At 29.2% G+C, this 219,392-nt stretch overlaps 7 protein-coding genes and 1 long non-coding RNA gene across 16 annotated transcripts; 2 read left to right on the top strand and 6 right to left on the bottom strand.

Annotated features, from left to right (window-relative positions):
• Nucleotides 1–15,645: 15,645 nt before the first annotated feature.
• On the top strand, nucleotides 15,646–30,227 carry Unc50 (Unc50 RNA binding protein). 3 transcript variants are annotated; one of them, XM_087157359.1, is made up of 8 exons: nucleotides 15,646–15,851; nucleotides 17,474–17,680; nucleotides 19,503–19,528; nucleotides 19,974–20,039; nucleotides 21,029–21,149; nucleotides 27,542–27,681; nucleotides 29,682–29,774; nucleotides 29,861–30,227. In XM_087157359.1, the coding sequence occupies exons 2-8, from the start codon at nucleotides 17,475–17,477 to the stop codon at nucleotides 29,995–29,997; spliced, it is 789 nt and encodes a 262-aa protein (XP_087013485.1). In that variant the 5' UTR covers nucleotides 15,646–15,851; nucleotide 17,474; the 3' UTR covers nucleotides 29,998–30,227. The 3 variants fall into 3 exon arrangements, with proteins under 3 accessions (XP_087013485.1, XP_087013486.1, XP_087013484.1); XM_087157360.1 differs by having other exon boundaries at nucleotides 15,713–17,201; XM_087157358.1 differs by lacking the exon at nucleotides 15,646–15,851 and adding an exon at nucleotides 17,022–17,187.
• Nucleotides 30,228–35,410: 5,183 nt separating this feature from the next.
• LOC107446895 (transcription termination factor 4, mitochondrial) lies at nucleotides 35,411–36,634 on the bottom strand. Its single transcript, XM_016061676.5, has one exon. It carries the CDS (start codon nucleotides 36,244–36,246, stop codon nucleotides 35,497–35,499), a length of 750 nt encoding a protein of 249 aa, XP_015917162.3. The 5' UTR covers nucleotides 36,247–36,634; the 3' UTR covers nucleotides 35,411–35,496.
• A 19,089-nt stretch (nucleotides 36,635–55,723) lies between these two features.
• On the bottom strand, nucleotides 55,724–67,898 carry LOC147815768 (uncharacterized). 2 transcript variants are annotated; one of them, XM_087157354.1, is made up of 6 exons: nucleotides 67,801–67,898; nucleotides 62,681–62,827; nucleotides 61,222–61,321; nucleotides 59,714–61,063; nucleotides 57,369–57,543; nucleotides 55,724–56,980 (listed from the first exon to the last, which is right to left on the bottom strand). In XM_087157354.1, exons 2-6 carry the CDS (start codon nucleotides 62,819–62,821, stop codon nucleotides 56,977–56,979), a joined length of 1,770 nt encoding a protein of 589 aa, XP_087013480.1. In that variant the 5' UTR covers nucleotides 62,822–62,827; nucleotides 67,801–67,898; the 3' UTR covers nucleotides 55,724–56,976. The 2 variants fall into 2 exon arrangements, with proteins under 2 accessions (XP_087013480.1, XP_087013481.1); XM_087157355.1 differs by having other exon boundaries at nucleotides 61,157–61,321; nucleotides 67,801–67,844.
• Nucleotides 67,899–69,607: 1,709 nt separating this feature from the next.
• LOC107446893 (major facilitator superfamily domain-containing protein 6-A) lies at nucleotides 69,608–86,155 on the bottom strand. Of its 2 annotated transcripts, XM_087157357.1 has the most exons (6): nucleotides 85,551–86,155; nucleotides 81,898–81,989; nucleotides 77,000–77,099; nucleotides 72,088–73,419; nucleotides 70,842–71,006; nucleotides 69,608–69,732 (listed from the first exon to the last, which is right to left on the bottom strand). In XM_087157357.1, exons 3-6 carry the CDS (start codon nucleotides 77,079–77,081, stop codon nucleotides 69,689–69,691), a joined length of 1,623 nt encoding a protein of 540 aa, XP_087013483.1. In that variant the 5' UTR covers nucleotides 77,082–77,099; nucleotides 81,898–81,989; nucleotides 85,551–86,155; the 3' UTR covers nucleotides 69,608–69,688. The 2 variants fall into 2 exon arrangements, with proteins under 2 accessions (XP_087013483.1, XP_087013482.1); XM_087157356.1 differs by lacking the exon at nucleotides 81,898–81,989 and having other exon boundaries at nucleotides 85,551–85,917.
• Nucleotides 86,156–90,982: 4,827 nt separating this feature from the next.
• LOC139424999 (uncharacterized) lies at nucleotides 90,983–145,566 on the top strand. The gene is made up of 3 exons (XR_011636150.2): nucleotides 90,983–92,482; nucleotides 118,386–118,516; nucleotides 145,442–145,566. It is a non-coding gene; the product is annotated as an uncharacterized LOC139424999 (long non-coding RNA).
• Nucleotides 91,795–107,080, bottom strand: LOC107446890 (major facilitator superfamily domain-containing protein 6-A). Its single transcript, XM_016061670.4, has 5 exons — nucleotides 106,777–107,080; nucleotides 102,621–102,720; nucleotides 99,461–100,789; nucleotides 94,660–94,824; nucleotides 91,795–93,710 (listed from the first exon to the last, which is right to left on the bottom strand). The coding sequence occupies exons 1-5, from the start codon at nucleotides 106,804–106,806 to the stop codon at nucleotides 93,682–93,684; spliced, it is 1,653 nt and encodes a 550-aa protein (XP_015917156.1). The 5' UTR covers nucleotides 106,807–107,080; the 3' UTR covers nucleotides 91,795–93,681.
• LOC107446889 (major facilitator superfamily domain-containing protein 6) lies at nucleotides 124,072–155,272 on the bottom strand. 5 transcript variants are annotated; one of them, XM_087157349.1, is made up of 6 exons: nucleotides 155,146–155,272; nucleotides 137,268–137,515; nucleotides 135,775–135,874; nucleotides 133,817–135,193; nucleotides 132,640–132,804; nucleotides 124,072–124,290 (listed from the first exon to the last, which is right to left on the bottom strand). In XM_087157349.1, the coding sequence occupies exons 2-6, from the start codon at nucleotides 137,394–137,396 to the stop codon at nucleotides 124,223–124,225; spliced, it is 1,839 nt and encodes a 612-aa protein (XP_087013475.1). In that variant the 5' UTR covers nucleotides 137,397–137,515; nucleotides 155,146–155,272; the 3' UTR covers nucleotides 124,072–124,222. The 5 variants fall into 5 exon arrangements, with proteins under 5 accessions (XP_087013475.1, XP_087013477.1, XP_087013474.1 ...); XM_087157351.1 differs by lacking the exon at nucleotides 155,146–155,272 and adding an exon at nucleotides 153,710–153,791; XM_087157348.1 differs by lacking the exon at nucleotides 155,146–155,272 and adding an exon at nucleotides 151,556–151,847.
• Nucleotides 155,273–166,820: 11,548 nt separating this feature from the next.
• On the bottom strand, nucleotides 166,821–211,363 carry LOC107446892 (major facilitator superfamily domain-containing protein 6). Its single transcript, XM_016061672.4, has 5 exons — nucleotides 211,219–211,363; nucleotides 176,135–176,224; nucleotides 172,892–174,427; nucleotides 171,392–171,547; nucleotides 166,821–168,093 (listed from the first exon to the last, which is right to left on the bottom strand). The coding sequence occupies exons 2-5, from the start codon at nucleotides 176,199–176,201 to the stop codon at nucleotides 167,957–167,959; spliced, it is 1,896 nt and encodes a 631-aa protein (XP_015917158.1). The 5' UTR covers nucleotides 176,202–176,224; nucleotides 211,219–211,363; the 3' UTR covers nucleotides 166,821–167,956.
• Between the last annotated feature and the right edge of the window lie 8,029 nt (nucleotides 211,364–219,392).

Here is a 219,392-nt window from a genome sequence, read left to right as displayed (position 1 = left end):
CTCGTTCGATTTTTCACATGTTATTATAATAGTGTATTAAAAATATCAAGATTTAGAAGGAAAGAAAAATATGGAAATAACATGTAGATTGACGATAAAATTGGCAGAAATAAAAAACATCAAAGCATAAATAAAATGCCTGATTCGGAAATCGCAAGTCGTAATACCGGATTAAAAATATTAAGATTTTTCGAAACCCTGTGGAAAAGCGTAGCAATAACTGATTAAAAAAAAATGATATAAATATTTCTAAATTTAGCAAAAAACATGTCGAGCTTTCTTTTAAAAAGTACAAAAACTACTTCGAAAATTGTATGCTTCAGACTTTCTAAATTTTTAAGGTATTCAAATAAAACTTTTTTCATTATTATCCAAATACAATACAATACAAAATTATGAAAAAAAATTTTTTTTTAATTTTTTTAGCTCATGATCATGCGCAAAAAAAGCCGTATAAAAGTACGATAAAGTACATCGAGCCGTATAAAAGTACATTAAATACTTTATATCTTGCGCAGAATACTTATATCTTTCAAAATCTACGAGTTTCTTTACATTGTAAAAAAATTCCAATGAATTAGATTCTTCTATCAAAATTGAAGAGTTTAACCCATGAAGTACACAATTCTATCCACTTTAAAAGGAGACTCAACAATGCAGTTACAAGAAATAAGAGTTTGTTGACAGAACTCCTACATATTTTTCGGTTATAAGAAAGATAGAAGCAAAATATTTCCGCCAAAATAGGTTTCAAAAATATTCCTCCATTCCTAAAAATTAAATTAAAACTAATGTTTTATTAGGTCAATCGACTGATGGTTATAATTGTGTCTTTCATGCGTAAATTTTAACTTGAAGTTGTGCACTTGTTTAAAAAAAATAAAGTAATCCCTCTTAAAAAAGTGTCCTCTACTCCTACTGAAAAGATTTTGAAATCTTGTACAATAATGGAATATGATTCTTAAAACTATAGAATGTAAAGTTTAAATAGGCCTTTCAGGTTATATCATTAAATTTAGTAAAACTATTTCTCAGGCATTGGGTTTTAACTCTAATAAGAAGATACATATTTTTTTCTGTTTATTTACAAATATTTTTCAGATGTGTTTTGGATGTTCCTCCTTTAAAAAAAAAAAGAGATACCATCTTGTTTTCGGTTGTATAAGAAAGGATATCAAACATTTTTCTTTTTTAAATTTAATAAACCACATTAAAGAAGGAACGTTACAATGCTACTCATTAAAGACGTCTCCAGAGTAACAGAATGACGGTTCCTTGGCCACCACAATATACCAGAATATATTTTTGTTTGCCAAGGACGGTTCATATAGAAATCGCAGGTATGCGTCTCATACAACAACGCCCCCTATAGTTCATTGCGATCGCGAATTGGCAACGGTCTGGGAAACATCCCGTAGATTAATTTACCTTAATATAAAAGGAAAATAAAGTTTCCTTTTTAATAAAAATAACTTCAACGTTGACAAAAAAAGTTATTTTTTTCTTCTAAAATAGTCAATTTTACTAAACTTTGTTTTTGCCAATGTCTAACTTACAGAGGGGGCGAAAAACATTTTTATAGCGAAGAACATTCCCATGTTACAACTCGAGTTTGGGTACTCCTTACAGAGATGTATAAAAAGCACCCTTATGAAAATTTAAGGTATATTTAAGGTTGATTTGAGGTATTTTTGAGGTATTAAGGTTGTTTTGAGGTATATTTGAGGTATATTTAAGGTTGCAGAGAAAACAGAAATAAAAATTATACCTCGTAAAGGTTGTAATTAAGGTGTACGAGGTTGATTTATATATACTTCAGCTTGTTTTGAGGTTGTTTAAAATTCACTTCAAATCATCCAGACTGATAAGGTGATTTTTAAGGTATACCAGGTTTATTTTCTTACATTTGTAACAAAAGAGGTATTTTTGAGGAGTAGAATTTTTTACCTTATTTCAACTAAAAAGAGTGAGATATTTATTGAGGTATATGAAGTCATTTTATTTATACCTAAGCTTATTTTGAGGTTGTTTTAAATTCACTTCAAATCAACCAGACTGATAAGGTGATTTTTAAGGTATATCAAGTTGATTTTCTGATACTTGTAATAAAAGAGGTATTTTTGAGGTATAAAAAATTGACCTTATTTCAACTAACGAGAGTGAGATATTTATTGAGGTATATGAAGTCCTTTTATTTATACCTAAGCTTATTTTGAGGTTGTTTAAAATTCACTTCATATCAACCAGAATCATGAGGCAGTTTTTAAGGTTCACCAGGTTGTTTTTTTTACACTTGTAACAAAAGAGGTATTTACGAGGTATAAAAAATATAATTTTTTTCAACTAAAGAGAGTGAGGTCTTTATTGAGATGTATGAAGTCATTTTATTTATACCTAAGGTTGTTTTAAGGTTGTTTAAAGTACACTTCATATCAACTAGCTCACTTCCCAGAGTTCCGTGCTAGCCGGCAAATGGCGTGTGTGTTTACAATCGAAAGTTTCTTTAAAATTCGGTAAGTGTGCTTGACATTTATTAATTTAGCTTTGTCACTTTTAATCAAATATGCTTCAATTTTCAAACTTAAATTTCATTATTTTTGTTTTAAAGACGCGTCCTGATCTTACATTATTTAAGTCGGAGGATATTCTTTGAGGCTATTGTTGTAGGCTTAGCAATAAGACAGATCAATCTAAATATTTCTCGTCGCTGTTTAGGGTAACGTTACTGGTGAATCGTTACAGCAGGTTACGCACAGTATATTTTATTGTTTGTAATTTATTCAAATATAACTATTCTTTTTGTTTTGCTTAAATGTATATGTTTTAACGTAGCAGTATGCAAGCTGATTGAGTAAAAGGTTCATAATTTCTCTTATAAATAAATCACTGAAAATTGAAAGTTAACAGTTTTTATGTATTGCAGGTAATAAAACAAATAAATAATACTATTGTAAGGAACGAAATGCATATTTGTTGCCTTCAACAAAAATCTAACATACATATTTAACTAATAAAATAAACATATACAATAAAAATTGCAATCAGGGTAAATACATCACACAAAAATTTTAATATTTCTTCAAAAGTTGCATTTTCATAAAAATATATATTTACAAACATGAAGAAAAAAAACAATCCTGTTTTTGGAAGTAAATATTCATTTTTTTAAATTAATGTTTACTATTAACAGGTGATTCTAAGGTAGGAAACAAGTTTACCATATCAAATCAACAAATTTCATAAAAAAATATATGAGAATTCCTAATAAAATCTGAAATTTTTTTTAATAAAAATATATGTAATATGAGATAAGATTCAAGCTAATTTTAGTGAACTAATTTTTTAACCCCCCTCACAAATTAATAAAGCAAACTTCATAAATTTTCATAATCTGAAAAATATTTTGTTTTTAAACTCCAGAAATGATGAGAAATTGGAAATTCTAACATTATCGCAGAGAAAGAAAAGAATTTTTTTTATTTTTAAATGTGCAGAGTAAATAAAAATATAACGCTAATAAATAAAGAATTTTGAAAATTAAATTCTAATAACATTAAATTATGTAAGGATCACAGAAAACTACAATATCAATGAAAAAAAATCAGAACCGAATAATTTCGGTAATAATAAGTGATTGATATTAACAGCGATTACATTATATATAAGCGGGGATTACTGAACTTACATATACATTGCCTCTAGAGAGAAAAAAGTTATTCTAATTCTAGATTGTTCACCACATTAGCAAAATAAATTTTTCCAGTGTCATCGCACTGGATGGAAATACAAACAGAAGATATATTTGTCACAGGAATTAAGTTAAAGTTGCCAGAATTAGTTACTTGTGTAATATGGCTTAGTTCAACATTAAAATTAAGATTAAGAGAACGCATCTTTTCACCAGAAATCATTTCTTCAATAACACCATAATAATTCCAGCAACAGCATATTGAATTCTGACAAGTACAAGTTACTAAAATTTTTACGAAGAAATTAATGCAGCCTAGTTTAAGTTTACTTGCCCTTTTATACATAAGCTTGGTTTAGTTGAGTATCTTAAAAGTATTTGTATGTGTATCACCTATTAAATAATATCTGAAGTTAGTTAGCAAAAAGGCAACTATAGGTGAAGGAAAACTGGCATCCACTTAAAAAATTCTCATGCAAAATTCAAACTTTTTGTCCGTTTAGTCCACTAAGGCAACGCCCCGCTCTTCCGTGCCACAGGTCCTGGGTTCGATCCTTGGGCCGGGCAAGGTTGACTCAGCCTTTCATCCCTTCAGTGGGTCGATAAATGAGTACCAAGCATGCTTGGGAACTAAACACTGGGGGTTCCGCGTTCGGCTGACCACCTAACCGGAACATCTGCTCCTGCATCCCAGAGCCCAAGGTCAAGAAAACTGAAATGGGCACAGTAGACCTTGACCCTCTATGGGCTGTCGCGCCACTGTGTTTAGTTTTATTTTAGTTTTTAGTCCGCTAAGGCAAAATCTTGAATATTATTCTAGATCAACATGATGCAGTTTAATATTTTGGAATGATTTTCAATTTATTTTTAATAAGACTCGTGAAGACTCGTAAAGAGACTAAAAGAACATGAAAACTTTTTGTATAAATAGTGTGCTCTAATAAAATAGTTTTTATCTTTAATCCACAAAGAATATTGTATAAAACAAATTTACTGAGACAGCTATTCCAAAAAAATAATTTTATTATTTCAATTAAATATTAAAATCATTTTGGTGAACCTATACTTAATCTGCCTATATTGTAGTTAAAAAAGTTTAAAAGTATTATTGACTCTGGATTTTTGTTGTCAACATTAGTAACTTATCAAAGTTATATAAATATATATTTCAATTTCCTTCAATTTCTTAAAAAAAAATCTCATCTGAAAATTTCCAAATGAAACTTGCTATGCAACTTTTATATAACTTGATTTTACTCAACTTGAACATGCAACTTTTACAGAGCTGCTCCGTAAATGGCATCCAGAATTTCAAGGTTTGAATAAGGCTGTCAATAATACGTGCTCTGCAGCTAGGAGGAAGTGGAGACTAGTAACTGGAGAGCCTTCCCCTGGGAGTAACTCTAAATATACACCAAAAAGAAAAAAGACAAGTAAATTATTCTCCTTTGATTCAATGAAATCTTTTCACCTAAAAAATTACTGATAAAGTTTGCATGATCTTTGATTTTTGAAAACATTATTTTATAGCATTATCTTAAATTATTCTCTCAGGCAAGTAAACATATAAACTTAATGTTGCTTTTATTTCGATGGGGCATGAAAAACACAAAACATTGATGTTCTACATTCTTTTATTAAAAGATGATTTATTCTTGATCACATTAAATAAAAGGTTGAAAATGACCTTTTGTTTTTAAAAACCTTACGTGATAGACAATTATTTTCGGAATCAGCAGCATTGAGAATTGGTTTTAGTACAATTTCTTTTGCGAAATTGGACTAAAAATTTAAACAAGCAGGCCAGTGTAATTGAATTTATTCAAAATTTGCTGAGAAAAAAATTTAAATATCTGTAACAATCCATAATTAAAAATGGTCGGTTGAATTATTGGAAAATTAAGAATTTCAATAAGCGTGTTATTTTTACAGCAGTTTTTATATGCATCTTATAGAAAAATTAGCTTTTTTAAGTGATATGTTTAAACAGTCAAAATAAAGAATTGAAATATACTGGGAGGAGAGTTTTGCAGGTCATTATTATTATTCTTATTCATCTGCTGTTACTAAAGAAACCATTTATTTATTCAAAATTGAATAGAAATAATAATAAAAGGTGATTTATGCAACGAAATAAGCTTTAAAATATTATTCTAATCTTTTAAAATTTGTCATTATCAATGTAAATATGACTCTCGCTAATTCAAATTTTTTATTTATAGGTTCCAATGCTCCAAATAACGTAAGCACGGCAAACTTGCAGAAGAAGCAGAGTAATTGTCAAGAATTTTGATTTCTTGAACGAAAAATTAATTTTTTTTTTGTTAATAAAAGTTTTTATTTGTAAGCTGGCTAAATTATTTAAATTTGCTGTTATTTCGCTTTTACAAAAAATTAGCGCCTTTAACATCTGTTCTATATAAATGAGTTCCCACATTTTTCTGAAACAAATGTATCCTCTTTTCACGATAGTTTAATTGAAATTATTAAAATTACAGAAACATTTGAAATGTTCTTTTAAGGTTTATGAGTCAGCATACTTAACATTATTCAACTCTACATGTTAATTCAAGATTAATAAATTTTATGAACTATTTAATTGCAAATTAGCACAAGGTTCACAAACTATAAATTAAAGGCGTTAAGTGAAAATTCCTATTCTGAATTGTGTGATGAAGAATACATTCCAATGGGTTGTATTTCAAAATTAAAGGAAGATATATTCTTTGCATTGCATTTTACTTTTCTTCACACAATGCATGGAAATCAGTCGAAAATTCTTTCGAAAGAAAGATTCATCCGTATTCCGCCTATGTGTTTAGAAAATAGTTTCTTAGCATCAGGATTAGCAGTGAAAATTAAGACAGACCGTAAAAAGTTAATAAGTAATTACCACCTAATGTGTAACATTAAAAACTCCATCAGAGTGATAAATACCTCTACAAGTGAAAAGATATATATTTTAGGTTAAAAATTAGCAGTCTAAGGAGAAATATTTTAATTATATTTAATTACCAGCATTAGCATAAAAAAATATAACCTGAAGGGAAAAATGGCATATTTTAGTTTGATTAAAAAAATTTCCTTTACAAGCATAAAAACCTATATTTGAGGTGAAAAATAATACACCTTACTTTAGTAGAAAATCACCTTTCCAACTATCAAAAATTACACCTGAGGTAGATTTGAAATAACCTGAAGAGTAAAATGATATGCCTCAGGTTGAAAAATATATACCTCTACAAGCATAAAATTAGATACCTGAGGTTGAAAAATAATTACCTGAGGTCGAACAACATACACCTGAGGTTGATTTATAATAACCTGAAGTGTAAAATGACACACCTTAGGTTGTTGAATAAATACTTCCACAAGTGTAAAAAAATATATTTCAAGCTGATAAGTAATAACCTAAGGTCGAAGAAAATACACCTAAGGTTGATTTGAAATAACCTGAAGTGTAAAATGACACACCATACGTTGAAAAATATATATCTCTACAAACATAAAATTAGATACCTGAGGTTGAAAAATAATTACCTGAAGTGGAACAAAATACACCTGAGGTTGATTTATAATAACCTGAAGTGTAAAATGACACACTTTAGGTTGTTGAATAAATACTTCCACAAGTGTAAATAAATATACTTCAAGCTGATAAGTAATAACCTAAGGTTGAAAATGAAACACTTTAAAGTAGTAAATATCTACCTCTCCCCAGATGTAAAATTAAACACCTCAAGTTGAAACATATATACCTCTGGAGGTATATATTAAGGTATATTTAAGGTTGGTTTTGAGGTATTCATTTGCACCCTTTTCAACCTCAACGACGTCTTTAAATAACAACCTCCTTTATACCTTTAAAATATACCTTGTTTATACCTCATTTATACCTCGATTTTTTCATAAGGGCAGGCAAAAGTCTTATTACGAATATGAAGTAAGCGGCATTTTGAGTGGTCAAGTGATAATCAAATCAGTTGGCGTGAATCGAAACGGTGACCTCTCGAGTCCACTTTGAAATTTTCGGCGCGCACATGCATTGAATCTTATACAGCGAATTGCGATCGCGAATTTCGCGATCGCAACGCTCGAGTACGCCGTCTAGCGGGAGCCTGTAAATATCGGACATTAATTTATCACGTTTTCATTTAGTTCCATCAAAGTCATTGACTGAATCAGACGCCATTTTTTAGCAGCAAATAAGAAACAAAATTTCCCTAAGGAAAAGGCCGAAGAACTTGAAAAAAATCTCCAGAATATTAGTAAATCTTTCAGGAACAGAACACGCCAAACATTTGAAGAAAAATTCGTCAATAATTTTTAATTTCTATTATCAACAAACTTGCAACTGATGACTTCCGATTTCGGATACTGTTACAGATGTGTGTATTAAGGTAAAATGCATTTCTTCTGTCTTCAATTCATTACGAATTAAAGTGAAGTCAACATTGCTTTCGTCATTCCAGTGAATAAATATGAGTTCAGAACATACAGAATTGTAATAGTTATAGCATATTCTTCTTCGTTATAGAATAGTATATAGTTCTGTATCCATATAATTCGGAAAACAACAATAAAAAATTATCCAAGTTACTTGAAATAGTGCCATTTGTGCTGATTCTTAATTAATTTAAATCGTTTTCTTGGTAAGTTTTTTTTAATTTTGAAAGAAAAAGTTCAACTAGAATTCAGCTATTCTGTTTTTAGCTACATATTCAAATTCATATCAATTATAAAATTTTGCTGTGTAGTATGTTATCTAAAAGTAATGAAGGTATAAACTATGTATCTATTATTTGAGAATAAAGTTTTCAAACAAGGAACTTATCATTTTGGAATTCTCCGGGAATCATAAATCAGGTAAGTGCAATGATTTTTACAATAAAAAATTTGCTTGTAAATATTTTTTTTTCATTTGATGATGGTTCTCTACAGAATGGTTTTTTACGTCTGATTAAGAACTATAAGAATAATAAAAAAAGAAACAATATGAAAGTTTTTATTTCAATGTCAATAATTCTTAAAATCGTTTTTTTTATCCTAAGAATTCTTTATTTTCCGTTTTTTAGTTTATAATTTTTTGATAAAAATTGTTCTCAAAATACTTTTGAAGAACTAAATGGTATAACATTATGTGTTTATGTATACTTCTTGTATATTCCAATGTTTGAAATAATATGATTCAGAAAAGTATGGAATAAAAATTCGGTACTTACGACGTATTAACGCCACCGCCGCTACAGATTTGGCGGTTTTTAAGTGCCGCCAATCTACACTTAAAATTTTTGCGACAGTTCATAAAATAAAACACTTTATTTGAAATCAAAATAGTTAATTGGATTTCGGTGGAAAATGAGCCGATATAGAGTTTAGCATAGATTCAAAACAATCATATCGCCATATGAACTCTGATGAATAAGATTCCAAATGAAATAACATTTCCAAAACGTACGTTTGCCAAGATAAAGTTTTATATTGTGGGAATTGGTACATTTTCGTTTTTTCGGTAAAATATTTCCCTCCTGAAAAAATAAAATTGCATCTTGTTTTGTTTTTGGCAAATCCCAAAGACGAATATTCGTAGCACTAAAAATGGCGACAAAAAAGAATTGTTTTTTTGTTTTTGTTTCGTCAGCATTCTTTATTTTACGTTTCTTAGTTTCTAAATAATGATTTTTATTGAAACTTGAAATTTTTTGATAAAAATTGTTGTCAAAAAACGTTGTTTACAAAATTAAATTTCATAAAATTATGAGACTTATGTATACTTTTTGTTCATTTTAATTTTTGAACTAATATGATTCTTAAAACTATAGAATGTAAAGTTTAAATGGGCCTTTCATGTTATATCATTAAATTTAGTAATACTATTTCTCGGGCATTAGGTTTTAACTCTTATAAGAATATACATATTTTTTTCTGTTAATGTACAAATATTTTTCCGATGTGTTTTGGATATTCCTTCTCTAATAAAAAGAGATACCATTTTGTTTTCGGTTGTACAAGAAAGAAGATCAAGCATTTTTCTTTTTTAAATTTAATAAGCCACATTAAAGAAGGAACGTTGCAATGCTACACGCTACATTAACGACGTTTTCAGAGTAACTGAATGACGGTTCATATGGAAATCGCAGGCAAAGATTGTATAAGTGTAAAGATGGGAAACTCGCGAAAGTCGTAACAAAATTTGGCACAATGCCAGCGATTCGTGTACGGCGGAGAAGTTTGTCTCCAGGGGCGCAGTGCAGCGCATGCGCAATATCATCCTTTGTTTTGGAAGGAGAGTTTGGAGAGAGAAGCACATGAGAAATCAATCAATGGCGGACGTTAATTTGACAATTATCCCTCACAAGTAAGTGCGCTTTGTATAACCTATCTTCTGTTGATTTTTTTCTCCTTGTTTTCATTTTTCATAAAGATTGTAATCCTCTTTTTTTCTTTCAATATTTTTCAGTGATTCCTCTGTGCGCAAAGCAAAGAATTATGATAGATGTGCTTACTGCAATGTAAATAGAGTTTGTTATCCAAATTTGAAATTGTTTCGCTTTCCTCAAAATATCGAAATGTAAGTAAATAGTTAAGCATTTTCGAAGATTTTGGTAAATTATTATTCAATGATTGATTATATGAACCTATTAGATAAGACTGACGTAGAATCGTAACTAAATGTGTGACTAATTTATAGTGTCCGACTTTAATTTAATTTCATTTGGTTTTTAAATTCTGTATAATTCCATAAGTGCGTTTATCTTTTTTGGTCGGAATTAAATATTTACAAATGAAATTTATGTGTATAACTAAGTAAAAATTTAAATGTTTTTCAAGAAATGTGAAAACGATCTATAAATCTGACATTTTAAATTTTTGAAAGTTCATTACGTACATGAAATTATTTAAATAGTGTTAAGTGTAAAAAGTGTTAATTTTTATTCGTATAATATTTATAGAGTGGTTTATAGTAGATATATATATTTTATTTATCTGTTAGCTCTAAATGTCCAGTAAACAGTACCATCTTTACTTATAGGCACACAGGGCAGTGCCCGGGGACCCCATTTTCTCAGGGGGCCCTAGAGAATCGTACTTTTTTGAAAAATAGCATTAAAAAGAATTTAAGACTAAAAACATTACCTTATATATTTTAAAAAAATTTTTTTATAGAGTATGAATTTTTTTTCTACAAATGGTGATTGCTTATCAAACACCAATAATTGGAGTAGTTTATCACCAAGAAAACTTAAAAAGTCAACCGAAAACTATTTTTCTTATTTTATTATATGAGGATTACAACTGGTTAGCGTATCAATTTTTTTTTAAACTATGCATAGTTTAAAAGTACTTTATTTGAGTTTTTGTGGTAATCAAAATTAGTTAAAATTATTGCATTATACAGTCGCTGGCCAAATTATTAGACGCACTATAAGATTATATGTAAAATCTTAATTACTCAGGTGATACTACACAGCTTTATTGTATTTACGCTACTGAAACCGGTTTGTACTTGTTTACGTTTGTGTATCAATTGGTTAAATTCGGCGATATGTAATACAAATTCGACAAAATGTAATAAAAATACAGATTATTTATTGTATCAGGTACTATATTATAATAATTAGGTCAAATTAATAGACGCGCTGTAGTTTTTTAATAATGACATGATTTGCACGAGTTTACATACTATACTTTTATAATTAAACATACGCGTTAATTTATTAATATAATGTATTTAATTATAAAAGTATTAATATACATGTTAATACTTTTATAATTAAACATACAAATGGATTTTTATTCAGGAGCTTTTTCATTCACCTCCTATTTGTATTTATTTTTAACGTATTTCATTTCATTGTTAACCAACTGATACACTAACGTAAAGAAGTGGAAACCGGTTTCAGCTACGTAAAAACAATAAAGCTGTATAGTATTACCTGATAATTATAATTCTACATAGAATCTTAAAGTGTGTCTAATAATTTGGCCAGGCACTGTATCTTAAAAATGATTTATTTTTTGTATGTGAAGTTTTTTAGTTTGTTTTTAAGAATTATGACACATTATAGGTCTAAAATATTTTTGTGCCCTGGGCCCCTGCATGCTATGAAGATGATACTGCCAGTAAAACATAAATTTAATTGATTTTGTTATTTAATCACCCAATGAATTGTTTTGTTATTAAATTTCCTTTCTAAATATTTTCCTTAAACACTGCCTACTTTTTTAAAACTATTTAATAAAATATTAATACTTAAGAAAAATAATACATATAATTTATTAATGCCATACATTTTAAGTTCTGTTCTCGAATTAGACAGCATTCTTACGTCATATTAGCACTTTAATCTTACTGTGTGATTTTTTTTCAATATTAGGTGCAAGAAATGATTAGAGGCCAGCAGAATTGTATCGTTACTGAATGTTGATACTGACAGACTGACTACACAACAGATGTAGATTGTGTTCAAGACATTCTAAAATTAAAGATTATGTATCAAAAATAATGCAGACTTGTTCCTAGTGCAGTTCCGATGAACCAATATTGCATCCTTTTAATTTTATGTTAATTTATTTCATAAACTTGCTCAAATATTTATTTATTGTATAAAATGTATACAATTTTATTTGGGTAATTTTTATTTTATTGAAAAGTATATTCTTAAAATACATAACCAAAAAGAATATTTTTAGATAGTTTAATAAAGATAAAAAAAATACTGCAACAAGTGTCTTGTTTATTTTTTTAAAACTCTAAGTATATATATAATTGAAAATTTTTATTTATATATAGCACATTTCTTATACATATACACACAGGAAAAATTAACAAAGCGAAAAACTTTTTTTTTTCAAGGGGAAATAAGTTTTACTCAATTTTTTAAAGTTTTAATGAATTTTTATTTTTTAATATAAATTACTTTAGTTAAATAAATATTTACTACTTTAAAATAAATTATAATCCTGCTAAATTTGTGAACTGAAAAAAATTTAAAAGCAAAATCGAATCCGATAATAATTAACGGAGAAAATATGAGTGCATTGGGTGAAAATCAAATGATCTGCGCCCGTTCTTCAATCGCTCTTGATGGTGGCTTTCCTGCATTACACCTTCAGCGCCCAAGTTGGGGGAAAGATCCTTACGACTTAACATTGATAGTATAGGAAGTTTCCCTTCTTTACGCGAAGCGTATAAGTTCTTTGTCGCAGGTAAGCGTCTCATACAACAACGCCCCCTATAGTTCGTTGCGATCGCGAATTGAGAACCGCTACTGAAAAATTAATTTCTTCCAGATTAAATAGTTCATTAAAATTCGTTGGCAATGGCTTTTCCTATGATGATGTTTATTGACATTCTGAGAAAACTTTTGCTTATTAAATGATAAATAATGTAATTTTGGATTCAAAAACTTTTGTGCGGGTTACAGAGTGTTGTTTTCCTAGAAATCTGTTCAATAAATTAGCGAATCTCTGTTAAAAACTTGGGACACTCTGTTTTTACACTCTCTTTTCAGGTCTGAATTTAATTCAATTTGATCGTTGATTCGTAAATTTGATCTGTTTTATAGCGAAATGTTTGCATCACGTTACAATGTTCACAAAACGTTTCTTGTTCACAAGAATTAAATTTTTATCAATTCATTTTCGGTATTAGTATATCGTGTTTTTCATTATCAAATGCAACAGTCTATCTGACTAATGTATTATTTCCAGATGGATATTAGAAATTCTATCATAATTCTCTTTCAAATTCATGATTGACGCACCAACGCAAACATTGTTACCAATTTTAGTTCTCTGTATTTAGTTGATAATCAATTAAATAAATTTTAATTCACATAAGTCGTGTAATTACAAGAATATGCAACTTTTGTTTTTATCATAACTGTTTAAGAAATTGTACATAATGTTGTGTTTTTTACTACATGATTTGTATCTGTTAAACAAACTTTAAAATATTTTTTTTCTCTATAATTTGGGGACATTCTCACATCATTTACAATCACTAAGCTGCCAAATATATTTTAAACTTGCAATTTAAAAAAAAATTCTAGAGGTTTGTTTGGAGGTGGCTAATGAGTTATACTCTTTGTGTGGTCCCCTTCTGTGATGGATTTTTTAATATCTCAATTGTTGCTGCCTGGGAGTTGTCATGACTTGGCAATATTTCTGATGCAGTTTCATTTTGAAATTTAAAGTAAATATTGTTAAGCATAATAATTTAAATAATTTTCCTGAAGGACTTAAAATTTGAACAGTGAGTTTACTTAAAACAGTAAGCTTAACAAATGTTTTATTTTAAAATTTACTTCGCCATGTTACATGTTGTATAAATGCCATTGATAGCCAAATATAGTGATGTAAAATTTAGCTCTCATCATTAACAAGCTTTCACGTAACAGCTTTTTAAAAGTTATTTATTTTATTCCCAATGCCACCTGGGTTGACATTTTGTCAAGGCTTCGTTCTCTGTCAGGGGCACCATATTAAGTGAGCCAACATTGCTCCCACAGTGAGGACAGATAGTACCAGATTTCACAGAGAATGAAAGGACATCCATGCCTTGTCCGGGATTTCAGACCCTTTCTGATGCTAGGCGAGTACATCCAGTGTTTAGTTCCCAAACTTGCTCGGTTCTCATTTTATCAACCCTCTGAAGGGATGAAAGACTAGTCAACATTGCCCAGCCCCTAGGATCGAACCAAGGACCTGTGCCACGGCAACACGAAGCGCTATGAAGATGCTATGAAGCTATGAAGATGATACTGCCAGTAAAACATAAATTTAATTGATTTTGTTATTTAATCACCCAATGAATTGTTTTGTTATTAAATTTCCTTTCTAAATATTTTCCTTAAACACTGCCTACTTTTTTAAAACTATTTAATAAAATATTAATACTTAAGAAAAATAATACATATAATTTATTAATGCCATACATTTTAAGTTCTGTTCTCGAATTAGACAGCATTCTTACGTCATATTAGCACTTTAATCTTACTGTGTGATTTTTTTTCAATATTAGGTGCAAGAAATGATTAGAGGCCAGCAGAATTGTATCGTTACTGAATGTTGATACTGACAGACTGACTACACAACAGATGTAGATTGTGTTCAAGACATTCTAAAATTAAAGATTATGTATCAAAAATAATGCAGACTTGTTCCTAGTGCAGTTCCGATGAACCAATATTGCATCTTTTTAATTTTATGTTAATTTATTTCATAAACTTGCTCAAATATTTATTTATTGTATAAAATGTATACAATTTTATTTGGGTAATTTTTATTTTATTGAAAAGTATATTCTTAAAATACATAACCAAAAAGAATATTTTTAGATAGTTTAATAAAGATAAAAAAAATACTGCAACAAGTGTCTTGTTTATTTTTTTAAAACTCTAAGTATATATATAATTGAAAATTTTTATTTATATATAGCACATTTCTTATACATATACACACAGGAAAAATTAACAAAGCGAAAAACTTTTTTTTTTCAAGGGGAAATAAGTTTTACTCAATTTTTTAAAGTTTTAATGAATTTTTATTTTTTAATATAAATTACTTTAGTTAAATAAATATTTACTACTTTAAAATAAATTATAATCCTGCTAAATTTGTGAACTGAAAAAAATTTAAAAGCAAAATCGAATCCGATAATAATTAACGGAGAAAATATGAGTGCATTGGGTGAAAATCAAATGATCTGCGCCCGTTCTTCAATCGCTCTTGATGGTGGCTTTCCTGCATTACACCTTCAGCGCCCAAGTTGGGGGAAAGATCCTTACGACTTAACATTGATAGTATAGGAAGTTTCCCTTCTTTACGCGAAGCGTATAAGTTCTTTGTCGCAGGTAAGCGTCTCATACAACAACGCCCCCTATAGTTCGTTGCGATCGCGAATTGAGAACCGCTACTGAAAAATTAATTTCTTCCAGATTAAATAGTTCATTAAAATTCGTTGGCAATGGCTTTTCCTATGATGATGTTTATTGACATTCTGAGAAAACTTTTGCTTATTAAATGATAAATAATGTAATTTTGGATTCGAAAACTTTTGTGCGGGTTACAGAGTGTTGTTTTCCTAGAAATCTGTTCAATAAATTAGCGAATCTCTGTTAAAAACTTGGGACACTCTGTTTTTACACTCTCTTTTCAGGTCTGAATTTAATTCAATTTGATCGTTGATTCGTAAATTTGATCTGTTTTATAGCGAAATGTTTGCATCACGTTACAATGTTCACAAAACGTTTCTTGTTCACAAGAATTAAATTTTTATCAATTCATTTTCGGTATTAGTATATCGTGTTTTTCATTATCAAATGCAACAGTCTATCTGACTAATGTATTATTTCCAGATGGATATTAGAAATTCTATCATAATTCTCTTTCAAATTCATGATTGACGCACCAACGCAAACATTGTTACCAATTTTAGTTCTCTGTATTTAGTTGATAATCAATTAAATAAATTTTAATTCACATAAGTCGTGTAATTACAAGAATATGCAACTTTTGTTTTTATCATAACTGTTTAAGAAATTGTACATAATGTTGTGTTTTTTACTACATGATTTGTATCTGTTAAACAAACTTTAAAATATTTTTTTTCTCTATAATTTGGGGACATTCTCACATCATTTACAATCACTAAGCTGCCAAATATATTTTAAACTTGCAATTTAAAAAAAAATTCTAGAGGTTTGTTTGGAGGTGGCTAATGAGTTATACTCTTTGTGTGGTCCCCTTCTGTGATGGATTTTTTAATATCTCAATTGTTGCTGCCTGGGAGTTGTCATGACTTGGCAATATTTCTGATGCAGTTTCATTTTGAAATTTAAAGTAAATATTGTTAAGCATAATAATTTAAATAATTTTCCTGAAGGACTTAAAATTTGAACAGTGAGTTTACTTAAAACAGTAAGCTTAACAAATGTTTTATTTTAAAATTTACTTCGCCATGTTACATGTTGTATAAATGCCATTGATAGCCAAATATAGTGATGTAAAATTTAGCTCTCATCATTAACAAGCTTTCACGTAACAGCTTTTTAAAAGTTATTTATTTTATTCCCAATGCCACCTGGGTTGACATTTTGTCAAGGCTTCGTTCTCTGTCAGGGGCACCATATTAAGTGAGCCAACATTGCTCCCACAGTGAGGACAGATAGTACCAGATTTCACAGAGAATGAAAGGACATCCATGCCTTGTCCGGGATTTCAGACCCTTTCTGATGCTAGGCGAGTACATCCAGTGTTTAGTTCCCAAACTTGCTCGGTTCTCATTTTATCAACCCTCTGAAGGGATGAAAGACTAGTCAACATTGCCCAGCCCCTAGGATCGAACCAAGGACCTGTGCCACGGCAACACGAAGCGCTACCACTCAGCCACCGAGCAATCAAAGGACTTATACAATGCTTAAAAAAATTATTGTCACAGATTACGGCTGTCTTTTTTTCCAAGTCTTAGTGACCTTCATCCAAGTCTTCATAAAGTAAGGAAACCATTGTAGGTGATTTAAAAATATTCTTGTGAAGAAGTTTGTGCATTGAATGCCTAATCATGATACTTTTTTCAATTAAATGCATTAAAATTTGAAGTTTTTTATTGTTAAAATTATTTATTTCCCTTTTGAAGTAGGCTCATTTCCATTTACTTTGAATTATCGAGACAAAACTATTGGTATAATTGCTTACAAAATATTTTGTACCAAAAAACTGTTTTAAGATTTAAGAATTCGGTGAGTTTTTCAAAGTTATAATTGGATTTTATTTTTCTAGGATGTCGAATCATTCGGAAAGATCCTATTCTTTCAATACAAGTGGTAGCAGTTCTCCTTTGCCTTCTCCTATTCCAGCTTATCGGGGAGGAAAGACAGCACTAGCTAAGAGATCGAAATTTTTACGACGTTTAATTTATTTCAAACACATGGACTTCGAATTTGCTTTGTGGCAAATGTTAAGTTTGTTCGTTTCTCCTCAGAAAGTGTAAGAAAACTTTCTCATATTCTTATTAAAAATGTAGCTAAATGTAACATATGATGTAAATATGTAAAACAAAATAACGTAAGAAAGAGTGTGTGGGCTTTTTAAAATAACAACTTTTTTAAGATTATAAATCAAGAAATTTAAGAATCAATCTACCAGTTAATGTTGATTTATATATGAATACTTCAAACATTTAAGCTCACTTAGGAGTTTTTCAAAGGGATGTAATCTTTGAAAGTATTTTAATTAGATATTATTATTTCGCAACATCAATTTTTAAAAAATTTATATGTAACAGTAATAGGACAGTAATAATATGTAATTTTTTTGGATTTTTAATTGCTTTAATTTAACTAAATTATGGCTTGATTAGACCGCTTCGCAATATTGTGACAAATTTTACAATCTGATGGTCTAGTAGCTGGAAATCTTTTATCACTTATTATTTTCAGCATTTACATGCATATTTCAGTGTTAAGGTACTAACTCCATTAAAATGAAAATGTTGGATGGATTATATAGATCAGCAGTTTCATTATGGTGTTCTGTAGAACCTTGTGGTTAAAAGCTCTAACTTTCTGAACCTTAGGGATTCTGAAAGTTAGGACTTAACCAGTTTCGATTTTCGAAACTTTGTATTAAATTTAAATCCAGTTAATTATGAAATTATTTAATTAAAATGCTTGTTAATGCAGAGAATTCAAACAATGTTTTTTTCTAATTACAATATAATCAATGAATTACGAAAAGGATATGTAAAATTGCATTAGTATTTTGCATTGATTAAAATTAACCAAAATCAACGATACAGTACATTATATGTTTCTCTAACCATGATTAGAAAATAAGCACAAGTGATTTTTCAACCATGAATAAATTCATTTTCTTTCTATAAAGTCTCCCTATATCAGACCATTTGGAAATTCAATATTTCTTGCAATAACTATGAGATATTGTATATTTCGCAGACTAAGAGAGTCCAAAAAATAAATAATAAAAATAGATAAAAAAATAAACAAAAATAAAGGAAAAAGGTTCTTTGAATATTTGATTGCTACATATTCTTGGGACTTAAAGCATAGTTTTGAAGTTGACAATTTGGAGATTATTTTTTAACTCTAATTGCCATCTTGAAAATGATTTTTTGGAATAAAGATGGGCAATATTGTTAATGAAAAATTTATTCTCAATTTTCATCTATAACCTGGAAAAACTTGTTTTATTAATTTTGTTTCTAACATATGCTTTTGTCTCATTTCCCCCTTCCCTTGGCTCTCATCTCACCCTTTTCCATTTTGTTGTGCCTTTGTTTTTTAGTTCTTCCTTGGATGAATTTTTCTCTAACTTATTCTTCTAACATTTTTCTTCCATTGCCGTTTTTATATGCCAGATCAAAAAAAGCTTATTCTCTTCTAAGTACATAGTTGTTTTATTCTGTACTTGATGTCTTAAGAAACGTTAATGAATATTCAAATAAAGTTAACAATTTTATTTCTGTAACTGTATGCAAGCAGATATGATAAAGAGCTTTAACTGAGATTTTATATTTTTACCAGAAGCCATTTATGTGACAGTGTGATCAGTTTTATTTTATTTTTGAGTTGAGTATTATATTATAGGAATATATAAGATTAAGTATGGCTTTTAGTCAAAAATATTTGTTTTTTGTACCAAATTTAACGTTCAATTTTTTTTCCTTTTTAAAGAATGCTTATTATTATTATTTTTTTTTTTTAATTTTCAATTTATTCTTGTCTTGCATATTTTTATGTATTAAATATTTGATGTTTATGTTTTTATATTTTTGTTCTTTCCCTTTTAGGTACAGAAATTTTCAATATAGAAAACGTAAGTATTTTCTATCTTTTGATAAATATTTTGTTTAATTTTGCAGACTGTCAATTTATTATTTTTGTATTTTATAATTTAGTGATATGCTTTCTTATTCATTGTCAATCAAAGTATTTATCGGATTATTCTTTTTATTAATAGGCTAGTTACTTATTAAGTAAAGCTTTTCTCATAAGATTGATCCAGTCTTAGTAGTAAGACCCCATTTTTAATTTTAATGAAGAAATGCAATTTCGAATTTTATTACTATCTTAAGTGAGGCATTTTAAGACTTGATATTTAAAATAAACTTTTAATCGACACAATTGACCATAAGTCTGATATTTTATTTGGTTAATTATCTCAAGGTGTTAATGTGTTTGTTTTGGTTTACAAATTTTCATAAAGTTGATTTTTATGTGTGATGTTATTCAAATATATCAATAAATATTTCTTCTTTCAGAAACGAAAAATCAGTTTGCAAGAGATGATCCTGCTTTCTTAGTATTACTAAGTTTTTGGCTGATAGGTATGAATCAGCTTTAATTTTTATACTTTAAGATTTCTTCTGATTTTTTAAAATTATGTATACCAATATACAAAAAGCAAACAAATATGGATATTAATTTAAAAAATATTAATCACATTGTAAATGTTATTAGGAAACTATGAAAAGGCTGTCGTTTTCTTTAAAGTGTAAAATGTGATAATTATTATATACCTTATTTGTGTTTTGTTGCATAATAAGTGATAATTGTTGTTCAGTAAAAGGAAATATGTCATTTATGCAACAATTATTTATTTCTCAAAACTATAAATGATATTTTGAAAAAAGTGGAGAGAGTACTGTTAAGAAACTTTTGCATTTAGGAGTTAGGTCACTATTAGAATAAAAACTAAGTTGTTTTTAAGAGTTTTTCAGAAAGTTTTTTGGGGAATTTTTCTCAAAGAATTCCTCAGTATTCTTTATAATAAAAAAGTTATGCAAAAATTGAAACTATCATTATGTTAAAAAATATAATTTTAAATTTGCAGTTAAAATTTAAAGTCAATTACTTGAATTCTACCGAAGTTATGAATTTTTTTTCCTTGCTGATGAAGGCTATAAATTGATAATATATTGGTCTCAAGCTCAATGGTCATTCTCAAGCTTGTTGCAATGTTTTGTTTCATTTTTCTCATGCAGTTATGTATGGCCAGTATTCATGTATAAATGGCCAGTATTCACAACAACTGGGTTTTTGCAATATACTGATTACAAACTATTGTCATACTGCTTTATTATTGAACTTGCAATTAAAAAAAGATGTTTTTATATATTCCTCACAGTGTGTAAAATTAAACACAGAATACCTCAATGACTTTTGATCTGCTGATTGATTTCTTTGTCAACAGTGAATAAAAATTAATCTAATTTAAAATATTATTTCAAAAATGTATTTTATAATGGTTTTATAAAATATATTTATCAATTGATAAATATGTTCATCTAAAATGTATCAATTAATTTTTTTCTAGTGTCTTCCATTGGTTTTGCTATTGTATTGCAGCTTAATTTTTTAAGATTCTTGAAATTCCTCTCATGGGTAATTTTCATAGATTGCATTGCTGTAGGAATAATTATATGTACTATACTCTGGTGAGTAGTTAAAATTTTTTCTAATATTTCATTTTTGAACTTTAATTACTAGTCTTGTTTTAAGTTAGTGTTAATTAGTTAAATAATTATATCAAGTTTCTTGTTTAATATTCAGTTTCAAGCAGAAAATCTTGTTTTTAAACTTGACTTTGTGGCATTCTAAAAGTAGAATTAATAAAATTTTTATAAATGTTTATTATATTGCTTATCATCTAGCAGAGTTGCCTTGCCGCAGGGCAAACCTGGAAAATACATGGAATTTAAAAATCATCTAAAAAAAACTGGGGAAAATGCAGGGAATATCAATTTTCCCTTATAAAATGGGGAAATGCAAGAATTTTTTTTTCTTTCAAAGCGCTATCAGTAGGATATTTAAAGGTAGTTCAGCTATAATGTGCTTTATTTAGTTTTTTATTTATTTTAAGTTTGTTGAACTGTTTTTCTAGTAATCAAAACTAGTATAGTTATCCTAATATAGCTCACAAGTAAGATAAGTCATTGTGTAGATCCTATCAACATTACAGGAAAAACACTTGGTATTTTTTTCCCTCCAGATTTAAGTGGCAACCCTGTCTAGTTTTCTGAAGTATAATGTAATCAAAATGTTTCCAGGCATTTTATTACCTGTGTGCATTACTACTCATAAAACTCCCAATAAATATAAAGAAGGTGACAAAATTACACTTAGTAATAAAGTATATTTAATTTATTGGATTATACTTTTTCATTACTTATACTTTTTATCAAAAGGGATAAGGCTTTTTAATTGATATTCCTTGGAAACTATTCAATATATTTTTTTTACTATATTCATAGAATGCATAATTTTACATTTTGTAAATTGTTTATTTTTTAAAATTCAAAAAAAAAAGTTTCTCTCATTATTTAAATCATAAAAATTAATAGCTATTAAACTTTATTTTTCATTATAATAAACAAATTTATAAAATTTTATTTATCTATATTTTTTATTAATTTTCTTGTTTATCTAAGAGAAAAAAGAAACATTAAAAAAGTACAATTTTTTTTCACTTTTTTAGGCTAAATTATTGAGACCAAAATTTTCTGAGTATGGTTGTTAGATATTTAAAGGGTTTCAATACGTATTGAAGAAAAAGTATATTTATTTAGAAAAGAAATGTTTTTTTCTTTTCCCACTTCAGTTTCTTAGCAATTAATGTTTAACACTAATTATTATAATAGCTTAAGAGAACTCTTCAAGCCTTAACATTACAATGTAAATAAACATTTGAATCAAAATTTATTATTTTAGACTTTATTCAGGGTGGCCACTCAAAATAGATTTCAAATTTCCCTGATTTTTCCAGGTTTTCCAGGTAAAAATCTTAAAATTTCCAGGTTTGCGTTTTTTTCTTTTTTTCTTATGAAGTGTAGGATGTGTACAAGAAAAGTGTCTGTATTATAAAATATCTTATTCAAAATGTCATTTTTTTAAACATATCTTGAAAAAAAAAATTTTTTTTACAAGATATTTTTTTATTATTTTTTGATGTTCTGGCACAACATTAATTTTTAAAAAATTAAGACGTGAAGAAAATATGTTTAGCTTGCAGAATATATTGTTTTTATTGAACAATTTTAAATGTTTTTATTGAATTTAATGTGTTACTTTAAGTAGTATTTGCTCAAAGTGTACCTACAAAATGACAAAATCAGAATGACCAATAAAACCTTGGATAAGTATTGTTTAATATATTTTCATTAAGGAAAAGAAAACCGTTTCAGGTGATTATATATCAATAATTTTTAATAATTACAGTGGCTCCCAAAAGTGCTCATTTCCTTATAACTTATATTGAAATAGGAAATAAAAATTCAATAATTAAAATGAATATTTCACAATGGGTATTTGATAATAAGATGTATAATCTATTCTTAGCAAAACTGCACGGAATATTTTAAAAACAAAGCAAAAGTTAATTTTTTAATCAAATAGTAACAAAAATATTACCCCACGAAAGTCATCGTACATTTAAATGTTTTGGATCTCAGAATTAAAATTAGCGTCAATTGCTTTTTTTATTTAATTATTTTTCATTTAATTTTTTATTTCTTTATTAGCAATTTAGTATCAAACCTATAGCAAAATTATATTTTAATTTTTGCTTGCTAACTCCGTAATATTTTATTTTATCATTTAAAAATGACTTGTGGTCGTAATAAAATAGACCAAATTTGATTATTTGTCTTCATAAGAGGCAAATCAGTAATGAATATGTTAAAGTAGTTTACTGTATTCAATTGAACTGTGCAATATGTGATAAAATGCTTAAAAGAAGGACTTCATATCAGAGATTAAAATTATAAATTTTGTGGAAAAATTCATAAATTTGCAATTGAGTGTTGTAAAAGTTTCTGTAAAAATTTTTAAAAAATATTCTGCACGAATTTCACCTGAAAAAAAAAAAAACTAGTTACACGTATTTTCAACCTTTAAAAGCTATTGTAGTAGCTAAAGGAAACTCCACTAAATGTTAATTTAACGAAAAATTAGATTTACTAATAGACTGAGTTTTTTCTTTAAAAGTGTATGATGACTTTTGTGGGATAAAGTTTTTGTCACATTTTGATGATTGATTCCTTAAAAATAAACTTTTCCTTTGTTTTTAAAATATTTCATATTGTCATTTAAAATATTTCAGTTTTGTTAAGATTAGAACACATTTTTTATCATTAAATATACATTCTAAAACATTCATTTTAATTAATGGAAAGTCTTATTTCATTGAAAGTCATAAGTGTATCAACACTTTTGTGACTCACTTCACTGTAATTACATTTCAATATAAAGCTGTACTGTATACTGCATTCTACTGTATTTCATCTTACCAGTGCTTTTTATAAAATTCACTGATCATATTTTCCTTAAACCAATACCTCAAGTCAAATTTTTAAATAATGGTATTTTGAAATAGCATTTTTATTTTAAGAGATTCAGTATAAAAAAATAAATGTCAGAAATGTAAAATTGTCTAATTTTTAGTTCTATACTCTATAGAAGGAACAAAATAGATAAAATTCCTTAAAATTCATACTTTTTTGATTTTTTTTCTTATTTGAAATTAAAACATTTAAAGAATTCCAGTATAAACACACAGTTTTTTAGTTTAGCATAGTTAATTGTTTTTGTTTGAACAACTGGAATCTTGTACAGTGCAGAACTAAAACACCAAGTTTCGTTTTCTTTCTCCTGACTAAACACATATGAATAAAAAAAATTATATTTTATGTATATACATCATTTAATATGTTTCCTATATATTCCTTAGTCATTGTCAGCTTTTTTAGGTAAAAAGAGGAATAGTTTTGAAATATCATCTCTGGAATGCAAGCAACATTTACGAACTTTCGATATTGTGATAACTATACAATTCGAATTTTGAATCAAATAACTAATATTTACCAACAAAACCGTAAAATTTGATATTAATATATAGTTAGTTCTAAAAAAAACTTTTTTCAAAATAAAAATATACTATAAAAGGTTAAAATGAAATAGAAAAAATTAGCATTAATGCAAGAATTGTAACAATTTGTCGACAAACATTGCTGTTAGTGATGGGGGGAAATTCGCGATTGGTTGGTTTGCTGAGAAAAAATAATTTACAGATTTCTTTGAATGAGAGTTCAAAAGCTTTCAGAAAAAGAGTGCAATATAAAATCTATTATTATTAAATTATAACCAACTAATTTTTAGAGAATTCAATAAAGTTAAAAATACAAAAACATTTTGACTCATTTTGTCAAAATAGAAAAAAATTACCACTCTCAATTGCGAACAAACTTGAATCATTGTGTGAACACGGACAGAATTTAAAAACCGAATCCTAACCCCATCTTCCACATCCTCTCCTAAATTGCACAGTCTGCATAGAGATCAAAGACATTTGCTTAGCAACCATGGGAGAATTTTATGTTATATGTATTCTAGTTTAACAGGGTTATAATGGAGCAAATTTTGATGAAAGCAAAGTAAGTTGATGATATTTTAACTGTTTGGAGATAGATTTCCGTCTAAAAAATGTGGGTATAATGGATGAAACAATTTAAATTAAGAAAATTAGCAAATAATTTAAATTAGTGAAATTAAAAAATTATATAAGGAAAAATTTCCAGCTTTTCTTTAAAATTTCCAGGTTTTCCAGGTTTTTATCCATATTTCCCTGATTTTTCCAGGTTTTTTCCAGTATAAAAAAAATTCCCTGATAATTCCAGGTTTTCCAGGTGGGTGGCCACCCTGTTATTGATGCAATTATGTAGCTTAAAACTTTAATTAATGATTTGTGTTGAGCTAAACTTGTTATCCACAAAAGAAAATGTCTAAGTAACAAAATGTGCTAAGAAAGAGTTGCCGAGGCTTATATCTCTATTTTTGGACAATTTAGTACATGTATAAATTTAAATAAGTTAATATTGTATCTTCGATGAAAGTTATATCTTTATTGTCAATTTGATTAGGGTGAGAGTAATTTTTCTTCAGTAGTCTTTTTCTCCTAATGTTTTTTTATATTGATATTTGATGTGGAATTAGGAAAATTTTTAAAAATTATTATAAAATAAATGTATTAAAAAAAAATTGAGGTTATGTTTTTAAAGACGTTTTGCTACTTTTTTCCCCTCTGATCTTTCAAAATTCTGTTACTTATAATTATACAATGGAATGATTTAACTACCATCAAACACTTCATTGTTAAATAATCAGTAATTGTCTGATGAAGAAAATTTTTTAATGTCAAATGTATTTGTAAAAATATTTATTAAATCAGCTGTTGGCTGTTGTATGAGGAGCTGGTGTTGCTCTGAGATCATCTAGATTATCATGGTGAATTTCTTTGAAACACCCTGGCTGAATTATTACAAACTACAGGCATTCCTGTCTGTGCAGATATCAGAAATATCAGCATGAAGAAAATTCCATATAGAGTTCATTTCTAATCCAACCACTTTCTTCAGTCCTTTTATCTTTTCTAAGGTTTTTTTTTTTTTATTAATGACAATGTTACATTGATTTAGATTTTTAATGCTTCGCTAGTTTTATTCTAATATACAGGATGTAAAAAAAAGTTTTAAAAGTGTGAAATATCTTGAGAAATATACATCAGATCAAAAAATTAAACTAGATACATTCAATAATTTTTAAAAGCTATCCAATGTTATCAAATTCTATCATTCACCCCGTCCCCCCACGCAAAGGTGGGGTCACTTAAATATGAACCCGTATTATATTTTTCAGATTCGCATTATTCACCAGAAAAAATGTAACTATATTTAAGTTACAGGTTTATGCATTTTGCTCCCAAGATGGCATTGTAACCAAGAAAATTAAAAAGGTTACAAATTGTTTAAAATGGTGGTAACTCAAGACCCATCAGGTTGAAAAAAAAATTAGAAAAAAATTTTTTTGGCATTATTTCAATAAATAAATAAAATAAAAAATAAATTAAAACATCTATTAAATTTTTTCAATATTTTTATTTTCATATTTTTAATCTATCCTTTTTGTCTTCATTGAGCTATATATATATATATATATACATGTATATATATATCAGGGGTCTGTCCAGACATTTTGTGAAAGGTCTGTTTTTCGTGAAATTGTGAAAAAATTACTCATATTCTTTCAACCAGGGTCCGCTTTTATGAATTTGTGCAAATAGGATCCGTTATTGCAAAAAAAAAATTTTTTCAAGGAGTTTTTAAATTGTATAGACATACAAGATTATGCTCAACACTGTAAAATTGTAATTAAAAAAATTTAATTTTAAAAAATAAACAACAATTGCTCCTTCTAAATTAGAGATGCACCATACAAATATTTGGTATTTAGCCTATATTGCTGAACGCAGAATATAAATTTCGGACGCATAATGGAAGAATCGTCTGTCGAAGACAAAACTTAATTCGTTTACATCCCTCTTTCTTGTTTTCTGCCCTGGAAAGGGTTTATTCGATTAACAAAATAATAATGAAGATAAACAAATTTGTGAAGGGTCCGTTTTTAAGTTAAAATATTTTGTGAAGGGTCCGTTTTTAAGTTAAAATATTTTGTGAAGGGTCCGTTTTTATGAAAAGATATTTTGTGAAGGGTCCGTTAACGGACCCAAATTTCTTCTAAACAGACCCCTGTATATATATATATATACCCAACTTAGCTATCCACTTATTTATTTTGGAGAAATAGTGAGTTTAAAGAGATTCCTCTGTTATGGAGTAAACAAAAACAATTAGATGAATGTTAAGTTTAATATAGGGATTAAAATTCCCAGTAGTCTTGTAATGATATTATTAAATTAATTATATGTTACATAATACTATCTTAGTATAATATTTACTAACTTAGTATAATACTATAATATTTATTTATTTTTTAGGTTCATATCTAATAGATATTTGCGTAAGCCTGTGTGCAAGGATCAGGATGTTGAATGGGCCTATGCATTTGATGTTCATCTTAATGCTTTTTTTCCTCTTCTAATAATTTTGCACATTTTCCAATTATTTTTTTATCATCGTAAGTATCAGATTGACACAGTGTATCTCAATTGTTGCAAAGTTTACGTTAAAAAATTCTGGGATAATTAATTGAATAAGGAAAAAAAAATTATAAAAATTGGTTGAAAAAAAAAAAAAAAAAAAAAACACTTTCTAAAATATATTTTAGGAATACTTTTTTTTTTTGTGTAGATTTGGTAGAGTTTTGGAAACAAGTTAGATTTTTAAATACTATGTTGCATATAAACCATGTTGCATTTAACTATAATTTATTTTTAAAAAATTTATATTTTATTTTAAATTATTGTTCAAAAATTCTTTTTAAAAGTTAATAATTTAACCAAGTTGTTTTTTATAAATATGCATAGTTTAGTATTTTTGATTGATCATAAAAAGTTATTTTTTTTATTACAAAATTTTTTTTTAATTCAGTTAAGTATTTTAAATATTATTATTATAATTTTAATTTTACGGTATGTTGTAGAAATAAAACAATTTATTTTTTAAAAATAATCTAGAAAATTAAGTTATTCAGTGTAAGTGAATATAAAGAGTAGAGTTCGATTTTTTTTTTTTATATGAATAGTTACATATCATGTCTAGTTAAGTTGGCTGTGTAAAACCTTAAGTAATTTTTTGAGTTTTTGTTGTAAAGATTGTAACATTGTTTTTCTCCTTCAGTATATCTAGATGAAACTATTCACATTGCAGGAGAAAAATTTTTTTTAAGTTTTTCTCCTTACAAAATGTAGAACAAAATAAATAAATAAAAATTTAAATATGTTTCTAGCATGTAATAATTTTATTTATTCTAAGTGAAAAATATATCCATAGCCAACAAGCAAAGAATTATTTTGCATAAAATTATTGTTAAGTTAAAGTGTTGATAATGAAATTTTGTTTTTTAGATGTAATGTGGAATTCATGTAAATATTTATTTTGTAAAATATTAAAAAAAAACATTAAAAGTATGTATTATATATAATGTTTAAATTTCCAATTTAGTAATGCTAATGTTATTTTTAAGATATCTAAATTGAATGAAAATTTGTTTTGCCAATATTTTTGATTAATTCTTTTTTTCCCTAATTATAAATAAATTTTACTAGTGGGCTCCACCCGTTGCTTCCTATTCCCTAAAGATTGCAGAGCAATCCTTGGAGGTTGATGATAAGATTGTTAACATGATTTACTCGTTGCTAAATTAAACTCCTTTGTTTCTTAGAGTGAAATCTGAAGAATCAATTACTAAGATCTTTAAAACGAATTCCTCTTTAAAAAATTGAAATCTTTAGTCAATAAGTTATCGAAATTAGAAAATTTAAATGAAATAAATGACACACAATAATAAAACTTGTGAAGAATAATATTTTAATTAAATTAACTGTAGTAAGTAGTAATTGACAGTCATTTTTCGCAATATCAAATTTTTTTTTAATATTATACTTGTATAGTGTTACGTATCATATTGTATTGATTTACATTTTATAAATAATAGTTCTATGAAAGACAAATGAGTTTTGTCATTCCTTCAGAACTACAAAAAAGGACCTCAGAAATACGGCTGAAATGACCGAATTTAAGGCTAATTTTAGTTTCACAAAATTATGGATAGATGTTTCACCAACATTATGATTAGATAAAAACAGAAAGTTTGACTTAGAGAGGTCAGCTTTTTACCCACAGATGGAGAGATTTCTTTTATTCACTTCAAGGAAGAGGTTTCTCTACACTTTTTCGTTTATATATATATATATATATATATATATATATATATATAGTTTGAAATAAATAAGAATTGAAACACTTTTTTTTTATAGTTTACTTTTAATGCTCTAAAATCTATTACTTTTACTTTTTTGCCTTTATGTGGTCATTTACCTTAAATGTGGATTTCAAAATAGCTTAAAAGTATTTATTTGTGATAATCAAGTAATTTATATTATATAGATTGTAGAGTTTTTTTAAATTACTATTAAATTAACTTAATCATTAAACAACATATATTATCTCTTTCAGTTTTAATCAGTCGAGGCTGGGTATTTGTTGGAAACACTCTGTGGTTAATAGCTATTGGATATTATATATACATCACATTTCTTGGATACAGTGGTAATAATCTTAAACAATTAAAAAAAAAAATCTACTTTTAACCATATCAGTGATATACTTTAACTTTTTTTTTTCTATTCTTTCAGCTTTGCCTATATTAGAAAATACACAAGTTCTTCTGTATCCCCTACTAGTATTATTTATGCTGTACATACTTTTCCTAATCATAAATTATAATATTTGTTTACATGTTATGAATTTTTATGAGTATCGTGTACTATGAGTTTGAAGAACAACTAGAATTATGTAAAAATGTGTAAATACTATCATTTTTCTGTTTTTGATAAAATATATAAGTGTGTGTTTATATATATATATATGCATTCACTGTCACAACTGCAATAAAATATTTAATATTTATGCATCTTAGTGGAAATTACACATTACGAAATATTATGTGTGACTTTTGTTGTACGTTAAATAATTGTTAATAAAGGATTATTTATATTTTTAGTTGTTCATTTTATCATTTATCCAATGCTAGGTAATTGTTAAAGTGCAGTTATTTTGAAATAGTTAAGGGAATTTTTAATTATTCCTAAAAAGATGATTTGTAAAAGTTAATATGAAAAATATTTTTAACACATATTTATTTATAGTTTTTTTTTAAAGTTTTAATATTTCTTTATTACTTTATAAGGGTTAAAAGAATTTTAAACTTCCTTTTGTATGCAATGAGATAGAAAACTCAAAGTTGAGTTTGGTTTAAGAAAATTATGTGCACCACTGACCAGTGTTATTCACATGTTTAAATTTATGAACTGGATTTTTTTCCAATTGAAATGTGATACTTATACTATTATGATAAATATTTTGAATCCATCCATCCATTGTCTTATTCTTTAAAAATAAGTGTTGCATTAAAGAAGAAAGCATTTTAAGGAGAATTTTATGCATTTGTATTTAAGAGCTACAACTGTTTTTTAGTCCTACTCCATGAGAAATAAAAATGATTTGAGTAGGGAAAAACTCATTAAATTGCTTACTCTTAAAAAAAGCTATTATTATTTTCATTTTAAATTTAAAAAAAAAAAAAAAAATTATTGCAACTCCATCTTTTTTTATTCCTACAAATTAATTGACAAAAAAATAAAATCATTGTTATTTTCATTCAAAGCCCTCATGAAATTGTGAAAACCCACTTAGTGAGTTAGATATCAAATGAAAAAAAAAATTTAGACCAGAAAACAATAAAAAAAATTGATCAATTTCTAAACTATTTTCTTCAAACATTTCTCAATTATTTATATACCCAAACTACATAAAACCAAATGGATATAATTAAAATGTATTTATTAAACAGATTATTTTACTTACAATTAATGGAAAACTATATTTTAAAACTTTTATGTCACTTCCATTCTTGTTTAATAATTTATTATTACATATCAGTCTATATTATATAAACATCCACTCAATAATAATTAGGATATATCTCCCTATCATCATTTTACTGGATAAAACCTTCAATTATCAATGTAATCAGACCTTAATATACTTATTATTGTACAAAAAATATTTCCAACCTAAAACAATAATTTGAAAAATTGATGATTTAAAACACTGATTTTTTTTAAACAATAAAATGATTTGCCAACCATGCAATTGTTAGAATTTTTCAAACTATTAAATGATTCCCACAAATCTAGATCAGATTATGATACACAGTGTTGGATATTAGCAAAAATACAAACCTGTGATTAAAAGTTAAGCTATATCTGGTGATGGAATATTCTTTATAATATAGAAAATATTGACATTGAATGCATGTTTGAAAGTTTATGAGCTATAATTCAAGGTTACATTCAGTTTATCCATTATAAGACCATACCTCAGCTTTATTGTCCTCAGCATTAGGATATTTAAGGTTGGTGAAATTTTTAAGTTAACAATATAATGTCTACTAACAGGAGTTGTTAGGAGGATATCTGGTGTTCTCTAAACACACCCTTTTTCGTCTCCTTTCTTTTGTTTGATTAACTTGTTCCTTTTAACTTATTGGTCATTCCTTTTTTTATAATCTCTTTGTTTTCATTCTGTTTCCATACTAAAGAAGGTTGTTCATTATAAAATAGAAACTATAGTACTAAGTGATGTCTGATTTTGAAGCAAATTTTGTGTTCTTTTTACATTGTTTAACTTTATGCATATGCAGTACAAAGCTAACCCTTTCTTTAATTAGTTTTCTTGCCGTTGAAATCTCGCATTCTATGAAGTGAGATCGAAGAAAAAAGATAAAAAATGTAACCTAATATAAATATGATTATTATAAAATCAGAGTTTTCCTTAGGAATGAAAAAGGCCAAGACGCTTCCTCTCCGAAAAGAGTACTTCTGAGTTTTAAAAGGGCACTTACTTAACATCGTAAATATTTAACAAAATGTGCAATATTATTTAATGAATGAATTTTATGCTCAACAATTTTTTAATTATTTTCTCATACTATTTTATGAATATATTTCAAATCATAATTTTCTTTCATTATCAAAATAAGAGAAAAATTTGTAGTTTATAAAAATAATTAAAGGCATGCTAAAAGGCAATCTCTTTTTTTTTCTCCCTCCAAAAACCCTAAACTAGCAAAAAATGTTTAATTGATAAACAATTTGAAAGCTTTTTTCTATAATTTAAACTAAAAATTATTAGAAAGTATACATTTAAAAATTCTGTTTTTTAAATTTTTAAAAGAGGTATTTATTTAAAAAATTAGTTTTAAAATTACTTAAAAAATTTATTAATAACTTCCCCCCCCCCCTGCCGAAAATAGATACTTATATAAATTTAACCAGTTAAAAATATTCCTAACAAATTAAATGTTTGTAATAGTAATCAGAATTAAACCTATAAACAAGGATAATTTTTCCAGTGTGTAATTATTATTTAAAAACAATGAATAAATTTTTTTAAAAGTGAATCTGAATAAAAAGGCATAGTTTTTAAGGGATGGCGGCGTACTTTTATAAAAAGGGCAAAGATTGTGCATTTATTGGGATCAAAGGGCAAGCAGGGAGGGTCACCTTTCAGAAGTCGCTTTAAGAAAACACTGTTGCAATATTGATTACAATGTAATTAATTATATTATTTAGGATACTTTTAGCAAATTAAATTAAGCAATGAAAATTTATGTACCAATTCAAATATTTTTTTCAAAAAATATCAGTCATTATTAAATAAATTTTAAAATAATAAAGTTATTAAAAGGGCTTTTAAATAAAATTACATAAGTATAAGTGAAGAATAAGTTTAAAAAGCATGTGCATCATGTAAAAATTTTATTTTTGTTAAATAAACATAGGAGTTGTCACCAAAACGTTACTAATAATATGAGTAATGCTAAATTAATTAAATGTTAGTAATTAAATCAGGGCTGCCAACTGCTGCACTTTCTACAAAATATTTTATAAAACTGGTTAACAATTGAAAACTAAAACTTGAAATGGATTAGCTATTTTTGAAATCCCCTTAAATGGTTATCACTATATAGCTCGAACAAAATGGTATTTTGTATAAACTTTCAAACAATTTATATGCAGCTATAGGCAACATTACTTTAAATCAAATTTACTAAACCAAGAACTATACATTTAAACATAAATTTTGTTATTCCTGGGGAAAAAAGTGCCCACAAAGTGGAGCAGTTTGGCATATTAGATTAAATGTTTGGAAATAAATCAGCAAAAATAATCTTTTTTATATTATAAAAGTTTAAAGATTTGATTAATCTCTGAAACAGTTTACTTACAACATTTATTTGAGATAAGATGTGAGATATATATTTTTTTAAATTTAACAAAATCAGCTTTAATAAGATAACAAAAAATTCACTGTTTTAAGAAGAAGAAAAAAAAAAATTTTACAAAAATTTTCTATTTTATACAAATAAGACTAGCAGTTCTCACTTAGTAACTTAGCAATAAATATTTGTTAGAACAAAAAAAAAAAAAAAAAAAGTTTCTTTTTAATTATTTTAATAAAAAAATTTTTTGAATCCACTAAATTTGATTTTATGTGAACTAGGAGATTAGAGAACAAATGTATTAAGTTAAATGATAAGTGTTCAGATAAAGATAAGTAATGCTCAATATAAAATTTTTAGATTAAAATAAAAAATGTCTATGCTTACATACACTAGGTCATAAAAAAATCAGTAATTTGGTTAGTTAATTTCAAAACTGCTGGTTTGCTAAGCTTTACAGAGTGATACATCGGTATGATGTGAATAAAATTGCTTATACATTAAGAAGGATCTTATGAAAAAAAATTTTGGCACATTTATTGAAATTAAAGTTCAAGTGAACTATCATAGTGAAGAAATGGGTTTCAATCCACAGTGGCATCCACCTAGTTTTAGAGCGATAGGTATCAGATTGTCTGGAAAGTAGAGGTGGCCAGCGTACAATTTTGACCCCTGTACTACATTCATGTCATTATTCAAGATATTGTGGAGCCTTAACTTATATAATCTCCCTTGCTCACAACTAGAGTGAGTGAGAAATATGGAGTAGCTAGCATTCGCCTTTTTCTGTGAAGCCTTTTCTACACTCTAGTACCCATTTTACTTATATTTGAACATTCTGCCATTAGTATATTCGCACCATTGTTTTGAAGGATAAATTCAAATATTAATATCATGGGAATGTCCTGTGTGGCCTAAAATTGTTAAAATAAAATCTGAAGATAACTTGGATGCATTGGTAAAATAAAAAATTAATTTGCTGTAGTGAGAGTTTTTTTTTTCCCGCTGTTATTGTATGAGCAACTTAAAACAAAATTTTATGTTACAAGTAAGAAAATAATTTTTTCAAAAAATATTTATAATATTTTAAAACAGATTTTCTTTAAGTCTAAATTTTGATAAAACTATTAGCACTTCTAAAATTTAGGTGTTTGCAAATGTCTTTTATGACAATAAAAACATTCAATAAAATGGAACACAAATAAATATTTGAAAGGACAAGTTTTTAAAAATATTTTTATGTATTTTATTGAGATTTTAATTTTTATTAAGTTATTGAGTAACTGTGAAAATAAGAATTAATGTATTCATATATGAGATTGAAGTTCTCTAAGAAAAATTGTGATCTGTGTTCCTCATATATATATTTTTTTTAATTAATAAAATATTTCGAATAGTTTATTGTTTTCAATGATATGAAAATATATTATAAAACTAAGACACAATTATTTAAAATCCCTGTTTTTAATTTTGCTTAAATTATCACTTATTGAAAAGTTTAGTTTTTTATTTATAGTTGAAAGTATACTATTACTTTTTAAAAAAAATTTATATTCTAAAAGTACTAATTTTTAAAATTACTTGCCTTCGCAAAATTTTTAACAAAACCTTTAACAATAAAAAAAAATTTCATTTTAAAAATTAAATAAAAATTAATTATAATCATCCAGTAAAAAAATTTAATTAGTTTATCAACTAGACATTTTTACTAAATATTTTCAAAAGACGCTATTCAAGAACTGTATTGTGTTCAATAATAAACATTTTAAATAGCATTTTGCAAAAATATTTTAAACATTAACAATATTATTCAATTTGTTAAGCAAAAATGGTTGAATAATGAACTTAAACTGAAAACTTAATGCATTCTTAACTACTTGAGCTTACGACTGACTAAATATAATTTTCTATATAAATTTATTGCATTCAATACTGTCCATGAAATGTAACACAGAACTTCACATGAATATAAGGATCCCATTAAACTTAGACATCTTCATCTGAATCTTCTTCATCCAATTGCTTTTGCTGCTGTTCAAATTTATAAGCATTTCTAAATGCATCAAATTCTTCTTTCGACAAACCAGAAAGTTTTAGAAAAGTTTGAACATTCCGACTAAATATTTTATTTAAAGGAGCAGTCTTGGCTTGAACAACTCTCTTTTTCATTCTATAAAACCCAGTACGCAACATAAAATCATGCCTGATTTTAATATAATCAAGATCAAATTGCATGGCTTCTGTTTTCACAATGCTACTTTGCTCAACACCCATAAAATATACAATGTATTCAACTTTTTCTTTTATATCATCAAAGTCATCTAAAAATATTTCTGGACATGTTACTAATAGTTTATCAATATCCTTTTGTGTAAATATTGTCATTAGCTCTTTAATTCTGCTGTCTATGTAAGCAGGATTTAATGTTAAAAGTTCTGGGCATCTTGTAAGAGCAGTGCAAAGTTTTTTTTTATCTACTTGAAGCATCTGCCATCTCAGAATGTTCGACATAAGATCTTCTTTACCGTAACTAAGAATTAAATGTGGCGATTTCAATATATATGCCACTTGTCCATAATTAAAGCCAAAAGATGAAAGGATATCGTTTATTTTAATGGTCTTTTTATCATTTAAAAAACTTTCGGAGTGTTTTGTTCTGTTAAAGTTAGTTCGGGTGATAATTTTAAGCATCGGTAAAAATACTGGTCTAGCTAAGACGGCGTGTTTGAGAAGCATTTCTGAGCTTTTATCAAAAAGCAATAAAGTAGAACTATAATTTTCAGGAAATGATATTCACATCATGGTAAGTAATAGTATTTTTTATAGAACAGATCACTGAATGGCATTGCTGAGTGGAAAATGTAAATAAACAGTGGCTCACTTCATTTCTATTCATTTTCAACTTCACCACATTTGGCGTTCTATTTCTGTCTCATCAAAATTTTTTTGTAAAACTCGCTGGCAATTTTTTTCTCAGCTTTTAAATGACAAAGTTAAAACTAAGAAGAATAATTCCAAACAATTTCCTTTAGGGAGCATTCTCACTGCATGTAATTGCCTAATCATTAGCAGAAAAAGAGATCCTGGTTCGTGAGTTTTATGCGGGAAAATGTATTTCAGCAATCAGAGTTGGTGTATGGAAATGCGTGTAACACATAAAACTAGAATGACCCTTGATGTCATAACTGCGCGTTAAATTTTTTTTTCACCCACAGCCCACAGGATCGCTGCGATCACTGCGAACATTTTTCAAAGGAAAAAAAAAGAAAAGAAAACGACTGGTTCACACTCTTTAGTTTAAAATTTAATGTATTTCGCGAACGCAACGACCTATAGGACTGCTAGCAGAACAACACGCATTGCAGATTTCTTCAGTGTAGCATAGTAACGTTCCTTCCTTATTGTGTCTTATTAAATTTTAAAAAGAAAATTGTTTGATATTCTTTCTTATGAAAGCGAACACAAAGTAAAATTGCTCTTTTTTTTTAAAAAAAAAAGGAATATGTATCTTCTTAGAGTTAAAACCTAATGCCTGCGAAATTACTCTATTAAAATTTTATGATCTGATATGAAAGGTCCATTTAAACTTTATATTTTATACTTTTCTGAATCACATGACTTCAAACTTTAAAATATGCAAATAGTATTCGCGATCGCAACGAACTATAGGGGGCGTTGTTGTATGAGACGCATTCAGTTACTCGAGAGACGTCGTTAATGTAGCATTGCAAGGTTCCTTCTTTATTGTGGCTAATTAAATTTGATATTCTTTCTTATGCAAACGAAAACAAAATGGTATCTCTTTTTATTAGAGAAGGAATATCCAAAACACATCGGAAAAATATTTGTACATTAACAGAAAAAAATATGTATATTCTTATAAGAGTTAAAACCTAATGCCCGAGAAATAGTTTTACTAAATTTAATGATATAACATGAAAGGCCCATTTAAACTTCACATTCTATAGTTTTAAGAATCATATTACTTCAAAAATTAAAATGAGCAGAAAGTATATATAAACCTTATAATTTTATGAAATTTAATTTTGTAAACAAAGTTTTTTGACAACAATTTTTATCAAAAAATTTCAAGTTTGAATAAAAATCATTATTTAGAAACTAAGAAACGTAAAATGAAGAATGCTGACGAAACAAAAACAAAAAAACAATTCTTTTTTGTCGCCATTTTTAGTGCTACAAAAATTCGTCTTTGGGATTTGCCAAAAACAAAACAAGATGCAATTGTATTTTTTAAGGAGGGAAATATTTTACCGAAAAAACGAAAATGTACCAATTCCCACAACATAAAACTTTATCTTGGTAAACGTACGTTTTGGAAATGTTATTTCATTTGGAATCTTATTTATCAGAGTTCATATGGCGATATGATTGTTTTGAATCTTTGCTAAACTCTATATCGGCTCATTTTCCACCGAAATCCGATTGACTATTTTGATTTTAAATAAAGTGTTTTATTTTATGAACTGTCGCAAAAATTTTAAGTGTAGATTAGCGGCACTTAAAAACCGCCAAATCTGTAGCGGTGGTGGCGTTAATAAGTACCGAATTTTTATTCCATACTTTTCTGAATCATATTACTTCAAACATTGGAATATACAAGAAGTATACATAAACACATAATGTTATACCCTTTAATTTTTCAAAAAAAGTATTTTGAGAACAATTTTAATCAAAAAATTATAAACTAAAAAACGGAAAATAAAGAATTCTTATGATAAAAAAACGATTTCAAAAATTCTTTACATTGAAATAAAAGCTTTCATATTGTTTCTTTTTTTATTATTCTTATAGTTCTTAATCAGACGTAAAAAACCATTCTGTAGAGAATAATCATCAAATGAAAAAAAAATATTTACAGGCAAATTTTTTATTGTAAAAATCATTGCACTGTGGTGATATTTATTAACATCTTGTTTTAACTGTAACTGTGCTTGATTTTCAATTGTTTTACTATTTATGTTTATAAGTATGTAGTCCTCAGCGGCTAGCCTAATTTTGCTAATTAAAGCTTTATTAAGTTATTATGTCTGCCTAAATTGATTATCACAACAATTTAATTAGCAAAATTATATTCTGATAAATGTGAGTACTGGTATTCATCGTCATGGAAAACTTTCTGAAACCGGAACGTTTCGACTTCGACCCCACGTGTGCTAACGCTGAAAATAAGTGGCTACATTGGAAGAAAACTTTCGAAAACTTTTTGTCAAAGGTGCCTAATCTTGCTGAAGATAATAAACTCCCACTCCTAATTAATTATGTATCAGCAAATGTTTTCCAGTCAATAAGTGAAGCCACCAGCTACTCGGCCGCTATCTCTGTTTTGGATGCACTCTACGTAGTAAAGAGGAATGAAATTTTCGCTCGTCATTGCTTGGCCTCAAGAAACCAACTATCTAATGAAACTGTTAACGAATTTCTTCAAGTTTTAAAGCAACTAAGTAAAAACTGTAACTTCACACAAGTCTCGGCTGAAACTTATAAAAATGAGTATATACGTGATGCTTTCATTAGAGGGTTGCGGAATACCCGCATTAGAGAGCGTCTGCTCGAAAATACAACAATCACTTTAGACAATGCAGTCAACCAAGCCTGTGCTCTTGAACTGGCTGAAGCTCATTCTGCTTCATATCTCACTAACTCACAACCTATGCCTTCTGCTGCACTAGACTGTACTGATGATGCTTTTGAAAAAGAAACCCTTGCAGCAATTCCTCGTGGATCATGTTTTTTCTGTGGTAATAGTGATAATCATATACGAAATAACTGTCCGGCTAGAAACAGTGTTTGTCATTCGTGTGGAAAAAAAGGTCACTATCAACGTGTGTGTAGAGCGAAAACTCGGCATAAAATAAATACTACTGCCTCTGCTCCTCTAATTGCTTCTGTGTCGCCAGCCCCTGGTTGTCTCCAAAAATCCCTCACATTTGTTACAGTAAATAGTGTAAAATTGGTTGCTCTAATAGACACTGGGAGTTCACTCAGTTTCTTAAACTATAAACATGTTGAGAAATGCAATCTTCAACTGAAGTCATACTCTGGAACTATCACTATGGCCAACTCTGCTGTTACCTCAAGTGTGGTTGGGCGTGCAACTGTAACTCTTGACCTTCTAGATCACAAGTATGAACAGATTGAAGTACTGGTTATGAAGAATTTATGTGCTGACTTTCTGATTGGTCATGACATTCTTAAACTCCATTCCTCCTTAGTCATCAATTTTGACGGCAGCAAGTCCCCCCTCCAAATTTGCTCATTAGCTGTTGCTAAAATTCAACCTGTATCATTGTTTTCTAACCTGACGCCTGATTGCAAACCAGTGCAAACTAAGTCAAGACGTCTCCCTCTAGAAGATCAATGGTTTATTACCTCAGAGATACAAAAACTCATTGAAGAAGAGGTCATCGAGCCCAGCAACTCTCCTTGGAGAGCACAAGCTTTTGTGGTGAAAGGTGAAAACAAAAAATCTAGGATGGTCATCGATTACTCTCAAACAATCAACAGATTTACAATGTTAGATGCTTATCCTCTACCTAAAATTGAGGAACTCATATCTAAGGTTGCTACTTACCAAGTGTTTAGTAAAATAGACTTAAGAAATGCATATCATCAGCTCCCGATTTTGGATTCTGAAAAACACATGACTGCTTTTGAGGCAGACGGAAAGCTTTTTCAGTTTAAACGTGTCCCTTTTGGAGTTACCAATGGTGTGGCATGCTTTCAAAGAACAATTGATAAAATTGTACAAGAAGAAGGTCTTACAGATACCTACCCTTACTTAGATGATGTGACTGTTTGTGGTACAAACCAACAGGAACATGATGAAAATCTTGCAAGGTTCAAATCTGCTGCAATCAAGTTTAATCTTACACTAAATGAAGAAAAATGTAACTACTCTTCTCAATCTATATCCCTACTTGGTTACATAATTGAGAATAAAAATATTAAACCTGATCCAGAACGTCTGAAGCCACTCTTAAGTCTACCTGTCCCTAAAGATACTGCTTCATTGCAACGTGCTCTGGGAATGTTCGCCCATCATGGAAGGTGGATCCCTTCTTTCTCAAAAAAAATTCGTCCCCTCTTGGCTTGCAACTCTTTTCCTTTATCTCAGGAAGCTACCACAGCCTTCCAGTCAGTAAAAGATGATGTAGCCAATGCATCTCTTGCTGCAATAGAAAATGACATTCCATTTCGTGTAGAAACTGATGCTTCTGACTTTGCCATTGGGGCAACATTGAGCCAAGCTGGTCGCCCTATAGCCTTTTTTTCACGTACCCTAAATCAATCAGAGCAAAGACATTCATCTATTGAAAAAGAAGCATATGCCATAGTGGAATCTCTGAAGTATTGGCGGCATTACCTTATAGGGAGACACTTTGAGGTGTTTACCGACCAACGCTCAGTCTCTTTTATGTTTAATCAACAACACAATAGCAAAATAAAAAATGAGAAGATACTGCGATGGCGTCTTGAGCTTGCCTGCTTCAAATTTGATATTGTCTACCGCCCAGGAAGCAAGAATTCGACTGCTGATGCTTTGTCCAGAGTGTCCGCATCTATTGTCCCTCAGGTTTCTGACCTTAAAGACCTCCACTTTTCTCTTTGTCACCCAGGTGTTACCAGAATGTTCCACTGGATCCGTTCTAAAAATTTACCATACTCAATCACTGATGTGAGAGCTACTGTCAACAATTGCCACATCTGCAGAGAACTGAAACCAAAATTTATCAAAAACTCTGGAGTCCTCATCAAAGCAACCTCAGCGTTTGAAAGACTCAACTTAGATTTTAAAGGCCCCTTACCATCCTCTTCTAAACATCGATTTCTTTTGACAATTGTTGATGAATACTCCAGATTCCCATTTGCTTTTCCGTGCTTCGATATCTCAACTTCAACTGTCATCTCCTGCTTGCAGACTCTCTTCTATCTTTTTGGAATGCCTGCATATATCCACTCAGACAGGGGCACTTCTTTCATGTCTCACGAACTAAAATCATACCTGACAGCTCAAGGAATTGCTACCAGCCGAACAACAGCCTATAATCCAGCGGGTAATGGCCAGGTTGAGAGATACAATGGCATAATTTGGAAAACTATTGAGCTGGCTCTTAAATCTGAAGGGCTTCCAACAAATCAATGGCAAGCCATGCTACAACCTGCTCTCCACTCGATTAGATCATTACTGTGTACTGCCACTAATGAGACCCCTCATGAAAGAATGTTTGCACATCCGAGACGCTCACACACTGGCTGCTCTCTACCTACATGGCTCACCATTCCTGGCCCAATTCTAATGAAAAACCACAATCGTAGTAATAAGTATCAGCCCATGGTTCAAGAAGTGGAGCTGTTGGAGGCTAATCCGGGATATGCTCATGTCAGGTTACCTGACGGCAGGGAAACTACTGTTAATGTCCGTCACCTGGCTCCTAGAGGGTTACTTCCTGAAAAGGCCCTTGATGCAGATATGCTAGCAACCCCTCTACTAAAAACCCCACTTGCTGACAGCTCCCACGAGGCTACTGATGATCAACTTTTGGAATCCTCACTTGATGAGACCTGTTCTTCGGAAAACACTGACTCATTTTTGAGACCAAAACAGGAAGAGACTTTGCCTCCTACTACATCCAGAATACGAAGACCACCTGCTTATCTTTCAGACTTTGTTACTGACTGATTCAAGTCACTCCCTGAACTCTTAAAATAGCTCGGGGTGAATGTGGTGATATTTATTAACATCTTGTTTTAACTGTAACTGTGCTTGATTTTCAATTGTTTTACTATTTATGTTTATAAGTATGTAGTCCTCAGCGGCTAGCCTAATTTTGCTAATTAAAGCTTTATTAAGTTATTATGTCTGCCTAAATTGATTATCACAATTACCTGATTTATAATTCCCGGAGAATTCCAAAATGATAAGTTCCTTGTTTGAAAACTTTATTCTCAAATAATAGATACATAGTTTATCCCTTCATTACTTTTAGATAACATACTACACAGCAAAATTTTATAATAGATATGAATTTAAATATGTAGCTAAAAACAGAATAGCTGAATTCTAGTTGAACTTATTCTTTCAAAACTAAAAAATACTTACCAAGAAAGCGATTAAAATTAATTAAGAATCAGCACAAATGGCACTACAGTGGCAGTCAAAAGTATTCGTACACTTAAATTACTAACTTCAAAAGTGAATAAAAATTGAAATTGCGTAAAAATTAATTGAAATTTTCAAAAAATCTTAATGTTTTTCAAGTTGTTGCATGAATGATTTGAATTTTTAAGAGGAAATTTTTAAATTTGGTCATAAAGATCTTCTCGATAGAGTGAGAATTTGAATCTCACCACTAAACCTCGTGCTTCAAAAGTATTCGTACATCCACATTTCAAGTTGTAAAATAATAAAATTAAGACAATTTGTGCGCCAAATATCGTTTGTGGGAATATATTTGGCGAGATTTTATATTATTCTTACTTTTACCGCTTTATCTGTTTCATTCTTATGTTTACTAGCCTTGAAACTCGCATTTTTTGTTGTCAATCCTACAGCTTTAAATTGAGATGGCTCGGGAGGGAAAAGAAACTTCTCTCGCTGAAAGAAAACTGATAATGAAACTACATAATAACTCTTTAAGAAAGATATCACTTGCTATTGGAAGACCTCGATCTACAGTGCAGAGTGTTATAGATCGACATTGCCAACGCAATACTGTTGAAAATATTCCACGAAGTGGACTCCCAAAAATTCTCAGCATTAAGCACAGACGCTTACTCGTAAGATTGATTAAGAAAAATCCAAAATTTAGTGCCCCGGCAGTAAAAGCAGAACTCCTCAAACAGGGAATTTCGATCTCGGTAAGTACTACACGCCGCACTTTTAACGATTCAGGATTCCATGGTCGAGTATCTCCAAAAAAGTTTTTTGTGGCGGAAGTTAATAGAAAGAAACGAATGTCTTTCACCAAACAGCATGTTAATAAAAATCCTGATTTCTGGAACAGGGTTATATTCTCGGATGAGAGCAAGTTTAACGTGTTTGGATCTGATGGCAGACAAATTGTGTGGCGTAAAAAGAATACAGAGCTACAACCAAAAAATTTGAGTGCGACAGTAAAGCATGGCGGTGGTAACATTCTAGTTTGGGGATGTATGAGCGCACATGGAGTGGGTAAATTGCACATCATTGATGGGATTATGGATCACAAAAAGTACATTGACATTCTAAAAAGTAATTTAAATTCTAGCGCTTCACAAATGGGTCTTCAAACTAACTATATATTTCAACAAGACAACGACCCTAAGCATACAGCTTATAATGCTAAGCTCTGGGTATTATATAACACTCCCGAAAGACTCAACACACCTCCACAATCACCAGACATGAATCCTATTGAGCATTTGTGGAGTATTTTAGACGACAAAATCAAAAATCGAGGAGTAAAAAATAAAAATCAGCTGAAAACCGCCATATTGGAAGAATGGGCATCAATTACGCCAGATATTACAAAGTTGGTAGATTCAATGCCAAGTCGAATGAAAGCAATAATTAAGGCGAAAGGGTATCCTTCTAAGTATTAAACTGTGATATACTATATAATTTTAGGGAAATTTCTTAAGTGTACGAATACTTTTGACACAAAAGTTTTGATAATTAATTTCTATTTTTGATATTTTTTTTCTGTAATTGTTTTACAAGAAAACTTCTTTTGATTAAATTGCTCAAAAATAAAGGATACAAGGCCTGGTATCTGTGTTTAATGACGTAGTATAATTAAAATACTATAAAGCAATGAGCACTTCAAAATTCATTGTACGAATACTTTTGACTGCCACTGTATTTCAAGTAACTTGGATAATTTTTTATTGTTGTTTTCCGAATTATATGGATACAGAAATATATACTATTCTATAACGAAGAAGAATATGTTATAACTATTACAATTCTGTATGTTCTGAATTCATATTTATTCATTGGAATGACGAAAGCAATGTTGACTTCACTTTAATTCGTAATGAATTGAAGACAGAAGAAATGCATTTTACCTTAATACACACATCTGTAACAGTATCCGAAATCGGAAGTCATCAGTTGCAAGTTTGTTGATAATAGAAGTTATAAATTATTGAAGAATTTTTCTTCAAATGTTTGGCGTGTTCTGTTCCTGAAAGATTTACTAATATTCTGGAGATTTTTTTCAAGTTCTTCGGCCTTTTCCTTAGGGAAATTTTGTTTCTTATTTGCTGCTAAAAAATGGCGTCTGATTCTGTCAGTGATTTCGATGGAACTGAATGAAAACGTGATAAATTAATGTCTGATATTTACAGGCTCCCGCTAGACGGCGTACTCGAGCGTTGCGATCGCGAATACAGAAACACATATTGTTACAGCACTTAATTTTGCAAAAAACGTTTTTTGACAATAATCTCTATCAAAAAATTTAAACTTCCAATAAAAAAAATTCTTTATAAGATAAAAAAAAAAGTAGAAAAAAGAATAAAATAAACTCAGTGGTGCGACAGCCCATAGAGGTCCAAGTCCTACTGTGCACATCTCAGTTTTCTTGACCTTGAGCTCTGGGGTGGAGGAGCAGATGTTCCGATTAGGTGGTCAGCCGAACGCGGAAACCCCAGTGAGAGTTCTCAAGCATACTTCGTACTCATTTATTGACCCACTAAAGGGATGAAAGGCTGAGTCAACTTTGCCCGATCCGAAGATCAAACCCAGGATCTGTGGCACGAGAGCGCGAAGTCACCGTGCTTAAGATAAATATATATATATATATATATATATATATATATTGTAAGATTTCAATTCCGTAAGATTATTAACTCTTCATTTTAATAAACAGAGACAGAAATAATTTATAACACTTATGGAGTTAAGCGCGCCTATCTTGGCGAGTGGGGGCCATTTTTGGGAGAGGAGATGTGGAGTTGGTTCGAAGAAGTTGAAATGATAACACGGACTTTGAACGTTCTCTCGCTCGAGATTTTTGATATGTTATTTCATGTGTTGAATATGTGGGTGTGTGTATTTGTTTGTGTTGTGGAAACGAAGAGTTTGAATAAATAATAGTTTCCAACCTGGACTATTTATTTGTGCCACACATTACAGACAAGTATATTTATTGGAGGTTCTACCGAGATCGGGAGAAAGAAGGTATGTGTTCTCAATTGTTTCACATCCCAGGCCATAATATTTTTCATGAATATTGAAATATTTTCGAATAATTTTTCCAACCTGGAAAAAAAAATTAACACACCAGTGTTGCAGAGAAGGGAATGTATTGTGAATGTGTTTTTTTCATGAATATTGAAATATTTTCGAATAATTTTTCCAACCTGGAAAAAAAAAATTAACACACCAGTGTTGCAGAGAAGGGAATGTATTGTGAATGTTTATTTTTCATAAATATTGAAATATTTTCGAATAAATTTTCCAACCTGGAAAAAAAATTTAACACGCCCGTGTTACAAAAAAGGGAATGTATTGTGAATACATGTGTATTGTGAATGTTGATATTACATGCATATTGATTAAGTTTAAGTTATTCTTATCATAAGATTTTATAATATCTTGGTATTCTCAACTTGAGAATTTTTGTTTTTATATGGTATTTGTTCTGATATTGTATTTTACTGAAGATAGTGATTTTCATTGATATAAAGGGAATGTGGATTTGAATTGTTTATATGTAGAAAGAAAATGATTAAGAACGTCAGTTCTAAACCTATTCGTTTGATATTGATTTAGATGAAATATTTTAACGAAATCTGGTTTTCATCTAGTGTAGATTTATTTTATTGATAGTAGGCTCACATTTGTGCAGCAGAGATGTATATAAATAGTTATGTAAAGCTATATAATTCAGTTTGAGTGCTTTTAATTGTTCTTAAGCGAAACTCATTTTAGAATTAAGAAAACGAAATATAGACTCTTTGATGCGTCAGCCTTGTTGGCGCCAGCAGAAATATATGAGAATTCGTTTTTGTTTTTTCTTTTCCTCTATTCAGTTGAGAGGGGGAGGAAAGGAGACTGTTTATGTTAAGAGTAGCCGATTGGCGAAGTGAGTTATTTATGTAGTAGAATTGAATTCATTTTTATAGTTGTAAAGGAAAAGAGCATTAATTTCTTTTTATAGAATTTAATATTAAGTTGTGATATTTTTTTTCTTTCTCTCTTACGTTCAAGTGGAGAGATAAATGATCTATTTCCTCTTATTTTTGTAAACCAATTATAGTGGTAGTTATTAGAATTTTTAAGTCTTACTTTTTGAATTATTTACTTGATTTATTATTGTTATAGTAAGATCTACTTATACATTTGTAAAATGTCTTTTTTAAGTAAGGCTAAAAAGTGTGATCTGTTTGTGATCGCGGAAGAATTGGGAGTAGAGGTTTCGGAGGACCTTAAAATAATTGGTTTAAAACAAAAGATAGTTAGTAGTGAAAACTATGAGGAAGAATTTGTTAAAAATTTATGTGAAAGTACGATAAATACTAGGATTGAAAAAGAAAGGTTAGACAAGGAAGAGAGAGATCGGGAATTTGAATTAAAGAAACAGGAAAAAGATCGGGAATTCGAATTAGTGAAACAGGAGAAGGACAGAGAATTCGAATTAGAAATAAAACGGTTTGAACTCGAATGTCTTAAAACAAAACAGGATACCAATGTTTCTACATCAGTTGTAGATTCTACTTTTAGTCAAAATTTTCAAAAGCTTATGCCAAAATTTAACATAAAAACAGATGATATAAGTTTATTTCTTGAACTGTTTGAGAGACAGGTTAAGGTGTTAAAAATTCCTGCAGACAGGTGGGTGTCATATCTTATCGGTACACTACCGACAGAAATAAATAATTTAATTGCTCGAGAGTCAGAGGAATTAACTCGTGAGTATCCAAATGTTAAATCTTTGTTACTAACAAGATTTAAATTAAGTGCCGAAAAATTTAGGCAATTGTTAGTAAAATCACAAAAGAATCCCGATTCAACGTGGTATGATTTCTATCACGAATTAAGCACTTATCAGGATGGGTGGCTTGCAGGCCTTAAAATTGAAACTTTTCAAGAGCTCAAAGACTTAATGTTTGTAGATCAGATTAAAAGAAGGGTTCCGATTGAATTTAAAGAGCATTTTCTTGAAGAATGGGCCTCTATAAAGTCGCCTAAAGAATTTGTAACAAAGATTGAGGAATTTGAGGATGCTAGGAAAACCATTAATGGGAAATCTAAACCTGGCGACCCTAGAAACAAAACTATGTATAAGTCCAATAGAAATAATAATTTCGGGGATTATAAATACAAAGATAAAAATTTCTCTTGGAGGAAAAATAATGAAACGCGTAGTTCTGCAAGTAAACCAGATATTTCTTTTGACCAAAAAAGGAAGTTAAGATGTTATGAATGTGGTTCTATGGAACATCTCCGGCCACAATGTCCTAACCTTAGAATTCCGAAATCTGAGGCAAATAGGATCGAAACAAGATCAGATAAAAACTTATTAGATCCGTATACTTTTGAAGGTAAAATAAATGGATTTAAGATGCCCATTCTCAGGGATACAGGAGCAACTGTTGATGTTGTTTGTCAGAAATATGTCAGTAGGGATAGAATGACAGGAGAACACGTTTGGGTTAAACATATTTTTGATAACCATATGACATGTTTACCTGTCGCTAAAATTGATGTAGAGTGTAATTTAGGCATGATAACAACTAAAGCTGTAGTTGTCGGAAATGACTTAGATCAGGGACGTTATCTTTTATGAAACGAAACTGCGTCTCTTTTTAAACAATCTGGGGAAAATGGTGGTTCAAAAATTGAAACTGTAAATGCTGTTATTACAAGGTCTCATAATCAACAGATTAAAAATCAGGAGAATTCAGTCGACAAGGAGTTAGACGTCGAAAAGGAAATCGTTGAGTTTGAAGAGAGTGAGATAGGGACTGATTCACAGGATATGGACGTTTTACCTCAGTTAGATAAAAATGACTCGTCTCTAGATGTTATTAAAATAGACTTTAGTACTTTTATTGAAGAACAGAAAGAAAGCAAAGAGTTAGTACCATTCTTTGAGTTAACTGAAAATGAGGATAATCAAACTGACGAGGAGAATACAGTAGTACAATACGTTTTTGAGTTAATAAATCGCTTAAAACGAAGCCAGGATTTAGCTAAAGAAAAAATGGAAGAAACTAGGTACAAAAGGAAAAATTGGTACGATCGTAATGCTGTTAAAAGGGAATTTCAGGAGGGTGACTCAGTGCTTGTCTTTACCGTAAATCGACCTCATAAATTAGCTCCTCAATGGAAAGGACCAGGTCGAATTGAAAAAAAGTTATCAGAGACCAATTATGTGGTTAATTTTGAGGGTAAACAGGAACAAAATAAAGTTTATCACATTAACATGCTAAAGTCTTATTGTAAAAGACCTGAACTAGTTAATATAGTAGATCTTACGAAGAATGAGTCCTTTGAGTCTGAAATTGATGCAGACTTCCCTTACATGTTATCCGATCCTAATGTGTATGATTTTAACGAAATAGTTGAATCAAATAATTTAAATGCAAGGTTAAATGAGGAACAAATCAACCAATTAAAAAACTTGTTAGTTAAGTATCGTAAAATGTTCTCAAATATTCCAGGGAAAACGCATTTAGTTGAGCATGATATTGAATTAATTAGTGATAAAAGAATTCAACAAAAACCCTATAGAGTGACACATCGTCAAAATGATTTGCTTAAAGCGGAAATTGAGAAAATGTTAAAGTATAATATTATAGAACCAGGCGATTCTGATTATATATCCCCAATGATCTTAGTTGAAACTCCGGGTAAGGAACCTAGGCCCTGTATAGATTATCGTAAATTGAATGAAATAACGCTAACTAAATTTTATCCTATTCCGAACATTGAACAGCGAGTAGAAACTGTAGCAGCTGCCAAATATATCAGTTTAATTGATTTAACCAAAGGATATTGGCAAATTCCGTTGAGCAGTAGTGCTCAGAAAAAAGCCGCTTTTGCCACAATGTTTGGAACTTATAGACCTTTGCGTATGCCGTTCGGGCTCAAAAATGCCCCATATCACTTTAGTAAGATGATTAGTGAAATTTTAAAAGGGTGTGAGGATTTCGCAATTCCTTATCTTGATGACATTGCGATATTTTCGCAAACTTGGGAAGAGCACTTGCAACATTTACAAGAGGTTTTAAAGCGAATAAAGAATGCTAACTTGACTATAAAACCAACTAAGTGTAAATTTGTGCAAGAGGAAGTAAAATATCTTGGGCATGTTGTTGGTAAGGGAAAACGTTCACCCGCGGAACTTAAAGTGAAAACTATTCAAAATTTTCCTATACCCACTTGTAAAACAGAAATTAGGGCTTTCTTAGGTTTGGCTGGGTATTACCGTCAATACATTCCTATGTTTTCGGTGATAACTGCGCCACTCACGGAACTGTTAAAGGGTAAAAATAAAAAAGGGAAAGTTGTGTGGAATGAGGAATGCACTCAAGCATTTAATTCCTTAAAGGACAAACTTGCGAATAAGCCTATTTTACATGCGCCAGATTTTTCAAAACCATTTATTTTGCAAACAGATTCGTCAGATTTAGGATATGGGATTATCTTAGCTCAAAAAGATGATGAGGGAAATGAACATCCGATTTTGTACTTAAGCAAAAAATTCACATCAGCTGAGCAAAAATATTCCACGACCGAAAAGGAATGCGCTGCAATCTTATACGGTGTTAAAAAGCTGAAGGGATATATTGATGGGCAAACAGAATTTTGTATCCAAACAGATCACAATCCTCTTGTTTGGCTGAAAAAGAATGCCGGACAAAATCCGCGACTTCTTCGCTGGTCTTTGGCATTGCAATCGTATAATTATAAGATAGAGCATAAAAAAGGAAAGGATAACTCTAACGTTGACTGTTTAAGTCGAAATCCTTTATACAAGGATTGATAAGGAATATTATTTTTCTTATTTGTTTACATTCATTCTAAATTATGTTTTATATTGTTTAATATTCATATTAACATGTTTTGTATTCATATTTAATTGTTTTGTATTTATAATCAAATGTTTTGCATAGATTTCTGTATTTAACTAAATTGTTTTATGTAGTAAGTGCATGTACATAAATGTTGAAAATTTTTGTTAGCAAGATTTCATATGCATATTATATTTATATCCTTCTATATTCTACAAACTCTTGAACTTATAGCTATATATCAATATGAAGAACTAAACGTCCCTTAGATGGTAAAATTTTATCTTATGGCCTGGTGATGATGAGAGAACTCCCTACCTTACTTCACCAAAGGGAAAGTTTTTCTTCCTTTGCTTTCCCCTATGTATCGGGAAAGGCAAAGTCTGGTGGTTGGAGGAGTTTGTAAGATTTCAATTCCGTAAGATTATTAACTCTTCATTTTAATAAACAGAGACAGAAATAATTTATAACACTTATGGAGTTAAGCGCGCCTATCTTGGCGAGTGGGGGCCATTTTTGGGAGAGGAGATGTGGAGTTGGTTCGAAGAAGTTGAAATGATAACACGGACTTTGAACGTTCTCTCGCTCGAGATTTTTGATATGTTATTTCATGTGTTGAATATGTGTGTGTGTGTATTTGTTTGTGTTGTGGAAACGAAGAGTTTGAATAAATAATAGTTTCCAACCTGGACTATTTATTTGTGCCACACATTACAATATATATATATATATATATATATATATATATATATATATATATATATATATATATATATATATATATGGGTGATTCTCACAAAAACAGTCATTTTCATGTCCCCAGTATATTTTATGTTTGTTTTACAACTTACGAAAAAAATTTTTTCAGGGAAAGTGTCCTTCAGAATGCAAGCTAACAAAAGAATAAAAATAAAATGATCAATTTTTATTTTTTATTAATTTTAGGTAATAAAAATATACCAATATGTCATTCCCTCACTTGTCCCCACTGCTGATTTAAAAAAAGAAAAAAATTGTTTCTGAAATAAAAATTTTTTTTTTACAAATTTGTGTTTTTTATTTGAGAATATTGAAATATAGAATTCAGAAAATAAATTTTAAATTTAATTTCTGATAAAAATATTAACACAGCACTATTTTAAACTTTGTCCCCAGTGTTTCGCGTCATTCCCTCACAACAATGTTCTTATCACCTGCAATCATCTTAGAATAAAAATATTTTAATAAAAACTTCAGAAGTTAACAACTGGCATCATAGAACAAAATTGCAGCATGTTTCCATCTTCAACTTAAAGAAGCTTTGCTGTGGAATAAATTTGAATGAATCAAACCAGGTAAAATTTTTTACATTTGTCATTCCCTCATGTCGTTTTTTAGAGTAAAATAAAATACAACTTCATCGAGAAAGTGGATAATTATATGTTGCTTTCTTGTATGAATATAATTGTATGTGATTGACTTCAGAAATTAATAAAGCCTAACTGTTGTTTTTAAATTTTCTTGAATTCGTCATTCCCTCACTAGTGTATAAAGTGAGGGAATGACGCTGAAGTGAGGGAATGATTCAAGATGAGTATATTATTAAGTTTTTTTTTGTTCAATCGTGCCAGCCAATTTTATTTCCCAAACCTGTAAAAACTATTAAATATATAAGACTAAATTATAATAAATATTAGATATACTTAGTATGTTATCCTTTTTAAACTTTAGGTAGATGTAACTTAGATAAAAACATGTATTAAAATAAAATATCATTCCCTCACTAATAGTGTCAGTCCCTCACTTTTTAAATAGTGAAAATAATTAATTTACTTATTAATTAATTTGAAAAATAAATTAATAAATTGATTTATTAAACTAATTAATTTATTTATTAAATTAATTAATTAATTATTAATCATTGAAAATTAATAATTATAAATTAATTATTTAAAAAATTAATTAATTTAAATATTAAGTATAATTTATAGGATATATACTTTCTTTATAATGCCATTACATATTTCTATTAATATAGAAAGTTTCAGAGCTTTTTATTCACTTTACTTTTTTGGGATTTTATGAACTGAAAAATGACAGTTTTCGTGAGAATGACCCATATATATATATATATATATATATATATATATATATATATATATATATATATATATATATATATATATATATATATATATATATATATATACAAAAAAAAAACTATTCTAAAAATCCCTTATATTGAAATAAAAAAATTTCATATATTTTTTTTTAAAGTTTTAAAGTTCTTAATCAGACGTAGAAAATCATTCTGTATCGAGTTATCATCAAATTAGACAAAAATTATTTACAAGTAAATTTCTTGAAAATTTTATTCTCAAATAATATGTACATAGAATATCTATTCATTTATTTAAGATGACATACCACACAATAAAATTTGATAATTGTAAGATCTCGATATGAATTTCCATAACTTAAGAGCTTATTTAACTTAAAAACAGAATAGTGAATTCTAGTTGAAATTAAGCATTCAAAATTAAAATATACTTGCCCAGAAAGCGATAAAAAGTTATATTAAATCAACACAAATGATATTATTTCAAGTAATTTGGATGATTCTTTATTGTTGTTCTCCGTATTAAATTAATACAGAACTATATACTATTCTATAAAGAAGAAGAATATTCTATATCTATTACAGTTCTTCACGTTCTGAAATCGCATTTATTCATTGGAATGAAGTAAGCAATGTTAACCAATATCAGTGAAGTAGGCCTTTAATTTATAATGAATTGAAGACAAAATAAATGTATTTTACCTTAATACACACATCTTTATCAGTATGCGATCACGAAATCGGAATTATCGGTTGCAAGTTTGTTGATAATGGAAAGGGAAAAATTATTGAGAAATTATTCTTCAAATGTTGGACGCGTTCTGTATCCGAATGATTATCAATCTTCTGGGTGTCTGGGTCGTTTTTTAGTTTTTCAGGGTGAGGGAAATTTTGCTTCCTATTTGTTGTTAAAAAAAAGGGGGTTCTTATCTACCAATGATTCAGATAGAACTAAACAAAAACTTGCCTGAAAATATTGTCCCCGTTAGAGGGCGTATTCAAGCGTTGCGATCGCGAATAGTCATATTTTTGTTTCCTGCTGTCACGCGTCGATTTAAAGCAAATTTTTTTCTTCATTAATTTAAAAAGCGATTTAATTTTTTAATTATTAAAATTATTAATTATTTAATTATTAAAAATTAATTGAAATTATTGAAAATTATGAATTATTAATAAAAATTACTATTTTGGAATTATGGTTTTATTTATGCACTTTGCCACAGTGTGTAAAGGTAATGAAAGTTACAGCAGTAATCAAGATTTTAAGTTTTTTAATTGTTCTGCGATTGTGCTCTGACATTTTGCTTCTGAATATGAAATTATTAATATTTTAAAAATGCTATTTATTAAAAATTTTGCAAATATTTTACTTTAAATATAAAATACTAACTTATTTACAGAAATTTGAATAATTTTAAAAATAGGATTGGTAAAAAGATAATGCTAAAAAAAAGGTTAAGAAACTTTCCTGGGTGATGTACGCTAATTGTCTTGAGACAGAGGTAAAATTACTGAATTCGTATGATTCTGAATAACTTACTGAGTTACTGATTCACGTTCATACATTTTATACAATACATTTACAAGCAATACATTTTCTGTTGTAGCCCCTGATCACTATTGTCATGGCTCTTTTTACCGTAAACGTAGACAGCTTGAATTTTAAATTACAAGAAATGCATTTAAAGGCCGCCTTTTCATCACGCGACACGATACCGACAAAATAAACCCGATTCTCACCTGAGGATACCGGGTCTAGAAAAATACATTGTAGATGCATATGCCTTTTAACACTCACCGATACGCTATCATTTATGTCTGCTTCGACACAACCAAATCGTTTATGAAAATGACGTGTCCATTAAGTACCCACGTTTATGAAAATGACGTGTCCATTAAGTACCCACGTATCCCACGAAATAGAAACAATATTTTTTTTCCCTTTTGTATTTGCTTTTACTCATTTGTCTCATATTTTACTAAGCAAAACAGTCCCAGTTGCAATTAACTCGTAATTGTTCATTTTTGAACTTAGAAACTGGTACTAAAAAAAAAAAAAGAATTTAATTACTCATAATCATATATGGCAACGTTACTTTTAAAAAGTAACGAGTAAAAGTACAAGTATTTTTAAAAAAAGTAACGAGTAAAAAGTAAAAAGTTCTTATTTTAAAAAGTAACGAGTAAAAAGTACAAGTTAAAGTACAAGTACTAAACAAAAAAAGTAACGATTTAAAAGTACATTTCTAGGAAATCGAAAATTCAAAGTTACCTAAAATTTCATTGAATAATATTCTTATGTTCTTTAATGTTTTTGCAAAATTGTTGTTATTTATTTAATTATCTTTAATTTTGAAAGTTATGGATATTAATTTATTTTTAAATTCGCAAGAATATTATAATATAATTTTATAATGTAATCGTATAATATAATTTTAAAATCAAATATAATTTTAATATCAAACTTTTTATGGATTTGCACGAAAAAGAAATTTTATTTATTGACTTTAATTTTTAGTTTATTATTTTTATTTAATTAAATTACCATTGATTTAAAATTGTTTTACTCTTTAGAAACGCGTTTTAAAAACACAAACATAAACAAAGCAAACAGATAGCTTTGTGATCTTTGAGCTAGTAAAAAATAATTGAATGTGTAGTATAAGTTGAAATAGAAGGTATTTAAACACGAAGTTAGCTGTGAATGCATATATATTGCATTAACATTTTTTTTTTTTTTTTTTTAAGAAAGTTTACCGAGTTTTAGAAAAAAGTAACGATTTCATTCGATATTTCCGTTACAAATACTTTTACTTTTTCCCTAAAAAAGTAACGAAAGTACAAGTAAAAGTACTAAATTAAAAAAGTAATGAAGTACAAGTAAAAGTACGTACTTTTTACTTGTACCGGCGGTACAAGTAACGAAAGTAAAAGTACTGCCATGTATGCTCATAATTTATTATTCAATTTGCTTAAAATTGTTCTTTAAATTTCTGATAAGGCCAAAATTAATGTAAAAATACATAATATGTTGTCAGAAAGGTTATTGTTTACAAGTTTTTCCATTTATAAAAGCGACGACGAAAATTACTACGAGTAAAACTTCTTTATTTTCAACTTTTACTCTTCAATTATTCTCGTTTCATAAACATAGGTGGAAATACTACAAAAGATTGTGTTTCTTTATAAATAGTATAGAATAAATATAGTTTGTCTATAAAACAAACTCCCCTCACCCCTAATTTTAAGGCCGTTTGTTGCTATGGGAAACACGAATTAGTGCCTTTTAGAGTGAAGCTTCTCTCATACCCGGATTCCCTTTCTTTCGCCGCCCCAAGACGAAACCTGTTTTAAATATTGACTCAACTTGAAATAGTTAAACTTTGTAACCATAGTCGCCGACACTGCTCCAGATGAATAACGGGGGAAGTTCTTTCCATTGACAGTATGTCGTGAAAAATTGTTAAGAAAATCATTTTATTTTATTCAACTATCTAAAACTCTTCACATAAGGTTTTAATTATGACATTGTTTAAAAAATCACAATTCACATTCATTGATCAGCAGTACTTTCTTTTTTTTTGCGGCTTAAGAAAAAGGCATCAGGCAAATGCAAAAAGAGTCTGCCGTACCATTGTGTCGTCGTATAATGTATGAAAAAGTGCTCAGCTAAAAGTACCATTCAAGCATTGATTTCGGAATTCCTTTTATGTGTTATGGATGAAGTTAGTTTATTAGAATTTCGGAATTCCTTTTATGTGTTATGGTTGAAGCTAGTTAGGAGATAGAGGATTATAAGTAAAATCTACATATGGCTTTGATAGTGCCTTCAAAATAAAACTGAAACTTTTTTAATTTCTGAACATTCGATTTTATTGGGACTATAGACTGATGAAAACTGTTTTGTTTGACACTTTAGCCATTTCTTTTTAAGTGTTATTGTTTTCCATTAAAACTTTGTTTTTGTCATTAAATCGAATATTTTTCTTTTGAATGAATCAAATCAATTTGGAAACACGACCAATTTGGGAACATGAACTTTGGTAATGAGAAACCTTCGTTACTTTTAATTTGTTTTAAAATCCCCGTAACATGTTTTTACTAGAAATATTTTTAAAAAACCATTAAAACGGGATAAATTGTTGCAAAGGATTGTCTCCACTTCTCCAAAAGCTGAAGGATACTTAGTCTCTGATGCCAAGGGATGAAATGGTAATAAATAAAACCAACACTGAATTTATGTAAGAATGAAATATTTAGTCAAAATCAGTGTATCTCTCTTTTTTTTTCAATTGATGAAACAAAGAGACATCCATAATCTTTTTCAATACAAAATCGTATCGTCACCTGAAATAATAAAATAACAATAAGAATAGTTATAATGATGAGCACAATCAGGGCTTGGTGCAATGTAATGATAAGCCACATTTTCCAATTAACCAGCTGAGAAGTTTTTAGTGAAAACACATTATTTCCAAGAAGACAATAAAATATTACCGTGTGTGTTATCCAATAGAAACTTCGGAAACATTGAAACTGGAAATAACACAATTGATGTTCGGAATTCGGATGAAATGATGCTCTTAATTGATGTTCGGAATTCGAATGATGTTCGGAATTGATGTTCCGGATGGAAATAATACAATTGATGACCTTAAACATTGCCTTTGCAAAAGTGTGGCTTATTATTATACTGTCCCAAGCTTTTCAAGCATTACTTATTAAGGTTTATTACTTGTCTGATGTATTCAGCTTAAATTTTCTGGAAGAACCAGCAGAGTGTCTTACATAGAGATAAATACTGTACAAGATAGCGGATGTAAGACAAATGATGGCTATCAATCTGAAAGCTGCTCTCCCGCCAAAGGAATCCATAACTAAGCCTCCAATTAAACTGGCTGTAGTTTTACCTTAAAAAATGAATTAAATTAAGTTAAAAAGAAGGCCACCTGCTTTCTTATCATCATCATAATCATTTATTTATTATTTTTAAAATTAACATTATAAAACAGTCTAACTACGAGTTATACAGAAAAACTGGTATACAAACGGCATAAAAGATGAAAACTCATTTACAAATTTATGCAATATGAACTCAAAATTCATGCTAACATATTTACAGTGAGGAGGAGAGTGTGCGAGATATATGTTTAAATTAACATTATATAACAGACTAACTACGAGTTATACAGAAAAACTGGTATACAAACGGCATAAAAGATGAAAACTCATTTACAAATTTATGCAATATGAATTCAAAATTCATGCTAACATATTTACAGTGAGGAGGAGAGTGTGCGAGATATATGTTTAAATTAACATTATATAACAGACTAACTACGAGTTATACGGAAAAGCTAATATACAAACGGCATAAAAGATGAAAACTCATTTACAAATTTATGCAATATGAATTCAAAATTCATGCTAACATATTTACAGTGAGGAGGAAAGTGTGCGAGATATATGTTTAAATTAACATTATATAACAGACTAACTACGAGTTATACAGAAAAACTGGTATACAAACGGCATAAAAGATGAAAACTCATTTACAAATTTATGTAATATGAATTCAAATTTCATGCTAACATATTTACAGTGAGGAGGAGAGTGTGCGAGAGATATATTTGTTGGCTGCCGGCAGGATTCGAACCAAGGACCGCTGTGGTAGTATTCGGATGCTCTAACTTTTTCTTTTAAATTAAGATAATGGTTTGGTTGTCTTCACAACAAATGAGTTATAGGCCCAATGAGATACACACAATGGATTTTATTTTTTCCCCCAATGATTTAATACTACATTTTAAAAATATTACTAAATATTTTGTTTAGTCAAAACTTAAATTGAACTGATGAGATTTGCAATAAAATGCATAAGTAAATGAAAATAAAGAAAATGGAAAAGAAGTAGCTATTTTTGAATATTTTCACTCATTTTGTCGATTTATTTGTTAAAATTTCTAACTACATATTTCATTACAAGATTATTTTCTTTTTCAACTTCATCTCTTTCTGAAGAATAATAAATAGATTTAGAAACTTGATAAATTAAAAGGGAATTGGGAAATTAATCTCAAGAAACTAAAGCGGTAAGAAATCACCTGATAAACTTCATTCGCTTCATACATTTATAAATAGGAAATAATAGTCGACATGTTTTACGAACTTCAAAAGTGAACGATTATTTTTAGAGTGCTTGAAGTACGTCGACTGTTATTTCCTATTTGTATATTTTTGAAACGAACGAAGTTTTCAATTTGGTAAAAGTGGAAACGAAAAAAAAAATATGTAGATTTTTATTCAATTACTTTTGTTTTGTTTGTGATGGGCAATTTTGATTTTTTTTATCACTTAATTTGTATTTAGATTCATGAAGTTATTTTTCCCCAATTAAATCCACAGAACGGAATTCGATCAGAATTTGTTTTCTTCTTTTTCAAAAAAGAAAGTAAAATTAAAATGTTCTAAATTTAAAATGCATCGAAACAGAGGGAGCAGACAATTTTTTTAAAAATAAATTATTACTAATTTATTTTCATTTGTTTTTATACCACCTCGCAGTAAATTGAATTAAAAAATTTTGCCTTCGAATTCTGACACTGATCGCTACGCGGCCCGACCTACAAAGCAATGCCAATCAGTATCTTAATCAATAATTTAACTTTTTGAACTGTTGTTTCAGTTTAAACTCAATTGAATAAGATAAAATTTAACTTAATATGATAAAAAATAAGATTAATTAGTTCAATATGATAAAATTCATCTGATCTCAAGATAATAAAACTTTTGAACTGTTATCATCATGTGTAGGCATTTGAACGTTGAGCGCATTTAATGAACATTTTATCGTTTTTAAATTTGTATTTTTCGGGCCATAGCTCAACTTTCTGCTTGCAACATATTTGTTGATTTGACATTAAAACATATTTCATCAGTTTCACAATGTGCCAATCATTTTCATGCAATTTTCAAATTTGTATTTGATATAAATTTTTTCTTATATGCAAAATATTATCAATGAGACATTTGTTTTTTAAATGTCGATTCTTCATTAATATACAGATAAATACCACTTACCAAAACTAAAATGCAAAGCTCCAGCCACAGCAACAACGGTTGCTCTCGTTCCGTCAAGTGCAAGTTCATGACTATGTTGCACAACAGCAACCCATAACAGGTAATATGTAAAGCCTCCAAAAGCTTCTAAAAACAGAGAGGTCCATGGATTTAGAATAAAAGAATAGCCTGCAGTTTTCATGGCGTAGCTGATGAAGGCAATGACGATCAAATGGGATGAACCAACCCTTTTAATCCACCAATTAGATGAAATTAGAAATGGCAATCCATACAAGGCACTTATAGATGGAATAAGACCAAGTAGAAGACTCGATGCATTTAACTCTTCCAAATACCAAAACAAGTATATTTTTGTAAAATTCCAAGCCGTGCCAAGGAACAGAACTACAGCAGCCAGCGACAGAATATCTGCCTTTTTCAGAAGACTAAAAGTTTGTTTCAGCATATTTTTACTCGGAGGAGTAATACATTCTCTAAGCTTATAAAGAAAAATTAAAACTAAAATTAATAATCCAATAAAAAAGTATAAAGCTGCTACGTAGTTTTTTCCACCATTTTCTTTAGTTGTTACGTTTACAATCACGCCCGCGAGTGGCGATATAAACATGTTGCCAGAAATGGCAAAAAAACGTTCGTGTCCAAATGATTTATCATATTCTTTAACCAGAGACATAGCTATGACATCAAAGCAGCGAAAAACATTCGAATATGTGGTTAGAAATAAAACATATGTCACGATATAGCCTGCGAGTAAAAAACTGTTAAATTGTTGTATTTCACAATCATCTCCTGTACAAGAGATTTGGCAGCAGGAACTTTCCATGTTTGAGCAAGTAAAATTGATAACTGATTTTGTAAGCATTGCTTGAAGATCAAAGTAACAGCTATTATTAAATTGTAAATTTATGGTTTCATTGTTAGTTGGTAATATTAGTTTACGATTCTTTTTAAGTACTTCCAAGCATGGTAAACCAGATGAATTGTAATTTTGGTCTGTAACTTTAGGGCAAGTTACAAAGCATTCCTGTAACTTGAGTTTGCAGTGATCTAGCTTTATCGGACGATAATCCCCTGCGACAGAACAATTAATGTTGATTTGTTGAGATGTGCACGAGGTATTATCAATCATTGACGGCATTAAAATCAGAGAAGTTATCAAAACAATCACAATTAAAATGTTCGTAACAAGAACTGGTTTTGATTTCCCTAATTTATCAGCTATAATTCCTGTTATAATAGTACCAATAATTTGAACAATCGGGCCAATAGTGTTCATCCATGAAAACTGGGACAGGGTGACGCCACGTTGTTTCAGTAGCACTGTGATAAATGCTACAATGAAAGAACCAGCTAAAAAAAGATAGAAAAATAAAAGGCTATGTTATGTGTCGTACAAATTGCATTTTTCAAATGTCTGAATCACAATAATAAAATCTCAATTACTTTTAATTGGTAGAATCAATTCTCATGTATGGGAATTTTATAGATATAAAAAGAAGCAAACATACCTCCGAACCAACAAAATTGAGCTAATTTTAAAGGAATCAATGGCTTGAAAATACATACTTTATGATTTTTATAAAAGTATATTGTAAAGGTTTCGTCTTTCTGAAAGAAAAAAAAAATTTTTTTTTTAAATAATTTTTGCATTTATGTAATTTTTTCCTATAAGTCATATTACTTTCATAGGAGTTTTAACCTTTTATATTAATTGAGAGATTTTAATGGTTTATAGAACTTTTTGATGTTTTAGAATATTTCGTATTTTCCAGCTTTTAGTGAATAAAAGTTTAATGTTTAAAGCTTAAGAAAAATTAATGCGTTTTGATCTTAATTTTATATGAGGTATGCAAATAATAGTTTTAAAAAAATGAGGAATTTTATATATCTATATCTATCTATCTATCTATCTATCTATCTATCTATCTATCTATCTATCTATCTATCTATCTATATATATATATATATATATATATATATATATATATATATATATATATATATATATATATATATATATATATATATATATATATATATATATATATATATATATATATAACTTGTGCTTCTCAATGCCACCGTGTGGGTATATCTGAGTAAAAGACGCGGCAAATGTGATTGCTGCGTCTGCTGTTTCACTTATGTTCTCGCCATCCTTTGTTAATCTAATATATACAATCGCTTAAAGCTCCTTATAGCCCATTACTTTGAGCATTTCATACCTTTTAAATTTAAAACAAGATAGCTAAGGTTAAAGCAAAACGGAGCTATATCCCATTTCGAGTAACCTCAATGTGTCCCACATTGCTCTGCAAGCAGCCATACAAGCAACTTAGGCCTAATTAACAAATTGCTTTTAATAAAGCTCTAATCTTTCTTTCAGTTTGTTGAGGAAAAACATTCTTTTTAGCATGTGTAGAATGTCGCGTTAGTGTGTGTCTGTATGCAAATCTAATAATTAAATTATCCATACAATACGCTCACCTTAGATCAGGGCATTAAAAAAGTAATAAATCTTGAGAGCTTGTTTGTCTGTGACTCCTCAAGCAATATTCCATTTAGAAATGAACACCAGAAACGTTATAAGCAATTTACAGTAATGATTTACAGATTGCAGTAATCTTTAGCTAGGATTATCGAAAATTTCATTTTGCAGACCCTTTCCTTCAAATAGCAGTAGAAACTTCATAATCGTAAGAACAACACTGAAGTCCATTACTGTCCATTACAGTAAGTAGCTCAGAAGCTTTTATAGTATAAATTAAGAAAATGGTTAATTTTTCGTGATAAATCTTTTATTGTTATGAATATTAAAATGCTTATGTAAATGTTATGTTTGTTTTAATAATGTTATTTTAATGTTTATTTTAATAAATGTAATGTTATGTTTTATGATGCATATTAACTTTTAGTTAAAGCACTCAAATAAGTAATGTTTAAAATATTAAAATAAAAAGTATTTACTTTGTTATTTTTATTATTTATTGCAGGAAACTTCGGAGAATCTGGAGAATCTGTATAATAAAATGACTTTTTTATATCAGTCGTCAGAGTGTATATCCTATTTTCATCAGTTTCAGTTGAAGACTTTTCATTATCATGCATTTCACCCTGAAAAATGAAATTAATTTGAAATATGAAGCAGATCTAGTATTTGATATTTTGCTATTTATTGGCTTTTTGTTACATTTTTTTTTGATAAAATATCTTCAAGAAAATTTATCATGCATTTTTATATTTTCATTTAAATTTTGATACTCGGAAATATTTTCTAAAAATTTAGTGATTAATATTTGCTTGCAAAATAAAGTTAACCTGACAATTTCGGGTTCATTAATCAAGTGAGAGATTAGGTATGCAAAACATTTGATAATTAAAACATAAGAAGCTAACATGAATTAACATAGCCATTTGAGAAAAAAAAATTACAATATGCATATTAATACTGGGTAAAATTTGCAAATATTCTCGCATTAAATTGTTGAAGAATGACATTTTTAAAACTTAAAAGTTATGAAGAAAGAATTAATTTTAAAAAACAGGAATTCTTCAAATGAAATTTGTTTTCATAAATTTATATATAAAACAAATAGATAAAAAAATAACGTAAGTAATTGTACCCAATGTGAAAATTTGAATGCAATCTATATATATATTTCTCTTACACGGCACCAAACACGGCACAACTTTATGTTGGCCTGTCAAGAGTCAAGTCATTTGACGCCTTTCAGTAATTGCTCCAAGATGCCAAATCTATAATTGTGTTTTCAAAGTAATTCTAAATGCTTAGTGTTAATTTCTTAGAGCTTTGTACAAAAAAATGTTTTTTGGAAAAAATTTTATTGCTTATTTTGTTCTAAAATGTTATGTACTTTATCACAAATGTTAATTAATATAGAAATTGATGCTGATCACCAAAAAATATTTCATTTGGCGATAAAACAAATTTTTGTGTTCTTGAAAATGAAAGACTTTTTGAGGGTTTGAGGGTTATTATCTCACAAGGAAAAGTTAGGGTTTAAAGTTTATATTTTTAAATTATAATTTTTTTTCTAAAACTTTCAGAATTTCTAGCATTATCTAATTTATTATACACATTTAATTGAATTTAGGTGAGTAACTGCAATATTTGATAATTTATTTTGCTAATATGTTTCTCATTTAGATAATATTTTGATTTTTTCACCATGTACAATCTAAATAGCTAATATACTTTTTTAAAAGCCAATAAGAACATTGATAGAATTCTTCTACATAAGTACAATACTACGTCTTTGATGATAATATACTATGTCTTTGTGCTAGAACATTGTGTTCCTTGGCGGGCGAGCGCAGCGAGCCATAACCACATAGGATTGCGTAGCAATTCTCGGGGGTTGGCGAGCGTCAGCGAGCAGGGGGCGGAGCCTCCTAGTAAAATATAAATGATTTATTTATTTATTAATGCTAGCGTAACAACAGAGGTTTGTAAATATGCTGTTATGAATTTCTGTCTGACCAACAGAGGGCGCTGCATTTTTTACAAATTATGATTATGTATCACTTGTATAGCAGTCAACGAATCAGTATGGAATGGAAGGCTACACTATAAAAATTCAGGATCAAATTACGGCAAAAAGTACCGGTACTCAGGATGCCTGCACTTTTTACCGTAAAATCAATTTATTTTTACTGACACATGTTATTAAAAAATCTGATATACAGTAATTATGTAATATAATTACGTAAATATGTAACGTAATGCATATTTACGTAAATAAGTAATTTTTATAGAAATATTTACCGTAAAATCACTGAATCACTCCATTAAAAAAATATTACAGTAAAAATTACGGTATAATATTTCACACACACACAAAAAAAAGTATTTCACGGTACATCAGATCATTTTCCGAGTAACATGCTCCTATAAAAATGGATTTTAAGGTTTAAAAAGTACCGGTACCCTGAGTGCTGGTACTTTATACCGTAATTTGAACCAGTATTTTTACACTGTAGGCAAGCATAATAATATTTAACGATTATATCTCATTATAATTGTCTGTTTTATTGTCTATATTTATTAAATTTAATTGCTATTAAATTGTGGCCTTTTTAAACATAGCACCATTCTTCACTGAATAATTTTGCAATGCATGCTTTTTCAAATTATACTGTAAATCTGTTTATAAGGTTGAAGTTGTAGTGAATATGTTGTAAAGAATAGCAATTGAACAATATGTATTGTACAATTTGTAGTGTTAATGTTGTAGGGAAGTTAAAGTTACATTTAATTGATGTTGCAAATTTTTTTAAGTTGAGTATTGTAGATAAAATGCTTGCTTTACTGTATTTTCTTCTAAAACATTTAAGACTTCAAACAAATAAATAACTATTAGTAACAATTTTTTAAAAAATACTGCATGAATTCTACAAGAAATCAAATTTGTAAATAATATAGAATTAATGCGTTAAAATTTAACAATAACTAGAGCATTAAAAATTTTAAGAAATATTTCATTTTCAAAAAGGTTACATGTTAAAGAGGCATTTCATATGCATATTTTAAAGGCAAAACTCATTGTTACAAGAAATTATAACATTCAAAGTTTTTGAGAAACATGGCAATTTAGAAATAAAAAATTACTTTCAGATAGACAAGTTATCCTAGGTTTTCGAGTAAAATTCATACACTATCAAAAATTCCAGTATAAAGTACCAGCACTCTTTGTGCATCATCTGTAAACTCTACTTTTACCGTAAAATCCGTTTTTAACGTAAAATATTATACCGTAATTTTTACAGTATTTATTTGCTTAGAGTGACTCAATAATTTTACGGTTATAATTACTGCTAAAACTGCAATATATCAGATTTTTGTACCGTAGCATGTTCCTTAAAAATTCACTTTATGTAAAAAATACTGGCATCCTGAGTGCTGGTACTCATCATGTTAATTTATGTAGGTATAAGCATTGCAAGACAATCGTAGAAGACCGAGGTTATATGAAATGTTTTGTACACAATTATTGGAATCAGGAAAATAATAAAGAAAAATCCCACATTATCTTATCCCGTTAATGCCAAACCATAAGAAGTGGTCTACGTATAAGAAAAAGGCCCATATGAAAAAAAGTGCCAGTACATGGGACATTTTGAAAAACTTGTACATATTATGCCCCATTACTTAAAGTAATTTTAATTATTGAAATAAAATTACAAATAGCATTTCTAAGCATTCAAATTAATTTACTATGTGTTTTTAATAAAAGAAATTAGTTCTTTAAGAATAACGTTTAATACATTTTTACTACGTCAAGTGCAGCTAAATGGTTTCTAGAACCGTAAAGGTAAAAAATGTTCTTTACCGTAAACTTTACGGTTAATCGGATGGCCAGACTGCTGCCGGTTATTTTACCATAATTTAAGAATGGAAATTCAAACAGTGTACCTTTCCTGACTATTTATATCTATCTGACCATATTATATCAACCATTTATTAAGTTTTACTTCCCTAAATAATTTAATAAAAAAGCAATTTTATAGATTTTCTGAGTAAATTTAACTAGAGTGTAAGTCTTTTACTGTTTCAGTTAACTTTATTTTATTTTATTTTAATTAAACACTTTTTTTTTATTTGAACACTTTGTTCAAATCAAAGAGTGCACTGCTGTTTTACATTTATGGACAAGAAAATTCTAATTTCAGCTGTAATTTTTATAAATAGTAATTCGAATATTTAGTTTTTAAAGAAAATAGTGTCTCCTTTTGAAAATGACACATATATATGTTTATACTAAGTAGATATTTCTTTCTGTCACTTATCCCTTTAGATTTAAAATAGCAATGTGCTTCAACTTCAGATCCAAGTATAACTTTATATAATTAATACATTAGAACAGACAAAACCTTATAGATTCTGTAAAATAAATCGTAAACTAGAACATTTAAAAAAAACAATGTTTTTTCTTATAATTTTTTTTTGAAGAAAAAGAAATATATTTTTAAAAGGTTGATAGACAAAAATGGATTAGACAATTTATGATATTAGATATAAGAGAAATATTTGAATCATATTACATAAAAATCAAACTTTATAATGACTTTACGCTTGTGTGTTAACAGTAAAAAATATTTTATGATATTATAATAAATAATAAAATATAAATAATATATAAAAAAATTTTTACTGCTTTTTACTGTAAAATTTTTTTATTTCTACTCAAATTGTAAAAGGAATAAATTTTTATTTAAAACATAACATCAAATGCAAAAGTCACATTAAAAAAATACTTAGTTCGAAATGTACAATTTAACATAAAAGTTTATTGATTTCGACGAAAAAATAAAGTTTTATTGATTCATCTAATGATAAAAGTCGTATTTAAAATAATTGAATATGTTTTTTTCCCTTTAAAACAGAGAAAACTCATTGTTAATAATATAGAGTAATAAATTAACTGAATTATTGAAAAATGGTAATTTTATATGTTAGATTAATAATTACCCAACAAGATAATATTTTTATTGCAAAATTATATTCACAACAAGCTTATTTCATGCAAGTGCGAATTAAACGAAGTAATAAATTAATTTATACCGAATTTTTAGTATCACGTCAAGCGTGAAAGGCTAATACCATAAAAAAACGCTTAATAACAATTATTGGAATATTTTATATATGAGAAAAAAAAGTCTGTTTTCTTAAGAAAAATAGATTAACAATCAAAACAAGTCATAGCTATTAAAATTATCGGTAATTTTAACAAAAGTTTAACTTTTTAGCAGTTTAACATTATGCATTATAAGTAAAATTCATTAAAAGTAAGAAAAATCTTATATTAAAATTTGATACAAAAATTCATTTTTTGAAAACAAACTTCATCAATTATAACGTAACATCCAATGCAAAACCCATGCTAAAAATTACATGATTCAAAATATTTAGTTTTATAAAAGTTTTATTGCTTTAGAACATTATCATTATTATAATTTTGTTCATCGAGTGATCTAAAATATATAAGTTGCATTTTCAAAACTGATATTTTTTTTATAAAATAAAGTAAAATATTAAAATATAATAAAAGAGAATATTAATTTTATACCCTATTCCAAAATCTACGACTGCTTTCAACTTCCGCATATGAACATCTGCTCTTTCTGCTCTACGTATGCAAACAATCGAAAGAGGAAGACAATAGTTTGTGTTCGTAAATAATGTGAACGAAATCTAAATATTCTATTCATAATAATAGAATTGTGTGGAATAATGACTGCGAATTCAAAACATTGCAACATCATGTTAAATATAATTATTTAAAAGTATTAATATGATACAAAAAGTTATGTAATCCATTAAGCAAGGAGCTGTTAAAGAGATGTGGAAAGTGCTTTAATTTTTTATTTCGCGCTTTAATTGCTTTTTTGTGTGGTGTTTTTATGGAACATCAAAACAAATGTCGAAGTAAAGTTTTGTTTGACAATGAATGACATGTCGAAATGTTATGGTACAATCGTTTACATAAAACATTCTGTTGTTAATATTTGTATTTTGTATTATATACTTCTTTATTATTGTTTTAATAGCACAAATATCTCTTGGAGACATTGAGGGAAAGATATTTCGATTTTTTATCAATACGTTTTATTTAACCTTAAATTTATATAAAAAATATATCTATATACATAAAAATAATTTATGTAAAAAACAAGTTTTTATGAAAAAAAAATATGTTTATATAAAGTGATTAATAAAAATAACTTATTTGTATATATTTTTTTTTATTTAATTAGTTTCAGCTTTCACAAATCTTAATTTGACTTGCAATCTCAATCACAAAATTTTAATTTGACTAGAAGTCATTGTTATGTCGTAAGTGATCTGCTAGTTTCGGGCCAATTTTTTTTCTTCTGTTTGTTTTTGATATCTTATTTCATAGCGCTAATCTCAGAAATGTTTCAATGAAAATACGAGATGCATAGCTCTTTTCAGCAAAAAGAAAAAAGTTATTAGAATCCATTACTAATCAAAATCCTTAGTTTTTATTGACTGTTTCATGAAAGTCGATTATGCTCTTAATAATTTTAAGCACTGTACAGATAGCTCAAAAATCATAAAAGTTCTACCCAGGGGCAACCTCTTTAGTACCCTATTCTCGAAAGAGGTAAAAAATTGCATTACCTCGCTCATATGGTTTCGACTAAAGCAAAAAGGAGATAAATTGGAATATTGCTGTCTAGACAAATGAGGGATTTTTTCCAAAGTTATTCTTTATTGTGAATGGAATAAAAATAAGCATGATAGATAATAGTTAAAAAGTTATAATTCTTTTATGTTCAAAAAGTGATATGTTTGACTTGTTCGATACAGACATTTGATATTTCTATTTAGGCAAATTAGGGATAGTTTTCTATTCATTATTTTACCCTAAATCAAGTGAAATAAACCTATGATCCAACTACCAATTAGGATATTTTACGTCCGCACTGTGGTTGGTATGAGCCGGAGGCAGAATTCGTATAAACCAGCCACCGCTGGAATTCGAACCTGGATCTTCTATCCCCTGAGTCACCGTGGCACAGACAGAAAGTTTCTCTTCGCAACAATTTCGTAATCTTGCAATCTCTCTTCTACTCTATAAATATTTAAGTTCTTAACTCTGTCCAATCTTTTTATTTCTTGTTATAAGGATGGTACTTCGCAGTTGGGGGATTTTTCACTGTTTAAAATACTTATGTCTTTTGAATATCAAGTTACGACCAAATTTTAATTGACTATTTTGAAGAAAAGAAAGTATTGAAAAAGAAACAGTTTTTTTCGCAACATGAACAGAAATTTCATAAAAAAGGATTTACATGACAAGATCAATAATATTACACGCCCTTCCGATGGCAGTCTTAAAACAATTTAAATTAAAAGTATTTGAATAGTTTATTTCGAATAGTTGTGTACAAGTTCTTATAGTCTGTATATCGTTTATGATCAACTTTGCTTCAGATGATAGCATTTGGTTCAAAGTTCCTGTCTTCATATTTATCTGAAAAAAATTAAAAAAAGAAAATACTTTAAAAATTACAAAAAAATGTTACGTTTATAATTTTTATAAATATAATGAGCCCTAGAAAATTTATGCAAAAATATATGATATATATTACGCAATGTTTAGGCATCAAAACCTTTAATTTAAAAGTTTCCGTTTTAAATTATTTCGTTGTCTCTAAAAAACTTTTATTTTTCCTTCTCTTTTTTCAAGGGAATTATTTTTTGTTCAAGGATTATCCAAAAAAGCCACGTGAATAACAATTATTTAATAAAAAAAAAAAAAAAAAAAAAAAAAAATTGGTAACTGGTATTAAAAATGAGTTTTTATTTATTCATTTATTTTTTCGAAAGCAGAAATATTCAGCGGGTAAGTAGGAGCGAGGTGGGCTAAAATAGACGTATTGAATAGCTTTTCTATTTATAGGTCAAATTTCTTTTTTGAGATATTGTTGATTGGCAACACTGATGCACAGAACGCAAAAAAAGACTACTTTGAATAACTTTCGATCTAATAATCGGATCTATAACCTAATTGTAATGGTTCGAGGTGATCTGAAATATGCTAATTAACTAGAGCTGACAACGTTCCAAAATAAGACGCAACAACGTACTTTCTCTAAATAAACACACCTTTTACTTATGCTGGATTAGACCAAAGTATAGAGAGTAGCTTGGAAATATGAATTGTAAGATATGACATTTCTTTGAATCATTTTAAAGAACATAATTTTATCTGGCAAAATACAAAAAATGAGTGAAATCGGTCGAATAGTTCCTGAGAAATCGAACTTCAAGTGTACGACTTTGTTTTAATTAAGAGTTCTTGGAAATTAAATTCAGTGGGACTGATTTCGTCTTTTGTTATCAAATACGCAGGCTTTAGATGAATGAATCCCTTTTTCTCTCTTTTCTATATCATTGAATGGTCATGATTTAAAATCAATTTTAATCATAAGGTCTGCTATCAGTTTACTTTAACTGTAACTTCTCTGCTTAATATAAAGAATAATCATTATGTAACGGGAGTGCTTTCCAGGGTTAATGACTAGCTACCGATTCAAATGAGAGTTCTTAACTTTTAAATAGCAGCGTAAGTTTATTTACCTTTCTGTGATAAAGTAAACCTCTTTAGATACACATGCCTTGAATAGAGATAAATTGAGTAGCAGATGGCGCAAACGAAACAGATTCCAGCGATGACACGGAAAGCAACTGGTCCACCATGCTTGTTCATCACCACTCCAGCAATCAAGCTTCCCGAAGTCTTACCTGGAATGGAAAATTCAAAATCGTACACTGGTTAAGAATTCCAAATTTTGAACTGAGTTCTAACGATATTGCAATACACAAAATTGGCGAAGGTTGATTTATTTAAGCAGAAATTTATAAAAATGTAACAAATTCGCCATCTGCTTCATTTTTTGAAGCGTAAAACAGTAAGATTTCAATGAAAATTTAGCATAATAGTGAATAATAAATTCGAAGCTTGAAGAAAAAGGTTTCGGGGTTGTTTAGAAAAATCTAGAAAATTGGCATGTTCTAATGCTGCCAAATGGCGATGCGTTAGCTATCCGTGGTTCTAATTGGCGATTAATTTAGAATTTTGGATGGAAAGGTAAAACAAAAATGGAAAGGTAAAAATATAACGAGTGAGAAAGGATCGTTAGAGTAGAGGTACTTGATTAAATAAGTTCTATATGTATATATATTATTTAAAAATAGTTAATGTTTTGACACAACAGTTGTAAAATTTTGAAAAATTTGAAAATATATTGATTTTTACAATACAAAATGATTTCTTTTAATTAATTATTTGTTAAATATCATTTTTCACACATTGTATTCCAGTTTTAAGAACAATACCAAAAAGTATAAATATACTCGTAAATTTTGAACAGATGAAGAAGTTTTCATTTTAAATTCATTCTGAAGTTTTCATTGTAAATGTATGCGACTCATGTCCTGTGATTTGCGCATTATTACATAGGAAAAAGGTGAGTGATATTTTATAATATTAATAGTTATAGTAGATTTCAAGCTGTTATTTTTATTAAGACCCGATGACGAAAAGACATAAAGGAAACCATTAATATGCTTTTAGCTCATTATCTTAAATAGAATTTAGTCAGTTAATTCAGTTTAAAAGCTAGGTATTTATGACTAAATAACTTGAAATATTAATTAAGAGCATATTATTAAGAGTGAAAGATGAAAATTATCTGCATACTGTACTTATGGGAAATCTATATATTACAAGGCAATTAAGAAAATATTTGCTCTATAGCAGGGTATGAAATTGTTGAATTGAAATTCTAATACATTATTGGAAATTTTACATAGTTATAGTTACCTATGTGATAATGAATAGATCCAGCACTGGCTATTACAGTGGCTACCAGCCCTTCAGGAGCTAATTCATGACTTCTTAGGACTACAGCAACCCACAAGAGATGGTAAGTTACAATATTACACGCTTCTAATGCTAATGATATCCAAGTGTTTACTAAAAATGAATACCCAAGTGCATAGATGATATATCCTAGAAGGCCCAGCACAAAGAAGTTTGTTGTTCCAATTTTTCTCATCCACCAATCAGAAGTTAGAAGAAAGGGTAAGCCGTATAAAGCACTTATAGCGGGTATTAGCCCTATAAGAATAGTTGGTGCTTGCATTTCTTCTAAATACCAAAATAAAAACTTTTTAGTAAATGTCCAGCATGTCCCAAGAACAAATACTACCAAAGCGAAGGTTAGTACGTCTGGGTTTTTCAACAGAATTAACGCTTTTTTCATCATTTGTTTTCCTGGTGGTTTGATACGAACATCCAATTTATAAACAACAAGAAGAGCAAATATATTCAAGGCAATAAAAAAGTATAAAGCAGTGGCATAGTTTTTCTCTTCTTCGAGAGTAGTGGTGATTTTGACTAGATACCCTGCTATCGGTGATATAATCATATTGCCAGCTATTGAAAAGAAACGTTCTTTTCCGTAATTGGAATCATGCTCGGTTACCAAATACATTGCTGTAACATCCAAAATGCGGTACGAGTTTGAATATACCACCATCAAACATACATAAAACATCATTGCTACTTTGCTTAATATACTTCTTTGGTTTTCATCGTAGCAAATTTTGGAGGATTTTACCTCACACTCAACATTACAATTCACGTCGTTTAAATTGCACTGACACATCGATAAATTACTAAAAGCGCAAATATTAGTGATTTGAATAGTTTCGTTCGCTTGGTATTCCAGAAAAAGTGGTGAAATATCCGAAGATTTAGCCATTTTGTTGCGTTCTCTGCACGTGTTTGTAAAATTAGTTAAACAGTTAGTGTTACACGCATTCATTCCTTTCAATGTTTCTCCGCAGTTTGAATTAGTAGCATTTGAAAGTTGCAGAAGAGAATCGCATTCGATATTTAAAGTTCGATCTTCGCAGTCGGTGTGTTTTGGTCGAGGCACTGAAAGAATGCAAGCAACCATAGCAATAGTAAGTACTAGATTAGCTACTAGTACTGGCTTCGAGCGTCCTATTTTGTCTGCTACGATTCCAGATAGCAAAGTTCCACCAACTTGAAAGATTGGTCCTACAAAATAGGAAGTAGACAATTCGGTAAGTGTCACACCACGTTGCTTGAAATAGACTGTTATAAAGGGTGTAAGAAATGATCCGGCTGAAATGAGAAAATAGTAATTAGTAACTTTTAATAACTTCAAATTCTAATATTATTTTTCATCATTTTCTATTCTTAGGATTTAACATTTCCTTGAAGTTGATAAAGCAACACAATTTTTTTTATTATTATTATTTTTTTTATTTGACTTCGAACATTCGACAATATATTCTTAAATACTTAAAATTTATGTTATGACAATGAGCATCACATATGCAATTAATTCGAATAATTTTTAATTGGTGTTTTTCAAATAATATTAGTAGACCGTATAATATTTTCAATGAAGCAAATAAAGAAAACTAGAACTGTGTAAAATGTTCCATGTGTAAGTGTTCCATAATGTTGAATTAAAATATTGAGACTGTAATATTTATTAATCATTATTTCTTAGTGTAATTTCCAAATTAAGAGTTTCAAAACTTAAAGCAGTGTTTTATTATAAAGTAATCCAATATTACTACATTATTATGCTATATTTATAATAAACGTATTTAAAAGCATACGCAATTTATTAATTGTTTTACAATCATTAAACAGTTAAAAATTTACTTTGCATTTTGAAATGAATAAATGTTTCTAATTTTAATAGAATTTTTCCTTGCAGATAAGATATTTAAATTTTAATTTTTTATAATTTATTTCCTTTTATTTGCATTTGGTTTAGTGCAGAGAAAATTTTATTTCCTTTAAACCCTAGAAACAGCATTTGTTTTTGAATTAACTTTTTTTCAAGATTCAAAAATTACATAACAAGGATGTCATTCCAGAGCATCATTTCGGCTGTCATTTTTATTTGCGAATTTTAAACATCTTAGTTGCAACACTTAGCCTCTTACAAAAGGTGCATTCGATGCTATTCATTAATCCCCGGTGGCTCAGGGGATACAACGTTCGCCACCCAATGACGTGACGCTGGTTCGAATTTCAGATGCCACTAGTTGATACAAATTCTGCTCCCGACTCGCACCAACCGCAGTACTGAAGGGAAATATCCTCAGTGGTAGACGGATCGTGGATTAGAATCCCCTTACCATCGGGCTAAATGTGGAAGATTTTCATACTTTTCCTCTCCATGTAACGCAAATGCAGGTTAGTTCCATCGAAAAATCCTCCACGAAAGTTAGTTCGTCCAAATATTTAATCCGTGGTCTTCTGGATTGGGTATAAAATTACAAGGCTAAGGAGTTGAACATTGACAGTTGTAAACTTAGAATTGGGTCGACTGTTCAACACCGGTTATAAAATAAAATACTATTCCTTTAGAAACAGATTCAATATATAAATTATTTCATGTAATTTTTTTCACACAGAAAAACAAAATGAAAATTTCTTTTTTTCCACATCAATATATCTTCCACAAGCATAAATCCGTCAAAATGGAATTGTCAAAAGATAATAATTTGATATAGTAGGATTACACTGAGTACTCTGTAAAAGGGGCGTACGCAAGGGAGGGGTTTAGGGGTTTAAACACCCCCCTTGAGCTCAGACAAAATGGCAAAAATAGAAATTTTAGTAGAAATTAAGCGGGCTATTATTTTTTAAGACTATATATTTTTATTTGCCTTATGCCTACTTTTTTTTCTCACGGTATTTCTCACTGAAAAAGCATTTACTATAATAGAGTTGTACTTTTGAAACCAAATTCGCGAGATACTGTTACGTGCTATTTCCTTTCTGTCCTGCCAGTCGCGATAGTTTTCGAGATAGGCAGTCATTCGCGAGGTCTTTACGCGATGATTCTGGAATCCTAGACGTTCTGTCGTGTTTGAGACAATTCGAGAATTTTGAAGATGCGGTGAAAAATTATATAAAAGGGGGAACGGAGTACAGTGGAGTTAGTTAGTCAGACTAAGAGTTATCACTGCCGCTTGTCTTTCGGAGCTCGTCGCTAAATCTGTTTCGTTTTGTCTTAACAAAAAGTTAATTCAATCGCCGAACCCGTCGTCGCCACTATTTTGACTAGTGAAGAAATCAATAACAATACCATTGGAGATACTGTGCTCGTTGAAGTTATTTATTCCCGCTCGAAACTTTGAGATCGTAGCATAGCGGATATTTCTATGCCAATAAATATATGTATATATTTGCTGTTCTTGGATCTTTAGGTTGCCAAAACGCAAGAATTTAACAATTTTTAATCATTCTGAAAAAAAAATCACGACCTGAAGTGAGTGATGTAACAGCATCTGGTACCAATGTAAGTTTTTCTATTGAACAGAAATGTTATACTTCCGTTGAAGAAAACGTTTCTAGCATAACAAAATCTGATGAATGTGAAAGTGGCCCTCAAAGTGTTACTTCCCACCCATATGACATTGGACTTTTTTCAGAAGATATTACATGCGAGAAGATATTACACTATGTTCTTAAACTTAAAAAATCAAATCAAGATTTAACTACACAATGCTGTCTAAATAAAAGTCAAAATTGTTAGCTGTCTAAATTAGGGAAATAATAGTGCTTTATTACATACTCGAATTTCTTTTAGTAATTTCAGAAAATTATGAACTCCCCCCTTGAAAAAATTCTGCGTACGCCACTGCTCTGTAATATTTGTGGAATTTCAATATTAGATTTCAAGTTATTCTAAGAAATAGGGTGAATCAAGTATGTTTGTAAGGAGTTCAATATTTTATTGAAACGAAACCAATGTTGTTGTTGTTGTCTTGTCCAGTAGTGCAAGGAAAATTAAATTTGTCCAAAAGTATCTAAAACAGCTTTGGCCTCATCAATAATCTCTATGGAATAGAGGAGTGTTGAGCAGAGGAGCTCACTCGGTGGAGCCTGTAACCCCTAGAGGGAGCGCCCCCCGGTGGCGGATCGGTGAATGCCTCCATTGGTTTCCTTTGAGTGGTAGAAAGGAAATAAAATACCTTCCGTGGACCAACAGGCAGAAGTCCAACTTCTTAGGAAGCTCTGGCAATCCTCTTCCATGAGTAGTAGTGCAATTGAAACCAATATTTAAAGGAAAAGCCGATCGGCCTGTGTAGGGGCCAGAAAACTGGCCTTGCATCAGAAAGGTTCTGGGTTCGAATCCCAGGCAAGGCATGGATGTTTTTTCCTTCTCTCTACTATCTGTCCTTACTATGAGAGCAAAGTTGGCCCCCCTAATATGGTGTCCCTGAAAGAGTGGCCAACAAATTTGCCCTTTAGATGCGTGTATGAAGAAAGGTCATTCTCCAGGTGGGCATTGGAGAGAAAAAATATTTAAGTGAAAAATATACAAACCAATCAATGTTAGTTTAATAAGAACAAAGGAGGATATGAAATGATCTAAAACCAGTTTGTCCTGGGATGGAACATTAGACTGATCTTAACGAAGGGAGAAAAAAATCAAACTGCTTAAATAAAACCGCTTTTTGATACCTTTGTTACTGATTTTAATCCCTCATTCGTTATTCCGGATCCCAATAATTGCTCCCCTTATTTTGTGACCCCTTATATGCATAGACTATGCTTTACTTTATTATCTACAATGAGTTTCAAAAATACATCTTAATGGCGGTTATTACGGAACACCTGCATACAATACTATTTGCATACGTATTAAAATTTATTACTAGAATTGTTTTACCTCCATAATAACAGAATAGTACTATCTTCAAGGGAATGAGTGGTTTTTTCACTGATATCTTGTATCCCTTGCAGAAACTCATGGTATATTCGAGATTATCCTGTAACAAAAATACTTATTAATCTACAATAATTAGAGGAAAAGTTGGTGTGAGGGTGAATCAATCTGTGTGTCTGTAATTGTTTTTTCCTAGGGTCCTTAAATTTGGACAGCAATTTTTGTTCTCTACCCTAAAAATCTTTCAAAATTGAGTTATGTACAGTACGTAAAAAAACTAAACTGACTCTTCAGAATAACTTTTGATCGGGTGCAAAAGTCGATTTTTTAAAATTCGGTATGCTAGGAGCTATTCATCCGATTTCCCTCAAATTTTGTATTTTTCCAAGTAAAATTACATACTTTATAATGATGTAAAATATTTTTCGACTATTATTTAATAAAACATAAAAAATATTTGTTAAAAGTTATTTTTTTTATGTAACTATCCTTGGATAAATGTGTTTTATAATTGCTTGCAGAAATTTTTCAATTTGCTTCAAAAGTTCTCGAGATATGACAAAATACGCAAAAAATTAAACTAAAAATAAGGGGTTCAAATTTTGAATCACTCTCCTGAAGTATTGGGATCATAGTTCCCAGCAGGGCTCGAAAAAACTCAGAAATTTTACCCGTCCCCGAGGACGGCTTGTCCAACAATGTACCCGTCCTCCTTTGAAACTAACCCGTCGCTTCTAAATAAATAAAAATATAATTTTCTCTTATTTATTACAAACATTTATATAAATTGCACAATGAATTAGTAGTTACTAGGATTACATTATACAGTAATAAAAGAAATACTAGGTTACTAATAGTAATGAAAAAATTTATTTCTTTTATGAAATAATTTATTTCTTTTATGAAATAATTTAAATGACAAAGGTCAAGTTTTCTGGAATGTCAATTTTTTCGGGGGTACTGCGTTTTTTAAATGAATCAAATATGACGTTTGCCAGTTCCACAATCAAGTCAATGATTTACTGAGGTTTCTGCACAGAAATCTGAAAGGGGTTTTCCATTTAGATAAATGTTCATAATTGCGTTTAACGCTTCTTGTTTAAGACCAGTACGTGATGTGTTTTTTTATAAGTTCATTGCTGAGAAGCCCCTTTCAACCGCGCAGTACTCTCAGACAGAGAAAACATCAGTTCCATATCAGAGTCATCTTAGAAGTGAGGCGCTAGACTCTTGTAAGATAACAAAAATTTAAAATTTATCACGAACATTAACGGGAAAATGGCCGTCCGCGCGGACGTCGGATTCGAGAGATTCGTTGTCCGCGGGGAATTTTTGAAAGTCGAGGACGGGCGGACGAGCTGTTTTTCGAGCACTGGTTCCCAGATTGCGGCTACCCCTATATTTTAGGATCAGAATTCTGAATCTGACAAAAAAAAGGTATGTTTATCCAAAGAGATTACGTTTTTGTGTTTGATTTCGTAACTTAAAATATCACCTGCACTAATTAATTAGCATATTTGAGGTCAGCCCTAAAAACATTAAGATTAAGTCCTAAAACGGGAAAATCCGATAATTAGATCAAAAGCTATTCAGAGAGGTCCATTTGGCTCACTATACTAAGTTATGTAGGCCAATTCATTCGCCAAAATTGTAGTAAATAAGAATTATTGTAATTTGTCTGTGATCATTAGCATAATTTTTTATGCCATATGATGCCGAGTACAATTTATATAAATATAGATTATCGTGATTTGTCATTAGCATCATTTTTGGTGCCATATGATGCCGAGTACAATTTATATAAATATAGATTATCGTGATTTGTCATTAGCATAATTTTTGATGCCATATGATGCCGAGTACAATTTATATAAATAGTCTGTGATCATTAGCATCATTTTTGGTGTCATATGATGCTAAGTACAATTTATATAAGTGTAGATTATCGTGATTTGCCTGTGATCTTTAGCATCAAAAATGGTGCTATATGTGCTGAGTACAATTTATGGTGAGTTGAAAACTCTTTTAATTTTTGAACTCTTCAAAATAAGAGTTAATTGTTATACCTCAGTAAAAGAAAAAATTAATTAAGGGAAAATTGAATAATTTTTTACTGTTTTGATACATGCCTTTTAGTTTTGAGTGTATGATTGCGTATTGTAAGTTGATAGTGATTCAAAAAAAATTTTTTTACTCCATGCGAAGAACAGCTACTTAGATAGTAATAAATAAGCATTATCTTTGAGTAGGTTTTGTTATTCAGATGGAACGTTTTATTTAGCACTAGGAGGCTTCGCCCCCTGCTCGCTGGCGCTCGCCAACCCCGAAACTGCTTTCGCAGTTCATTGCGGATTGCTTCGCAATCCGATGCTCGCTTTGCTCGCTCATCGGATGCGTTCTTAACGTCTAGCTTTTGTATACTTTTTTGAACACTGAAGTTCCGAAAACTTTTCACTGTAGAAAATTCTAAACCTGTGCATTTCAATATTAATTTGAAATTGCAAACAGTTCGCATATTTTTCTTAATCACACTATTCTAAATTTCAGTTGTTGAGAAAAGCAACTGTTGTAAGTTTTGTTTTAAAGTCTTTCCCACCACAGGGCTAAAACCATGTGTTGTAAAACAATATGAAATAGTACTGAACGCCGGATGTAAAGCATCGGCTTCGATGAAAATAATTTTGTGAGAATTTTTTTCATAATTCGGTGAGAATTCACCCGATTAGACATATGATGCTCACCACGTGCTCTTGCGCGCCGAAGCCTATCAATTAAAGCGTATTAGCGTTTTATATAACATGGATTAGCCATATGATGCTCACTACGTGCTCTTGCGCGCCGAATCCAATCAATTAAAAATGAAAACTGTTGCCAGCGCGAGAAAAGAAATATCATCGGTTTTATTGATACATACGTACGTATTAGCGTTTTATATAATACTAGGAGGCTTCGCCCCTTGCTCGCTGGCGCATGCCAACCCCCGGAACTGCTTTCGCAGTACATTTCGGATTGCTTCGCAATCCGATGCTCGCTTTGCTCGCTCATTAGAAACGATCTTAACGTCTAGCTTTTGTATCCTTTTTTGAACACAGAAGTTCCGAAAACTTTTCACTGTAGAACATTCTAAACCTGTGCATTTCAATATTAATTTGAAATTGCAAACAGTTCACATATTTTTCTTAATCACACTATTCTAAATTTCAGTTGTTGAGAAAAGTAACTGTTGTAAGTTTTGTTTTAAAGTCTTTCCCACCAGAGGGCTAAAACCATGTGTTGTAAAACAATATGAAATAGTACTGAAAGCCGGATGTAAAGCATCGGCTTCGATGAAGATAATTTTGTGAGAATTTTTTTGATAATTCTGTGAGAATTCACCCGATTAGACATATAGTGCTCACTACGTGCTCTTGCGCGCCGAAGCCTATCAATTTAAACGTATTAGCGTTTTATATAATATAGATTAGCCATATGATGCTCACTACGTGTTCTTGCTCGCCGAAGCATATCAATCAAAAATGAAAACTGTTGCCAACGCTAGAAAGGAAATATCATCGGTTTTATTGATACATACATACGTATTAGCGTCTTATATAATATAGATAGATTATTTTTACCTTTATTTAGACAAGAGCACTTTTTGAAAACCTCTGTTCCATTTTACTTGTACTTAAAAAAATGATATAGCATAATTAATCAATATAAAAAGGGCAAAAAGTCAATAAAAAGGAGCAAAATTAAACTATTTGTTTGTTTTATAACTAAAAAATTCAGTTGCCGTCGTTATATTTAAATAAGCATTTTAATAGAGTTAAATTGACTTGTATTAGAGAAAGTGCGCAAAATAAAAAACGGACCACCCTAAATTTTTGATCTAATGATTATTTTTGATCTTTACGATCTAGGACTCAATCTTAATGGTTAGAGGGGTTGACCTCAAATATGCTAATTAATTATTACAGACGATATTTTATGTTACGAAATTAGACACAAAAACGTACTTTCTCTGGAGAAAAAAAAACATGCCTATTTTTCGACAGATTCGGATTTCTAACCCTCAAAACATAGGGGGTCGACGCAATCTCGAAAATATGATCCAAGTAGTTTGGTCAGAAGAGCGATCCAAAGTTTGGACCTCTTAATGTTAATTTTACTTTTTGCTTAATTCGCTATATCTCAAGAAATTTTTAAACGAAATAAAAAATTTACACACAATTATAAATTTTGTTTTGCCACAGATAATTCCATGCAAAAAATAATTTTTAGTGAGTATTTATTTTTTTATTATATTATTTAATAATAGTCGAAATTTTTTTCAATAGTAAGGTATACAATTTTTTCATCATTTTAAAGAATGTATTTTTACATGGCAAAATACAGAATTTTAGCAAAATTGGTCGAACAGTTCTTGAGAAATCTTAAAAATACGACTTTTTCGAAAGATGATTTCTCAGAAATCATATGACCGATTTCACTGAAATTTTGTATTTTGTCGTTTGAAATTACATTCTTTAGAATGATATAAAAAACTGCATAACTTACAATTCAAGGGTTTTTCGACTATTATTAAATAAAATTGTAAAGCTGATAAATATTCACTGAAATTGGTTTTTGCATGGAATTATTTGTGGCTAAACGGTTTTTATAATTGTGTGCAAAATGTTTTTCAATTCGCTCAAAATTTTCGCGAGCTATGGCGAAATACGCAAAAAGTAAAATTGACATAAAGGGGTCCAAACTTTGGAAAGCTCTCCTGACCTAACTGTTGGGACCATATTTCCCAGATTGTGGCTACCTCCTATATTTTGGATGTCAGAAATCCGAATCCGTCAAAAAAAAGGTATGTTTATTCAGAGAAAGTATGTTTTTGTATTTGATTTCATAACTTAAAATATCGTCTGCACTAATTAATATGCATATTTAAGGTTTGAGTTTTTTGTCAATTCGTCTTCCCTTGTTCTCTTTTTCAGACGGCTCATAACTCAAAATGAATATTCTAAAAGGAAATTCATTGCTGGAATTATTTTGCCTCCATAATAGCAAAATAGTACAATACACCATGTAAAATAGTAAATAGTAAAATACACAATGTGAAGCATTAATGATCAAACTACTGTTAAAAGTACTGGTGGCAGGTATAGATACTTTTTACTGTAAAATCCATTTTTTACCGAAACATGTTACGGAACAAAAAATCGAATAAACCGTAATTTTTAGAATAATTTTACAACAATTATCGAGCAGTGGTGGCTCAGAGGATAGAGCGTTCACCTTCCAATGAGTTGAACCGGGTTCGAGTCCTAGAAATAGTTGGTCGATACGAATTTCGCACTCGGCTCGCACCGACCACAGTGCTGACGTAAATTTTCCTCAGTGGTGGATGAATCATGGATTAGAGTCCTCATGCCGTTAGACTAACCGTGGTAGGTTTTCGGGGGTTCTCCTCTCCATGTAACGCAAATAAGGGTTAGTTCAATCAAAAAGTCTTCCACGAAGGCAAATTTCTACCAATACTCGACCCAGAAGTTCCCTTGTCTTATGGATTGAGTTCAAAATTACAAGGCTACGGAGTTGAACATTAGTAGTCGTAAACCCAAAAAATTGGGTCACTTGTTCTCAACGACGTTTATAAAATAAAATAATAACTATCGTAAAATCACTGGATTACTCTAATTAAATGAACATTACAGTAAAAATTACGGCAATACATTTTAAGATGGTTTTAACGGAGGATGCACCCATTTTATATCGCACTTTATGTCAATATTTCGTACCGTAATTTGATTCGGAATTTTTTAAAGTGTACTTCAAATTAGTAATTATACTATTTTTAGTAATAATACTATCTTAAGTGAAATTCTTTGGGTATAAATTACTCGCGTAATTAAGTGTATAAATTAATGTATTTTAATTGACAATGCATATTTTATAATTTTAATAATAGTATATGATAACTAATAACTATTATTAATAATTACTTAATAATTATTGTATAATTTTAATTGACAATGCATATTTTATTGATAAAAGAATACGAAAAGAGATATTAAAATACGTATAAAATCTGTTGTAAATATAAATACCAACAGTCTTATAAATTGGCAGATATGCATAACTGTACAGATAAAGTTTAATTATTTATACTTTACTTTACTTTACTTTATTTATACTTAAACTTTAATTATAAAAGTGGTACTAATTAAGTTAACAATTAAATTATAAACTTATTTAAAAAAACATCTTGATAGCAAATAAAACATATTAACTAAAATAGAACACAGCTAGTTTGAAAAAAAAAAAAACGCATCTTTGTCTCGTATCTACGAGATCTTCAATAAGCACTTTTAAAAAATTCGTACTATATCTTATTTGTGTTTATAAAGTGGAAAAAATTAAGCTAACAACTAAATTATAAGCTATTAACTGAATAAAAAAGAACATAGCGATAAGAAATAAAACATATTGACTAAAATACCACTCTGCTGGTTTGGAAAAAACTGTATTTTTGTCTCGTACCTGTGATCTTCGTATTATGTTTTATTTGTGTCTGTAAAAGTGGTATAAATTAAGCTAATAGCTAAATTAATAAGCATTCACTTAATCAAAAATAGAACATTGTTTGTAAGGAAGACAAAACGCATTTTTGTCTGTGTGAGCATTTATGATTATCTGTGTGATCATTAAATTGAAACTACTATGCTATGAAAAAGTAGTAAAACACTTTCTTACCGTGAATTCCAACAAACATTTGGTCTTTATAGCACAGTTTGTTTACTTTTTTAAACTGCTGATTCAAATGTTGGTAAAGAATTTATAATTAATTAATGAAAGAAAATCCAATAAATGATTCCATTATTTTTTTAAGCGTGTAAACGATTAATATAATATCTATCAGTGTTGCTTAATTTAAATATATTTATAAATAAGCAGCGTTATCCATAAATATAAACATCTGCATTCAAAAATTTCTTTGCAAATGCAAGTGAAAATTTTAATTTCACTTGCATTTTAATAAGCATTTAGTTTTATATTTTTAATGCTTATTTTCATGTTCAATCAATTAGCAGAGTATTCAAAGTAGAGTCATTATTTATTCATTACTGGATTGAAAAATATATTTTGTTATTTTGAGTTAATATTGAAAGTAAAAATCTGGCTTGAGTTTGCAGATATTTTATGAGATTAAATTAAAATTTCCAAGCATTCTTTTAGATTCTTTTTAACAATCAATTTCGAGAATTTTTGCTCTACTACAAAATAATTTTCCAGCTAATTGGTAAAAACTTATTTACGAGTTTTGTACTATTTCAAGAATTCTACTTATGTGAGTTTTATAATTGCTGAAATTTCTTACTCAACTCTATTTAGTATGCAATTATGGGAATAGTTTTCAACAATTTTTTCTCAAATAGTCAAAATGAGGACGAATGATGATAATAAAATAATGAAAAAAAGGATGAAAAATATGCTACATAACATAAAATTTTTATCTTATTGATTAATGATATCACCTTGAGTCAAAATAAGTGCTTTTTTTATTTGTTATAGTGCAATTTTCTTATTATTTATTTATTTATTATTATTTATTTATCAGTTATTATTATTAAAAATATAATGCTGCAATTATTTCTTTTCTTTCTTACTTAAATTTCATTCTTTGGGTTTAATGACACAAATATAGATTAGTATTTAATAAATACAACATTAGATAAAAATGATAATTGTGATAAAATTTCCAGTTATAATAGAGTAAAATAAAGAAATTAAAAACTATGTTTCTCAACTGGGAAAAAAAAGAGAGAATACATAGTAAAAAAAAAAAGTAGAACGCGTTTCAACTATAGCACTGAGCTTTAATTAAATATTAAGCACTTTAGTTAGCAATTGCTATCAGCAATGAATTTAACTTCACTGCATTAATTATGCGTGTAAAGATCAATATCTCATAGAAACTAACATTGCAAACCAATACAGAGATTCAATACAATATAAACCAATACATTGTAAATCAATACTTCAAAACACTTCAGTTAGCAGGAAAGTGGTCGAAATTTAGACAGGCAAGAAATCCCTTTTCATAATTAATTAAAAAACTATGCTTTTCAACTGGACTAACTAAAATTTAAGAAATACATAACGAAATTAAAAAAGAAGCATGCATTTCAACTATAGCTCAGAGCTTTATCTGAAATCTGAACACTCTAGAGCACTCTCGCAGAAATATTGTAACTTTGCACTGCCATCAGGCACGGAGTTTCAGTACAGTTTCGAGAGCTCTAGCTAATTTTAAATTAGTCGAACCAAATGAAATTACAACATATGAAAACATGTTCAGTTAATATTTATAATAATCATCGTGATACTAAATTGGAAAATATTTTAACCACGGTCAAGGCATGGATGTGTCATGATTTTTTGACCTTTTTATAAAATCAAAAATTTTGCTAAAATTTTCTTGCTGGAGTTTTTGATTTACATACGTACTTTGGAATTTTAAAAATACAATAAATGAATGAATAAATAAATAAATGAATAGATAAATAAATAAATAAAGTACCATTTTCATTTTCATTGACTTCATACGGAGAAGATGCCGTCACAAACCCGGAAAACCCATTTGAATTTCTTTATATAATGAATCATAAAAGCTAAATATTTTTGGATCCAAACGCATCCCTAATTGTCAAAAAGTTCGCTTTGATCCAAACACATTACCACTAAATGATAATAGTATTATCTTCACATTTTTTAAAAATTACTTCGGAAAAATGGTTTAATCAATCGAAAAATTATTGTTTTTTCAATATTACATAAAACTGAAACTAAAACTTAACATTTTGAATGATCATCACTGTTTCAAACAAATAACTTTAAAAGCAAATGAACGTTTAGTTAGTTCTAGTTTCGGAAACAAGTTTTTGTCCATCAGAAAAAAAATACATCTGTATAAACAGTTATTTCATTTACGTAATAGAAAAAAAAATCGAAGTGAGAACTTAATATATTAGTAGTCTGAACACTTATACCTTGAAGGACATTAATATTATAGAGACAGTAATGACAGTCTAGCATTTAAAATGTTCTTTTTTGCACATTACTTCTGATCAGCATTACATAACAGATCTTAGGAAGGCCCGTAGTTTGCGTAAATGAATTGAAGATAATTGAATAAATAAATTCAACTTAATCTAAGTTAATGTTTCATAAGTGTTAAGTATTTTTTTCTTCTTGTAATTATCATTAAAGGATTTCGCTGAAAAATGACAAAAACTGGTTTCAACTCTTAATTCACCACGCAATAACGAGTTTGTTTCTTTCTTTATGTTAGTTTTCACACATTGAATTTCAAATAGCCTTATCTAAATTTTAGGTTATATGTATACTGAATATCAGCCACAGTTGGGAGCAAAAGGATGATGCCTTTTCTGTTCTAACTTTTTTTTCAAAACAAAATTTCTTAATTAGTAATTTGTAGCTTTAGTCATCCTACATGGGAAGCAACCAATAACAGACTCGAAAATTTTCATTTAAGTAACGCCAAACGAGAATTTTGATAAAACTGAAACTAAAAGTTTTGAGACGGTCCAACATAATAGATGTTTTTAATAATGAACTCAAATATGCGTTATAATTTCTTGCTTATAAGTGTTTCTATATAGCTCAGTGGTTAGAGTGAAGAAATTCCACACGAAATATGACGATTTGAGTTCATTCCCTATCTTTTAAATTAGGATTTCGTTATTTTCTTTTTATGTCAGCACTATGCGAATGGTTTCATGCTTTTGATTGATTTTGGTCACATAATAAAGGAATGGGAAGATGGAAAAACTGTGCATGATCTTCAAGAAAAACGACTCAACGTCAAGACTCGTTAATCCGAAGAAGGTCGATTGTTGATCCAAACAAGAGCGTTAATCGAATATGAAAGGAAATGGCCACCGATCATGGACTCACATAGAGTAAACACGCCATAAGACGTTGTCTGAATGCAGCCGAATTGGTATATTTGCATATAAAAAACCTCTCACCTGGACAAAGAATAAGAGGATCCACTTGAAATTTTCAAATAAGCACATGGTAAATTACGCAGTGGAAAGTCCTTTGGAGTGATGATAGCTGGGCGAATCCCATAGCTGGGATTCGAACCCGGTTGGAAGGCGAACGCTCTATCCCCTGAGTTCAATATGTTTATAAAAACATTTTAGAAATTCCAATGCTACCTTATGCTGAAAAAAAGATACCTCTTGAATGGATGTTTCAGGAGGGTAATGATCCTGTTCAATATCTCAGAAATATCCCTTAGGAAAATTCTCCATAGGATATTCCTACGGGGTTTTGCCTATGGTAAAACTTTGCCATATGTATATGACAAAATTTTACCATAGGCAAAACCCCATAAGAATATCCTATGGCATTTTTTTTACCCTAGAACTAATGTGTGCTACAGCTGATGAAAAGATTTTTCCATAGGATATGATACACCTTTGCCATGCAGCTATGGCAACATTTCTCCATTGGTATTTTACCATAGAGTTATACATCAAAAAATAATTGCTATTTAATGACAAGAATCTTTTACAGCTCTATGGATATTAAAAATGAAAACTTAATGATTGTAGAATAAATATATGTCCCAGCTTGGTTTGAAAACTTCTGTCAAGCAAAGCTTTTTTTATATTTGCCTTCTTAGTATTGATAAACTCCTGTTTTCATAGAAATATAAGTGCAGAATGCCTTCAGAATGCTGTTCTTCAAATAAATTTTTAGCGGTTAGTAGTTCGGCTTTAGACTGATCCCTTTCCCCAACCATTCATTATTCAAATTTGATTTGCTGATTGCTTGATGAGGAAATTTCCATACATAAAATTTAAAATATTTTCTTTTACTTAATACCAGTTATCAATCCGGAAAAAAATTAGTAAAATGCTAATGAAAATACTTTGTTTAATTGTCTAGAGAATAAAAATAGCCTCAACAAAATTATAATAATTTAGGCTTAAATAAAAAGAAACACATTATAAAAAGAAATTAAAAAATTTTCATTCAACAGTTTCTGAAGTTTTTGCTTTTTTTTCTCCGTAGGATCTTCCATTCTTTTTCATCGACTCATACTTTGACTCATATTTTAGTTTGTACGTTATGCACTTGATACTGTTTTCAGTTACATCGGAAAACTTCATAGTTTGAATAAATAGAATAAAATAAGAAATTACTACTTAAAAATATAAACTTATAAAATAAGTATTCTTGAAGCAATTTAATTGAAAAACTGGAACACAAGTAAGGAAATTATTCAAGTTTCTTCTTGAATCTTCCTTTTCTCAATCACAGAAAGGCCGAATGAAAAAGTTTCTGATTCGTGCTTCCAATAAATCTACCCGATTTATCAAAGCTATAAAAATATCTTGAAATTCTTAAATAAATAACTGCGTTCTATCAAAACAACCATTTTATTATAAAGCTTAAGAACAACTATCTTTTTACGTTGCAACTCAAAATTATTAATAAACACTGGATAATATTACGTTAATGACACTTTTAACTAATGACGTCATAAATAATCGTTTGCATAAAGTTTAGTTCATAGTATAGTCATATATAATCGTTGCATAAATAATCGTTTGGTCTTTTTATAGCTTTACATAACAGTTTCACTGCAAAAGATTAATCGTATTGAGACACATTCAAGGCAGGTGCTAAGGGAAATAGAAAGATAATTTTTTTATTTAGCCTCAATAGCAAAGAACAAAATAGTTTTTGATTTGCAATCATTTTTATCACAGTGCTTATATTAAAGGAAACTCTTGTTCACACTATTCTATTTTGCTTTAAAATTCCGAATGATAACAATTTTACCCAAATGCGGAGAAATTTCCTTTAAAGTGTTAAATTCTGAGAAAAATTTAGGACACAAGAGCTTAATTCAGACAATAATTTCAAATAAAGCTGTTTTTAAAGAATTTGTCACCACTTGAAATAACATTTCTTGTGAATACGTTAATTTCAATACTGCTGTGATCTTTCAATACTGCAGTTATACATGAAAACTAATAAATATCCGCATTCTTAACTATCACAATTGAGAAATTGTTAATGGAAATCACTAGAAATATAAATTAAATTAATCCTACTCTATAGCCCCTGGCCAAATAAGTAGACGCACTGTAAGATTTTATGTAAAATCTTGATTATCAGGTGATACTATACAGCATTATTGTTTTTACTCGGTTGAAACCGGTTTACTCTTGTTTATGTTTGTGTATCAATTGGTTAACATTGTAATGCAATACGTTAAAAATAAATACAAATAGGAAGTATATAAAAAAATCTCTTGAATGAAATTTACATGTATTTTTAAATATAAAAGTATTGCATATAAATTCGTGCAAAACATGAAATTATTAAAACACTACAGTACGTCTGATAATTTGGTGTAATTATAATAATATACTAATATAATACTTGATATAATAAATATTCTATATTTATGTAATATATCGTCTAATTTATCCAATCGTCGAATTTATATTATAGATCGTCTAGTTTAATCACTTGATACACGAACGTAAACAAGTACAAACCGGTTTAAGTCGCGTAAAAACAATAAAGCTGCATAGTATCACCTGATAATTAAGATTTTATATAGAATCTTATAGTGTGTCTAATAATTTGGCCAGGAACTGTAAATATATTGGAGAAAGTGATGGGGTAATATCGGGTAGCTAAAACTCGAAGGCCTGTTGGAGCTAAACTGTTCGACCTAGAAACAGTCAGATTTAATCAAGGTATTCATTTAGATGTCACAATATATCATTCCTGATAAGTCAACGATGTATTATTTTATTTTTATGAATGTTTTTTTTTCTAGAAAAATTCAAACAACTAGTAGGGTAAAACCAGGTACACATGTTAAATCGATGGGAAATTTAGAAATAGAATAGTATTTGACAGTGAAAAAGTAGTAGACATTTCTATTTCATATTACAATTTAAGAAATTATTAAATCAAATTAAGAAGTAAAAGCGAAAATAATCGCGGTTTCGGAGACTAACTTGCAGAAGTATGGGCAAAAAAAAAAAACAGCAAAACTTTATGTTTACTTCAGCTATCAGTTTTCCTTGAACATAGTATGGAATTTGATAAATAAGAAGATTTACATGCATACATTGTTGACAAGAAATAGGCAATACTAGCAACAAACAGCCATTTTTTAAGTTTACTCTCGCTATCAATTTTCACTGAACAGATAATAGAATTTGCTTATTATGAAAAAATATTTCTGAAGAGTTAATTATAGAATATTTATCACATAATATCCCTCATATTGCTTCATCTGCAATGAGGAGCTAAAATTTGTAAACCGGGAATATTTTCATATTGGCACATATTTGTTCCAGCTATACTAGTCGTACGGAATTTATATTAACAAAACTTTTTTAAAAAATATGTTGTTGTTTGAGAAGTAAGAGTGAGGATATTATACTTCGAAAATGCTTTTTTTCTTCCTAGCAGACAAAAGTGTCCTGTTGTCAACGAAATCTGACGACTATTTTGGTGGAGGTACCAGAATGGAAATCTACCCCGTGAACGAACGAACATATTCTTTTTTAAATATTAAGAAATAACAAGTCTTTATGAAAGAGTAATTGTAATGTGAATGAATTACAAATCGTCATAGTGAAATAATTTATTTAATTAATATTAGACTCATAGTTCAGTGCTACAGTTGTGGTAACATAAATGGAAATTTTTCAATAAATATTAATCACTAATACAATCTACATAGAAAAAATATGCATTTGATTTGTTTTCCAATTATCCTTTTTTATTTTTGAATTTTTGTATAAGTTTTAAATTTTTGGATTTTATTTCAGAGTAATTCTAAATTTTCTGAAGGAAAGAGCAATTTTTTTTAAAAAATCTTTTTTTCTGCATTACAAACTGATTTGTTATGCTGGAAAAACATGTAAATTGTGCGCTTAATGTTGCTCATTATTGATAGTGAAAAGAAACATGCATGAAAGGATGATAAAAGATGGGTTTTTTTTAGTAAGTATAGCTTAAAAAATAGTTACAGTAGGCTTAAAATTTTTTAACTTTATTTATTAAGAAAATAAATTGTTTTTAGCAATTTTAAAATGTTTTTAGCACTTTTAAGATTTAGCACCTTTAAAGCAGGTATTTTTGTGAAGAAATACCAATGTTAATCATGTTTGTATGACTTATTTTTACATAAATTATGAATCACTGTCTTCACTTAATTAGTAATTGTGTAGTGATTTAACAACTTAAAATATATCCGTAACTTATTAAGGTCATCTTTTGTTTTCTTTTACAGGGAAGAATTTATAAAAAGTTTTAATATAAATTCATTTCTTACTTATTTCTTATGCTTTTCAATCAAAACTAAAAAAAAATTCTGCATTATAGAAAAATCATTTTCCACTCACTTTTACTTAAGTAAAATTAAATAATATCAAATTATTTTATTACATGTATTTTATTACACATTCATTCTACCTTAAACTTTTGATTCAGAAGTTAAAACAAGATAGGTGGAGAAATTAAATTATTAAAACAAGCCTTAAATTTCATTACAAGTTTCATTTTATTTACTAAATGCTTTTTTATTAAAATTTCTTATTTATTATGATAAATAATTCTACATTTAGAAACCCACTATTTTTTGAAATTTTCTTTCCAAAATAAGTCAAATAATAATTAAAAGTGTTCTTTTATTTTATGGAATGTTGGTCAATGTTTATTACGCAAGGTTTAAAATACAATGCTTTGAAAAAGAATTTTTTTGCGAACTTTTATTTAATACAACTGATTTCCATTTCGTGAAGAAATAATATTTCTTTTTTGAATAATTGTGCATTGATTTCACAGCATAAATTTTCAATACAATTGATTTTCATATATCCACTTCCAAATCTACAAATAGTAAAACAAAACATAATAAGACATTTCAAATAGGGAATTTTATGTCACTAAATGATCAATTGAAAATTCCGTTTCACTCCGTGAGCATGCGCAAAGCATCGATATACACGCTGACGTCACTTACAAGTATTTAATTGCACTTAAATTAGAATTTGCTTATGAAAGAAAAAATTCAAAAGCAGACGGTTTTCGAAAACAAACGATTTTCACTATCAGATAATTTTGCGATGGAAAGAAATAACAGTGGTATGAAAAGTAATATGTCTTGAATAAATTCCTTCGAAATGGAATATATTTATGTTCTTCTTAATTAAATTGACTCCAAAAACTCTCGAAAATTAAAATTGTGAAATAAATATTAAACGAGAAAACTGATGTTTCGAACTCTAAAAAAATAAGTTGAAATCACCGTGGTGTCTGAAGTTAATATTTTGTGCTTGCACTGTGGAATATAGCCATACTTTTTATTCTACAGAGAGAAACGCAGGATCTAAAAATGTATAATCTGATATAGCTGAAATTCATTGTGATTCTGCAATCTTAGTAAGTTACTTATTATTTCAATAACATTTTTAGTTCAGAACTTTTTAGTTAATAATGTATTTTTCGTTTTCTTAGAAATGATAAACAATATTCAAATAAATTTTTTCTGTAATATTTAATGAGTACATAAATTTGTTAAAAGTCTTAAGGTGAGAAGCGTTATTTCAGTTGATGCGTAGACTGTTATGTATGTTAGATATGTTTCAGCCTTGGATGTGTTCAGTAGATATACGGATAAATTATGATGATTTATATTTGTTACATATTTATGTATCTTTATGTTTTTTAGTGAGTGGTATTTAGTGAGTGGCCGAAGTAACTCACAAATTAATTACGTAAACTTACAAGAGGGCAGTTGTGTGTACAAAATACACTCATTAAAAAACTTTTTTGCTACAGTTATAATGGTTTTTTTCATGATTCTCTTAAGATTTGAAGTAATAGAAAAAAAGTCCTACATCAAACATCCTATTCTTTTATTCTATAAAAATAAATTTTTCAATATAAAACTTTTACGAAAAACTACTAAAGCTTGGAGGTACAAGGATTAAATAATTTTTAATCTATTTTTTTGTTCAATTCCATGGATCAAATAATTAGTAATAAATATTTCCATTTTCAAATTATCTTTTATTGGCAATAAATTAAAATGTAAGTTTTACTTTAGAAACTTGAGTTATTCGTAAAAACTTTTCAGTGGTAAAGTTTCATCAATTTAAATCAACTGTGATTGATAATCGAGGACCGAGATCAATTTCTACAAAAGAAAAACAAATATAGAACTTTACAACAATAAGGACATGGATAGAATAAAAATTTTAAAGCTAAGCAAAGTAATATTTGCGGGAAATACTTTTTCGTTTAGATGCAACTACCCTAACTCATAAAATTTTTAAACTTAAACCAATGGTAATAGAGCTAGAGGACGTCCAAAACTTTGATGGCAGGACTCCATTAATACAGTTTTCAAAACATTAGAGTATTGAGCTGGCAAAATCTGGTGATAAAGAGAGCTGTAAGGAGAGATGTTCTGGAGAAGCCCAGGCCCCATTCCGAGCTGTTGTGTCTTGGATGACGATGATGATGATGAATATGTTACTGACTATATCCTTACTTTACAATTGGGGTTGAATTCGGATGTATGTTGAAAAACTTTCAGTAGTTCATACAGAGATAAATTTCAGCTACTAGCATCGCTTTCAGGGTTTTTCATCCATTTCTGTACGATCTTAAAAAGAAAGTAAATAAAAAAAACAATAATTTGCATTAAGAAAACATTTTTGCTACTCCAATGATTTATATAATTTTGTTCTCTTATACTCTTAATTATTTTGCAGATAAAAGGCATTATAGTTAGCTATACGTTGCATTTTATCTTTGAGTCGAATGCAAAGCTAAAAAAAAAAAATAAGTTAGTAAATTATGTAGTAGATAAGAATGCATGAATTGGGTTTTTCATGCGTCATAGAGGCAGTTCATCATCATAGAGGCAGTTGCTTGGTTTTAACCTTGTTATTAACCTTTCCATCCAGTTGATTCAGCCTTCGCTAATTTTTTTTTGGACGTTAGACATAATCGACCCTTTGCCACAGCTCTATATTAATCACTGACTCTTTGTCTCACCATCCACAGATCCGCAGTGGCTCAAGGGATAAGTAGTCGATTTGAACTCTGCTTCCGGTTGGTTTGCACCAGTGCTGACGCAATATTTACCGGTGGTTGACGGATCATGGGTTTGAATCCATTTGCCTGCTGGCGAACCGTAGGAGCCGTTTTTATCTCAGTATCCAGTTCTGAAAATTATTCTGATTCTTATTTTAAATATTTTTTAAGAATTTTTCTGTGTTAATGCACGAGTATAATTTTTTTTGCTTTCACACTGCTGAACTTGATATTAATAGCTAAGTTACTGATCTATGTAGTTAAAATTTGGCTTTAACTTTAATTATTTATACTTTTATACTCGTTTCATTTTTAAGTAGCGTTCAGGTGAAACAGATAATAATAAAATACATGCTTGCTTAATACGAACAATTAATTAAAAAATTTTTTGTCTTTAACATGTAAAAATAATTCTAAAAAGTGTTAAATGTAAAGTAACGCGTTTAAGTAATTCTGAAAAAGTATTATTTATAATTTGTAACTTAAAAAATATGTGAATGTTTTCATATTATTACTTTGTTTGGAAAGTTGCTGATTGCTGACGCACCCTCGTCTGAAGTAGAGGTAAAGAGAGTATAAAACAGCGGATATGAAACACATTGCAGCTAAAACTTGGAAGGCAATTGGTCCACCGTAGCGATTCATTACTACACGTGCTATTAAGCTACCTGATGTTTTCCCTGAATTGAAGAAAAAAAAAGCATAATAAGATTGAGAAAATTGTAATACAGTAAAAATAATGATTGTATGTAATGACCCCCTCTCGAAAAGTTAAACTTTTCGTCAATGACGTCATCGTTCACAAATTGTAGCATTTGTCAATTCAGAAGCCAATCAGGTATACGACACAGGCGTGAAGTCGCTTACAGGTATCCAATTAAATCTGATTTCAGTCACTAAGTTAGTTCTATATATACTGCTATAATAAATATGCTGATGAAAACTAATAATTTGTAATTTTTTTAACATTAATTGCACTATTTGCTTATTTATAGATGCTTTTTTCTTTTTTTCTTTTTTCCTTTTTAAGTAAATTAAAAGCGGCTGTTTGTGTTCTAGCAAGGCAGTAACGTTGTTAGATTAAGCAAAACACATTTTTAGTAAGTTCATCCAATAAAAATAAAAGTAAAAAACTGCATTTAGAACCATTTGGCATTCATGATAGTAAAAATTAACTATAATCATGTGATTTTTCTCTGGTACTTATCTTTTTAGAGGGACTGTAAAAGTACTCTTCTTACAGCATTTATATTAAAGCTTCCCAGTATTGATGCAGTTTTAATACCATTTATCCATTAATATTGCTTTTAACATAGCTTATTTTGAATTTCAATCAGTAATTATTTCCAAAATTAATTAGGCATCAATTGTTATTGATGCGTAATTAATTTTGGTGATACCTTAGATTCTTCTAAGTATCACCAATATGGTGATACTTAGAAGTGAAGAAGAACAATATGGTGATACCTTAGATTCTTCTAAATGGTTTAGTACCATTTTTCTATTAATTTTGATTCATAGTACACAGCACATTTATTTTTCATTTCAATTATTATTTATTACTAAAATTAAATTAGCTTAGCGTCTATAATAGTTTAATTTCTTCATGTTTATATTAAGCTAATCAGTACCATTTCACGATTTTATATTTCTTTTTAGTGCAAAGCTTTTTTATTTCAATTTGTATTCATTACAAAAATTAATTAAGCCTCATTGGAGTCAATCATAGATCAGCAATTTTTCAAAATTCACTGAAAAGAATGAGTACTTTTCACCATTAATTTTGCTTTCTAAAACGCATCTATATTTTTTATTAAATTATAGTATAATAGCAAATTTAATCAAACACCATTAGCATCAATAAGGGTGTAGCGAACTATAATGCTTCTTCATTACAAATTCATACTAGTTTAATACCTAACTTTTTATTTCAATTAATGTAGATTTTGAATTATTTAGTTTCACAGTTTAAAAGCATAACTATAAGCAAAATAATTACGTTGTAAATAAAAACAAATTAAGATATTTTTAAAGCACATGACAAAATGTGTGACAAATGAAGAGTGACAAAAATTATTGAAATTAAATTATAGGAAAAAATACGAATTATCTTTACATATAATAAAATAAAGAGTATGTGTGTGTCTGCGTGTATACCGGATTGCGCGTAAACGGTAACTCTAAGAATACGAAATTCAATATGAAGATGAATGAGTACAATTGCAAAGTTTTTACGAAGCCCTATTTTCGATTCTTAATCAGATTTTTAAATTCGGAGGCATTTAAAAAATGGAATTTTCTCATTTGCTTAACGGAAGCCATTGTTTAAAAAAAAACATAGACGATTCAGTTTTTTTAAATATTTTAAAGACAATACTAGTGATGCTTGTTAGCTTATAGCTCTAATCAAAAAAGTTATTTATTGCGCGTTCTGGAATACTTAGTGGTGCTAATACATTTGAGAAAACATTAAAAGTTAAAATTCTGAACCACCATTTTTGTGAGAAAAGGTTATTGACATTCCACATGTAGATAATGAAACTTTAATTTCCCTACGTGAAATTTCTGGTGAATTAAGGAAAGCAAATGACTGCCCATTTTCTTTTAGTACTTTTAATCAAAATTCTATAGTTAATGATATACTTACATTAAGTAATAATTATTTAACTATTATTCATGTTATGTGTTACATACTTAGGTTTATTAATAATGCTCAAGGTAAAGAAAATAATACAGGTCCTTTAAAAAGTTAAGAAAAGCTGAGATGCATTTAATTCAATCAATTCAACAAGGCGAGTTTGTAGAGGAAATAAAATATCTTATGAAAGGTGGTACTGTTACCACAAATAGCAAGGTAAAATCTTTGAATTGTTTTTTAGATGATTGTAATGTTTTGCGAGTTGGAGGTAGATTAAAAAAATTCTGATTTAAGTACATATATGAAAAGCGTTCAATAGTTCCGCCAGATAAACATCCCTTACACAAATTATTGTAAGATATTATTACGTGAAATATTTGCATATTGGATTTAATTTGTTATTGTTTCACCTTAGAAGTAAATTTTGGATCATAAATAGTAGAAAGATTTATAGAAAGATTGTTTTCTAATGTATAACATGCGTCAAGAAGAAACCTGTGTTAGTAAGTCAAATCATGGGTGATTTGCCCTAAGAGAGTCACTCAAAGTCAAAGAGAGTCAAAGAGTTTGCCCAAAGAGAGTCAAAGAGTCACTCCTTCTTTTCCTTTTTAAAATGTTGCAGTAGACTTTTGGGGTACCTCTTACATTAAGCTTAAATACCAGAGAAAAGGAATACTAAAGGAAATATTTGTAAGTATATTTGTATATTTAAGCCCCAAAGAAATTCATTTGGATTTCGTGACCGAACTAACCTCAATAGCCTTTATTGCTTATTTAAAACATTTTTTTAGTCGCCGGGAAAAATGTTCAAAATTATACAGTGACAATGATAAAAACTTTATAGGTGCATGCGCGGAACTGAAAAACAGGTAGATAAAAGTTTGGCTAATTTTCTTTCAAGTGAGAATTTTGAATGGAATTTCATACACCTAATATCACCAAATTTTGGGGGTCTTTGAGTGGCTGGAGTAAAATCTTTTAAATATCTCATTAACGGTAACGCTAATATGACTTCAGAAGAATTTCTCACCGCTATACTATAAATTGAGAGTGTTTTTGATTCTCAACTCCTTACTCCTTTATCTGCTAATTTTGATAACTTTGAAACCTTGTCACCTAGTCATTATTTAAAAGAGAGATCTTTGGCTTCAACTGTTGAATCTCAACTCGTTGAGTTACCAGAGAACAGACTTTCTAAATGGCAAAAAAATATAAAGTATAGTCAATGAATTCGGAAACTATGGAACAGGGACTATTTAAATAATTTACAGCAACATTCTAAATCGATGTTTACAAAGAATAATGTTAAAGTTGGTTCACTTGTGCTAATCAAAGATGAACATATACCAAATATAAACAGCAAACAGTTAGAATTACTGAAATAATTTGTGGTAAGGATTGAAAAGTATGAGTAATAAATATCCTGTTACCAAATGGTAAAATATTGAAACAAAATGGGAGAGAGATATGTGTGCTTTCTGTAGATAGTAATTAGATATTGTAATGCGTGTACAGATATCATTTAATTTGTAGCATTTAGATTATTTCAAAGGTGTTATTTATCGAGTAAATATTATTATCTTTAATTTCAAGTAATTATATTTATCGAGTTGAAATCTTTCAAATCCCCAGTGAAGAAGATGAAAGGAAAAACATTAAAACTAGTTTCGCTGCCTTACGTCTATTTCTTTCAGAAATCAAACAGGTTTTGATATATTTAGTCCTACCTTGGATGCATTATTTTTTTTAAAAATTTCGATATCGCCTAAGTTTATTTATTTAAACTAAACTCAGTGTCGCGACAACCCATAGAGGGCCAAGGTCTACTTACTGTGCCCATCTCAGTTTTCTTGACCTTGGGCTATGGGGTGCAGGAGCAGATGTTCCGGTTAGGTGATCAGCCGAACGCGGAACCCCCAGTGTTTAGTTCCCAAACATGCTTGGTACTCATTTATCGACCCACTGAAGGGATGAAAGTCTGAGTCAACCTTGCCCGGCCCGACGATCGAGCCCAGGACCTGTGGAACTGTAGCACGGAGCGCTACCACTCAGCCACCGGGGATCATGTTTATTTATTACTTAAATATTAAGTTGTGTCTCCCGTACCCCTTTTCTATGTGTACACTTTTATTGGAGATATTTTTCACAAAGATTTTAAAACTATTTATTTAGGGAACGGAAAACTATTTATTAGTCATTACGGAATACCCTGTAAGTTCACATCGAAAATTTCGATATGCATAACTTTAGTTTTGTTCACTAACTTGTAACTACTTTAAAATCAGAATTATTTCCTACATAATATTTATAATAAAAATGATGTGCTGATATTATTTAATGGCATCATGAATAATCGCTTATTATAATGTGTACATTCTATGCAATTTAAATATTTTTCATTTTATTTATAAATAATTAATGAAAAAACATCAATACCCTAGAATCCACAAAACATAGAATCTTTTAGTAGGTGTTCAACCCGTTTTCCTTTGAGTGTACCAGTAAAAATAAGTTAGAAAAATTTAAAACGAATAAGGGAAAAAATAAAACTATTATTTGTAAAAAGTTGATTTTTTGATTCTTAAGGGTACTTTAAATCATTTTTAAATAACGGTTTTTTTTTCGAGCGTCGTGTGAGGAATTCTATTTATCATAAATGTGGGAAACAGATAGCTTACCTATTTGATAGTGAATGGATCCAGCGGCAGAAATTACAGTTGCTGTCAATCCTTCTGGTGCTATCTCATGACTTCTTAAGATCACCGCAACCCACAAAAGATGATAAGTTACTATGTTATGGGATTCTAGCAAAAGAGATAGCCACGGATTTTTCAAAAGTGAGTATCCAATTCCATACATTACATAACCCAGAAGACCTATAATGAAGAACTTTGTCGTTCCAATTTTTTTCATCCACCATTCTGATGTGAACAAAAATGGTAAACCATATAAAGCTCCTATGGCGGGTATTAATCCTACGAGGATACTAGGTGCTTGTAGTTCTTCCAAGTACCAAAATAAAAATTTCGATGAAAAGTTAAAAGAAGAGCCTAGAATGAGAACTACGAAACCAAATGCTAAAACATCTGGATTTTTTAACAGTGTTGTTGCCTTTTTTCCCATTTTCTGCCCAGGTGGCCTGACGCGGACATCTAATTTATAAACCACAAGAATGCAGAAGGTGACTAATGAAATGAAAAAATAAAAGGCAATTAAATAGTTCTTTTCACCTCCAGCTGGAGTGGTGATTTTAACCAAATATCCTGCTATCGTCGAAATTACCACACTCCCCGTCATAGAAAAAACACGTTGTTTACCGAAATCAGCATCATATTCTTTTACTAAATACATAGCCGTTACGTCGCAAATACGATAAGTGTTCGAAAAGGCTGTCATCCAGAAAATATATAGCACCATAGCAACTTTGCTTAACATACTTCTTTGATCTTCATCATAACAATTATTTGTTTGTGTAACGCATTCTACAACACAAAGCGTGCCATTTAATGAATTACATTTACATTTTGTTAAATTCGTTGCTGTGCAAAGATTGTGGACTTCAGTCATTTCATTTCTTTCATATTTTAAAAATGAAGATGAATTTGCACTTTTTCCCAGAGTTCTTTTTGCTCCACAAGTTCTAGTAAAATTATTTATGCATTGTTCATCACATATATTAATTCCAATTGGTGGTTCTTCACATTCTTTGCTTGAAACTTTTGGATTTAATAAAGGAGAATCACATTGGATGCTTATTGTCTGTTCGCTACAATTAATATAGCCGGGTCGTGGCACTAAAAGAATACAAACTAGCATCAAACCTGTGAGTAATAAATTAGCTACTAGCACGGGCTTCGAGCGTCCTATTTTATCTGCTATAATTCCTGAGAGCAATGTTCCACTAATTTGTATAACTGGACTAATCATGTACGTTGTAGACAATTCAGCAAGGGTAACGCCGCGTTGTTTGAAATAGACTGTAATAAAAGCAGTAATAAAAGAACCAGCTGAAATAAAACAAGAATTTTCTTTAAAAATATTTTATATCCAACTATAATTCTAATAAAGTAGAAAATCCAAATACCAATAATTATAAAGTCTAATAGATTACAAAGTCAAAATGTAAAGTTTACCGATCATAAAATTCAAAAGAAATTATTTTCGAATTTGGTATTTTTGTATATATCTGTAATTCGTTCGCCTGGTATTAAAAGTTAGCTGTATTTCAGAATCTCCGCTGGCAATAACCGTTTTATAATCAATCACAAAGCACTTTGTATTTTATAACAAGCATTTAGTTTTTGAGAGAAATAAAGGAGAGACACAAAGTGTTTGTTACATTTTCCTTTTTTGAGAAATCTGTAGCTTATTTTATACACATTACACTTTACAAATTTTTTAAGTGTTAAATGTAATTTTTTTCAACCCTATAGTGATCGAGTTTTCCAGTAGCTTTCAATTTACAGTTACTAAATTAGTCAAAATTATTCATTTAGTATTTTTTTTACGCTATATTAAATTTTTATTTGACTTATCATAGAAATAACTACGATAATCACGAAACTAGACTAGCAAGTAAGAGTTCTAGCATCTAAACTGCAAGAAAGTAACCCTTTTCTCACTTAATAAGCGCACTTATTCTCGTAAGAAGAAGTTTCAGCGCACAAGAAACTTCGAATAGCAATATTTCGGCAAACGTAGAGGCTAATACAAAAGAAAAGATCATTATTAAAAGCTGAGTTCCAATTATTAAATAAATTTTAAAATTAAAATTGAAACTGAAATTTTTAATTACTAGTTTTTTATCTGTTCGCAAATGGTTATAAATTTTACACGACAAATGGATTAGATGTTGTGTAAGGAAAACCAGATAAGTGCCTTTTACCTAAAATTCGTTTGTGTAGGGAAAACTGAGAAATAATCCTTGATATTAAAAAAAAGTGAAAAAAGATGAAATAAAACATTTTTGTAGTAAAGACAGCGCAAGTGTATACTGGGTAATGTGATCTGCAGTGCGCAAAAGATTTTTGCTCCATTTGTGAGAAGAGAATTATTTATGAGGATTTTCGACGCTAGTGGAGTTAGTTCCCAACTTTACCAAGATAAGAGAAAAAATATCACATGAAATTTATTTACTTCTATTTCTTTTCCTTTCTTTATATCTTGAAAACTATTATTAATTACAAAATAATATAACAATTATTAATAGTATATTAAATTATAAATAATATAATAAATTGTAAGAATTATTAGAAATTATTTGATTATGATACACTAGATAAAGATTTGTGCGTATAAGATTATTAATTGATCTCTTTATGCGAGATATTTCATGAAAATGCCCAAAATATTCTTTTTCTACTTCTATTCCTCGTAACTTGTTTGCAATAGTACTCATTTAGCTACATGTTAAAATGTTGTATTTTTTGTGATTAAGGTATAACCGCAATCCGGTATGTAAACATATGCATATTCTTTATTTTACTATACCTATAAGTTTAATATGGCCATAAATAATATACATTCTGACCAAAAAAACTAGAAACGGTCAAATATCTCTATAATCATATATTTAAAAATACGCCAGTGAAAATTTTTTAAGAGATGCATTTAAAGATGCTGAACTCTATCCTCCAATCTTTCTTCCAGGAGGTGGGTTAAAGCCAACTACTGAATTTTAAATAAAAATCCCATTTTTCTTGTACCAGATTTGGATTCTCTAGAAATAAAAAGTTCCTCAACTTGAAATACTGATTTTTGCACTTATCTTATAGAAAAATGATCGTTAAAATCTTATATTCCATACATTTTCGTTCAAATAAATAAAAAATTTCTTACCTCCATAGTAACAGAAGAGTATTATTTTTAATGGTATGAGTGGCTTCTGAATAGAAACTTTAAACTTGCTGCAAACATTCAATGTGTATTCAAAATTATCCTGCAAAATATAAATTTTTTTTGTTAATTATATACTGAAATTAGTGATTGAAAAATAGTCCTATATTATTGGCAATAGTGTTGCTAAGGTCCTAGATTACCTAATATAAGTAGTGTCACTCTGTTCCTTGCGACTTTTGGGCCGCTTTCGATTTCGATTGGCTGTCGCCAATCACATGAGTAAAGAGTCGCCATTTTGTTGACTAATATCAACGGTGAAGTATTATTGCTCCCGATCTGTTATTTCCATTTTCACTCTTTTTTTTACTTTATTTGTTTCATATTCTAAATTAATAATGATAGGTTGTTGCTCATTTGGGTGTCTTAATTAGTCAAAATGAAACTTTACATTTTATCTCTGACCTGTTGGATAAAGAACAATGGATATGGAACAATGAAGAACAACAGATATGGCGGCATAGAATTGGCAAAGATCAATGGACTCCAAACGATAAAAAATTAATATTAAGAAAATGCTAAAAAGAAAGACATTTCCTTGACTTTTAAGCGTACTTGGAATTACTTTTACTTGTCTTTTATTCTTTGACTTGTTTTTTTTTTAAGTTTCTTTTATTAAAAGTGATTAAATTTTTTTTGCAAAACTTGTAAAACAGTGAAATTATTTAGGAAATCAGACAAAATGTTCAATCAAAACGCTTGTAATTTAATTTTTTATTATTTCCCTATTAGGATAAACCTACTAACAAGTCTTTTTGTTTCTAGACGGTATATATATATATATATATATATATATATATATATATATATATATATATATATATATATATATATATATATATATATATATATATATATATATATATATATATATATATATATATATATATATATATATATATATATATATATATATATATATATATATATATATATATATATATATATATATATATATATATATATATATGTATATATATATATATATATGTATATATATATATATATATATATATATATATATATATATATATATATATATATATATATATATGTATATATATATATATATATATATGTATATATATATATATATATACATTAATATTAAAAAGTATTCAATAAAAAAGGTTTTAAAATATGAATTATGAATAAATGTTGCACGTTCTGCATATTGTTTCATTCAAATCATTATAATCTTTGGATTACAGCTGCAATGAATTAATGAAATGTTCGAATTTTCGGTTTTATACCCCCCATAATTTTATAATTTGATTGCGCCATAATCACTGCGTTTCCTTATCTTTCAATTTTTTTTACATAAGATTTATTTTCTTTTACGAATAATAATAGCTTAAATAAAAATTTATTTTAATAATGATATTTTTTAAATTATTAGATTAATACTTAAATTGCAGTAATTATCAAATCTTTAAAGGAAATTATAGAGGTTAAAATAATAATATTTATAAAAAAAAGATTATTATAGCTAAAAAGTTAGATTTTTCATTACACCAGGCAGGTTTCTAATTAATAGGCCACAGCACCGTCAACAATTAGGAGATTTAACTAATGTAAAAAGTGTGCTTAAATTTTCAAACGTGTTTTTCTAGTTGGTTGGTCAAAATTTACCGTAATCAAGTGGTTTTTTCCAGTACTTATCGCTTTCAAGTGGCAGTAAAAAATATCTTTCCATAGTATCAATTATAAAGCTGCACAATATTAATGCAGTTTAAATAGGTATCTAATATCTATCACTTAAAACTGCAGAAGATATCATAACACCAGTAGTGCCAAAATACCAAAAATAATTAAACATCATTGGCTTCTATAGTAGTATGACGAATTTTTACGTTTCTCTTAAAGGAACTACAACACTGTAAAAACTGTGGAAGATGCGAACAACCCAAATGATGCTAAATAACCCAAAAAATTGTGTGACGGATCACTTTTTTTAGGTTAACACCACATCGAACCTTCATATACAATTCTAAAGGTTTAATTTAAATCTAAGCGTTTAAAATGGAATAAGGTTATGTCAAGCTCTTGCGCGTTTACACCATAGGAGAATTATTTTCACTTCCGAAAACATCATTGTCACTTTTTGAATAATGGCAGTAGTTTTTTTTTAATTCAGAGAAAGAGAGCTGGCATTAGTTTTGTTCGTATTTACTTCTCTGCTATATATCAACATTTATGCATATTTTTTGCTTGTGTAATAAGGATAATTATATTTTAGTTTTTAAATCTTTATGAAGTGTATAAAATGATTTTTATAATATATAATTTCTATCCGCCCACTTTCCGTTAATCCTATTTCGAATTTGTTTCTATGCCCTGTCTGTGCTACATATTTTGTTTGATTTGCAAACAAATTTTTTTTCAATTAGTTTATATCTATATTTTAAATTGATGGTTCTTAGTTAATATTGTATTGTAAAAATAACTTTACTAAGACTCTTATGTGTTTCTTATCTTAATGTAAATTTTAGTGCTATTTAATAACAAAAAAATAGTGACTGCTACTTGAAACCAAGTAGTGTAAGGAACATTCTTGGTGTTTCACTACACCATAGAACTATCATTGGTTCTACACCACTTTGTAAAATAGTTGCTATCATTTTAAGTGCTAACATGCTCTAAAATTTTCCACAATGCATCATTTTTCCATTATTTCGGTTTTTAGTACATAACTTTTCTTAAATTTTTAATTCGTTTAGTACCTACCATAATCAAAACTAATTGAGTATCATTAGTGTCAATTATGATATGGTTATTTTTCATGTCTCTCTTAACCGAATTACCAATTAGTTTTCTTTTTAATACATAAATTGTTTTTTGTTCATTTGAAAGACCGTAGATTTTAAATAATTTACTTATATCAAAACACTTTTTAAGAGCATTAGAAATATACCAATTTGGGGACGCACGCTACCACGTTCACATTTATCATTTAGTTTATCTAAACTAACGACTAATAATTAATTATTATAGAACGTGCAGTAAAACTCCTTTTTTGATGAGGGATGATGTAATGAAAGCTACTAGCTAGAAAATATCATTATTATCCTTAAAGTATTTGGAAAAAAAAGAATAGAAAACGTAATAGTTTAATTTAAAACAATGACTACTAATGCTATACCAATCAGAAAATTCCGCTTTTGAAATTTCTCTCCCGAACGATCAAATGAAAAAATTTTTTATGAGTTTTATGATTGCGGACCAAAATTACACCTTTCACACACTGTTCAAATTTCAAGATTCTAGTTCAAGCATTTTTTGAGTTATTTATAAGTGAGAGACAGACATACACACACAAACTCTTCATTTTCTATTATGGATTGAAACCTTTCAATCATTATTTAACTCCCTTAGTAGAATATCAAATTTTCTTTTTATATCAAGAATAAAACAAGTCTCTCTATATTACCTTTAATATATTATTGTTTTCATAACTGAAAATCTACAGTTGAAATCTAAATTATCATACATTGAAACTATAACTAGTCGCCAACATATATAAAAATCTTTCCAATTTTATCATTTTGAATGTTTTTTTTTAAGTATAATCGAATGCGGATGATTGGTAAAATGAAGCACATTTAGTTTCTTGCATTAGTAGATATTATTTAAAATAATGAATGTATAATAATTAAATAACTATTTTAAAGAATACATTTATTCATTACATTTATTTTTACTAATCGCTTATAACAAACACAATGAGTTAATTACAACATTTAAATTTTTGCGCACATTTTGTGATATGAACCAATACTTTTGGTTTGTAAGCACAATAACTATTAATTAGAAAAACTATGAATAGCTTTACTCGTAATTTGTAAAGGATTTTGTGAGAAAACTTCTTTATTTTATAAATTCTAATTATTATTATGAGAATTGATTGAGAATTGATTTTGAAATTTTTTTAGATAAAAAATATGACCATTTAATTTCCTTGAATTTATTCTACAGAAAATAAAAGCATCCTTACAACTTATACAAACAAGCATCTCATTTTTTATTGAATTTCAACATACAATTGTTGATTTTCATTAATAAATTAATAACGAAAACAAATTATATAAATATTACTTACCTCTTTTCTTGAACAATCATTATTGGACATAATTCCCTCTTAGTTTATAGATGCTAGCTAATAAAAACAATACCAAAAATCTTTAACCTTTATTCTTCCATGTTTATTAAATATCTCCCGGAGTTAATAGTTATGGTTAGATAGTTACGGAGATCGGTTTTTATTTAAATATTTCGACTGAGAGATTTGTTACAATTTTATTTGCAATATAATAGAGAAGGACGTTTTCGTTTATCGACAGGACGTTACCGTTTAAAGAACAGTTTTGAAAAATGACAGACATAATTACCCAACAAAATCTCATTTTGGGCTCGATGAAAGATCCATAAGACTTCTTCAATCAACTTCTACTTTTCTCCCTCACCAGTTTAAATCAATAGAATTTTTCATGGCATTGAATTTGCTAATCAGAGTTTATTAAAATTGTGACTCTCTAGCAGGGTTTTGGAGTGAAATTTAAGATTGCGAAGAGCCTGTTTTATGGTGTATTTTTTATATTTAATGTCTTAAAAATTATAGCTATCGCTTTAAAAGTAGACATTATTGCTTATTGGGTCCTAAAAAAGTGTAAACACAACTATTAGGATTAAATTTAATTCCCAGTAAAATTTTCTAAGAGTAAATTTACAATTTTGTACAGGGAAAAATATTATAAACTAGTGGACTGCGCCCCCTGCTCGCTGACGCTCGCCAACCCCCGAAAATTGATACGCAAACCAAGCTCGCTTCGCTCGCTACTAACTTAGGTAGTACATTGCAAATGCACAAAATTCTAAGAATTCGAAACAATCATTCAAATCCACACAACAACTTTTTTTTAAAGAAAAAATTAAATCTTTTTAGTAAATACTAAGTCATTAAAATCAATTTGAATTCAAATAAATGACATGTAATTCGTTAAACCTATTAGAATTCGTTAAACCTATTAGATAGTATAAAATCTTAAGATAAAATTTCTAAAACTGACATCTCTTCAAAAAGGTTCAAATTTTGGCTATAATTAAGTCTATTAAAAATTGAAATAAGTGAATTGCAATGGAAAAACCTGCATAAGCAAATAAATTCTAGTAAAACAAATAAATTCGTGATATGAATCAAAAATCGTCAAATAAATTCGTAATATATAAATTCGTGAAAAAAAAGCGCTTTCGACAAAATACTAAAATAGAAATCTATCGACAAAGACTACTCACTTCTGCCTAGCTTATGCTCTCTCTGGTTATTTCAGTTTCCGTTTTTAAAAGCGCTACATGTTGAGCCATCTCAGGTGGATTCGTGTGACAATTCTAGCGGCAATCATTGGTCGATTTTCTAGCGTTGCCATTCAGGGAGTTGTAATGATGCTTTTTTTGTCGCCGTGTAAGAGAAATATATATATATATATATATATATATATAGATAGATAGATAGATAGATAGATAGATAGATAGATAGATAGATAGATAGATAGATAGATAGATAGATAGATAGATAGATTGTTGCAAAAGTTTTCTATAATTAAGTTAAAAAATTCCTTTTTCAAACGAAAAAGGACAATATTTGTCATTATTGGTAACTGAGTCAGTGTAACACCAAAACTTTTGTTTACAGATGTTTAAAAAAATAATAATAATAAAGTTGCCGTTACATGATGATTTGCTAATTACCTTTACAAGTGGCAGCACTATATAAGTTATTTTCTGTGTGAAAGATTATAAAAATAAGAATCTTAACCTTTAGATGCATGCTCAAATGTAATGACCGAATTGTGCAATTATTTTTACAGAAAAACGGATTAAGTGTGCACTTTAAACTGATTTATTAATCTTCGAAATAAATATTTTAATATTCCAAAGTATTTTTGCATGTTATTATGAAATATTTTTACAAAGAAATGCCATTTTTTTACATGCAAGAGGTGAAATTGATGCATATTTGATTATTATTTAGTAAAAGTGGTTAATTTGAATTAAGTATAATCAACATATATTATTTTTAATTTTAAAAAGTTTACAAATATAGAGATAAAAAGTATTATTCGGCATAATCAATATGATAAGTTCTTCTTGCTGAAATTGACTTATTAAAATTCTTCGCAAAAATTGCCCAGTTTCTTAATTGCCGTGAGGGAATTGTGATTAAATTATAGAACATAAAATAGATGAAAGAATTTGGCCACATTTAAAAATTAATTAAAAATAGATTTAAAAAAATGATTCAATGAAACAGTAAATAATCTAAATACAATCAATCCTTTGATGTAGATAGGACACCGATGTCCCATATATATATATATTATTTTCTGGAGCTCTAATAATAAATTAAAATATATTTAGGAATTTTTTAATTGCGAAAAAAAGGGAAATAGTTATTAAAAAAATCAGTTAGGTTCTCGGAATTATATTTGTGCTTGTAAAAAAAAAAGTAAAGTAGTTTTAAATTTTTTTTCCATCCATACTCAAAAAGTTATCAATAATTGATTTTGTAAATTAAAGAAATTTCAAGATAAAGATCAAAATAACTGCAAAAAAGTGCAAATTTTAATAATTATTTTTTAAAAGTGCACCATGCTTGAAAAGTACGTAAAAAGGAGTTAACGTAAAAAGGAGCGCTGGTGTCAGATGCTGTATTTCATAAACAAAATTATTAAAACGCTAAATGTTAAATTTTTCACTTATATTGACCTAAATTAAAACAAATGAATGAAAACAGTATGAAAAATATATTTAATGACAATTCTGCGTCAAAGGGTTAAAAGTTATTAGAAATCTTGAACCCTCAACATTTTCTATTTTCTTAATTATTAAGATTTGTTATATAAATATTGAAAGATAAATATAAAAAAATAAAGAAATAACAAAAAATACTTATAAAAATAAAAACGACATTTTAATCTTATTTGTCAAAGAAGAAGTTTTCCAAAGAATAACAATTACGTCATCACTATTATTTATCTTACAGCAATCATTTCAGTGAAAATATTTCAAAATTTTTTTAGAACTCTTGCGACGTAACAATTACATAATGATTGATTTCCAATTCAGCTGAGCTGCTTCCGTTGCTCAAAAAATCACTGTAGAGTTTTTCTCTTCGCAGATTTTTTAACGAATTTGAAGCACAAAGTATGCATATTTATTGAATGATTTCATCATTTTAATTTAACCCACATCCATTATGGTCTTTTCATGCATGTGTGAAAAACAGGTGTAATGAACATGCATGTAATCCTAAATTATGTACACTTATGTAAATAAATATTTGCACACAGAGTGTACTTCTTAAAACTAGCTATCTAATCTTAAAAATAACCCTAATTTATATTTAAGGTTATTTTTTAATAAGAGACGTAATTTTTTTTTCTGGAAATGCAAACTACGAGTAAAGAGTTATTAGCTTTAAATCCCTTAAATTTATTTAATTTAGAAACTGGCCTCTTTCTATAAAATGTATCCACTTACAGTTTTTTAAGCGCAGTAGTAATTAAACAAGTAAACCATGACTCTTAACCATGATTCATACCACTATGTTAGTGCATGTGCATTTGGACACGTTGGCTGGTATAGCAAGGTGAATAAGAATGTTTCTGCTTGTGTTTAAATGACTATCAAAATATGGATTTCTGACCCTCAAAATATAGGGGGTAGCTGCAATCTGGGAAATAAGATTCCAATAGTTTGAGCAGGAGATCCAAAGTTCAGACTTCTTAATGTTATTTTTGATTTATGCGTATTTCCCTACATCTCAAGAACTTTTTTAAGTCGAAATGAAAAATATTTATAGCATGAAACTATCATCAAATGAAAAAATTTTTATAAAAAGTCTTCAATTCCCATAAAAAGTTCTTAAGATAGGATGAAATACGCGAAAAAGTAAAGTTAACTTTAAAAGGTCCAAACTTTTCTGTTTAAAAACTGTTGCGGCCATATTTCACAGATTGCAGCGACCCCGAAAATTGTCCAGGGGCGGGTCTGAAGTTTGGACTCCTAATGTTAATTACTCTTTTTACCTTTTTCGCCTAATCTTGGAAAATTTTTAAGTTCCATTTTTACAGCAAACTTGTTTTACAACAATGAGCTCATCTACTACTCTCATGTGAGAATTGACATTTTTCAGAAACAAAAGAATTTGAACTTGGGTTACACAACAAGGGACTTCAACCTATTTTTCCCACAACTAATACAGGTTGGTTCTACTTCAAATGATAGTTAATATTCTTTTTGTTTATCAGCCAGCGAAGGTCAACAATGACTTTAAGGCTCAAACTTGCATCCTTCTTGTTGCAACTTGCGGGGATCTTAGTTTTTCAACCACCTCGTCCTGGCAATGCAATCATATAAAACGTTAAGTAAGTCCTACTTTTAGGAAATTGCTTGTAAGCTGTTTACGCGGAATTGATGAGGCTGCTCAGTAACTACAAGAGCTTAAACCTGCTATTGTTATTGTAGTTCATTTACGTCGCATTAGAGCTGCACAATAGGCTATTGGCGACGGTCTGAAATATATCCCTGAGGATGATCCGAAAACATACCATCACAATTTTGATCCTCTGCAGAGGGGATGGCACCCCCGCTTCGGTAGCCCGATGACCTGCACGCGAAGTCGAGCACTTTACGGTAGAACAGTTTAACGAGAACCAATACCTCACACTCTCGGTCCCTACGCAGATTGATCCAAGTGGTCACCCATCCGCACGCTGACCGCAGACAGTGATGCTTGACTTCGGTGATCTGCTAGGAGCCGTGTTTTAACGATCAGTCCACTGCGGGACAATATATTAAGTAAGTCCTACTTTTAGGAAATAGTTTGTAAGCTGTTCACGCGGAATTGATGAGGCTGTTCAGTAACTACAAGAGCTCAAACCTGCAATACAGTCGGAGTTCAGGATTTTAGTCTCTCGGTGGCAGTATCCTACTGATACAAAATTTTAGAAAACTCATTTGTGTACGATTCTATTTCAAGAGTTAAATTTTTTTAGCAACTACAAGGCACAAATTTGCAATCTTCTCTAGCTTAGCTTATGTCTTCCGATCACCCTAATACTACCAATATGATACGGCAACATATTTGATTTTTGGATAATCTTTAGTATGCTATTAGCTTGTAAGTTACAAGTCTCTGCAGTAAACTTATAAATCCAGTTCAAATTGAAGAACAGATAGCATACTTTATGATCATAAATAGAGAAGGAAAGATGCGTCCAGGATTACGTCCCACTACGTTAACGTTTCAGAACGCTTATAAGAAGATCATTATCTGTAGGCTACCGAGAGTAAAATTTTCTCTTTATTTATTATTACACTTATATATGGAGGGCTATGTAGTCATTACAAAGTACAGCTTATATGGCCTTGTTAAGTTGAAAAACAGATAAAAGAAGTCGGAGAAGGACACTGCAGTGACTCTTCCAGGATCACGACAGGGTTCGAACTGGTACCTCTATGCTGAGCATTTGGCGGAATTGTGAAACCACTCGGCCAAAGTGGCCACAATATTCTTCCGTATTGCTTTATTGAAATTACATACATTTGCAGGCTTATTTGCTCAATTTAGGCTTATAAACCTTTGTCAAGTAGAAGGACATATAGAACAGTTTAGAGAAGGGCATCATAAAGAATACATCCAGAGTTACGGCGGGATTCAAACCTCCCCACCACCACGCTTCACACTGCGTTTGGCGGGTGATACCTCTCGGTCAGGGAGGCCCCATAATTTTCTTCATAAAATATTGTGTTGTATAAAATAATCATTATCGGTATTTTTGAAGGGTATAAAAAGGCAGAGCATACTAATGGTAAGGAGCTAAAATTGCCTCATATAGCACTGAAATCAGGAACGATTATTGCCATTCTATATTAAATGTCAAATTAAAATGAAGGATAATTTAAGGAAATTATATCAGAGAACATTGGACCCAAATATTAAAAATGAGCTGAATAACTTTATCAAAAGTTTAAAGAAGCAAATTGATGAATTAAAAAAAGATACCTGGAATGAAAAGGTTGAGAGTCTTACCACTTAGAACAAAACCGCTTGGAACATGGTACAATCTCTAAAGTCGAATAAGACCACTAACATGTCGCTTAATGGTCCAAATGGCAAGACTTATTCCGATACTGATAAATGCGAAATTTTCGCAGACACAACGGAAAGACAATTTTCGCTCAATGATGATCCTATTGATGCAAATTCTGATCATATTATCATTAATGCTGTCAATAATTTCTTGACAAATGACTATCAGTTAACCTCAAATCCAGCCATTATGGAAGAGATCACCAGTATTATCACCAAATTTCAGAATAATAAAGCTCTCGGTACTGATAATATAAATAACCTCATGATTAAATCAACAAAATTAATCAACAAAATAGATGAACACATAGCTGAACTATGTGCAAATTTTTTCAGAGATGCACTCTCCTGTAATACGTGCAACTACTTAAAAAACTTTGATTTTGAGCTCATCAAAGACAACATAAAATATAGCCCTGCAACCGCCTTTTTCCTATCCGATGGGGTATTCTCCCGTAAATTTTGTAAATAGTTGTAAATACTTGTATATATATTTGCGCATTTATTATCATGTATTTTTCCTATTTCTCTGAGGCTATGTGGCTACTGTGCACCTGCGAAGCTCTGGAGGAGGCGAGACAGTCTGCCACAAAAACCTCTTTTCTCTCTTAAATTTGTTTGTTTAAATCTCGCTATTTTATTTTAATTTTCACTCAGTAAATGTTACTGAACCCCAACCTTCACCATTTAACTGCGCTTCGGCGATTTATCATACATTCCCACTCAGATGAATTAGTTATAGCCCCTTGCGGGGCTGATGTTAAGATAACTACAACATATGAGTATGGTAAGGAGCTCTACCGTCTCAGGTTTGTGAGGCCAGGTCTGTTCAGCTTAATTAAACGTTAGATAGCCAATTCGGCAAAGTGTTGTTGATTAAAGTTGGTTGGAAGAAACAGTAGTTTTTTTTTAAATTGTGCATATTGTGATTTTTCTGTATTCGAATAAAATTTGGATTTGAAGACTCAAATTCCTGGAAATTTTGAAAGATATCTTGCCAAATCCCAGAATTATATTTTTCTACGGCCTCTTTCCTTTTCAGATTTTAAAAGTAAGGTAAGTAAAACACTGCGTACACAATATCAACATCTGATTTAAATGTTTTAATTTGGAAATTTAATGTATTTAACCTTTATCCCCATTCCCTTTAGTCGGAATATTTTTATAACGTCAAGTTATTCCCTTTATTTCAAACATTCCCGACAGCTTAAAGATATCATCTTTAGAAGCCAGTGGCAGCTTCATCAAATGAACCAAACATCAGAAACGTGATTCTGATGTTTATTAAGTTATTATGAAATAAAATTGATGTCCGGTATACCGAACGCCAGGTCCGAAGGGGCTAAATTATGTTACTCACTTAAAAAGATAATACAGTATTTTTTTTTAGTTTGAATTCTCAGATTCTGATAAGGATTTTTAAAAAAAATTTCGTATTCTATAAGGTAATTTTTTCTGACGTGTCTGCATAAAACTGATACTTAACAATATGTATTTTTCAAATATTTAATCCGCTTTTATTTCAGTAGTTCTACTTTAAATTCAAAGATAATTAACCGTAACTATCTTATTTTAATTTAATATTATTCTATCAACATAAACTCTTGTGTGAAAAAAAATCTAGTCCCAGTTTAAAATATCTGAACTCTGAATATAAGGGATTCACGTGGATTGTGTTAACTTTTAGGTTGAAGATGCTACAGAGTTGATATTTTCTCCGTATACAGAACTTAGCACTTCACAAAAGTTTTTTTTTTGCAGCAATCTATTAAAAAATCTTTCAGAATTTGAATAAGGAAATCTTAGAGAAATTCACGGCAAATAAAAAAAAATTAGTAGGGGAGAGTGGGGTCAATTGTAACAGGGTACGATTGTAACAGAACAAAAATTTCGAGTGTCGGGTTCTAGATTTGGTTCCTAGGTGGCGCACAAGCAGCATTTAACAAATCTACATGTACACCCCTGATGGCCACCATTTTTATGTACTTTTGAAAGAGTTACATCGCAAAAAATATTTTCACTCCACGCAAGTGCTTTTTTTGGTATTAGAATACTATATTGTAACAAAGTAATTTTGTTTAAACAAATAAAAATTAGTAACCGAATATGTAAGTGGACACCTTAATTAACATTTCAATAAAAAAAAGATTAGTTTTGCTAATTAATTAGCATTGTTTTTAACAAATGAAGCTGAAATGGCGTCTTGGGGACAATTGTAACAATAAGTAAAGGGACGATTGTAACAGTTGAAAATAAATAATCTTATGCTTACAAACTATTACTTAAGTCTTTAAGAACCACCAATAGTTTCCTATAGCATTTATATTATGTTGCATGAGCATTATTTTATTTGTCACTTTTCACATCATAAATTAAAATTTTTAACCCCTTAAAGTTAAAAGTTTAACCCTTTAGGTCTCTGTTCATTTGCTCATTATTATTTTTACTCCTAAAATATCACTACTATTTTGATCATTAAAAAAATATATCACAACTATGATAATATGTATAATTAACTATGTTTTAGTTGAATTTATGAACTGTTACAATTGACCCCGTAAGTGGGGACAATTGTAACAAGTGCACGACTGTCAAAAATTGTTAATAACTAATATAATAATATTTAAAATCAGGTATTTATTTTTCTTCTAGTAGAGGATAGTCTACTTTACACGTCTGTCAATAAATACTAATAATATATTGGATTTTTTGTTAGTTAAAAATAGTTAAGTAAAAAATGTTACAATTGTCCCCACTCTCCCCTACTCTTAAATCTCCGACCTAAGATTCCGATCCTGGCTGTAATCTCAAACATTTTTTTAAAATCATTTTTGTCTTATATTTGCTCATAGCTACCTCAATAAAGAACCGTACTGATTCCATTGTTTAGTTACACTACTAACTGTTCACAAAAGTTGATAGGCTTTGAGGTATTCAAAATGTCTTGCAAATTGTGTTTAAGGGCAATAATTCTCCCAACTTTAATTCTCTTACTAGTACTGCTTTATCAGTTATAATATACAAGTAAATCTTGTATGCACTTAAGCTTTTGAATTATTTTACCGTATTGCTTGGCACAGCATTTGGACCTTGTGCCACTAAGCCCTACATTCAATCTCCCTACTTTAAAAACACTTTCATCTTATAGTATATTTGTCCAAAAAAGTATTAATTTCAACATGTATGGCAATTTTGAATAAATTTAAGACTACAAATGTTTAATAGACATAGCAAAGCACATAGTCCAACCCTGTCTAACTCGGGACACTCTAGTTGTTTATCGTAGTTACACACTTTGAGTGAGACTCTTAGTAAAATTACTGTCGCAGTGATTATCTATTTACCTTGGTTGCAGGCATCAAATTATGAATCTCTATATGGTAGAGAATTTTTAAAGTTTAATTTTTGACAATGTGAGATAAAGTTCGCCCACACTGATAGTCTATTCTTGAGATTCTTTCACTTTTTAATTGGCGGAGCCTCTGACGTTAAAAATTGAATGTAGAACATATTTTCCTAACGGCTGTAGTAAATTGGAAGACAAAACGTGTAGCATTAACTACGCAAGATTATTTCTTCAACTAAGCAATTTTAAATTTTGACTAACTTCCAATAGCAGACAAAAGCTCAAAATTGGATAAAATTTCAAGAAAAATATTAATTCATAGTTTGTTTACTCAGCTTTACAAGTTCTATTGTAAGAGAGTCAAACTCTTCTAGTTCTTGAAAACTATATTACAGACTCTGTTAAATACCGGTAATTTTTTTTCTTCTTGTTTTGATATAGGAAAAGGTACCAAAAGGTGAAAAGATTTTAAAAAGAGAAATCGTTATTCACGAGTGATGTTAAATAAGTTCTATTGTACTACAAAGTTAGGCATCTTCTAGCTATGAGTATTTTTTAAAAATTTAATCTTTCAAACTGTTTATCATCAAATATGATTTTGTTGTGCCTCTCCTATTGTGCTATCTATCCTCTTCTACTTGACGAAGGTTTATAAGCCTATTTTGAGTTCACAAGCTTGAAAATTAATGTAATATTGCAATAACCAATAACCAATCATCAAATATTTGAAACACCTGAATTTCTCAATTTTTTTCAAATTTAAATATGTGAAAAAGTGATAAATATAGGCAACCTTTTCACGAAAAGAGTTTATTGGAATAATAGATTCGATGTAAATGTCTCTTTTGTGTTGAAATTGAGCTATTGCAAAAACCTTATGAAAGGATTAGGTAGAATGGAGAAAAAAGCTGCAATATTTTCAAATGCTTTTAATGCAGAGTGTATTAAATATAAAATGGTCTTATAATCTGTAATTCTGGATCAAATTCCTGATGTCGATCAAGAGCGAGAAGTGATCTCCCTTTAAATTACTGCCATATTGAAATGTGTGAAGTTCTAATTTTATTTTAGTCTTTGTACACTATCAAAACGAAGTTATCTCCACTAGTCTCGTACTTTTAAATCTGTGTATTAGATTAAAAATGCATAAGTTTATTACTTCAGATTTGCTTTTAGATAAATATGGCAAAAATCGCTGGATTCCTTATTCGTGTGATCTTTACCCATTTTTGTGCAACAGATTAAACTTGTCACTTCTGATCAATTAGTGTTGGTTTGGCTCAGTATAGCATATTTCCGCTTTTGATCCGACTCTATTTCACTCATTACTATCTTAATCTTGTAAGATACTTGTATGATACTTTCGAAACTGTATTTGTGATATTTAAGTCTTCCTTCGTTTAATTTATAATTAGTGTGTAATGTGTTGCCGACTTGGAGAACATTGAGGAAAATTTTTATCGCTGACAGCAGCTTAATTCATGTATAAACTACAATAATAATGTAGAAACTAAACAATGTAGAAACTACACTGTACCTCGGATGTAGCAATTTAATGTTAAAATGTATGAATATGAGTTTTTAGTTTCAAAATTGGATTCCCTTACCATGATAAATCATTCGAAGAGACAGATTTACTACCGCTTTGTAAAAAATCTATCCAGACTAATGTTCCAAGACGGCAGGTAATCTCTGTTAATACTTAATCTTTCAAAATCTGTCAATGAGCCGTGATTGCTCAGTGTATAGTGCGTTCTCCTTCCAATGAGATGAACCGGGATTGAATCCCACTAATAGCTGGTTGATACGAATCCACACCCGGCTTGCACCGACCACACTGTTGACGTGAAATATCCTCAGTGGTAGAAGAATCACGGATTAGAACCTCTTTGCCGTCAGGCTAACCCTGGAAGGTTCTCGTGGTCTTCCTCTCCATGTAACGCAAATGCGGTTTAGTCCTTCACGAAGGAAAAATTTCTCGCAGTACTTGATCCAGGAGTTCCCTTGTCTTCTGGATTGGGTTCAAAATTACAGGGCTACGGAGTTGAACATTAGAAGTCGTAAACCCAAAAATTGGGTCGGCTGGTCAACGACGGTTATAAAATCTGTTAATATATCCTACAAATAATCTTATTGTATTGCTGGTTTCATTTGTGAATTTATTTTAAGCTAATGCTGAAAATAAAATTCTCAATAAAATGTTTACTTTCAGCCTAAACTGCAACCCGAAGAAAGACAGGAATGCCACTGTTCAGGCAGCTTCTCCCGAAGTTTGTGTGATTAAAAACTACTTGAAGATAGGAAACCAAACATAAATTTCCCTGTACCATCTTTTTAAAAACGGTAAGATTCTGAATTCTATTTATAGCAATTTATACTGAAATTATTACTATAATGGTTAACGTCTAATGTTAAATTAAAGGCTTCTCAATAAACTACAACCAGATATTCATTAAATAATTCTTTCAATATTTGTGTTAAAACAAACTTACAAGCTAATAAAATAAAACTATTCGTTAAACTATATTTAAATTACCTAGCGACTAGTTTGGCAGTAAAGCGAAAGGCTACATTCAAAAGGAAGCTGTATTCTAAAGTCTATATCACATGACCTTCTGCAAAACTTAATGAATGCAATTTTTATATAAGCGAACTCCGTAGCATTAACTTTTTATTTTAATCATAAAATTGAGAGCAGATAACAAAATTTTCTAACTTCTTACAGATATCCAAACATTGATACGCGAAAGCCAGTAATTTATATACTTTACATAGAAACAAAGAGGGACACTATCCGGTCAAATGCTTTAATTCCATCCAATCATTTGATGCCTACTATTCATTACCACCATGGCAACGATTCGAAAAAGTATACTTTTGCTCAATAAATCCGCTTTTTATAGTTGATAACATGCAACTCGTTTTTTGGGCCTATAGTATCTATACAGAACAAATAGAACACATTCTCGTAAAGCAGTATTTAATTGAAAAATAGTAACATTTTTCTATATTTAGTATACAAGACATTCAATTTTGAAACGTCGTGAAAATTAATTCGGAAAATTGCTGGATGAATGTGTAAACCTAGAAGAAATTAAAGTAGTTTTAGTTTTCGATTATCCCGTATTAGGTTAAGAAGTAGAAATAAAAATACTTAATTTTGAAAGTAACGAAGTAGAAGTAAATTTTTACTTTTGTAACTTGTAAAGTGTTATCATGAATGATTATGATCTTTCCTAAAATTATGAAACGAAATCTAAATCTATATAAATTTGATAAAATCCCACGTTCTGTAGACCTAAATTATAGTTTAATCTCTAAATTAGCGTAACATTATTCGACCACATCTAAAAAAAAAAATTCCAGTTATCAGCTCTTGCTCCAGCACAAGCCTATTAGATGAGCTGTTATCGATCAACTCCTTCCTAGATGACCTTTGCGATGTCTCCTGTTTTCATTCCGAAAAGGTTACTTTTGTTTATCAGTCATTTATGACTTGTCCACTTTCTGGTGTAAACAAATAGAAAACTGTAAATTTTGTAGTAACTCACTGTTACCTATTAGTATGAATGAGAAGTATGCAGTTATTCGAATGTCGAATTAAATCTCTTTTTTATTTCATAATTTAAAATGTCTCTTATTTTTAGTACATGGCTAAAGGAACTAATTAATAAGGCAACGCAAAAGTTGCACAGGACTGATGGCACAGTATTAGCAGTTATGTAACTTGCGCATCAGTCTTTTTTTTTTAAAGAAAAAATTTAGTTTTTATCTTCAAATCTAGGATAAATATTCTAACTAATTTAAGTTTAATTTTAAGTTACTGCTCTTTATTTTCAAAGATGCTTGGTATGAAATCTGTAAAGTATATAGTAATCTTAAATTCGCATACCCAGAAATTTTTTTAGTTTACATATTGATCTTTAATCATTTTTGAAGGCGTATAAGTTTTGGCAGTAAAATTAAATCTGTTCTAAAAAATTTTGCAATGTCAAAGGGCATTTTTTTAAATTCTGAAAATGGAAAACTAAACCTAGTTAAATTGCATAAGTAAATAAAATAAAAGAATTAAGCAATTTGAAACATAAATAAATTTCAAATGTTGAGTTACTTTTAAAGTTGACAGTTTTGAGAAGAAGAAAAAAAAATTTATTTTCGTAACAAGAAAATAACCCTTTACTGTTGAGCTGAAAAATTATGCAGCCCTTTTACACGCTTTTAAACCATAACTCATTATTAGCAAAAAACAATTTCTAGTCAATATCAACTGAATAAGGAAATTAAAAAATATTAAAATATAATTGCACACTAAATGTAAAAATAAAAGTAATGTTGATATATATTCCTGATACATAATATATTATCGCGAAATAAATAAGATATCACGGCGAAGAAAAAATCCACCGTTTAACAGACTAATGTATAAGTGCAGGATATATTGAATCTCGCGATGTTATTTTAAATTCTCCATATTTTGGTCTCTAGAATTGAATATACTTAAAAGTATCTTTTGAAAAGATGCCCATTTTGCGAAACCTAAATGTTTTGTCACTAAAATCTCTTGTCTAACCGGAAAGTTATTAAATAAGTCATACAAAATATTTTAATAAGTTTCTGTACTTGTTAAGTGTCGCATCCGAATTAAATGCATAACGTAATTTACGCAAATTTCTTTCCATCAAATTTTTCCTTTTTTTATATAAACAAAATTTATTTTTAATGGGTTTTTTCTTACGAATTTCTAAATTATTTTTAAATAGGCAATGTTATAGCAGGATTTGAATATAAGTTTGTGTTCATTTCGGTGTCCAAAAGATTATTGAAAAATAATACGGAATAATTAGTGGAATTTTTGAATGATGAACTGGCCAGCATAGGCGTTACTCAAAACGGAAATTTGCGAAAACTTATGAAACTGATAGATCAATCGTATACTAATCCATACAAAGTCCACGCTTGCGTACCGGCATGTGAGCAACAGTTTTTTTAAATAACTAAATATAATAAATTTAAATCTCTGGACTTTCCGCGTATTTGCCCATGCATGAAATCGGCTTAGTTTTCATAGATAGGAATGAGAGAAGATGTGTTTAGTTGATTTGTCGCGTTTTAAATATTCAGAAAGTGTATATCTTGGTAACGTTATATCACCCCTTTTCAAAGTAGAATTGTCTCGAAGTATAGAATCTGATTTCCGAAAACGAACAGTTCAGTCAGGCTTTACTGTTGGAACTGAGATTTACCAGAAGTTTACGACATATGGGAACAATGATCAAACAGCAGATAAAAAGTTTGCACGTATGGATCGGAAGTTATGCAAAAGCTGTATGAGTGTGGTGCACGAAGTGGAAGTGGTAGACGGCCGTTCTGCTTTCTCTGAGTCTCACGCTCTTTCAGTCGCTTCAAGACTTCTCAATCCAGACTTCTGTTGTGGAACAGTACCCTCATAAGCAATGAAGTAAACTTACGGTAAATCTCAGTACTTGCAAGATCTCCACATTGAGAAACACTTGTAATAGTTTTAACTGTTCATTATTCGGTATTTAACTTTCAACCGAATCTTAAAATTAAACTACCACAAACACTACACGAAATAAAAGGTATTTCAGACTTTTAAACCGAGCGCTCAGTTTTAAAAATCACTACCATTGTTTATAAAAAAAATAATGAATTAAGTACCCTTTAAAGGATTTCGTTCGTTTCGAATAAAAATTCTAAGCTTAGTTTCAGTTTGAAGAATTTGCTTAGATTATACTCGTGAATTCTATTACCTGAAAGCGATACGAATTTACGAAACTGTTTAAACTTTTGCTCAGAGATTACAGTTGATTGTTGGTAAGAGAATAACGTTAAACAAACTTATATTCTGAAGCGATAAGTTTTTCGATCAAGCACCTTTTCAAAACATTGAATTAGTGCTATTCGTTAAGACGTAGTGCTTAAATTGAAAAACCACCCAGTTGGTGAGGCTGGTTTAGTTTTTCGATGAACATAGCTATGTTTGTTACCCGATGAGGAACGCACGGTGTCGGATTTGATATCCTTATTTCCGATCGTGTCTTGTAAGCTCGAAATCTACTCTGCTAGATCTTTGGAATTTTCGAAACTGGAAAAGTCCAGTTGGTTGCAAACCATAATTTGCTAACAATTCAAACATTAGAGTAAGTTAACAACTATATGATGTATTAAATTTATATAATACTAGGAGGCTTCGCCCCCTGCTCGCTGGCTCTCGCCAATCCCGAAACTGCTTTCGCAGTTCATTTCGATGCTCGCTTTGCTCGCTTATTGGATACGTTCTTAACGTCTAGCTTTTGTATACATTTTTGAACACTGAAGTTCCGAAAACTTTTCACTGTAGAAAATTCTAAACCTGTGCATTTCAATATTAATTTAAAATTGAAAACAGTTAGCATATTTTTCTTAATCACACTATTCTAAATTTCAGTTGTTGAGAAAAGTAACTGTTGTAAGTTTTGTTTTAAAGTCTTTCCCACCAGAGGGCTAAAACCATGTGTTGTAAAACAATATGAAATAGTACTGAACGCCGGATGTAAGGCATCGGCTTCGATGAAGATAATTTTGTGAGAATTTTTTTGATAATTCGGTGAGAATTCTCCCGATTAGACATATGATGCTCACTACGTGCTCTTGCGCGCCGAAGCCTATCAATTAAAACGTATTAGCGTTTTATATAATATAGATTAGCCATATGATGCTCACTACGTGCTCTTGCGCGCCGAATCCTATCAATTAGAAATGAAAACTGTTGTCAACGCGAGAAAAGAAATATCATCGGTTTTATTGATACATACGCATTAGCGTTTTATATAATACTAGGAGGCTCCGCCCCCTGCTCGCTAACGCTCGCCAACCCCCGAGAATTGCTACGCAATCCTATGTGGTTCACGCCGTGAACCATGGCTCGCTGCTCTCGCTCGCCAATGAACACAATATTCTAGCACAAAGACATAATATATTATCATCAAAGACATAGTATTTTATCATCAAAGACATAGTATTGTAGTCATGTAGATGAATTCTACCAATGTTCTTATTGGCTTTTAAAAAAGTATATTAGCTATTTAGATTGTACATGGTGAAAAAATCAAAACATTAGCTAAATAAGAAACATATAAGCAAAATAAATTATCAAATATTGCTTCACTAATATTCTGCATTTTAAAGCGTGAAAATTCAATGCATAAATAAACGCGAAATATAAAAAAATTCAATGCATTAAATACAAACACTTAAACGTTTTTTAGACGTTTAGGTAGCTCCCAGTAGAAAAATATCAATTCAACAGCGGCCTTTTAAAGCATTTTCACTTCAATTAATTAATTAATTCCTAATTGAGTTTAAATTACATATTGTCATGTTTTTAGTGCATGAATCTGAATTGAACAACCTGATAATGCTCACTCTGGTTATTGTTATCTGGTTGCTCACTACGTGCTCTTGCGCGCCGAATCCAATCAATTAAAAATGAAAACTGTTGCCAGCGCGAAAAAAGAAATATCATCGGTTTTATTGATACATACATACATACATACGTACGTATTAGCGTTTTATATAATATAGATAGATAATTTACTGTTTATTCTTACATTGGAAGTTCAAAATTTACATTACGTTATCAAACTGATTAACTTAAATAAAATCTTAGTTCAAGTAAACAGCGATTGGAATCTTATGACTAGATCTCCACTTGTCTAGAACGCTCATTATCCAATGCTTCTTCAGAAATCAAAGGTGGTACGATTTAGGCAACTCTTGATGCCAACCGTCAGTTTATCTTCCGTTTTAAGCTATAAATATCTATAATTCTCTCATTTTTGAAATGATTATAAATTTTTTAAAGACGTTGCGGTGCATAAATAAGATCAATGCTTTTCAAATTTTTTTAAAAATATTTTAATGAACTATTTTACAGTAAGTGATCACAAATTGTTTTCAAGAAACTTCTTTCGTAAAAGCAGCCTTCATAACCTAATTTAGATAAATGAGTGGATCATTATGAAGTCTTTTTTCATTTAATATTTTGACTTAAAATTTATCGATTATCTCCAACGTTTGAATTTCACCATTTGGTTTTGCATCATCTTCAGTGGTATCTAGAAAAATATAATGAATAAACAACTATCAAATTATGGAGAATTTGGTACATAAAGTTTTTATATCATTCAAAAATTATTTTTTGTATTTTTGGTACAGTATTTTTGGAAAAATAATAAATCTTCTTTGATATGAAAGGAATAAAATTTTCAGTTATATAAAAATGTAAAATTCTGACTATACATCATGTATTAAAATAGCATAGTACCGTTTATTCATACGGGATAAAAAAAATAATAATAAGCAAATCTGCAGTGTTCAACATAGGCAAGTATATACAAAACTTTTTTTGCCCAATGCCCACTCGATTGACACTGGTCTTTCAGGTATTAGTAAGAAAGATTTGTTGGCCACTCTTTCAGGGGCACCATATTGCAACTCGAAAAAAAGTGAAGTGATTATGCCTAACCATGTGACTTAAATCGGGTTTAATTGGATACCGTGACACCCCATGTCGTTCCTAACCGGATTGACTGTGTTTGTGAGAGGCATCTTGTCTATTGATTGATAACGTTTAAAAACAGGCAAAACAAAACATTTATTTTAAATAAAAAACAACAAAAAACAAAACAAAACACAGCGTTCCAAAGATATTTTAAAAAAGTCAATTCAACGATATTTCCAGTTCTCTCTTTTTTCTCTTGCCATACTCAGAGTAACCTACATATTTTGAATACTTTTGGTGGCGCAAACTAATTGGAGTTAGTGTTTGCCGCAACATTCTCCCCACTTGAGTTTTATATAGGAGAAAACTCAACACAATAAATTACAAAAAAAAGTACTAAAATTATGGCAGACATACAATTGTTATGTTATAAAATTTAAGGAATTTTAAAAGATACAAATCTGTATTTAACGTCCAAAAATGTTCATAGTTATTTAATGTTCACTGGCATCTTCAGTTACCTCTAAGGGATATAGTCTTTGAATAGGTCTTAGTAAAGTCCCTTTGTCCGTTTTCAATTTGACTAGTCTTACTCGTCCATCTCTTCCAGGGAACAGCTCAATAACTTTTCCTAACGGCCAGAAAATCCGTTTTCTGTCTTCTCTGCCAATCAGGACGATGTCTCCAATATTTATTTGGTCAAGTCTCTTGGAAACAGATGAACGCAAGAAACCTAAATATTCGATCCTGAATCTTTCTTTTAGTCTTTCTCTCAATCTTTGAACATATCTGTATCTCTTGTCTAAATTAGTTTTGTCAATTTTGTCTAAGTCGGCTACGTCGTTAGTAGGGAGGTCTTGAAGGAATGAAGATGGTGTTAAAGCTCTCAAATCTGGTTCTTCAGACACATAAGTCAAAGGTCTATTGTTCATGATCGACTCACATTCACAAACAAGAGTTGAGAGTTCTTCATGAGTCAGAGATGACCGTCCCAAGTTTTTTCTTAAGAGGTCTTTGAGAATTCCGATTAATCTTTCCCAGAATCCTCCCCACCATGGGGCGGATGGTGGATTGAATTTCCATTGGATTTGGGAAACTTCAAATTCTTTCATGATTTTGTTCCAATCAAGGCGCTTTAAGGAGGCGTTGAGGCCAGTGAAATTGGTACCATTGTCTGAGTATAGTGTAGCTACTCTACCTCTTCTAGCAATAAAACGCCGTAATGCTTGAACAAAAGCGTTTGTGCTAAGAGAAGGTATCAGCTCTAAGTGAACAGTTCTATATACAGCACAGGAGAAAAGGACGATCCAAACCTTCTCATTAGTCTTGGTCATCAAAGGTCCGGCCAGATCGACACCGGACACTTCGAATACAGCCGATAATCTAGTTCGATCAGGAGGCAGAGGTGGAAATGGTACTTCAAGATTTTTAACCTTTTGTCTCTTGCAGGTGACACATCCTCCAATAACGGAGCGAACAGTTCTTCTACCTTTTATAATCCAAAATCTCTCTCTCAGGATTGTTAGAAGAATGGACGTTCCTGCATGTTTATTCAACAGGTGTTCTTGTTCAATAAGTCGGGTGACAACAAGATGCTTTGACGGAAGAATCAAAGGCGCAATGAATTCAGGGGTTTCATCTTCATTCAAAAGTCTAGACTTTAATCGAAGTATCTCCTCATGATCTGAAAACACTTGAAAGTTTTTCAAAGATTTTTTACCTTCTTCGTCATTGAAGCACTCTTTTTGTACTGACCGCAGAAGAGTCTTTTGTGCATTTCTTATTTCTTCTTGCGTTAAATCAACATTATTTCTTAAATCTTTAGCTTTTGGTTGGAAGCGTAACAACCATGCTACAACTCTGATTATCTTAGAAAACTTCGAAATTCTGGATGCTAAAGTAGTTGCAATGGATTCCGAGTCTACATTGATGGCCGAAACAACAGTCTTTCGTTTTTCCTTTTCAACTTCCTCTTCATTAACATTAGCTACTGTCATCGGCCAATCATCCTTAGAATTCTTCAGCCAGGCAAGCCCTAGCCACCACTTGGACTTCAGAAGTTGTTTAGCTCCACATCCTCTCGAGAGAAGATCGGCCGGGTTCTGGCTTCCTGGTACATGATACCAATTCTCAGGTGATGTCAGTCTATTTATTTCAGATATTCGATTGTTCACGAACACTGACCACTGTTCTTTCCTCTTAATCCAAGTTAACACAGTCGACGAATCTGTCCAAAAGTAGGTGTCAATGTTTCCTTTTTCGAGTTTTAAAGCAGAGTCCATAGAATTGAACAGTCTAGCTCCAATAGTTGCTCCCATCAATTCAAGACGAGGGATCGTTATTTTTTTCAGTGGAGTTATTCTTGACTTAGCTTGGAGTAGCTGGACATTTACAGAGCCATCAGGGGATTCACTTCTTAGGAATATACAAGCTGAATAAGCTGTTTTGCTTGCATCAACAAATGTATGGAAGCTGAGTTTAGATAAGGCAGTAACTCCCAACCATCTTGGGATCTTAATATCATTTAAGTAATGTAAGTCTTTGAACCATGAATTGAATTTTTTCTTTATTTCTTCATTAACTTCCGAATCCCAATGATCTTTAGTCTTCCAGGTTGCTTGAAGTAAAAGCTTAGGTCTTATTAAAGCTGGAGCAAGAAATCCAATCGGATCAAAGATTCGGCTTATCAGGGACAAAATTTTTCTCTTAGTTAATTTTTCGAATTCTTCCAGCTTCAGTGAGTCAGAATCAATTTTTAACGAGTCTAAGTTTTTATCCCATACGTAGCCTAAGACTCGCTCTTCAGTAGCTGCAGACGGGCAATCTAATAATTGGTTGCTTTCCCAACTTCTTAGGTCAAATTGACCTTCTTTCATAATTTCTGTAGCTGACTTTATAAAAGTTTCTAATTCAGTTAAATCTTGTACACTCGTTACGCAATTGTCTACATAAAAACTGTTGCGGAGTTTTTCCAACTGTTCTTCAGAATATTGTATCTTGAATGTCTGTTTGGACAGATGATGATGAATGACAGCCATCAATAAGAAAGGACTACTGGTTAGACCGAAAACAACTCGGCGATGTCTATAAGTCTTCAGTTCATTTTGTTCATCAATCAAAAGAAATCGTAAATAATTCCTATCTCTTTCATTTAGAGAGATTTGCAGAAATGCTCTTCTAATGTCAGAAATAACACCAATTTCATACAATCGAAATCGAGCCAAAATGGATGGTATTGTCTCAATAAAATTTATTCCAGTCTCTAAACAATCATTTAGTGATGGGAAGTTCGGATTCTTGGCTGAAGCGTCAAAGACGGGTCTGATTTTCAAGGAAGTTGTCGTTGACTTTTCCTTAATAATTGGGCGATGTGGGAGGTAATGTGTACCTTTAATTGACAATTCTTCTTGTGGAACTTTCTCAATCACTTCTTCTTCTATCCATTCATCAAAAACTTGCTGGTATTTCTTTTCATATCCCGTTTTTTCTAATTTCTTGTTAGTAGATTTTAATCTTTTAAGAGACAACCCATAATTATTCGGTAATAAAGCATGATCCTTTTTCCATGGTAAGCTTACTTCGTATCTTCCATCTGAATTTTGATAAACTGTGTCTCGAAAATGAATCATAACTGCCCTCTGTGTATCTTCTCTAGTGTTTTGTTCCACAGGGTCTCTAATACCAAGTAATTCTAAATCCCATAAAAATGAAACAGGTAATTCTTGAGAAAGCATATTTACAACCGTCATATTTAAATTATCATGGTTTTCAAACTGAGGAACCTTCCCTATTAATGTCCATCCTAATTTAGTGTCGATGGCGACTAATCCAGATTTTAATTGTTCTTGTTTACCCGTAAATAGTTTACCAACAACATCAGCCCCTAAAAGAACTTCAATAGGTCCTGAATTCCCACAATCAGTTATAAATATCCTTTTTTGTCTCAATTCTTGAATCCACGGCCCTTGTCTAATGCTAGAAACATTATTACAAATTATTTCCTGATCCAATGCATCTAAATTACAACTATATTTACCATCAAGGCTATCGAGATATATTTTATAACATTTGTGCCGTTGAATTTCTGTTTTCTTACCCCCAAATAATGAGGTCGAAAATTCTTCTTCCCTTTGAAAATCAAAACCTAACTCTTCCGCAGTAGATTTCAAAATATAAGACTTTTGAGAACCCGTATCTAAAATAATTCTAGCCTTACGCTGCGCTTTATTTCCCTTAATAATTACTACAAGAGTCTGTAAAAATACTTCTTTAGTTGCATGCACGCGCGAATGTAAGGTGCCCGTCTCTTTTTCTTCGCTTTCATTATTATCTTGTTTTCTTTCATCCGATCGATTACATTCTAAGTCAGGACACATAAATTTTAAATGTTTTCTTGTGCAAATAGAACATTTAATGTTTGATTTACAAGAAAAAGCCAGGTGCCCCTTCAATAAACAAATTTTACATAAACCCTTCCTTCTAATAACAGACTGTTTTTCTTCTAAAGGCATATAAAACGCTTTCTTGCAAAAACGAGTCTCGTGGTTTTTAAAACAAAATAAACAAAGGATATCATCGTTTGAATTATGACTAATTAATTCAGCCGCAGACGATTTCCGATCTCTCAAATTCAGATTCGCCGGTGGTGTCAAGTTCCTTCGTTCGAAGGGGGGATGAAATTTTTCAGTTCTACTCAATTTTATTTTTTCTTCCGCTTGTACTTCGTTTTTCAAAAAATAAATTATCGCATCAAGACTGGATAGTTTTTGTTCGCTTTCTAAATATTTTCTTTGGCGTTCAAATGAGCGTAACACATTTAATGGTAATGAACTTTCAACAAGGGGATACAAAATTACACCACACATCTCAGATGTAACTCCTAGTGAGTTTAATGCTCTCAATTGAGTTGACAGTTTATTGTATAAACAACTTAAGGAATCATTCTTATTCTTATTCGCATTATTTAATACGAGTTTCAGGAGTTCTCTAACATAAAAATCTATCAATAGATCTTTTCGGCCATACCTTTCGGTTAAACTTTCAACAGCTAAAGGATAATTTTCATCTGTTACAGGAAAAGATTCCACAATTTCCCTAGCTTCCGATTTCAGCTTCGTTGACTGAATTAAATAATGAAATTTATCAGCTTTCGTTAAATTAACATTTTCATGAATATTTTTAAATTGGTTCCAAAACGTTAACCAATCTTTCAAGTCTCCGCCGAATTTATATAATTCAACTTCGGGGAGCCGTTGACATAAAGCTTTCGGAGATTTAGTGTTCGGTAATTCGCCGTTATTTTCGGAAGTAACAATTTCGTTTTCACACGAGTTCTTTTTCAAATTATCTAAGGAACGTTTAGCTTTTAATTGAATTCTCAAAGCTTTTTCTCTGTATTCTTCAACGGAATTATATTCAGTTTCGAATTCTTTTTCATCTTGCAAACTATCTAAATAACTATTATGAGTTATTTCCAAAATGTCTACCTTTTGTTTAAATAAACAAAGATCCGTTTCAATTTCGTCATACGTCACACTATCGCCAATTAATAAATTTTCTAGTTTCTTGTAGGCCTTAGTAAATGAAGCTCTTTGAGCGGTTTTATTTCTTTTTATTATTTCCATTTTTACTATCTTAATATCAAATTCTTAGCTTCTAAAACTATCAATTCTAAGCACATATAAATTACCGTTATGGTATCAAATATTCAAATAAAATATATATATATATATTTCAAATCTTCAAAAGTATTCAAATTGTCAAATATTTAATCTTCAAAATGGAAATTAATAAATCTTCGCCTACCTTTCTTACCAATCCTTAAGACAAGGCCGCCCACCCGGGGGCGCCAGAAATGTCGTTCCTAACCGGATTGACTGTGTTTGTGAGAGGCATCTTGTCTATTGATTGATAACGTTTAAAAACAGGCAAAACAAAACATTTATTTTAAATAAAAAACAACAAAAAACAAAACAAAACACAGCGTTCCAAAGATATTTTAAAAAAGTCAATTCAACGATATTTCCAGTTCTCTCTTTTTTCTCTTGCCATACTCAGAGTAACCTACATATTTTGAATACTTTTGGTGGCGCAAACTAATTGGAGTTAGTGTTTGCCGCAACACCCCATGTGCGTATCGAACCTGGTTGTCATGGCTGAACCGAACACTGAATCTATGAATGCCAGGATTTACCTACGATGGCGTCACTTTCAGGTATCCAATTATAAATAAACTAAATACGTAGTTTCAGATAACATTAGTAATACTAATTTGGGTGATGTAGCCACCACATGCCATCTATTCAGGTTGATTCGTGTGCTTACCTGATATAACGAATAAAACATTACTAATTATTAAATACTTTGTTAATAGAATAGTAAACTAACCCATTTTATATTTTAATTTGAACGGGAGCAAATAATGATCAATAAATATCACAAATGCTGGGTAAGTTTTGATCAATTAGATAATTAAACTCAATTAATTAGTAATTAGCTTTAAACAAAATAAATGAAGGAATAAAATATTGCATACTTAATTTAGTTACTTTATCTTTTATACTTCTGCAAATATTCATTTTCAATTTTGCATTTTTTGTTCAAATTTTAACACATGGGACATTACATTCAGAGAAAATAAATTTTAAACATTATGTTGGAGACAAAATGTTTTCGGTTACGACTGCCTTCGAATTTAAAATGATTCTTCTAAACTGTATAAAAGTTAATGTACAGCATCAAGAAGCTCAAAGTTAATTTAATGCTTCAATTTTATTGAAAATTCGTGCAAGAATAAAACAATTAATAATGATAAAGTTAGCAATATCATTAAAAATTGATTAAAAATAAATTTAAAAAAAAATTTATTTCAAAAGTTTGCTTAATTAAAGCTAACCGTTAAAATTTAAATTTTTAATCAGGGTATGCGAATCATCAGGGTCAAAAATCATTTCTTCATGTATTTTACTTATTTAAAAACGATGCACTTAAAATTTTTTATGTTTGGGTTTAAAAAATATTGGTATTTGGCCATGTCTGACGTCTAGTTTGACTTGTTTCACCTTTTAAATATAGAAATCAAATTTAACATTAATTAATTATTATAAGAAATTATAAAAGAAGTTAAATTAAACATATTTTACATATACTGGTGGACAAAATTAAGAGATGGAAAGCATTTTAGCACATTCATTCGCACTTACAAGATTCCTGCACACCGCTCCACGTGCTTGACAATTTTTCCGTGAGTGCCCAGGGGTACAGGCAGGAGGTCCTAAAGCCCTACGTGCGTCTTTTCAAGGGCACTGTTGGCCCTGAATTCATTTTTATGAACGACAATGCGCGACCACATAGGGCTCTCATGGTTGATGAGTATCTGGAAAGCGAGGATATTCAACGAATGGATTGGCCAGTCAAATCCCCTGACCTGAATCCCATTGAACATGCTTGGGATGCTCTTGGGAGAGCTATTGCGATACGCCAGCCTCCCCCAGAACCATTCTGGAGTTAAAAATTGCTCTGGTGGAAGAATGGGAGGGTCTTCCACAAGTCCTCCTTAACTCCCTTATTAATAGCATGCATACTCGTTGTGTATGCTGTCTGTCTGTCAGGGGTGACCATACGCCATACTACAGGAAACACACACTGTACAAGTCTCACTTTTATTGTCATCTTTCATCCTTAAGTTCAGACTACATTGGATTTATTGGCAATAGGTCTTGCCAGTGCATGACGCTTTCATTTTTGTTTTGCATACTTTATTATCATGGAATAAGCTATATCCATACCAAATTTCATTTATTTATATTCAGTATTTTTTGAGATATTTGGGAAAATGTCTTCCATCTCTTAATTTTGTCCACCAGTGTATTTTAGAGCATATCTTTTAACATATTTTAAATCCAGAATTTTTCCTAGTTTTCAGTAATTTTAATAAAAATATCACTCAAATGCAGCAAGATACCTTTTGGCTCAGGGTATTTGACGCTGAAACACTTTCTCCTGATGATGAGATAAATTGAATAGATAACAGCGCAACAGGTACAGATGATTGCAACCACTCGAAATGCTACTCTTCCATTGAAAGTATCCATGATAAAACCGCCAATTAAACCGCCAGTGGTCTTTCCTAAAAACGATATTGAAAGAAAAAGTAAAAGATAAGTAGTAAATAAAATTTGGGTGGTAAATGAGAACTTGATAAAACAAGAATATTTATATCCTTAATATTAGCAAGAGTATATTACCCTCTTAGCACGAATGTTATGATATGCGCAAGATATTTTAAAGTTTTCTTGGTTCGTTTATTGTGTGAAAAAGCATTAAGCTGTCTTGTAAACGCTTCTTTTAATATTCTTAGATTTGTTTAAGAAAAATGTCTTTTAATAGACACGGAATCATAGATATCAAAAATTATAGGAAACCTTTCTTCTTTTACAAGGAAGAGTTTGCGTTTAACTACAAAACTCATTGTTTTAATTCAAAACAATTTCTGCATTGAGTAGAATCTCAGTTTTCGAAAATTTAAGGAGATAATTTTATTAAGTTTCTGCTTTTATTTTTATGAAAAGATTTTCCTATATTTATGCATTTAGTTCTCATTGTATTTTTTCAAAATAAATAAAATTACTAACTTGTAAGAGTAAATAAAATATCAGCAAATTTTTTCAACAAAATTTCACTACTTATATATTTATACATTTTTATTTATTTATTTTTTTTTCTATTCGTTTGAGTAGAATTAGAATAAGCATATATAACTCTGCCATGGAAATTTACGGAATGTACCTATTTTAATGTGACAAAGTGATTCAATATTTCGAATATTTTTTACTTCCAATTATTCAAAACTATTCTAACTATTCATTTTTACTTCTAATTATATATTATTCAAAATTGATATTAGAAATCGTATTCGAAATCGGTCAGATTCTATTGTTTACTAAAAGTTCAAAGTAAATTCCATCCCGTTTAACTTATTTGAAGTTGGTATGTTTTAAACGTAAGTTATAGAAAAATTAATGTTTGCAATATTATACTATTTTCTGTAAAATAATCCTCATTTTATTCTCTACGTCTCTAAGAAATAAACCAAGTAATTAACTTTTTATCGCATAGTAGTACACTTGGAGTTACTTTACCCAAATGATAATGAATAGAACCAGCAATAGAAATTACAGTCGCTGTCATTCCTTCAGGAGCTATCTCATGACTGTGTAAGACAACAGCAACCCACAGCAAATGATATGTCAACACATTAGTGGATTCCAATATAAGAGAAAGCCAGGGATCATACAGTATCGAATAGCCAATAGAGTTAATTACATACCCTACCAGACCCAATATGAATATCTGAGTAGCGCCTATCTTTCTAACCCACCAACTGGAAGTTAAAAGAAAAGGAAGCCCATATAAAGCACTGACAGCTGGGATGAGGCCCATTAAAATACTGGAGGCTTTCATTTCCTCCAAGTACCAGAAGAGAAAGTTTTTTGTGTAACTCCAGGCTGTCCCGAGAGTAAAAACGACAAGAGCGAACGAAACAACGTCTGGGTTTTTCAATAAAGTTAATGTTTTCTTCCCCAATTTCTTTCCTGGAGTGTTGATTCGAACATCCAGTTTCGTAACGATGAGCAGGATAAGTAGGAGGATTGCAAAGTAGAAGTAAAACGCCGAATTGTAGTTCCTCTCTCCACCTTTGGGTGTCGTAACTTTTACAATATAGCCCGCAATCGGGGTGATGATTAGGACACCTGCTATGGAAAAAAATCGTTCTCTACCAAAGTCAGAATTGTGTTCTTTTACTAAAGACATAGATGTCACATCCATGAAGCGATAACAATTCGAATAAACGACCATGAGTAAGATGTAGAGCACCATGCTGACCATCATTAACAAATCTCTATCGCTCACTTCTTCAGAGCACTTGACACCAGAGTTCACGTAACAGGACACTCGGCAATACATTTTGTGTGGGACATCGCACCAGGAGTACGTCTCATTCTCACGGGACATGTAACTGACATTGTAATAGCAACGATCCTTAACTTGGGAAGATCCGTTGACGTGGATGGACAGGGAAAAATTTCGCCGCTCTTCTTTTCCGGCAAAAATGTCGCAGATCAAGTTCTGCCCGTTGCAGTGTTCGGTGACGTTTTCAGGGCATTGCACATTGCAGGAATTCACTTCGATGATGTCTTCCACAACGTCGCAGCTCGTCTTGGTGATGAGCCTGTCGAATTGCTTAGGGTGGCATTTGAGGTTGATGGGCTGGGAATCGCAGTTCACCACGTCCATTTTGGGAATGAGGAGAATGCTTATGAGGATAAGCATCGTGAGGATGAGGTTGAAAACCAATACTGGTTTGGATCTTCCTATTTTGTCCGCAACGACTCCAGATAGGAGAGTTCCAAGAAATTGGGCAACTGGTGATATTATGAATACTATGGATATTTCTCCCAACGAAATTCCTTGTTGTTTGAAGTAGACTGTTATAAATGGTCCTAGAAAAGCTCCAGCTGTAAATAAAATCAATGAATTGTAAATAAAATTATCTAATATGTTCGATTAATTATAACATATGAAATTTTTCAACTAAAATAAATAAAAAGATCAGTTGAAATATCAGTAAATTGTAACGGCAAATACTGGCAAAGAGTTTCAAAGATTAACATACAGTGTTTTAACAAAAAGAAGAGCGGAATATTTAGTAAATGTTTCAATTAATAATTTATTCGAAGACTTAACTTACTTCATTTTATTTTATTTATATTTATTTACTATATTTAGTTTATGAATAATTTGTTTTACTAGAGAGTTACTAAAGTATTGATCTAATGTAGTTGTACATACATAATTATGTGTATAAGGAATTGGTTAGCAAATAATTAAACAACAAATTGGAAGATTAATTTTCCTATTCATACTTAATAAGCTTGCAGTATTTGTTTTTAAAGTGTAACTGGTGCATTTTTAATTACAAAATAGTACATTTATACTTAATTTTGTACTTATATTACGTCTTGGATGATGCTCTTAGGCAGTGGTAAAAAAAATAAGTTAAAAATTGAAAATATTTTTTTAACTTGAATGTACTTACCTCCAAACCAAAAGAAAAGCATCAGTTTCAAAGGAATTAGAGGCTTGTAGATGCATATTGAAAAATCCTTATAAAGTCTTATCGTAAAATTTAAGTCTTTCTGAAATGATATTTAAAAAAATTAGTCAGTAATAAAAATTTGAAAGAAAATACTGTCAAGCTTTAAAAGATTGCAAAGAAATAAAGGAACAAAATATTTCACTACGCTTCGCTGCATATATGAAACGAAATGTATCCCTTCAATGTTTTTATAATTTGACTTAATATAAAGATTAGTTTTTCTTCAAAATTTACTATCTACGTAGCTGGTGAAATGCTTAAAACTATAATGAGTATAATTTTATAATATAAAATGCTGATCTGAAATCAACAACGACAACTCAAAATACATTTACAGAGTCCATCTAGAAGAAATAATTTAGATCAATTTTTAAGATTATCTATCATTATTTTATTTTTTACATCTTGACATGTTTTCCATAAATCAGATGCAACATATTTTATTGTATGACTCGAAAAAGTAGCAAAGTAAATTACGAGCTGCAATAAGTTTTTCATTGGAGGCGCGTGGGTGATGCATTTGGTAAAGGCCGGGGGTCGTGAGTTTGATCCTGATACCCGATTAAACAATCGGCGTGCAAAACGCAACGAGGTACATATTAAATCTGTCGTGTCGAAAGTCCTTATCGTTAGTTGCGATGTGGAAGTTTGGAGAGAGGAATACCAGCTGAGACGTTGTCCACGTCGTCTTATCGAGGTCGAAAAAACGTGGCTTTCCTACCATGGCTGTTAAAAGATAGAAGCCAGAAAAACGGGGCTAGGTGCTTTTTAATGCTTAGGTTGTGTCGTGTAGTTTTCGTTGATGATCCTCCAGCAAATTGATAGTAATTCAGTCTGGCTCAAAGATATTTTGCAATTGGTATATAATACGCCCGTGAAATCGGTTATAAATAAGTAAACAATTATTGCTTATTATGTTTAAATAATTCTGCTTTTACACACTTTCAAATATTATCAGTAGCAATATTCGTACTCACATGCACAGAAACGTTGCTTGAATGTAAATTAACTCTAAATAAAAATAGCGTTTTTCAAACTTTATAAGACATACACAACTGTCAAAAGATAGCGCCTGTTTTCAATAACTGCAAAAGAAGGAGACGGTCCAATTGGAGTAACCTTTTCCTTTATTCAACTTTCTTACTTTTACCGTGAACTCATTCCTGTTGTAAAAGTAGGAAACCCTTAAAATTAAGTTGTGTCAAAAAACTCACACTTATCATTTATATATCGATGCTTCGTATTTAAGTTAACAATTTGGCATACGGGAAATGTAATTCGTTAACTTGTAATGCAATTTTCAAAAAAAAAAATAATAATTTTTGAAATTTAAAATTATATACCAATTGAACAACATGACATCGAAGATTTAATACTTTAATAGTCAGAACAATCAGCAAATATCAAAGATTTTTGTGAACTTATCTGTTAACCTCAGATTTATTGTTTTGAATTTCGGTTGAAGGCTTTTCCGCTGTGATACTATAAACTCCAGCTGAAGTTGAAGTTTCAGATTCTTGACTGATGGTTCGCTTCTTAGTGAATTGAATCATCCCATTCATAAGTGAAAACTTATCTTTTTCTGAATATCAACAGTTGTCTCTGTCCACCTCAAACCGACGGTCGATGCCATGAGCGGTGCATGACGAATCCATAATGAATGCAAGGTTGAGTGACAATCCTATTAAAATGTAACATTTGTCAGAATGAGGACAGTTTTAAAGCGCGTTTGACTCATGCAAACTATTATAAAGTATTAAATGTTTTTATTTCCAATTAAAAGTCGCAATATTAAACTATTTTTACTTAAAAGATATTCAATAAAATTCTTTCCACTTTTATTTTTCAGGACAAAAATCTCTCTATTCTAAAAAAAAGTTTTTGCAGTTAATTTTGTCCCCTGAAAAACTTTTTAACTACGTGATGAAAATCTAAGATTAAGGAATCAATTCATTCAGAATCTTTCAGGGAAGACATTTAGGGCATTCAAATCTTTTACATAATTTTAAATTTTTATTTATTTTAGTTTTAAAGCACGATTTTGCAGTTAATAATGAAGAATAACCGCCGTTCACAACAGCCAATCACATGTCTGAAAACGGCAAGCTTAAAAAAGCGATTTACAAGTCTGAATTTTCTTTTTCAGAGATGCAACCAATCACAAAATAGTTAGAATTTCATTCTTCAGTTTTACAACATCTCAACTTATTTCGTATTGATATATTGATTAATCTGATTATTTGTTTTCTAAAACGTTAATTCGTAAGTTTAATCTGGTTCCGGCATATAAGATAAAGTTGAATGACAAGGAATTTAATTAATATGCAATACAGTAAATAAGCGAAGAGATATTTTATAAAAGTATTTAATGAAAAATAATAACAGCGAAATATATGCGTTTGCGAAGCGTTCTATTTACATCTCTGAATGTTGCCACCTATTTTTATGAAAGTTAAACTATTCTCTGCTATAATAAAATTAGACTTATGCGAACCTTACATTCTATTGATCTAAGTGACGATGGGATTTGTATTTTAAAAAAATGTGATAAGATTCGCTTAAAAAATGTTGACGTTATTATACGGGACGAAGCAAGTATGATTCCCAGAAAAGCAATAGAAATGATCGATAGAACTTTTCGTGATCTTCTAGCTAATGAGATACCATTTGGTGGTAAGATAATAATTTTAGGTGGAGATTTTCGACAAGTGTTCCCTGTCGTTAAAAAAGCTACACATATGCAGGTTATTAATGAAACTATAAAATACTCTTTTCTTTGGCCATTTTTTGAAATCCTTCATTTGACAATTAATATGAGAGTTAAAGCTGGTAACCAAGAATTTGCCAATTGGTTGTTGACAATTGGCAATGGAGAACTTTTACATCTTGGTGCAAGCACTCCTGATCTTTATTGTAAAGATATCATTTCTTGGTTTTTTGAAAAAATCGATTGTCTTAATACTAACTTCATTAATCACATCATATTATCACCGCAAAATGATGAAGTTAACAAAGTTAATGAAAATATTTCATCACGTGTGCCAGGTGAAGAGGTTATAAGTTATAGTATTGATAAGGCCACACTATATGGAGTAGATAAATCAGACGGGAGAGAAGAAGAAGCTACTTTAAGGTATTCTATTGAATATTTAAACTCCATAAATCTCCCGGGACTGCCACCTCATCAGCTCAAATTAAAAGTTGAATGCATTGTAATGCTGATCAGGAACATATCTATTGTTGATGGCCTTTGCAATGGAACTCGATTGACTGTTCTTAAAATAGGGAAAAGAGTATTGACTTGCCAAATTGCTACTGGTAATAAAAATGGTAGTATTGTCAATCTTCCAAGAATAGAATTAAATACATTATCAAGTAATTCTTCCTTACCATTTGTGCTTTATCGACGACAATTTCCTGTTAGATTAGCTTATGCCTTAACAATTAATAAGGCCCAGGGCCAAACCTTCGATAAAGTTGGGCTATATATTGAACGGCCTATTTTTTCTCATGGTCAATTATATGTGGCATTGTCAAGATGCACAACGAAGGAGAACATTAAAATATTTATTAAAGATGATCCTGTCATTAACAATATTGTATATAGAGAAATATTATAACATATATATATAATGTCAAATTTATAAATGTATTTAGCGTAAAGAAAATGCTATTGGTGCATTGTTTATTTTAATTCCGCAAAATTAATGTTTTCATTTATAGTTATTTTGCTGAATATTATTAAAATATTTTTTTAAAAATTACCCTGTTCTTAACAATATTGCTTATTGAAAAATATTATAGTGTTTGCATATATATATATATATATATATATATATATATATATATATATATATATATATATATATATATATATATATATATATATATATATATATATATTGAATTAAATGTGTTAAAAATATATTCATTTCTTTGGGACAAAGTCTGTATTATTGTGATTATCATTTTTTTTAAACAAGTTTCATATTAAGATTATATCTGCACATTGATGTTAATTTCTGACAATTTTGGCTCATTTAAAGAACAAATAGGACATAGAAGGAACTGTAGTCAACGAAAAAGAGTGACATTGATATTGACACACTGCTTATTCTGCATTTAAGAAAATTAATTCTTTTCGATGATAACAGTTAATATTCAGTTTAATATTGAAATATATGAAATCAAAGCATTCTTGGTTTTGCGAAGCAAACCAAGCAAGAATTGCGAAGCAATTCTCCGGGGGTTGGCGAGCGTCAGCGAGCAGGGGGCGGAGCCCTCTAGTCGTATAAAAAAAACTTAAACCATGTGATAGATTTTACTGCATTGAAAACTTAATTCACTTCCGAAATAAACAAATAAGAAATAACAGTCACAATAACGTAAGAAATAACATTTTCTACTATAATAGGTGCCTATTTTTGATGCGCTTGAAACATGTCGACTGTTATTTCTTATTTGTTCATTTCTGAAGTGATTGAGGCTTTCAATCAGGTAATATCGTACCACTACAGTTTCTTGGGATTATTTATTTAATCATGTAATAGGTCATTTTATTAACTGCTTCATATGCCTACAATCCTGGTTTTAGTAATTAGTTGATAAGGTAGTTGAGATATTTTATTAATTATTCAGGGCAAGAACTAATAGTTGATCATCCTCAGTTTGGCTACTTACAATGTCTTTTTTCTTAAATGATATTTTGAGTCATCACACAAAATTGCAAAATTTTTATCCTCTTAACGCTCAGTAACCACTATATCCTATGAATATCCTAGTAACCGCTATATCCTATGAACCACTATACCACTATCTTTTTAATTTTAAGTCTTAATTGTTGCTGTTAAGTGGCGGCTAAAGAGAGAATTACAGCTATTTATCATTTTATTTTCCCTAATTTATTGGTAAAAATTTAATCATCATGCTGTTTCTGTACACTTGTCTGCTATTTAAACCTGTTTAAGGTTTTTGAATGTTTCTGAAACTAACTATTTGCAGATTTAATTGTTATACTTGCTTTAATGTAAAATAGAAAATAAGTGATTCCTGTGAATATTTTGCAAATATTACTTATAAAAGTATTTACTAACTAAAATGTTAGTGGATTTTATTTATATTAACTATATAAAAATATGAGAACCTGAAATTTTTGAAAGTTGCATAAATCACATATTTTAATGATTCATATTTAATTTTATGTGATATATTTAATATTATACAAATACTATTTAATATTTAATATTATACAAATATTTAATATTTAATATTATACAAATATTTAATATTTAATATTATACAAATATTTAATATTTAATATTATACAAATATTTAATATTATACAAAATATTAAATTGTATGCGGCAATAATAATAATCACAGTCAAGCTTTGTCAGATTAAATTTCCCGAATGCAAGCAGAGGCCTATTGAATCTCCAATTGACTTATTAAATAGAAATTAGATTATTCAAGCACAATCGAAGGGCTTTGGTTATATAATAAATCGTATTTTCAAATAGAGTGCTTTTGGTGAAAAACACCACAATTTTCATGCACACTTTCAGAAATTTTGAGTACTTTTCTTCCGGAAGGAAAAATTCTAGAAACTTGTAATTATCTCGAAACAGTATTAGGAGCAATTTGTTATTAAGGCTGTTTTTTGAAGCCACTGCCGTGGCATGAAATTATGCTTTTTGCAAATTACATACTATTTTTGAAACTGCTGTATGTTTGTAACAGCTACTCATGAATTTTATGTCAGGTTTAGCCGATCTTTGTCTAGGTCACTATATCTTTATTCTAAAAATGGAGCAAAATGTGAGGAAAGGGATCAGTTTCGAGAAAATGAAAAGCGTTTGTGGTCTAATTTATTAACATGTTAAAATTGACATCAATTTTGCATTATCTGGGTGCACAAAAATTTGCAAAAATTGAGAATAAGGTATTGATTTTGGCAATTTCATCTAGGGAAAAAATTTCGCCAAATTGGTGATTTTTAGAAAATTTAATAATTTTTAAAATATTTAAGTTTACTTCTCCGTTCTAAAACCAAGACAATTCTTCACGGCCAGATGGCACATATAGTTCAAAATTATAGTTATATTTCAAGTGTAAGGCACTTAAGCTGCCACGGTGAAAGAGCTTCGAAAAATCATGTTGAAATGTGCTTTAAGCCTTTCAACTGAACTCAAAAATATTTTTATTGTAATAAGACTGCAGCGTCTTAAATATCATATTTAAGATAATTGGAAACCTAGAAGAGTATTATGCGTTAACACTTAATTTATACTTACAAGAATTTTTTTTAGGTGTTTGCCTATTAGGGTTTTGACAAAGTGTTAATTTAGGATTCTTCCCACATTAAAAAAGCCAAAATACGAGGGTAAAGATCAAATGATGCGTGTTTGCATCTAAACCGAAGGCCAAAGAAAAAGTTGTTTAACTAGTTCGAAGTCATGAGGAACAACAAAAAAGGAATTCCTTGTAAAATGAAATGGCTTTATAGAAAGGAGCTTTCGTGTCAGTCAGACATTGTTATACAACAGAAAAATAAATATCTCTTGAATTTAAAACTATTTTTAAATCATTTCTTCAAGGCTGGATCATAAAACAGGACTTTTGTTATGTAAGATTTAGAAATTGGTTTTTTTCTTTCATGAAAATTTATTTTAACGAAGGAATATTCTGCAATGTTTATTGTACTCAGTTTTTAGATTTAAAAAAAAGAAGAAGAAAAAACAGTAAAAGAAGAGCACGAGTTGTTATTTACCAATACCTAACATTGGATATTTTAACCTTTGAAATAATCCAAGTTTTCATTTTTTACTAAACTAGAGGGCTCCGCCCCCTGCTCGCTGACGCTCGCCAACCCCCGGAGAATTGCTTCGCAAAACCAAGAATGCTTTGATTTCATATATTTCAATATTAAACTGAATATTAACTGTTATCATCGAAAAGAATTAATTTTCTTAAATGCAGAATAAGCAGTGTGTCAATATCAATGTCACTTTTTTTCGTTGACTACAGTTCCTTCTATGTCCTATTTGTTCTCTAAATGAGCCAAAATTGTCAGAAATTAACATCAATGTGCAGATATAATCTTAATATGAAACTTGTTTAAAAAGAGCATTATTTTCTTCTATACTATGAAGTTTACGTTTTTCCCGCTTTCGATTAGCTTTCGCATTGAGTTGCGACTTTTTAGTAATGTTAGGTCTTTTCTTTTTAGGCATTACTTGTAAATAAACAAATCGAATTAAGATTTAAAACCAGATTAAACTTACGAATTAACGTTTTAGAAAACAAACAATCAGATTAATCAATATATCAATACGAAATAAGTTGAGATGTTGTAAAACTGAAGAATGAAATTCTTACTATTTTGTGATTGGTTGCATCTCTGAAAAAGAAAATTCAGACTTGTAAATCGCTTTTTTAAGCTTGCCGTTTTCAGACATGTGATTGGCTGTTGTGAACGGCGGTTATTCTTCAATATTAACTGCAAAATCGTGCTTTAAAACTAAAATAAATAAAAATTTAAAATTATGTAAAAGATTTGAATGCCCTAAATGTCTTCCCTGAAAGATTCTGAATGAATTGATTCCTTAATCTTAGATTTTCATCACGTAGTTAAAAAGTTTTTCAGGGGACAAAATTAACTGCAAAAACATTTTTTTAGAATAGAGAGACATATGGTTGTTTCATACGTCATACATCTAGAACTAAGTTAATTTTACACTGCAAGAAAATTTCATTCTAAAATTGCGGTAAAATAACCAGCAGCAATCTGCACATCCAATTGACCATAAAGTTTACTGTTCGGAACATTTCTTTACCTTTAACAGACTAGAAACCGTCTGTAGCTGGTATAGTTAAAAAAAATCATGATTTCAAAACTATACGATTTTGTAACCCTTTACAACTATCATGTTTTCAAATATTTTGGTATATCGTGCATTTTACGCAATTATATAGGTCATCTATATTAATTACATCGAATTTTTTAACCCAATTTCCATTAATTTAATTATGTAATAAATAATTAAATTCTCTAAGATGTAAAGCAAGTTTTTTTTCTTGTAACACCCAAAATTCTACGCTATACAGTAGAGAAGTTGTTTATCTATAATCTTAAAATCTTCTTCCTTTGAAGTCACTTAATTGACTTCATTTTACCATTTAATTATCTTAGTAATAAAGTATATCCCTTGACCAATTTTTTCATTTCAACAATTAATAATTTCAACGAAAAAATGTAATTTTTTGATACAAATATTTGAAAAAAAAAATTTTTGAACAGAATATGACGAAATTTCGTCTATTTGTATGCAATAAAATTTCATAATGTGAAATTTATTACGTATTTTTATAGTGTAAAGGATTTATTTTATTACTGAAGTTTAAAAGAAGTCATATTATACATTTGAAAGCTATAATCATGCAATAATAACAACAAAAGCATCCAAGACATTTTTCAGTGGCATTAAAAAAATTATTCAAAACAAAATCATAACTTTTGGATATATGAATTCACGTTTTCAATAAAGAGTTAACATTAGCGACGGGAAACAACGTAAGATGTACCAAGCCCCTCCTAATGTTAAAAATAACTCTACATAAGCAATTTTTTTATAATAAAAATCTTAGAAAATTATTTTACACAACTTTGGAGTTGATTCCATAGAGCAATGTTTCATTAAAAAATTTTGATAACCAGGATTATATTAAAAAACAACGTAAAGAATTGAAAAATAAAATAAAATAAATATTTGAGCGATAACGAGCTTTTAACGGCGGATTTCTAAAATTGTTTTTTTAATTTTCCAATTTTATATTTTTTAATAGAATAAAACAATTTAATAAGTGTTTCTGCAAACTGATTTTTCTACATCAACAGTTTATGAGCTATGTAAAATTTTCTCAAAGAATACTTATAATGCAAAGACTAATATTATTAATATTTAACTAAGTCTTAAAAAAGTAAAGATACTTACCTTTTTTTTAACACTATGTGTTACAAACTAAGTAGTAGTCAAAAGTTATTTTACAAGGAGAGATTAGTTTTCAATTGCATTCGTATTTTTTGACTATTACTTAAGGGCATTTCATTAATATTTAGGACAATAAAAATTAAAAATAAGACATCTTAATTCGAGTAATTTTTAAACAGCATTGTTAAATTCATAACAACATTATCACTACAACTTTGAAACGAAACAAATACAGAAAAAAGCATTTTTATAACTGAGGATGGAAGGAATGCATATTGTATTCTTCTTATCCTTTCCTCTTTCGCCAATTTTTTTTTTTTTTTTTGTCAAAATTGAATCTGTCTTATTATTGTCTAATTTTTGCGCTTTGCTTAAATTTTGTTTTCTTTACCGTACGTAAGTTAATGAATGTAGACACGCAAGACATTCAAAGAAGAAAGCATAGTTGAATACAGAATATATATTCTTCATTCGTGCCAAGTTTTATAATGCATATTTCTTTTAATAGATTTTTCTTTAGAAGACTGTTTATTATTCTTTGTTTATTTATCAATTAAATGTAATAATCTGCAAGTAATTACCACTCTTAATAACTTTTATTTATTTTTATCATTTAGCCGCCACAATATGCCAGCTGGTCCGCCTTTTTTAATAAGTAGAATTTCAAGGTTTTCGAGATTTAAAATCGTATACTCAAAAATCAAGATACTATGTAAGTATAATAAACTCCTATTGTTCAAGTAAGTGTGGATTTAATTTTTGTCTCTCCTTGTTCGTATGGTATAGTGGTTAATTTATATTCAAATGTTTAGTACAACGTATGCTAACATAAAAAAAGAAATATGCTAATTATCTCTATCAATGGATAATAAATCGAATTAGTAACTGTCAAAATATAACTTTGAAAAATCAAACTAAATATGCGAGCCAATGAATTTAATATGTAAGGGTTTTTCACCAAAACGAAACGTACTTTAACTGTTAAAAACTTCTTTAAGTTAAAAGAATACACACATCTAAAACAGTAAACAATACATTCTAAAATAAAAGATAAATTATTTAATTCGGAGTTAAAATGGACGATCAACCTGCTAATCAGTCTTATTTAACTTTTTTAAGCCTAAAGGAAAGATTCTTGCTATTAAAACCTTTTCTTTAGATTGAGACCCAAGAGTTGAGACTTAACTGATCCAAATCTTAACTGTGTGTACTCAAATATATAATTTAAGAACATTTTGGGCATCTATTCACTGTTAATACCCAACTTATAAGGACCATGTGTCCTTATAACCGATAAGTAGAAGAAGTAAGTAGAAGAAGTAAGTAGAACTGATAAGTAAGTAGAATCGATTACCGATAGGATACCGATAATCGATAACTGATACGAGTAAGTAGAACCGATAAGTAGAAGTTAAGGAAGACTGCCTTTTGGATTTGGCATCCCCACAAACGTTTACAAATAATTACTATTATTAATAGTTAGTATTGAAATTCGTCAGTACAATAATTTAATAAATTTTAAAGCTTTGAAATTGAAATGCCTTTTGGTCGAACAAGAATAAGCATATGTAATTTTTTCTAGTGGTTTAGTCTGCTTCTATTTTTTGAATATTTAGTAAAAATGCTGCCTCCAAGAAAATGCTAATTTCAATTTATGTTTAAATTTTTTCATGAATGAATCACTGAAATGCCGTATTTTCGATACTGTGCTCGAACAACATGATGCTGGAAAGAGGTGATTGCCTACCACTCCTTAAAAATTTGAAAACTGCTAATAAAGAAACGCGATTTAAATTGGCGCTCCCGTTATCGACTTATCAATGAGGCAGAGACAAACTTTCGTTTTCATGTATTTAATTTAATGATTAAATAATTGTTAAATTTAATGAATTTCAAGTAAAGATTTTAAAAATTCGTACGATATTTAAATAATACCCAAAGATTCTCACTTTCTTACTTTCATTTATCATTAAAGGAGATAATGTAAAAGTGAGAAATCGATTAGAAAAAATGTCAAAACTCGTACCATTTTTTTTCATTCAATTTGAAACTAATGTGAAAAGGACAATATTTCTACTCTAAAATTTTTTTTGTAGTACGAAGGTAAAAATTAATGGGCCACATAGGAATAAAAATTGATAGCGTATAAACCGTAGGTGAGATTCAATTGAAATATGGCTGACAAATCTAGGCGAATTATTTTTTTATTTTATGAGCATGTGTAGTTGTAGTTCACATTTCAGTGAAAGTGGGGGAATACATAGTTTCAGTAAGCAGATAGATCGTCAAGGTTCTCCTGATCTCAATCTTTGACACCATTTTTATGAAGCTATAGTAATGACAAATATTTTGCCAAGTAATCACAAGATCATCGCTAAGGACGAAATTGTCGTTCCGGAACATGTGTGAAAGTGAGGAAAGAAGAAGAAAAAAAATCTTGAAAATTAAAGAATTTGAGCAGAAAGTTTACAAATTCGATATAATTGCTTTTGAAATTGAACACTATATTAAAAAATGCTTGAATTCGGCAATTTTAAAAATATAAACTTGAGTATATTAAGGGCGTAAAAATTAAAAATTACTTATCTCAATTCCACAAGCAATTAGAGAGTAATTAGATCGGCATAAAACTTTTAATTATAATAATATTCACAAAAAATTAATTAACTTCAATTAAAAAGTTTATAAAATTAAATAACTATGACCAAAGTAGTTAAAGTATCTTATTTATTCACGAATTCGCAATTTGTTTGCGATACGATTTATACAAGTAATGGTTTTATGTTATTTTCTTTTTATCTGATTTTAAAAGCATTCGAATTGTGCATATAATCACGAACTGTTCCATCAGAGGTAAACATTTATGTTATAAAAACTACACAACTCTGTTAAGAATATATAAATTAACAGTTAAAAAAGCAAGAAGTAAAAATAAGCAAATAAAATACAAATATCCGCATTTCAGTAGCATCTGAAAAAATTAATAATGCTTGGATAATACGGTTTGATAATTTTATAATAGTTTACTATTAAAAATAGAATGTGATAACGATAGATAATAATAATAAATTCTAAAAAGTAATCATATATTGGTATAAAGATTTTTTTTAAGAATTATTAATTTCTTTTTATTACATTCAAATTTATTCTAAATGGTATTTAAGGTTCATGATGAACTAAACAAAAAGTCAAAACAATTTCATTATTATTTAAAACTTTTTATGGTTCCTAGAATTAATTTTTAAACAATTTGTCTTTGATGATGATAAATACTTTTTTTTTCTTCCATAACGCAACGTTTAGTTCTAGACGAGTTGTATGAAATCCAGAATCATTTGTAATGCAATGTTTACAAAAGTTCAACTTGACCTTTTGTTGCATTACTGTTTCCAAGAAGAATTAAGGCTCATAATAAATATTTACATATTAATAGTTATTTTTCAAACTGAAGAAAGGAGAAGAAAAAGGCCTTTCACTTGCATTCCAGGAGCTGCCACACACTTCCAACTTAATGTTTACAATGGACAACTGTACAATTACAATATCTGAACTAGTACAAATATATGATGAAATGTTATTCATAGAAATTTTAGCACTAAACATACTAACACTTTACAATACAGCATAGAATAACGGGTCAAAAGACCGGTTATGGTATGTTTAGTGTTGATTCATTATTGAAAGATTCATTATTTATAGAATAAAAGGAAGGCATAATCGCAACAGACCGCTGTGTTCCAGGGGAGTCATGGAAGTTAAGGTTCCACAGTTTCATGATCAACGCATGATTATGGCAATGTGGATAGCACTGCGCACAGGCCGTCTTTATTTCCCAGACTGGCTGGTACCTATAGATCTGAAGCTGTCTGGCTTTAAAGCCGCCACTGGGGATCGAACCCCCGTTCTTCACATTGAGAGTTCAGTGCCTTAACCATTTAGGTATCGCGACTCAATTCTTTGTAAATATATTGCCCTCCTTTCCAAAAATCTTACAGAATTATTGAAATTAAACGTTGCTAAATTGTTTTTAATCAAAGTAAATTTAATATGTTTATTATAAAAGTTTAATAACAAAAATTTAAGATTTTAAGAAAAAGTCTAGCATTGGAAGATACTAATTCATATTTTGTCTAAAAGTTTTAAAAATAACTGTTTTTTAAACAAAGCAGATGCATAAATTTAAATACATTTTAAGTGTTAAAACCGTCAAACATTTTTTGTTTTTATAATAGGTAGTAAATTTTATCATAATACTATTAATACTAACTAACTAACTAACTCAGTGGCGCGACAGCCCATTAAGAGGGCCAAGGCCGACTGTGCCCATCTCAGTTTTCTTGACCTTGGGCTCTGGGGTGCGGGAGCATATGTTCCGGTCAGGTGGTCAGCCGAACGCGGAACCCCCAGTGTTAGTTCCCAAGCATGCTTGGTACTCATTTTATCGACCCACTGAAGGGATGAAAGGCTGAGTCGGCCTTGCCCAGCCCAAGGATCGAACCAAGGACCTGTGGCACGACAGCGCGAAGCGCTACCGCTCAGCCACCGGGCGTCACATACTATTAATACAACTATGTTTATTTTCATTCAATGTATCCGACTGCGTAAAAATCGGTAATTTCTATGAAAATTTCGTTTTTTTTTCTTTCTACTTTCTATATTTGAACTTCTGTTAATTAACTTATTAAATCTTTTTAAATTCTCGTACTTCAATCTTTAGAATCGAAGTTGTAGTCGTTTTTTCGCTTGCTGAGAAACGTAACAGAATAGAAATTTCATATTTTAGATGCATTTTCAGAAAATCCTCAATTTTGAGAAGATCTCTTTACGCTAACACACACTGCAAAAAAAAAATAATAATAATAATTTTTTATCTTAGAATTTTTTGAAGCTTAGTCTGTAGACTTTGTTTATCAGATATGCTTTAGACTAAAAACTGAGGTCCAAGTGTGAGTTTATTATTTTTATCATATTTTAAATAAGAATGTTAGAATTTTTAAATTCAATACTGAACAATATACTTAGTCCTATTTCATTGTATAGTGTGAAATTTTTTAAAGATTTAAATTTAAAACACAGGTAATCATATTTTTCATTTAGGAAAAAAATATTTCTATATTTATGCATTACAATTTATTGTAGAACTATTTGCGAGATATAAAAATGTGTATTTTTTATGCTCAAATTTGTCCTTATTTTGAAAAAAATATTTTATAAATTTATAAATTTACTTTAGATTTATAATGCTAAAACTAAAAAATAAAATTAAAATTTTAATTAAAGTTAGTTTCAAAATCAGTTGTTACCTTAAAATTGTTACCTTAAAAGTTCATACACAGAAAACTTCCAAGCAACTCATACTTGCACAAACAAAGAAATCACTTTTTAGTAGAAAAGTCAATACAATCTTACTTATAAAATTATCTACTTCTTATATCCAATTAGTTCAGAATGAGTTCGTAAAGTAGCTTCACTTAGAGTAACCAATATGTAAATCTGTATCCGGGTTTCAAGAATAAGATTTAACTAGGCAAGATAAATTTGAAGAAAACAAAATCGCTTACATTTCTAAGATCACCTGCATTGCACGTGAATTATTTTTAGAAGAAAACAAGCCTTGATTTTGGCTTTGAAATTTGGTTTTAATGTAATTTAAATGCGGCTTAATAAATTAATATGTTTTCTTTAATCAGCTTTTAAATTTTACAATCGCATTAAGTCAAAGTTTCATTTAGATCATAAACAAATCGTTGAACTTAAATCCTGTTTGGCTGTTTGTTGACAATCAGATTCCTCAATACAATAAAAAGTTAGGGGAGAATGCTGTATCCTGGAACTCTTTTAATATTTTAATGTTTAGCTTCGACACATGCTGTCAGATTTTTAATCTAAAAACAACTTTCAAGTACATATAATGAAATATTTTTTTCCAACATAAATAAATTTGGAGTAAAGATTTTGTCTACCAATTAAAGTAGAAATTTCAAACTATTCCGCCTTGTTGCACCTTGTGATAATGCAATAAAATATTTTGCTTTTTTTTTAAGGCACGAAATTAAGAAAATGAATAATGCAGCTGTACTGTAGAATAAATAGAAGTTCTCAGTTTGAACCAAATGTATTAAAATAGTTAACGTAAAATCGCGATAAAATGGAGTTAGCATGAACATCGAATGCTGAATTATGCATGTTGAACGTTGAATGTTGAACGCATAAACGTTGAATGAGGCATGCGTTTCTTTTAATTGTAACCTCAAGAAATAATCTAAGGCATGAATTTAATATTTTAACACATAAAATTTTATATTTTATGTACGAACAAGTTTTGAACACTGTTTTAAAAACAGTTTGGGGCGCAAGACTAGTAAAAAAGTTGCAAAAATTGGAAATCGTTTAAAAAATTTAATTAACTAGACTAATTAACTTTTAATTAACTAAAAGAATATGAATTAAATTAAAATATTAATAATTTATATATACTAATACTATGAAAAGACATAACCTCTGTCTGTCATAATAACAATAATTAACAATATCCTCTTTTAGTAGCGTATATAATTTTTTTTATTTAACCTAAAAAATGCAAAAGATGAGGAAATCAAAATGTGGATTTAATTGTGTTTTTTATTATGCTCTAATTACAATTGTGTTTTTTTTATTTTAATCTAAGAATAAATAAATAATTAAAAGTAGAAAACTGCGTAGAATTTATAAATTAATATATAGATAATTACCTGAAAACATCCAGAGAAATATTCTTTCAAATAAATAATTTCATTATTTTGAAATATATAGCATCCTTTCTGTGTTAATCCAAATAAATGGAAATGGCGATTCGAGATTTATCTGAAGTTTTCAATTTGACAATTAAGAGTTCGTTTATGTTAGGATGGGGCAAAGTTCTTGTTTTCTGTTTAGATTTAGACAGCGTCACTCAACTTAAACGGTAGAGTTCGTGATTGCTGCTAACAAGCAATTCCTTTCACAATTTTTTTTTTCTTCCTAGATCCGATAAAGTATATTTTTCTTTTCCTGTATCTTTAAGATTTTCAAATTTAGTAAACCAAATTATCACTAAGATCTTGAAGATGATGATCGATTAAAACACTTTGTTAGAAAAAGGCAAATATTTGAGAAATTTTAATTTCGTAAAAAAAATACTTGAATTTTATAAAACATCTTCTAGTTATCTGTATAATTTCCAAAGTTATCAGATAATAGATAAGAACCGAAGCAGTGCCCCGGAAGCAGTTTTCCAATCCAACGGCGTTTAACAACCCGCTCCCTTGCTTAGCATTCTTGACATTGGGTTAGTTAAGGTAACAAATAATAAAAGAAATAAAAGCTTGTATTATAATTAGGACCAACTACAGACAAGATTAAAATTTCCAAAGAGAGAGAGAGCAATTCGTTTAAAGGCCGCTGATTTGTTCCTTAACGTGGCGAAACAAAATTTGACCAATTCTACAGGGTCTCCAAAAAGTACGCCAAATGTCCTCACAAAAATGGATCGGGTCAAAAAAATCTAAAAATATATGGGGTAAATATTTTCAAAAGATGCATTCGACGTTTTCAAGCCAGAGCCCACAGAGCCTACCTTTCACCCACTGAACATTGGGTGAAAGGTAACTTCGTAATCTTCCGCAGAAACCCCCTTTTTTGTAATGCAGATTTGGATTTTCCAGAAAAAAAGTTCACTAATTTGACATGCTTGCCTCACAGTGTGTTTCACAGGTGGCGTTGTAATCGTAATCTCAAAATGAAAATGATGCACAAACTGTTTAACGCATAGATATTTTCAGAAATTCACGTCTGAACGGAAGGATGAAAATAAATGCGTTATACATTTTATTTTATAACCGTCGTTAACAGCCAACCTAATTTTTGGATTCACGGCTACTAATATTGAACTCCGTAGCCTTGTAATTTAGAACCCAATCCAGAAGACAAGGTAATTCCTCAATCCAGAATTGGGAGAAATTTTCCTTCTTGGAGGACTTTTTGATGGCGCTAACCAGCATTTACGTCACATGGTGAAGAAAACCATGAAAACCTACTACGGTTAGCTTGACGGCAAGGGGACTCTAACCTATGATCCGTCCACCACTAAGGATATTTTACGTCAACACTGTGGTCGATGCGAGCTGGATGAGGAATTTTTATCGACCAGCCATCTCTGTGATTCGACCCGATTCACCTTATTGGAAGGCATACATTCTATCTCCTGAGTCACCACCACTTATGCGTAATATATTACGAAAAACCTATTTAATAGCGAACTTTTGAAAGCCATCGCGTTCACCCTAATTCTAGCATTAACGTTATTTGAACTTCACTGCGCATGTGTGAAAATTTCTCTACAAACGCAACCCAAAAGCTCTCTTATAAAACCAATCTCGATCCTAATTCCTGGACTCGGACCTATCCTGGGAGCACTGGACCCCCCCCCCAAGTAAGTGAAAGTCGAGTATGGTTTCTTCTGATTACATTTCACGTGCGTATTTTCAGATTTTCTGACTGATGCGTATTGTCCCAACTTCCATAATAGTAACTTGTTAAATTTAGCTTGCTCAAACTAATTTTCAAGTTAATTTGCACCTTCTAACATGTATAATTTTTTACTTCATTTACTTCATCTCAAAAATATCGCTCGTTTCAGAGCGCTCGTTTCAGAACACCGTGAGCATGATTGAAAAATAATTTTAAAAAGTTACGCAAATTTTATTTTTTTAATAAAAATTAAATGCTAAAAGCGTGTAAAAATAGTTAAAGAATGTAACGTCGAAATCGTTTTAAAATATTTAAAGCTCATTCATGAAAGAAAAAATCCTATGAAAACATATTGATTACTTATTAAGATAACAAAAAAGAATGTTTATATCCATTACCAGCAGGCAGTTTCATCCTATCATTATTTTACTCTTTATTTAAAAACTCGCAGAATATAGATTTACACAATTAACTAGATAAGTTCTTTAAAAAAGGTGAAAAATGCCACTATTCTTAATCTTCACCAGCTATGCATTTTATCTCTCTACGAATATTGATAAGATCGCATCGAAGGATTATTTATCACAAGATAATATTTTGGTACAAATCTGACAATTGATTTGGATAAACACACAATCCCATGGTGAAATTGATCCGATGAAGATCGCCTCCAATAATTTAAACCTTGGCGTCAATTGTATGTTTATAAAATCTACCCACTAATTCTTTACAACATAAATCTCTGAAATTGGAGAGTTTCCAATACATCCAATTTAGAAATGCATCAAATTTAGAAAGTGACGAATTGCAAAGTATATATTATAAATAGCAATTGATTCTCTTTCACCATCATTGTACCACACTGTAAAAAATCCGGATAATATTACAGTAAAAAGTTATGATTCCTTGACAGCACCAGTCATAAAATCCATTTCACCGTAAAATCCATTTTTATCGTAAAATTCTATACCGTAATTTTTACTGTAATATTTATTTAATAACAGTGATTCCTTAAATATTACTGTAAAAGTTACCATATATCAAATAATTTGAATCTTAAATTTTCATGGTAAAAGTAGATTCTACGGTAAAAAAATATCAGCCCTCAGGGCGCAGTACTTTTTAAGGTAATTTTATCCGGAATTTTTCCAGAAATTTGTCGAGATTTACTATTAGTGCCACAAGTTACAATTGCTTTTTTTACTCATATAGATTGCATAAGTAATAATAAATATTACAATAAACGGAACACAAAATTTTTAAAGTACTGTTTAATTTGAAGGAAAATACGTTCTTATTAATTGAAACAATGTTTAAATTTATAAGTGGATAATACAAATACTTATGAAGTATATAAAGTTAATAAAATTATTATTAAAGTTATTTATACTTATAACTTTAATATTATAATTAGTTTTAAAGTTATAAATATACTATATTTATATACTTTATTGGATAATACTTATAAATTGAAACATTGTTTCAATTTATAAGTATTAGAATTATCATATGTTATATGCATTCAAACTAATTCTGAAGTAATTATGGTTAATACGATATTAATTTATGTGAAAAACATAAAAATGTTCCTACATAAAATATTTTCTATTATAATTCATATGAAATAAGAACTTCTTAACTTTCTATGCTAATTTTTACATTCTTCAACTGCTATTTACTATAACAATAGTTTTAAAAAACAATTGAACTTTTTACTTCAGAGTTTTTAATAAATATATACGAGATCAATTAATCATTTATTTGTAGTTTTTCCAGCAAAAATACTCATCCATTTCGTTTCCTCGGAATTTAATGTTTTAAAAATATAACTTACCTTTTTCATTGTTATTTTGTTGTATGACATTATGTTATTTTTCATCTTGTTAAAAAATGAATGTATAAAGTCATCACTAAACGCGCCATCTACTATCTGGAATTAAAAGTGCAAGCAGGACGTGCCTATTAATTTACCGGACGTCAGAATTCTGAGAAGAGTTTATAAAGTAGAACTAAATTTTCTATCGTTCAATCAAAATGTTTGCTTTTTTTTTACTAATTTTTTTCACTAGGAAATCTTTTTATGCGTGTTTCTTAAGAAATGTATGCTCTTATACTTTATACAACCTGTAAATATTTGTATAAAGCATTGTTTGTAATACATAAAATACATAAGTTTTTTTTTTCAATTTTTAATTAAAAAGTAAATTTTAGAATGTAAACAGAAAACAATAATGCTCTGTACAATCGACTATATATTGGTATTTTTTTAAATTGTTTTCTAATCAGCTGAAAAATTTAGATTATTTGATGCCTGTTAGAAAATCATTTTTGAAAATGTTAAATTTTCTAATCTGTATACGGTATAATGTACAGTGCACGAAATAAAAAGCGTTGTAGCATTAATAACACTGTGAAAAAAATTTTTTTCTGTGAGAATTTTTAACAGATATTAGATACTTCCATACCGCTGATTTCAAATCTGTAATAGGTTTCTATCTCTAAGCTACAGTTTTTTTAAGGATATTTTTAGTCTAACTTTGGTCGAAATATGTAAATTTTTCGACCGTAATATAAGACATGGGGTCACATAAATGTTACGTCAAACTTTTAGGGGAGTTTAGGGAACATCATCAGGATTAAAATTGCATAGTAACACCCACGTCCGGATATATCGTCGTACGACCCTAAGGTTGCTCTCCTAATATGAATTGTTTCTTCGTGTGCTTCTGAATAGCTCATAATAAGGCCCTAGCTGCATACTATGAATTTTCCGGGTATGGGTTTCTATGCAGTTATAATCCTAAAGATATGCCTTAACTCTCCAAAAATTTTGTCGCAACATTTACGCAACTCCTTGGTAAATGTAACGTTTTTGAACTTGAACATTTCGACAAAAAAAAATTTTTAAATGTGTTTTGAAGTATTTGTAGCTTTAGGAGCAAAAATAATTTCAGAACTGAAATCACCACACCCGAATTAGACAAGATCAAGCATTTGTATAAATGCAACAATAAATTAGTTCCCCAGTATAATTCTTGGTTTAAGGATTCCACGGTTCTAAGGTGTTAATTAGTGTGAAGTAAATAATTATCACCCGAATCCAAGAATTTAAACTGACTTTGGAAAATCGGCGGGCTTTAAATCACTTAAATGACATGGAAATGAATGAAGAATTGGAAGAAATAAAAAAAATATACAATTTATATATGGAAAATACTGAAGAGATTCTTAGAAAGAAGAAATCTGATGATAAAGAGTGAATATCCAAAAAAAAACAAGAAATTAGTTTGTGAAAGATTAGAATTGAGACAAAAAGAAATCAGTTAGAACTTGCTGAAATGAAACCAGAACATTGTTAAGACCATAAGAGGAAAAATAAAGAATGTAAGATAAGTGCAAGACAAGATTAAATAAAGTATTGCGAAAATCTGGCCACATCAGCTGAAGAAGCAGTTACAAACAATGACTTAAACGTTTATCAGGTAGAGCAGGAATGGGCAAACTACGGCCCGCCGGAAAGTTTCATAATGCCCGCGGATAGAATTTGAACTTGCCAATTTGTGCCGAATATAAACAATATACATCCATTTCCTTGTCTACTTTGTTTAAAGTTATTTTCGTTCCTTCTTTTTTAATAAAGTTACTGATGACCTTTTTACATTCTCTATTTTTTTTTCTACAAGCATAAATTTACGGAAATAGACACAAACAGATTCAATTGGTAAAATGTTGAAAGAAGAAGTTCTTTATAGAATAGCCGTAGATTGGCGCCATCTGAAACAGTTTTTTCTAAGTATGCTAAAGTTTGAGTTTTGCAAATCATTACCATAAGCTAGTTTCCCAAATTTAATATTTCATGCCCAGAAAATCAGTGCTATGTATGCCTCATCTTACATATGTGAACAAGTGTTTGCAATGATGGACCTTAGAAAAAATCATTTCAGAAGTAGACTAATAGACAAACATTTAGCATCGCTCCTGAAAATAAGTACATCTTATTTGGAACCTCAATATAAGGAACTTTTAAAAATGAAGTCACTCGTTGCTCCTGTTCCCTTCCCGCTAATCATGCGCACCTTCTTAATTGTTTCGGAGCCTCTTGAAGGTCGCTGTTCGTTGAGCAGGAGAAGATTTTCGATGTTCTTGGGCAACGGGCGGGTCTTTTGAACCTGGTGTAGGCTTTCCTACACCAGAGTCTTGAGTATAAACAGACTTCGCTTACAAAATTAATGGAAAGAGACAAGCAATTGAAAGATCAATTAAGAACACACAAGATTTAAAACTTACGTCAAAAGAAGACCAAACCAAAAGGTGGGTTGAATATTTTAATGAAACCTTAAGAAGACCAAATCCTGCTTTTTTAGAAGATATTCCCGAAGAAGCACCCAGACCTACCTGGTGAACTTTTCAAGGAGAGTTTGAAAACTGCAATCAAAATTTTAACTAGACAGTTTTAATAAAATCATGAATAGTGGTATAATGCCTGGGGTGAAGGCCTGCTGATAAAACTACCAAAAAAGATGATTTGAGGATATGTGACAAATGGAGAGAAATCACATTGCTAAATGTAGCAAAATTTTTACTTGAATAGTGCCGGAAAGAATAAAAAAAAGCCTGTGATTAGAGCAAGCAGGTTTCAGAACTATTACATCATGTATCGACCATATTGCCACATAAAGGATTATAGTCGAACAATCTATTGAATGACAATCAACAGTATACTTAAATCTCATAGATTTTGAAAAGGCTTTTGACAGTTTACACAGACAGGCACTTTGAAAGCTGTTGAAGCATTATGGAATTCCGAATGTTTTGTAAACATTATCAGAAATATATATAAAATTTGCAATATAGGAGTTATCCATACCGGCCAACAATCAGAATCTTTCAAGGTTTTTACCGGTGTTAGATAGGGTTGTATACTTTCTCCAATAATCTTTTCATTTGCTCTTGACTGGATTGTAAAGAGAGTATCAGAGAATAAAAGGGGTATAAGATTTAACCTTGCTGAATACTTTTCTGATCTTGATTTAGCAGACGATTTATGTTTACTGACCAACACCCTTCAAGACATGCAAACAAACATTTAAAACGTAAAAGCAAAGAAAGTGGAGCTTATGATCAACCAAAATAAAGTTTTGAAAATTTATCAAAAACAATTAAATCACATATTCTTAGAAAATAATTAACTAGGGGAGATAAGCAGTTTTACGTATCTTGGAAGTATAATTAACAACAAAGGAGGAACTGATGAAGATATACTGAATAGATTAAACAAAGCCCGAAGCAGTTACGCTATTCTCAATAAATTCTGGAAAAACAAAAACAAAACAAATTCAGCAAAAATTAGAATTTTCAAAACTAATGTTATATCTGTCCAACTATACAGATCTGCGACATGGCACTGCAATAAAAATCACATGAAAAAACTTCAAGTATTCATCAACAACTAGTTAAGAAGAATCTTACGTATCAAGTGGTTCCATAAAATTTTTGATGCAGAAGTCCTTAAAAAAGCAAAACAGAAACCAATTCATCTGAAAATTAAAAACTCATAAATGGAAATGCATTGATCAATGTTCTACTTAAAACTGAAAAATTTAAAGTGAAACAAGTTTTTGATTGGAACCCTCAGGGCAATAGAAAAAGAGGAAGATCTAAAAATACTTGGCCCAAGACTATTGTAAACGAATTGAAAAGAATAAGAAAGACATAGAGAGAGACAAAATATCTGGTCACAAATAGAGAGAGATGGAAAACTATGATAGAAGCCCTATGCTCCAATTCGGAGTAAAAAGGAATATGTGTATGTATGTAAATGATTATGACAATTAATGTATACCATATTTTAAGTTTAAAAATTAAATAAAAAAGAATTTTCCTTGAATAAAGATAACGCTTTTATTTCCTTTAATTCGTTTGAATATCTAACCTTCCTCCCGCAATGTATTGGTGATGAATTGAATATATGCTTTCAATAGATTGGCCTAGAAAATGGCTGTATATAGTTTTGATACGGAGATAAATTTTTAACGATAATTTATTATTTTATCATTAATTTAAAAATAGTATAAAAACTATAAGGTATAAAAAATTATCCTCCTATTCTAAGGTATAAAAAAAATTATTAAACACTCGAACTATGCAGTTTGACCTAAAAAATCATAAGTTCGAGAGGAATTGTGTAAATAGTTTCTGAGATCTAAAATTATATATACATAAAAAGTAAATAAATAATTAAAACTTATTCGGAAAAGCTTGCTCTTCAACTATGAAATGCAGGATAACATTTTAAAAAATGACACGAGTAAAAAAAAAACATTCATCTACTAGAAACATAGGTTCTGGATTGTAAATTAGCGAAATAAATTTATTTAGTGTCCATTTAAACGTTTTTATCAGCTTTAAAAAAATAAATATTCGATTCAAATTTGGGGAAAAATTTGCCTCTCTACTCAATTGTGTCTGTTGTCACTATAAAAATGATACACGCAGAAAACCTATATGTCCTAGAATATACATAGGGTTCAAAGAACAAAATTTAGGAACTTAATTTCTCAAGTGTTAATTTCTTCGTTTTTAATACTTTAAAAATGTGTAACAAATGTGTAATTTCAACTTTTAGATAAATTTACTGCCCAACCGTACGTTGCATTGTGATAAACCGGATTTTCAGAAAAACATTCAGCTCTCCATCAGAGTTCACGGTATCCTTTTAAAATATGACATACGTAGAAAACATTTATGTCCAAACATTGGTTCTTGAACTGCAAATTAGCGAAATATTTTCTAAAGTGTCCAATACATCATTTTTTGAGACTTTTAAGATGCGAATTTTGAAAACAGTTTGCATCTGTTCTCCATAATGCATTGTATATTTCAAAAAATAACATGCGTAGAAAAAATTTTATGTTCTAAAAGAACGTACAAATTTGGAAAATTAGATTCCAAATTGCCATTTCATAGTCACTTTTTTTTTAAAATCAACATTCAAATTGTCGAAAGTTTCGCCAAATATATAGCTCCATGCATGTTTGGCAGCTGTGAAAAATCTTTTAAATCTTAAATTGTGAAGAAAATTTAAGAAGTAATTTTTAAAATATCCACATAATCATTTTTAGTCACTATAAAAAATTTAACATAAGAAAATTCAATTTAAATTTTAAAAAAAAAACTGTTGGTTAGCTTCGCAGGACATGAGGCCATTTTGAAAAAAAAAACACGCGTAAAGAAAAAAGTGTGCCTTTAAAATAAGGGCTAAGGTTCAAATTTGCAAAATTAATAATTAATTTCTGAGTTGTCCATTTCTTTGTTATCACTTTCAACACTCCACTCGAAGCTTTGGAAATATTTATAAACCTTTTGGAAAGAATATCGTATCGTTTTAAAAATTAACACGCGAAGAAAATATAGTTTATTTCTTTAAAATATAGATTTCGTGGAGCAAATATTCAGAATTAATTCCTAAAAAGTCCGTTCCGTCGTTTTTAGGCACCTTTAAGAAAATTGAACCTGAATTTTCGAATAAACTGGAAGGTTAACTCCAGAGTGTATGATACCATTTTAAAAAATCACAATCGCAAAAAAAAACATAATTATGCTCTGAGAAAATTGTTTTTATGGTGCAAAATAAGTACATTATTTTCTGAAGCATTCATTTAACAGTTTTTAGCCACTTCAATGAAAGAAAAGAAGAAAAAAATGGGATTTAAATTTTTAGAAAAGTTAGCAATTCTACTCCAAAATGTATCGTTTGATTTTAAAGAATAATTCGCAAAGGAAACATTTATGTCCTAAAAACAAACGCTTCTGTATGGAAATTTGGGAAATTAATTTCTAAAATGTCCATTTCATCATTTTAGTAACATTTAATAAATTATCATTCAAATTATGATTATTAATGAATTATCATTCAAATCCACATTAAAAATAGGCACTCATAGAAATTTTTTGAGTCCTAAAAACATGTCACAAATATGGGAAATTTATTGAGTGATAAGCATAAAAACCATTTAGATCCTAAAAACACAGGTGTCATGATACAAATTTTTATTATTAATTTATAAAATTTCCATTTTTCCGTTTTTAACCACTTTTAAAAAAATTGGTATTTAAATTCAATTTTTCAAAAAAAAAAAAAAAAGACTTACAGCTCACTACCGGAAATCATGGTACAATTTTAGAAAATGACCCGCGTACCACTTTTATTCTAAAAATTGCTTACACGCCACAAGTATGGAAAAAAATTTCTAAAATGACCATACCATTGTTTTTTAATGCTGAAAAAAAGAGAAAAAACTCAACATTTGATTCAAGTAGTATTTAAAAAAAATTTAATCTTTACTCCATAATAGAAAAATTTTAATGAATGACACGCTTAGGAAACATTTATGTCCTAAAATCATGGGGACAAAGAAATAAATTTGGGAAATTAATTTCTTAAGTGTCCATATCACAAGTTTCTTAGTCACTTTTTAAAAAATTCAGCATTGAAATTGAATTTGAGGAAAAAAAATTTACTTTTTAACTCGATATAGCTATGTTTTATTTTAAAAAATGATACGGATGAAAAATATATATGAGCTAAAAACTGTTTTCGATGAGAAAATTTGAGTAATTGATTCCTAAATTTTCTTTTTTCATCTCTCTCTTCGTAATCTCTTTTCAGAAAAATTAAAGTAGATTAAATTTCTGGAAAGATTTGTAGTTCAACTTCAAGTGGCTTGGTATAATTTTTAAAAAAAATTATGTTCTAAAAACATAGATTGCGCCGTTCAAATTTAGAAACTAAATTTATAAAATGTGCATATCATCGTTTTTAGTCCCTTCTTAAAAGTTCAACAGTAAAATTGAATTTTCAAAAAATTTCAGCTCCATTGTATACTGCATGTTACCATTTTAAAAAGTAACAAGCGTAAAAAAAAATAAAAAAAAAAATTAAAAAAAAACCCATCTAAGCATAAGATCTGATATGCAAATTTGAGAAATTAGTTTCTGAAAAGTTTCCATTTTATCGTTTTCAGTTACTGTTTAATATTTTTAAAACTGTCGTTGGACAGCTGACCTAATTTTGACGATTTTTCCATTGACCATTCCATTTTGCCATTGAATTTTGACCATTCCATTTTTGCTGACCCAACCTAATCCAGAAGACAAGGGAACTCCAGAATCTAGAATTGGGAGAAATTTACCTTCGTATTGAATTTTTAGACGCAACTAGCCCGTATTTTTGTCCTAAGAACTTACTGTTAAAGGTGCAAATTTAAGAAATTAACTTCTAAAATCTTCATTTCATGGTTTTAGTCATTAAAAAAAAATTTATAATCAATTTGAATTTTCGGAAAAAATTAGCTGCTAAGCTTTATATTCCATCTGAAATTTCAAAAATGAAATGCGCAGAAAACTCTTATGTCCTGAAAACATAATAAAGGAAACGCAGGTAATTAGGAAATTTGCGAAATCAAATCGATTTCTACAGTTTCTCTTTTCATTATTATATGTTTCTTTTTTTTTTTAAATTATATTAGTTTAGAAGTTTTGGAAAATATTTTCAGATAAATTTCTTAAAAAAAATGACTTCTGTAGAAATCGCTTATGCTCTAAAAACATAGATTCCGCTCTACAAATTTTTGAAATTAATTTCCAAAGTGTCCATTCGTTTCATTATTTTTAATCACTTTTAAGATTTGCATTTAAAAATCTGCATCTTCTATAATGCATAGTAAATTTTTTTTTTCTAAAATATTTACGAAATAGGATGTTGCAAATTTGAAATATAAATTTCTTAAGTGTTCCTGTAATTGTTTGTAGTTATTTTTAACAATATTCATCATTAAATTTTCGGAAAATTGCCAGATCCTTCCTAAAATGCATGGAGCCATTTTCTAAAATGACATTCATAGAAAACATAAGCTGGATAAGAAGCGAAAATCGCATCCCAAACGGCTTAAATTATCATATCATCGAACGATATTACTAAATTTCAGCTCTAATGCTGCCCTCTATTATTGTATATTGATACTAGTATAAAAATTCTACGAATATTGTATTTAAGTTTAAATAGAATTCTCACATTATTTTTAATTAATAATAATTGTTTTCTTTTAGTTAAAAAGACATTTTTAGTAATTCCATAATTTTACTTTGAGAAAATTTAAAAAGTCGTAAGACCTGTAACATTTAGTAGTAAAAACATTTTATAGATGGCAGCACCAAGAAAAGTTTCCATTGGTGAAAACATTTCTGATGTGAAAGGTGAAACTTATAACCCAAATATTAAAAGGAAATAAAATTACGTATTCCTTGGTTGAGGACATTATAAAATACTGTTAATAGATTCAAAATATATAATATCACGCCTTTTACGTAGTCAGGGGCAGGAAAGCGTAATATGGTGGTTTAATCAACCTCCACCCTAAAAACAAGTAATGTTTAAAAAAAAAAATTCGTAAATTGGTAATTTTTCAAGTTTTTTCAATGAAACACTTTTCATTTTTTTCAAGTAATAATATTTCATAAGTTATTAATTAAAGCATGTCCTTATGATGGTATATTCTTTTGAAGCTTGATCAAAGAAAATTTCCTCTTTTTTTTTTTTTTTATTTACTTAAAACTAATTTTTTTCTTTTATTGATAAAAATTAAAATGCAATTTTCAGCGTCAGTACATTTTTAAAAAAATAGCGAATCAAATGAAAAGTAATTCCCTTAAGAATTATCTAACCGCGAATTTCTTATTAATTAACGGTGAATTGATAAATATTTATTAAAAAAGCACCTAAAAAAGGAAACTAGCGAAATTAATCATGCGATTTTTTTTTCTTTCAGGCTCCGATCCGATGACAAATAATTTCATTTTCTTCTTCTGCATTTTTTTTAAATATTTATATATACAGGGTGTTTCTTTATCACCCCCTCTTAGATGTATAATATAATTGAAGCAAGAAAAAATATTCATAAAGGTATGCAAATTAATATTAAAAAGCCAAAAATGCTGCATATTCTCGATTGAGAAATGTAGAAAGAAAAACCATTTGTTTGATTGCTTAAATATGACAAATTATGATTAAATATGATTGATTAAATATGGCATTGCTAATTTAAAGATATTTCTAATGTTCGCATTTTAACTCTTTCTTATATCGTCCAGCAATCAAACTGGTTTTGATGACTTGTCTTCATCGGTAGATTTTATTGATTCGTTAGATTTCGATAATGTGCTTCGTTAATGCTAGCTTAAACTAAGCTAGCACTAACTTGTGACTTTTTTCTACAGTTATTACAAGGATTCTAAAAATACATATTAAGAGCGGTGTTTACATATGCATACTTTAATTAAGTGGGATATAAAATAAGGCGATTGATTTATTTTCTTAAGAATCCATGAATTAGTTAGCAAATTTGTAAAGAGTTATAGTGCTGCAGACTGGTTTTATTCTGTTCCATCCATTTGAATATCATATTCTTTTAATTTATATCCGTATTTATGTTCTAAAGAGAAAAACACAAAATAATTCTTTAAATTTACTGTTACAAATTAGTCACAGAAGAGCAAAAAATTTCACGGTGTTTATCTATGCATCTTGTGTTTTCATGGCAGTAAAATGCTCGAATAATAAAATACGCAATAGAAATTCAACTGTAGCTTAAAACACAGTAAATGTAATGTATACAAAAGAATAAAAATGTCCTACTAAAATTCCTAATTTACAAACAATAGTGACAAAATCGAATGTTTCCCAAATAGTGCGAAATTTTCCAGCCATCGATGTTAAAGAAATTGGTGATGTACCAGAGATTATTGCAAGACAAGGCGATTTTCAAACTATTAATACGGAATAACATTTCACAGTTGTTTTTTAAAAAATATTGCGTAAGTAATTTCTAAATTTTGATCATCATAGATAATGATAAAATATAATAAAAGCATTTGGCAATATGCTCCTTTACGCAAACTTTAAACTAAATTAATTATAGATCTTGACAGATTAATTAATTAAACCCCATCATTGCTGGAGTGAGATATCTGTCTTCCCATTTCTTATTAAGAAATAGTGTAAGATGAGGTGACAACCAACAGGTGTCATACGAAATAATTGCACTGCTTTCTTTGCTGATTACTAAAACACTGAAGAAACCACCATTTAACTTTTTTACAGCATATTAAGTTAGAATAATAAGGATTGACACTATCATGCCAATTCCATTGATAACACTAACCTAGAAACAGAAATTACTATAATTTTACATTTAACAGTTCCTTAGTATTGATTCCAGATACGTATAAATTCAAGTTTCCGGTGTCTCCATTAGATGGCAGCACGATGCGCATGAAGCGGTGATGATTGTCACCAAATTCATTCTCCTGAACGATTTCAATATGTGGCATATCACCATAATATCTAAGCCTTTTGAATCGTTATTCTATATTTGCTTCTTTCTTCTGTCCATAAGACATTTTGACTAAGTAGATTTTTAAAAAAGTTTATCCATCTATTAAAAGAAAAGACTTAAGAGACACGTGACATTTAAACTTCTAGAATACGTTCTGCTATGTTCTGCTAACATACGTTCTGCTATGTTACCCGTAAACATTAGTTTTGAAATTTAAAATTATGTTAACTTAATTCTGGCTTAGAATATATTTAACATATTGTATAACATAATTTTACTTACATATTCTCTGCTTCATTTATTATATGTTTGTTTGTAGTTTTAGCAATAGAATGACTGCTTCCTGATACTTGTAATTTCTTTACCCTATTAAGATTACTGCTATAAATAGTATGATAAATGAAAAAAAGTTATTTAAACAAAAATAATGTCAAATGTTAGTTATTTTGTATATGCAGGGAAGAAAAAGGAGTTTTTGCATTCTCACAGAAAACTAGTCTTTGACTGTTTATTACCTCATTTTTAAAACTGGATGGGTAATATAGTAGGAGGATCCGTAACTGGAATCGTCTGGAAATCGGCAGGTATGGAAAATAGATTTTTCTATACGTTTAACTTTTAGTTCAACTATCCGGAAAAATCTATTAGTTACATATTATTTTTTTATACATAAGATTTTGTAACAGATCTCAAAAGTAAAATAAATAAATTGAAAAAGGAAAAGAGCTTTGTTTATTTTGATTGTTAAAAAGTGAGTGGAAACTATATATTTACAGCTAACTTAAGTCTGTACGGAGCTTTGTACTGTATTGCAAAACTTTCTTATTTTTAAGCAGGCCCGTCCTCGAGTCCAGCAGTTTCAACGGAGGACGGGTGCATTGTTGGACAAGCCGTCCTCGGGGACGGGTAAAATTTCTGAGTTTTTTCGAGCCCTGTTTTTAAGGATTAATGTTGGGTAAAAAAATTTTAAAATAATTTTTACCCAATCTAGATAATCGAAATAAACTGAATTAAAAAATTATTATTTAAAAATCATTCAGACATATAAAACACTTAACAACAATATGAATCCTGAATAACTCGTTGTTTGCAGTTCAATTATTGGGAATAAAAAAAGTTTTTCTATCTTTACAAGATTTTATTTCCAAACATTTTCTACATTCATCAAATCTATCATACAAAAAATATATCAACAGAAAACAAGCTATGTGGATAAGTAATAAAAAAACATTGTTCAGAGACTACAAATTTCAATCAGAATATTATCCAACCACTTTAAAATAATTAACCTTTAAACAAATTCTGAGGTGAGTTAAAGTAACAAAAATCTCATTATTCAAAGCAAAAATAAAAAGCTAATTTAAAATAACTATAACTAAACACTTTAATGATAATTTTTAGAAATGCACTTAACTTGAATTTCAAATGGCATTTCAGACATACACCACAATTTTTAAATCTGCAGTCTGAATATGCTAAAAATATATTGAATTTATGTTTCTAAAAAATTAATTAAAAAACTTTGTTTTGAAAGCTTGCTTGTTTAAAATGGATTTTGTATAGAACATTATATAAATAAACATTATTTTTGTATATTTATAGTAATTTAAACAATTTTTTAAAAATTATTTGTTGTAATTGTTGCCACAAATTTTCTATTAGTTTTTTAACGTGTAACATTTCAATCAATTTTTTTATTTTGTTTCTTAAAGTTGAACTATACTAAATTAGGATATATTGATTAGTATGAAGGAAAATATAAGTGAACATAAATATAATTCGTATATGCATTCAAGTTTTATTTTATCATTCATTCACTATTCTAAAAAGACTTTGAGGGTGAAAGCATGACAAGACATTTATCCGAAAAATATGCAGAACTTTGACTGTATGGTATAACGTTTTATTAACCCTCGAGATGCTAAAAATTCGAAATTCAGCATTGCTTAGCACATGAGCTATTGCGCGTATATCATCTAAAAATCTCCATTTGTAAACAATGGTATGCAGATTAATTAATGAAACAATAATCAAATTGTAAAAAAAAAATGGCGAAACTTTGAGTATATATTCATAATAAAAATGTACATTCACACTCAGAAAAAAAATATATGAATAACATCTTCCTGACCAGCATTAAGATGTCACAAAAGCGAAGAAAATATGAATAACAAAACAAACAAAAATGAATGTTTACACATCATAAACGACACACGTGGCAAAAGTCTGTTTGATAATTCAAATGATGTATGATTATTTGCCGTTGACTTGGCGGCCATTTGGCGCGATATCAATGTCATCTTCTTGTTCAACAACTATGGGTGATCGAGCCTTAACGTCTCCATTTGGATATTGTTCTCGTAAAGGAAACCAAGATCCATTTAATGTTGCTGAAAGGAAATTGAAATAATATAATAATTAAATAATTGAAATAATAATAAGAAAAAAAAAGAATTTTTAATTTTTGAATAATTTATTACAAGCGATGGTCGGCGATCATTGGCGTATACCTATTAAGTAAAGAATAGCTAAAATTTAATACCATTTAATTTTTTAACTTCGATGAACGATACATTAGAACAAAATTTTTATGTTATCCAATTTTATATTCTACGTTGCTGAACGATATTCTAATTATACAGGCAATTAATGTACCCCACCGGATTAATTTCTTTTTAAACTTATAACTCGGTGGAATAAGAAAAATCTTAAACCAAGCATTGGGCAAATTTACACCATGGTTACAATATGGGCGAGTAAAACTAACCTACTCTTACTTTAAACAGCGACAAAAACATCGAAAACACTCTCACATTTAGCTTAAGACAATACAATTTTAACCAGGCTTCTGTTAGCGTTGTTAGACGCAGGGAGTAATTTTCGACGAGAATACAAACATCCATGCCAGAAGGGGACATAATTACTTGTTTATGTAACAAGCTATTTTTTTCGATTTAATCAGCGGTGTTAAAGAATCTAACGATTTATCGAACGCGCAAATGGTACCTTCCAACTTGACTTTCTGATAATTCTATTGTGAAATTGATACAAACAAGGGAAATGGCGTTCTGCGGCCGAATAGCTGAACAAAATCTTCTTCGTTGAACATTTTTTGAGTAATACTTAACAGCTACTCCTTAACATTATTAATCTGAAGACAATAATTATCTAAGATTAATATGTCGTATTTAATATGAAAAATGTGTATAGAATAGCACTATTTTTTTAATATTTAATACAAATGCGCATAAAATTACCTAATGATACTATTAGTTCCTTGAAATTTACAGGTTAAAATCACAAGAGCAGAGCATGAATCAAGATCGTGTCCGCACTGAGGAGCAGAAAAAATGGCGTATTTAAAGCAGATGCAAACATGCATGTAAAAAGTCATGCAGACAGCGTTCGAAGTCTAAAAAAAAAGTGCTACAGCAGCACTTCTAGGGAAACCAGGGATGCCTTCAGTCCTCATTATGAGGGAAGGCCGAGACTCGACATCATGGTCAAATAACGCTCCTTGCTTTACTCTAGAAGCAAATCTTATTGTCATTAAGTTTTACAGTGTGAATAGAAGAACCCATAGAAAACCCTTGCATTTTTCTTTGCTGAAAGGAAAGCAGCTCCCTTCCAAGGGATCTCAATAAAAGTACAAATTGACACTACCACCATCTCACAAAATTAAAATAAAATGCAGATTAAAGTTATCGTTGGCAACAAGACAAGCATATCACATACGCATCCCGCCAATTAATCAAATTCAAGAAAACTGGCAAATGGGGATTTTTTTGTACCTTTTATTATAGCTTAATTTGCATATAATTCTAAGAAATCTTCCATCTGATTGCTATTCCAAGAGAATATATACATAATAAATCAGTTAAGAAATAATATTGTAACTGATATTAGACAGTACTCGGAAAATTGTTGCTAATTTCAAATTGATTTCTTAAATATAAATAAATATAGCTATGGCAAAAGTTTGTGATAACAATAGAAAATGATTACGATTAATTGCATATATAGATAATTACATTTGCAATCTCTGATAAAATCGTAACTTATCGCATTTAAAGTTTACTGTAAATGTAACAACGCGTTGTTCATTTTCTTATTTATTTCTGCTTTACCTTTTCAACAAAAATAATAGCCTATGATCAAATTACAAACTTTTGAAACTGGGTTTTAGATGCCTGGTGTAAGAAATTAACAGAATTTGTAGATTTGGTCGATTATCTCTAGAACTACAGGTCCGATTTTAATGAAATTTGATGTGTACATCCATTGATAATATACAAAACAAATAACCATTCAACAATTGTATTTACACACGATCGTGCGTAACATTCGTTGGAGTCGGAAGGTATGAAACAGCGGTTGCAGAATAAGCAAAACAAAACAAAATGGGTAAATATGGGGTATTGTCCCCTCTTACAAATATAAAGGCCTTACAGCGTGATTTTATACTTGAAATAAGGCAGTCATCATGTGGCAATTGTCCTGTGACAATTTCATACTTTCCTACTCCAACGAGTGTTACGAACATATATGGCAACGTTACTTTTAAAAAGTAACGAGTAAAAAGTAAAAAGTTCTCATTTTAAAAAGTAACGAGTAAAAAATACAAGTAAAAGTACAAGTACTAAACAAAAAAAGTAACGATTTAAAAGTACATTTCTAGAAAATCGAAAATTCAAAGTAATCTAAAATTTTATTGAATAATATTCTTATGTTCTTTAATGTTTTTGCAAAATTGTTGTTATTTATTTAATTATTTTTAATTTTGAAAGTTATGGATATCAATTTATTTTTGAATTCGGAAGAATATTATAATATAATTTTATAATATAATCGTATAATATAATTTTAAAATCAAATATAATTTTAATATCAAACTTTTTATGGATTTGCACGAAAAAGAAATTTTATCTATTGATTTTAATTTTTGGTTTATTATTTTTATTTATTTAAATTACCATTGATTTAAAATTGTTTTACTCTTTAGAAACGCGTTTTAAAAGCACAAACATAAACAAAGCAAACACGGGGTTTCAGACAGCTTTGTGATCTTTGAGCTAGTAAAAAATAATTGAATGTGCAGTATAAGTTGAAACAGAAGGTATTTAAACACGAAGTTAGCTATGAATGCATATATATTGCTCATTAATTTTATAAATTAAAAAAACATAAGCAGTTTTTTTAATTTAATTTTTTTTTAGAAAGCTTACCGAGTTTTAGAAAAAAGTAACGATTTCATTCGATATTTCCGTTACAAATACTTATACTTTTTCTCTGAAAAAGTAACGAAAGTACAAGTAAAAGTACTAAATTTAAAAAGCAACGAAGTACAAGTAAAAGTACGTACTTTCTACTTGTACCGGCGGTACAAGTAACGAAAGTAAAAGTACTGCCATATATGGTTACGAACGATCATGAGTGTGTATCACAATTGTTGAATGGTTATTTGTTTTGTATTGTATCAATATATGTACATATCAAATTTCATTAAAATCGGTCCAGTAGTTCTAGAGATAATCGACCAAAAGTCTGCATATTCTCTTAATTTCTTACACCAATGTAGAAAAGTCTTAGTATCAGGCGGTTTTTTCTTAGAAAATTTTAAAGAAAAACTTTTTTAATTGCTACATGATGAAAAAATCAACGCAGAAAAATTATCAAATAAGTAAATACCTGGATAAGAACCTGTCCTTTTTCTCAATCCTATGTGATAGACTGTCAGATAAAAGAATGCGATTATAGCTGAAAATACACCAATTCCAAGAAATACCACTCTTTGTGTATAGCTAGATATCAACGCTCCACCAGCTAAACTACCAAGACCGCGACCTAAAAACCATATGACATTTTGAATTTTAAACAGAAATATCAATGTCTAATATAATCACCTGCTAATTGTACAAACAGAGAGGATGAATGTTTGTCCTGTTAGCTTATTAATCTTTAAAGTTATGTAAAAGCACAAAATATCAGATAAAATGTAAAGCTCAGACTGAATGGAATTTTTTACGCTAATCTAATTAATTTTTTTTTAACTAATTAAATAAATATTAAGTTTGAGAATGATAAATTAAAAAGTTTAGAGGTTAAACATGCTAACTTACATTTTGAAGAATTTCTGAAAATCAACTTCGGGATGAACCAATTAGGTAAAAAAAAAAAGCAATAATTCACCTGGTTTAGTATAATTAACGACATTTGATAAAAACTTTTATAACAAACAAAGCGTATCGACTGAATTTTCTTTTTTAATTAATTCTTTAAACAATATAATGTCTTTTTTCCCCTTTGTGTTTAGTATTTCAATTACTGTGAAACAATTTTTCTAGAACTATCACAAGGTTTTTTACGTAATAAAATTCCTTGTTGAATGTTACTAATTAGTCAAAAGCAATTGAAAATTTCGAATTTAGGTATGTATTTTGAACAATTCAAACAATTACTGTTGAATATTATTGTAAATTTTTAATGCTTCAAAAATTGAAACTAATCAGGGGTCTGTTTAGAAGAAATTTGGGTCCGTTAACGGACCCTTCACAAATTTGTTTATCTTCATTATAGTTTTGTTAATCGAATAAACCCTTCCCAAGAAGGGGGGTGGAGAGAAGACAGATGTAAACGAACTAAATTTTGTCTTCGGCAGACGCTTCTTCCTTTATTCGTCCGAAATGAATATTCAGCGTTCAGCAGTATAGGTTGTCTTCACAGTGTTGAGCATAATCTTGTATGTCTTTACAATTTAAAAACTCCTTGAAAAAGTTTTTTTGCAATAACGGACCCTATTTGCACAAATTCACAAAAGCGGACCCTGGTTGAAAGAATGTGACTTAACGTATATTTTATATTCACAAATTACGAGTAATTTTTTCACAATTTTACAAAAACGAACCCTTCACAAAATGTCTGGACAGACTCTGCTAATATTAAAAGGCTTCAGCTACAATGAAATTATTAATATTGGGTCGAATTGAATTAAATGCTATTTTAATTTGAAGTTCTGTTAATGTGTTTTGCAAGCATAAAACCGTCCTCAATACGTATCAAAACTAAATAATTTAGTGTGTCAGTACTAAAAAACATATATTTTCAGTATGGAAACTATTTATAAGCCCTCGTTTTAGAATATTTATATTAAAAGATTAAATCAACTTTATAGCTAAAATATTCACTTACCCAAACCAAAATGCAACATATTCAAAAGATATTGCATGACAAGGCTATATCCAGGTGGCGTGATTTTCTGCCCGTAAGCAACTGCTGCAATCCACATAACACAGAGTGTGAAACATCCCATCAAGGCGAAAGGAAGAGTCCACCACGCAGAAGAAACAAACGTTATTCCAGCGTACCTCGTGAAATAAAACAGGAATGCAAAAACCAACAAGTTGGCCTTCCCAATATTCCGCACCATATTCTTGGATATCAGAAGGAAAGGAAGACTGAATCCGAACATGAGCGCGAATGACAGACCCATTTGCATGAATGAACATCCGATATCTTGAGTGAGCCATGGCAAGAAAGTAAAAAGAACACTCCACTGCATTCCCAGGATCAAAATCACGATCAAAAATACGATCATCTCACCAGTGAGGAATTTCATTTTGGGCGGAAGAACCGACTGCTGAAAGTCAGCCGACTTGTGTCTGTGAATGGGGAAAATGATGACGAGCGCTGCGGTGACAAGTGCAAAAGCTGCTGACATTAAGGATGGAACTGAGAAATCTGCTCTCCCATCCATATCTGTGTAATAATCCAAAGCTGTACCACTTATTGGAGCTAAAGTTGCAATGCCTAAAGCTGCCCAGGCATGAATCCGTCCGTATGAGCCTTCATAATCGACAGTACTCCAAATGGTCACAGCATCCAATAAGCAGATCGCTGTTAATAAGCACATATCACCTAAACTTCGAAGTATTAAGTAACTCCAGAAAGTTGTGGACGGATTACCATAAGCTTCCTCGCATGGCCGAGGCATGACTGGACTCTCACCTCGAGTAAATGAAACTTTGCAATGAATTGTGCAACCCTCTTCTTTTGGTCTGCATGATATGCCTTGGTACTCTTTCCGGTTGAAACTGATGGGTGCTAGTGGCAAATAGTGGCACATTGCAACGTGAGCTCTCGGAACATCTTCCTCGTTTGAAATATTGGAAATGCTCACGGTATCATTGGTACTTGCTGGTACATCGACATATGGCCATGACTGCAAATGACTTACAAACTCGGTCAACGAGTTATTACGGCTGTCTTCATCAAAGACAGTGCACATATTTCCGTGATCACCACGGAAGCAAAGAAGAAGGGGATTTTCAGAAGTGAAATGTCCAGTTTTCGGACATTGGTAATGGCAGTTAGATAGTTTTATTTTGGTAACGTCGTCACTTCTTTCAAGTGCTTCTCCGCAGTTCGCCCAGTTAACGCAGCGTTCAACTCTTAGCCCAGCGTCACAATCAAAATCCACAAGGGGTTGGTAGTTTAATTTTTCGTAGCGGGGAATGAAAGCTAATGAGACGAAAGCCAAAGCTCCGGCGAAAATGAAGAACACAGTTGTTGACTTGTACCTGTTCTGCCTTTCAGCGAAAGTACCTCCGAGTACGGGACCAATCAAACTGAAGAAAGCAGATACCGCATTGATGAAAGCTATTTCGGATAGGGAGAATCCTAATTCTCTCATATGTGTCGTCATATAAGGAAACAGGCATCCTATACCTAGATATAAAAAAATATGATTAAAGTATTAGTATATAATAAAATAATGACACATTATTAAAATAATAATACAATCATAAATTAATAAAATGATCATACATTAATAAAATAATCACATTTTACTTTTTCATTAATAAAAAAATAAAACAATCTTACACAATTTTTCTGCAAAGTAAAGATTTAAGTGATAAATAATTGTTGTTATAAATTATGATACCATTAATTTATAATTTTGTGATATAGGATTCGATTGCTATAATATTAGAATAACGGAGATCATTTCTGGAGAAATTTTAGTTTGTTTACGCACTCTTCACAAATTTTTCATCGTAAAAAACGGACCTATCGCAAAATATTTTATAGCAAAACAAACTCTTTGCAAATTATTTTATAAAAAAGAGCCTGTTACGAAATATTTTATCACAAAACCTGACATTTATCAATATTTTTCATTTTTTAAAATCAGCCCTTTTCAGAAAACATGTATATTTTTATTTAAAAAAATATTTATCTTTAATTCTAAAATTTAAAATTTCAGCTAAAAAATTAAATTTAAAAAAATAAAAATAAAGAAAAAAATAAAAATAAAATAAAAAAAACTTTTTTTTTCACTTTTTCACACGCTGATTTAATAACAAGATCCTATTTTCACAAATTCAGAAAACTATGAATTAATTTTACAAAAATAGGCTCTTTCATAAGAAATCTGAATGAATAAATATTTACTTTAAATAAACTTGGAAATGATAGGCATAATCGGATAGGAGTAAAATATTGGAAAATAAAACTTCATGCTTAAATTTATTTTATTATGAAGTCCTCACTAATACTGAGAAAGAGGTCTTTTTTAAAAGTGAATGTTACGTTTTAGGACATTAAAATAACAATAAAATAAATCAGTCTATAAATATAAAAAAGATTTCTAAGTTCTTCAATTTATTGTAAGGTCACAACATATTTTTTTATTATATGTTTCTATGGCAATCGTTATTATAAATAATTCTCAATATAAAGATTGAAAAGGAACAAAAGTACCAACAAAAAAAAAGATGAAAGGTAGCAATAAAATGAATTAGCCTAAGAATAACAAAAAAGGTTTTAAAAAACTTTCAAATTATTGTGAAGTCACAATTTCTCTTTTTTATTATACATATTTTATGTATTAATTTTATTTGTTTATTTTATTTTATTTTGAATTTGACAAAAATTTCGACTAACACTTAATAATTCAATTCTTTACGAATCAAATAGCATCGAAAACTTTTGATCAGTTTTAACATTTAATTGGGTATAATATAGCCTACGTCACAGGTTGTGTTGTTCCTACTAAATTTAACCCATGAACGGCATTTTCTGCGAGCCAAACTTCAAGCCACAAATAAACAAACGAAGTGTTCGATCGTTTAAATAGCTGCTCGTCAGATTTTATTGCATTATAAAGAAAAGTTATTGAAACTAAATACAACTAAATAAACAACAACAACTAAAACAAATAACAACAACTACTAATAACAATAACTAAATAAACAACAACTAAATTCCATTCGTTTAGCATTGCGTCATATGTTGTTCCTACTAAATCGAAGTAGTTGTGTTTTTTTCATATTATACCCAATTCAAAACATCTAGCAGACGATTTATCAAACACGATATTCAACATAAGAGGTGTGAGAGAACTATCGTTTGCAATAAACCCTAACAACTTACTTGCAAAATAGAAAAAGAGTATCACAGACAAGTGCATCAGCTGCCTATTTCTGTAAACAGTTGCCATATTGCCTTAAACAGAAAACAAACCTGTAAAACGGGAAAAATATGTGTCATTATTTTTAAATATATGATAATAAATCACAAATAATTCTTCAAACTAATTTGCAAAAGAATTAGTTAAACTACTGGACATAAACTCTATAGCTATCAGGGGGTCATTTTAGAAGAAATTTGGATCCGAAAGAGGATCATATCATAGAAAAGAACCCCTATCAAACTATTTTATTTTAAAAATATTAATACTTAAATTTAATTACATTTTTTCATTTATATTTTTATAATTTGATTCAGGAATTTCCTTGTCTTCTGTATAGGGTTCAAAATTATAAGGCTACGGATTTGAACATTGGGAGTCGTAAACCCAAAATTGGATCGGCTGTTCAACGACGGTAGTAAAATTATAAAATAATCCTCAAAAATAGGACATTTTACAGAAAAACAGGGTGGATCATTGATTTTTGTGATTTTTCATAAAATCTCGAAACATTTAGTAAATTTTTCACAAAAAAGGCTTTCACAAAAGTATCCAATAACTATGTAAAGTATATGTTTCTTTATACATCATTTCCTGCTAATGGTATTTTCTTTTTGATGTATATGCAATAGACAAATTTTTTAATCTAGTATAAGAGAATGCCGCCGTTAATGTGCATTTTTAGAATTTTTTTTTAAAAAGGAAGTAAAGAAATACGAACATGATCATTTATGTTAAATATCAAGTAAAGCCTATTTATTTGAGATTACTATTATGACTTCTCCCATCAAACTAATTTTAATTTTCAAAATTTAGAAAACAAATAAAAAGTACTCCTATTATTAAAGTATTGTTGTTCTTTTTATATATTAAAGGTATACAACATTTTAAATTTCGGATTAAAGATTTATACTTTACTTTTTCTGCCTATACAGAGAGTTATTATGGAATATTAATGGAATTCCATGTAATTAATAAATTGTAATTATAAAAAAAACGTAATTATAAAATTTTTTTAAACGTTATATCTCTTACACTATTAAAATTTTCATTCCAAAATTATGGTAAAATAACCAGTAGAAATTTATCCATCCAATTAACAATAAACTTTACGATAAAGAACATTTTTTACCTTTACGGATTTTAAAACCGTTTACATACAATAGCCATGAATACGAAACTATACGTTTTTTTAACCAATTAGAGGTAATCAATGCGGTTTTTTGACCAATTAACCACTCTCCAATGGGCATTTGAAAGTGCAGGACACTGGAAACTCGAACACCAGTTCTGTCGATCATGGGACTCACAAATTAGCCATCTCAGCTATAATATGTGCGCAGTTGTAAGGGGAAAAGCAGCTTCATTAGGTGAAAGCAGTTTATAAACGGCTTTTATTGCAGTTAACAGTTTCAATATAGTATAATAGCATTTAAATAAATTGTTATTTAACCATTTTTTTCAAGAAATTTCTAACAATTTAAGTTTATTACATGATTAGAGTTAATCAATAAATTTAATTTTTGATTAATAAAAGCATTGCAAGACATCATTGTTATAAAACTAATAAGATTGTAGTCTATTCTTAGTTATTAAACTCGTACTGACATAGCTGTAAAGAATAAGATGAAACTATAAAAATTAAACAGTAATATAATAACTTGTACAAACTTCCATTGGCGCAGAATACATTAAAACTTGTATTTTATTTTTAACGACTATTTTCTAAATCGTTTGAACGGAATAGATTGGTTAGACTTCCAAAAAAAAAGTTTAACCAAAGAAAACAAAATACCATTACGATGTAACCGACCTCAAAATTTAAAATGGAAAATTGTCCATCGTTTTTTTTTTTTTAAAAATCCTTTTTCTTTTGATACTTAGAAACCAGAGATAGAATAACACAGACTTTTTCAGTTTTATGATTGGCTTTCCAAACTGTGTGTTTAGTTAAGAGGGTTAAGGTTCATTGTTCGAAGCATATTATTCTAGTACTTAAATTGCTTTTTTTTTTCTTCTAAAACAATGTTTTTTCAATCTTGACTTTCTTCTGTCTCTGGTGTATAAAAAATTTTCTTAGTTTAAATTAAGACGGATCATGTTTGACGATAAAATTGCTCTATTTATTACTTCCTTTCATACTAGATTCCATTTTTGTTTTCTTTTCGGATTTTTTTCAATGTGCATTTCTTTTTAAAGTCAGATAACAATACATTTTTATTATATGTTTAGATTTAATGCAGTTTTCATCTAAAACATTTAAATGAGTATCAATTTTGCTTTCATACATTATTTTGTAAATAAAATGTCATTTTTTCGTACTATTATTATTATTTCTTATTGTTTTTATTATGTGTTTGTATTAAATACAGTCTTTATCTAAAAGATTTAAAGAAATATAAACTTTGTATTCATATGTAATCATGTACATTAATATATAATTTTCTGGTAATCTAATTTGAATTTTTATATTATTTTGCAATACGTTATAAATTCTTTTCTTATTAATTATAATTATTTTTATTCTTAGTATTTTAATTAAATATTTATCTTTAATACAGTTTTTATCTAAAACATCTAAAAAGATTTCAACTTGTATTCAAATATAAATATGTAAATTATTGGTTATCAATTTTTTTCTTATTAATTGTTATTATTTTTTCTTATTATTACTATTTTTACATTATGTACATTTATGTTTATATTTAATACAGTTTTTATCTGAAACATTTAAAACAATATCAACTTTGTATTCATACATAATTATGTAAATGATTATATAAATTTATTTTAGTATTTTAATTTCAATTATTACAATTGGTTTTATAGTTTTTCTTATTAATTACTATTATTTTTTCTTATTATTATTTTTATTGTATGCTTATATTTAATACAGTTTTTATTTAATACAGTTTTTATCCAAAACATTAAAAAAATATCAAAATTGTATTCATATATAATTACGTAAATTTAAATTTAATTTTTTGAGCTTTTACATTACTATTGCAAAAGGTTTTTAAATTTTTATGTTTAAAGACTTAGTATCGATATCATTTTAAATTTTTCATTGCTTTTATACGGGTTCTTACTTATATATAGAATTCGTATTTAGCCTTTAAAAATGTACGTAAACGTACATTTTTAAAGGCTACGTAAACGTACATTCTACGTAAACGTACATTCTACGTAAACGTACAGGTTACGTAAACGTACATAATTAAATGTACGTAAACGTACAAACGTACATAAATAGTTAGATATTAAGTAGGTAAATAACGTGGTTGAATTGCAAGTAAATCAAACCTGATGTAGCAAAGCTAAAGAAATGCTGCCATTTTTTTTTTCTTTTTTTAAAAAAAAAAAAAAATCACTTTCTTTCTCGAACAAAGAATAGTGTAAGTCAATAAAAACAGTCTTAAATTTCCAATATTAAAATATTATGCATAAATTTCTATAAAAACTAATTTTTATGAGCCTAATTTTATCAATCTTATAATTTCTATTTTGCAAGACGATAAATTTAGGGCTAAGAAATTATAATTGTAATGAAGTAAATTATTAATTATAATGAATTAAATTATAAATTTATTTCATAAAAATCTATTCAGGATAGCTCTGAAAAGCTATCTATAGTTGTTTCGAAACATGTATTTTAAAATAGGTTTAAAATGGAAAGGGAATTAGCGATTTAATTCATTTTCGCAGATAAAGAGGATATATCTATTGCTAAAAAAATATCTAACTAAATGTAGCATTTAGTACCAATCGAATTAGAAAACAGTAAAGATTCGCTATAACGAGAAAAAAAATCCGTATATTCAAAAAAATAATTAATTTTAGAAAACAATTTTGAAAAACAAATATTTAAGCATAGAGGAAGGGTTAGGGATTTGCTCATTTAAGAGGCAAGAAAGATGGAAAATTGCAAAACTTAGCTTATGACAAATTTAAATTGCTCCCGAGAAACATAATCGTATGACAGCAAATGAATTTTATCCACAAATGGTATATTTAAAAATATTTAAATACATTATTTTAAAACTGTTTAAATATATCTAAAAAAAAACTAGATTCCTTTAACTAGAACTAGAAGTGTAATTAAACCAGAACTTTTTACAAGAATATCTTTATAAATTAGTTCTCAAATACGTTCCATTCTGCAAAGAATCGCAATAAATGTGAATATTCAGCTTACAGTCATTATTTTTATTGCCGCTCATAAATAGTCATTAATTGTTAATTAAAATCATAAACCGCATGACAATATTATATAGCCAACACCTCAAAGGTTATGAGAAAAGTCTATGCTGACTCCACCTGATTTGATTTCGTAATAGATTTCGCAACTCGTCATTAAGGGGAGGGAAAATAAATACGATGTTAACACGTATGTTTTGGTAGATTAAAGAAAAAATAAAAAAATAAATAACATCCGAAATAATCATGTAAAACAAGAAATAGAGATTTCGATTGACGGTATAAAGCCGTCAGTTTCATCAAAAGAATTGAAGTTCGTTCAAGGACTGTTTGCGTCTCAAGGTCATATTCTGCTCCAGTCCAAGAAAAAAATAATAATAAAATATAGTTTTAAAAGGCCAGAATAACTTGGGACCAAAATTCGGTTTGATAACTAAACAATCGGTTTAGTAGAAAGAGAGAAGAAATAAAAGAATCAACAAAGGAATGCAGGCGATAATTTCTACTTAAAAAAATATTAACTAAACTCGACTCGGTAACTAGTCACATTAAAATACAAGGACCATTAGGACCATAAATAAAATAGGAATTTGGAAGTAATGCAAGAATAAAGTTGATGGAAATTCGCTTCAATGGCTAAGCAATCATAACATAAAATAGGAATGAAAGTTTAATCGAAGAATTTCGATTAAACTTTCATGCTGACATTTCAACTTTCATTTCAACTGCTTAAGGCAATCAGGCGATTCTTTCTGCATTAAAAAAAGAAATTATATCCGGTTTAGTTAGAAACTAGTCAATTTAAAAAAGTTAAGCATTAGCACAATACATTAAATAGATCATTTGGAATCAATTCAAGTATAAATCTAATGAATATCCTTCAGAACTTTAGAATTACTATTCAAAATAGTGAGAAGTGAATTAATCAAGAAATACAGACGATTCTGTCTGCTTTAAAAAAATAAATAGCATCGAGTTTAGAAATTAGCCAATTTAAAAATTAACGTAAAAGAATAAATAAAGTTTTTTTAAGTTAATTCAAGAATATTTCTGTTGAAAATTCGCTTCGCAACTTAAAAATTACCATACTAAATAGGAAGGATAGAATTATCGAAGGAATGCAGACGATTTCTAAAAAATAACGTACGTTTGATTTAAAAATTGGACAGTTTAAAAATTGAGAGTATTAGTGCTATAACTCAGATTTGACTCTTTAACTATGAATTACCGCAGCAATCAATTCAAATCTTGTCTGAAGAAATAAGGTGATTTATCGCTTTTAAAAAGTAATATTTAACCATGCTTCATTAAACTTTGAAAAATAGAGCAAAAATTTTAAATAGATTAGTTCAAAACGCATTTCTTATAGCTCTAAACTTTAAAAAAAAATATTAATTATTATTGTTAAAAATTATTATTATTAAAAATATTATTATAATTAAAAAAAATAACATTACTTTTAGGAACAGTTGCTGAGCCTGATGTTTTTCAAAAGAATTGTATTTTATTAATATTTTTTAAAAAATCACCGCCAAAAAATATTTTAAATTAAGACAAATCTCGCTCACTTTTAGGTTCATTGTGTTTGTTATATTAATTGAATTTTCACGTTCTAATTTTTTTGGGGTGGATGTGGACAAAAAAAGAAAGAATTTTAAGTAGTAATTACATATATTAAAAGTTTTTTTTTTAATCCTAAGCAATTAATGTAAAACAAATTTAAAATAAATTATTTTAAAGTCAAATACATTAAAAAAAAATACCATTTGTACAATAAGTTGATGCATTCATTTATTTATTATTACACGAACTTACAGACAATTAGCATAAAATATAAGTAGTTAAGGATATATTTTTTTCACAAAATTATATTTACGAGCATTAAAAAAATACCAACAGAAATTTTCAGAAATATGCATTCTGTATTACGCAATTATAACAAATAAATGTATGTTTTATAAATTCATAGATCGTAAAAAACAATATTAGCGAACATGGCAAATAAGATAATTTCAAATTTAATATACTTAAAACCCCAGTCAGAAATGTTCTCTTTTAGCCTCCACATTAAGAACCCATAATTGTTACACTTATTTTCAATAAAAAATTAATTTTCATTTGTTTATCTAGTGTTGGTCTCTAGTTAAATAAAATAAAACTTTTTTCAATCTTCATTTTTGGTACATTATGAGACATAATAGAGTCTAAGAAGTAAAATTATCTATTATACTACATGTGCATTGTTAAAAAATGATCTAATGTAAGGAAGCTAATAATAGTTTATAAATAGAAATAAAATGTAAACCGATATTGAACTTATTTGAATAAACCTTCTTTTTACTCCTAATCGCCATTATTTTATCAATCAAATCTGATACATTATTGCCTATTAATTCTCGTTATCAGTCATAAATGAGTTTAACACACTTCTGCATATAATCATCTCATCTGATTATTTTATTTAACAGTCTGAAAGAACTTTTTTTTTTAAAAATAATCTCGGAGTAAGCGCAATTATTATTTAAACAACTGAAACAGCAATGTTGATGAAATGGAATAAATATCTGCGAAGTAGTAGGTAACATCGATCAGAATTTCTCAACGATACAGGCGCCAATATTATACGTCAGTTAAATAGAAACGTTCTAAAAAACATTTTTTTTTTTTTCATTAGTCTTCTTCATTCAGGGTAAAAAGTATTTGGCGTGCTCTCATACCTCCTTAAGAATTTGGAGTTGAAACATTCTCAATTACTGTTCCGAAGAGTTGATAGCAATCAAAGCACGCTTTATGCCAGCCAAAGGTTAAAGGATCTCTTGTTTTTTAGTTGACCTATATACGTATATAGATATGGGTATGTATTTCCGTGAGTGAAGAGGCCTAAGTGGTTAAACTAATAAGGTTTTTGTTTCGGAGATATTTTCTTCTTATAGAGTTCCACTGTACTCGCAAAACAAATAAAAATGGATAAATTCCCCAAACAATCCTTAGGTGTAAGCGATGAATCGTCTGTAACTCATGCTGAACGCAGACGATTATAACCACTTTTCCGCCATTTTTTATGCATCAATTAGTAATTTGAACAAAATTGGTAGAATAGTTCCATAAAATTCGAAATAGTCGTTATTTCAAATTTTTATTTCTCAAGAACTATTCGACCGATTTTAATTAAATTTTGTATTTTGTCATTTAAAAATATTGGTGTGGAAATCTGCTCGTTTTACAAAATTAATTATTATTTAATAAAAGATTATTTTTAAAATTATTTTTTCCAAGAAAAAGTTTAACAAACCAGGGGTCTGTTTAGAAGAAATTTGGGTCCGTTCACAAAATATTTTAACTTAAAAACGGACCCTTCACAAAATGATTTTTCCTATAATCGGATCCTTCACAAATTTGTTTATCTTCATTATTATTTTGTTAATCCAATAAACTCTTTCCAAGGCAGAAAACAAGAAAGATGGATGTAAACGAATTAAGTTTTGTCTTCGGCAGACGATTCTTCCATTATTCGTCCGAAATGAATATTCTGCGTTCAGCAGTATAGGCTAAATACCAAATATTTGTATGTTGCATCTCTAATTTAGAAGCAGGAATTGTTGTTTATTTTTAAAAATTTAAATTTTTTTATTATAACTTTACAGTGCGGAGCATAATCTTGTATATCTTTACAATTTAAAAACTCCTTGAAAAAGTTTTTTTTTTTTTTTTGCAATAACGAACCCTATTTGCACAAATTCATAAAAGCGGACCCTGGTTGAAAGAATGTGAGTAATTTTTTCACAATTTCACGAAAAACGGACCTTTCGCAAAATGTCTGGACAGACCCCAGCAAACTGTTGTGAACTCCCTGTATAACCTCCTGGGAATTAAACTTAAAATAAGGGCAAAAAGTGTGACTTTTACGTACTATGTAGCTAAATCGAAAGTTAGCTCAGTAAATGCTATAAAAAATTTCTCAACAAATTAAATTAGTTTCATTAGTATATTAAAAAAATGATGATTTTTTTAAATTTTAAGCATTTTTTAAGCACTATAGGATATTTTTAAAGATTCACTTCTTATCATGAAACAAAATCCACTTGACTTAAATAAGATATTTATATGTCATTAAACTGTTCAAATTGGGACTGAATTCAAATTTTTTTCATGATTTATCATTGTAACAAAAAATTCTGACCAATTATATTTTTAAATAGACAATCCCTTCGTTAGTTTTTAAAATATTTAATACGAGAAAGGAAAAAAAAATTTATCACTAATAGACTTAAATTAAATCGGGTAATCAAAATCGGAAGTCAGTTTTGGTGCTGTATTTCCAGGCATAGTTTAGTTATGAGTTTTAGTTATATTTTTATTTTTAGTTATATTTATATTGTTATATTTAGTAATATTTATTAGTTATATTTTTTAAATGATTACAAAATTCGTTACTAATTTAAAAAAGTTTCAACTCTCGGAACCCTTTTAACTCTTCAATGGAACCCTGAGGTTCCGCGGAATAACAGTTGGGAAACGCAGTATTTAGAACAGTTGTTACCCACTGGCGGCCCGCGAACTGAAATATATTAGTTGCCGTTTTTTTTTTGTGCACAATTTTTGTAAAAAATCTGTATGGTTTAAAATACTTTTCTTTCAAATTCTAATTTCTAACCTAATTTCTTCGTTTCTGTAAAATTTAATATACCAACGGTGCAAAAAAAATGTATTTCTCAGGTTTTGCACCCAAGAAAATATGTATTCAAATACAAAAATAATCGAGCATGTTGCTCTTTTTTGTTTAGTTTTTTTGTATTTTGAGAATATAATTTAGCATGTGCTTATCAGAAATTTTCTCGAAGAAATTATCCCATTTAACTATTTGAAAACACTCATTTTGGACGAAATTATTTACATTTGTAAATTTTAAAACGCATAAAAGAGGGAATGAACATCATGTTTTATTTAAATTCCTTGAATTGAATATCGCATGAGCTCGAGAATTTTTTTGTTGTTGTTGCTATAATTTCTAATAAGTCGAAAAAATTCTTGTCACTAAGTCTTTGATTAAGAAAAGATTCAAAATGATACATAACAAGCAATATTTGTGATGCTTGTTATTTTGTTTCTTAATATTAAAAAAACTTTGATAAAAATCTGACTGTAATATTTAATGCTCTTTCAAACATAAACGAGCCCTATATAAAATTTTGATAAATCTGCGGCCCGCCATTTTGATTGGTGTTTTTAATTGCGGCCCCTGGCCACATGTAAGTTGGAAAACCCTGATTTAGAAGCTAAGACTCAGAAGGATAGATCGTAAAAGATCAAATCGGTCGAAAAAAATGATTCCATAAGTTAATTACGTTAACCCTAATTAATAAGCCTATTTAAAGATAAACCCTTGAATCATTGAGATTGGTTTATAGTACGTGAAAATTCGATCATTAGAACAAAAAATGAAAGAATTGTGTGAATTTAAGAAGAAAATATGTTTTTACGCTACGTTATCCCTAATTAATAAGCCTATTTAAAGATAAACCCTTGAATCATTGAGATTGGTTTATAGTACGTGAAAATTCGATCATTAGAACAAAAAATGAAAGAATTGTGTGAATTTAAGAAGAACATATGTTTTTACGCTACGTTATCCCTAATTAATAAGTCTATTTAAAGATAAACCCTTGAACCATTGAGATTGGTTTATAGTACGTGAAAATTCGATCATTAGAACAAAAACATGAAAGAATTGTGTGAATTTTAGAAGAAAATATGTATTTACGCCACGTTTTAATTCTTTCCTGTTCTGTCGTCTTTTTACCCTGTCGTCTACATATTGAAAATGCCGGAAACTTCACCTCATAAATTTGTCTTCTAAACTGGGTTCGACAAGGTCGATGATGATAAATAGATATCGCATCAGAATATATGAACCGAAGTTTCCTTGTAAATTCTAGGCGTCATGCCATCAAATAACTTAGCATATCTCTGGATAAATGATTCTAAAAGCGCGTGTTTACAAACTTTTAACGAGTTAGATAAAAAGCTTTTAAATACCAGAAGGAGATAAGAAGCTATAAATTATGATTATTTGAAAGAAAATATTTTTTTTAATGAAATGTAAAATGAAGGTTCTTAGTGTACAACGTATTAAATGTTTATACTTGAGTAAAAAACACTCATCGCTTTTTTAAAGAAATTTCATCGGCACTTTAATATATTAGTTCTGAATGTTTTGGATTATGGTTTTTTTTGTCTTAAAACGCGTTTTAAGTCACGTCCGTATATACTTTCATCATCACGTGTTCAACATTTAATATTCTTAATGTGTTTGTGGCTTACTGAGTTAGAAAAAATGACATTTCCACAGAATTTCAGACTTATCCAGGGCTATGGAGTTGGAATAGAGAGAAATGACATTTCCACAGAATTTTAGACTTATCCAGGGCTGTGGAGTTGGAATAGAAGAAAATCACGTTTCCACAGAATTTCAGACTTATCTAGGGCTGTGGATTTGGAATAGAAAAAAAGACACTTCCACAGAATTTCAGACTTATCCAGGGCTGTGGAGTTGGAATAGAAAAAAATCACGTTTCCACAGAATTTCAGACTTATCCAGGGCTGTGGAGTTGGAATAGAAAAAAATCACGTTTCCACAGAATTTCAGACTTATCTAGGGCTGTGGATTTGGAATAGAAAAAAAGACACTTCCACAGAATTTCAGACTTATCCAGGGCTGTGGAGTTGGAATAGAAAAAAATCACGTTTCCACAGAATTTCAGACTTATCCAGGGCTGTGGAGTTGGAATAGAAAAAAATCACGTTTCCACAGAATTTCTGACTTATCCAGGGCTGTGGAGTTGAAATAGAAAAAAATTACGTTTCCACAGAATTTCAGACTTATCCAGGGCTGTGAAGTTGGAATAGAAAAAAAGACATTTCCACAGAATTTCAGACTTATCCAAGGCCGTGGAGTTGGAATAGAAAAAAAAATCACGTTTCCACAGAATTTCAGACTCATCCAGAGCTGTGGAATTGGTAAAAAATTAGCATTTAAAAAAATTAACATTTAAACAGAATTTCAGACTTATCCGGGGCTGTGGAATAAAATTTTGAGGTTAGTTAAAAGTTAAGTCTGGTTAGTGAAAGAAAAAAAAGAAATAAAAAGGTTTTATCAATAGAAATATAAAAAGAGGAATAAGGTCAAGAAAAGTAATATTAAAAGGAATAAAATTAATAATAATTAAAAAAGTTGTCAATTATAAATTTTATATTTTCTAATTAATTCAAGGCTTATAACATTCATTTTAATCGTAAATATTATCGGCGTTGAATATACTACATATAAAATATACTACTTATTTTTAATTTTAGAATTATATTGTTTAGAACGGAAAGTTTTAACAATGTCTAGTATAATTTGTTAATTGTATAAATTGTCTAGTATAATAATTGGACACTGAACAACCCATAAAATATTATGGGACAAATATATAGAAAATTTTTATAGTACAGTTGCATTAGAAGATAATCAATATTAATTAGATAATAATTATAGTCATTCTTCATACGAATATTTAATTAAATTTATAATCGAGTTCACAACATTTTAATCAAATAATTTTACAGTCAGAGTTTCAATAATCTCGAAACGAAAACTCAATGAATATGCATGCAACTTAACATTTTTATACAAGAGTAATTTAGTGAATAATCCTTCAACTCGCCATTTAATAATTTTATGACTGTTATTAATGATTGAAATTTATAATTTTTAAAATCAGATTTGATTTTCTTTTAATACGAATCAATTATTATGAAAATAGATAACTGCATCCTGCAAGGTTTGTTGCTGCATTTGTTGAAAATAATAAATAAACATATGACCTTAGATTTTACCACCTTTAAAAATTATTAATAGTTTCTTCTTCTTTTGAAAAAAAAACGAATGAATTCTGAAAAAAAATAAGAAACGATGGATTTTGCAAGTAATGTTATATGCCTGTACCATATATATAATTAGTGGACAGTTAAGTTTGAGCTATCGAATCTTAAGATTTTTACTAGCATTATTAATTCAAAAAATGGAACGATTTAGGTCTTTCAAATCCATTATTTAAAAATAAATAACAAATAATAATAGTGTAATTTATTTTTATTCAGCAAAAAAAGTGTTCTTGACCAAAAAAAACAACATATAAATTACAATGTTAGTTAAACATTAAATTTTATTAAATATAAAAATGTTCACTGTTATAGTTTAAAAATAGTTTTATTTTTTTCCAAGAATTAATAAATAAATAAATAGAGAACATTTTAACCGATTATTTTAAATTTATTAAAACTTGAAATATCTGAATAAAATATTTGTTTCTTAAAAATAATGTGAAAGCTAAAATAATCCTTCAACTTGCCATTTAATAATTTTATGACTGTATTAATGATTGAAATTTATAATTTTTAAAATCAGATTTGATTTTCTTTTTATACGAATCAATTATTATGAAAATAGATAACTGCATCCTGCAAGGTTTGTTACTGCATTTGTTGAAAATAATAAATAAACATATGACCTTAGATTTTACCACCTTTAAAAATTATTAATAGTTTCTTTTTCTTTTGAAAAAAAAAAACGAATGGATTCTGAAAAAGAATAAGAAACGATGGATTTTACAGGTAATGCTATATGCCTGTACCATATATATAATTAGTGGACAGTTAAGTTTGAGCTATCGAACCTTACGATTTTTACTAGCAGTATTAATTCAAAAAATGGAACAATTTAGGTCTTTCAAATCCATTATTTAAAAATAAAAAACAAATAATAATAGCGTAATTTATTTTTATTCAGCAAAAAAAGTATTATTGACCAAAAAAAAAATTTAAATAATATAAATTACAATGTTAGCTAAACATTGAATTTTATTAAATATAAAAATGTTCACTGTTATAGTTTAAAAATAGTTTTATTTTTTTCCAAAAATTTATAAATAAATAAATAAATAGAGAACATTTTAAGCGATTATTTTAAATTTATAAAACTCTATATATCTAAATAAAATATTTGTTTCGTAAAAATAATATGAAAGCTAAAACAAAGTGAAGTAAAAACGTCTTTAGGCATTGATAAAGAGTTAAAACTTTGTAAAAAGCTAACGAGGAATCAGTTGATAACGAATCGAGGAATCAGTTGATAACATTGAAATGAACTGCAGCGGACCAAATCCAATGAATTCGACAGGATGTGTCTAGTTATTGAATGTATCAAACTGCTTTTAATAATTCATTGGACGGGCTACACCTGGACACAGATACAAAGTATAAAAACAAAACGTATCGAGGGGTCTTCAGACAGGAAGCTCAATCCGGCCACTTTCATGGAAAATACACTATACAGTCTGAGTAATTATTATTAAGCAAGAGTAGGTTTGCGTGGGTGTGTAATCTCAGGAAGTCGTAATTGAGGTGCTGTCACCTCAATTCACGGTCAACTGACGGTGCATGAATCCACCATAACATTGAGAACTACACCCCATTTGGCAAGCCGTGACCCGTCCTTGTCACTTTAACCATCCTATCGCCCACAACAATATGCCTTTTTTTTCTCTAGCTGTATGTCTTTAGTTTCAAGCAGGTAGTAAAAGTGGGCGATATATGAAGCATCAGTGAAAAATACACTTAAAGATGCTTTCATTATCTGGAAATGTGTAATTTCTCTACTTTCTCGAGTTGATGGAACACTTAAAGGCACTCTTTAGATGTGCATTCATTCAAGAAACTGATTAGGCTTTGAAAATAAAGCTTATTAACTGTCATTATTATTTGAGAAATGAAAAGAAAACTTGACCTCTGGCATTTTCAACTAATGGAGCGCGAACGACTAGGAAAATTCAACCATCATCATTAATGCTGAGCTCAGACTTTATAATGTTCATTATTAGCTTGATAAAGTCATTTTTTTTAAAAAAAAATTTTTAAAATCATAATTAGAATGTCTTCAGATACTCATTTCTAAAAACTAAAGACTCTCGAGAAACAGAATTGAAATTCTTTATTTTAAATTTCCATAGTTTCTTCGCAATAACATTTTTCAACACAACAATATGTCTTTTTTTTCCAGCTGAAAATAGGTAAGTACAGTAAAAGCGGACGGAATATAAAGCATGGCTAAATAAATGGCCACCCATATAGTTGGCCATAAATGAAGTATCGGTGAAATACACATTACCGCATGAAAATGCGTTCATTATCATGAAATGTTTAATTTCTCTACTTTCTCAAGTTGGTGGAACATTTAAAACTCATTTAATAATTCTTCTAAGAATTGTTGGATGCACATTTTAAGATACTGATTAAGCTTTTAAGGAATGTTTATTAACTGTCATTATTTCTAGAGAAATTTTTGACCTTTGATTAATATTTGAATATTTCAGAGGATATTTGACGTTTGATTAATATTGGAATATTTCAGAGGATATTTGACCTTTAACATCTGCAGCTAATAGTATTCAATTCGCATTGTATTAAGGTAGAACTCGCATTTTATAAATATTTTCATCTGATATTTATTTAGGGTATTTGAATGAAAATAAATTGTTTGATAAAGCCATGTTTTAAATTATTATTATTGATTTCATAGCTATAATGTCTCCTCCTACTTATTTCTAGGTGCTTCAGGTTCATTCTAAAAACAGAAATGAAATGCTTTATTCTAAAATTTTAAAGTTTCATTGCAATATAATTGTTTCTAGATCGAGAAATGCATAGAACAGCATTTTTATTTCATACAGCGCATAAAAAAAATATTATGCAAAAAAATCCAAAAAAGGTTATCAACCTATTTTGGATCACAGCGCCCACTTGGCAAGGCAAAAATTTCTACATCTCCCTCTAAAGAAAAAAAAATTTAAATTTCTCCATTTCCTTTTCAAAATTGTTTATTAATTTTATGTGTTTTTTTATCCTATCATTAATCTACTGAAAATTCTTATTAACCAATAAATTCAAATAGAAAAACGTTTTAATAAAACAACCCATATCTAAAATCAGTGTTTAAATAAAAAAGAATCCACTGTATCACTTTGAAGTGTAAATTAAATAATCAAATAGATATTTTTAACTCTGATATTCAGGTGTATATATATATATTGTATAGGTTTATATTTAATTCATATGTGAAATAGGGGCTATGTTCAAAGGAAAGCGGAATGGACATTATTTTGAGTTTACAAGAATGCCACAGGGCTTCTCAAATAAAAGTGTATGAAGACGAATTCTAAGTGAAATAATTACAAAAAAAAAAAAGAAATTGTTTTACAATGATTTTTAAGAAAGTTATTGAGGATGATCCGAAAACATGCCATCACAATTTTAATCTTCTACAGAAGGGACACCTCCTCCGCTTTGGTAACCTGAAGACATGCGAGCGAAGTCGGGCATTTTATGGTAGAACAATTTTAAAAAGACTGATACCGCGTACCCTCGGTCCCTAAGCAGGCTGATCTAATTGATCACCCACTCGCTAACTGACCACAGCCAGAGATGCTTTACTTCTACTGGGAACCGTGTCTTTAAGGGCAGTTCACAGCGGGACGAGACAGTTACTAATAGTTAAAGTTATTAACAGTTAAAGTTTAAATACTTTTCAGAAATAAGAGAAAAAATAATATTTTTTATTGATAAGCGGGGTTAGTGATATACATTAAATCCAACATATCACTTTGAAAAGTAAATTAAATAATAAAAAAAATATTATTATCTTACAACTAATAAAACTAAAGATCTTAATGTTTAATATAAGTTTGTATTAAAATTGAGGCTGATGATAAAAATTTAGTCTCATTTTTTTTTAAAAAGAAATTTTAAAAAAAATAAGGGAGGTTAGTGGTGTATGTTAAAAATTTAGTGTAAGGGGAATTAGTGTAAAGGGTAAATTACAGGTCACTCTACATGAAAGTTAGCAGAAAGTAAAGTATGTACATAAAGACGTGTTGTCATTATCTAATTTATATGCAGTGTCTATTAAATGTATGGATGCACGAATTGTTGTATCTTGTAAAGTATACAATTATAAACATTTTGACTAATGATACTTCTACTCGTTATGACATATCTGCAAACTATATATTTAGCGAAGTGTTAATAAAATCTAATGACTTTGAAATATGGAAATACCGACAGAGGGTCTCAGATTTTAATTTTCTTTTATTACTAATAGCTCTCTTAAAAGGTATGGCTATTAAAAAATAGTAAATAAATAAAATAATTTTTAAATTGCTTGTCACAAAAGCTTTTTCTAAAGTTGTAGACCACGAAAAAAACTCATCATTACTCTATATCTATAATATGGAAAAATTACTTAACTTCCTTGAAGGGAAAGATTCACCTCTAACCTTCAAGGAAGATCGTAAAATATCGTTTAAATATATTATCATAAAAATCGCAAACCATAAAATAAACATTAAAAAAAAAATCGAAATAATTTAACAAAAATAAAAATAAAAACTTGAATTCTAACAAAGGAAAAAATTTCCCACGAACTACCAAGAGATAAAATTATTTGTGAAGAACAGCAAACAAGTATTAATGTTTTCATTAAAAAAACTGCTTAGAAAACCTTTTAATCAATCAATTTCTGCATTAATAATTTGTTTAATAACATGAAGAGTCAAGAGGGTTCGAAGCCAAATCTTTCAACAAAAAATAAGCATCTTTTAAGTATTTTTTAAGCACTTAAAAAATACTTTCAAGCACTATATACATCAACAAAATGCAAATTAATTTAAAGGACTTAACATGATCATGAAAAAATAACTAGTTTTTGTCAAAGAACTCTTTTCTTGATTATGTTAGCCATTAAAAAATGATCGAGAGATTTTTCGGTTCGATTTCTGAAAATGGAAAATGAATCTTGAAATTGTGAAAATCTTGCAAAATGCAGCGGAGTTGGCACATGAGAGTGCAACAATCACACCGAACCCAACTCACTATACGCACATTCGGACTCGCCAATATTTCATCAAATCTGTAAAATGATTGGCGCTTTCATACGCTATGGGCCGATAGTACGCTGAAATAGATTGTGGTTGAATGAATTGTGAAAACGTTGAGTAGAACAAAGTCTCCTTTCATAAAAGCATCCTTTTGCATAATACGTGGCAAAAATTGACGTGGTTAAGAAAAAAAATCTCATTTTCGAAAAGGGAAAATTGAGCACTTTTAAAAAACTCCCCATGAAAAAGCCCCTTTAATGGCTTTTAAGAAACGAAAGTAAGCACTTTTTAAAAATGCTATGCACCATGGTCAACTAATTTTTGATACAAAATGAAAAATATTTATATTAATTTTGAAGTATACTTAAAGTACAATAAAAAAAAATTTCTTCTGTACGTTTTATTTGATGCTGTTGAAATCCCAGATACCCCTAGAAGTCTTCAGCGTCCTCTAGGAGGTGGTTGAACCTATAATATAGTTATTTAAAAACCCTTTCCTCACGATAAAGACGCGTGGCATTATTTTGCGAGGTGACTTTCCTCGCAAAATTAATTGCTTTTGTTGTTTTGTCTGCATCCGTGATAAATATTTTCGAAACGTTTGGGTTAATTTTTAGATTTTTTTTTCCAAAGAAATATGTTTGTTTCTTGTGTATTTCCTATTTTAGAAATCCCTGACACCCCTAGAAGTCTTCAGCGTCATCGAGGGGTTTTTTGAACCTATAATAGAGTTATTTATTCACAATAAAGACGCGTGGCATTATAAACTTTCCTCTTAAAATTAATTGCTTTTGTTGTTTTGCCTGCATCCGTGATAAATATTTACAAAACATTAAGGTTAAGTTTTAGATTTTTTTTCCCAAAGAAATATGTTTGTTTTAGCTTCAAAAGAATGCGTCATTTCGCTTTAAAAGAATGGTTACACATCCAGATCTGTTGTTATTAATTTAAATAAAACGTGTGATTTTTTAAAATTCTAAAAATAAAAAATTGCTTATGAGAAAAGCGTGTGGTATTGCAGACTTACTTAAGACTTATCTCATAAAATTTTGTGAATAAAGTTAAACCTTTCAAAATGGTAATTTATTATATAAGTCATTAAGTTCTCGGGTTTTGAAACATATGCTTTCTTATGCGTATTTTACGTAAAAATAATGGTTAGACATACAAATTCGTTGTCGTTGACTTAAAGAAAGATAAAAGTGTGTTTTAAAATTGTTCAAAAAACTTCTTACGATAAAGAGTGTAATATTAAATTTATTTATTTTTTAGACTTTTCTCATAAAATTATATGAATTTATTTCAACTTTTTAGACTGGAAATTCATTCAAGGTCTCTTAGATTATAACATTTTCAAAAAATATGGTTGCTTTTGTGTATTTTAATGTAAAAGAATAATTACATATCTAGTACCATTGTCGTTAATTTAAAGAAGGAAAAAAGTTTGTTTTAAAATACTAAAAATAAAAAAAGACAGTATTGCAATACTAAATGTTTGATTCAAAACAATTGATTGTACTCAGCACATTTTGATTTAAAATTTTGAAAACAAAAGTCTAAAAAAAGTTTCAAAACAGTATGCTCTGTTAAAATCAATTTAACATAGCGAGAGCTTCATTTTTTGTCCTTTGAAAGACTCTTGCTATGAATAATACTCTATAATAAGAAATTGATTTCAAATTATTATAAATGTATTTCGCCATTCCTCCTAAGATATATTTCAAATATCTAGGGAAGAACTCGACTAAAATAGATAAGTTTAGTCATTTTATAATTAAACTTAGCAGTAAATGATATTTCATCCTAAATATCATGAAATTAATTTTGAATGATTTTTAAATTTAAAAAAAATCATTAAAAAAATTTACATATATTTTAAATATAAATATATGTATGTTTAAAAATATATTTTGCCATCCCTCCAAAGGTATATTTTAAATAAGTACAGACAAATTCGACTAAAAACAGATTAGTTTAGTCATTTCATAATTAAATTTAGAAATTCGCAGTATAATGATATTCCATCCTAAATATTACAAAATAAATTTTAAATGATTAAAAATGCATTTTGCCATTCTACAGAAGGTATATTTTAAATATGTTGGGAAGATTTCGATTGAAAATTGATGAGTTTATTCCTTTTAAAATAAAATTTAGAATTTTGCAGTAGAATGAAACTCTATCCTAAAAATTAAGAAATCAATTTTAAACGATTAAAATTTTAATTTGCCATCCCTTCTATGGTACATTTTAAATAAGTAAAGACGAATTCGAATAAAAATAAATAAGTTTAGTCCTTTTATAATGTAATAAAAATATATAAATAAAATTTAAAATTGCTTCTATGAGAAATTACATGCCATTTTTCAATTAATTTACAAAAATTGACCACGGACGTCCACTAAATAAAATGACATTAATCGTTTTCTCTTGGACTACAGACAATAGTGGAACATATTTAATGTGAACAATATGAAAGTAGTAATACATTTGTAATGACATTGCCTTTCGAACTATTAGATACAGAGTTGTTATGCAATCAAGCAACCAGATTGAAGTTCGAAAAAGCTGGAACTAATGCTCTGAAGACTAGACCAAATGCATTTCCCTCTAATAAAAAATCATAACTCATTTAAAGATCTGAATCATGACGGTGGATTATATGTAGCATGAAAAATTTTCCCTGGCTGTGCACATTTTCTCGAAGCCAGACAGCTGAGAACGATTATTTCTGCTTGAAAAATTCCCTTGTTTTATGGATACGCTTTAATTCGTGCCGTGACTTGACGATAAATAAAATGCAGCGCCATGCCTTCATAGTTTTTACTGGTCGTAATTTTACACACAAAATTACAGACGAGCTTTGACGGGTTTTAACTACAGAATTGTTTTGCCATAATAAAATGCACATTTTAATTTGTTAAGAACATTTTTCGGAATATTTCAAAATCATTTTATTTATTTATTTTACTTTTTAAAATAATGTATTCAAATTTATTTCTTAGAAGCAGTATAAGGTGATTTCAAAATAAAAGATTTTAATTAATCCAAATTAAACTGCTTTGAAAATACGTTTTTAACTTCACAAACACTTTAAAAATAAAAATTGAACTATTATTGAAATAGATTCTATGCCTTCCGATGTACTTTTGTAAGGTTAAGCTATATTTATAACAAGTTTATGCGTGATGTTTAGAGAGAGTTAAATAATTCCTCATAAATGATGGCGACGCCTCTGCCCATTAGAAACTGCAAACACAAAAAAAAGGAATACTTTGAATAACTTTTGATCGAATGAACGGATCTTCACGTTCTAGGATCCAATCTTAATGGTTGGAGAAGCTAATTAGTAAAATCAAATATGCTAATTAGTGCAGACGATATTTAATTCAAAAATATTTTAACCGAATTGGAACAATTTTTGCCAGCAATTATAAAAAAATTTTATAGAAGGAGCTTATTTATTCAACGAAAATTTTATTTACCATGCATAATGAAAAACCACATTTTAGAAAAGAACAAAGCTTTAAAAAGTGTCTAAACCTTTCGCTTTGCCTAATTTTATCTTAATGTTTATTTTCATAATATGATCTAAACGTTTACTTGTAAAACCTGGACTTATTAAAACAAAACAAGTATAAAATCGAAAATAACATTGCTGCATGCAATTTTAATTATGCCATAAACTTTTATCTTTGTAAAAAAAAGAAGGAAAAAAACATAAATTAAAAACGCGCAAAGTATAGGCTAAAAAAATGTGTAGAAGTAATTTACGAAGAAAAAGACGAAATAGAAATAAAACAGCAAACGTATAAGAAACAAAATTTAGCTATCTAATTTATTTTATATGTTATAACTTGTAAAAAATTTCTCCTTCACTCGGTATTGTCATTTTATATAAGATCAGATACAATCCACCTGATCCATTAAATAGGAACTGTAACAGTCAGACTGAATCACATGGCAAGGCCTTTTAAAAGCATATATTGGTTAAACTACAACCTGAATAAATAGTGCTGAAAATAAAAATCATATTATATGTTTAGGTGTTTTCCTTGTGTTTCTTTCATCAATAAAAGCACCTTTCAAGCAGACGGGAAGACATGATTCTTAGATAAATTCTACTAAATATAAGGTTTCTTTTAAAGAAGTAGTTCGAAACAGCTGTAAAATGTCTCTATTATGTCTTCAACGGATAATAATATCGTCTGAAGTTTTCGATGAAGTATAGTAATTTTATAAAAAGAATGTGAAAATGTTGGCTACTTTATTAGTTTCATATCAGGCATCTTGAAAAATTCTACAATCATTAAATGACGGGTAAGGGTTATGTAAGAGTTAAAAGACGAATTTCGTTCAATGTATTTAATGAAGCTGAAAAGTATTGTCAACAACTGTTTAGACATTTGTTTTTGTCCCATTGTGATACAGGTCCTGTGATACTCGTGAAAAACCTAGCTACTGTTCAGACAACAGTTTTTGATTTCGTCATTTGTTGTAAATCTATGTTTCAGCTCATCACAGATGTGGAAGTCACGTGGGGTCAGATACAGACTATAGTATGAGCGAGAACCGGGGTGGCTCAGAGTACGGAACATGTCCTGACAAAAATGGTTTACGTTAAAAAGTACCTGTGGCCTGAGTGCCGGTACTTTACTGTAATTTGATCCCGAAATTTTTCCAGTGTATTAATATAGTGTATTGCAGTAAAGTGCATAATTTCAAAAATCGAACGGAAAACAGAAGATTTTTTCCCAAAATATTTTTAAAGCTACATCGGAACAGTCGCTAGCTTTTGTGGGGTCCTAAGATAAACATTTTGCGAGACCTGTTAAAAAATTATCTTTCTACGGTGCCCTTAAGAAAATGAAGGATCTTCAGAATTTCGCCCATGTCATCGAGTTAAACATGACTTTTTTTTTTGAACTTCAAAACGAACAACTTAATGTTTTTTCTACTTATTTTCCTTCAATTTTATACCATGGTTTAACTTTTATAAATTATATACACCATCAGTAATAGTCTTAATCCTTTTATGCTAACATATTTTTCGTTATTTTTTCATTATCTTGAATTAATTTAAAGTATTATATAAAACGCTAATACGTATGTATCAATAAAACCGATGATATTTCTTTTCTCGCGTTGGCAACAGTTTTCATTTTTAATTGATAGGCTTCGGCGCGCAAGAGCACGTGCTGAGCATCATATGGCTAATCTATATTATATAAAACGCTAATACGTTTTAATTGATAAGCTTCGGCGCGCAAGAGCACGTAGTGAGCATCATATGTCTAATCGGGTGAATTCTCACCGAATTATCAAAAAAATTCTCACAAAACTATCTTCATCGAAGCCGATGCTTTACATCCGGCGTTCAGTACTATTTCATATTGTTTTACAACACATGGTTTTAGCCCTCTGGTGGGAAAGACTTTAAAACAAAACTTACAACAGTTACTTTTCTCAACAACTGAAATTTATAATAGTGTGATTAAAAAAAATATGTGAACTGTTTGCAATTTCAAATTAATATTGAAATGCACAAGTTTAGAATGTTCTACTGTGAAACGTTTTCGGAACTTCAGTGTTCAAAAAAGTATAAAAAAGCTAGACGTTAAGAACGTATCCAATAAACGAGCAAAGCGAGCATCGAATTGCGAAAGCAGTTCCGGGGGTTGGGGAGCGCCAGCGAGCAGGGAGCGAAGCCTCCTAGTATAAAATAAACGTTAAGTCACATTCTTTCAACCAGGATCCGGCTTTTGTGAATTTGCGCAAATAGGGTCCGTTAATTGCAAAAAACATACAAGATTATGCTCAACTCGGTAAAATTATAATTAAAAAAAATTAAATTTTAAAAAATAAACAGCGATTGCTGCTACTATATTCGAGATACAACATACAAATATTTTGTATTTAGCCTATACTGCTGAAAGCAGAATATTCATTTTGGACGAATAAAGGAAGAAGCGTCTGCTGAATACAAAACTTAGTTCGTTTGCATCTGTCTTTCTCTCTCTCCCCCCCCCCCTTTCCTGGGAAGGGTTTATTCGATTAACAAAACAATAATGAAGATAAACAAATTTGTGAAGGGTCCGATTAAGAGATAATTTATTTTGTGAAGAGTTCGTTTTTAAATTAAAATATTTTGTTAAGGGTCCATTTTTATGAAAATATATTTTGTGTGATTTATTAAATATATTATACCAAATTTTTTCTAAACAGATCCCTGCTCTAGGAATCTCAGGGTCAAATATCCCACCTTTCCAACCCTTACAAAGATTCCAAACGAGTTACAGACAAATAATTTAAAGCAAATAAATATATATTAAGAATTTATATCAATACATGTAAAAAGTCAAGTTAGTTTCGGTTAAAATATTGGTTGTCGTAATGCTATAATAAACAATGATAATTTTTTCTCCGAAATGCAAAGGAGGAAAAATTATAGGTGGAAAAAAAAACATATGGCCCACGCAAATATTTGAAACATAAAAGAGCAGAACTTCGTCAGTTACAAAGGTACCGCAGCACAACCTGTTTACGTTGATTTAAACTAGCAGCCTGCCATTTATGATGAAGTTCGAAAATTCCAGGTGGAACCGACACATCCCACCTGGCGAAAAAAATTCATGGAAGAGTCGCAGCTTTTGGCGATTTATCTATTGCAATTCGATTTCTGATACACAACTTATTGCTATAAAAATTTATTCTTGTGATCTTAATAGCAGTAAAAAGTGCTTTTAACACATGAATGCAACTATAAATAAAAAATATTATACAAAATGCAGCAATTGTTCATATAGTTAAGATATTACAATTCTTTGAAAAAAAATTATAGAAATTGACAAATTATAAGTTTATCTAAAAATATATTGGAAAATGGAGCTATGTATATCTGAATAAAACAAACCTTAAAAATGAATAATTATATAAAAATTATTTATAAATTTTATGTTAATTGCCTATTAATAAATATATGAAAAAGGTTTTTTAATAAATTTTATTAATAATGTAGTCATTTGCATGAAAAATGAAGTAGTAAAAATTGTTCGCTGTAAATTTAGTATTAATTAGGGAAATTGATATTTTATCCAAATTTGCAAAGATTACAGCTATTTATTTATTTATTTATTTTTTTGCGCTTAAAGAACCTATATTAAAGATATATAAATTACTTTCATTTAACCGAGGCAATGTGAGGCTTTTTTTCACCCATAAGGTAAAGCTTGATTCTATAATTCAGAAACATGCAAATAAGTAGTTAATTAAAAAAAAATATTAAAAAACATTTTTCATTTATATATTAAAAGGTCATTATAATATAAAATATGTACTTCATTTTCATCATATAAATATTCATTGTTAACGTTTGTTTCATTCAGAAAAACATAACTCAATTTTCCAATATATTTTAGGTCAAATTTATCAGCATTTTTTTGAAATTATTATTTATTTAAAAACAAAATAAAGTACTAGCTCTTTAAAATGCTTTATTTTTCCCATTTTTGGCAGCAAAAATTGATTTTATTCCCACTCGGAGACGCAGCGAAAAATTGTTTTATAAGAGGAGGGGGTTAAAATCAAACCACTTAAAAGTAATCTTGAAACCACTTTACTACCGTTGATACAATTACAGCAGCAGCCAGTAAAAATCAACTTTTCTGCACAATTTGTTTAAAAACACTCTTTTTGATTTCCAACTTAGATTTCTCTTTTCGAAAAACTGCTGATTCTTTGTACTAACAACCAACCATAAACATGTAACGAACATGTTTCCTTTTATATTTTACGTTATAAACGTTTTGTTACTTAGCAAATAATAGGGGGGGGGGAGAAACAATAAGGTGTTTTATTTCGTACTAAGGATGAAGAATAAGCAAAATTTCCCCCTATTTAAAATAATACTCAAAGTTGATTATGTTAAAGATAAATAGAATTTAACTTTCATTGAATTAAAAAAAAATGTTTTTAAAACATCTTGTGAAAGATCTGTTAACATATATGAAAATAAACACTAACACAAATATTATAATATGGAAATTTAGTTGAATATTTTTTTGAAATTTTAAAAATCTACAGCGTTGTAATGATTCCCACCTTTTGACTACACTCTTGGTTGTTAATTTCAAAAATAAACACTTTGAAGACTTGTTTTTTCTGATTTTTTTCTCACAAAAAAGGGGCCTTATATTTTTCTCATATTCAAAGAGAATTCCTACATTTTTCTAATATTCAAGGCCTTATATTTTTCTCATATTCATATTCATTACAGGAAATTGCTGCCAACGATCTGTTGGTCTGAAAATATTAATTTTAGTTATTGAAAGTATCTATAAAATTGTGCATTCTGATTAATTAAAAAAAAGATTCTACACTTCTTTATTTGTAGACTTTCTAGTTATTCAATAATCATAAAATCTTTTACAAGATTCGAATATTACTAACAACTTTACACTGTTAAATATTCCGGATCAAATTACGGTATGAAGTACTGGTACTTTGGCTGCATCATCCATAATATTAATCTTTACCGTGAAATATTGTGCCGTAATTTTTACAGTAATATTTATTTAATTAAAGTGATTCGGTGATTTTATGGTAAAAATTAGAGCATTTAAGATCGTTTGTTTCATAACATGTTACAGTAAAAATAGATTTTACGGTAAAAAATGCCGGCACAGTGAGTCCGGTATATCTTACCGTAATATAACCCGTAACTTTTTACTGTGCATTCAATGATTTCCCCCTTCAATGTATCACTTGGAAAGAAAATTTCCAAAAAAATTAACAAAATAAAAGAAGTTTTTATTAATGTTCGATTTGTAACGATGTTTCTAGCGCTGTCTTGCGAACGATTCCTTTAGATTATGCCTCTCCCAAATCGCCTTGAACCAGAAGCTGCTGGTTTATAAGAATTCAACATTTCTTAATTCAGTGTTTATACCGTGACTTGCTAATTAATTGGTATAATTAAATTATGAGCATCATATTCAGAGACATTCGTGACTGCCAGTTACCCAAGGACATTTACTCTAACGAGGTTAATATAGAAGATTCGAACTATCTTGACCGAATAATTATTAATTCAATAAAAGCGTTTAAGGTTAAATTACTATGATTTCTCCAGCGAAAGCGAAAGTTGTTGCTGAAAATTCAAATAATAAGACCGAAAGTTTATTTAGTTATTAGTTTTATAGTTTATTACGACACGAAATGCACTATTAATACGAACTGCTAATGGAATAAATACTTCTAGATGTACCCAGCAGGGTTATATTAATTAATTTAAGTTCAAATGGATTTAAACGCAAAACGAGAAAATATGGAGTAACACTAATGCTAAACTCACGAATGCAAGAATTAAAAAATGATGACCTTTAATGAACTTTTGCCAAGAAAAATATTTATAAATTAGATTTCTATTAAGATGTCAGTGTATTTAAAAGAGAAATAAAGTAGTTAAATAAACTATAATCGAAATTTTTTTATTATTTAATTGTCATAAATTTGTATCAATCTACCTTCAACTTCCATGAAACAGAACTGCCTATATTAAACTAACGATACATAATTTGAAATTTTAATTTAAATTTTCTATTTAGTATTTGTTTTTCATTATGTTTTCATAAGAATTTTAAGATTGTTTCTGGATGGCAAAGCTTCTCCAATTACATAATTGTAATTGAGTTCCATAATTTTAATTTATTTCTACATGTTTCCTAACTTTGTTGATTAATTGTTCAATACACTGTAAAATATTCCAGATCAAATTACAGTAAAAAATATTGGCTTCCTGGATTCAAAAAATTCATTTTATTGTAAAATCCATTTTTACCGTAAAATTTTATACCATAATTTTCACAGTAATATTTATTTAATTACAGTGCTTCAGTAATTTTACAGCATATAATTCGGCAAAAATTAAGGTATATCAGATTTTTTGTGCCATGAAATTTAACGGTAAAAAAGAGATTTTATGATAGGAAGATCCAGCACCCTGAATGCCGATTTTTTTTTTACCGTTAATTGATCCGGAATTTTTTACAGTGTATGACAGATTGATTCAGAAAAACATGTTTCGATTGAATAAAAATTTGTTTATTCCTCACAATCGTTACATTGACGAATGAATAAACAATGATATGAATATCTTGCAATACCAGCATCACATCAAACCTTAAATATAAAAGACGATTATGTAATTATTCTCTTGATTTTTAAAACAGCTTCATTACAACCTTATTAAAGAGATTAAAGGAAAATTAAAGAGATTAAATTTTCCCCTTCCAAGAGCAAGAAAATTACTTTTTACCATAAGGGAAATAAATTAATTAATATGAAATATTTATTAAAATGTCCAGAAAATTAAACATTTGACACAAATGATCGTTTAAATTCTATTTAGAACGAAATAAAACTCTGTGGTTTGCTTTCCAAAAGTAACTTGTTTAGAAAGTTCAAACTGATGATGATGATGATACGAAATGCTTTTAAAAAATACTAAATAAATATTCTCCTTTTCCTAAAAGAGGAGAAAGTTCCAAAGGAAATGAGCTAGCAAGGACACATAAATCAAAATATAAGCATATCCTCAATTCGCATATGAAGAGAATCTTGTGAAAATAAATGATTCCGAAGTCACGTCTGGATATCCTACTTTTCTGAGCTCTTTCTATAAATTATTATTCCCCCACTTTTCTCCATGACTCACACCCCTTTTTGCATGAGCAATAGCTTCCCTTTTTTCCTGTAGGACACCCCTACTTATTGACTGCACAAACTACACTCCTTATTATTGACCATAGAAGCGAGATGAAAAACATCTTCTATAGTTTGATGGACACAATAAAGATCAGCGACCTGACAAAAAAGATCTGTTTGTTGCGACTCAATAACTACGTCAAATCAATTGAAGTAGAGAAAAACGTTCCTTCCTTCATCAATAATTCCTCACATTTTTTGAATTTCTGTTAAGAAAATTTACCAAAATGCTTTCATAGTGGTAACAATCATGGTAAAAGAAGACTTCTGTTACAACTTTTTACCTTCAACAATATATTCCGTCTGTATTCATAAGTTTTAATATAAATTTTGCAATAAATATGGATTGTCTGCAGTTTGGCCAATTACACAGAGAAGATTTTCAGCTATAAATGTTGACATTTATTATGAATTATGAGTATTATATTAAAATTTAGTACTAAAATTAAAATCAAAATTAAAAAACGTTCCTTCCTTCATCAATAATTCCTCACATTTTTTGAATTTCTGTGAAGAAAATTTGCAAAAATGCTTTGATTTTGGTAACAATCATGGTAAAAGAAAACTTCTGTTACAACTTTTTACCTTCAACAATGTATTCCGTCTGTATTCATAAATTTTAATATAAATTTGGCAATAAATTTGGACTGTCTGCAGTTTGGCCAACTACACAGAGAAGATTTTCAGCTATAAATGTTCGACATTTGCTATGAATTATGAGTATTATATTAAAATTTAGTACTAAAATTAAAATCAGCATCAAAGTATCAGTTTTAAATTTAAAATCGGGTATTAAAGTATCAGTTTTAAAATTGAAATCAGTATTAGGTATCAGTTTAAAAATTAAAACCAGTATTTAAATATTAGTTTTAAAATTAAAATCAGTATTAATATATCAGTTTTAAAATTAAAAAGGAAATGAAAGTATCAATTTTAAAATTAAAATCGGTATTAAAGCATCAGTTGTGAAATTAAAATCAGTATTAATATGTCAGCCTTAAAATTAAAATCAGTATTAAAGCATCAGTTGTGAAATTAAAATCAGTATTAATATGTCAGCCTTAAAATTAAAGTCAGTATTAAAGCATCAGTACAAAATTAAAATCAGTATTAAACTATCAGTTTTAAAACTGAACAAAATTGAAATGCATCAATTGAGTATGCATTAGTATTGAAATGTATTGAAATTAAAATCAGTATTGAAGAATAAGTATTTAAACGGAACAAACTTGAAATGTATCAATGGAGTATGTATGAGTAATAAAATGCGTCAGTTAAATAATTGAAATTGAAAATATCAGCATTAAAATTAAACAGAGTTAGATGAATTAAACGTTAGTTAATGCTACTAAAATGAGTTAAATCAAAGGACTCGTATTACAGTAACCAAGTTCAGGCAAGTAGCCAATCAAATACCATATCTCGTAAGTTATTTTACTCACATTTAAAACTATAAGAAAACAATTAAAAAGTTATTTTATCATGAAAACAGACTTCTTAGAATACACATTTATACCTAATGTTTTTGTTTTTTATTCTATTTTATTCTGCCTCGTTTTATACCCAACGGCTCTTTCTCGCATTCTATTCACTTCGAAGATACTCATTTATCTGTCCCTTCTTCAAAAATTCTAAATATTACGACAACATCAGTCTGTTAAATGAATGAAGTCTTGATTGATAGATGAAATAAAGGATATTCAAAAATATGAATACCAGATGAGTAGGCTTATCAAATTAATCTTACTTCGCAGGGTCAACGTTATTTCTTTCGATTGGCAGGTATAATTTTGAGATAGCGAGTTTTTTAATTTGCTTAAAATCCACAGTGTTGCCACATACAGAAAAAAAAATCAATAAAAGGGTGTATAAAATATTTTAGCTGGTGATTTAATAACATTATCATTGTTCTAAATCAGTTTCATGACCCGTGGATCTATTTTAAAATTAATATTAAAAAAAATTTGATGTTATTTGCTGTATTTTAGTATTTGTTACACTTATTAACATTTAACAATAAAAAATAACATGTAATTGAAAAAACTGCTTAATTGAGCACAGGGCACAGTGCATTATGCAAGTACAATTTGTTAAGTTAACGATAAATAAATTTGTGAATGCTTTCATTTTGTTCAATTACCAACCAAAATTTATACTTAAGTCTATTATTTCAGTAAATGAGTATAATAATTCAAGTATAATAATTATGCATTTTGTGATAAAAGCATGAAGTTTGTACCATTATTGATACGTTATATTGACTTAGTTTTAAAATATTTGGACACTTTATAATTATTATCAAATGTATAAAGCTTTAATAAACAATAATTAATAATAACGGGTACACTAACTTTCAATCGCTCTCCCACATAAATCACTGAAACATTATTTTTCAGATTGCGACGCACCCCCCCCCCCTACATATTCTCAAAGTCTAAAATTATTGTCAACAACAACAAAAAAAAAGATAAAAATTTCTGTTTATACAAAGAAAGTATGTTTTTATGTTTCATTTTGTACCTTAGAATATTATCTATACTAATTAATTACGATATTTAAGGCTAAACTGTAAAAAATTCTGGATCAAATAACGGTAAAAAAAATTATAGCTCTCTGAGTGCCGGTACTTTTGACCGTAAAATCCATTTTAACTGTTAAGAAACAAAAAATTTGATATACCGTAATTTTTACAGTAACGATAACCGTAAAACCATCTGAACTACTCTAACTGAATATTACTGTGAAAATCATGGTGTTATATTTTACGGTAAAAATGAATTTTACTGATAATACAACCAAAATAACGGTACTTAATACCGCAATTTGATCCGGAATTTCTTACAGTGGAAGAACTTTGTAGAAACTCGCAAAATCCAGCAATTTCTATTGGATTTCTATTCAGCAATGTATACGTTTCGTATAAAGTATAGAAATTGATAATTGTAGAAAATTGAAGTTTATTTTACTCTATTAATTTTTGGATTTACGTTTTTAAAAACTGTCAATTTAAACTGAGATATGCATTTAATTTTCGTAAAATAGTTTAAAATTTATAAAAACGAACAAGCTGTTGCTTACAAATTACAATCACTACTATCACGAAAATATATCTAGAATAACGAAACTAATCTAAAATAACGAAACTAACGATTTTAACTATATCTAAAGCAACGAAATAAACAGAAAGAGAGATATTTTTAACTCCTTTGTTGATGGCATTTCGCATGAGAAAATCTAAATTGATTAATTCATAACCAGGAGAAAGAAAAAGTATAAAAATGCTCGGATATGTCCCTATAAAATAGTCATAACATTAACTAAAACCACAGAAGGAATCGCATAAAATTGTATTGCTTTGAAAAATAGACAATGAAATAATATAATCATTGACTAAACCTAATTATCTAGCATCCAAAAAACATCACCAATCATAACTCAATGTATTTCGATTATTAGTTATTCTGCAGACCAAACAGACAAAATAAGTAAAAAATTTATATTATCAAAGAATACGATGAGCAAACCCATAAGGAAAACAATTGCAGAAACAGCAAGTTCCGTTAATCTTGAAGTCAAGGACCGTTGTAGGAAAAATATCATTGAACAATACAATGTTGCTGTATGTGATAACATAGCTTGTTATCATATTACACGATGATATATTGCTGTATATGATGTTAATTAAATTTTATCTATTTATATTATATCAGAATCATAATAAAACAAAAACTATTCCCTTAGGAAACACTTAGAAATTAACTTTTAATACACTATCTCATTTCCACTATTGTTATTCTAGAGAACTTGCTCCCCTTGATTTAAGGCGATCTTGAACTTAATTATACCCCTTAACGACAGCTTTAACCGTTGATAATAGCTTTTAAGATAATGTAGCGGTAGCTTTTATGACATCATTTTTAAATAATGCCATAGCTATAAATTTTTATGCAAAATTTACTGCTTAAATTTTGCTGCACTTTTACCGGCGGGAATTATTTTGCTGCATCGTTTTGCATTAAAGGTATACAGGGCAAAATTTTTAAAAAAAATCACTTAAATAATATTTGATCTAGTGACCAGATTGTCACGTTCTAATATACAACCTTAAGGCTACATTGTAAAACATTCATAATCAAATTACGGTAAAAAGTACCGGCATTCAGGTGCGAGTGCTTTTTACCGTTTAATTCATTTTTATCAAAACATGTTACGGAAAAAAATTAGATATATCTTAATTTTTACAGAATTATTTGCTGTAAAATCACTGAATCACTCTAATTTAAATATTACTGTAAAAATTGCGGCAATTTGTTTTTATGGTAAAAATGGATATTGCGCTAAAATGAATTTTAGAGATCACACACCCAAAGTGCCGGTACTTTGTTTCGCAATTTGATCTAGAGTGTTTTACAGTATACGTCAGCTCAACTTATATATGTTGCCGGTAAAGCTCAAACACCGATAATATGCTTACCTAGCTAATCTGCAGGTAGGCGAGATCCGTTAAAGTGCCGAATCAAGGGTTTTTCATATTTAACGCAAGTTGTTGGCCCGTTAACTGTTTCCGTGTCGTGAAAATTCAAAAGTTTCTTTCTTTCTGTCAACTAATGTGTAGATTGTGTGATTTATTTATTAATTATCCCTTAGATATTAAAAAATACTGATTAAATAATTATGTTAATTTCCTTAGTTACATTATTTTAAACAGTTTGATTCGTTGCATAATGGTTTTAAAGTGATTGATGATTGAATCTATCAGCAAAGGTGTTGATTGTTTGATAGTATTAACGGTAGTAACTTGATTTTTTAGTTAGCAAAAAATAAATAAATAACATATTAATATAAACGTACAGAAACGTTGTTTCAGCAAACATCTTAGTTTCACTTTAACGAATGCCTAATGCGCAAATTATCTATGCACTTAGCAGATTATCTATCTATAAGTAGTTTGAGAAATGAAAAAAAATTTTATCACTTAAACGAATCACCCTAGTTAATCTATCTGTAAAAGATTTCAACATTTTAACCCTAAAATATATGCTAATTCAGCTGTTCCCAAACAGTGTTCCGCGTAACCCTGGGGTTCAGTGGAAGGTTCGCAAGGTTTCCTAGAGTTTAAAATCATTAACGATTTTTGAAAATTTTAATTAGATTTATATTAAAACAATAAACCATAACTTCTTTGATAGTTTCTCCATTTTGATATTATTTAATTAAAATACTTCTTTAAAAAAAAGATAAGTGGCATAATTTGTAAAAAACCGCATTAGTATTTTTCGTCGAACTCAAAACAAACAGACCGAATTCAAGAATAACGAATTATGTATGTTTCTCTGTTCACTATTCTCAATGTCTATTAGAGTTCTTTGTCAAAAACTATAATACAGCTTATTTTATTCATTTTTAGCGAATGTATGCACTAAAACATATTCAGAGAACTAGACTAAATACCACCCCATTCCTGCGAATGCAACTGTTTAAAATAAAACCTATTACTTTAAGAACGATTATTGAAAAAAAAATTCAGTCTTCACTTTAAATATAATTGATCTGTGGTAGCTCAGGGGTAGAACGCCCGCCTTCCAATAAGGTGAAACGGGCTCGAATCCCAGCGATGGCTGGTAGATACGAATTTCACCACCCTGCTCGCACGGACCACAGAGCTGACGTAAAAATATCCTAAGAGATGGACGAATCATTAGGTCCCCTTGCCGTCAAGCTAACTGTGGAAGGTTTTCATGATTTTCCTCTATGTAACACAAATGCGCGCTAGTTCTATCGAGACCTCCACGGAGGCAAATTCCTCCCTATGCTTGATCCAGGAGTTCCCTTATCTTCTGGATTGGGCTCAAAATTACAAGACTACGAAGTTGAACTTTAGTAGTCGAAAACCCGAAAAATGGGTCGGTTGTTCAACGACAGTTGTAAAATAAAATATTATAAAAATAATTATCAGCCTTTATTTGTTTAACATGTTTATGGCTGCTTATAAATTTTATTTATGTATTTTATTTATGTATTTGGGGTTCCGTCAAAAGATGCTCGGACACTTCGGGTGCTGCAAAAAATTGGGTACCGCTATGCTAAATCTTGATCCTCAAAACATAGAGGGGGTTATTCTTATGCTAATTATTGATCCTAAAAATATAGAGGCATTCTAAAAAATATAGTTCTAATAGTTTATATGACATTTTTAACTATCAAATACTATTCAAAGAAATGTAAAATTATTATTAGCCTGCAAATTGTGTAAAATTTTAAAATTTACATTTGATTTCTTCAGAAAATTCTTTTTAAGAAAACAAAAATAAAGAATGTATCAAAGGAATTTTCCACAAAATCATTGTTTTCACGTGTATAATCAGGGTAAAAAAAGGAAAAAAAACGGAATCGGGGGGAGAAAAAATAAATTCTGTATAAATTAATTAAAAAATTAAACGCCGATAATTTGTTGTAAGGCATTTGATGACCAAAACTCTTAAAAACTTAATTCATTGAGGCGCATCAAAAGCTACTAGCAAGAGACGTCAAGGTTATTTACATAATTGTTTAAATGCTATCTTTTATGGGATATTTTTAGTATGAGTTTTGATATATTTTTTGTGCCTCAACACTGAGAAAAGTTCTTGTTTATAGAACCGAAACTATAGTATGTCCATTTGTGTGCCCTTTTTGTTTTATTATTATGCGCTACACTAAAAAAGAATCTTGTTTATAGAACCGAAACTGTACACACTATGTCCATTTTTAGGCCATTATTTGTGATTTATTTAGGCTGCTTTGTTTTATCCAAGGCCAAAAAGAATATCTCTTTAATAGAACAATTAAAAATGCACAAAAGTACAGTTCTATATAGAACAACAACACAAAAGTATAGCACATAGTATGTAACACAAAAGTTTATCTCTAAGATATCTTCAATAGAGCAAATATTGTGTTTTAGAAAAACTCATTTTATTTGCTTATTAATATAATTTCTTATTAACTTAATTAATCCATTTGTTTATTTATTCAACAAAACACACAATAAGAAACTTTAAAAAAATACAGCTACACTAAATTGCTATACTTCAGAATGCAATTAACATTGCAACGAAGAGAAAAAGAATAATTACCTTTGTTAACTTATATCAGAATCTTTCCATAATCCACAAGCATGAAGTAATATTCCACGCGACACATAAAAAAAAAAGGAAAGTAAATTGAAGATGCACAACAACCATGCACTCGCACGCAACACTTGATTCTGATTGAAACTATAACTTTTGGCGGCAAAAAGATTTTCTTTTCCGTTTTTGCGGCAACCCTCTTTCGCTGGACGTCTCGATGGGGAAACTTTCGCAATGACCGTTGAATTATTACACTCAATTCGGTTCATAATATTACCGAATGAGAATCATATATATTTATAGTATGCGTATAATTAAATATGGATTCATTATCAGATGTATGCGTGCTTATGCTATATAAAGTTCCTATGAGATCTGAAATTGTTTTTGAGTTCAAATTATTTTCCCTTTCTGAAAATGTCTTTTTAGCATAAAAACTGACCGCGATATTTTTCTGAACATAATGGTAATACTCCTAATTTCTAATCCATAATTGATATCGATATTTATTATTAATATGTTGTTATATATATTTTTACATGTATATAAGTAAATATGGATATATTTTAAAAATACTCATGCTTATGATATGATATAACAGAAATAAAATTCCTATCCAAAAGATATTAATCGCAAATTGTTTTTGAATTCAAATTATTTTCCCTTTCTAAAAATGTCTTTTTAGCATTCTATCATAAAAACTGACAGCGGTATTTTTCTAAACATAATGGTAATAACCCAACTTTTCAATCCCATTTGATGTCGATATTTATTATTAATATTTTGTAATATATATTTTTACAGGTATATTAGTAAATATGGATACATTTTAAAAATACTCATGCTTGTGATATGATATTACAGAAATAAAATTCCTATCTATAAGATATTAATCTCAAATTGTTTTTGAATTCAAATTTATTTCACTGTCTAAAAAATGTACATTTAGCTTTTAATGTTAAAAATGGACAGTTTTCTAAACATAATGGAAACACCATTTCTATCTAATTCCTGTTTAGTATCGACATTTATTATTAATATTTTGTAATATATTTTTTAGGTATCTAAGTAAATAAGGATACATTTTAAAAATACACTTGCTAATGTGTATATAACAGAAATAAAATTCCTAAATATAAGATATTAATCTGAAAATGATTTTGAATTCAATGTCTAAATGATGTATTTTTAGCTTCCTGAGTAAAAAATGGACAGAGGTATTTTTATAAACATAATGAAAACATCCTAATTCTTACAACCACTATTTGATATTGACATTTATTATAATAATTATTTTGCAATATACTTTCTTACATTAGTATACAAATAAGGATACATTTTGAAAATGTGCATGCTCAATTGCTTATGATATGTTATAATAGAAATAAAATTCCTAAATATAAGATATTAATCTGAAATTGTTTTTGAATTCAAATTATTTTCAACTTCTAAAAGATGTATTGTTGAAAATATTGTTGAAATAAATAATTAGACTGAAATATAGAGGGCGGAACACAATTATTTATTAAAGCATAAAGTATGACCAAAAAAAAAGTGAAAAGTATATCGTATTTTTCTGTTCCTTTAAAAGTAAGGAACAGTCTGTGCATGTCTATGCGAACCTACTATTCTTGGTTTTCAGCATCCCCCCTCCCCACCATGTTCTATCTCCAAGGTAATGACCAGTTGCAGATGATGCGACAAGATCTTGTCCCCCTCACTTCAAATGGACAGTTCTCACAACTCCATCTCGCCCAGGTATTAGTTTGAGAACATGAGTCTTTTTCCATATTTGGCGAGGACGAAGCTCTTCCTGGAGAAGTACTACATCTCTCTCTTTTACCTTGGATAGCTTTCTGTGCTTCTAACTTCATGATAGCTTTTCAGATCTAACCAATATTCTTTTGACCATCTATTCCAAAAGGTGATACTAGTTTACCTTATTGTTGGTTGGAAACGAAATTAGTTTTTGACCTACGAGGAAATGTGATGGTGCCAAGGCTTCAATTCGATCATCAATTCCGTATTCGTGCGTTAATGGTCGACTGTAAATGGCCGCTTCAATTTCTACCAGAATTGTGATCAAATTTTCTTCTTCCAAATGTGATTGTCCTATGGTTTTGTACAAACATCTTTTCAAAGTTCCAACCATTCTCACCCACCAATGAAACTGAAGTGTAGAAGACGGAACACAAGTATTTATTAAAACATAAAGTATGACAGCAAAAAAAGAGAGAAAAGAATAACGTATTTTTCGGTTGTTTTAAAAGTAAAGAGCAGTTAGTGCATGTTTATGCGAACCTACGAACGATACTATTCTTGAATCTCAACAGTTTATGAAGATTTTCTTTTAAAAAAAAATTATTTCCACGGCCTGGTTTTGCAAATTATTATCTACTCACAAATTCTTTTGTTTTAGTATTGATACATTATTTACAACCCAACTGCACCTATCTTTAATAATGTAAAACTTAATGTCGCTCTTTATAAAATATAATTTTTTATAAAATAAATTAGTGTTATTTTTCATACCATTGTTCTGATTTTTATAAACTGAATGGAAACAATAAAATAAAACGATGCTATTCCTGGGAGAAAATGACATTGAGTTTGATATAGTGCATCTTATTATGCACCACCATATTAACCAAATCAGAAACTATTTTTTCACAGGAGATATAAATAGGACAAATATAGTGATTTAATTATTTTGGTTTCTTATCTCTATCTGTAATAAATGTTAATTAAAAGATTAAAAATTCTTAATCACCTTCGTGAATTATTATGAATGATAATTATTGTGAATTAATGGATTATTAAGTTTAGAAAAACGTTCTTTTTACATCAATTTACTATTACGAAAAAATATTTTTTTAGGCAACAATCTATTCAATGCATTATTTTTCACACTTTAAATTTCAAATTTTTTATTTTAAAAAGTTATATTTTAATGACTATGAAAATGAAGGGACTGTTTGAAAAGGAAAATTATTTGAAAATCATATTTTCACAAACTTTTTCGGTACTTAAAATAAAAAAATTTTCTGTGCTGAATTTTTTATGTCAACATTCAGCCTTCGAATTTGTTTAGTACGATTGATATTTGGTAAATAAACTCATTTTCTTGCGTTTTGAAAACTACTACTTTTTTTATGTTATTTCATGAAACTGTTTTCATGCGGTTGCTTGAAATAAAACTCACGTCACTCACTTTTAACATTAAATTCAAAGTAGGACAACGTAATGCAGGTGTGACGCACAAAAGTGTGTCTTCCTATGATTTATGCAACACTTCCGTTTGTTGACACAGCAGTGTCGTAGACACCAATATTGTATTTACATTCATTTTCGATTCCGTTTTTCTGAAAAATGTATTGAATTCTAGGCCAAATCATGAAGATGTTTTTTATAACATTTTGTGACATATTCAATCCTGTTCACATCTATATTTAGTGGATTTGTTTTCTTCATCAGGAAACTTTTTTTTTTGGTTTTATTAGTTTCTGTCTTGTCCAGTGACTAGATAAAATGACTAACTCTTACAAAACTGTAAACAACATGGAATACAGTAGAAAGCAAGAGAAAGAAGTATCTAGCACTCTACAGGGAGAAACAGATTTTGGTAAAATTACCGTACTGCATGGTATTGACAATTCTGATAGAGAAAAAAAACATAATTCTGGTTATAAAAAATAATATATACGGTAATTAAAGTTTTCATTTCATATTTTTTCCGTCTTTTTGGTAGTGGTTTACTGGAAATTCTTGTTCTTAAAATTATAATTCTTATTACCACTCATTTATTAAAAAATACAAAATTGAAAACTAAATTTAACCGAATAAAAGGTTTTTATGTCATGCGTTAAAGTATCATGATAAAATTATCCAAATTTGACCATATTCACCAAATTTTACACATATCATGAAACCATATTTTATTTTTATTGCACCAAAATCATTACAGGAATAGTTCACTGCGTAGTGGAAAATGCTAAGCAAGCAAAATTGAAAACTCACAAAAAACCTTTATTACGCAAGAAATAAAACAACTTGAATAAAACATGACATAACCTTCTGAAAAACATTATCACCGAAAGTATTCTCTACACTCCACAACACAAATATAGTCCATACACTCAATACAAATCTAAGCTCTATCCCATGAATATCTAATTTTATATAAACAAACATACATCTAATATCCAATCAAAAACACTTGCATAATGAGGGTAAAAACTACACTATTTATTTCAAAACGTCCGAAATAAATTTAAAAATAACGAAATAAACAGTCTACAGAAAAAAATGAAAGAACACATCTTTTCTCAGAGCATAGAAATTTAAGGCTGTTTTTCGAAAGCTCCATCGTACTATGTAATGATGCTTTTCTGCGAATAATATGCTGTTTTTTATAACTGTTTCGAGTTTGCAACTGTTACTCATAACTGTTAGGTCAAGTTTAGCCCATCTAAAGCCATCGCTGTCAACGCTTATTGTGAAAATGGCGCAAAACGTGAATATGGAGAAAAGCCACAGTTTTGTGAAAATGAAAAGAGTTTGCGGTCTAATTTTTTAATATTTAAAAACTTATTCCAATGCTGCATTACCTGGGCTTATAAAAATTTGCAAAAACTGAGAATACAACAGTTATTTTGATAATTTTCATCTAGGGGAAAAAATATCGCTAAAAAGTCGATTTTAAAAAGAGTTTAATAATATTTCAAATATTAAGTTATTTGTCTGTTCTAAAGCCCAGATAATTCTTCATGGCAAGATTGAGTATTTAGTTTAAAATTAGGACATTGTTTCAAGTGTAAGGCACTTAAAATATGGCTTTTTTATTTACCTTGGCGACAGAGCTTCGATAAACAGCGTTAAACTTTCTATTCTAAATCATTTTCATTCCCCCCCCCCCCTCTTTCGAATTAGCGATAACTGATTGGCCATTCTTCTTTCTCGAACCAAGTTCATTCAAATTTGTTGTTTGGCAATCATTAGCAAAGCGCTTCGGTAGAAATTAACTGAGCTTCATGATATTCCTAAAAAAACCAGAAAGGCGGTAAATTTTATAATCTTGAAGTTTTGACCACACTTTTATTCACAGTGTTCTAATGTGCTTTGAGTTTTCTATCAGAGTAATTTTTTTATAATGCTCCATAAATCTAAAATAAATATTTTTCATTATTTAATAAATATTTTTCAGAAACTAAGTTATTTTTAAGTGATTAAGTTCATAGGTATTATGTTCCTCTACTAGCACTTAGTGTGGCAATCCAATTTCCGAAATCAAAAATGTAACAATTATTGAATAACAAAACAAAACAAGACATCTTCAAATAAAAAAAAGCATTGCATTTTTAATAAAATTGTTTATAAAAAATGTTTATTCATAGTTGAGATCTTTCTGGTAGGAAATATCAACACAAAGAAAAACCAATATGGTTGAAGCAACCAGAATATGTTAAAATTTAACCAGCTTCTGACTTTACGGGCACACAAAAAGATAAGGATTTTGGTAATGATTTTGTTAAAATTAACAATAAAATATAATTATTGTTAATTTCTTTTCCATTTTTGAATAAATCAGCTCCTTTTTTTTCTGCTTTGATAGAATTCAATTCCTATCATCAATTCATATCCTATCAATTCCTATTCCTATCAATTCCTATCTTCCTATAGAATTCCTATCATATAATACGTGAGAAAATTTAGTAAATGAGGTAATTTTATCTTAGCACGAAATAAAAACCACTTATTCGGTTATTTTAGTTTTCAGTCTTGTATTGTTTGCTAAATGTGTGGTGAACTATAATTTTGATAACCAGAATTTCCGGTAAGCCGTTACCATATGAATAAAAAAATTACCAAATAAATGGTATAAGTACCGTATATTTTGGCTTCAATAATCAGAATTATGTTTGTTTGCTTTTTAAACAGAAAAGTCATTACTTTAAAATATAGTAATTTTACCAGGATTTTTTCTTCCGTGACCAGTTTTAACTTTATTTAGAGCTTCAAGCATCAGCTAAGTATTATAAAGTATTCTGAAACAACAAAAAAGGTTTTTAAATTTCAAAACCTTAAGTATTAGCACACTCCAAACTAAAAGAAAAGGTTACCTATTGCAAACGAATCTCATTTTTTTTTTAATTTGGTGAACTGTTCGTAGAAATAATATTATAAAAGACAGCCGAAGTCTTTCAGTTACGCCCAGTCCCCTAGGTATTATTATTTATTTTTATTTCGTTGGCGCTGAGTGGCTGTTTTTTAGTGCCAATGGTTGCACCATTTTCTTTTGTAGAGTGAGGTTATTCTGGACAATAAATTTTATTTAAATGCCCTGGAGGTATTTTTACAGGTATGTCTAGTTTCCTGGCACTAAATTCATTCTCACTAACTTTACAATGGCATAAATAATTTTGATCGTAGAAAAAATTTGAGCACAACCATTTTTACTTATATCCGTTTTTCGTTCTTAAAGTTATCGGTCTCAGTATATAATTTTATTCCTTTGGATTATTAGGCTGCTAAAAATTGCTTTTGAATTATAGAGATTACTTCTCAGCGGTAAGTTGTTAATTCCGTCGTAAAATTCTAGGTTTTAATGATCTAGTTTGGATTTTTTTTTTAGCTCAAAATATCTGTTATGGTTAAAAGCAGGAGTTCTACGGGGCTGAAAAAGGAGCTCGTCTACTCTCCTATGTGGGAAAATGTGAAACCTTAATTTCAGAAATGTTTTATTTTATTAAAAAACATTAATAGCGAAAAAGATGAAGACAAATTCAATTAAAGAGTTTTATATATATATATCGTTTAAAATCGAAACATAATGTTCTAAATAATATCAAAAAATTGAAAAATAATTTTTTTAGAAGCTAATGAGTCTCATATAGGGTTTGTGAGCATTTTTGAGGGGATCTTTTTATAAGTAAGGATATAAATTACCAAAGAAGAAAAAAAATGGAAACTTTTCGAAATGTCTAAATCTCGAATGTCAAAATAACACTGAAAAAAAGTATGGTCAAAACTAACGGAATATGGTACAATTCACCGTGTTTCTGACTCTATGGAAACACCAAACTGCTCGGTAATTTTAACCGAACCGCTTGGTAATGATTTCATAAAAATTGACAATAAAATAGAGGATTTAATAAAATACGTGATAAAATTTGGTAAATGTAGTAAAAATTGATAATTTTTTCATGATACCTTACAGCATGATAGAAAAACCGATTTATACGGTAAATTTTGAATTTCAATTTTGTATTTTTTACTAAATGAGTGCCAATAAGAATTCAGTTTTTAAAACTAAGATTAAGAAATATCCAAAATGAGTTGTTTAAATTCAATAGTTTAGTCTTATTTATCAGAATTATGGATTTATTATATAGTATGGGAATTTTACTAGAATTTTTTACTTTATTTCTCCGTATAGAGAGAGGGTTATTATACCTTTCGCATTTTTTAATATTTATTCTTCGAAAAGGAAATGGTAGTATAAAATACAAAAAAAGATGATAACTTAAGAGTGTCGCAACTGAAAGTTCAGATACAGTTATTTAATATTTGTTTACTATGCATAATGGAGTAAGTGTTTCACCTCTTCTCAATCAAATATTTTCTTATTGTAAAGAGGAAAACTTTGTTGATTTTGACATTTTTACGGCATTTCTATTTGACGAGTTTTCATAACAAACTGATGAAATAGTACATTTCTGAATTGCTTAAAAATTGTCAAATGAGAAAGAGTTTCCTTCTTTGTTTCGAATATTTATAAGTACGAAGGTACGACATGCACTTAAAAAATAATTGAATATTTAAAGAATCATTATCAAAAATTAAATAAAACTCATTGAGTGAAGGCAAATTGAATTTTAAGGAGAGGGATTCGAATCTTATAAAATTTTACGAAGCATTATTGATGCAATGCCAGTGAAGTTGAGATTTAAGAATCACAAACAGTTTTATTATCGGCTGTTTCATTATCAGCCTTCAGTTTCATTCAGCATTAAAAACGAATTTTCGGAGATTTTAATCCGGCCTTCACAGTAATTAGTATCGATAATAATTACTCAAACTTTGATAATGCTTTTTTGCCTCTTAGTGCCTGTGTTAATTATAAATCAATTTAGTTTCACATTTTAAATTAATTAAATAAAAAGTGTCAGTATTATTTTTCT

Source organism: Parasteatoda tepidariorum, chromosome 2 (genome assembly GCF_982258835.1).
Source record: "Parasteatoda tepidariorum strain Cologne lab strain chromosome 2, Ptep-v5.0, whole genome shotgun sequence".
Lineage (NCBI taxonomy): Eukaryota > Metazoa > Arthropoda > Arachnida > Araneae > Theridiidae > Parasteatoda > Parasteatoda tepidariorum.
Note: the sequence above shows the minus strand (reverse complement) of the source record. Positions and strands in the feature narration are given on the sequence as shown.

Coding starts and splice junctions, on each gene's coding strand:
- Unc50 (XM_087157358.1), top strand. CDS start 17,108: ATGCTTAAAAAAATTATTGTCACAGATTACGGCTGTCTTTTTTTCCAA. Junction 17,188..17,473: donor TTCATCCAAGTCTTCATAAA/GTAAGGAAACCA, acceptor TTATTTTTCTAG/GATGTCGAATCATTCGGAAA. Junction 20,040..21,028: donor ACTAAGTTTTTGGCTGATAG/GTATGAATCAGC, acceptor ATTTTTTTCTAG/TGTCTTCCATTGGTTTTGCT.
- LOC107446895 (XM_016061676.5), bottom strand. CDS start 36,246: ATGCTTCTCAAACACGCCGTCTTAGCTAGACCAGTATTTTTACCGATG.
- LOC147815768 (XM_087157354.1), bottom strand. CDS start 62,821: ATGCATGATAATGAAAAGTCTTCAACTGAAACTGATGAAAATAGGATA. Junction 61,322..62,680: donor TAAATAATAAAAATAACAAA/GTAAATACTTTT, acceptor TTTTTCTTTCAG/AAAGACGAAACCTTTACAAT. Junction 57,544..59,713: donor AGCTTTGCATTTTAGTTTTG/GTAAGTGGTATT, acceptor TCATTTTTTAAG/GTAAAACTACAGCCAGTTTA.
- LOC107446893 (XM_087157356.1), bottom strand. CDS start 85,574: ATGAAGTCAATGAAAATGAAAATG. Junction 73,420..76,999: donor ACTATTCTGTTATTATGGAG/GTAAAACAATTC, acceptor TTCTCATTTCAG/CCGGATCATTTCTTACACCC. Junction 71,007..72,087: donor ATCTATTCATTATCACATAG/GTAACTATAACT, acceptor TTTCCATTCCAG/GTAAGACTTCGGGAAGCTTG.
- LOC107446890 (XM_016061670.4), bottom strand. CDS start 106,806: ATGTCCAATAATGATTGTTCAAGAAAAGAG. Junction 94,825..99,460: donor ATCCATTCACTATCAAATAG/GTAAGCTATCTG, acceptor TCTTCAATTCAG/GGAAAACATCAGGTAGCTTA. Junction 93,711..94,659: donor TCAGCAACTTTCCAAACAAA/GTAATAATATGA, acceptor TTTCTTTTTAAG/ATCGTACAGAAATGGATGAA.
- LOC107446889 (XM_087157349.1), bottom strand. CDS start 137,396: ATGAATGGGATGATTCAATTCACTAAGAAGCGAACCATCAGTCAAGAA. Junction 135,875..137,267: donor TTCAAAACAATAAATCTGAG/GTTAACAGATAA, acceptor ATATCATTTCAG/AAAGACTTAAATTTTACGAT. Junction 132,805..133,816: donor TTCTATTCATTATCATTTGG/GTAAAGTAACTC, acceptor TATCGTTTTTAG/GAAAGACCACTGGCGGTTTA.
- LOC107446892 (XM_016061672.4), bottom strand. CDS start 176,201: ATGGCAACTGTTTACAGAAATAGGCAGCTGATGCACTTGTCTGTGATA. Junction 171,548..172,891: donor TATGTTGCATTTTGGTTTGG/GTAAGTGAATAT, acceptor TATGGTTTTTAG/GTCGCGGTCTTGGTAGTTTA. Junction 168,094..171,391: donor AAGGACAGGTTCTTATCCAG/GTATTTACTTAT, acceptor ATTTCCTTTCAG/CAACATTAAATGGATCTTGG.